Source organism: Chrysemys picta, chromosome 4 (assembly GCF_011386835.1).
Source record: "Chrysemys picta bellii isolate R12L10 chromosome 4, ASM1138683v2, whole genome shotgun sequence".
NCBI lineage: Eukaryota > Metazoa > Chordata > Testudines > Emydidae > Chrysemys > Chrysemys picta.
Window position 1 is genome coordinate 101,966,651 of NC_088794.1, and position 288,358 is coordinate 102,255,008.

At 41.5% G+C, this 288,358-nt stretch overlaps 5 protein-coding genes and 1 long non-coding RNA gene across 16 annotated transcripts; 5 read left to right on the top strand and 1 right to left on the bottom strand.

Annotated features, from left to right (window-relative positions):
- The first annotated feature begins 1,878 nt into the window (after positions 1-1,878).
- ZNF770 (zinc finger protein 770) lies at positions 1,879-10,739 on the top strand. 6 transcript variants are annotated; one of them, XM_065593245.1, is made up of 3 exons: positions 1,879-2,201; positions 2,544-2,684; positions 6,465-10,739. In XM_065593245.1, exon 3 carries the CDS (start codon positions 6,604-6,606, stop codon positions 8,722-8,724), a length of 2,121 nt encoding a protein of 706 aa, XP_065449317.1. In that variant the 5' UTR covers positions 1,879-2,201; positions 2,544-2,684; positions 6,465-6,603; the 3' UTR covers positions 8,725-10,739. The 6 variants fall into 6 exon arrangements, with proteins under 6 accessions (XP_065449317.1, XP_065449316.1, XP_065449318.1 ...); XM_065593247.1 differs by lacking the exons at positions 1,879-2,201; positions 2,544-2,684 and adding an exon at positions 3,201-3,376 and having other exon boundaries at positions 6,465-8,521; positions 9,287-10,739; XM_065593244.1 differs by lacking the exon at positions 2,544-2,684.
- Positions 10,740-26,629: 15,890 nt separating this feature from the next.
- LOC135983152 (myb/SANT-like DNA-binding domain-containing protein 1) lies at positions 26,630-28,862 on the bottom strand. The gene is made up of 2 exons (XM_065593248.1): positions 28,191-28,862; positions 26,630-27,196 (listed from the first exon to the last, which is right to left on the bottom strand). Exons 1-2 carry the CDS (start codon positions 28,741-28,743, stop codon positions 26,724-26,726), a joined length of 1,026 nt encoding a protein of 341 aa, XP_065449320.1. The 5' UTR covers positions 28,744-28,862; the 3' UTR covers positions 26,630-26,723.
- A 982-nt stretch (positions 28,863-29,844) lies between these two features.
- Positions 29,845-138,078, top strand: AQR (aquarius intron-binding spliceosomal factor). Its single transcript, XM_005299972.3, has 35 exons — positions 29,845-30,206; positions 32,435-32,491; positions 35,339-35,379; positions 36,451-36,486; positions 40,486-40,606; positions 42,258-42,398; positions 46,617-46,685; positions 49,097-49,197; positions 50,037-50,113; positions 52,864-52,928; positions 57,547-57,663; positions 61,738-61,851; positions 62,905-63,008; positions 64,494-64,596; positions 66,333-66,453; positions 71,139-71,280; positions 72,743-72,921; positions 76,605-76,772; positions 77,080-77,249; positions 82,528-82,769; positions 91,614-91,760; positions 92,158-92,227; positions 102,949-103,059; positions 104,991-105,100; positions 108,615-108,750; positions 109,434-109,643; positions 110,585-110,722; positions 112,068-112,139; positions 113,756-113,943; positions 122,148-122,319; positions 125,516-125,686; positions 127,422-127,507; positions 128,222-128,396; positions 129,472-129,585; positions 137,180-138,078. Exons 1-35 carry the CDS (start codon positions 30,123-30,125, stop codon positions 137,405-137,407), a joined length of 4,380 nt encoding a protein of 1,459 aa, XP_005300029.1. The 5' UTR covers positions 29,845-30,122; the 3' UTR covers positions 137,408-138,078.
- Positions 138,079-159,471: 21,393 nt separating this feature from the next.
- LOC112058810 (uncharacterized) lies at positions 159,472-186,140 on the top strand. 5 transcript variants are annotated; one of them, XR_010600670.1, is made up of 7 exons: positions 159,472-163,085; positions 166,190-166,223; positions 166,504-166,538; positions 167,819-167,878; positions 169,103-169,173; positions 171,485-178,192; positions 183,057-186,140. It is a non-coding gene; the product is annotated as an uncharacterized LOC112058810 (long non-coding RNA). The 5 variants fall into 5 exon arrangements; XR_010600671.1 differs by having other exon boundaries at positions 159,472-162,965; XR_010600669.1 differs by lacking the exon at positions 166,504-166,538 and having other exon boundaries at positions 159,474-163,085; positions 171,485-176,890; positions 178,122-178,192.
- A 14,767-nt stretch (positions 186,141-200,907) lies between these two features.
- Positions 200,908-208,042, top strand: ACTC1 (actin alpha cardiac muscle 1). Of its 2 annotated transcripts, none has more exons than XM_005299974.4 (7): positions 200,908-201,046; positions 201,940-202,088; positions 203,431-203,755; positions 204,878-205,039; positions 205,162-205,353; positions 207,134-207,315; positions 207,710-208,042. In XM_005299974.4, exons 2-7 carry the CDS (start codon positions 201,960-201,962, stop codon positions 207,851-207,853), a joined length of 1,134 nt encoding a protein of 377 aa, XP_005300031.1. In that variant the 5' UTR covers positions 200,908-201,046; positions 201,940-201,959; the 3' UTR covers positions 207,854-208,042. The 2 variants fall into 2 exon arrangements, with proteins under 2 accessions (XP_005300031.1, XP_005300032.1); XM_005299975.5 differs by having other exon boundaries at positions 201,003-201,201.
- A 34,344-nt stretch (positions 208,043-242,386) lies between these two features.
- On the top strand, positions 242,387-245,661 carry GJD2 (gap junction protein delta 2). Its single transcript, XM_005299976.4, has 2 exons — positions 242,387-243,044; positions 243,753-245,661. The coding sequence occupies exons 1-2, from the start codon at positions 242,974-242,976 to the stop codon at positions 244,594-244,596; spliced, it is 915 nt and encodes a 304-aa protein (XP_005300033.1). The 5' UTR covers positions 242,387-242,973; the 3' UTR covers positions 244,597-245,661.
- Positions 245,662-288,358: the final 42,697 nt, after the last annotated feature.

Below are 288,358 nucleotides of genomic sequence, written 5' to 3' on the forward strand. Positions count from 1 at the left end.
GCATGCGGCCAAGAGCGCTTCATACCACCATTGCTCCTAGAATTCCCTGTAAAGTTGGGGGTAAGAGTGCAGACAACATGGAGGAGAAAGGCAATACAAGCTACTACAGCTGACTTCTCTCTTAGATGTTGGGGGAACCCAGTGGAGACCTGTTAGCTGCTGTCTGCCAATGCAGTTGCTCTTAGGAATAGCCTCTTGTGCATTTCCACTCAGCTCACTGAAGGCCACAGCCCTCCTGCTGGATTAAGGCTTTGATTTGCTACTTATTCCTCTCTGGCTTCTTCCTTTCTACTCATCAGGGGTCAGATCCTAGCCCTACTCTGTACATGGAGCTGGAATCTGCAAGATCCCCCATAAAGGACTTCTTCTGCATTAAAGGAAAGGGTGTCAGTGAGGTCACCTTGTGGCAAGTAAATGCAAGCCTATTCAAATAAACAGGTCTGTTTTCCCCTGTTCAGAGTCTATGTGAATAAATGAAATAGAGCACATTTACACAAAGCAGTTCAGGAAAATTTATCTATATTAAGAAAACAACACACAAGGCAGCCATTTTATTGAGTGATTTAAATAATCTCTCTCTTCCAGTTGCAAACTCATTCAGAGATTATGGGCCAGATCCACAAAGGTCTTAGGCACCTAAAACCCAGTTTTAGGCACCACTGCGATACACAAAACCCCTGTTCAGCTGCCACCTAACCCTGTAGACACTTAAACTCACTCAGTGATTAAATTTTGTCCCCAACTTTAAATTCACTTAGTGGCTAAATTTTTGCCCCAAAAGTTCCTAGGCACCTACCTTTCTACCTCTAAGCATGCACTCTGTTGTCTCAGGCAAGTTTCTGGATGTCTGTCTCACCTAAGCCTTAGTAAATCTTCAAACCAGAGGAAGAATTGGGCCACCAACTGCATGAGAATCACTGTATAGTCCAGTGGTTCAAGCACACACCTGAGATGTGGCATATCCCTGTTCAAATCTCTTTTCCTTATCAGGCAGAGGTGGGAATTGAATCTGGGTTTCCTACATCCCAGGTGACTACTCTAACCACTGGGCTAAAGATTATAAATAAAAGAGTCATCTTCCTCCTTTCCCCAGCCATTTTGTGTGGAGCTCCAAGTGCCCGAGCCACCTGACTCCAGGAAAGGCATTTCTGACTGTGTAATGCAAGCAGTGATAGATGCTTAACTCAGTGATGGCTCTGATTGCCATCTCCCAATGATGTGACCTCATCCAAGGCCATCAGTAGACCATCAATATGTATTTGTAGGACAGTCTCTGTGTCATGAGCTTGTTTGAAGCCTAACTGTGAGGGTCTAGGACATTATAGGAAGATAAATGTTGTTGGAGCTTAATTACAGGAACTGCCATGCTGGATCAAATCAGTGGTTTATATAGACAAGTATCCAGCACTGACTAGTACCAGCTGCTTCAGAGGAAGTTGCAAGATTATAGTCAAGGAATAATCTGCCTACTGAGAAAATTTCTTCCTAGTCCCATTAGTTATAGGTAGGTTTATGCCCTGAAATATGAAGGTTTCTAGTCCTTCCAAAACTCTTTATTTTTAATCCTTTCTGTTGTAACTTTGGATATTCTTATTATCCATATAAACATGCAGTTCTTTTTTTAATCCTGATCAGTGATATATTATGGCAATGAGTCTCACAGGCCAAGTGTGCATTATGTGAAAAAGTATTTCCTTTGATCAGTTTTAATTTGTCACATTTCACATGTCACAGAGTGGCTGCCCCCTTTAAGGAGAGAAGGTCGAGCTACACTTGTGACATACTTAACTCACTTTCCCAGGTGAAGAGAATGAGTAATAATGTCATGTGACAGGTGGATCATATGGCTAAATCAGGTTTTTGGGCATAGGTAAGAGAGGTCTGTAGAGAACCAGAAGGGAGACTTTAGGAGCCTATCCCTTAATAGGGAGCAGAAGGGGGGTGTGAGCAACCCTACACAAAGAATCTTCTTAGCTCCCAGGGACAGGGCCTGGGGAATGAAGAGAGCTAGTACCAAGCAGAGAGTCTAGAGAACAAGTTGACTGAAGAAGCCTCAACAGGAAGTTGTTCCTTCTGAGCTTCATGTTAATAAACCAGACCCCAAAAAGGCCTGGTGTTATTGGACATATGAAAGCTTTTGTGAGTCATCGAGGAGTCCAAGAGAAGAAACTGAGGCAGTGATGAGCATGATCCCAGACTGGGTTAGTGATGTGGTGACAGCTTCCATATTCCTGTATTGTGAAGGTCAATAGAATTTCCTGATCCACCTTCTCTATATCATTCATTATTTTGTACAGTATCATGTTCCCTATTTTTCATTTCCTTTCTAAGTGAAAAGTCCCAGTTTTTTCAATTTATCTTCCTATGGACATTTTTCAGCACTTCATTCTTGTCACCTGTCTCTGAACTCCTCTTTATTTCTACCATAGTCTTTTTGAGATGAGGTGACCAGAACTAAATGCAGTATTCCAGGTGATGATATTACCACTGACCTATACCAGCATTGGAATATTTCCAATATTATTCTCCATCTCATTCCTTAGGTGCCCAAAGACTTTATTTGTTTGATTGCACTTGAGCAGAGATCTTCAGTGAGCTGTCTACAATCTTGCCCAGATCCTTTTTGTGCATTGAGTGATCTGCCTGCAAAACATCCCTATAGAACGATCAGACTTTTTGAAAAGGTATCAGTCCCCCAAGCAGCTTCTCCACCTGGACTGCTTGATGATGAGTGTGATATTAAAATGTTTCACTGGGAGACGCACCTGCACAACCCTGGATCAGCAGAGGGCCAGGAAACCATCTTTAAAACATAACCCTTTGGGGCAAAATCTGAACTCCCTCTGGGTCAAAACTTCCACTGCCCGGCTAGGACAAGACTACACACCCACCACAGCTTTGCCTAAGGACTCACTTTGGCGCAAGATGAAAGAATCGGCTTCCAAAAGGACGGGGCTGGGGGGGGGGGGGGGGGAGAGAGAGAGATTTGGCAGATATCTGTGGATGACACCACCAAGCGGTCCCTATCCAGGGATTTTTCACTGGGCGGGGGGGTTGCTTCTCTCAGTTTTTTATATAGTGCTTTGCTGGTGAGAGACAGACACCCCCGGCCCCTCTCCTCTCCCGAGTCTCCCCGTCAGCATGCAGCAGCAAGCGGCGCGCTAGCCAGAGCCCTCCCGCGCTAGCCACTGGTGCCGCCCCGCCCAGCGCTGCGGCCCGGGGAAGGAGGCGGGGTGGGATTGAACGGTGGGAACTGAAAGCTCGGCGCTGGGTTTCCCTGAGTCCCGGAGACTCGGTACCATCCGGGGGGAAGAGTTTGCACGGCAGAAACCGTGCGAGGGATGAGGAAGTCGAGGGCGCAGCGGCCGCTTCTCAGGTTGCTTCCCCCAGCCCCTTGCCTAGCCGGGGCGTCGCTGGGTCCCGGGAGCGCTGCGCTCCACCTCCCGAGGCGGCCTGGGAAGCCCCCGCGCTGCCGGCTGCCAGCGCAGCTGCTCTCGGGAGTAGCCTCTCGGGCATTTCCCCTCAGCGCACTGTAGGCTGCAGCCCCCAGCTGGGGTGAGGCATCAATTTGCTGCTGATTCCTCTCTGCCCTTCCGCTCAGGTCCTGGCCCCAGTGAAGTTTCCCGGGATTTTTGCAGTGGACTTAAGTGGAAGCAGGATTTGGCCTTGACTATAACTGGGACTGTCCCCCACCCCTTTGTAGGAAGTCTCACCGCAGTAGCCTTCCCTTTCCCCTGTACTATGGAGAGTTTCTAAACCCTCTCTGCTTTGGGGGGTGCCGGTGTGTTAGGGCTAGTGGAAGTCACTTTTTTTCCACAGTGAAAAAGCTGGTCTTTTATGTAGTCTGTTCACTCTTTTGATATATCTGAGACATTTTTTTTAATCCTTGGTTTACCTCTCTCCAAAACTAGCACCCCAGATTGTGATCCTCTAAATTGGGGTGGGGGGGAATAATTCACTTGTAAGATCTGATCCCAAAGGTTTAAAAATGTGTTTAAATTGAGATGGTCAAGGACGTATCTGTAAAAGGTTGACCTGGGGTGTTAGTTTAAGTTTCCTTCAAACATGGTACCATTCTCATGCTCATTGTTTCACTTTTGTTTTGCTTCATAAAATATTTCAAAATGTTTATGGGAAAATCCGGAGAGAGAGAGTGCTATCGTAGTCGTGTTTTGTTTTTGGCCCATTTGCAAAAATACTGTATTTTTATTAATGAGATCTATATTTTTTTCCTTAAGGGAAAGTTAGTGAAGAAAGCCAGGTTATGATATGTCTGACATTGTATTCAGATTCTTATCTCTCTATCTTGTAATATGTATCTTGTAAAATAAGCAACTAGGCTTGTGCTGGCATGCATCTCAGAACATGTAGAGTGCACCGCAAAACTCAATCATGGGATCAGGATAATTCTTTTTATTTTAGGGTAGAGCATTAAGTATGTCTGAATATAGATTAGTGACAACAGGGCAGAACTCTTGGGCAAAGTGAAGGCCTTCTTTGAATTATATTTTTGGCCTCAAAATTAGTGAATATAATATTACTTGATTCCATGCCCTTATGTCTAAGATGAAATGTAGTATTGGCTTTATATCTATTAAGACTGCAATCCAAAGACCATATCCTGGTCATGTGGAGAAATAGATCTGATGACATTAATTAATATGTCTATTTGTCAAGGCTTGACAAGGCAGCGTAAATGACGATTCCAGGCTTGGCTTCTGCTCCTTGTTTTGCAGAAGCAGCCCATTCATTCCCTAGATGTGAAAGGAGTATGTTACTTTCAAACAATTGGCTTTGGTCACTGCATGAACTTGCTTTGTCAGGCTGTGCTGGGAGGCCCATCCAGTTCTTTTTGTCTGGATGTGGACCTATGAGAGAGATGAGGGACATAAGTTTTCTGTCTTTCAGAATTTCTCAGTCTTTCTGAATGTTGTAGCTACCACTTCAAAGGAGCATTGCTGTTTACCTCCATGAATTCTGCTGCACCTTTGCAAGACAAGGATTGTTACTGACAATATAGTAAGGGGGGGGAGGGACATCCAGAGTGAGAATTGCAAGCTGTTCAGAAGAGAATTTCAGAAATACTATAAACTAGAGTAGACGGAAGCAGAGCTGTGATAGTTGGCTTTCCAGTTCTCAAAAACTGGTAGCTAATAAATCCACTTGACCTTCCTTTATGTAAACCCCAGAATAGGTATGAAGGAGAAAAACTGGAAACCTGGGTACTGCTCCTCTCCGTATAACTCAGACTTCCCCCAGTTTATTATTCTCCACTTAACTTTGGGGAGGGTGTTGTGGTGTGTTTAATTTCTTTCTAAATGTTTAATATTAAAGGCATTAATTTTAGGCATCACTTCTAATTTTTTGAAAATTTGGATTCCTGTAGTTTTTGTGGTGTACCTGCATCTGTGTGTGTGTTCTAAAACAAGTCAGACATCTAGTATTTTGTGTTCACTGGTGTACTCATTTCAACACACAACTTGTGGTGAATAATATCCAAATGCGTGCACAATGAAGTGACTTTATAGATAATCATTATTATTTAAGAAGGGAAATTGTATTGCTCAGAGAATTGCTTATGTGTTACAGAGTCTATCGCCCCTTAGGCACTGGTTCAAACATAGGTCAATTTCAGAGTGAACAAAAGTCTTTATACCATTAGATGGTTATTGGGTGGTCCATGAAATAAATTGGTAATATGAGTCCAGTTTCAAAGGGACAGCCGGCCACATCCCACAAATGACTAACAGTTAGTGCTAGTTGCCACTCTTTTTGCAGTTTCAGCAGAGAGGTCACCAACTTGAATGGGCTAGGAGTTTGTTATGCTTTCCTCCCTAGAAGTGAGGGAACATTGGTGAGGTGCAGAAACTTGTATGGTACTTGTTCTCTGGACTTCAGTTGAAAGGACTGTTAATTTGGCACTTTTTACAATTAAACTATTATTCTGGGATCCAAGAATCTCCTAGTTTTTATTTATTTATTTATTTATTTATTTATTTTATTTGCTTCCTTCATCCTCCCAGGTGTTACATCGAGTATATAACCAAAGTTGCTAATAACTAGTATTTATTTACAGTGATAATAGTGATGGAAAATGTATTATACCCTCCCCCCTCCCCCCCAAAAAACCCCCACAAACAACTTTTTTTAATGAGAGCATTGTTTTTATATTTTTTAGTTTTTACCATAGCTGAAATTGATATGATTTTGGAGCAACATTCAGTGGTAACAGGCTAGATTAAAATGAACCTTTGTTACAGCTGACTTTTAACTGACTCTCCTCTTCTGTAGAATATCCAGTTTTTTCTTAATACATAATATAATTTGTGGCTAGTCTGTTAGGAAGCATTTTAAACCAAGTTAAATTTTGCTTACGCTAGTTAAAATAACTGCAGTTTGTTGTCTAAAAGGCAAGAGAAAATGAGTCCCTAAAATACCTGTTTTTCTCATTCTTACTATTTTAGAGATCTGTGGAATTTAAGGAAACCTTCTCTAAGATAACTTTGCTGCAGTTCTGGCCTTCCTTCTCAGTGTTGTGATGGTTTCAATTGAAGAACATTTCTGAAGAAACTGACCGGAATAGGAGTCGTCTTATCTTTTAAAATGTTCAAAATTCAGCAACGCATAACATCTAACAGGACACCCAGGAAAAGGCCATATAGATGTGACATCTGCTATAAACAATTTGAAACGCCATCAAAATTAGCTAGGCATTATCTTATACACACTGGTCAAAAGCCATTTGAATGTCATGTATGTCATAAAACTTTTAGACAGCTAGTCCATTTGGAGAGACATCAGCTAACCCATAAACTTCCTTTTAAATGTAACATTTGCCATAGGAACTTCAAAAATTTAATTACTTTCTTAAAGCATCAACAGCTTCATAATGAAAACTACCAGAATGATATTAAGCAAGCTAAAAAATCAGTGGATGCCAAGCAAGATAGGCTGTTGTATGGAATATTTCATTGTTCTGTTTGCCAGAAATCTTTTACAACAGAAGAGCGGTGGATGCTGCATCAGTGCACAAAGTCAGATCATCTGCACAGTGCCAGGAGGAGAAAGAAAACTCATGTGTGTGAAACATGTAACAAGATGTTTCCATCACGATCTAAGCTGGAAAGACACTTGCTGATTCACACTGGCCAGAAACCTTTTAAATGTTCCTTGTGTGGTAAATCTTTCAGGCAGTCAACACATTTGAAAATCCATCAGCTCACACATACAGAAGAGAGGCCTTTCCAGTGTTGTTTTTGTCAGAAGGGATTTAAGATGCAGAGCAAACTCCTGAAGCACAAGCAACTCCATGTCAGGAATAAGTCTCTTCCCAAAGTCCTTTACAGAGCAAAGACTTCTAAATACCCTAGACCTCAGAACTCGCTGGAAGGAAAAAGGGATAATTTTGAGAATGTTGATACTTATGAGTCCCTGGAAAATGATCCACTTGATGTTCACTCTGTTTATATTGTACCTTTTCAGTGCCCAGTGTGCGAGCAGTGTTTTGAAACAGAGCGGGTTCTAAATTTGCACAAATGTTTTTACCTGAGAGATGGCAAAAATTCAAACAGTGGCAAATCAGTCTACAACCACAAAGCCAACATTAAAAGTAAAGTCCTGATGAAACTCAAACATGCTGGAGAAAAGGCATCAGATTCGTCTCTGTCTGACAGAAAAAAAAATAAAACAAGTCACTTTAAAAGTTATGACCTGTTTGCATCTAATGAGCAGCATTCTGATCGGAATGCTTCCCCTAAAACTTTTAAGAATTATCATAGCAAGCTTGTCAGGCACAAGATAATTAGCAATAAAAAGAAAAGGACATTTGTCATGCCATTTTCCTGGCAAGAGCACCTACCAAAGCACAAATTAGAAATTAATTTAAATGGTATAATTACTGGTGAAAGCATGTTAAACATGGATGATTCAGTACATAATAAAGATGACTCTCTTTATGGTTCATTGGATGCTGATTTCTTTGATAATCCAGAAGCAGCACTTCACTGTGCTTTTTCAGCTCCTACTAAAAATATACATAATAGACACACAGTGTGTAAATGTGACAGATGTGAAAAAATCTTCCCTTCTTCATCCAAACTTCAAAGACATTATCTTATTCACACGGGACAGAAGCCCTTTGGCTGTAATGTTTGTGGGAAGACATTTAGACAGTCAGCTCACTTAAAAAGACATCAGCTCACCCACACTGAAAAGAGACCATATAAAAGCCCTGTTTGCCAGGTGGAATTTGAAAATCTGAACAAACTTTTTAGTCATCAGGGAGATCACATTGAATTTAAGTCTTCTCAGCCTGTGGGTTATTCCAAAAGGCCTTCACAGGCATCTGGCTTTCCAGAATTTGAGCTGATCCAGTCAAACCAAGCAGCTGAAATCAAAGTTGAGGTAGAGTCTGGGGACTTTGTTCTTGGCACCAGCAGTAGAAACACACTGCCGTATTTGTGTAGTAAGTCGTTGGAAACGGAGCAAAGCCATTACAGTCACTGGTATGATTTTTCTGGAGGTATGGAAAAAAGTGAAGCTATTAAAAAGTTTTATCAGTGCAGTGTCTGCTTTAAAACTTTCAAATCGCCTTCCAAACTTGAAAGGCACTATTTAATGCATGCTGGACAGAAGCCATTTGAATGTTCAGTTTGTGGTAAAACTTTCAGACAGGCCCCACATTTGAAAAGGCATCACCTTACTCACTTTAAAAAGAAATCCTAAAGATAAAATGGCTGCCAGAGTTCCACTGAGTGGGATAACAAACACTAGAAGGTATTTTGTGTTCAACAAAAGTGGATGGTGTCCAATGAGATTGTTTGTTTGTTTTTTAAAGTCTAAAACTTCTGGATTACATAATTATGAACAGGCTTACATTAGTTTGACTGGTTTATGGAAAGTGATTACTTATGTTAAAGAGATGACCTGAAGAAAGGTTAATGTACTATTTTCAGACTGTCTACTTATATATTTTGTGATGAATAAGGGTTGATGTTTGAAAACTTCCAGCAATGTTTTTTTTTTAAATTGTGAATACATGTAGTTATTGCATAAGTGTTTCAGCAATCTGTAGTGCAATATAAATCACATGTTTAAAAGTTGTGCCTCTTCCCCATCCAGAGGAGTTAATTCATGACAATATGCTTTCTGACTGCACCTGCCAAAAAGCAAATGTAAAAAGACCGACCTTGACCCACTTCACTTTGTCTCCATGTATGTTGAAAGCATAAGATACATGCTGCGCCTGGTCGATATTATTTTTCTTATGCTCCTGTTTGTTCTGCAGATCAGGTAATAGAAGAGGAAAAGGAAGAAGTGGAGGAGAAAGCCCAGAGGGAAAAATAACTTCCACAACAGTAACACGAGATTAATAGAGATAATACTTACCTGCTTTAAGATCTATGGATGAAGAGTGCTATGTAAGAGCTAGGTATTGATCATATGCACATTAAAATAACAGTGTTCCTGAGTCAGTACAGTCCTCTTAACCTCATTTGACTCTTCCAGTCTTGTTCCCTGCCTCTTCTAGCTTTTTGGGTCAGTCCACACAATATTCAAGTGGTGTTCTGCAAGAGAAGTGGATAAGACTCTTAATTAAGCCCCGGGTGGTGGTGGTGGTGGTTGTTGGTTTTTCTCTTCTCATATAATGATGTCATTAATGCACCCCCTTTCCACTCAGCCACCTTGTATCCTTAGTTCTTCTGCAAGGCCAAAATTTTGAGTAACAGCCTCCTTGTTTCCTGGTAGTGCACACTGCACAAGTTAAGGAAATATTCCTTAGGATGGGATAAGATGATAACTGACAAACAATGTTATCAGGAAGTCATATATTCCTTTATAACATGAAATAATGGGACTGTAAATGACAACTAGCTGCTATTAAGTAAATCCATTTTTATATTATTAAAAACTGTAGTTACAGTATGAATTTTCTGGTAAGTATTGGTATATGCCCACTTTTCCCCTTACACTGAAAGAATGCGTAAGCAAAAATAATTATGGACATGCTGGGGAAAGAGACTCTGAGAACTTGTAGATAAGAATGAAGTTAGTTTCCCCTCCCCCCCCCCCGAAAGAAAAGCTGCCTGCTAAAGTGTGTCTTTGTTGTGTAACTTCTCAATGCTTGAACCCTAAAGTTTCCAACTAACAGAAAATTGGTGAGATTCTTTTCATTGTTTAAGTAGGTCCAGATTTATTTAAATGAACTCTTTTTGACTTATATTTGCAGTTTTTCAAGTGATTAACCTAAGTCTGACAATGGCATAAGTTATATATTTGGTATGAATGAAGTGAGGATTTTCTCCTATCTGGAGATTGTCTCCCCCTATATGAGAGAGTAAAAAGTAGAAAAATGGTCTTGCTGGTATGATCTCATACTTGGCTATTGGTTATACTTTGACTTTTTTTTCTCCTCTCCTGTCCTTCCCGCCCACATTCTTTCAGGTTGTTTCGTATTGAAAGACAGAGTACCATAAAAAGTGTTTTGGAGGTGTGCTGTAGAGCTCTTTTGAAATACCTGTAACAAATCTTTTTATTTATGTAGTACTTTTATTGTGCACTTCATTTGAAGACTCTAGAGGTGTGAAGACCAACTATGTGAAATTTGATATGCAGAAGGTAAAAGATTAGATGTCACAGTAACTAACCATTGCTGCATGTTAGAACAAATAGGATTGTTTCTGAAACCATTTTTCCTGCTTTACAAAACAATAAACTTTTCAATACATGTTTATAAAGAACCCGACTTTTCATGTTTTAAAAAGTTTTGAGAGTCAGATTAATGACCTGAAACAAGGTTAAATTAAAGAGCACTGCTATTAATTGTATCAAACTTGATGGGGAGTCTGGGGAATACAACCATGGTAACTTCTTAATCTCTTTGTATAGACTTAATCACTCTAATGGAATATACAAAAGAGCATTTTAATAACTACTATAGAGATACTGGTATACCAGTACTTTATTATCTACCAGATACTTTATTTTCCCTATACATCTGCATGTATAAATATTATGGAGAGACAGTCTCCTCCCCCAAAGAAGGTAACATACACTTAAAATAAGTGTATTTTATCATTGATTTTTGCCCAGACACAGTTAAATTTTTCAAGAGTCCTTTCCTTTTCAAATTCTGCATACGTGATCTGTAGTCACTGGACAATTCTTTGCCCAAATTTGAGGTGATCCGAATGAGCTGGTTTTGATAGATGGGAGTGGGGTTCAGAAAAATGGGTGTCTACTCATGTTTTAAAATGAATGCTTTTTTTGTCATGCCTTATCTCAAAAATATTGAAATTTCTAGGAAAAGCTAGAGATTTGAAAGATCTTGGGAGGACTTAATACACAAGCCCAATTTTGAGATCAGGAAAGGCACATTGGGAAGTGTTATTTACTGGTTATTTTTGGAATCATGGAATAATTGTTAGGGCTCTAGTGAATGTTTTAAAAGGCACCAAGGGTCTTTCCCCTTGATTTAGTGGGAATTTTATTCGGCCCCAAGTTAGTGGTGAAGACTGAGGGACTGATTTTCCTCTCCTTTCTATACCAGTGTAATTCCATTAACTTTCAGAGGAATTGTGCAGTGGAGTGAAGTGGAGGATCAGGCTCCTAAAACTGAACTGGAAAAATGTAGGAGGGTGAAAAACTGGCTGTTTTGAAGTCAATGGCAACATTCAGATAGGGCCAGGACTTTTCCCCTGTGTCTGTAGGTCTTTTCCTTGCAAAGATAGCCTTCGGAGTGCAGACTTATGTCCAGGCATGTTAACTCTGCATTTCCATTAATTCTGGTGTCCTGGAAGTTTTTAAATGTAACCTTCATTATGAATTCCAGGCTTTCTAATGGTGGTTTAGTTTACCTTTTGTTTCTACTGGTGATGTTATCCTACCACAAACCTGTGGCAAGTGCACAACTGATATGAATTAGTGGCTGTCCCAAGGAGCAACATGGAAACCCATCTAAAGGAGTGTTCTGGAGTAGCGGCCAGCAGGCAAACCTGCAGGATGATAGATTCTGCAGGCTTCATACATGGAAACCAGGGGGAGGAGTGAGGTTGTCCTGGGGAAGCACAGATCCATTTTTGCTATTTTAAACATGCTTAAATCACACTTCATATTATTCATCAGTATGCCATGGTCACTTTGCATAATGCTTCACGGCAAATTCAAGTCACCAGTCTTTGAAGTATCTTTAGGAGCATAACAATTGTCCTTCTATTTCATGAAAGGGAACTCATGTCTAATAGTAATAAGCTGCTAGCTATTTAAAAAATAATTGCTTTATGCTAAATCAAGGGAAATTGTAAACAGGAAAACAAACAAACAATGGGTCTCTAATGTTAAAGTTGAGGTTTCCCCAGGGAACCTAGCAAACTACATGTTTGGCTTTGAGACAAACACACTTCATATAAGGAAAAGGACCTAATCTAGCACAAGTAGAAAGAGGGAAGAAGGAAAACTATTTTGAAAATACAGGTAAGTGTGTAATTTCAATTAAATGGATCTTGGCTTGTCTGTGGAATAGCACCAAAAGATAATACCAGACCAAAGAGACAGAATGATGCTGTAGCCTGGTGGTTAGGGCACCCAGTGGGGAGTTTGGAGACCCACAGTCCTGTCTCCTTGCTTCAATGACTGTTTATCCTTGATGGAAACAGCTTCAATGGGAGAGATTGAGGGAGCCCTGCATCAGGATATCCCATAGCTCAATGGTTAGATCATGCTCCTAAAGGGTAAGAAACCCTTGTTCAAATCCTTTCTCTCCCTCAGACAGAGGGGGGGATTTGAACCCAAGTCTCCCACATCCCAAGTGAGTGCTCTAATCACTGCACTAAAAATTATAAAATGGGCACCACTAGCAACAACTCCTCCTCCAGCTAGAGCTTGAATGGGACTAGATCTGGTAGGTGGTCTCTGGGCATGCCTACCAGATCGGGCCCTGCACAGTGGAGATCTAGGTATTGACTGAGTTTAGGCACCTAAAGGGTTAGGCGGCAGCAGCTGAGTGGGAGTTTTGTGGATCACAGTGGAGCCTGAAACTGGGACTTATGCATCTACATCTGGAGTCTAGGCAATTAAGTACTTTTGTGGATCTGGGCTTAATCCAAAACCCACAGAAGTTAATGAGACTTCAAATCTCAAACTGGGACTTCTGTTCTAATGCTCAATTACCTTGGTTTCCTTCTACAGTACATGTAAACCTCTGTAAATCTTAATCCTGCCCTTTTTACACACTTCAGTAATCCTTAGTGAGTACAGTGGGACTGGTCTCATCAGGAAGGACTGCAGGATAGCTCCCTATAATAGTTCCTTGTAGTAATGTGTCTTTAATGTTCAAACTGCCTGGGTCTCCTAAACTATAAAGAGGCTTGTGTTCATATTAGTAGTTGCACGGGATTTTTAAATGGTGAGTTATAACTTAATAAACTGGGTTTATGCTTTGATGGCTCTGGGTAATGTATGTCTGAGAGGCAGTCGTCATAAGGAAAATTGAATTACAGAGTGACTTTTTTTTTTTATTACCAGCTACATTATTTTCTCCAGTCTGAGTGGATAAATTGTACTACCTTATGTGATGACTATGTAATGTTTCTCTAGTAGCTTTGAATAGCACATTTTTGTTTTTTTCTAATAAAATTGTAAACTTTTAGTGCTCACAATGAAGAATTAATAATGTTACAGTACCTTGAGCCAAGAAGCCTGTGTGCAGGCACAGTGAATGCTTCCTTATTTAAAAACCTGAGTCTTGACCTGAGACCTTGTCACTATGCCAGCCCTGAGTCCCTACATCTCTGCTAACCCTGCCCTCTATCTCCCACCATTCCAGTTCTGTTCCTTTCAAAGATCTGTGAATGTACAGTAATCCTGAGCTACATACCTGCAAGATTGCAATATATCCTCCCATCCTGCAAACTTGATTCTGCTTGTGTATCTGACTCCTGATCTACATACCCCTATCTTTCCAGTTCTTTCCTGCCTACCATGATTCTGCTAATACACCTAATCTGGATCTGCAGAGACCTACCATTCCAGTTCTCCCCACACCTGGCTTCCCATTAGCTTCCAACACACCTATAGCTTGATCCAAATTGCACTGAAGTCAATGAAAAGATCACCACTAACTTTAATGGATTTGGATTCACCTACAGTCCTGATTTGCAGGCCCTCATCATTCCAGTCTTGGACCTTTTGAGCAGAGACTAAAATTTTGTGCTGAACAGTTGTTCACAATTGTAGTTTTGTGATGTGCAGAAAGTAGGATGAGGTCCTCAAATTCCATTTTACTTCGAACATATGGGCATGCTCCTACAAACCCAATTGAGTATAATGTTGTTATGAATAGTCCCAGTATTGTCCTATTCAGTAGTATGTGCACAATTGGGTCAAATTATGATAGAAATCCATTGTGCCACTGTGACCGGAGTCCCAGGGGAACCACATTGAGGTTAATTAGGGCAAACTGCAAAGAATGGGGCAGGTAATCCCCAAAGATGGTGGTAATTTCAGAATTTAGATCCATCAAGCTAGCCTCAAAACAGCTTCTACAATACCTGACTGGTTACCCAGAAGCCAAAACACAATTCTCTTAAAGCAACCCAGGCTTAGGCCTTCACCCAGACACCCAAGTCAAATATGATGAGGATTACTGAAAATCTTATTCATCATATAAGTAAATTCTACCAATCCAAAAGACTCATTACCTCCCAGGTTAATGAATATTCTGTATCTTCCCCAAATACACACTCACGGACAATTCTTATTAACAAAACTAAAATTTATTAAAAAATAAAAAAGAGTGAGTATTGGTTAAAAGATCAGTATACACACAGACAGGAGTACAGTTCTGAGATCAGATTCATAGTGGAGATGGTGAGCTTTGTAGTTGCAAAGAATTCTTTCAGAATTAGTCCATAGGTTATAGTCCAATGTTCATATTCAGGGTGATCCAGATGGGACTGGAGATCTCATTCTTATGACTCAAGCTTCCCCTGCATGAAGTATCAAGCAGATCTGAGATGAAAGGATCAAGTTCCAAGAGTCTTATACAGTTTTCTAGTAGTCTCTTGACCATTCAGTCCTGGGTGAACAAAAGACTTTTGATGTAACCTTCTGTTTCCCAAACATCACCGGTAATCAACTACATGGATTAACATAAGGTAATTTATCCATTAAGCAGTTCATATACAGTTTACCACAAACTTTAAAGAGACATATAGATAATGACATTATTTCACCCAAGATTCATCTAAATGTTAATATTCCCTTTTGATCTCTGAATCAATAGCTATAGTAATAGACAGGAACTGTGTTTACATGGCTAACATCTAACAAGATATAAGTAAACACATGCAATTATGATCACCTCTAATTTTCTAACAATACAGGTTTACATTTCAAAGTTCTAGCCTATCTAAGATGGAAGGGCCCTAGTTACAATTTACATACTTTTCTAACATGTCCTTTAGCCTATGAGCTGCTTAACCTTTTCTGGCCATGTGTCACAGCCACCTAGCCCCCAAAAGTGTTAGTTAATTTTTGAGTTAGTTTTTTAGCATGAAGCAAGTCAATATGACAATTTTTTGTAGGTACATTATCTTTATATATCCTGGGTCTTAATTATGACATCTGTGAAGGTGGAGAAAAAAAATCTTAAAAATTAGTGCAGTGGTTCTCAACCTGTGATCTGCAGATTATGTTTAAGGGGTCTGTGAAAGACTTAGACTGAAAACTGACTGAATGGAATTTAACTATATATACAGAAAATAGCTTTCCAAAGGGGTCCACACCTCCATTTGAAATTTGTTAGGGGTCCACAAATGAAAAAAGGTTGAGAACCACTGCATTAGTGCATCTGATACTAGTGCAATTAGCAGAAGGAAAATGAGTTAGTTAGTAATTATCTGTAATTGGTTGTTTGCACTATTTTAGTTTATAACCTAGTGGAAGACATTTTTCAGTAAGGGGAAATTAAGTATTAAGACACCAACTCAAAATACTTCATGCAGATGTCGCTATTTCAAGTAAAATTCCTTTTATTTTGCATTTATAATTCTTCTATAAAAATTTACTGCACCACATCTAAAGTCTGAAGAATATGGACAGTGTCCAGTGACCTCATTTTGACCAGAGTTGTAGGTAACCATTTGCCTGAATTGAAAGAGCCTGGCACGTACGTGTGTGTTTCTGTTGATCTATCTAACTCCAGATGGGGCTGTCTGGAAGTCCTGCAGATAGCTCTGAAGCAACTGAGGGCAGCTACAGACCTCGCCTCAGCACTCTGAATTTGTTCCAGCTACCATGTGCAAAGTGGCATTCTTTTTTTTTGTACTTCAGTCACTGCTTCAATTTGCTATATGACCTGTATTCCTTTCTGTAGTAGCTGGCAGGAGCCAAGATTGTAAATCTGCTTTTTGGATGACTTTGTGAATAGCCTCAGCTTTCCATACAGTTTTCCACTGTAGCACTGACAGCAGGGAGGTGATTTGCCTGAGTATGTGTTCTCAGTGATGAAGGCCCCATATATCTGCATGAAACAAATGTGTCCCAGTATCTTTTTCAGAGAGATGCGTTTAAGCTATGGGAATTTTAGTTGAAGAAGGACCAGTCTGATAATACTGTAGTGTTAGCGTAGTTTCAGAAAGCAAGTGGAGGATATTAAATGACACTTCATGATTTTATTTGTTAATCTGATGCTGAAAGGAGTGGTAGTGGTCTGAGGGGATGCCTGCTAGGACTTGTTTGCCTGTCAAGGGCCTGTATAGTAAGGGGTGCTCGCTCAGGTAAACCTCAGAACTGCTGAGTCCCTGACCATCAGGGAAGACAGCCATGGTTACCTTTGGTAGTGACACCAGGTTAAATTGGATTGGTGCACAATGAGAAACCTTATGGCCTTATAAAATGGGAGGTTGGGAGTGGACTTGAAAGCTCCTTCACAACTGACTTACTGCCAGCTTTTTCTTCTACATCAGGGTTACTCTCCCTTTTGTCACTCCATGGCTAGCTTCTGGGGTAGGAGGAGGTAAGACTGGCTTCACAAGGAGACTGGGCCTGTGAGTCAGTGGGAAACTGGGACTCGAATGGGGAGCTGAAAGGGGAGACTGGGACTGACTGTGCACGATGAGACGCCTGAGAAGTGGAGATTGTGACTGAGTAGGCAAGGAAAATGGATCTGGGGAGAGGAGGCAGGGGTGGGGAACAGAAACTACTGGGTAAAGGACAGGTTGTAGGGGACAGGGCAGAAGGGATCAAGCTTGTGGGGAACAGGCAGAAGTCTGTAACTAATAGAGCGCGTTTTCTTCTAGAGCCAGGAATGGAACACAAGATTCCTGAGTCTCAATATTCCTGTGCTGTGAGCAAGTATCTGTGAAACTCAGTGGCAAAGTATGTGTCTCATCTCCCTCTAGTGTTGGTCCCCATAGAGGATGACAATCTACTCCATTAGCTCAAGTGGCAGAGGTCTGTGCTGTGAATCTACAGGTTCCAACCCTGCTGATGAACCATGTGGGTGTCTATGATGCCAGATGATGGAATTTCTGTTGTTTTCAGTTTGCTTTTTAAAAAATATAAAAAAGTACACACACATATTTATGTTAAATGAACATTCAGTTTGCAAAATCAAACACTCAGAAGTTAGAAAATGCCTGAATTAAGGTTGCCTGTGCAACTTTAATTCAGCCCTCTGGTGTGTATGCATTGTGATATAGTCTTTAATTATATGATCACATATTATTTTTTCCACAGGATCCGAGTCTCATTCAGTGCATGGTACACAAAGTGCTAATTTGATGAGCAGCTATTCCATATTTTGTTTTCTCATTGTTCAGTGCATGGACCTATACCTGATTTACTATACACCACTCAAACCCTGCTCTTAATACAGAATTAATTTCCTCATGGGCATTTCTATGTCACTAAGGGCTATTGTATTTGAGTGATTCACAAGTATTAATGAATTTATTTTCACACACCCCTAAGAGATGAGGGGGTAGTATTATCCCCATTTTACAGATGGGAGAATGAGTCTGTGACAGAGTGAACTGAGTCTGTGACAGAGGGGTCGGATTGGGGGGGTCAAGCATATCAAAATCCAGGCAGTTGTAAGTGGTCCAGTTGGCTCCAATCAACCATAATCTCCTTAGAGGCTGCTGGGACTAGCAGAGGTCTGGGACCTATATAAGGCAGACCCAGTTTATTCCAGAGGGGGCAGGAAAAGAGAAATTTTAAGGGGTGTACTTCCTAACAGATGATGTAGTGGAAGCTGGGAGTGTGGAGATTGACAAGTAACCCAGGAAAGCTAAAGTGGATCCTAGGAGCAGGGTGGAGACCCTTGCCAGATCCTTGAAAAAGAAGGTACTGAACCAGCGAGTGTTTAGGCATGAATTGGGCTGGGTCTTGCCTCTTTTTAAAGGTAACTTTAACTTTGGTTTCCTGAAAAGAAAAAAGGTTTTATTTATACTTGAGAAACATGGAACATACAGAACTTATAGAACCTAGGACTAAAAGTAAAAGGGGTGTTAAGGGTATCTGTACTGCTACTCTTTTGTTGTGTGTGTTCTCTCTCCATTTTTCAGGTCATCCTGGCCAATCAGGCAATAATCTGGTGGTAGAGGAATTGTTTATACACGCAGTTAGTGCACAGCCAGCTGTGGTGTAAATCTTCCTTCCACTAGTCCCTGCTGTGCAGTAACTGTCTATGTGTACTCTGCCACTGTGCACTAAAAGTTCCTTAATGTGCTTTGATCTACCTCTGTGAAAAGTTTGGTTTAAGTGACAAGACTAGCATCATATAGGAATTCTATGGTAGAGGCAAGGGTAGGATCCAGTCTTCAATGACCATAAAGATGAAAATGTCCTTTCTCTGTCTGTAATAATCCCCTGCCTCATTCACTGTACACCTTCCAACTTCTGTAACAAGTGAGTTGGGGTCCTATAGATAGCTTCCTTCACACACAACCCTGAGTCATCTCAAGAACTGGTCTGAATGGGGCAGCCGTCTTGTATAAAATATAGTATGTGAACATGCAACTAAAAATGTACTATAATGAATTTGCACGGGGGTGGGGAGAGGTGAACTAAGATTTCACAGGCAGTCTTGATTCTGCAGTGTTGTTGTAGCCATTTTGTAACCCAGGATCCAAGAGACAAGGTAGGTGAGGTAATATCTTTTATTGGACCAATTTCTGTTGTTGGAAGAGACAAGCTTTGGGGCTGCACAGAGCTCTTCTTCAGGTCTGGGGAAGGAAATCAGAGTGTCTAAGCTAAATATAAATTGTGACAGATTGTTAAGCATAAATCACTTAAGCTAAGGAGGGTTAGATTGTTATGCATAAGGTGTTTACACGTGCTGTAGGACACCATTTAAAATGAAGTAGGCAATGAAAAGTTAGCAGGCAGTGCGTTGAGTTACAAATTGTAATGAGCCATAAAACTAGTGTCCCTGTTAAGTCCATGGGGGTTTTTTTGTGTTTAGCAGAGTTCTGAATTTAAGTTCTCAGGCTTGCCTTTTGAAATTGTTGTGCAGGTTTCCTTTAAGGATGAGGACTCAATGTTGGTTATCGAGTGATCACTTTGTGAAAAGTGTTCATCCTTGGGTGATACTGTGTTTTTATCTTTTATCATTTTTCTGTGTGAGTTCATTTGAGAGGATAGTGATTGTCTAGTTTCACCCACCTAGTAGTTGTTGGGGCATTTAATGCACGGATGAGGTACACCACACCTTGTAATAGGCATGTGTGGGACCTATGATTCTTGAAAAGTGTGTTGTGGGGGGTATTGATCATCATAGTAGCGGAGTTGAGTTGGTGTGTCCTCGTCTGTGGTGACCTTGTTTCTGACAATGAACTTGGTGAGGTTAGGAAGCTGGTCCAATAAAAGATATTATCTCATCTACTTTCTCTGTTTCAATCTAAATTCTGGCATTTTCTAACTCTTTAGTGTTTGACTTTGGAACACTAGTGTTCCCTTAATATAATTTGTGTACAACATGTCTATGAGATAATTAAAATGACAGTGTGCCATTTTCATGCTCTTTTGAGGACTTGGTCTAAAATATACTCTGGATTTTGCTATTACACAGTAACTAAGAAGTATTTTCCACATGTGTACTGAGACAGATCATAAGATCCAACAAGGCTGCCCTATTATGGATGAATTCTCCTAGCACAGAGGAATCCCTGATAGGCATAAAGCCACCATTGATGCCACCACCTCACAGACTCTAAGGGGCAAGAATAGCCAGAATTATACTAGTGAGCACTTACAGTAAAGTTTTTGGCTTAAACTATCCTTTCAATCTCAAATTATTGTTTTTGGAGGAAGTGTACCTCGCCCCCATCCCTCCTGGGAAGTTACCATATAACTGCATGCTTTCTTGCACCTTCCTTTGGAGTATCTGGTATTGACCACTGTCCGACACAGGATTCTGAATGAGATTGACTAGTGGTCTGATCCAGTCTGACATATCCTATGTAATGCCCGCTGAGGAGATATCACAAGCTAAGAAAACTAAAACAGTTCTGAGGCTGTTCTAACTTGAGCTGGAAGCCAAATCAATTCATAGCGTTGGGGAAGCTAAAAGTGGCATGCAGTAACGTATGTTCCCTCCCTCTCATTGGGTGTACCCCTCACTCCTATGGCCAGGGGCGGCTCTATGTTTTTTGCCACTCAAAGCACGGCAGTCATGTGGATTCGGCGGCGTTTCTGCGGGTGAACTGCCAGTCCCGCGCCTTTGAGGCTGGTGCCTGGAGCCGCCCAAAAGTTTTGCACAAAAGAATCAAGGGCAGAACACTGCCCAGAATGTGTCCTACGTTTTTATACAACAAACCAGAACATCGCTGTAGGCTTCTTTACACTTGAAAGTTCTAAATATTTTAAGACGCATCTGTTACTAAACTGAGGCATCATGTTTGAAAGTACCCACATTCACTATTTAATGAGATATACCCAGAATGAAACTACTGGAATTAGACAAATACTGTACACACATCAGTGAAAACAATGTGACACGCGACTGAATTGGAATAAACTCAGTAGTGGCTGTTTTTCTGTGGGTACTGAGTCCCACAAAAATAAAGTAAAACCAAAGCTTACGAGATGGGGAGCTGGTAGCACCCCCTATTATTAGGCTGCCTAACACTTTCCAATATAAAAGATTCTTGTGACTTTTTTCAAGAAGTTCTAATGCCTGCCACATATGATCTCAGATTACCTGGAGCTGGTTGAGCACATTTATCCATCAAGTTCCACAGACAGGATTCCCCTGTGGAGTCCCTGCCCCTCCTAAAAGAGAATGTCCCTCTCCTTTGCATATTATTTAAATAACATTCTCTTTCTCCAACCCTTTCCCCCATCCCCTCAGTACCTGTTTCAAAAGCTCTTTGATGTTATTGGGCTTTCTTGATTAAAAACTGCTGCATATTGGTAAGCATTTTCCTTCCAAGATTAAAAAAAAAGTGTGTGTGCATGTGTGATGGGCTTGTCCTCTTGAATATTATCACATGTGGAGTTCCCTTATACTGAAGAGCTTCTCAGAGGGATGCCCCTCAAAGAACTTGTGCTCACGTATAATTGTGAACAAGATAGAGCTAGAAGCCTACTTTAAAGAGCACAAGTCTTCTGGACCCTTCAGGTAAAGGATACTAAACAGATGGCTTAAGTTGAAACTCAGTGAAAATCAGTTTGAAAGACACTTGTTGTCCATTTCTTTCTGAAGGAGAAGATTGAGAATTGTGGTGAAATTAAAAATGGGATCCAGATGAATTACCATATAAAGACATCAGCATAGTGGTTAGTTGGTTTTTGACTAAGCTTAACATTTCTTTAGTCTCCTGTGCACCATGGAAACATGCCTATTACAAGAAAGCATCCTGTATTATTGTAAGTAATATACCATGGAGGACAACACGTACTGACAGTTGATATTTCTGGCACCACTAAGGATTTCTGTTGCTGCCACTGAAGGATTATGGTATTTTAAAAACTGAAACAAAAATTACCAATGTTTAGACAACTCATAAAGCAGTTTACTTGGCTGGGATTAGTGTTTGCAGGTTCCACATCCCCACATCTTCCTTTAGTTGTTGTTGCTGTGGAAAAATACTGATCCCAGAAGTCTCCTGCTTGCTGTGTAGAAAATATTTTGTCTGCTTCTGTTTCTTTACGGCAAACATAATACACATTTTGAATTACTCTCCCCACCTCCCATACTTTATTTTAAAGGAACTGAAATCAGATGAATCTTAAGTGGTTTTTGAAATATAAATTGTTTACATTAGAATGTCTTGATGTCACAGTATTATCTGTTTACTGAGAAGGGAAATATATGCCCCCCCCCCCTCAAGTTAGTCTTATAAAACTCTGTTCCATAGATCTGCAGTGAGTTGCTAAAAACTATTTTCAGGACTCTGTGAATGCAGGATTCCCAGGTTCATATAATTATTTCACTACTATTGATCCTTTTTACCCAACAGGAAGATTCCCAGTTTCTTTACATCTTTGGTACAATTTTGTCATGTTACATTAAGTAATGGTGAATCGTGTGGGATAATATGGAACACAGTGTGATGGGTAAAGTGGGCATTTCCTTTTATCTTATCTTACTCAATAGCCTTCCATTTAATGAGGTTTAGGCACTTGCAAGGGATACATATTCTGCACGTATTTGTGGTAACTGAAAATGACAGACATGCCAATTCCCACCCATACATCTACTATTGCACTATATTCATCTATATCTGTATCCATAATTAATTGTATCTCTCCAAGTTCTTTAAGTCTGACACCCAAGGACTGCATATTGGACTTGAAAAAGTTTTATATTGTGGTGATTGTCAGCTAGACATCACTCTTGATAGTAGTATTTTACTTTGATGTGCATTAAAAACCTCATATTATCTAACAATTATTGGTTCCACTATATATACGTCATTAAGGACTTCCTTGTGCAGGCTTCCCTATCGCTGGCAGCAGTGTGGGGGAGAGCTACCACTGGGCTGATAATCCTAAGGGGCAGAGAAGGGAATAGATGGAGCCTGGGCTGTGCAGCCCACCCCAATAAGCTGCTCCCCAGAAAGGGAAGCAAGCTGTGTCAGAAAAAGGCCTCCAAGGAGCCGGGGGTAGGAAGGGGATCATTTTATGACCCTCAGAATTGCAGTTCAGTCCCTAATTTGCTCCTGGAATAGCACAGCTTTGCTCTGTCCTTTACTTGGGGTAGATTACAATGTACTAGTGCAGAACATCGTAACATACTCAATGTGAATCAGGCTCAATATTTGTCTATATATACCAGACACAAAATTTTACAGAACATCTGAAGTCAAATTAGGGATCTTACATGATTATTGTGTATTAACATAACATCTAGGAGTCCTGCTATGTTTCCAGATCTCTTAGTGATAGGAGATGAGGCTTATTAAATGAATGATGGAACAGGAGCAACTTGCACTGAGATGACAATGAAATAATTCATTTCTAAAGGATAATTCTGGCTCTGGGGTACAGTAGTACATGGTAAAATCTAAAATGAATAGGTAGGACTGAAATTTAAATAAATGTAGTGATATGAGGTTTTTAAAAATAACCTGAAGTTTAATTTAAGACCATCAGGGAATTCAAAGTTTTAGCTCCACCATGAGTTTAAGTTGCTCAGATCACACACAATTTCTGTGTCATCAGTAGAAGTGTTTTTCCCCCCCACTTATTTTAGAGGTGAATTTACCACTGTTCTACATCAAGCTACTATCTATTTCTTATTATTCTATATTCTTCATATTACAAATGCAAAATCAGGAAACAGGCTTAAAATCTTATACAATTTAATGTCACAACCTTTTAAGATGCCAGCACAGTTGGTTTTATCCTGCATTTAGTATTGGCACATTGAAATATGTATTTTAAAATGTAAAATTTAACACCACAGCCATTAACAGAAAATAGTGTACAGCATATATTAAAAAGGTGACAAGATACATTTACTTTGACCACAAAGAGTTGGAAGTTCCTGGGCCAGATTCTGTGCCGTGAATTCCCAATCTGCTGGAGACTTTGTTCTGTCCAACCCAATTCCAAAACCTGACAGGAATAGCACTTCCTTTGCACTGCTTCACAGCTGTACATGCATAAATGAGATGAGAATTTGTCCCCTTGACATTAGAGCTTGTAAAATCTCCTCCATATTGTAGTATTACTGTGTCTTTTCTCTGACAGAGATCTGCTGGTATAACTGACACTGTTTGGCCTGACATGAATTTGAACTGGAGACCTATAGTGCAATAACTATGAGCCTCTAAAGTGTGAATTGAAGCATTGGGTCTGAGGGTATGTCTACACTACGAGAGTAGTTCGATTTTACTTAAATCGAATTTTTGGAATCGATATTGCAAATTCGAACGTGTGTGTCCACACTAAGGACAGTAATTCGACTTTGTGAGTCCACACTAACGGGGAAAGCGTCGACATTGGAAGCGGTGCACTGTGGGCAGCTATCCCACAGTTCCCGCACTCCCTGCTGCCCATTGGAATTCTGGGTGGAGCCGCCAATGCCTTCTGGGTAAAAAAATGTGTCGAGGGTGCTTTTGGGTAACTGTTGTCATCCGTCCATCACTCCCGCCCTCCCTCCCTGAAAGCGCCGGCGGGAAATCAGTTCGCGCACTTTTCTAGTCAGTGACAGCGCGGACGCCACAGCACTGCGAGCATGGAGCCCGCTGCGACCATCGCTGCAGTTGTGGCCGTTCTCAACGCCTCGCAGCTTATCATCCACCTTTCCCAGAGGCAGATGCAGATAACTCAGGCGAGGAGGCTACGGCACCGCGGTGAGGGACTGAAGTCTGAGAGTAGCACAGACCTGTCAGAAAGCACGGGACCCAGCGCCGAGGACATCACAGTGGCAATGGGTCATGTGGATGTTGTGGAACGGCGATTGTGGGCCCGGGAAACAAGCACGGACTGGTGGGACCGCATAGTGCTGCAGGTCTGGGATGAATCCCAGTGGCTGCGAAACTTTCGCATGCGTAAGGGAACTTTCCTTGAACTTTGTGAATTGCTGTCCCCTGCCCTGAAGCGCAATGACACCCGGATGCGAGCAGCCCTGACTGTCCAGAAGCGAGTGGCCATAGCCCTCTGGAAGCTTGCAACGCCAGACAGCTACCGGTCAGTCGCGAACCACTTTGGCGTGGGCAAATCTACCGTGGGGGTTGTTGTGATGCAAGTAGCCAAGGCAATCGTTGATGTACTGCTGTCAAAGGTAGTGACCCTGGGAAACGTGGAGGTGATCATAGATGGCTTCGCAGTGATGGGATTCCCAAACTGCGGTGGGGCCATAGATGGAACTCACATCCCTATCCTGGCACCGGACCACCAGGCCAGCCAGTACATTAACAGAAAGGGCTACTTTTCCATGGTGCTGCAAGCACTGGTGGACCACAGGGGATGTTTTACGAACATCTACGTGGGATGGCCGGGCAAGGTTCATGACGCTCGTGTTTTCAGGAACTCTGGTCTGTTTAGACGGCTGCAGGAAGGTACTTACTTCCCGGACCACAAAATAACTCTTGGGGATGTGGAGATGCCTATAGTCATCCTCGGGGACCCAGCCTACCCGCTAATGCCCTGGCTCATGAAGCCCTATACTGGCGCCCTGGACAGTGAAAAAGAACTCTTCAACTACCGGCTGAGCAAGTGCAGAATGGTGGTGGAGTGTGCTTTTGGCCGTCTCAAGGGGAGATGTAGAAGCTTACTGACTTGCTGTGATCTCAGCGAAACCAATATCCCCATTGTTATAGCAGCTTGCTGTGTGCTCCACAATCTCTGTGAGAGCAAGGGGGAGACCTTTATGGCGGGGTGGGAGGTTGAGGCAAATAGCCTGGCTTCCGATTATGCCCAGCTAGACAGCCGGGTGATTAGAAGAGCCCAGCGGGACGCACTGTGCATCCGGGAGGCTTTGAAAGCTAGGTTCCTGAGTGAGCAGGGTAACCTGTGACTTTTAAGTTTGTGTACAGAGAAGCTGAACCTGCCCCCGTTTCTTTACCCAGTTAATGTTGACTATCCTCTCCAGTTACATACCCCCTTCACCCCCTTCCAACACACGTTTAGAAATAAAATCACTTCTACTTTGTTAATGAACACCGTTTTCTTTATTACTGTTTTCGCGGGAATGTTTTAAACCAGGGACGCAGACTGTGGTGGGGAGCGGGTGTAGTGTAGTGTAGTGACGCAAATGACGCTTCTAAACTCCAGGATTGACAGGCTCCGCAGTGGTGGACTAGTTGTTTCAATGGAGCCTGTCACCCCTCCTGATCGGGACTGTGTGTATGGGGGGGCTATGTGACTTTGTGGCAGGGGGAGGACGGTTACAGATCCCCTGCTGCGTGGCTCTGTGATACAGGATAAGGACCGCCGCATAAGATCTGTAACTGCCCTCCCCCGCCACAAAGTCACAGAGCAACCCACCCCCCACCACAGAACATGAAAACCACCTCCCAGACTGACCAGGGTAACTAGTGACTGCACTGTGTATGTGCCCTGCTGCTGGACCTGCCCCCGCTTATGTACCCTGCTAAAGGTGACTGTCCTGTCCAATTACCAACCTCCTTCCCCCCCCTTCCCCCCCTCCTCCAAAAGAACATGATGGAAACAGTAATTAACAGAAACGTATTTTTTATTAGCAACTACACATGAAACTGGGAGGTGAAACTTGGACGGGGGCTTGTGTGAGGCGGGAAGGAAAGAACTTGTCAAATTTTGGGGAATGAGAGCCTTCTACTAGAGCTGTCTGCAGGGGTGGAGTGAGAGTTTGCATGGACTCTGCCGCCCCTCCTTCTTTGCACTTTGGGTGAGGGGGGTATGGGACTTGGTGGCGGGGGAGGGCGGTTAGAGAGAGACTGCAGCGGGGCTCTGTCCTCCTGCCTCCGTTCCTGCAGAACATCCACAAGGCGCCGGAGCGTGTCCGTTTGCTCCCTCAGTAGTCCAAGCAGCGTTTGAGTCGCCTGCTGGTCTTCCTGCCGCCACCTCTCCTCCCGTTCCATGTGTGCTTGGTGCATTTGGGACAAGTTCTCCCGCCACTGGGTCTGCTGTGCTGCCTGGGCTCGGGAGCAGCCCATAAGTTCCGAGAACATGTCCTCCCGTGTCCTCTTCTTCCTACGCCTAATCTGCGCTAGCCTCTGGGAGTGTGATGCCAGGCTAGGTTGTGAGACAGTCGCAGATGTGGCTGTGGGAATGGGAAAAAGGGAGTGAATTCCTCAGAAAGATAAATGTAGTTGTGAACAAAGAACATAGTCTTTCTCTGTGAACAAGACCATGCACAGCACCTCTCACATGCGCACTCAGGACAAGGTCGAATTCTTGGCCTTCGCATTCAGTGCCTGGGGTCTTGCACTGCAGATCTGAGAAGCGGGGCAGGACACCGGAATTTGTGTAGCAGGCAGACATGGTAAGCCGTAGACTTGTGGCAGCTTAAAACTTTAATAGTAGCACTGGCCTCCTTTCACATTGAAAGCAATGCCAGTCCCTGCTGCCAGCAATCCAGCAAGCAGGAACTCTGCCCCTGTCCCACCCTCTCGCGGCTGTCCCCGGGAAAGATCCCTGTATGCTGCCCCTCTCCCGCCTCCACCGCGTGGCTGCAAACCAGCGGTTACAGTTCAGTAAAGGAACGGGCAAGCAGTCCCAACACTAACATTCCCCTACCTAATTCAAAGCAGGTCACCATGAGCGACATCACCCTGATGAGGATCTCAGACAGTGAGAAAGAAAGAATGCTTCGGGAAAGCCTCCAAAGACCAGGGCCATATGCCGCCCTGCTCTGCAGGGCAATGATCCATGAGTACTTGATTGTCTCATGGCGCGGAAACGTTTCATACTACGGAGGACCCAATAAGGCCACTCTCCCCAGGAACCTGATGCAAAGGCTTTCCAATTACCTCCAGGAGAGCTTCCTCGAGATGTCCCAGGAGGATTTCTGCTCTATCCCCGGACATATAGACCGCATTTTACTGTAGCTGCACTGGCAGGGACTAAACAGTAGAGTGGCTTGGGCAGAACAATCATGCTAAACCGGACATCGTTAGATTTTTTTTCAATAGTTGCACTGCCCATGACTGAACCGTTAAGCGCCTAGGGCAAACTAATCATGAGAAACCCATTTCTGTTATTCTTAATATTCCTGTTTTGTTAAAAATAAATGTTTAGATGTTTAAAACACTTACTGGCTGATCCTTCCCCAGATTCTGTGTCCGGGTTAACGGCTGGGGACGGTTGGTAGGGGATCTCTGTAAGGGTGATGAAGAGATCCTGGCTGTCGTTGTAAGCGCTGTCGACTGCCTCGTCCTCCTCATCTTCCCCGTCCGCTAACATGTCCGAGGAACCGGCTGTGGACAATATCCCATCCTCAGAGTCCACGGTCAGTGGTGGGGTAGTGGTGGCGGCCGCACCTAGGATGGAATGCAGTGCCTCGTAGAAACGGGATGTCTGGGGATGGGATCCGGAGCATCCGTTTGCCTCTTTGGTCTTCTGGTAGCCTTGTCTCAGCTCCTTGATTTTCACGCGGCACTGCGTTGCATCCCGGCTGTATCCTCTCTCTGACATGTCTTTAGAGATCTTCTCGTAGATCTTTGCATTCCGTCTTTTGGATCGCAGCTCGGAAAGCACGGACTCATCGCCCCACACAGCGATCAGATCCAAGACTTCCCGATCAGTCCATGCTGGGGCCCTCTTTCTATTCTGAGATTGCATGGCCATCACTGCTGGAGAGCTCTGCATCGTTGCCAGTGCTGCTGAGCTCGCCACGATGTCCAAACAGGAAATGAGATTCAAACTGGCTAGACAGGAAAAGGAATTCAAATTTTCCCGGGGCTTTTCCTGTGTGGCTGGTTAGAGCATCCGAGCTCGGACTGCTGTCCAGAGCGTCAACAGAGTGGTGCACTGTGGGATAGCTCCCGGAGCTATTAGCGTCGATTTCCATCCACACCTAGCCTAATTCGACATGGCCATGTCGAATTTAGCGGTACTCCCCTCGTCGGGGAGGAGTACAGAAGTCGAATTTAAGAGACCTCTATGTCGAACTAAATAGTTTCGCGGTGTGGACGGGTGCAGGGTTAATTCGATGTAACGGCGCTAACTTCGACATAAACGCCTAGTGTAGACCAGGCCTTAGTTGGCTGCCGTTGCTGATTCATTAAACTCTTACATTATCCAGCCACTCAGTGGGGTGGTGCTGCAGGCAAAGGCAAGTGCGAGTTACATTGGCAGGTGTGGAAGAAAAACGAATCACTAATAATACATGAAAATTGCTCTGTTTGGAAATAGGCTTGGGGAAGCTGAGCTCTCTCACTCCTGCTGCTCTGCTCCCTCTTTACAACTGGTAGCACGAGCCTCTTGGTCCCTAGGCATTGCCTTCTCACTGTAGGGGAGAGAGCCGTCTCCCTTGCAGCACCGGGATCAGGAGCTGCCATTGGCTCTCTTACTGCTATTCTTCCCTGGGCACCGCTTGCTTACCCCTCATACTTTTCGTCCCTGGAATAGTGTGATGGGGTTAAAGGGCAACCCCAGCACCTGCCCCCAATCTCTGGGTTAGGGGCACAGGGCAGGATTTGTGAGCAAGGAGGAGACTGAGCTGTGCTGTATAATGGGACGGTACCCTGTCACAGCCACACTCCCTCCTGGCTCCCACAGCAGCACAGGCTCCCAGCCGACTCACCTGGCCAAAAAAAACTAGAGGGTATGGGAGGAGGGCGCGGATTACCATCTTGCTGCAGTTACACTGAGTGCCCACCAGGTGGCGCAGCCAACGAATTGTCGCCCACTAACTGCCGCTCTAGCAACGAGCGCTCGAGCTCTATGGCCTCGCCGGACTGCCTCTCTAGCCCAGGAGATTCTATGATGACGCCAATTCTGCTTCCGTTTTCTCTCTAAACTTCCGCTATCCTGACCCAAGCGGCAAGCGCCAGGTGTAAATCGAGTAATTCAGCGGGGAGAGCTGAGGCTCTGGGCCGGAGAGTCCATTCGGGGTCGGACCGGGGGCGAGACCAGCGGCCGAGGCGAGCGGGGGGGCGGAACAGAACAGAACAATCGTGCCTCGAGACCGGTTACCGGGAGGAGACGGGGTGACCGAGGCGCCGGGACCCCCTACGCGCTTCGGCATGGCGGCGGCGGCGGCTTCGCTTCAGCCCAAGAAGATCGTGGCGCCCACCGTGGCGCAGATCAACGCGGAGTTCGTGACCCAGGTGAGGACGGGGAGGGGCCGGAGTGGGGAATATCTGCCCCGTGCTGCGGCCGAGCGCCGTGGCGAGGAGGACCGGCCGCGGGGTGGGAGCCCGCCCTGCGCTGTCAGTCCCGTTAGCTGCCCTGGGCTCTCCCGGGCCAGTTTGTTCAGGAGCTAGTGATTAACGACACCCGCCTAGCGACCCCCCGGGCGGGTGGGGTTTTGGCCTTGGAGACGTTCGTGCCGGTGTAGCGAGATTTTAGCCCTTGTGGGTGTAACAATAACCTTCCAAACGTGACCCAAGCGTGAGACAAAGCTGCCGTGTTGAGTCTGCTGACACACAACTCCGTGCTCATAGCATCGCCACATATCACGTAATTAAAGAAACCCAGGCCAGCCCTCCATGAAATCACTGAACGGCGTGCACTTAAGACGAGGTCAGTCAAGCGTGCCGGTTGGCGGCTGGGACTGCAGGTGAGCGGAGGGTGTGCGCGAAGGGAGAGAGGCCACACAAGCGTACGAGGGAAGCACTGACGGACGGGATGTCGAACTGCTCAGGCGCTGTACGCACCGTGCTCCATGAACCAGAGCAACGCGCTGCCTAGGGATGCCCCCAAAGCCAGGAGCTCAGCGGGATCAGACTCTGGTCCCTTTCCCAGCCTTAATCCCACAGAGCCCCTACCCACCAAGGGAGCACATGGCCTGCGAAGAGAACTACAGGGAGTACAGATGAGGAATTCAAAGCACTGACTGCTTACAGCCAGTTATGCGGAAGGCAGAAAGCTGAGGACTGTTCATGTCTCCTAAGAAGGATGTCTAGGCTGCTCAGGTCCACCTCTGCCAATTGCTTCTCTGGCTAGGGCTCCTGAACAATTTCTCTGCAAGAGAAGCTGCAAAAGCCAAGCATGAGTCATCACTATACAAAGCTCCATTGATGTGTGAAATCTTGCCCTCATCCCCATATCCCATCCCATCTACATCAACCCCAGTCGATGAACAGAGACTGAGTGAACACTGACAGTCACCGCTCCGCTATCATGCTCACTGCCCCACATGATTTTTGTCCCCTGCTGCTACTTTGTGGCTCCCGAGACCTAGCCTGTGGGGATGCACACTTAGCACGCCTGCACATGCCCTATTAAGGGAGATGGCACAAGGAGAGGCAACGACAGAAGCTATGTCTATGTTACAAGCCCTTACAACGGCAGCACTGTAGCTGTGGTGTAGATGCTTACTACAGCAACGGAAGGGGTTTTTCTATCTCTGTTGTAAATCCACTCCCTAGAAAGGCAGAATTCTTCCATTGACCCAGTGGCATCTACACCGGGATGTAGGTCAGCTTAACTATATGTCTTTCAGGGGTGTGAATGATTTCATGGCCCTGAACGACATAGCTAGGTCAATGTAAGTTTTAGTTGCAGTTTTTGACTCAACATATGTTCATGAAACTTGTAGAGCAAGCTGTCTATTTATTGTAGGGGAATGGATTTTTCAAGTTCTCATTGTATGGTAGTGTTGAAATATACTGCTGCACAACAGGAAGGTCTCTGCCAAGAAAGTAATAGGTCCTCTGACCGGACGGACTTATAAGAAAAAAATTTGTAATGGTACAAAGTAAGCAGAACATCGTAACTGTGGCCGAAGGTTCAGCGTAATTGGAATGTATCATGAAACAGGTGTGTTTTAAGCAGTTTTATGTGAATTCCTGCTCTACTCTGTCCAGTGGATCCTCCCCTCCTTCATTCAGAATGAAGCTTGCTCAGAGATGACCATGGAGCCTATGGCAGCATATCTCATTAACCTTGCTGAATCAGGAGATTGGGAGTAGTGAGGAGGTGCTAGGCCTTCAACAGAAATTCCTTGGCCCTTTCTGAATATCCTGAAATCTCTGACATTTCTCAGGAGGTCTTAGAATATCTGCTTGGGTGGAGGCCCATGACCAATGCATACTGTGTGGGGAGCCCACCTGCCCTTCCTGTCCCACCATCAAGATGATTTAGGAGAAACATGCAGTCCTCACGCTCCGGAGTTTTTCATCCAACTTGAGCCTTCCCACATCATCTATGGAGCAGTGCATGACTTAAATAGCACCTTTTTATTAGGTATATCTGTTAGGAGATTAAATTTAGCTAGCATGTGTAATAAAAACTTTGTGGTTTTGAGTCACTATAAAATAGATACAAAATCATCTGTAACTACATTGTATTTTTTCCAAATGTTTAATGAAAATACTTTTTTTTCCCCTTACAGTTGGCAAATAAGTACTGGGCTCCACATGTGAAGAAAAAATTACCTTTTGATTCAAAGGTAAAAACTTAGGTTATTACTTGCATTGGTATTAACAGGATGTAATAGAGTGATGGATGTTTAAAAAATTCTTGGCTAGTAGTATTTAAGAATGTTGTTGTGTTCCGTCCCGTCCCTCCCCTGCCCCCCCCCATGGAGCTCATCACTGTAGTAGGGTTTCTCTATACAACAAAACAGAAAATCCAGTAGTAAGGTATTAGGCAACCAATGTTGATATTCTAAATTTTGTTGGTATTGTCTTGAAAATGTCCCAAAACAACCTAGTTAACTTTTTATCGTGCTAATCTTTCTGATTTTTATTGATAAATACACTTGCATGTTAATAAGGCCCCAATCTTGCAAATGCTTAACTTTATGTAGGACTAGGAAGTAGTAGTAAATCCATTTATTCATATCTGAATGCTGGTGGCATAATAGTAGAATTTTCTGAAGACTTCTCGATCCATTGCTAACTTCACATGCTCAGCAACTGACCACCCTGTCACACATCAGCTAATTCTCTCCTCACTGGTCATCCCCTACTATGATGACTTGCTGCCATTTCTTCCATGATAATTTTCTCAAGATTACTTCCAGCTCTTCACCTGATGTGATCAAAGTACATAAGTCAGCTTCTGTCCAATAATATTTCTAACATAAGAATCCTTCATCTTTTCCATCCAGGTGATAGACAAGAGACTTTGCCTTCACCATGTTGAAGGGCTGCAGTTTTCTTCTTATCAGCAACGTTAGTTTCTTATGTAGGACTACTTGTGTGTAAAGTTAAGTACACGTTTGCAGGATCAGGCATAACAGAGCATCCAAAACTACTCCTGGGGGAATTATATGCCAAAAAAATAAAAATTCTGTACACGATATTTTAAAGGTCTGCAAAATTCTGCATATTTTATTTGTCAGGTTAACACAATTTAATCATGCTCCTTCTATCAGCCCCAGGTGGCTGGGGCTGTCAGTGGGTGGTAGAAATCACAAATTCTGCAGGGGAAAAATAAAATCAGTGGGGACATCAATTCTGTGCAAATTTTGCGTTACACAGTGGCGCAGAATTCTGGCAGGAGTAATCCAAACCCAGCTTTGGTTTTGTGTACCCAACAACTACAGGTGAGTCAGTGGATCTAATTACAATAGATTCCACAATAACGTGTCTAGGGCTTTAGTTAAGATCTTGTCTGCACTATAAATAAATTGAAACTGAGCTGTAATTAGCTCATGTGCCTGTTATAATTGTATAGTAGATGACTCCTTAATGTTCTGGGACTTCTGATGCATCAGATCATCTTTGTGGTGATAACATAGACCAGGGATTGGCAACCTTTGGCACGCGGCTCGCCAGGGTAAGCACCCTGATGGGGCGGGCCGGGCCGGTTTATTTACCTGCCGCCTCTGCAGGTTCGGCCGATCACGGATCCCACTGGCCGCGATTCGCCGCTCCAGGCCAATGGGAGCCACGATCGGCCAAACCTGTCAAAGGTTGCTGATCCCTGGCATAGACTAGGAAGGATCGTCCAGTGCTTAGGGCATTGGCCTAGGACATGGGAGACATGGGTTCAATTTCCTGCTGTGCTGTAGACTTCCAAGTTACTTAGTCTCTCTGCTTCAATTCCCCATCCATAAAATGCCTTCCTACTTCCCAACGATGTTGAGGGGATAAATGCATTAAAAGATTGTGAAACTTTGAGATCCACCAATGAAAAGCATTATATAAGAAATAGGCATTATCAATATTTTTATTATTAGCGTTATACAAGTAAATTTAGGAGTACGTGCTCAGGAGACCTAATATTTTAGATTCTCTTTGTAAACTTGACTAGCATTTTCTGACATTTACGGAAGCACCAGGTCTATGAAACTGATTGCTTGACACTGGCAGTATGTCTACACTGCGACTTATCCCAGACTCCCTTTGCCTTTGGGCACTGGGGTTCAGTCTCCTCCCCAGCAGGCTGCCTCACTCTCCCCCTTACCATCTTTCCTCTTCCTGTCTGTCTTTAAAACTTTGAGGCTTTTGAACTCCCCACAACCTTTACAGGGCTGTGATGTTCCTGAAGAAATGTGTTTCACAAGCCCAGGTGTGGGATCTGGCCATCACATTACAGCAGATCGCTCTAGCACTGTCAATCACAAAGTGTTTATGGAGATGGACATATGAAGTTGTCTCTCTTTCTGCCTACATGCAACTATCCCCTTTTTGAATTAACTCCTTATAAACAGCACAATAACAAAGGCAAACAGATGGAATATATATTTATGAAATATTACAGGCAGCTCCCATGTGCTTTGCAGGGACAGCCCTACCACTCAATTCTTGGTTTAAAGGAAGCAAAAATAATGAAAAATATAGTGTGTGGTTGCTGGATGAAGTTCTGTGGTGACAGTATCGTCTAGCATACAAGTCATGGGCCCAGATTTTCAAAAGTTTCTAGTGGTTTTGGATACCTCTTTTTGTGTGTGTGTTTGCCCAACTTGAAAGATCTTAAAGGGGTCTGAATTTCTGAGGGCAGTTTCACAATACTTTCTGAACATCAGGCCTCTTTAATATGTCTCAAATTGGCTACCCAGAATTATTAGTTAGTTTCAAAACTGGTTGTAGTCTGAGCACTGCCAAAGACTTCCTGTGAGACCTTACCCACTTTTGTAAAGCACTTTAAGATCCGTGGAGGAAAAGTGCAATAAGGATGCAAGGTAGTATTGATATAATTAAGGACTCACCAAATGTCATTAAATGTAGAGCATCTACTTAATGGCAGTTCTGATTTCAGAAACCTTAATGTCTAGAATATAAAAATGAATCCATCCAAAGTATGAGTTCTTAATTAATATAATTTTTTAATATATCATTTGCAATAGGTTATTGAAGATGTGTATACAAAAGAAATTGTCAAATCAAGGTCAGTACAATGTTGCTCCTTTATTATTTAGAATATGTTGGAGACATGTATCCATGCTAATTTAAAGTACTTTAATAATATGAAAGTTAGAAAATGAATGAAAAGTGTAGTAATGGCCATTGGCTGACTTATGTGATTTCAGAGATTAAATGTAAGCTTTCTTTATGGCTACATTTCTAGAATTATGATCTAACTAAGGTCTGATCTAGTAAATAAATCATTCTCTGTGTTCCATTCTCTATTCCCTTTAGGAGATTTGTTGTAGCCTAAGGTGGTCTTTGTAGTGATGGTTAATTTTAGAGTCGTTCCCCTCACCCCCAGTTCCCAGTCAATGTGGAGATGAATCTCTCCTTCCTACCCTCTGTGATCTCCCTGCAATGTATTCCTGTTTGAGATATGTAAAGAAGCTGACAGCTAGGGAGACCTTCTCTTCTGGTTGTTGTCTTATTCCTAGTTTACTAATAACAGTTTGCTAAAGAAAATGTTTCATGTGCACAAACAATTGAACATATTCTAATGAACCTTAATGTTAAATAGAGAAGAAGCTGAGGCAAAGCATTGTGTAAGGTTAAAAACAACATTCCGTGACTGTATCCAGAGAAAAGGGGGCAGCAACTGATATCCTTGAAGGCTCATGGAATCCGTATAAGTTAACATCCCTGGAAGCAAATTTGGGATCTGGAGATCTCTGGTTTTAAAATCTGGGACACCAGAGTTTGATTTACAGTTGCTTTATTTTTAATCCTCTTTACCTATAAAATAACCAAAATCATTTGGATTAAAAATTATCATTTGTAGATTTTTATTACAGTGAATTCATGTGGGATTCCTTGAAAATTTAATCCATTGCCTTTGAAGAATAGGTGCTGAAGCTAATTTGGGATCCATTTAGCTGTCATTGCAAGGCAATATTTGAAAAGTTGCACAGAAGTTTTAGAAGAAAAGTACAACTTTTTATTAAAAAATCATGAAGTAAAGGGAAAGTTTTACACTTTTTCTGAGTCATCTAGACTAAAGATAAGCATGAGAGTTTTTCTTTTGTTTCACTTCTTGTCCTTTTTTCCTTTTTAGGTTTGCCATTAGAAAGATAATGCTTCTTGAATTTAGGTAAGTTTTGGAGTGAAATAAAAATTAACTCTCTATAATAACCAGTGAAAGTAAAAGTCAGACACAGGAGCTTGCAAGATAGTATACTTCGTCCATCCACACTTGCTAAAGCTCAGAATGAGACAAATAGGAAAATTTAGTGCAGAAAACTTGATATGATGTGGGATAACACTTTTTAGAAGGTCTTGTTTCATGATCCTGAATTTGTAATGTAAATAAATATAGAGCATTGAAAAGGAGTACCAAGTATGCAGCGAATAGTGATAAATTGTGGATACCTCTTACGGGCTCTGATTCAAAGCCCATGGAAGTAAGTGGGAGTCTTTGGATCAGACACATAATTAATGTACAACATTTGTAAGGTATGGTACATTTTAAGGACAGTAGCATGACTTTGTTCACCTGACAGGAGATGGAAATCTGATATTTAGAAATGAGTAAGAAAGTCTGCTTTATTGTTTTCAAGTTTCACTGTAATGGATTAAATATAAACCACAAAAAAAAGAAAATGTATGAAATGCCAATATTAATTGTAAATCAATCTTTTATTTTGCTTTGATTTCTCTAGCTCACCTACTGGGGAGGTAGCATGAGCTGGCACTTGGCCAGGACTAAATTGTCCCTTCACCTCTGTCAAACACAAGCTTTTTATCCCTTTTTCTGCTGGTAAGAGATGAAGGGAAGGAGTGTGATATACAAATGGGACCATTTATTGGAAAAGTAGGATAAGCTTAAAAACAAAATGTTCATTTTTTTTAAATGTTGGCATTTTCTCCTCTTTCCTCCCTTTTGTATTTGAAAAGATCTGAGGACAACATCAAATACAATTCTGGTTTTGACCAGGACGATTAAGTAGCTTCTTACTTCATTTCCAGTTGGCATGGATACATTTGTAAAGAAATACAGTAAAAGCTGTCTTATCCAGCATGTTGGGGTAACTGGGGGTGCCAGTAAGTGAAAAATGCTGGATAACTAAGAGGAAGTGAGTTTGGGTGCAGGAGGAGGTGTGGGGCTGGGGTTGGGGCGCGGGAGGGAGTGTGGGGCGCGGGCTCTGGGAGGGAGTTTGGGTGTGAGAGGAGGTTTGGGGTGCTGGATCTGGGGGCACTCACCTCGGGCGGCTCCCCGCAAGCGGCGACCTGTCCTGGCTGCTCCTAGGCGGAGGCGCGGCAGGCAGCTCTGCATGCTGCCCCCGCCCTGAGTGCTGGCTCCGCAGCTCTCATTGGCCAGGAACCATGGCCAATGGGAGCTGCGGAGGTGGCGCCTGGAGGCAGAGGCAGCATGCAGAACCCTCTGCTGCACCTCTGCCTAGGAGCAGCCGGGACGGGCTGCTGCTTGTGGGGAGCCGCCCATGAGGAGATTCGGCCCCACAGTGCGTGCTCCCTGGATCTGGCACTCCGAGCCCCCTCTTGCGTCCCTGCCCCAAACCCCCTCCCGCACTCTAAACCCTGCATGGCCATTCCTCCACCGAGGAGCAGCAGGGACATGTCACCGCTTCCAGGGAGCCACGCACAGCCAGGTAGGGAGCCTGTCAGCCTCGCGCCAACCGGACTGTAAACCAGACTTTCAATGAAGATTATAAATGCTGGTTTATAGAGCTTTCTGGTTGGTACAGGACTGGATAACACAGCTTTTCCTGTATTCTGTAGTATGCACTGTTTTAATCTTTCCAATAATCCCCCATTCTTTAAGTTGTGTTAGAGGTTCTCCGTGCTGATACTGCTTGTCAGTATATACTCCCCACCATTTCCCTAAACCCCGTGTCTTTTCTGTCTCTCTCTCCCCATCTCCATGTCCTATCAAAGCCTCAATCTTTTCCATCTTCATATGCACATTTCATATTTCCCTATCCTTGAACCCCATCAGCTACCATTCTACCAGTTGAGGATGACTGGTCAAGCACCTTTGCAAGAACCAGAGAATCTTTATAGTGCACAGGAGAATCTGAGTGATGTGAGGCTTTTTCTCCACCTATTGGGGCTGACCACTCTCCATACCCTGGGCCCAATTGTGCAAACTATCCATATGTGCAACTCCCAATGAACTCCCATGGAGGGTTTGCAGGATTAGTCCTCTATCTTTAGAATGGCCATGTGCCACTCCATTTCTGCACTGTATTGTGGTGCACCAACCTTGTCCTTAGAATGCAAGTCCCTTTGGGCAGAGAAGTTACTGCTAAGGCATTGCTCTCCTCTTGTGCAGCACTATATACCCTTATGATATAAAAAAAATCTAATATCCGTGGGTAACCTGAAGTTTGTTGTCAGATGGATAAGTGTGTATGAAATATTTATAATGTTTGGGAAGCAAAGTTATGCATATACTGATAGCACTTACTTACCTGTTAAGTTACCCAAAATATTAAAAATATAGGAATGAAAAAGTGGTTAATAACAATAGCAAATTAAATAGGCAGCATTCCTTTATTCAATACTTTATTCAATGTAATACTTCAAAACTTATTTATTTTTGATAAAGGGCTTTAGTTTACCTCTCAGTTATAAGCAAGGTATGGATTTGTGAAGCTGCAGACCACGCTCTAACATATTAGTTGGAGTCTTTTTAATTGTAAAGAAATTACTTAATTTGATGTCATAGACTGTAAAAAGCGAGAATTATTGAGAGCACTAGTTCTTGTTTAATTTATAGTGGTTTATTTTATTTGAGTAATTTTTGTAACTATTAGTGACTTTGTTTATTTAAGTACTTACTCTGGGCTCATATCATACCCTCTCAAAGAAAAGCCTGTGGAAACTTTCCAAATTATTCTGTCTTCCTCCATGCGGTTCATCATGCAGAATTTCCTTGTATGCTCCCCTGAGGAGTGAAGGATTTAGGGGAAATGGAGGTTGCCTGTTTTGTAGCATCCAGTTATGGCTCCCATCAAGAGTGGAGGCCTATTTTTGTCAGAAGTGACCCTAATTCATCTCTTTTGAGTGACCTCTATTTTTAGAGTTATTTCCCATGTAGAGGGCTTTAGCTTATCAGTCAAAGAAGAAAAAAAAACAGCCTCCTAGCTAAGACATTACAGGAAAACTGAGTATGCCCTTTCTTCCCCAATATAGTTCCTCTGAGTCCAGTTGTCACACAAACCAAGGATGAGTTGCAATCTTTGAAAGGGGGTGGGGGCAAGTAAGGCCAAATCTTGGGACTAAAGAGACTTGATTACTATTCCTGACTCAGCCATTGATATTCTGTGTGACCTTGAGAAAATTACTTAACTGTTCTGTGACTGTTTCCCCATCTGTAAAACTAGTATAATTATACTTACCTGCTTCACAGGGGGGTGTTGAGGTTAAATCCATTAATGTTTGTGTGTGGTGCTCAGGTATTATGGTTTTGGAGTAGAACTGCTGTAAATAAATAAAAATAAGCTCATGGAGCTTTTGTGGGCTCTGCAGTTGCGAAAGCAAATTAGAATTTGGGGTCTCATTCAGTCTAATGTGTTAATTACTTTAGATTGCTTGCCCTGTGGAACTACAACATTTTGTTGCCTTTGTATACAACTTATATGTATAATCTTTGCTGATGCTTAGTCATTTTCTATTATCAAGTAAAATATGTATATTAATAATCATTTTATAAAATGTGGTGTTATGCCATAGTGCTTTCTCTCATGAGGGAAAGCTGGCATTTGTATCTGAGTACTAGAGGAAGTGTCTGAAGTGCTTATCATGTGCGGTAGATTGTTATTCTCTTCTACTGGAAAATCAACCTGAAATAGTGTCCAGGCTTATGATATTATGACCGCCTAGTACATGTAAAAACTCTTTAATCAACAGTCTTCCAAGTGAGTAATTCATCTCTCTTCATATACTGTGCCTATCCAGTAAGTTTTGCTGCAATGACCTAGATTAGATTTAACTTCAGGAACTACTCACAAGTTGTAAAGATGGATTTAAAAAAAAAAAATCTGTAGATAATTATGCTTTTTTCAGATAAGTGACAGATTAGTTGGGTGATGGGAACTAATGAGAAATTCTCTCTCTTCACTCTTCACAGCCAGTACCTCGAAAATTACCTGTGGATGAATTATTCTCCAGAGGTGTCCAGTAAGGCCTATTTAATGTCAATCTGCTGTATGGTGAATGAGAAGTTCAGAGAAAATGTACCTGCATGGGAGGTAACCAATTTCAGTTACAGCTTGCATTGACTTTGATCCACAAGTTGCAGCTTTCACACTGTGCCCACTTAAAGTGATGGAAGGTTGCAGAGCTTACAATGTTAAAAGTAAATGGTGCGTTTTCTGAGGTTGTCTGCCAGAGTACTTTAAGCAGTTGTATGTTCTTTTTTTTTTTTTTTTTTTTTTTTTTTTTTGAGAAAAGCAGTGGACAGATGAAAGGTTTCTTTTCATAGGGATTTCTCCTTTGATATGAAATCATTTGTTCTATTGTGTAATGCCTTTGCATTTCAGATGTTTCCTTTTTTTGGCACTTGACAGAAAGTCTGGCATTTGGTGAAGGATTTCTTCTGGTAGTAGGAAAAAAAATGCTGAGAGGAAATTACGTTTGTGTATGTGGAAATGTATCACTGGAAGTAGGACAACTATTTTATCTCTGTCAGTTTCTTGTTTGAAACCTTTGAGTAGATTTTTGTAGCTTATATAAACTCAAAATGTTTTATGTATAATATACTTATTAGTAACTCCTTCAGAATACCATTTCTTAAGTAAGCCTCTAATTTTTAAATATATATAAGCAGGTATCAGCAATATAATCTAGGCAGAAATATAATATGCAAACCTTAGAACAGAGGCACATTTTCCTCCTAATATGATTTACTGATTTAAAAAATATATATATCAATATATAGACCTTTTAAGCACTGCTGAAATAGTGATCACCATTAGATATAAAAATATACCATGTGCAATGGACTACAAATCTCATTGTACCTCAATACATTCCAAGTATAGGCAGGTGATAGTATGGTAAAGTCAGTAGTGTGTTAGTTTACTTTTTAATAGTGCCCATTATATTGATCTCACAAGAGAAAAGGAAGGGAATTACTTTAGTGTTAGTGAAACAGGCCAGATGAATAGCCTAGATGAGTGACTCCGTTTGCCCAGGTGTCTGCAGCTTCTGTATCAGCACAGGTACTGCATGGGAAGTGACAGGTGCAAGCCTCCTCATACCTTCCTATCCGTGTACTTGAGTCTTGTTCTGGAGGGGCAACCGGTCCCCATGATTATCCAATCATTGTTTTCTCTGCTGAGATGATTGAGTGCCCCTGTTATGGTGGCTTTGTGGGGTAGGAGCTAGAGCAAGACTCATTGCTCTGACCACCAAACAACTGTGACTTTTTTTTTTAGTCAGAATCCACCTGATTCCCTGATACTCTGACTGGGCCTGAACACAGGTTAGAGTGGTATGGGGGCTGATCTAATTGGTACCAGCTGGTAATAGTCCCACAGGATCCTCTGCTAGCTGAGCCTAACCAGAACATGGAGTATTCCTGCCAGGATTCTGACGTACCTCCTCCCCAACACACCACCTGTGCCACAAACTGGGTAGAGTGTGTGTCAAAGCCAGCCAGTGCTCTGCCCCTGGGGACTCCCGCACATCATGGGAATTCTGGAACAGGAAGATATGGCCAATCTCTGCTCTATTTGTACTGTGTAAGAAGCATAAAGGGACCAAAGTAGGGCAGAGAATCAGCCATAATGTTTTTCATGTGTGGATTTTGTTAAGAACTTACTTAATTTTTTTTGTGTTAGACAGTAAATAGTTTTGACTGGAGCTAATTGAAAATACAACTTTCCCTTCTATTCCTAGACATTCAAAAAGAAGCCAGAGCACTTTCCTTTCTTTTTCAAATGTATATTGGAAGCATCATTAGATGAGAGTGACAGTGAACTGTCTCTGCATGAACAGACAGTCCTTCTGCTCTTCCTTGATCACTGCTTCAACAGTTTAGTAAGTTATGCTGAACATGTTTGAATATTTTCCATATGGCTGTACTGTTTCAGGTGAGAACTAGATTGATTTAACTGGTGAGTCTGCTAAATAGGACATACATTGAAATTCCTATCCTCGGGAGTTGGGTGCAGCATGCCTCCTTCCAACTACTGACTGTCCTGCTATGGGGAAGGGCATGCAGTGTCTTATCTCAAAGTTGAGAGAGGGACACTTGTTGAGAGAGGGAGTGTGTACTATAGAAGGCTTAAGAGGGCATAAGACTATTAGTTATTGGAGTCCTAAGCTCAGTTAAATTTATAACTGTATATTATACTGGGAAATGTGCTTTTATTTTATAATTGTGTCTTTTTTAAGAACTGGTTGGAAAACTTCCATGTAAATGAAATTTTGATGAAACACCGAAAAAAGACTTGGCAATTTTTTTTACTTTTCTAACCAGTTCTAGTTATTAATGTATTGCTGCACTAATAGTTGTTTTAAAGAGCAACCACAAAAGTATGTGTTTAGTTTCTAGTGGAAGTGGTATAAAACTATAGCTCATAACTTGGTGCAATTGGCATTATACATACAATGGATATTTGAAGCTGAACTAGCTTTTGTCCAAAGGGTGGCTCCTCTGGAGCATAAGTTTTCTACACACACACATTATTTGAAATATTGCTCCCCCGTCATTCATGGTGGTGATGGTCTTTCATTATTTGTATTTTACTTTCACCTACAAATCCCCAGTTAAATTCAGTGTTGTAGTTAAGATTGATAGAATTCTTTTTTTTTTTTTTTAATGTTGATGGATAATATCAATGTTGATTTTTAAGGATTTTTTTGATAGTTTTTTAATCAATTTAAATCTTCACAGTTGCAGGATATTATGGGGAGGGTCAGACAATAATTATTTAATGACAATAGTCCACTGAGATTCAAGAAGTTAAAGCTTTATAATAGTTAAAATGCAAATTGTCCACAGGTCAAAATATAAAGTAAATATCCTTAGAGTTTAATTTAAATTATTCTCAAGCATCACTTTTCTTACTTTGCCTATATGTACATTTCAATTATTGATACAAATTATTTTTGATCGGGTTATGTGTGTACAGCGAAATCAACTTTTACTGATGTTTACAGATAAAATATTTAGTGATTCCAAGCCTACACGTATTGCACTAGGTGCTGTAGGAATGGAGTAAAATATAGTTTGTCCCCCAAAGAACTTATGATAAAGTTAAGACAGGATCTAAGAAGTAATGACCAGAAGGTATGGGAGGGAGTGGTTAAGAGAAACAGTAATAAAAGTGTGTTTACATTGACCAGATATGTGCATAATTAGGTGGTTTTAATTTTTTTGTAAAAATATATTGTAAGAAAACAAATAAGATAAATATTAGGTGTCTCTGTTGTTCTTCTATGTAGCTATTATGAGTTAATATTTTTCTCAGCGGCATTATGGTAAAAGTAGATCTTCAGGGCTGTGAAAGATAACATGATGGGAATTTGTGGACTAATATGAGGAGGATGTTCCATATACATAGCACAGTATGGAAGGAATTATGAAGGTGCTTGTGGTAGGAGACTGGAACTGGGAGCAAACTGGTGATGTAGGCTGGAATCTTACATGGAATAGGGAACAAGATAAGTTAGAATAGTGGTTAACAAGGCATACACTAAATTGGGGAGGTCTGAAAGGTCGAGGATAGAGTAGAGCCTCTCATGCTTGGCTAGAAAGAGGTCATTGGAGACCTTGGTGAAGCAGTTGCCGTGGAGTGGAAAGGACAAAAACTAAATGGATGGAGAGCAAGGGCAGAGTTGTAGATGGAGCATTCAATAATTCTAGATAGTGCATTAGGAGGAAGTTGGGTCAAGGGTGGATTTCTTTCAGATTTTGGGGAGACTATCAGAAGCTTCTATTATGAGTGGAGAAAAAACACTCTCAGATTGAGGAAAAGTCTGAAGGAGTGAGTGGAGCAATGGGAATCATAAGACAAAAGAGGCTTGTGCTACTAGGATATGTGGATGGGATAGTGGAAGGTAGGAAATGAGAGAATTCACTGTCATTGAGCAGAGGGAGTGATTGGGGTGGTCATGTCAGACCTTGCCTATCTTCACTTTGAATTGCCAACTCCATAGAGCAGGAAGTCACCAGACAAACCCTGAAAAGTCGCTAGATGTAGCTGTTGAAGCACTCAAAAGGAGTCAAAAATGTCACTGAACAACATTTCCAGAGAATTCAACAGAGAATTACGCACGCACACAAGTATAGTCACAAAATAATTCACATGCAGCTCAATAGTGCTGTTAAAATCCGTTCCATGCTCCTCTAACTACATTCTGCTGCACACCAGAAGCAACTACAATAGTACACTGTCATCATCACAAGGGTGCACTCTGCTCATTGGGAAGGGTGCTCTGTATACTCCAGCCCAGGTTGACTGGGGTTGGTTAATTTCAGCCGAGCCTCCCTTTCTTGCCAACCTGGATTTGAGCTGACAGGTTAGTGAAAGGGGGGAGAGCCCAGAACCAGGGGGAAGAGGGCATTCACCTGACCTGAGCTCAGTGCTGCAGGGAGCCAAGAAAGTAGATTTAAAAACAAAAATCTGCTAGCTGGACCTCTTCCCCCTGTTTCCAGGGTTTCATTTCTGAAAACAGCTGGGCAGCTAACCCTAGGCCAACCCAGGGAAAAGAGTAAATGGGAACTGAAATCAAGCTATCTCCATCTTCGATCCTGTAGTAATGGCTTCAATCCTGGAGGCACAGTGGTCGTGTGTCCCGTCCTCCCTCGCCCGCCCCATTGGGGCACGTGGCCCTGTCTCATCCCACCTGTGTCTCATTCCATCCGTGTGGCTCTCCCTGCTGGCTAACCTGCCTCCCCTTCCCTGCCCACTTCATTAGCCTTCTTTCACTGCATCACTGGGTGCGCTATCTACTATGGAGCAGCAAGCAAGAACACGTTTGGGTAAAAACAAGCCCTGGCTAATGTGCTGCTTTCTCCAAAGTGCGCCTGGCTTTAGCATTGTATTCAATTAGCCTCCACAAACTGATTTTCCTTGCCTGTAGATTATAGTGTTCTTGGAGCAAGAAGCCTTGGAATGCGATTCTTTCTGAGGACATGCTCAATTGAGTTGTAATGACATTGACTTGGTGTGCAACAGAATGTAGACATGGAATGGATTTTATTAACACTATTGAGCTGCTTGTGAATGATTTTGTGACTATACATATTGGTCACATCTTTCTCTGAATGTTACTGTAATTGGCAGTCGCTAGATTTGTCACTGGTCACTTTGACACTTATTTTTTTGCTAGGGAAACCAGAAAGTCACTAAATCTAGTGACAAAGTCACTAAGTTGGCAACACTGCTTTGAAATAGTTAAATAAGAGGGTTTCATGGATTAAATAGAAAACTTAAGTGTCTTGTACTGACAGATGATTTGTGAAAGCAAACCAAAAACAGAAAATTCCTAAAAGAATAAAGTTAGTGTTAGATAGCATGGCATTGTCTAGAGGTCAACTCTTTCTTATCTGCTTGAAATCTTCTAAATCTAGAATAGTATGTGTATTTTTTTATGTGAAGGGGGGGTAGAGCCCATAATATTTATGGATATAAAGGTATTAGGAATATGCTTGCAAGATAATTCTTTGCTTTAGTCTTGAATTCTTTGCTTCGGTCTTCACGGCTAAGGATGTTAGGGAGTTTCCCAAACCTGAGCCAGCTTTTGTAGGTGACAAATCTGAGGAATTGTCACCAGATTGAGGTATCACTAGAGGAGGTTTTGGAATTAATTGATAAACTTAACATTAACAAGTCACGGGGACCAGATGGCATTCACCCAAGAGTTCTGAAAGAACTCAAATGTGAAGTTGTGGAACTATTAACTGTGGTTTGTAACCTGTCCTTTTAAATTGGCTTCTGTACCCAATGACTTGAAGATAGCTAATGTAACGCCAATTAATGGCTCTTAGCCAGGATGGGTAAGGAATGGTGTCCCTAGCCTCTGTTTGTCAGAGGGTGGTGATGGACGTCAGGAGAGAGATCACTTGATCATTACCTGTTAGGTTCACTCCCTCTGGGGCACCTGGCATTGGCCCCTGTCGTTAGACAGGATACTGGGCTGGATGGACCTTTGGTCCGACCCAGTATGGCCATTCTTATGTTCTTAATATTTCTGTAAAGAGATCTTAAATGCTCTAAGTTGACTTCTCTATTTAATACTTTGTAACAGGAAGTGGATTTGATCAGGGGTCAGGTGCAGCAGCTCATCTCCCTGCCAATGTGGATGGGCCTACAACCTGTAAGTATTTTATCACAAAAAATGGCAAAACAACCTTCCAAAGAGTGCACAAGGCTTTAAGTATGAAATGTCCATTAACTTTAATGGAAGACTCGTACTTTTAACATCCTATGCATTTCTTTAAAAAGTGAACTCCTTCATGTTTGCCAAAACTTTCTCTTTACTTGACCTACCGCATCCTCTTGCAAAAATCAGTTTAATTGTATTATAGGTGGCAGGGGTAGCATTTATTGCAGTTAAGGTTTCCTAATACTTTCCATTATGAGACCTGTTTTCGGTTGTTTGTAACTTTGTCAAACTTTAACGAGTGGGGTTGAGAGATCTTCCATGCCAGGTGTCTGATTTATTATCATTAATTTTTAAATTCAGCAAAAACAAATCAACTGTTTCTCAGAACAAGCTCAGGGGAAAATTCATTGTTTTGACAATGTAAAAAAATTCTTATAATCATTTGAGAAATTCTAGCACCTCCATGCTTTGGAACAAGGACTTGAAATTTGTCAGGGGAGATCACCCTGGTGTCAGGGATGTGCTTTCTGCTGTCCCTGTGAAAAGGGCTCAAATCTGACCAAGTTATGAACCTCTAAAAAAAATCTCAGTTTACATATACTCAGTAGGTACCTGTTACTGTGACTGCTAAATTCTCTTAGACTCCATCTGTATGGAGCATTCTCCAGCTCTAGGCTGCACCAGTAGGGGCTAAGGACCTTCCTTGCAGTTGCTTTGTCTGGCGGCCCAGGGGCCACTGTGGCAACATGAACTGTAAGCAGAGAGAATGTCTCCTGTATTAATACTTCCCTCTTGGCACGACTGGAATGCAGCCTTACTAGAATGCAGAGGAATGTGGGGTGGTGGTGGTGGGAGGTGATCGAGACTAGTGGATAGAGCTGATGAAGAGAGCAAGAATTGAGTTAGGGATTGGGACATGGAGCTGAGTTGGAGGAGCTAGGGCTGGGATCAGGAACCAAGACATGTATGTTTGTGGCAGGGACTGGGACTGGTATGAGGAGCTGTGAGGTGACAGGGAGACGGGGATAAGGACACAGTGGAGGGGCTAAGGATAGAAAGGTCTAAGCATTAGATACACTATCCTCAGAACCTGGAATAGAACCCTGAAACACACTGGCAATGTGTATACCTAATCTCCCTATAGTGGCTGTTTCACACAGAGGATGATAACCTATATACTATCTGTTAACTTAAATGGCACAGTTCTGTGCTGTGGGTCCAAAGATTCTAACCATACTGATGAACCATGTTGGAGTCAATGAGCATCCACATGATGAAATTTCTCTTTTCAGTTTGCATTTTTTAAAAACCTAGGAAATTGCGTGCAAAAACACCCTCTATATTGTTGCAAAGTGAGGAATTTAGAAGTTAGGAAATGTCTGAATTAAGGTGGTCCATAAAATCTTAAATTGGCCCCCTTGTGTGTATGAATTATGGTAGTCCATGATCACATACTATTTTTCCACAGGGGAAACTTTACTTCTGGGATTTTTTAACTTTTGAGTGCTTGACTTTGCAACCGTCATGATTTTTTAATTGAATAAATATACGGAGCTAATGTTTATTATTACATACCTATGTCATCTTGTGAGATAAATGCAATATTAACTAAAATCTTTTTGGGGTGTCCAAATGAATTATTTCTAATTATTATCACTAAGGATAGCATGATCATTCACTTTTATGTTCCTGTATGCTTCTCTTCCCGGAATTGATCCTTGCACAGCTTAACTTTCTTTAACGAGCTTCTAGTATATTATGTCTCTTGTTGTAATGAATGGTCTGTGATGGCTTATACTTGATCTATTTTTTATCTTTCCCAGGAAAAAAGTATTTTGTGTATTTTGAAAAATTGTTTGCTTTTAGAGACAAGGAAAGTCAATATACAATAGAGTATGGTGTTTTATTTATTCTTAATGCAAACAATTGAAAGTAACCACACAAAAAGAAGGAAATTCACTAAACAAGACATTACTATCTGGTTATTAATTCATAAACCAAAAATACTCTGTGGGCTTCACTGCTGCAGATCTTTTGATGAAGTCAATGAAAAGTAACCAGATTTTCAGGGTTTTTTTGATGGTGAGGTTTTCTGTTCGTTTCTAAAAGTGTTTTATACTGGGATGTGAATATTGGAAGATGATTCTCAGCAGACCATCTAGGTGTGACTAATCAGTAGATTATTAATTCGTGCAATGTTGTAACCTTGGTTGTAATAGGTACTTGTTGAGAATAGATTTGGGGAAACCTGATCATGTTGTTGGATGTCTGGTTTTAGATTTTTATTTGTGCATGGTGCTACATTTTTTCCCCCCGTTTCCTGCTAACTAGATTTTTATCCTGTATAATAGAGGGGAGCTCATAATTGTTTTTGGTGGCTGAATACCATTTCACCTTTTCAGGCACGTCTGGAACAAGAACTGAAAAAGACACCAAAGCTTAGAAAATTTTGGAATCTGATCAAGAAGAATGATGAGAAAATGGATGAAAAGACACGAATGCAGTATGTTGTAGAAACATTTTTTCATATTGAACTCAAAGCATGTAATGCATTGCTAGTGGTTCAGTTTAGTATTCCTGAGATAAATCTGTTTGAATTAAATCGATCTGAGAGTGACTGAAATCAGCAGTTGATAGTGTGCTGCTTCTGGACACGGTGTTATAGAACAGCATTCCAGCGAATTATCCTATGTGAAATGCTTATAGGGGTTATTTATTGAATCATCGCCAATTAACAGATTAACCAGGTCTTAAAAAAACCTATATGATGAAAGCCGAAAAAGAACATTTAACATTCCATATTATTCCATGAATAAATGTTTCCCTTTCTCCCAGATTTTAGAGGTTATTTAAGTCTTATTGCTTACACTTAATGGTTTATTTTAAAGAAGTTTATGCATCTCTTACCCAGCAATATTAACTCTTCCAAACACTTACATTCTGCTGTGCGTAAGATGCAGCATACATCTGTGATGCATCAATAATTACCTGCACTGCGATCACTTACTTTCTTTGATTCAATGGTAAAGTGGTAATCGATGAGCCAGTTCTTTGTAGTAAAGTTACAAATGTTGGCTATGCTAACTGGTAAGTCACTTTGATTGGTGATAAGAGAAAATGATTGCTGACAAAAAATATCTTGGTTTTGCTGCTGCTGTTTAAAAAAGATGCGGAAGAGTTAAGGTACAATTTCAAAGTTCCCGGAAACAGTTCTAGTAAAATAAACTTACCTTGGATATAAATTGCATTCAGTTTAGACCCTCTTGTGCTAATAAGAGATGTAATATACTTCTAGCCTGCATTTATGAAATATTAATGCTTTGATCCTATGTCTGATTTTAGGGCACATCGAGAGAGAAGATTTCTTTCACAGCTCATCCAGAAGTTTATCTGTGTGCTAAAATCAATACCCCACTCAGGTAACTTTGTGTGCATGTGTATAATACATATGTATTTTTTTCAGGTATCATTTAGAAGCTCCTATGGTGCTGAACCAACTGTTCTTAAGGCCACAATCCTTCAGTCAGATCCAATAGGTTTGGATATTTACTTCAATGAGATATTGTGTTAATGTAGGGATCTGCTTGCGTGGCTCTGTCTTCAGGGGGTTTAAATCTCTATATTTTTGTAAAATAAAATAAATTGGAATATTACTTTACAGAGTTTCTTCTCTGTTGTAATAATATAAGAATGGCCGTACATGGTCAGACCAATGGTCCATCTAGCCTCGTATCCTGTCTTCTGACATTGGCAGTGCCAGATGCTTCAGAATGAACAAAGTCCCCAGTTCAGCAAAGCACTTAAACATGTGCTGAAATCCATCACTGTTCAACAAAGGATTTATGTCCCCTTGACAATAGAATTTAAGCACATACTTAAGTCCCACATTCAGCAAAGCACTTAAGTCTCAGTACTGTGGGGTTAGAGTAAGGAGAATAAAAACGTACATGAAAAGTGGGGTCTTATGTGTCTTCACCAGAAAATTGGTCTGACAAGAAAATATGCATGCCTGATTTTGAAGGAAAATGTATTAGTACAAGAAGCAATGTTAAACCTTCAATAAAGGCTATTACTATAATGCTGCCAATTTCAGCATCAGCTTAGGCTATAGCTCCTGCAGGACCCCTGTTCTTAGTTTTGGAAAATGTTAGCTTGTAGTAGTGCATTAGGTTGCTATAAAACCAAAATTCTGTGCATCTGGAAGATACTAGAAAACTGAATATTCATTAATGCAGACCCAGTACTCTCCTCACTGGTGTGATCCTAAGAGTCTCTCCCACAGGCCTATTTAAGGCTCCTGTATGACTGCTCTGCTCATGCCTCCTCCTTCTGGGTCAGTGTAACCCTTACTGATTCATCTTGTAAAGCAGCAGGGAAAGTGGAAAAGATACTTCCTAAATCAATAACAGCAACATCTGTCAGGGCTCATCTCTCTTCCCTTTAATAAAAAAAAAAAAAAAAAGCCTCAAGGCTATTTCATTTGAGAGTTTATTTTTAGGAAGATTAGTCTTGGTCCCCTGTTTGGCCCCCTTCTCCATGCCCTTATTCCCTTTTTATGTTGGAACCTTGTGATTGGTTTTGTTCGAATTTTGAGTTATAGTGGTTTATTATATTCTTAATTGTATTTTAATTATATTTTTATCTTGTGCTTGTCTTGTATATTTTTATCTTAATACCTTAGCAGGAGAAGCTTTATTTAAATAAAACCTTATGATTCACAGCTGTGCTGTAGACTTGCTGTGTGACCTTGTGCATGTCGCTTAAGGCTGTGTTCTGCACCAATCTAGAGTAATCAAGCTTGATGCAGGGGGATTCCATGAGGGCTAGGGGAAAGAATCTTCCACTGTACAATCCAAGCTGTGGCTGCTGCTGCAGCCATTTCCATTCCAATGTCCTTGGTTTGTCAAGGGGCAAAATCTACTCGATTTGTATAGTAGTGGATCCATTGACTTTGCTTCTCCCTGGCAACTGCTGTCAACCTCCAAACCTAGCTGCTATGCAGAGCCATTCAGGCAATCTTCTTGAAGCTGGGTTCCATAGTGTCCCCAAGCCTGTGCATGCTTCTGTACCCTCCGTGCACTGGATTCACACCGCTTTTCTTAACTACAATATGCTGGCTTATGGAAATGCGGTTGTATTGTCTGATGAGAGTGCATCGCCACAGTATGCATATGTTTATTATACAGTTAGGCTAGGGGAAAGGACTTAAAGGTGACTGGTCCAAGGATAACTTTCATCTCAAATTTAATTATCAAACACAATGTTTTCTCCAGTGAAATTTAGTTTCTTGTTTCACTGTCCTTTATTACTTCTGAATGTCAATTGTGCCCTATATTGGATAGCCATAGTTTGCTTGCAGGCACTGGGAAGCCCAATGGGTGCTCTGTGTTAAAGTTGAGTACACTTGCTAGATCTGAACAGGAGTCTTAAGAGGGTATCTGTTTTGCTGCTTATTGTTTGTTTGTTCCCCTACTTTCTAGTGCAACTCAGAGTCTTAGGATCTATAATTGAGCTCTAATAGGCAATTCCAAAAATCAGAACTGAGTGCTTTGAAATTGTAAAGACCTTTTATTAAAAAAAGTCATGGCCAAGAATTTTTAAAGTGACTAGTGACTTTAGGAGCCTCAATTTTGCATGCTCGGCTTTTGACATACTGTAGAGGCCTGATTTTTGGAGGGTGGGTGCTCAACATTTTGGGAAAATCTGGTCCCATCATGGTGTGTTAGATTGAGTGCCTCAATTTAAGATTGGCCAAACTCACTAGTTATTTCTGAAAATCTTGGCCTGTGACTTCATTACATCTGAAAATCTGTTTTGGTTTTGGGGGAGCATTTCAGAATACTGGAAGAATGAGCCAGTAAATGTGTAAACCTAATACAGATTAAATGCTAAGAAATATTAATGTTTGCAGTGTTGTTGTAGCCACGTTGCTCCCCAGATATTACAGAGAAGAGGTGGGCGAGGTAATAAAGATGTTATCTCACCCACCATGTCTCTTTAAGAAGCATTAATGTTAATTATTGGCTAACAATCAAGTTGCTGTGGGAGCTTCAGCTTTTTAGTTCTCGTTTAAATGTGGTATATTTTTAATTTTTGAAGTGTGGTGGAACAACGATGTGAGGAATAAATGATGAGTTGCAGGGATTTTTTTTTCTTTTTTTGTGCTTAGGTCCTCTTTCCATGGACAAAGTTCATTACTGTGAAAGATTCATCGAACTCATGATAGATCTAGAGGTAAGATAACTATAAGACAGTGTCTCTCCAAAGCATTTGCTTTTGGAGAGAACATACTGAATATTTTCTGAACATATACTGCTCATTTACCTCTAACTGTACACAGACTACTCCAGATGGAAATGGGTTCAATCTCCATATCTGGAGGGAACAAAATTTTCTAATGTTGTATTACTAAATCTGGCTGTGAAAAGCCCAGCAACTGGCATCCTGTGCACTGACACAGACCTGCCAAACCAGACCTCTTTACACAATAATCCACGATTTGCACTAATGAAGCACGTCCCCAGTTTAAAATTAGTGCAACCATGCAAACAGTGGCTTTGCCTGCCTATAGTTAGGGGTTTGCCCCATGGCAGCTGCACAGGTGACTGATCTTTGATGACTATAAGCAGGGCAGATTGCCAATGTGTGCAAGTGTAGAATTTAAATTGCCCAAAACAAGTAGATATTGATTGAAGCAGAGGCAATAATTTTGGAAAACAATGAGAATGTTTAAAGGTTTGGATCCATTTTTGGATCCATTACAAGAGCTGTGCTCTCAGTGTACATTGGGCCATCTTAAAACATTTTGGATTGCCAGTTGCAGCCTCAGAAAGCACAGGTAAAAAGCTGCCTGAAAGGCTGTCCAACAAGACTTCAAAATCAGTGAGAAGTTTGCAGGCATTGATTTAGAAACTTCAGTCTGCGACAGATATGTGAGTCTTTGGAAGAGGTAATGACTGCATCTGTTAACGCCATGATTAAATGATGATCATTAAACTGCAGTGGTCATGGCAGTAGAGCAGTAGTCTCCAACCTTTTAATGCCCAAAATCACTTTTTGAATTTAAAGGTAATCCAGGATCTGCCCCGCCCCTTCCCCCGAGGCCCACTCACTCCATTTCTCTCTCTCACACACACTGGGGTTGCGGTTCGGGAGGGGGTGCGGGCTCAGGGCTGGGGCCGAGGGGTTTGCAGTGTGGGTGCGGGCTCTGGGCTGGGGCTTGGGGTACAGGAGGGGGTTTGGGGTGCTGGCTCTGGGAGCAGGCTTAGGGCTGGGGTTTGGGGTGCTGGCTCTGGGAGAGGGGTCAGTGCTGGGGCTTGGGGTGCAGGAGGGGGTCTGGGGTGCTGACTCCAGGATGGGGCTCAGGGCTGCGGGTTGGGGCGCGGCCTCCCGCCGGGTATCGCTTATCTCCGGTGACTCCCGGTTAGTGGCGCAGCGTGACTGCTGCTAAGGCAGGCTCCCTACCTACCCTGGCCCCACGCCACTCCCTGCAGCCCCTGGGAGGGGGCAGGGATGTGTGGCTCTGCATGCTTCCCCTCTCTGCAAGCACTGCCCTCGCAACTTCCATTGGCCACAGCTCCCTGTTCCTGGTCAATGGGAGCTGCGGAGGCAGTGCTTCCAGGCAGGAGCAGCGTATGGAGGGAGACCCCTACCCCTCTGCCCCTGGGTCTGCGCTGGCCGCTTCCGGGAGCAGCGTGGGGCAGGCAGCGAGCCTGCCATACCAGCAGCCCCGCTGCACTACCGGAGATCGCGATAGACCAGTTGGTGACCACTGCACTAGAGGGAGCTGATTTGCTTGCCCTCCCAGGTATGAGCAAAGATGAACAGATATCTGCGGTGAAATTCTAGTGCTACTGAAGTCAATGGAAATTTTGTAATTGACTGACTTGAATGGAGTTAGGATTTTCACTTGAATATCTGCTATGTCCATGACAAGCTTGATAGGCAGAGAAAAATACTGCTTTATTGTCAAAGAACCTTTCCTTGGCATGGGATTACAGCTGGCTTGGTTTCCCTCACTCGTTGTAATAGGAAAATATGTTATATTGATCTTTCTGTGGATACAGTGGATGCTGCTTAATAGCAACCCCGATATTAACAACTTCTGGTTAATAGCAACATTTTGTTGGGAACCAGTCCATCACTGACTTTAATGGGATTTGGATGTTGGCAATAGCATGCCGCTTATTGAGAACTCTTTTTTGGAAGATAGGCCCCTACTGCAGGCAGGTTTATAGGGCTGCAGCCAGGGAAGGAAGTCCTGGGATGTGCCTTCACTGGCTGCAGCCCCTCAAACCTGCCTGCACTTGGGGACTACACAGGAGGTAAGTGGCTGGGATGCCTGAATCCCTGCCCAAAGGGGGACCCCCTGCTGGAGTCCAAGCACTGTAGGCTGGGAGGGAAGGCTATGGGCAGGGAAGCAGCAGGAAGAGGGTCAGCAACTGAGATGCCTGGGCTTTCCATGGGAAGTGGTGGTCCAGGGGGGCCCACAGAGCTGTATGGCGCACATCTCTGTTCTCGTTCTGTCCATGTCCCAGTGCTTCTTTCCCTGGCTGTAGCCCCACAAACCGGCCTTCTGCTTATTGGCAACTGCTGGATAATGGCAACTTTTTGCTGTCAACTGAGGGGTTTGCTAATAAGCAGAATTTACTGTACAGATACCTGACAATTACGCCAAAAAAACCCCCAAACAAAAAACCACCTATTTCTAGCTTACAGAACCTTTTCCGTAAGTGCGGATTTGCGTACCCGGGGTGTGTGTGGGTGTGTGTGTGTGTGTGTCTGTAGTATACAGTCCACATCCACTTGTCTTTTTTTTTTAACCATCTGTATGCTGTTTCAGAATGTAGCTAGCAAAGTGATACCTTGGTTAACTGTAGGAGGAAAATTCAGAGGGAAATTCTAATTGTAAATTCGTTTAATTTTTAGTTTTACTTATAATTTTTATGCCTGTGTTAGTTCATTTGCTAAGACTATAAATACATTAATTATCATTTGAGCTATCAAAAAAGCCATGATTTACTCTATTACTACAGCCAAATTACTTCAAAAATTAAGACATTTTTTGTTTCCCTGCCACAAAAGTAGTACATTGTATTGTAAAACAATCCAGGGGGGCAATAAGGTTCTATAACATATGATCTGTGCAAGTACTGGAAATGTGACATTCTTCTGGGTTTCTCTAGTGCAACTACTTAGAAGATTAAAAGGCAGTAGTTCACACATCAGTGATGTTGATATAGTTTCACATATGAATAGCAGGTTTATTTTAAATTATTTCAACTTCATTAAACTCTGTAAAGATCATGATGGTGGCACTTACAGAAACCGTAAGTACATGTGATTTAGTGTTTGATACAGGAATATAAGTGTTAACTGGCCCGTTGCTAAAAACCCTAAGTTTCCTAGGATCATAGTAGTTAATAACAAAAGACTAATTAGATCATCCAGACCATCCCCTTGAAAGTACAGGGCACTGTCCCCGGAGAGAGGACATTTTTATTAAAGCTAATGTTTAAAATCAAGTTTACACAAGTTAAGAAGGAAGGTACTGTACATCTGGGGTAAGGCTTGAGTTATGAGAGATTACAATTATCGGTTACAAGGTTCACAAGATACATACATAGTACATAACCAGCATAGACCCAGATTGGGATACAATGCTGGATCTTAGCCAAAAGGCCAAGAAGCAGTAAATTTAGGTCTGCTGTCTGTCCTATGTGTATTACAGGAGAGTTAGAGTTCATATAGTTTGTGAAGCTTGCTGTACTGCTTGGAACTGGCAAACTAGAAACTAGTTATAAAAAGCCATCGTGTTCTTTCTTCTCTGTAGCATGTCCCATGTGAGTGGAGTATTTTTACATACATTTTAGGTCTCTTCCCCCAACCCCTGCAGGGCATTTCAGATTAAATTACATTCATTACAGTTGAATCTAAGTTACTTGACCATTCTGCCCCTTGCAAATTATATGTTTTTGAAGGAAACTGTTTCCTCCATCCCCATTCCCCCACCCCCTTATTCTGATTACTTAGTGGTGGTAACTACATACTGGCTGCTTAAATTCTATCTGTATTTTGAATTGAGTATGGTATTCTTTATATCTTGTCCTAAACTGTTACCTAATATGTGCTGTTAAACAGCTGCAATAATACACAAAAGTAATATCTGTATTTCAGTGGTAGGAGTGAAGTCATTTCTCTCTTTCCCTTACATCAGGAAAGATTTTAATAAGGCTTAAATAGTTTAATGTGTGAAAAATTCTGAGATCCATTGTTTTCAGTAAACTTTGAAGGAATGATTATTATTTTATTATGGTCCGTAAAGTACATTTACTGATATAGGTGTCATGAGAAATACAAGTCTTGAATAGTATTTGAATTTAGAAATAAAATATGCACACAAAATATAAGGGAACGAGTCAGCTTTTACATTTTAAAAAATGCTCTCAAAAAAGCCTCTTTGTACTGTACAACAGATATGAAGGTCAAAGATATCATTAATAAAAGAATTGCTTCTATGTCCTGCTAATAATGAAATCAAACAAATCAAATACACCTCAATAGTGAGGTGTGCATTCTGAGGCCCTGACTCTGCAAAAGGCTCCACACTCAGGGATTCATATACCCGCACAAAATCCACTCACTTAAATAGGAGTCAGCACAGGTGAATTGCATTCTAGGATAGATGTCTCTGGGCGGATTCTCTTTTATGTAAATAACCATCACCATCTGTTGATGCAGGACTCAGTCCTGACTCGCCATCTTGAAATGCAGAGAAGATATATATGGAAAGCCAAGGGTTTCAAAATCATGTATGTTAAAACTACTACTAATGCCAAGTTATTTATTTTAGGCCTTGCTTCCCACACGGCGCTGGTTTAATACAGTATTAGATGACTCCCACCTTGTTGTTCATTGTTACCTGTCTAGCCTTGCTAAAAGGGAAAGGGAGGGCCATCTCTTCTGCCAGGTGAGTTTTGATCTTACTGAAGAGAGCTCTTCAATTCTGAAGCAGCTCAAAATATTTGCTGCCTCTTCTCATGTTATCTGTCTTTGTCTGCTGAAAATGATTACTTTGTGTCACATTTTGTTGGAAATAAACTAAAATTTGGATTATTATTGAGTAGACTTTGTGCCCAGATTTATTTTAAATCCTCAAAACATTATTTTTGCATTACCTATGTATGTGTGTGTTTATATCCTTGTCTCTGTGCTTTGAGCAGTTTTTAAAATAGTCTACACAGCATTCACCCAATGTGTCCTAACACAGATAAAACAAAAATCAGTTTAAATCTTCTGCTGTATTTGTGACCTCAAATTTTCTTCTGCACAACTCAGTCCTCCCAGAAGCCATAGGAAGTGAATGGTTTATGCAGCATGCCCTGAAGTTCAACAGTTTAGGCTACTTTAGACCAAGGGTTGGTGTCAGCTGAATGGGATGAGGGCAGTCTGGCCTAGTGGCTGGAGTGGGCAGCAGGCCTAGCAGCCAGAGGCAAAGCCAAGGGTAAAACCGGAAGGCAGAAACTGGGTACCAGACCCAAGAGTTGAACTGGAGTCCATAATCAGGAACTGGAGCTGAGGGTCAAACTGAAGGTCAGGAATTGGAGTGAGCAGGGTATCAGGCAGGGAGGGTTTCAAGGCAGGGACAGGACAGAGATAAGGCTGAGTGCAAGGCAGGAGCAGGCACAGTGGTGGGTATGAGTACTGAGAAGCTAGTGAGCTGCTGCTGCTGGCTTAAGAGTTGGCCTGCTGGCCTCTGCAACCAATCAGGTTGTGTGACTAGTCAGGCTGCCAGCTGCAGGCTGGCTGTACTGATGAGGCTGGGTGAAGACTAGGTCTGCTGCAGGCCCTGATTCGTGACAGCTGGGGAGCGAATTCCAAAACTGACAAGGCTTCATGAACATCCTACTGAATTTGACATTAGAATCACATTATTCCAACTGCCATCCTTCTTTTCTTTTAATGTGCTGACAAGGTCTTAGCAGATAATATTTTGCAAACTGGTAGTTGTCAATATTTTACACCATCAGAAGGCTGTTTAAAAAAAAAAAAATTCTAAATTTCAGAGTGGTAGCCGTGTTAGTCTGTATCAGCAGAAACAACGGGGAGTCCTTGTGGCATGTTAGAGACTAACAAATTTATTTGGCCATAAACTTTCGTGGGCTAGAACCCACTTCACCAGATGCATGGAGTGGAAAATACAGGAGCAGGTATAAATAGCACCCTCCTATACATGCCGCTATATTTACCTACGTGCCTCCAGCTTTGATCCAGATCACATCACATAATCCATTGTCTACAGCCAAGCTCTAAGATACAACCGCATTTGCTCTGATCCCTCAGACAGAGACAAACACCTACAGGATCTCTATTAAGCGTTCTCACAGTAACCACCTGGTGAAGTGAAGAAACAGATTGACAGAGCCAGAAGGGTACCCAGAAGTCACTTTCTTTGTTGGGCCTGTCTTGTAGTAGGTAACAGAACGCCACTAGCCATCACCTACAGCCCCCAACTAAAACCTCTCCAGCGCATCATCAAGGATCTACAACCTATCCTGAAAGATGATCCCTCACTCTCGCAGACCTTGGGAGACAGGCCAGTCCTCGCTTACAGACAGCCCCCCAACCTGAAGCAAATACTCACCAGCAACTACAAATACACACCACACAACAAAAACACCAACCCAGGAACCAAAGCCTGCAACAAACCCCATGCCAACTCTGTCCACATATCTATTCAAGGGACACCATCATAGGACTTAACCACATCAGCCACACCATCAGGGGCTCGTTCACCTGCACATCTACCAATGTGATATATGCCATATGCCAGTAATGCCTCTCTGCCATGTACATTGGCCAAATTGGACAGTCTCTACGCAAAGTAATAAATATACACAAATCTGACATCAGGAATCATAACATTCAAAAACTAGTTGGAGAACACTTCAGTCTCTCTGGTCACTTAATAACAGACCTAAAAGTGGCAATTCTTAAACAAAAAAACTTGAAAAACAGACACCAACGTGAAGCTGCAGAACTGGAATTAATTTGCAAACTGGATACCATCATATTAGGCCTGAATAAAGACTGGGAGTGGTTGGGTCATTACAAAACCTAAACCTAATTTCCCCAATACTAATTTCTCCCTACTGTTACTCACACCTTTTTGTCAACTGTCTGTAATGGGCCACTCTCTTACCACTTCAAAAGTTATTTTTCCTCCCTTGGTATCCTACTGTTAATTGATTTATCTCATTAGATTGACCTCACACTTGGTAAAGCAACCCCCGTCCTTTCATATATTTATACCTGCTCCTGTATTTTCCACTCTGTGCATCTGATGAAGTGGGTTTTAGCTCACGAAAGCTTATGCCCAAATAAATTTGTTAGTCTCTAAGGTGCCACAAGGACTCCTTGTTTCTATTTCTAAATTTAATACTCTAGCAGCTGTTAATCAAGTCCAGCTTGAAATGAAAAAGAAACTTGGTAACCAGAATGATGTGAATTCTTTTTCTGCTCAGGTCCTTTATCATGAGGTTTGTCAAAGCTAGAAAGGCGTGAGTCCTCTTGATCTATTTTCAGGACCAGTATTTGTAGCAATTGTCCTGGACCACTCAGAAGAGAGTGAACTTTGATCCTCTCGTTTTCAGCTGGATTTCATTGCCTTCATAGCAAATTCCATTTGTTACCTGGATCTATCCAGATATAGTCTCTCCCTGTTGATAGGAGGAGATTTGCCCTCCAGAGGTGCTGTATGGGGTTAGCGTTCTTTTTAAAGAAAGGTGCCTTCTGTGGCCAAAGCAGGCTAGCCAGTAACCCCTTAGCATATAGCAGTACAGTCAGTGTACCAGGCCTCTGCATCTATGCAAACAGTGTGCCAGCGGTTTCAAGAAGTTCTTGCTTATTTTAATCTCATTTAATTTTCTTTAGTAAAGGGGTAGTTATGATCCTAGTGCAGCATTCAAAAATTAATTCTACTTTTTCATTGTGATACTATTGAAGCAAACCCTACCAGATTATGATACCTTGTCAGTTCATGGCAGATGACTAGGGTTTTATCTTTTTCACTTGTTATGCATTTAAAAAAAAAAAAAAGGTATATCTCCATATATCATAGAACTGGAAGGGACCCTGAAGGGTCATTGAGTCCAGCCCCCTGCCTTCACTAGCAGGACCAAGTACTGATTTTTGCCCCAGATCCCTAAGTGGGCCCCCTCAAGGATTGAACTCACAACCCTGGGTTTAGCAGGCCAATGCTCAAACCACTGTGCTATCCCTCTCCCCAAAAAACATCTCCCTGCATTTATTGCAGGCACTAGAAGTTCACTTTATGTATTTGAAGTTATTTGTTAAGATGTTCTCTGCAGCTTTATCCCATGACAGTTAGGCTAAATTCCCTATGTAACTAGTCTCAACTTTAACTCTTGGCAGCTCCTAGGAGAATTGCCTTGATAACAAGTTAATCAACAATTATTTTAGTCTCTTAAGAGAGCACTTCCATAGTAGACCTTTATTTTTTGGTTGGAACTGTAGCCTTTGCATTCCTATGAGAGAGACTGTCACTTTTGAAGTTCATTGTGCACACATGTTGAACATTGTATTGTGCATGTATCAGGTGGTATTTGAACAGTTCATTTTATTTGCATGTATAGCCTTTTTACAAGAATTAGTATGAATGGCATTCAGGGTAATGTGATTGGCCATGTGGATATAAATTCAATATAGGGGTTCTTATATGAAATATATTACAACTCTCTGCATACAGAGATATGTATTATGGACATTGCTGGGACTTCCTTAAACTTTAGCTAGAATCTCAAATACAATTGGTTTCAAGTTATTTTTGGCTAATGCACAAAACATATAACTAGTCAGTCCATGCATATTTCTCTGTCTAGATTATTGGTACCTTGGTAAGATATATATTGTACAGGGGTGCCTGAAGTTGAGATGTTAGGTTCCATCTCTTTTTGTTCAAGGCTTTATATGGTAGTTGCTGATCCCATTCTCATGTCACTAATTTACATGTATCATGTTTCAGCTTTTAGACATGCTTAAATTCTACACTGGCTTTGAAATTAATGACCAGACTGGGAATGCTTTGACAGAAAATGAGATGACTACAATTCACTATGATAGAATTACTTCCTTACAGGTAGGCAAACACTGTGTTTCATTTTTAATGTATTTGTTTAAATATAATTTGCAAGTAAGGTGGTGATTCTGGTCTTTCCAAAAGGAAACGTCTTGCTTTTTCTGCTGTATTAAGGAATGGTGCTAGTCTTTCAGTCCCTATCTTTGCATCCTAGCTTTGTTCAAAAATATCCTGAAGAACTTCATATAACATACGCTTTGAATTGCATGAGCAGATAAAAGAACCTAACTAAAGTGACAGTCAATATTAGTAAGCCTATTATGCGATTCAGCAAAACAATACCACCTCCAGTTTTGATCTTGTCAACTCATTAACTAAAAAGGGTCAATCTCCATAAGACTTATTTGTGTGGGAAACCTAGGTGCAGAAGGAAGTGGTATTCATTATGCAATAGATGTCACTTTCCCCAGAATGAGTACTGAGCATTGGACAGCACCTGCTGCTAATAGTGCTGTCTTTCAGGTGAGAGATAAATCAAATCCTGACTACCTGTGGTCAATATGAGACTTTTCACAAGAGCATTATGCATGTTTCACATGGTGCTAATTAGGACTGTGAAGAAATTTCTTTTTGGGTTTTCACTGCAGTTTTGAATTGCACCTCTGGAGGTTCACTGAAATTTTTTTCATGGCCTTTAAAGTTCAGAACTAGATGAACTTTAGTGAGTGAAATCCCTGAGTTTCATAACCTTGTCAGTCTCTACCAAAATTTCATTACTGCCAATTAGGAGGCTATTGTAATGCCAAAACATCTAGTGTTTATTAGATGTGTTAGAAAAATAAATACATCTCAGAAGCCCAAGAATAGTAAATCACATATACTAAGCAGAAAAATAGTTGCTTTTTCATTATTTTTACTCCAATAGTGCGCACTCTGTGCTAGGTGCTGCCACATGCAGAGGAAGATAGAGTTCTTACATGTTCATGATCAGGGTCTTTTATTAATAAACTCTTGTGCAATTCTCCTCCCCCCCCCCCCCCCCCGGTAATAAACTTGAAGTTACTGTGAAAAGGTCAATTTAACCTCTCATTAAATTTTGGGGGGCTTTTCTAGAGAGCAGCTTTTGCACATTTCCCAGAACTATACGATTTTGCACTTTCAAATGTGGCAGCAGTGGACACTCGTGGTTCGTTGGAAAAGCTGTGTGGACCCCTGAGGTAAGCCATAAAGATGGAAATTCAGTTCTTCTGTTTCAAGGTTATTTCTCTCCATTGCTTGTTATTAGTCTTCCAGCCTTTTCATGTATATTGTATTATACATGTGTAATGCTGAAATTAAATGTGTCACATTGCAAATTATGACTCCTGGTTAGAAGAAGGCATTTGGAGTTGGGACTCTTGGATTTTGCTTCTGACTTGCTGGTTAACCTTGGGCAAATCATTTGTGCTTCAGTTTATTCATTTGTGGAACCTAGTACATAGACTACTTGCCACATCTGGGTGTGCAGAAGTTTAATTTATTATCGCTGGGTTGCTACTTTTTGCTTGTAAAATGCATCTTTCCCTTAATTCTGATCTCTGGAGTGAAAGAAACACTATCAATTTGAAATCTAGTCATTTTAAAAGTAGGAGAGTTATTAGTTTTTGGAACTATACATGCCCCTGAGTCGTCCTTCCATTTTTTGTGGCTATACAATAATTCAGGTTTTCCTGATATTTTCAAAATGTTTTTCTTTCCTTATTGCTGTATCAAAGACCCACAGAAATCACTGGGGGAATTTAAGTTGGAGCCACTCTTTCTCCCTAAGTTCTGCCAAGTGCATAAAATAACGAAACAGGAAAAAACATAAATGCTTTTCACTAATCTTAGTTACAGTTTAAACATTTTCATATAAGTAACACTGTATATATTTGCTGTATTTACAATAGTCATTTTGTAAGTTGACTGGGTGTCCCTTTACGTCTGCTATTATAATAATTCTTAATGCAGTTCTGGGATCTCTGATACTGTAGGATAGATTAAACTCTTTCTGCCTGACTTGTCATTCTGTTAATTTTCCCATTATTTAGTCTTAATAAAACTACAGCAGTAGCAGTAAACAAAAAAGCCATCTTCTCTTGAATTACTTGTTAGAGTTGGATTTCTCCTGTTCAAACATAATAGCTCATCCTGAAAAATGTAGACCTTTCTAGACTAACGTTTAAAAGTCTAATAGCACGTATTAGCTAATGTGCTAACACATTTTAAAAGTCTAATGTGGACAGGTATTCTGCCTTTAACACACAGGCTCTACCCTGGGCATTAGCTTGACCACTTGAGCAAATATTAAAGGCAGTGTGTCTTGTCTGTTCAAATATATCTGAATATGTATGGAAATGAAAATCTTAGCTGGAAGGTCTGATTATGTTCCCTATTTTTGTATCTGAATTTTTTATGAATGGTGTGCTGTATCTGTCGTTATTAATCACTTTCTGTAATGCAGATACTGTGCTCGTTACCTCTAGGCAATTACCAGGTAAAGCAACTAAATGCAAACTTTGCTTAACTTTTAAGACTCTAAGGTTTTTTCTTGATAGTTTTACAGTTCAGGTAACACAATCGAGTCTTCATTTTTTTTTTTTTTTTTTTAACAGCAGCTTTTATAAAATGTAAAAAATCACTGAGTGACTTTTGTATTTCCCCCCTCTCCCCATATTATGCAGCCCAAACACACTCCACCAGGTGGCATCATACCTCTGCTTGTTACCGGCTCTACCTGAAGGGGAAGATACAAGCTATGACAAAGAATTTCTGCTAGAATTACTGGTAAACCACACACATGCAAATTAAATTTATCGCCTGTGTTTTTTCTTGCAAGAAGGCTTGCGTTCACTTCCTCAAACTGAATAAAATCACAGCAATTGCAGCGCTAATGCTGCCAACCACATGATGGCTTTCACAGTTAGGAATGCTTTATGAACTACAGCAGTATGATGACTGAGTGAGTTGGAAACAGATATGATTCAAATCTAGTAAATTAATGACTAATCTTCAAACAGGGAAAAGGATGACTTAGGAAATATGGCTCCTCTGGGAAAGTGCTGGTGTGTCTGAACAATGGCAGCTTTAGAGGACTGTTACCAGTGTTTCATCAGCAGTTGCTTAAGCTCCACATATCATGAAAGTTGTTACAGCATGTGTAGATGCTTGCATGATACCTGCGTCCTTAGTTGTTTAGACCTGTTTAAAATATATTTAGGCTGCGATTTTTTTGTTTGTTTTTGTTTCAGTGCTGTCTAAAGGGATTTAGACATTCAGTTCCCATAAATTAAAGTGAGAATTGAGCATTCAGATCCCATAGGCAGGTTTGAAAATCTCCACAAGTATAGAAATGGGGTGGGGGTGGGGGGAGGAATTCACTTAAGTAGATACTGATCTGAGCAAGGAACTCTAACCTGTGTTGTAATGATGGGACACTTCTCAACATATCCATTGTTCCATTTCCTCTTCGAAGGCTGACATTGCTGTAGCTGATCATATTTTAAAATTATTTGGAATATTTTCTTGATGTTGTATGAGCAGTTTTCAGTCAGATTGTGAACAGATCCTCCTGCTAATACAAGGCCTATTCAAACAGGATGCAGTGGTATCAGACACATTTTTCTGTATAGGCACTTGATATAAATATTTATTGCTGGGTATAAAGTATCAGACCTAACTACTATAGGCAAACATTGGTGTTCAGAAAAAATATAGTGAAAATTTGTTCAATCTTCAGTTTAAATTCTAACCTTGTGAGGGAAACATTTAGACTAGATATTTTCAGCCATTTCATACCTTTTTTTGTGCTGTTTAAAATTCATAAAAAAATATGCCATTTTTTAATAGGGAAAGAGAATCTTTCTTCTCCTGTCTTGTCAAAGAGTAATGTTAAAACTAGGACATTCAAATTATAGTGGGACACTGCAGTATTAAGATCCATGCTTGAACTATTTATTATCTGATACCATTGAGCTACATGCTAACTATTCTGTGATAATCGTATGACTTCATTTGTGTTTGATAATGCATCATTGGATACTACCTGTGCTCTCAAAGAGCCTGATCCTAAAGTCCTTTGAAGTTAATGGGACTCTTTATTACAGGTGACTTTGGATGAGACCATTAATTAATGAATTATTAAACAGGCCTGGTTTTCAAAGAGGCATAAACCTGGCTTCTAAAATTACACCTCAACTTGTTTGTCATCTTAGTAAAATGGGACCTCTTTCATTGTTTTTTAAAGAAATAGCCCACATCAGGTTGTTAGCAATACTTCTTATGATTTCCTTCAATATACAAACAAGATTGATTAACTGAAGAAAAACAAAACATAGACACTTTGGCAGTAACTTTTTAATTTCTGAAGTCTTAAGGTACTTTTATCACTTCAGCTTGTTGTGTGTTGAAGACATGATCTTTTTAGTGTTCACTTCCTGGATGACCATCCATTATTTGTCACTTGCATAGCAAAATGTTACTTGGTTAGGCTTTGGTTTAAATGTTCACTTTTGCTTTCCTAGGTGTCCCGTCATGCACGTCGAATATCTCAGATTCAGCAGCTTAACCAGATGCCTCTGTATCCCACCGAGAAGATTATTTGGGATGAAAATATTGTCCCAACTGAGTACTATTCTGGAGAAGGTATATTTGTTCAGATATATTTGGATTGCTCTTAAAACTTCATAGTTCAAAGGACTTGTAGTTAATTCTAGTTCATTAAGAAGTATTCCATAGCTTCTAAATCTGGACAATATTTACTTTTGGCTACTTTAGTGCCTTTTAGCTTCCAAGGGGGAAAAAAAAATCAGTTTTTATACACTTATTTGAATTGGATTGCATAAATTTGATCTGAAATGAATGTCTTCATTACCAATTAGATAAACATAGATTAAAAAAGAATAATAAAAGCTTGGAGTAAATCATAAAACAATCTCATTTACTCCATCTATATATAAGCACAGGAAAAAGCTGGTTTCCACGTTGCTACTACCTGCTCCCAAGAAGTGAACTGTACAGAGTTTGAGAGAGAAGTGACTCATGCCATAGTTGTACAGTGAGCAGCAAGTGAATTCTGTTGAATTCCTTTAAAATAACTTTGCTCTTTTTCAATATTGATTCTTGAAAAGTCAGTTTAGTGTGGTGAGGTTTTGTCACTTTCAGTTTAAACGGAAATCCCAAACTTTAATACATATCCTGTAAACTAACATCTGTACTATAAAACTACTTATGCTCAATATTGGCTATTAATTTTTTTAATATTTTAAATACGTTTGCCAGTAATGGCTTGTCAGTGAACCAATTTATATAGTTTTAAGGATAAAAGTGCCTATCTACATTTGTCACAGATGGGTGGAGGAGCAGTGTGCACATGAGTTGTTGCACACAGAAATGGAGAATGCTTTCTGAAAATTAAGCCTGAAAAAATTTGTATTCTTGAAGCCAACGGGTGACATGGAATAGAATAGCTACCTCAGTTTTCATTGCCAGCGAATGTAGATTAGGTAAGGCCACCAGTGCTGCTGCTCATAGTGGAGAGTCTGTAGAAATCCTTATTTCAATGGTGCCCTTTTTAGTGAAACTTCCATTTCAAATGCTCTTATACCTATTAGTATATGGCATTCTTAACCATATATGCAACAAAAATGGGCAGACTTATTTTTCACTTTGGTAAACTGAAACACTAATTTTAACCGATGTCTGGAAAAACTTCCTGTCGTCCTGTGTGATTACTCATTTCTGTGTTGCTTGTTTCATACTTTCACATTGCAAAATATTAATATTGTATTCTGTTACAAAGATATTATGCTGAATATATGTCAGCCCTTTATATAATTTGTGTATAATTGTGCACACACAAAACTTTGTTAAAAGAACATTAAACTTGCAAAGGCAAGCACTCAAAAGTAGGAAATGCCAGAAGTAGGGTTGCCTATTCACTCGTAATTCTGGCATTTCCTAACTTCTGAGTGCTTGAGTGGGTCCACAGACCAGGGTTCCTGTCTATTTGCTGGATCAGGAAGAAGGCCACGAGCCAGTTTTAAACCAGAATGTTTATCCCAAAACTCTTTTTCTTGGTTGGTCCCTGGAGAATCCAGTCTGAACTAGTATATGCATATCTCTCTGGGGGTGCTCCAAAGGGTTGATAACAGAGGAAGTACATTAGCATTCTCCCCCCCCCCCTTTCTACTAGAGAAGGTACATGCAATGCCATAATAGGTATTAACCCTAATTCAGTAAGATTTAACTTAATTAAATGAAGCTAATTTTAATTCCATAGGGTGTTTCAGGGTATTACAGGATACTGTATGCCAATCACCCCATTGTGTGCTGCTGTATTGACACCCACATGGGCCATCAGCAGGGCTGGAACCTTCAGATCCACTGCACAGACCTCTGCCACTTCAGTTAAGGGAGTAACTGTTAGCAGTAGAAGACTGTCATTCTCTATGTGGACTGATACTAGAGGGTGTTTGGATACTTTTATCAGTGGGTTTCACAGATGTTTGCAAACAGCGGAGGACTGGTGAGACTCAGAAGTCTTGGGTTCATTCCAGGCTCTGGAGAGGGGTATGCTGTACTGGGCACAGATTCTTTGGCCCATTCCTCCAGACATTTTATCTACATATAGCTTCGCGGAATAGAAATAATTGTGTTCTATCACCTTTCTTTATTGGCAGTGTGTCTCTGTGCTTGTGGAAGCCAACATGTACTGTGCCAGAAAGATTTCAAGGATAATATTGCACGTTGCAAGAGTTTTCACGCTTTCACAGTTCATAAACAAAGGTGTAAAACTGGGACAGTAGTCAAGTGAAAGTATTAAATGTGTAAAGCCCTTTGTTATCAATATTTACCGATTTCCCTCCCTCCTCCCCCCTCCAGAAAATGTCTGGGTTTTAAAAAAGACAGTAAGAGGGTTTTACCAGTTTAATTTTTTTTTTCCCACCGGAAGTTTGGCTTTTGGGGACTTGGGAATTTTTCGTGGGGGAAGCAGATGGGGCTCTGTCAGGGGGCGATGGTAGAGGTGGTGGTACTCCTGGGCTGCAGCCTTCCTCTCCTCTCCTCTCCTCTCCTCATCCTGGCCCTTTGGCATGACTCTGTTTGCTTCCTGTGCACAGGAGGGGAGCAGGGAACTGGGTCGTGGCAGCTGAGACCACCTGGCCATTACATGGAGGGGAAGGCTTCCTCACCGGCCTTTTGGTGCATACCCACCCTCTTCCCCAGTACCCCTCTTTCTCCCCCCCGGGGGAAGGTTTGTTTTGTTTACCAATTTTCTCCCATTTTTAAATAAAACCTGGGAAATTCCTGGGAAGCTAAAATTAAAAACCAAAACCAAAAGGCCTTCTAAATGAGCCATGTGTAAGAACTTGAGTTGTGGAGCAACACTAGTATTTCCATAGTGTAGGCTAAAAATACAGCTATTTATTTTGGAGAGACAAGGTGAGTGAGGTAGTAACTTTTATTGGACCAAACTTTTTCGTTGGTGAGAGAGAGAAGCTTTCAAACTACGCAGAGCTCTTCGTGAGTTCTGAGAGAGGTACTCAGAGTGTCACAGCTAAATACAAGCTCAAACAGATAGATTAGCATAAGTAGTAAGCACATATTCTGAGGGACCATTTATGGTTAAGTAGCCTATTATCCTGGGACTGACATGGCTACAACAAAATTGCTATTTATTTTGGGCATTCTGTGCCCAATTTTTAACACACTTAGGTCTCCCTCCATTAGCTTGACTTAATTAAAACTAATCCATCCACTTGAAATTTCATAGGAATGATTTTATGCCAATGTGAAAATGATTTGGGGCTAATTGGGCAGGGTATTTGAGGGACAAGATGGCTTGAAGTATGCAGTGATCTTCTAGAACATTTTCCTATCGTGGTGTGTTTTTTTTTTTTGTTTTTTTTGTTTTTTTTGTCCCATGGTAATTCCACAAGGTTGGCTCAGATAAAAATTCCAAAATTTATTTAATCTCCAAACCTGGTGCCAATGATAGTTGGGGAGGTTGTTGCTGTCATTATTTAGCTGTTTTAAAGCATTTTCTGCATAAAATACAATCTCTGGAGCCACATGGAGCTAAGTATGGGTGGCTACAATGCTGGGAAGATAAGGTAGGGAACTATGTGGGCTGGGTGGGAGGTGTGTGGTTTTTTTAGTTGACAAGTGAGAGGGATAGTACTGAATGGGTGAGATATGGGGCCAGTATGGACAGTGAAGGGGCCCATTAAGTAGAATAGATACTGCTCTCATAGATAAATTCTTTCCTCCTGCTCCTTCTATTCCCTCTCTGTAGCTCTATCAACAAAAAATGTATCAGTTACTTAATGAGGGTGGAAAACATTGAACACTAGCAAAAATGTTAGTCACTAAAGCACCTTTACTCTGCCCCTATATCACTATTACCATGATGTATTAAAAGTAGAGAGAACCCTATTTTCAAATGTTTTACTATATTACTGATAGGAAAAATAAAGGTGACCTTCAGATAACTTTTTTCTGCTGCTTCATAGTGTCTATAGAAGGACAGAAAGCATGGGGATTTTTTCCTTTTTTTTTTCCTTCTGGTGTATTGTTAACGTCAAGTTTGGTCCTCTCTTGTTTTATGAGGGGGTTTCTGATAGATGTTGATGACGATAGGTTATTGTGAGCCCTAATACAGTGAAGGAATGATGGTGAAGAATCTTTGGACAAAGCAGCTTTTTGTTAAATGTTATTTTTCATCGAAAATAAAGAGATCAGTTTAATAGTAATAAAAAAACTTACTTCCTCTTTTCAGTTGCTCAGACCTCTCTTGGCTCTATTCTCTAGTCATCAGTCTTCCAGCCTCACTTCTTTTTTTGGTTTCTAGCGAAGAAACCACCTGACTTATCCACAGCATGTGTCACAGGGCCAGTTCTTTTACATCAGAAACTTTTTGGGAGAATTGTCCAATATGGTTGTCCTAAATGTGGTCACTTCTGGTGAAGTGAGTTTTTTTTTTTTTTTTTTACAGTGACTGCAAATAATTTGCTGTGGCAATGCAAAGACAGGTGCCTTTTAAGTACAACAGTTGCATACAGAGAGATGGTCAACAAGAATAAAATAATACAGTTACATCGCTTGAAGGTGATTTACAAAGGGGGGGGAGAGGGATGGCCTTTGTGCTGTCCCCCCCTCCCCCCCTTTTTTTTGGTAGTATGTGGCTTTAGAAGAAAGGACTCTTTAAATCTTCTCGTATCACGACTAAAGCATGATGATGGAATTCTATATAGTGTTTATGAATATGTAAAACCAATGAATTTGTCCCATTTATAGACAGAAGATGGGCTTAATGTTTTTTTTTTCCTTAGGCTGCCTCGCTCTTCCTAAACTGAATTTGCAGTTTCTGACTCTTCATGACTACCTTCTACGGAACTTCAATCTCTTCCGCTTAGAGTCTACATATGAGATCAGACAGGACATTGAGGATAGTGTCAGTAGGATGAAACCTTGGTAATATTTCTGTATTAACTAAAACAAACCAAACACCACAATGTAGGAAGTAGCTAAAGCTTTTGGGGGAATAAATAATTAGTGACATCTATAATATAAAGTGGATACATTCATCTAAGGGCTGGTCCACACTAACCCCCCACTTCGAACTAAGATACACAACTTCAGCTACGTGAATAACGTAGCTGAAGTTGAAGTATCTTAGGGTACGTCTTCACTTACCGGAGGGTCCGGCGGCAGGCAATCGATGTTCTGGGATCGATTTATCGCGTCTGGTTAAGACGCGATAAATCGATCCTGGAAGTGCTCGCTGTCGACGCCGGTACTCCAGCTCGGCGAGAGGAGTACGCGGCATCGACGGGGGAGCCTCCCTGCCGTGTCTGGACCCGCGGTAAGTTCGGACTAAGGTACTTCGAATTCAGCTATGTTATTAACGTAGCTGAATTTGCGTACCTTAGTCCGAAGTGGGGGCTTAGTGGGGACCAGGCCCTAGTTCGAACTTACCGCGGGTCCACACGTGGCAGGCAGGCTCCCCCGTTGACTCCGCGTACTCCTCTCACGGAGCAGGAGTACCGGCGTCGACGGCAAGCAGTTCCGGGATCGATCCAAGAAGATCAATTGCTTACTGCCGGACCCGGAGGTAAGTATAGACGTACCCTTTGTAGTAACCAACTGTTTCCAGTTGTTACAAAGGTATAAATGTGGTGTTCCATAATCTCTTCTAAAATACTGTTTCACGCAAGATTAATCTTCTAATAATATGAAAATATATTTTGGGTATGGTTGCCCATGAAGAACACTTGTGACCACTATGTGCTGACTAGTATTCCTTTAGTAACATTAAGACCTTATTTGTGTTAAATGTTAACCACAAATTTCACTGTATTAACAATTGTTCTTAATTGTTGATCATTTGTATCAGTGTTATGGATGGGGAGTACTGGTGGGATTTTCACAGGTACTCAGTATTGGCCTAACTATGTTCCCACTGAAGTCAAAATGTTATCACTCACTTCACTAGGAGCAGAGTTACACCGGTGCTGAGTGCTTTTGAAAATCCCACCTGTATATGTCACCCGTACTCTTTTTCCTCTCTACGTTTTCTGTAGTGCATAGGGTGTAGTCTCCCTTTCATATCCATTAAATCTTTCTGTGGTGTTCTCATCTTCTCGCTTTCCTTGGATGACTTCATTTTTGAAATGTCATCACAAATTTTACCTTCACACAGGAGGTGAGAGTATGAAATTAAAATGTGTTAGTTTACATTATATGTTGATTATTTGATACAAGATTTGCTAAAATTTCGTGCTTTTAAATTCTGGAATTCTCCTTCCTCATATTTCTCAAAAATTGGAGCTGATTATGTGATTTTTAAATTATTCAGCAGTTTAAAGAAAATCTGAATGCAGCAATGGTTAATGGCTCTAACACAACACTGATTTTTTTTTTTTAATTGTTTTAGGAAATCAGAATATGGAGGCATTGTGTTTGGTGGATGGGCTCGAATGGCACAACCCATTGTGTCTTTCACTGTAGTAGAGGTGGCAAAGCCCAACATTGGTGAAAACTGGCCAATGCGAGTACGAGCAGATGTTACAATTCATTTGAACGTCAGAGATCACATCAAAAATGAATGGCAAGGTGCTCATTTTTATGTCAGTAATGAACATTCCATGCCCATCATAAATACATACTATCAGAATTTGGGATAAGTGTAGAGCTCTCATAATATTAGTGTTAAAGTACCCTGATCCTGCTCAATATTATGGCGCAGAAGTAGCTACACTATTAATGTTGGTATGCAGAGTTCAGTTTTAACAGGAGATTTAAACCTTTATTTTGTAAAAATCTAATTAAAATATTTAAAAAACCCAAATATAAACTTTATATAGTCAATATTTTTATGGTGCTTTGAAAAATAAATTGATATAGAAAAAATAAGAGTTCAAAAATCACCCTAGTGGTTTGAACTTTCCACAGCCCTAAGAGTTTTTACGAAGTATTTGGCAATAGGCTTTGTGATTGTTCCATAGTAGTCCTTAAAATAAAGCAGGAAAACTTCTGTAAAGTGAAACCCTAGGATGCGTTGTCAGCAGTTTTTCATTGAACATGGGACCTCTGGACCTAAAAACCTGATCCTCTGTTGCCTGAGCTAAAAGAACTAGGTCTGTTAGTTCCATCAGTAGCAGACTCAAACTGTTTTATGTGAAATGACAGCCATTCTCCATCTGGGCAAGGCAGAAAGGACCTGTTCCTAACCAGTCTTCCATTCTCTTTATTCTGGCTCATGTACTTATAGTCAGGTCTCTCCCTCAGCTCTGCAAGGTAAAGCCCCACTACATTTTCAGCTTTTCACCTACCACTACAGGATTCTACAGTAATCTTTCACTCTAAAGCGTTCTTTTTTAAAGAACCCACTTAATTGTTTTTCGTCCTGTTCAGAAGCTGTCCCCTTTCTGATGTGTACATGTGGTGCTCGCCAAATTAACAACCACAATTTAAGCCATTGTCAGAACATATTTTCTACCTTTTTGTAGCTGAGTGGTAGTTGCATAAACCTCTGAAAATAAAGTTTGTCGTGATGGCAACAGTGCCCTGATCTGTCGTCTGTTCGTTAGACAGCTTAGAGCTACACAAACCAAGGAAACTTGGCGCAGGCCTATACTACTACGTTTTGTTGGCATAACTATGTTGGTTAGGGGTGTGAAAAAGCTACACCATCTAGCCAACATAGCTATGGCGGCAAAATCCCCTCTGTAGACACTCTAGAAGCTGATAGACAAATGCTTCTGTCATTTAGCTAATGTCATTTGGGGAGGTGGAGTTACTATGCTGGCAGAAGCACTCCTCCTTTTGACATATGCTATATCTAGACAAGGCCTGGCGGTCACTTTTGCAGAAGTAGTAGTTGAAAATCTTATTTATGTTTGCATCTTTGTACGTACTGATTTAGAGATGCTTATTGGCATTGACTTTGAAAAGAGAATATGTCTCCAAAATAAAAATTGTCTATATCTATACTGTTGTTGGAATAATTAACATGAAAAGGGAAAGTGTCTGCAATGTACGGGGTAATGATTTTACATAAGATCTGCCTTCAATATTTATTTTTTTTAAAAAGCTTGCCATAATATTCTTTTATATTGTATGATTTACTTTAATGGGATATCAAGATGGAAACCTCCATAGGTCACTTTAAAATCCTCCAAAACTCTTGAGAAATCAAGAGCCCTCCAAAATTAAAATTGCAGGATTATTCAAGTGAAAACTACTCAACTGGATAAGCACGCTGACAGCAAGCCCAACATGTACCTTCTATGTTACACCATGGCACCATTCCTCTTGTAAAAGTAATACCCTGCTTGCTAACAAGAACAGAGTAGACAAATAGTGTGGAGAGATGGTGTAGCCTGCATGCTGGTAGTCTCCTTTTGTTAAAATTGTGGAGCAAATCTGATCCCTTTTATATTACAATGGAAAGGTGATGGGCTTTGACTTGATTAAAGCCAGTGTTTTTCTGGTTGTGCTTTTTAATATTGTCAGGAATTGCCAGCTGGCACTGTATATCCTATGTTTCCTAGTGTAGTATCAGTAGGCAACACTACGTGCTTAGGGAATTACACTTGCGTTGACCTTGTTGGCAAGCTGCATAGAAGCAATTATTCATATTCTGCAGTGACATTGACTGATAGTCCTTAAATTCAGTTAGAGCAAGATCTGTTAAATATGCTAGAGTTGGATAGTGTGTTGGCTATGTAGGCTGTCACATAGCACAAATGCTAAATGCAGAACATGCAGTAAAATGGATTGAGTTTATGGCAAAAGATATAACTTTTGGATTGTGATATGAGTTTAAGTCCCAGCTCAGATGCGGCTTTGTAACATAGTAGCTTCTCGGTAGTATTAATAGATACACCTCTACCCCGATATAACGCGACCCGATATAACACAAATTCGAATATAACACGGTAAAGCAGTGCTCCTGGGGGGCAGGGCTGCGCACTTCTGCGGATCAAAGCAAGTTCGATATAATGCGGTTTCACCTATAACGCGGTAAGATTGTTTTGGCTCCCGAGGACAGCGTTATATCGGGGTAGAGGTGTATTTCCATATTAGGTTTATTGTTGTCACATGGAAAGGATAGATACCTTCTGTACAGTTCAGTAAGCCAACAACAATGGTTATGCAGTTTCAGATATTTCTGATCAATGACCTATTATTGACTATCAATGGCAGCATGGTAAAAGATGGACTAGAGTATTGTCTGAAAAGCAGGATATCTGATGTATGCTGGACGTCTGAGAGGTTTGTGCTAGGAACTCAGACAAGTCCCTGAATCCACACTATCTATTTTAAAAAACATTCTGCAGTCCTGGTCTCTCTCTTCCCTGATGTCTCCATAGATGGATCTTTCTTTTACATTTTCTTTGCAAAATAATTCATTCTAACTATATTGTCTAAAGCTCCCCTGTTCTGTCTTTGCTTCTTGTTTTTTTCCATTTCCATCTTGTTTGTTAAGCAGACTCTTTCCAGAAGTCATTACTTGTATTTTTTAATTAGATTTTTTTTTTTAAATTGTTCTCTGATTACCTAACCATTTGGTCCAGTCTGCATTGGTTTTAGAGTATTTATTATTTGCATTACTGTAGCACTGAGGAACCTTAGTCATGGACCAAGACCCCACTATGCCAGGTGTTGAACAAACACAGAATAAAGACCGCCTCTGCCCCAAAGAGCTTACAATCAGAGTATAAGACAAGAGACACCAAATGGATATAGAGAGGTGAGGGAGTACAAAGAAACAATGAGACAATACTAGTCAGCATTATAGGCAGTGGCCTTTAACAAGTGGCCTTGTTGACAAGTTTTGTTTTTTGTTTTGTTTTGTTTTAATGGGCATCATGACAAAGGAGAGATTTTTGAAGGAGGAAAATTATAGACTCATAGAAATATAGAGTTGGAAGAGACCTAGGTAGGGAACTTACTGAAACCCCTCTGTAGAGCACCAAATTTTCCTTAACTTTCTATAGAATTTTATTTAAAATGTCTTATATAATTATCCCTAAACTTGGAAGTATTCTAGCCTAATTGTAGTATCAAAGATAGATTAAAAAAGACTGTTGATTCTGTATCCTCTAAAAGCAGGAAATAATCCCCCAGTACAAATTATATTGACCACTAAAAGGATATGACCCTTCATTTTAGCCAAAAGGTTAAAAAGAAGCTTGCCTGTTGTACACCTTTCCAATTGCTTGTTAAGGAACAAACACGGCAGTTGTTGGTGAATAAACCAAATAACTCAACTTTTTCCTGTTTTCAATCAGGTCTGCGCAAGCACGATGTTTGTTTTTTAGTTACGGTGCGTCCAACACAACCTTATGGCACAAAGTTTGATCGAAGGAGACTTTTTGTTGAGCAAACTGGCCTGGTGTACGTCAGGGGATGTGAAATCCAGGGCATGTTGGATGATAAAGGACGTGTCATTGAAGAAGGTATGATGATGATTTTTAAACTATATATATCTATATAATCCTTTGGAACAAATAATGAACCAGTCTATTAGCTGGTACGAATTGGTCTTTGTTTTTTTAGAACAAAATAGACCTATTTCTGAAAACATTAGAAATGGTATGGAAGCATGCCAATAAATCATACTTGTAAATATGAGTTTCAAAGTGAATTTGTCTTAATTCTGTTTCAAAAATGATTATTTTTCTCCTAAAAAGTGGTTCTTAATCTGCTTTCAACACTGTTTTCTTGTTTTAATCTACTTTTGATTTGTGTTTCAAATATAAACAGGACCTGAACCCAAACCAAGACTTAAAGGAGACTCAAGAACATTTAGAGTATTTCTGGATCCTAACCAGTATCAACAGGACATGACAAACACAATCCAAAATGGAGCAGAAGATGTCTATGAGACATTCAATATAATTATGAGGAGAAAGCCAAAAGAAAACAACTTTAAGGTAAGCTACATTATAGCTGTTCTTAGGATAATAGTTACTGAATGTGTTGAGTTGGAAGAGTTGTTGAAATATATGTACTATATGTCATTGACTAAGATTGGTGGAAAAAAGCTGGCTAGAATTTATTTCCCTCAACTGTTTAACAACAGTGTTGGTGCTGGATTAAAGAGTTTTGGGTCCTGGTACACAATGGCAATTGGGACTGCCCCCTGAGGTTGGGGAGGGGAAATAAGGTCCAGTCCCCCAGAGTGGGAGGCTTCCAAGTGGGGTTGGATCCTGCCTCAGGGTCTGGGTGTCCTGAGGGTGGGGTGGTTGGAGTACAGACCCACCCAACACTCACCCCAGAGCAGCTTCTGTCCTGCAGGGCTGGGCTGGCTCACCTCTCTGGCCTGTTGGCTCTTGCCAAAGTGTGCAGGTGGGGTCCTGCCTCCTTCCTGTCCCTGGGTTTTTGTGTGTGCAGGTGTTTTTGTTGCTCCCCCCGCCCCCTGGTGGTCGGGCTCCCTCTGAGATGGGGGGGTCTCTGCAGGTGCATTGAGTGCATGTTAATTTGGGTGTGGACAGTATGTTAAATACAAAGAAAATTTTTAAAGATGCATCTTAAAAATAATAAATGCTAGGAAACTTCAGCCAACCTCTGAAATGAACCTATACACAATTGAGAGGGTAATATTTACTGAAAGTCTGTTTATAAGTTTGACTACAAATATAAAGGTCACAAAAAATGGTGCAACTAGAAAACAGTACTGAGAAATAGAGCCCTGCGTGGATACACCATTTATATTTGGGATATAAAGCAGATATCCACAGAGCTGCAGGGCTCTAGTGACAACGAATGAGACCAGCTGTGCCACCCCCTGCCCTGCCCACTGAGGTGGGCATCAGGCTCACCAGCAGGTGTCCCTGGTCATGCTAGCGTGTGCAAGCGTCTCGCACGCTCCCAGACAGGAGATGCACACGACTGTGTGGAAAGGAGGAGTGGGCTGGGCGCTGGCTTCTGCAAGCAGCGGCCCAACATGCTGCTGCTTTCACCGCATTATATCCACGGATATAAATTGTGTATCTGCACAGGGCTCTAATGAGAAACCACTACACATCTTGTGAGATCATTCCCTTCTGCTTTGTATGCACTCTGTATTCTAATTTCCATTGCCTGTCACTCTTTCAGAGTCTCATAAAGGTCTGTATTTTGCTTTGTATTCCATCCACAACTTGACTGAGTATAGCGATAATAAATAAATAATTAAAAAAAGTCAGCTCATTTAGTGGGATAAGCATGCAACTTTTCGCCTGAATGATGGGACCCACATAGGGAAATAAAATGACTGAAACCAAGTCACTGTGCTGTGGTGGGGATCAGGAGGGGCCACTACTCTCACATCAGCACAGGAATAGTCACAGTCACTCAAATAATTTCACTTGATTCACCATCGTCATGTTCTTTGTAGAATTATGAAGGGGCACTCCATATACTTTATAACACTCTGATATAATCATCTTCAACGCACAGTCAACCTGTGGAACTCCTTTCACACAAGGCAGTCAACCTGTGGAATTCCTTGCCCCAGAGGATGTTGTGAAGGCTAAGGCTATAACAGGGTTCAAAAAAGAACTAGATAAGTTCATAGAGAATAGGTCCACCAATGGCTATTAGTGAGAATGGACAGGGATGGTGTCCTTAGCCTCTTTGCCAGAAGCTGGGAGGACAGGGGTGGATCACTTGATGATTACCTGTTGTGTTCATTCCTTCTGGGGCATCTGGCATTGGCCATTGTTGGAAGACAGGATACTGGGCTATATGGAACTTTGGTCTGACTCAGTATGGCTGTTCTTATGTGAGAATCCATGTGTCAAGAAAAGCTCAGGGCCTGCTTAGTTTTGGACAATCCGAGTATTTTTATGTTTGAAGCACAGTATTGATTTTTCCAGCTTGTTATACTGTAAGAGCTTCTTTGTCCTTCATTATGTCTCCAGTGCACATGTGCAGTGTTTCCTTTTGCTCTTTGCAGTCTTATCTATGTCATCTGTTGTTTTGCTTTGGACTTGAGGTAATGTTACATCACTTATCTGTTCAGATTTCTTATTATGTATCACTGCTTATTATCTCCACTTGTTATTTCTTCCACTTTATCCATGTTTTATTCAAGTTCTGAGATTTAGTATTGACTTCTTCCAAAAGCTTGAGGACCTTTTCCGGCCATTCTGTTGCCAAATAAGGATGTGTGTCTTAGGCTACTGTTGGGAAGAGGTCTTGTGGCTAAAAATGTGCAGGTTAGCCATCTTTGGCTAATCTACTCTCCGAAGTAGGGAGGTGATTCCCCTGCTTGTGTACAGATACTCCTGCTAGCACAAGTATAAATAGCAGTGTAGCTGTGCTACCATAGATAGCGGCAGCAGAGGCATAGCTGAGCCGTGCCCAGCACAAACCTATGATACAGCCCTTGATTTATCTCTTGTACAGATTCTCATTGTTCAGAGAATGTTAGGATAATACAAGAGAAAGGAAACTATTTTAAATCTTAATTTCTAGCCATTGTGCCATGAGCACAAAGTGCTGAAGGGAAACACATCTTAGTTCAGCTCTTTTCTACTTAACATAGTTTTTGTCGTTTTAAATAAAAGACCAAATTGAGGAAAGAATTCTCATGAGAGTGCATTTTGTAGGAGTTGACCTATTGCTCAACATCTCAGCTGCTGCTGCTCCAGTTAAGAGTGAAGGTAGCTTCCTGTTATCAGTTGGATATTCAAACACCTTCAGATTTGAAAACAAACAAAAAAACCAAAACAGAACACTAAGTTATGGTTTTTATGTACATTCCATGGCCAAAGCGCATGGTGCAAATATAAACCGAAGGGAAATTGCCATTGAATAGATATGGTAGGATTCTATTGGAAATATTTATGTCCATGCATTACAAAGTTGAATGAAATTCTAGTTTTCATAGGGGATTGTGGAATATGATCTGTGAAGCTGCTTAAGAAGGGAGGCAAAAAGATCCCGCTCTTTTTAATATGATATGGAAGAGTGTATCTGAAATGAAACAATGGCTCGTGACTCTTTTTTTTTTTTAAACTATGCTTACAATTGCAAAGCAAAGCACTGAAAAGTCAGAACATTATTAAATTAATGTTTGCAGATGAATTTTTGGCATAATAGCAGCAGTTAATTCCCCCGTCTCTGTTGTGATGCAAAAAAAAAATAATAAAACAAAGTTAATTCTGAACTGTAATGGATACTTTGGTTTGTGTTTGGCAAAGGATGGAAGTGTAGTTTTTCGTTTTGTACAGGGTATTTACAACCAATGGACAGAACAAAAAAAAATCAACTGCACAAAGCCTTACTTGTTAGTTTTCCTTAATTTCACATTTATTCAATTAAGCCAAAACAAATAGTTAGCTGTTAGCTTTTCATAAATTGGAGTACAGATTATCCATATCTATTGTATATCTTCTCACCAACTTCAGCCAGTTAACAGAAAGCAAGGTATTACTCTAGAATGATTAATGTTAATAATGTGTCAAGCAGATGGAAGACAGCCTGATTTTTATGCTGAGCCTGCCGGGGGGAGAGCAGCCAAAAAAACCTGTTCAGTGTAGTAAATTAAGCAAATATGACAGCAGCAGAAGTGCGAACATAATCGGATTGCTAGATATGATAGTCAGCACTTCTCTGTGATAGGTCAGCAGTGTTATCTTATATGGGTTATCTTACCAAGTTTACATGTCTGTGCATTCATCAAAGTAATATTTAACGTTAGGGACATATTTCTACACTTTCCACCCAAAGACTGAATATAACCATTTAGAAGGATAATCTAGGATATCCCTGTGTAGTAATTAGTTGTACTGCTTCTGAGAAATAAGATCTCACTAAGTTCAAAATTATGCAAAACCACACAATCTATTCCCTTCTTTCCCCCATCACTAAGTATCATCATCCTGTAGATTTGACATTTGTTATCTGTTTTTGACTTGTGTCAAAAGAAGTTTGAGGAAGCATCGAGGGCATCATGTACTGGCATCTCTGTGAAGTCATGAATATAAACTAGTCCTTAACTTTACAAGCTCTTTCGATTTGCCTTTTGAGTTGCTTGTTCTCCTGATATCGTGGGCTATTTAAAGTTGAGGGAATTGAAATAAGTATTATAAATTGACCTACTCCTAATATGTATTTAAATTGCTTTATCAGCCAGGAAACCTGTCATTTATACCCAGAATGAAATTCCAGATTTTTCCTGCTGATTTGTGCTTTTCAGTTGGCTTAAACCTGTGAGTGCTTGTACTGTGTGTATTGTATGCACTCAGATGATGCTTAGGAGGGCAGACAGCTTTACACAGCTCATCTGATTTTGCTTTTTGAGCAAAGGACTGGTTTTAGATTAATAACTCTTCAGGGACACTGGTACTAGACTAAGTGAGTTCTGAAAAACGAATCATCCTGAGGGATCTACAGCTCCAAAACGTACAGTACCTGAACAGTGCTCAAGCACAAAATTACGTAGTACCTCAGGTTAATGAAACGTTGAATAGGAAGATCAGTAGTTTCTAAATGGAACAGTTGTTATAAAAATAACGGTATCACATCCTTGTGTTCCCAATTTATTCCTGGTCTGTAACTTGTATCTCAAAATAATTTCGTGTGGTTTTTGTTTGTTTGTTTGTTTCCATGTTTTTCTGCTTCTGACACCTTCCACATCCATAAGGATTCTGGAATAAGAACTTCCTGGAAATTTCGATGATGATGTTTGAGGCAGAATAAAATACAGCATGCCCATCTGTAGATACAGTATATTTGCTTTGCAGCATTGAGAAAAGAAAAGTGCCATTATTAGTAAATTCAGCATATAATGGTCAAACACACAGGATACAGAGTTATAGCATCAAAGTGCCACTTTTAAAGAATCACACTTCTGACAGCTCTGGCACTTCAGTGATGATGATGATGATGATTGGTGGCACTGTACAGACACCATTGTGAATCAAATAATCCATAGTTTCATTTGGGTTAAATTAGTGCTCACTAATGGGATAGTTCAGTATTTAGACTGTTCTGCTTGAATACTGACATTTTATTGAACAGGCTATGTAATGACATCAGCAGAAAATATAGCAACTGATTCAATCTAACCAAACACCTGTCCGTGGAAAATAACTTTTTTTTTTTTTCTCGGAAACACATTGGGATGCTGGGGTACTTCAGAGAGTTAATCTTCAGTTTGTTACATTGTGATGATAAAAGATGTCACCTTTACTGATTCATCTTCTGTTTTGTCACTCACAGGCTGTTCTGGAGACTATTAGGAATCTGATGAACACAGACTGTGTGGTTCCTGATTGGTTGCATGACATCATCCTTGGATATGGAGACCCAAGCAGCGCTCATTATTCAAAAATGCCAAATCAGATTGCTTCTCTGGATTTTAATGACACCTTCCTCTCCATTGATCATTTAAAAGCCAGTTTTCCTGGATATAACATAAAAGTAACTGTTGACAATCCAGCTCTACAGAAACCCCCTTTCAGGTGATCTAAGAATGTCAGATGTACTTGGTCTCAGACAGTCTGAACAGATAATTCTCCAATTAAACCATGGTATAAATCTAAGTCATTTCAGTTTTATTCCTAAAAAGTACCATAGTGAAGCTGGTACCGGAAAAGTAAGTCAGTTTAGTTCAATGGCTCAAGTATGTTCTTTTGCCTGAGAAAATAGCTCATAAGAGCTGCTATTGAAATTTATTATTAATATGTAATATTGCAGTGGCATCCAAAGGTCAAAATTAGGATCAGGATGTCATTGTGCCACACCCTATACAAATGCGTATGAAAACATTGTCCCTGACCCAAACAATTGACAGTCTATAGGGGAAAGTGATATATGAAGGGTGGGGTTACAATCTGTGTGTGTGTGTGTGTGTGTCGCACACACACACATACATACACACACACTGATTGTATATTGTGTGTGTATGTGTATGTATATGTGTATGTATATATATATATATATATAATATAGCTTTTACATTTGACATCTTTTCTATCATAAATATAAAAAGTGTCAACTCCTTCCCATCTGTCAGTCTAGCTATCATTTAATTAGATATGTGTTTTGGCATACATGAGTCTTGAAGGATGTGAAGTGGGGGGAGAAAGACAGTACCTTATGGATCTGTAGTGGGCAATGTAGAATAAGGCACTCAGACTACTTATTATTTATTTGTATTGTGGTTGTGGCTGGGAGCCTCAGTCAAGGATCCAGGGCCCCATTGTGCTAGGCACTGTACACACACAAAATGATAATTCCTGGCTCGAAAACCTTACAATCTAAGTATAAGGTGATGGAATAAGTTGGGGAGAAAGGGAGGTGCAATATAATAATGGGACAATATATGTGTGAGAAACTATATACAACCAGTGGGTGAGGTGCAAGATGATATGTTCTAACACAGTGATTCTCAAAACTTTTGTACTGGTGACCCCTTTCACATAGCTCGCCTCTGAGTGCGACTCCCCCCCCATACATTAAAAACACTTTTTTATATATTTAACACCATTATAAATGTTGGAGGCAAAGCGGGGTTTTGGGTGGAGGCTGACAGTTCACGACCCACCCACATAATAACCTCACAATCCCCTGAGGGCCCGACCCCTAGTTTGAGAACCTCTGTTCTAACATCTAGAAATTGCATTCTGTAGTTTCATTCCAATAAATCTCAAAATGCCATGTAACCTTTATTTTTAATTTCTCCTGGGAAATGAATTGTAAGGATTTCCTGTCTTTTTAGCAGAATATAAGTCATTAAAGTCTTTCAAAATGCTGCTTCATCTGTAACATCTGATGATAGATGTGTAGTCCCTACACAAAGAGAAGATGTGAGCACTTATTGCCTATCACAGATTTTTCCTTTGATTTACACAGCACTTGCCACAAAAAGAAGCCCTCTATCTTAATTTATTGCCCCATTACATTGTAAAGATATTTCTTACTAATATGCTGTACCATGAAGAGGTGTCTGTCACAATACAATATTAAATGGAATTGGAGGATGCAGGAGCTCTTTGTGCTAGTGTCATAAAAATAATGTAGGCAATCTGCAAAGGAAACACTACTACAAGGAGTGAGGTATCACCAATGTTTACAGAAGAGTCCATTGCTTCTGTTTGTAGAGTGTCTATTATTTTCTATCATAAATTTGTATTTATGTTGACCCCCACCTACATCTCTGCTCCCCCACTCCCTCTGTGCTATTCCATACTATCTCACCTTACTGTTTGTTCATATTATCTCTTTTTCCAATTCTCTATCTTCTACCCCATGTCTTATGACTAGAACACTTTCCCTGTCCTCATTTGCCAAGTACACGTTCTCTCCACCTCTATATTACTCCTTAAAACTAACCTCTTCAACCAAATCCTTTTGTGCCTCATCAATAATCCCACATTTTCTCTCTCCTGGATTGTTGTCCTATTGTCTTGTCTTGAGTAGAGCTGGCCGAAACTCTGGTTCTTCTTCGAGTGCTTGCTCATATCCATTCCATTAGGTGTGTGCGCGCCGCGTGCACGATCGTCGGAAGATTTTTACCCTAGCAACACCGGCGGGTCGGCTGTGGAGCCCCCTAGAGTGGCGCCTTCATGGCGCTGAATATATACCCCAGCCGACCCGGCGCCCCCTCAGTTCCTTCTTACCGCCCCTGACGGTCGTTGGAACTGTGGAGCGCTGCTTAGCTGTTCTCCACTCTCCCTAGCTTAGTTAATCATTCGCAGTTATAGTTATAGTTGTAGTTCTAGTTAAATAGTTAAATAGTTTTTAAAGTTGTTCTAGTTGTTATTGTAGTTCAGGGGATTAAGGGGGTCGTCTCCCCCTTTCTCCCCCGGCCGCGGGGCCGGGCTCATGCCCAACGCTCCCGGCTTCAAGCAGTGCGCCTCCTGCGCTAAGCCTATGCCCACGAGCGACCCGCACGACTCCTGTTTGAAGTGCCTGGGAGAGTCCCACCAAACAGATAAATGCAAGATCTGTAAGGCCTTCAAACCAAGGACCAAGAAGGAGCGGGACTTTCGGCTCAGGCAACTCCTGATGGAGGCGGCACTTAGCCCGGACACTCCTTCTACGGGCCAGGCTCCGACGCCTAGCACCTCGGTGCGCAGTGCCCCGGCGGCACCGGCTATGACGACCACGCGAGTGGTCCCCCGGCACCGGACCTCGTCGGCACCGCAAGCACAGCAAGTGCCTCGGCGCCGGTCATTATCCCCAGGGCATAAAAAAGCCCATAAGACGGGGACGTCCATGCCGAAGACGCCGGCTCCCCCAGTGCCGGGGGTAGAGCCGCGTCCGCCGGTGGAGCAACGAAAACAGGTGCCTCCAGCACCGTCGACTCCGGCGCCGAGGCCGTTGAGTCCGGTGCAAATAGCGTCTCCACCGAGGCCGGCGGTAATACAGTGTCTCCCGTCGACTCCAGAGACCTTCGCGGCGGCGAGAGACTTAATAGCTCTCACGGAGCCGGCACCGCCTCAACAACCGGCACCGACTGCACCGTTGACTCGCCCGGTCCAGTCGAGAGGGAAACCTGCCTTGATGCGCCCTCCATCACAAGGGCTAGAACCTCGGCACCGATCCAGGTCCCGAAGCAGGTCCCCACGCCGCTCGCAGTCCCGGCACCGAATATCGTCTCGGCACCGGTCGTACTCGCGGCCAAGATCTTCTTCGCGGCGCCGCTCTACGTCTCGGCACCGATATGATCGTCGGCACCGTTCGACATCCAGACGTAGTTCTCGGCACTGCTACGGCCGCTCCCGGCACCGGGCATACTCCAGGTCCTCGTCGAGGTCCAGATCCGACTCCCGGCACCGACGAGGTCATCGGCACCGGTCGCGGTCCCGGCACCGATCGCCGGCACCGCACAGAGATAGATCATCTCCGGACCGGCACCGTGCGGCACCGCAGCCCACGGGGATTGTCTCGACGCTCTCGGCACCGCCATGGCCGTCAAGATCGGTGTCTCGCTCCTCGGAGGACCTGTCGAGATCGGCATACCCCCCTCAAGGGCAAGCCGAGGAACGAAACTTGGGCCATTGGCAGGAGATGGCAGAGGACCACTCTCATGGACCATCTCACTGGTCGTTTTGGACCCCGTGGGCGTACCACCAGGAGCAAGGGGCTCCAATACCATCGACCTCTCGCTCGGGTCACTCGGTCAGAAGGGCCCCAGAATCCACCATCTCTCGGCCTCCGCCAGGAGGCATGGAGGCTTCGGTGTCCACGCCACCCGACACCATGGACCCAAGTGCAGGTGATGCCCCGGCTCAAGAGCAGGGGGATCAGGACCCCCCCTTGGATCCAGTGCCACCGGAGGCATCCTCTTCCTCCTCTCCGGACGAGGCAGTGGCGGGCACTTCATGTACGGGTCCCCCTCCGATAGATCTTCGGGCTCACCAGGATCTCCTGCGTAGGATGGCCCGTAATATGGACCTGCAGGCGGAGGAGATAGTGGAGGTGCACGACCCGATCGTGAATATCCTTGGAGCAGATGCCCCATCGAGGGTGGCGTTACCTCTGATCCGCACGATCCAAACGAATGCGGATACGATATGGCAAACTCCTGCCTCCATTCCACCCACAGCGAGAGGGGTGGAAAGAAAATACTTTGTCCCGTCTAAGGACTATGGGTACTTGTATACCCACCCCCAACCGTGTTCACTGGTGGTGGAATCAGTGAATGCACGAGAGCGCCACGGCCAGCAGGCTGCAGCGCCTAAATCAAAAGAGGCTAAGCGGCTCGATCTGTTTGGCCGTAAGGTTTACTCAGCCGGAGGGCTACAACTTAGAGCGGCGAACCAACAGGCGCTACTGAGCCGCTACAATTTCAACTCCTGGAACTCTATGGGGAAGTTTAAGGAGTTGATTCCCCAAGAGTCCAGGGAAGAGTTTGGAGCCATGGTAGAGGAGGGCAAGAAGGTGGCTCGGACCTCCTTGCAGGCCTCCTTGGACATTGCAGACTCAGCGGCGAGGACCCTGGCTTCGGGTATCGCTATGCGCAGGATCTCCTGGCTTCAGGTTTCGGGTTTGCCTCCGGAGCTGCAGCAAACCCTACAAGATCTGCCTTTTGAGGGTCATGGATTGTTCTCAGATAAGACGGACTCTCGCCTGTAGAGCCTCAAGGACTCGAGAACAATCATGCGCTCCCTGGGGATGCATGTTGTGGGCCCCCAGCGCAGGCCATTTAGGCCGCAGCCCCAGCGCTTCTACCCCCCCCCCCCCGCCTCGTCAGAGACAGGACTCGGCCCGGAGGCGAGGGCGAGGTGGTAGAAGAAGGTGGACCGGCCCTCAACCCGGCCAGAACCAGGGGCCACCTAGACCACCTTCAGGCCCCAGGCAGAACTTTTGAAGGTGCGGTCGAGGACGGCGCCCCAGTCATCCCCCAGGATCCAGCCCCCTCCTTTCGGGATCGCCTCTCCCACTTCCACCGTGCTTGGTCCCTTATAACTTCGGACCGTTGGGTCCTTCGCACGGTGGAGAGGGGATACGCTATCCAGTTTTCTTCAATCCCCCCCTCCTCCCCCCCTTCCCCGTCCCTCTTCAGGGACCCTTCTCACGAGCAACTTCTTATACAGGAAGTTTCTACGCTCCTCGCTATGGGGTCCATAGAGGAGGTTCCAGTGGAGTTAAGGGGCAGGGGATTTTATTCCCGTTACTTCCTTATTCCCAAGTCCAAAGGAGGTCTGCGACCCATCTTGGACTTGCGCGGACTCAACAAATTCGTAGTAAAGTTGAAGTTCCGCATGGTCTCTCTGGGGGCCATTATCCCTTCCCTCGATCCTGGAGACTGGTTCGCCGCCCTCGACATGAAAGACGCATACTTTCACATTGCTATTTACCCGCCTCACAGACGCTTCCTGCGATTCGTGGTAAACAGGGTGCACTACCAATTTGCAGTCCTTCCCTTCGGCCTATCCTCGGCCCCACGGGTGTTCACGAAATGTATGGCTGTCGTGGCAGCGTACCTTCGTCGGCAAGGGATACAGGTGTTCCCGTACCTAGACGACTGGCTGGTACGCGGTCGCACCAAAGAACAAGTTCGCGATCACGTCCACACAATAGTGCACACATTCAACAGGTTGGGTATCCTACTCAACAAGGACAAATCCACTCTAGAACCTACCCAGAGAATAGAATTCATCGGTGCGGTTCTAGACTCCAGACGTGCACAAGCCATTCTGCCAGACAACCGCTTTGGCACCATCACGAGCCTCATTCAAGGACTCAAGGCCTTCCCAACTACCACGGTGAGGTCGTGCCTTACCCTGCTGGGTCACATGGCTTCTTGCACGTACGTAACCAGGCATGCCAGACTTCGGCTTCGCCCACTACAGACCTGGGTGTCATCAATATACCGCCCACATCGGGACAGCCTGAATATGGTGGTCACAATCCCGAATTCGGTCCTGACCTCCCTCACATGGTGGCTAGATCACAATGTGGTTTGCGAAGGGATGCCGTTTCACGCCCCACAACCCTCTCTGCACCTGGTCACAGACGCTTCATCCCTGGGTTGGGGCGCCCATCTCAACGAACACCATACCCAGGGCCTGTGGACTGCACCCCAGCTAGCCCTGCACATCAATGTTCGGGAACTGATGGCGGTGCGCCTGGCGTGCCAGGCATTTCTCAACCTCCTACGTGGTCGCTGTGTGTTAGTTCTCATCGACAACACCACGGCCATGTTCTACATCAACAAGCAAGGAGGGGCACGTTCGTCAATTCTATGCCAAGAGGCCATTCGCCTGTGGGACTTCTGCATCGCCCACTCAATCCATCTCACGGCATCGTTCCTCCCTGGAGTCCAGAACACTCTAGCGGATCGACTCAGCAGGTCCTTCCAGACGCACGAGTGGTCTATCCGTCCGGACATCATACATTCCATCTTCCAGAGGTGGGGGTTTCCCCAGATAGACCTGTTTGCATCCCGAGACAACAGGAAGTGCCACCTGTTCTGCTCCCTGCAAGGTCGAGCTCCGGGCTCCCTCTCGGATGCGTTTCTCCTTCCCTGGAAAGACCACCTGTTTTACGCCTTCCCTCCGTTTCCTCTGGTCCACAAGGTACTGCTCAAATTGCGCAGAGACCAGGCACAGGTAATTCTGGTCGCTCCAGCGTGGCCGAGACAACATTGGTACACCACGCTGTTGGAACTCTCGGTTCAGACACCGATCCCGCTTCCGTTGTATCCGGATCTCATCACGCAGAACCACGGCCGGCTGCGTCACCCCGACCTGCAATCACTCCACCTCACGGCGTGGCTGCTCCATGGTTCACCCAGGCAGAGCAACAGTGTTCACACTCTGTCCAACAGATTCTGCTGAGCAGTAGGAAGCCCTCAACACGGACCACGTACCTGGCCAAGTGGAAGCGGTTCTCCTGTTGGTGCGAACAACGAGCCACGTCCCCGTTGCAGGCACCTATTCCTCTCATTTTGGAATATCTCCTCTCCCTAAAACAGCAGGGGTTGGCGATATCTTCAATTAGAGTTCACCTGGCTGCTATATCGGCCTTTCACCCAGGGGAACTCGCGTCTTCGGTATTCTCTAACCCGATGGTCATTAGATTCCTCAAGGGCTTGGACCGGATGTACCCACAGCAACGTCAGCCCGTTCCGACGTGGGACCTCAACCTGGTTCTCTCCAAGCTCACAGGTCCTCCATTCGAGCCACTGGCCACCTGTTCACTTTTGTACCTATCCTGGAAGACAGCCTTCCTCGTAGCCATCACCTCAGCAAGGCGCGTTTCTGAACTCAGGGCGCTTACATCTGAGCCCCCTTACACAGTTTTTCATAAGGATAAAGTGCAGCTTCGTCCACATCCTGCCTTTCTCCCTAAGGTGGTTTCTCCTTTTCATATCAACCAGGATATATTTCTCCCGGTCTTTCATCCTAAACCACATGCTACTCGCCAGGATCAACGTTTGCATTCCCTGGACGTACGCAGGGCCCTGGCCTTCTATATTGACCGCACAAGGCACTTTAGAAAGACGACGCAACTCTTCGTTGCAGTGGCCGACCGAATGAAAGGCTCACCGGTCTCCTCACAACGCCTATCCTCCTGGATTACGTCTTGCATCCGGACTTGCTATGACCTGGCAGGTGTCTCAGCACCGCACCTCACCGCTCACTCCACGAGGGCCCAAGCTTCCTCGACTGCTTTCCTGGCGCAAGTTCCGATCCAGGACATTTGTAGAGCGGCGGTTTGGTCATCAGTCCACACGTTTACAGCTCACTATGCACTAGTGCAGCAGTCCAGGGACGATGCTGCTTTCGGATCAGCGGTTTTGCACACAGCAATGTCTCACTCCGACCCCACCACCTAAGTTGGGCTTGGGAGTCACCTAATGGAATGGATATGAGCAAGCACTCGAAGAAGAAAAGACGGTTACTCACCGTTGTAACTGTTGTTCTTCGAGATGTGTTGCTCATATCCATTCCAAACCCGCCCTCCGTCCCCACTGTCGGAGTAGCCGGCAAGAAGGAACTGAGGGGGCGCCGGGTCGGCTGGGGTATATATTCAGCGCCATGAAGGCGCCACTCTAGGGGGCTCCACAGCCGACCCGCCGGTGTTGCTAGGGTAAAAATCTTCCGACGATCGTGCACGCGGCGCGCACACACCTAATGGAATGGATATGAGCAACACATCTCGAAGAACAACAGTTACAACGGTGAGTAACCGTCTTTTTTGGTTTAGGAGAAGTTTTGGTATTTCCAGATTTGTTTTTGGTTCAAATTTGGAACCAAAGCAAAATTACCAAAAATTCTTGGCAAACCAGAGATCCCTGAAAAATTGGTTTTGGAAACACCAAAATACTGTGTTCCTGAGACCAAGTGTATGAAATTGACATTCATGTCAATTTCCTGATTGCTACTTCCTGAATAGTAGCCATGAAATTGAAAAGAATGTCATTTTCGTTCTGCTGGCACTTTCAGGGCTGCTAGGCTCCCTGCTTGAACCAGAGATTGCAGAGTCCCTCCTGTGGAGCTAGGAGTGTAGTAGTTTTAGGACTGGCTCCCAGGGTCTGGGGCCATGTGGACTGCCCTGTGTTGAGTATCCCAGGGCTTTTGGACTTCTGGGCCAGCTGGCTGCACAGGTTGTCCTACTCCCAAGTGGGAAATAGACTTGGTGAAACATTTTACTCCAATGAATCAGCATTTTCCAGCCCGTTCTAGTCTTGAGTTTTGTCTTACGATTGTAAGATCTTTGGGAAATGGAATAGCTTATATATGTATATAGAGTGCCATGTCATTTGATGGTGCTCTAAAAATGTATATTAAAGAGTATCTGACCTACTTGTGAAGGAAATGAAGTTGAAACTTTACAAATATGTTTTACAGGATAACTTTCCCACTAAGGGGAGGAAAAGGGAAGAAACGGAAAGAAGAGGATGAGAATGAAGAAAAGACTGAAGAAGCTAAAACATTAATTGTGGAACCTCATGTTATTCCCAACAGGGGACCATATCCATACAATCAACCCAAACGGTAATATTGTTATAACTTTGTGCCTGTGCAAATACATAAGTAACAATCCAGTGTCTGGGAGACCAAAATTTTATTGTAGGTTGCAAATGAATTTCCACATTGGTTTGGTTACACAATCCGGAATAATTTCTACTTATAAAACAATCAGAGGATATTTATTCTATATTTATTTATTTATTTATTTCAGTGGGTAGTAGAAGTGAGCTAGACTGAATTAAGGCCGCTTTAATTGTGAATGAATGTCCAAAGGAGTTTAATGCATTTTAGCTAATCCACTTTAAATTCAGACCTTTAGTTAATTTGGATTATTTTTTTTGAGTGTCCCACGTAGACAGTCCCTTAAAAACACCTTTTTTATATTTTCTGCATTTACTGAACCTATTTTTGTTCGTTACAGCAATACTATTCAATTTACTCATACTCAGATTGAGGCTATACGTGCAGGAATGCAACCTGGGCTGACTATGGTAAGGACAATAATAATAATGAGTTATTACTGTATTTCTTGTTGAAAATTATGCTGTTTAAGTTTAGGAGAGGTTCTCTGAAGTGCGGGTAACTTGCATTTTCTATGTCTACTATGATTGTGTTTTCTTCCTACCAGCAGAAAAAGAAAAGGAAACACCCAATAACATCCTCTCCCTTAAACAAAAAGCAAACAAACAAAAAAAACCTCTGAATAGAATTCTGTCCTGTGTTCCAGTGGTTGGGGATTCTTTCTGGATTACTGAATTGACATGCATGTGTGTGTTTGCTGGGGGAGGGAGATTACTAATTTTAGAGTACAGTGATTCTGAGCTAAATTTGTGACTGTTTTGGTTGTATTTACAGTAATTGCAATATCTTGGGCCTGATGCAGTACCCACTGCATGCAGTGAAAGCCTTTCTGTTGACTTCAGTGAGCTTCAGTCTGGCCCCTCAGGAGAATTTCAGTTCCTCACTTCCAAAACTGAGGACATAATCTATAGTATTGAACTTGATTTTGCTTGAATGTAGTCATGACCAGTGCAGGGTTCACAGGGGTCACAGTTCTTAAGTAAATTTTCTGCTCATAAGTGTCTTTTTCGCCAGCCAGCTGTTGTCTTTCCTTAAATTAACTACTCCGAATACCTCACTGACTCTTCTTTCTCCACACCACTGTTCAACAAGGAGATTGAGTGTCTAGGCACTCAATGCTGCTTTTTGAAATTAGGCCTCATGCTATCTTTGCTTTCCTCTCCATCTCTTCTTATGTAGCACACAAATACAGAGGAAGGAAAGAAAATGAAACTTTACTTATTAGTTACTGTTCTTCGAGTGCTTGCTCTTGTCGATTCCATTCTAGGTGTGTGCACGGTCGTCAGAGTTTTTTGTCTTAGCGGTATCCGTAGGGTCGGCAGTGACGCCCCCTTGAGAGCCACATTCAAATGTCAGTATATCAGGCGCCGTCATCCATATGCCCTTTCAGTCCCTTCTTATCACCTGTGGTGGTTAGTCGGAGCGCTTTTCCTTGCATAGCCACGGGCTAGCGGTTTTTCGTCTTTACTGACTTCGAGCCTTAAGGCCTTGTAAATAGTTTGTTTATAGTAGTTAGTTTTAAGTACTTGTTAAGTGTAGTTAGAAGTTAGAGTCCCAGGTGAGGCATGCCCCAGTTTCCCGGGTTTAAGCCCTACATGGACTGTAACAGGCCTATGCCTATAAGTGTCCCCCATAGCAGCTGCCTCAAGTGCTTGTGGGAAATCGCACATGAGAAATAAGTGCTGTATTTGTAAAAACTTTCGGCCCCGCACGCAGAAAGAGTGGGCTATTCGTTTACAGGCTCTCCTCATGGAGTCTGCCCTTCGTCCGGCTTCCGTGCTGTCCCACCAGGACTTGCCAAGTACCGTTCCACGTCGCCAGTGCCCAAAAAGAAGGCGAGAAAGCATGGCTCCCCGGCACCAAGCAAGAAGGGCCATGGGTCATCAGGCAAGGAACACACTTCGGGCCACTCAGGAGCCACTCGTTCGTGCTTCCCCAGTCGGGGCCCTTAGCCCCCTTAAAAGATCCACCACCGACTCCCGGGAGTGGCATGGGACCTAAACCCCTGACGTCACCAACACCTTCACAAGTTGCCCTGGTGCCAAGAGAGCAGAGGCCTCCGCCTGCGCTGCTAACGCAGCAGGTGCCGCAGGTATCCGCAAAGGCTCACCACAAGGGCAAGCCAGCCACTAAGACACCTCAAGGCAATGGAGCACCACCGATCCCCTGAGACAAAGCAGCGCTCCACCTCCGCGCCGCAGATCACCGGAGTCACAGCCCAAATCCTCTGGGGCTTGTCCTGGGTCACTGCGATCGCGGTTCCCGCCGTATCAACATGCATCGCCTAGAGGGGAACACTGTTCTCCGTACTACTGGCACCGTTTGCCCTCCCACTGGTCATCCTCTCGGCACAGGTCCTGGTCGCTTACCCCGTGGGTGTGCTCTCCATCATGTCTCCGGTCCCCTTGATACCGGCACTGATCCCCTTGTTACCTGGGGTTGTCAGAATCCCCAACAGGGGCAACTTAACTATTTCACTCCTGGCTGTGTAAGGAATAAATCAACAGGAACTCAGCAATTCTGTCTGATGAAGGAGTACTGCAAGTAAGCATGCTCTTGTCTGACACTGCAGTTTATTAGATTTAAGCACACGCAGACATAAGCAATAGGTTTAAAATATCCCAGATATTTGCCTATATTCTGAGATGGTATTGAGTAATCAATGACAGGTCAGCGCTGGCCAAACACCTCCCTGTTGGGGAGTGAAGATGTCAGGAAAAGGTCTCTCCCAGGATGAGTCCCAAGGACTGCTCCCAAACACGCTTTATTATCTAAACTTTTTATAACTAACTTCTACAAAACACATAGGTCATAATGACCCCTACTAAATCATCACTTGTCTTAACTTTCAATAAACTTTTACTATCAGAGGCATCTAGACTCAAGGCTGTCCAGCCACACATTTTCTTTCACTCTATTTACCTTTTCTTCCCCTACTGCCATACTGATTAGCAAAACTGCCAGTAGTTATGACCTTGTTTCTGAAATCCTGTCTCCAAATTAACCTTTAACTATGTGGTGGTCTATTTCATTAATTCATAGTGGCTGAGTGCACATAATATGGTTGCAATTAGCTTGATCATATTTTGGGGTATATATACCCCTCAAATCCAGGGCAACAGCCTCTCTCTGGGCACTGGTCTCCAACAGCGACGGTCAGCAGGCAGACTCAGGCATCGACTGCGCCGCTGTGATCACTGGAAGGGGATTCCTCCAGCACAGAAGGGCAGTTCAGACCCTCGCCGAGACTCTACCGGCGCGAATGGGCACCTGAGGCCGCATCAACATCAACGGCACCGCCTTGGCAGCATGGCCAGTGGCCAGCACAATGGCCTTATTGGAGTGCGTGGGGAGTGCCAGTTATGGCAATGCCCCCTTCGCATCGTTCATCGGTGCCACCTCGGTGCAACAGCTGGTGGCACCAATGGCACCAGGCTTGGTTCATGAGGCGTGCTCATAGGTCAAGGTAGAGGAGACTACATCCATCTTTAAGCCTCCCTCCCCATGGGGGAAGATGCCCCAGGGCCTCTCCCGGTAGTACAGTCATCATCTTTGTCCCCAGACAAGGCGGTTGTGGGGCACTTGAGAGGCTAGCCTGCCGGACGATTTTAAAGAACGTCAGGCCCTACTTTGACAGGTGGCCAAGAACTTGGGCCTGGAGGTGGAGGAAATGGCCGAGCAGGCAAACACCTTGTTTAATGTCCTGTCAGCTTACCCTAGTCTGTGTTGCACTACCACACGGTGTCCTCAAAATTGCCAAGGCCCTCTGGCAAACTCCTTCATCCATCCCTCCCACCTCTAAAAGGGCCGAAAAGAAATACTTTGTCACGACCAAAGGGTTTGAGTACTTTTACACCCACCCTCCCCCAGGCTCGCTGGTGGTCTCTGCAGCCAATGAAAAAGATAAACAAGGGCATACCAGCTCGACTTCCAAAAATAAAGTGGCCAAATGATTGGACCTGTTCGGGAGGAAAATGTATTCAACTGCCAGCATACAATCCCAGGTGGCGATCCATGAGGCACTCCTAGGGAGATACAATTTCAGTTTATGGGACTCCCTCCGTAAGTTCAAGGAGTCCCTCCCGCATGGTTTGGCCCAGTATGCGAGGTTGCATGGGTTAAAAGACACTGATGCCACCTTTCACTCACTGGGCATGTGTACGCTGCAGTCTGCAAGAAAGCAGTTTGGCCGCCAAGACCTTGGCAGCCTCGTCCAGGGTCTGCAAGGAGAAGGGACAGGGATGTTTCAACCACCGCTGCTCTTCCTCCTACCGCTCACTTGCGCAGCCTGGCCTGGCAAAGCAGCTGGGGGCCAGAAGCACTTGTTTTGAAGGTGTGGTTAAGAGCGATGCCCCAGTCACCTCCCAGGATCCAGCCCATTCTTTCCTCAACCCGTCTTCATTCCTTTCCATTTGGCTTGCTCGCTGGTCACTGCTGGGTGCTGGAGATAGTGTCTCAAGGCTACGCCCTACAGTTTTTGGCCGCCCTCCCTCCCTCACCCCACCCTCTTTCCTGTCCCTCTTCAGGGACCTTTCTCACAAGCAAGTCCTCATTCAAGAGGTTGAGAACCTCCTGCACATGGTGGCAGTGGAGGAGGTCCCTTGGGACATGACAGGAAAGGGATTCTACTCCTGTTATTTCCTAATCCCAAAAGCAAAAGAGGGCCTAAGACCCATTCTGGACCTGCAATGCCTCAACAAGTCTCTCAGGAAGTTGAATTTTCACATGGTCTCCCTGGCCTCCATCATCCACTCCTTGGATCTGGGAGACTGGTACACCGCTCTCGACTTGAAGGACGCTTATTTCCATATTTCCATGTTCCAAGGTCACAGACGTTTCCTCCATTTCATAGTGGGCCTGCCAGGCTTTCTTGCCTCACCTGAAAGACAAGGTGGTGCAGGTCCTCATGGACAAAACTGCTACAATGTATTACATCAACAGGCAGGGTGGAGCGACATCGTCGGCCCTTTGCCAAGAAGCTCTCCGCCTTTTGGATTTCTGTGTGTGGCATGCCATTCATCTGGTAGCCGTGCACCTACCCGGGGCCAGGAATGTGTTAGTAGATCACCTCAGCAGGACCTTCTTGTCTTGCCACAAATGGTCGCTTCATCTGGAGGCGGTCAGTATGATCTTCCAAAAGCGGGGAACTCCCCAGGTGGACTTGTTCACGTCCCGTCAGAACAAGAAATGCCAAGTGTTCTGTTCACTCTGGGGGATGGACAGGGGATCCTTATCAGATGCTTTCTTGCTCCCATGGTTGGGGCCCCGATGTACGCCTTCCTGCTAGTGCTGTTTTTCCACAGAGTCCTCATGAAAATCAAACAGGACAGGGCGAAGATTTTCATGATAGCTCCCGAGTGGCCTTGCCAACACTGGTTTGGCACGCTCCTGGACCTTTTGGTAGCTGCCCCCCTTCGGCTACCTCTCTGGCTGGACCTGCTGTCCCAAGACCATGTCAGTCTCCTGCATCTGAACTTCCACCAGAGCAACTTACCTGGCCAAGTGGAAAAGGTTCACGTGCTGGGCTTCAGAACGACATATCTGGGCTGAGCAGTCCTCGCTGCAGGTGATCCTGGATTATGTTCTTCACCTCAAACTTCAGGGCTTGTCCCTGTCATCGATCAGGGTTCACCTGGCTGTTATTTCGACTTTCCACCCTCCATTCCAAGGCAGGTCGGTCTTTGCTCACATCATGACAGCCCGGTTCTTGAAAGATCTGAAGCGTCTCTATCCTCGCGTCCGGGACCATGTCCCTCCCTTGGATTTGAATCTCGTACTGTCGAGGCTCATGGGGCCTCCCTTCGAACCTCTGGCTTCCTGCTCTCCTCGCCTTCTCTCCTGGAAGTTTTCATTCCTGGTTGTGGTTACGTCTGCCCGCAGTGTGTCTGAGATCAGGGCACCTACTTCAGAACTGCCCTATACAGTATTCTACAAAGATAAGGTCCAGCTGTGGCCACACCTGGCGTTCCTGTCTAATGTAGTTTCTCAGTTTCATACTGACCAGGACATATACTTACTGGCGGTCTTCCCAAAGCTCCATAAATCCGAAGTGGAACGCAACTTGCATTCCCTGGACGTCAGGAGGACACTGGCCTTCTATATATAACAGGACAAAGCCGTTTTGCAAGTCAATGCAGCTATTGTTGCGGTGGCAGATAGGATGAAAGGTCGCTCGGTGTCTGCTCAAAGGATTTCATGCTGGATCGCAGCCTGCATCCAGTACTTCTATGAACAGGCGAAAGTGCCTCCACCGGCGATAGTCAAGATGCACTCAACTAGAGCGCGAGCCTCATCAGCGGTCTTCTTGGCTCAGGTGCCGATCCAAGAGATCTGGAGAGTTGCTAGCTGGTCGTCTGTCTAAACGTTTACATTCCATTATGCACTTACCCAGCAGGCCCAGGACGATGCTGGCTTTGGCAGAGCAGAGCTGCAAGACTGTGAACTCCAAGCCTATCTCCATTGACACTGCTTGTGAGTCACCTAGAATGGAATTGACATGAGGAAGTACTCGAAGAAGAAATACTGGTTACCTATCTTTTCGTAACTGTTGTTCTTTGAGATGTGTTGCTCATATCCATTCCATTCTAGGTGTGTGAACGTACGTGGTCGTCTGAGATTTTTGCATTAGCAGTATTCGTAGGGTCAGCAGTGGTGCCCCCTCGAGTGCCGCACTCATGCATCAGTATATCCGGTGCCGCCGGCCCTACTGATGGATGAGCGCAGCACTCAAGGGGGCGCCACTGCTGACTCTATGGATACCTCTAAGGCAAAAATCTCCGACAAACTGCATATGTGGGCGCACACACACCTAGAATGGAATGGACAGGAGCAACACATCTCAAAGAACAACTGTTATGAAAAGGTAGGTAACCGTTTTTTCTTTGAGTGATGGTCCCTATGTGTATTCCACACATGAGTACACATGCCCACCATGTGCCTTCCTCTGTGTATAGAGTGAGTCAGCCACTGGAACTGGTATATCATAAAACCTATAACCCTCTTGGCAGCATACCTAACAGGTGCAGAACTCCCTAGCAAGACAAGCTCAACAGACATTTTTCCACACACCATGAATGGGAGATACATGGTTCTGTTCTGAATGACATCTTCACTCAGTGGGGAACACCATCTTGGGATCTCTTTGCATCCCCGGAGAACAAGAAACTACCTCTGTACTTCTCCAGAGTAACTCTGGGCCACAGCTTGAAGGGTGATTGATGCCCTGCTACTATCCTGGATGGACTATCTCAGATATGCCTTCCCTCCCATTCCACTAATACCACAAGTCCTGCAAAAGATCCATCATGACATGGCTTGGGTCATCTTCATCGCACTCAACTGGCTGAAACAGTTCTGTTCTTTGGCCGCCAGAGAAATTTCAACCAATTCACATCTGATCATTTTCAGACCTGCTGACCCAATACAATGATACAATCCAGCATACCAACCCAGGACCTTTTCAGCTTAAGATCTGGTATTTGGATGGGCATCTGACATAGAGTGCTCATGTTCAGTGCTGGTTCAATCCAGTCTCAACCAAAGCAGGCAAGAGTCTACTGGGAAATGTTGTCTGGCCAAATGGAAATGTTTCTCCTTTTGGTCAAGTCAATGCCGGTTAGTTCCATAGTCTAGAATACAAGGAATCCCAGTAGACTATCTACCTACCTATAAGACATTGGGCCTTTGTCAGTTCCTGGTGTGTCCATCTTTCATCCTCTAATCGAGGCCCATACTGTCTTTACCCATCCTACGATGACTTGATTCCCGAAGGCACTTGTTAGAACTTCCCCACTAGAGGTGAAACCAACACCACAGTGGGATCTGTCTTGTCCTTTCAGTTCTCACCAAAGCTCCCTTCGAACCATTAGTCACATGTTCTATGTCCTATCTCTCAGTGAAAGTGGCCTTCACCATCACATCAGCCAAGATGGTAAGTGAGCTGGGAGCACTCATGACAGATCTGCCGTGAATCATCATTCATAAAGAACAGGTCTCTCTTTTCCTCCACCCAAAATTCATCCCTAAAGTAATTTCAGAGTTTCACATGACTCAAACCATCTACTTATTGCTATTTTTTCCAAAACCTATAATTGGAAGTTCTTCGATGTATGTGTGGTCCCTGTCTGTAGTCCATTACCTGAGGATCATAATCAGATTCATTGTAAGAAAAGGAACTGGAGATGCACCAGTCACACTGCCCTTTATACTCTTGGTTTGGAGCATGAGGAGAACAACTGTGCACATGCAGACCAGTGGATACTACTAAAAATCTCTGGACTCGGGTGCATGGTGCCCTTGTGTGGCATACAGATAGGGACCATACATCTTGAAGAATCTCCAGATACAGTTAAGTTCATTTTCATGGACTGATTTTGCAGTCTTTACTCACATAAGTAGGCCCACTGAAATCAGTGGAGCTACTCACCCAAGTAAAGGCTGTAGGATTGGTTAACAACTTAGTTTGCAGTAAGGCGAATGACGACTCTGTGAATGATGATGATGATAAATAAATGGCTTATAGTTAGACTATATCTGCAGTTCCTGAGGGATTCTTTTAAAATGACATTTTCCATGTCAGATAGTTTTTGGGCAACAGTAAAATTCACTAGTGATAAGTGATTAAAAATAGCTTAGTTAATAATGACTTTTTCTGGAACAAGCCCATTGATTTGAACTGCTGGCTTTTTAATAATTATAGCGTTTGGCTAAGAATACACACATTTGTGTATGGGAGTCTCCTTTCATACCAGTATTCCCTACTTGTCAGCTGGAAGGATGACTAGTAAATTAAAATCTTTATTGCCATTTTGTAATATATAATCAACACATAAAATACATGGGGGGGGAAAACTCTAGGTGATGTAGCTCTTTGTTTCAATCTTGTTTTTTTAAATCTAGTATTATGCGCTGTTAATTAATATAATTTAATCTTTGATGAATCAGTAAGAATAACTTTTCCAATATAAGCACAATGTATTATGAAGTACCATCTGCATATTTTTATTTGAAGGCTTTTAGGGATATATTGTAGTACCTGATAGTGTTTAGTTCCAGCAGTCCATAAGGAAAAAAATAACTACTGAGAGAAATCGTGTGAAGTTTTGGCTATATTTTGCTAATCACTTATTTTCAGTTTAAAAATATCTTCTCTGATTTCAGAGAGCATTCTCTTAGACATAATGGGAAAAATGACACTTAAAATGAGCATTTCTTAAATAACAAGCCTCTTGCAATTTTTACTTGCTTGAGCCCACAAGATCTTCTTTTCTTTTCTTTTTTTTTTTTTGGCAGCTGTTTGAGCCTGTCTCTTTCCAATTCATTTTACAGTGTGAACCCATATTTTCATTCCAGTTATGATAAATAAGATGAACCGCTGTTGAGTATATTGTGCTTATTTATGGTAATGAGGTGTGATCCTGCTGTCCTTATATGAGGAGTCCAAATTACATGTCCATAGGACTGCTTATCTGAAGGAGGCAAGCAGGACTTGGCCTGTATTGGTTGAAATGTCATATGTAGGTTCTTGTGACATTGTAATCTGATGTGTGCTGTATTTCTTAACTCTCTTCAAAATACTACAATTTGAGATTGTCCATAATATTTAGAAACCTTACTCAAGTTGGATTTTTGCTTATATTTAAGATGTTAGGTGTAGAGAAAGTTAATTTGCTTCAGTATTTAGGGGTGAATCTGATGGCTCCAGGATGCAAATGTGAGGTGCTCAGTCTCCACAGAACTCTTCCAGAGTATTCCTCACATTAGCTCCCTCAGGTTCAAGGATAGCATTTGGCAGCTCTACTGAGTTTGGGTATGTAAAGCAAATTAAAATATATTTGTGACAGATGTGAATATAAGAACCTAGATAGACAGAGACAGATGGTTTAACTGCTTTTAAATACATATGTTTCAAAAAGAAATGGTATTAAGGATAATGCAGCTACATCAGTGGTAACTAAATCACGTGAATAAAAATGAAAATACTGTATTTATAATCATAAGTAGGCAGCATGGAGTGAAATATAATGTCTGAATTTCAAAACCAAACTTTTAATATGAAGAATTGTAACTGAGATGCGGAGTTATAATGTATTTATTAATGTTAAATTCTGTGCAGTTTCTTATAAATGTATTAATCTCAGATATATTGATAATGTCACCAGGGACAGTCTTAGATTTTGCAGGGACCTACAGATCTGTCGCATCTTTCGCGCATTTAACATGCATGATTTCAGCTTTACGTGGTCGCCAAAAACAAAAACAAAAAAAAGAGAAAAATAACAATTTTAATTCTGTACCTGTAGTGCGGCGATTCCGCCCGCCATTACACTCAATGTAATTTTGACTATACGCGATTTTCACTTTACACGCTGACTGTGGAACGTAACCCCAGAGTAAAATGCAACAGACCTATATTGTAAATTAAAAGGGCAGGGCCTCATCAAACTAGCACCCAACCTATGAATCTGTCCCACTCCTCCTTTCTGATCTATGATATTTAAGTCTCTGCTCTTTCTTGCCTTTCTGTGTTGCCCCATGTCTCACTAGTGTTTGAGGTTCCCCAGCCTCTTGCTACATGTATGAGGAAGTTTGAGTGACAGCCAGTGCTTAATTTGTAATGAAAGAGGTGCCGGGGTGCAAGCAATTTTTTTACATTTATAACTGATGCAGCAAGCACAGTGGTGCTGGAGCAATGAACTGCCAACCCTAGAGATGCCAGGGCTCAGCCCTGGCAAGCCCAAGTACAAATTAAGCAGTGGTCACAGCCTACTGGTTTCAGATTGTGCACCACGGAATCAGAGTCAGCAGTTTGTCTATACGGTCAGGTATATTCCCATTGCACAGGATTCTGCATTAGCACAGGGCTAAATTTTCCACTGTATCTTGTTGTATTTATGTCTGGAGTCCACAGAAAGAAGTAACAAATTACACACAATTGACAATGAATGGAGCAATTTAGAGTAGATTTTTGTCATCAGCTTCCTAAGTCAATGCTTTGTCAAAATAAAGATACTTCCTGGCAAACCATCTTGTTCTACCCAACTCATAATAACTTCTTATTCTTCTAACTGTGTAGTTGTCATATGTTACAAATTACTTCACATCTATACTTGTTCTTTTTTCCATTTTGTAGGTAGTGGGCCCACCTGGTACAGGTAAAACTGATGTGGCTGTGCAGATAATATCCAATCTCTATCATAATTTCCCAGAACAGAGAACCTTGATAGTTACACATTCCAACCAGGTAAAAGAACAACTTCTGTATGACACTTTCTTGTACTGCTCTATTTTATGTGGCTTGAATAGTAGTTATTTCCATTGATGTGGACTTGAACAGGTTTGTGTGGAGTCTTAAACAGATTTGGAAGTTACGGTGAAATCAAAATTTAAAACGTTCTGATGTATTTTCTGTTTAGGACATTTAAGTGATTAGGGTGGAAATCCAAAAAGTTACATATTGTTCTCCTATTAAATGTATGGGACTTTTCTGCTTCTGCTATATCTGAAATACCTATTATAGCCCCAGTCGCCCTATCGGGACTACAGAATAACATCTCAATTTTGCATTTACCACTGAACCACCATCCCAGTCCAACTTCCTTTGACAAGCCAGATACTATGGGCTTTCAGATATCAGGCAAAATGCACTAGTGTTACTAAATTAATATAAAATTCATCCAGCTATACCAGTGCAAACCCAAACATAGACACACTTAAATCGGTTTAATCCTTATTTAAGTCAGTTTAGGTTAATTTGGGCAAAGCTAAACTCATTTAAGTGTATCTATATTAAGGTTTGCACTGTGTGACTGGATCAATTTAGTTACACATGTGCAACTTTTTTGATAGAATCCAGGCCTATAACACTTGTCTTGTCTTTCACATACAGACCAGACACAACATCTCTCTACATCCACCATCTCATCACAGGCCATAGAGACCTAATTACCTTTCCTATTATTATGTAGTCAAGAAATCTAATTGTCTCCCTCATCTGCTCGTCTTCAAAATGTGATCAGGAAAACCTACCGCTATAGCAGTCCAGAGATGCACCTTTAACCCATCCTGTGTGTGTGTGTGTGTGTGTGTGTGTAGTTAGTTATTCATCACTGGCCATAGATTACACCTTGCATTTCTTATCATTTTCTTAAAGTCAGAAAGTGTCCTTAGGCCCTACTTAGCACCCTCCTCTCACTTCAGGCATTATAAAACCACTAATTCTGCTTGCCCCTTTGCTCAGATCAGTCATTAGACCGTGTAACATTATCATCATCTGGGGGAGTTCAGCCATTCTTAGTACATACCTCCCAGTCTCTCTAAGTAACTTTCTCCACATCCCACTTCACTCCTCTACTGGCATTCTAATTGGCACAACAAGAGAGCAACTACTTCTGCATCTTCCATTAAAACAAATATAAGCAGCCATGCAGTTGACCTATAGCTCTTCCCACCCTTCTGTTGATTGGCTATAATCTGGGATAGTGGTATCCAAGTTGTGTTGCTACAGTGGCTTCTGTCTGAAGCAGTCCTGCTTTTGATGAAGCAAAGGGTGATGAGAGAGCTAAGCCTTCGGGAGTTCATTACCTGCACTACCGAGACTAGTGTTTGCAAACTTCTGTATACAGGGATTCCTTTTAGTCATCAGTGAAATGAAGCCATACCTGAGGTGAAAGCCTATGAACAGCACTACTCTATAACTGTTTAAGACAGAAAGTGAAGTATATTCTATCCAGTTGAAACTACAGGGGAATTTTAGGAAGGCATGGACAATAAATGGTAAATGGATAAAATTTGGTTTGGGTGTCATTTCTTCATGACTTGTTGCTTTCATAGCAAATAATAATTGGATACTAAGAAGTCTAGTACTTGAAACAGTTTTGTAAACCGATAGCCAATTTTTTAAAGCAGAGGCTTGAAGTAGAGGTGAATGTTTTTTTTTTTTTTTAACTGTGTTTCTATAACATGTAAAGGCAGCAGTATCAGTAGACTGACTTCTTTTCTCCCCCCAGATTAAGAGCTCTAATTTAAGTGTTACCTTCATGTTTGCTTTGATTCCAGTTCTTACCAAACTAGGCATCCTTTTCTAGCATGCTCAATAGTAAATCTTCAGTTTTCCCTGCAAGAGCCTCTGAACTTCTAAAAACTACCTTCTCTCCTGTTCTTGTCAATCTCTAGGCCTTGAACCAGCTGTTTGAGAAAATCATGGCATTAGACATTGATGAGCGCCACCTCCTGCGTCTCGGTCATGGAGAGGAGGAATTGGAGACAGAGAAAGATTTCAGCAGGTGAGCCGATGGGCAAGAGGAAGGTGCTAATGATAAACTAATTTGTGTAAACATGGCAAGTGTATGTTTAAACTCCTACTTTCATTGGTAATAAACAAGGGGCAGTTTGCTTAGACTCATGTTTCCTTTCCCATAAATTTATGTCCTAACATAGTGTCACTGCAACTGTAACTTAGGGTATGTCTTCACTGCAGTTAAACATCTTTGACCGGTCCATGTCCGATAACTGGGGCTTGCAGGGCTCAGGCTATGGAGCTGCTTAATTGCCGTACGCTCAGGCTGGAGCCTGAGGTCTAGGATCTGTGAGGTGGGATGGTCCCAGAGCTCAGGCTGTGAGGTGGGATGATCCCAGAGCTCAGGCTGTGAGGTGGGATGATCCCAGAGCTCAGGCTGCAGTCAGAGCCCAAACATCTACATTGCAGCTAAACAGCCCCTTAGGCCAAGCCCAGGCCAGTTGTGGGTTTTTAATTGCAGTGTAGACATACCCTTAAAGCCCTGAGTGTGGCTTTTATTTTCAGTATAGTTTGTTAGCTAATTCTTCTTTTTTCAGTTTTGTAGCCAATTAGGTTAAAAAACCTGCACTTTTTTTCTATTTTTATACACACCAAGGCAGTTGTGTATTCCCCTGTCTTCATCCAGATGTTTGAACTTGTAAATATATTTTAAGCATGTAAACATTTTATGGAGTTTTTATTTAATGAAATGCAAATTGAAGGCTAAAATAATGCACCCTTTGCAATTTCAAATCTCTCTGCAGCTATTCATGTTATTTTAACTTGCAGTATGCTGAATATTGCATATTCAGAATGGCTGAAATTTCAAACTCAGATGCCTTCTGCTTGTAATTATTTTACAGAATTGCTTACAATAGTTCATTTTAAAGCATTTTTTTAACACCCATTTAAACTAAAGAGCTTGTACTCTAATGGTAAATAATAAATTTTGAAGAATGTGTCCATGATTAACAATTATACATATTTCATAAAGATTTCAGTTCTTCAGTTTAACTTTTGTACAGATGGTAAGCCCTGTTCTTGTAAATACTCTCATGCTTAATTTTAGGTCTGAGTAGTCCCACTGACTTCATTGGAGCTACACATGTTAGTAAATGTTTGTAGGATCAGAGGCTTGCATTGGAAAATAATTGAAGTGAACAAGTACTGGATTATTTTGACAGTATCTTGACTTACCTCACCCACCTTGTGTTTCTGATATCCTGAGACCAACTTGGCTACAGTAACACTTCAGACAAATATTAACACCCAGTAATTTACATAATACATTAACATTTCCCTCTACAAAATAATCCAAGACTGTTGACCTTCAGGTCTTGCTGCAAAGCTACTGCTCTATGCCTAGGTTTTTGGGGGAGAAAACAATATGCTGAGTAATGCTGTTTGGGGCAGGAGAGAAGGATTTGGGGTGGTTGGTAAAAAGGGGATAGAGAATAAGACTGAGAATATATTATTGCCCTTATATAAATCAGTGGGATGCCCACATCTCGAATACTGCGTACAGATGTGGTCTCCTCATCTCAAAAAAGATATACTGGCACTAGAAAAGGTTCAGAAAAGGGCAACTAAAATGATTCGGGGTTTGGAACAGGTCCCATATGAGGAGAGGTTAAAGAGGCTAGTACTCTTCAGCTTGGAAAAGAGGAGACTAAGGGGGAATATGATAGAGGTATATAAAATCATGAGTGATGTGGAGAAAGTGGATAAGGAAAAGTTATTTACTTATTCCTATAATACAAGAACTAGGGGTCACCAAATGAAATTAATAGGCAGCAGGTTTAAAACAAATACAAGGAAGTTCTTCTCGCAGCGCAGAGTCAACTTGTGGAACTCCTTACCTGAGGAGGTTGTGAAGGCTAGGACTATAACAGTGTTTAAAAGAGAACTGGATAAATTAATGGTGGTTAAGTCCATTAATTGCTAAAGCCAGGATAGGTAAGGAATGGTGTCCCTAGCCTCTGTTTGTCAGAGGATGGAGATGGATGGCAGGAGAGAGATCACTTGATCCTTGCCTGTTGGTCCACTCCCTCTGGGGCACCTGGCATTGGCCACTGTCGGTAGACAGGATACTGGGCTAAATGGACCTTTGGTCTGACCCGGTACGGCCGTTCTTATGTTTGTTTTTTTCTGACTGATTACTTTCTGGTGTTTGGGTCGTTCCTGGGTTCATTCTTCATACCAGTACAATTGTCTTTTTAACATATGAAAGGTGGTTATAGCCCTGTGTGAATGCTATTTTACATATTAATTAAACAAAACTAGGCACATGACATGAATTGTGATGAATCAGAACATTTTTTTTTCTTTTTACTGAAAAATCTGGTTGTGGCCACTTGTAACTCTGGAGGCTGGATTTTGTTTTTAACACTCCAGAAAGCATATTTGATTATGGCTACTGGAAAAGTAATTTCGTTGCTTCAGTTGTAAAATAATGCTCTTTTCAGTTCTGTAACTTCTAGTATTCAAATTTCCAGCTTCAGCTACTCTGTTTTTTGATAAATAAGAAAATAGAAATAATCATGAGTTCTAGGAGGTTCCATTTTTAGTCATTATAAGAAAAAACTTGCATTTATAAATATTTTGTTAGGAGCTTTTACTGTCTTTCAAAATTATCCTTTTCTCACATTCAGAAATAATATGTTAAAAGCACACGTATGGAAAACTCATTAAGCTCAGTAACACATTTTTGTTTTGACTTTTAGAGGGTGGTGTCAATATAATTGCGTGGGAGGGGAAAAACTTAAAATAGTATCACATACTATTGCCACCCCTGATTTCCTATGCCATTTGTTATGGTTTTAGTCACATTTTCTTATTTTGTTTAATTTTTTTCTCTCCCATGGTTGTGTGAAAGACTTAAACTAACTGGGAAAACTGACTGTGCAAAGGAAACAATTCTGGGTTTGAATTGGGTAAAATGAACACTCTGAGCACAGACAGAAGGTATCCCTCTTACGCCCGCAAGTGGGTCCAATCACCTGTCTAGAGTGTGGCCATTAGAGGATGGACACAGAAGTACTTCTAAGAATGCTGGGGCTGCATTATGAAAGGTTAACCACAGAGAGCTTTGGTGTTCACATAAGGAAGCATGGTTTGTGTGAGTGAGACTCGGGAATTACGGGTGAAATTTCTAGTTCTGCCACAGACTTCCTGTATGACTCGGGGCAGGTTGCTGAATCTCTCTGCCTCAGTTCCCCACATGTAAAATTTGGATAATTCTTTCCTTCCTCACAGGGATATGTTTGAGGCACTTCATTAATGTTTGAGACACTTTGATTCTGTGGTGAGAGGGGGCATAGAAGTACTATCTAGATATATAGTAACAGTTGGCAGGTAGCAGTTTTTTGTTCTGTTTTTATTGGTAACTAGAAAAGGCCAGTGCTTGTTCTGTGTAGTTATTTTTGTGACATCCAAGTGTTGGCATTCAGCAAAATTCATTTCAGCTGAGAAAGAAACTCAGAATACATAATTCTTTGCATCACATTGCATCCATTCTGTAGGTATGGAAGAGTTAATTATGTCCTGGGTCGAAGACTAGAGCTTCTACGGGAGGTTGGACGATTACAAGAGAGCCTGGGAGTCCCAGGAGATGTTTCTTATACTTGTGAAACAGCTGGCCACTTCTTCTTATACCAAGTAAGAGATTAAATATTTTTCCAAAGAGCAGATTTGGACCTCCCTATGTTATAAAGCACAATGTGGATATTGGAGTGAATTTCTCAGAATTGAGTCTAAAGAAATGGTTTTGTTTGGTGGCTCAAAATGTAGACAGCAACTGAAGCTATAATTATGATGTTACTTGTTTTTGTGTTGCTATTGTTTTTAACTCTATGCCTAATGACTCAAATTGAAAGGCCAGCATTCTTGCTTTTTTGTACAACTCTTGGCAACGTTTCTGATCTGGATTTTCCTCTTCAGATGTGACAATCTCAGCAAATTTCTTCATGCTCTTGATGATAGATCTCAAGGCAGTAACTCGCTTTTGCTTTTGTTAGATAACTAAATGAAGGAAAACAAAGGGTACACACAAATGGAAATTCACTTTACATTTGATTTTTATGCTAGAGTACAACATCAAAATAGTAATTTATCTGTTTCAGAGATAGTTTAGTCTTACGAAAGAAATGCAATTTCTCTCCTTTGAATATATTTGTAAATTATTTTTATGAAATTATGTTGAAAACCAAATATAAACCTGTGATTTTTATGCAAATATGTACTAAATAAAAATAGGTAGCCTAAGGTTTAAAAAAAGCCTGTTGAATAGAAAAATATATACACCATCATGACACCTTTTTTTTTTTTTTTTTTTTTTGCAGGTAATGTCTCGTTGGGAGGAGTATATTAGCAAAGTGAAAGTTAAAGGTGGCAAGCTTCCTGATGTTGCAGATGTCTCTAGTTTCTTCCCTTTTCACCAGTATTTTGCAAATGCCCCTCAACCAATTTTTAAAGGTAAATCTTATGAAGAGGACATGGAAATTGCTGAAGGGTGTTTCAGACATATTAAGAAAATATTCACTCAACTTGAGGTAAGATTTGTAAAATTTCAGTTTACTGGAATTTTTGGAATTATTTATTTGAGGGGACATTTTTTAAACCAGATCGTATAAAAGGAAATCTAGGCCAGTGGTTCTCAACCAGGGGTATGCGTACATCTGGGGGTACGCAGAGGTCTTCCAGGGAGTACATCAACTCCTCTAAATATTTGTCTAGTTTTACAACAGGCTTCATAAAAGGCACTAGCAAAGTCAGTACAAACTAAAATTTCATACAATGACTTTTTTATACTGTATATACTATACATTGAAATGTAAGTACAATATTTATATTCAAATTGATTTATTTTATAATTGTATGGTAAAAATGAGAAAGTAAGCAATTTTTTAATAGCATGCTGTGACACTTGTATATTTATGTCTGATTTTGTAAGCAAGTAGTTTTTAAATCAGGTGAAACTTGGGGATACGCAAGCCAAATCGGACTTCTGAAAGGGGTACAGTAGTCTAAGAATGTTTGAGAGTCACTGATCTAGTCAGTGTATTTGGTGACTTTAGAAAATTAGGCTCAGATAGTTTTAATCTCTAAATTTGATCCCGTGAAGCAATAAAAAACAATGATAAAAAAAAGAGCGAACAGATGAAAGCAAGTTTTCTAAAAATGAATGCGTCCTCAGACTATCATGCAATTTTGTATGTGTGTAAGTTTCAATTTGCAGACACAAATAGGTGTTCCATTTTTTTGTGGGTATATTTTTACAGGTCCTTTTGAAATTTTGTTTATATTTCACAGCTATGTTTTGTTAGAGCTAAGAAATTAAGACATGAAATTGTTGTAGACTAGTACTTTTCCCTATATCTTTTTTGGTTAAGAATGGAAGGAGTAAAGTCAGATAGCTTTTGAGTGCATAGTTCTGTTGTAAGCAATATCATTTTGTATTCTCATTCTTGAGTGCTTTTTTCTCTTCCTGTAGGAATTCAGGGCATTTGAACTCCTCCGCAGTGGCCTGGATAGATCCAAATACCTCTTGGTGAAAGAAGCAAAGATCATTGCAATGACTTGTACTCATGCGGCCTTAAAACGACATGACCTGGTTGAATTAGGCTTCAAGGTAATGATTCCAATAATGGCAATATGCTAATCTAAAATATTTTCCTGCATTAAAATCCTATATTGTAAACATAGACCATTATGTTGACTCACTGCAATTTTTAATCTGTTAAATTACCTAGTTTTCCTTTTAATGAAAAATAATCAATATAAGTACAAGTTGAGATCCTTTAAGGTATTTTGAGTATTGAAAGGCATAAAGATGTTAATTTGAATATTGCTTGCATGTATGAAACTGTGTGCTTGTTTGTATGTGGTCATGACTTGTTTTCTTACTATTTATGCATTCCATAAATGTATATCATTCTGTTTGAAGAGATTGTAAATTTCTGCAGTAGTAGACTATTGTGATAAATTAGGACGTGATTGCATGCCAAAATAAAAGCAGGTGAAGAGCTGAAATAAATAGGACCCTATTAACACGTTGCTTAGCTAAATAATGAACAATTTGAAGAAGAAGCTCATGTAGCAGCACTTGCTTATTCCATTGAAGAGTGTAAATATCAGTGCTGCATTTTCACTTAGGTTTGGTCAGCACACAGTTTTTATACTGGTATAGCTATTTCAGTTAGAGAGAGAATAAATTATAGACCAAAATTGGTTTACTTAAAAAAATGTTAGCTTGATTTTGGAGTTTGGTCCTTCTTCCAAGGCAGGCAAATCTGTTTGGAGGTGGGACTGGGCAGGACTGTCCTCCCCACCTCCAAACTAGATATGGCTATTATGTGGGTAATGGAATGGAGCAGGATAAACAGAAGAAATGGAGTTGTTTGTCTCCCTGGTGAATCTGTCTTCATCGGCAAGTCTTCCCCCCCTTTCCAGCCAGTGGATCTTCAGAATTATGAATGGAAGAAGGAGCTTAGGGCTTATTCCTCGAACAAGAAAGAAAAAGAGAAAATAAGATAGGGACCCAATGGAAAGTAAATCAAAAACTTAATATAACAAGATTGGTATTCAACTTATTCTGTCATTGATACAAGCCATACTTTCCTCTGAAAAGGAAGAAAAGGTAGGCATAGCATTCATTTTATGCTAGAGCCTTGTTGATTGAGTACTGAGTAGCATTATAGGCTTATGCTGATAATGAGATTTTAGTCACAGAAGAATACATGTGGACTTATTTATTTAGGTTTTAATGGAGATGTGCCTTCATGCTCATGGATGCTTCTCAGACAGAAATGTTGCTGCTCCTTTGGAACAAGTCTATGAAAAGTTAATTTCAACTGTCTGTATATGTGGTTTTGAAATAACTTCTCCCATCAAAAATGTACTCCAGTTTCTGTTCTTGTTTTATGTTTTTATTGACCAGAATCTTTAATCCCCCCCTTCTCTCACCTCTCTTTCAGTATGATAACATCTTAATGGAAGAGTCTGCTCAGATTCTGGAGATAGAAACCTTTATACCTCTCCTCTTGCAGGTAAGAATTTCATTGTAAAATAAATTACTCCTCTCTCAAATCTTGAACAGTATGTTTTTGCTAATGACTGAAAGTGTGATATGCATTCTTGAGAACAGTATTTGCTTGTTACACCCATGATACCAAAATCATTTTAAGTGTATCTGTTTCATCCTCAAAACAGGGCCCAGTACTGAAAGTTCCAGAGTATCTGCAGTTTCCATTGAAGTAGTAGGAGTTTGGAAGAGTTGGCACTTTCAGGATCAGGCCATCAGTTCATAAATTCTCTTCATTATGAGTAGGGCTCCGTGTCTGTCATGGAGGTTGTGGAAGTCACGGATTCCGTGACTTTCCGCAACCTCTGTGACTTCTACAGAGGCCGGTGTGGCTCACCCCAGGGCTGCCCAAGCAGCTGGCTCAAGGGCCAGTTGCTCAGGTGGCTGTGGGGACAGCCATATCGGCCACTGCTGGAGCGGCTCTGCAGCCAGCTGCTCGGGCAGCCCCACATCAGCCACACTGGCTGCTGCTCAAGTGGCCCTGGACAGCTGGCTCCGGGGACTGCCCAAGCAGTAGCTGGTGCAGCTAGCCCTGTGAACTACCCAAGCAGCAGTCCCAGGGATGGCTGAAGCAGCCACTGTCAGCGGCCCCCGGCAGTGGCCCTCAGGGCAGCTGGAGCAGCGGCCCCCAGCAGCTGGTGTTGCTGGCCCTGACTGCCCCTTACAGCAGTGCCCCTTCCTGTCCAAGGTGCAGGTGTCTCAGCCTTCTAGAGAGACAGTGCTCAGTCCATGAGCTCCCAGCACCAACTTACCCTGCTCTGCCCTGCAGCTCTCATTGGGCCCTGATTGGCTGCCCAGTGCAGCCTCCCTTTAAGTGGAGGTATTGTCAAAGGTAAAAACTAGGAGCACAATAAGGCTTGCAGAAACCACAGTTGTATTGCTTCTGCAGTTTCCTTTAACTCATATCCATAATTTCTGAAGGTACATATGATTCTTTCTTTTGCCCTCTGTAATAGAGCATTACTACTTCTGTTGTATCATCATTGCAGTGGGTCAGATTCATTCTTGCTATAACTCTTATTGTGTTAATGGATAAATTAATCTGGTTATGTTCATTAAACATGAGCAATTTAGCATAAAATATTAAACTCTCCTTTTTTCAGGACATGGGAGACATTGGAAGGGCAGTAATAGATGCCTTTAGATCTGTGGGCCGCACGCTGCCCGTCAGAGTAATCTGCTGGTGGGCCGCGAGACAGTTTGTTTACATTGACTGTCCGCAGGTACAGCTGCCCGCAGCTCCCAGCTCCCGTTGGCCGGGAATGGTGAACCGTGGCCACTGGGAGTTGCAGGCGGCTGTTTCTATGGACGGTCAATGTAAACAAACTGTCTTGCGGCCTGCAAGTGGATTACCCTGCGGGCCAAATGCGGCCCGTGAGCCTCAAGTTGCCCACCGTTGCTTTAGACTAACATTTCATTTGCAGTTCAGTGCAGTTTAAAAACAAATGATATTAAATATTGAAAATTAGTGCTTATAACAAAGCCAATTTGACCCTTACTTTACTAGAATTATTTTAATAAGGTAATGCCTGAGCATATGATAACCCAGGTTAATTCTGCAATTTTTTAATTGTTTAATAGAATCCCCAAGATGGATTCAGCCGACTAAAACGATGGATTATGATTGGTGACCATCATCAGTTGCCACCTGTCATTAAGAACATGGCTTTTCAAAAATACTCCAACATGGAACAGTCTCTCTTTACACGCTTTGTTCGTGTGGGGGTGCCAACTGTTGACTTGGATGCTCAAGGAAGAGCAAGAGCAAGGTAAGATAAAGGAAAAAAGTCAGGAGGTCTTATTCCCGGGTACCAGGTTAAAAACATATGGTTTTGAATAACTTACTTTCTTAAGTATTCAGGCCAAATGGATCTGACATTATCCCTTTAACAGCTAGTGGAGGTGGAAGTATCCTTCCAAGGAACTGGTACATTGCCCAGACTTTAAGAACATTGAAATCAAATTCTAGATCATGTTATAAATAAGGGAAAATGCACCTTTCATGTAACATTCTGATGACATGGCCTTCAGCTCTTAAATATAGGAGGCATTCATGATTATTCATATTTTCATAATACTGCTATCATAGAATACATTCCATTTCTCCCTTGCATCCATGATTCACACATTTGTCATTTCAGGGCTGGAGTGCAGTAACTCTCAAGCTTATTCTATCAATAAGGTCAACCTTAAACTCAACCCTCAGGAGCCTGAGAATGACTAGCCCTAGAGAGGACATCACAGCAGTATTCCATACCCTCCAGTGGGTCCTGTTGTATTCATTTATATGGAATGAAGGGCCCAAAGAGTCAAAGGTGTTAACATGACCTTGGAACTGTCCAACATAAAACCGTTTTAAACAAGGCTCAGGATTTAGTATACAGAGACCTCAGCCTGCTTAGTACCATGGCAAACACACTATTTAAAATCCTTTTAACTGTTTATTTAAAAATACGTAAAAGAAGGAAAAACAGTTAAAGCATTTGAAATGTATTAAATAATGCTTTCATTTTAACAACTTTTGTTCCCTTTAGCTGTAGAGAGTTTTTTTAAAGGGAAAAAACCCTTTTTTTACAGCCTCTTATATGGAGATAACTGTCCTTTTTGGGGAAAATTGAGAAAAGTAGTTGAGATGAGATGAGCTGTTTTTGTTGCTGCTGTTAAAGTTCAATCCTGATTCCTAGAAGACAAACACAAGAAGGGAGAGAAAAGAACAGCAAAGATAGAAAAATGCAGCTTCTGTTTCTGGTGTTGACTCTCACTGGCAACCTCACTGCTGTACCAACACTGGCACCGCACATGGTCTTATCATTCACTCCAAGACTTGGCAAACTCGTACCAGCATAGGGCTGTTTAGGGCATTGTTTTTAGCTGCCTCTCTCTGGTCACAGACTTACAGGAGTGATGCAAAATATGTAGTTCTGCTTAACTAAGCCGGACCCTTATTAGACAGAAGGCAAAAGGTGATGGATAGGAAAGCGAAGAAATAAGATTAGGAAAGAAAAGAACACACAAACGGGAGGGTATGTGTGTGACAAAGTCTCCTGTCCAGGTGATGGTTAGGATTTAGCCAAAGCCAAGGGAAGTGGTGGTGTCATTTGGCTCCCTCCCTGTGGCTCAGTCTGCTTAGAGGTCCCAGGATTAGGATGAAGAAGGTCTGGGGTCCTAGGAGATGATGGGTGTGGCAGCTCACTGCTGCAGTTGTTGGCAGTCAGCTGTTTCTTCTGCTAACTTTTTCCAAAAGTCGTCGTCTTTTGGGTTTATTAAAGGGAGTGTTGGGAATAGTCCATCCTCTCATTAAATAGTCTATCAATAAACCTAATTTCTGACACACTAATTTTCTGTCATTGATTTCAAGTTGTCTAATCCTCTTCTTTACCAGTCATAATCTTAATACTGTCCTTGAGTGGTGTCAGTAAAACCCTTTCTGTTTAAGTTAATTCATTCTTTCTCTCTCCTTCTTATAAATTTTATGTAACAGGACATTGTGACAGTTTATGAACTTTCACTTACTTTTTACAGTTAAACTTACAATTAGGGTAAATTTGTAGGCCCAATTATCACAATAGTACCCATTTGTTTCTAGCTCCAGTTCAGAGTACTGGTAATTGCTAAAGCCTTTAACAGGATGCGACTTAGCTACCTTTGGATCTTCTCCAGCCACAGCTGTCCCAAGTTCACTGTGCTCATTAGGGAACTGAGTTAGGTGGTAGTCAGTTCTGGATCTCTGTCTGTGGAACATATTGCCAGAAGAGATCAAACAGTGATCTGGAGTACCAACCTTAAAATCTGCAACTCTCACTTTTCACAATTGTCTGTCCACAATAACAGAAGCTAAATTAATAGAATAAAATTCAAGAACAAACCACCAAACTCTAGTTAGGTAGGAGTAGCATCTACTTTGATTTTGAGCATCTCTTGCTTTACTCTGTTTCAGCACCTGGACATTATGATTTCTGCTCAATATATAACTAAAATAGATATAGTGCAACTTCACTGAAGTCATTTGAGTTTCACTGGGAATATATCTTGCCCTTTATCCATTAATTGGATTGTAAACACCTACTCCATTGACTTCTTTATTTTCCAAATTCTTCTTGTTGTTGGATATCAGTACATTTTATTGTAGGGCTATCCCTGAGGGCAGACATTTTGGGCCAGATCTTAAGCTAGTGTAAATTAGCTCCATTGGAGTTGTGCCATTTTGTACCAGCTGAAGCTCTGGCCCGGTGTCTTTCTCCAAAGTTAGCACCAGTTCTGATAGCAGGTTGGCTAAAAGGAGCACTTCCACAGTGATTCTGGAGCTTGAGTGCTTGCAGTTTTAAGTTTGCTCCCTAATTCAGGTCTTCCACATTGCACAGTGGCAAAGAACTATATGCAAAGGGTCTACGTTTTGTTGAAATTTTTGTAAGAAAAAGACCACCAGTAAATGCACTTTTAATTTCTGCCATGTGAGACTTTAATTCTAATGTTGCACTATAAAATTCTGCTATTTTAAAATAGTAAATACACCTCTACCCTGATATAATGCTGTCCAATATAACGCGAATTTGGATATAACGTGGTAAAGCAGCGCTCCAGGGGATGGGGCTGCTTTACCGCATTATATCCAAATTCGTGTTACCGCAAGCGGTTCCTCTGCGCCCACCTGTTACTTGCTGCGGCCCTCCCCGGGACCCCCCCGCCTCAGCTCACCTCTGTTCTGCCTCCTCCCACGAGCGCACCGCAGCTCCGCTTCTCCTCCCCCCCTCGCCTCCCCCCTTCTAGGCTTGCCGGGCCAAACAGCTGATTGGCGTGGCAAGCCTGGGAGGGAGGGAGAAGTTGAGCGGTTGCGGAGGCAGAGCGGAGGTGAGCTGGGGCGGGGAGCGGTTCCTCTCCCTACTCCGATATAACGCGGTCTCACCTATAACACGGTGCGATTTTTTGGCTCCTGAGGGCCATGTTATATCGGGGTGGAGGTGTAAGTTAGTCTTTTTTTAAAAACGTAAAGTAAAATGAACATAATAAATGAGAACTTTTGAAATTAATTTTTCCATTATACAAATTTATTGAAAAATTAAAAGCTTTGCAGAATATTTGTTTTCTGAGCATATTCACTAGAAATATTTTTCAGGAAGATTTGCATTTTTAAATTATAATGTTTGAGTATCTAATGCAACTAAACGATAAATAGTTAAATTTTGCCATCTGTTGCTCTGCATCTTCCCAGAAAATTTGCATCAAAGGATTGAAGAATTCCTACATTTTGATGCAAACAACTCCTGATCAAGGCTCTCACTTATCCTACCCCATTTCCCTTCACCTCCCCGATTTTAATTGTAATGGACACTTTATGGGAAGCTACTTATTCTAAATATTCTGTCTCTCTGGATATTGACCATTTCCCCTCTGTCGGAGATGTTTGGGATAGGCTTCCCTTTCTGAAAATGCGAGAAACAATTCAGACTTCTCTGTGATGCTCCAGGGTTGAGTGTTCCCCTTCTGCCAGATTCTTTGCATATGGTGGACAAATAGCAGCACTTGAATCTTATAGATTGCTAACCTTTAAAATGATTTGTTGGCAACAGTTGGCAAAATCCCTTCCCCCATCTCTTTTTTTCCCTTGGGGGTGGGGGTTGGAAACTAATATTTCCCTAACATTTTGTTCCCCAAATAGTACCACCCACCAAACTCCTTCAAACCCTTTGTTCCATCTTTCCTTTCCCATCACGATATAGCCTACCAAAGGGTGCAAGCCCATAGTTAGGAGGTGCTCAATCTGTGAAGTGACAGCCTTGGGAGTCATGGATGTGGAACTTATTTGAAAAGCCTCATTGTGCAAAGGGAAAGAGCTCAAAGTTAGGGCAATTTGTTGGGATCGCTGCATCCCCCTGCCCAAACCAGTCAGGATTCTTCTGGAGATACCTCTGCAAAAATGATTCCATCGTCTCCGTCTTTTGGGACTCAACCAAAAAAAGACCATTCACAATGATCAAGGATTATATTGGGCCCTTGAATCCAAATTCACACTCTTTTCACCCTACCAAGAGTTGATGTAACACTGGCATCCGTAGCAAAAGGCAGTAATTTTTGCTGAGGGGGATTTCATCACAAAAGATCTTGCAGACAGTAACATAGAAGCCATCCATAAAAGGGACTTTGAAGCATTAGCAGCCCTTAGAGCCACACTGGCAATCTCTAGCACGACAGTGTGCTGGTGTAATAAGCTAAAAAGCCTTGATCCCTTGATGAATTCAAGTTAATAATAAAGAGATACCTATTGTGTTAGTGAAGGACTGATCCATGAGCCTAAATGAAAGCCAACTCTGGCTTTTCCTTTGAACAGTACATAACTATTGAAAGTAAATCCCCTCTGTGCCTCCAAGTTCTTGGGTGGAATCCTGGCTGGGGAGAAGTTGGTAGGATGGGATTGAGGACACAAACAGACCAGTGTTTGCCCTTCTCAGACGTTGATGGTGTGGAAAGCAATGAGTCCTGATACAAGGACAGAAGTTATTTTTGTTCTTAACTGCAACAAAGGTACCAGAGAAGGGACTCTACTTATTCCATAGCTTAAGACTTTGCCCAAGACCACCAGAGGGAACTTGGGATCAGGGAACTCTAGTCTGCTTTTATCAGCAACAGACCTGTAATAGCAAGATATCCTACTTCTCAAACACCTGGTTTTATGTGACTATACGATCCCCCTAAGAGTTGAGATAGACAAAATGAAGACCAGTCGTCTTGAACTAGAAAAGGTTTGTCAGGATCAAGGCATTGATGTCTTGCATGGGGAGGTGTGACGCTGTATGGAATATGAGTCACCATTTATATTATTATTGGTACCAATATTACAAAATTGCAATGAATCTTACAACATATGCCATGTGGAAATGTTATGATTTGCTAAGTATGATAATCTGGTTTATATGTATTATCATCTTTATATTGTGAATTACAAATATGTGTGGTATATTTGCATCTCAAACCCATGCTGTGTTTCTGGGTGACACTCCCGGACAGATTGGCATCAATGCTATCTATCCTGTTTGATGGCCCATCAAGGGCAATCAGCTGTACAATGAACCCATTGAGAGAAGCCCGGGGCTCCACCTATGAGACAGCAGGACATGTAGGGACATGCTTGTGGACAGGGGACTCCAAGAGCTTTTCCATGCCCATGTGCTGTGAACTTGTGTTTTGGGACAGAAGATGTACAAGCCACATGACAAAGGATATAAAAAAGCAGCTGCATCTTTTCCATTTTGCCTTCAATCCTGCTTCTCACCCTGGAGTATCTTCTCTACAAACTGAAGTTTTGAACAAGGGCTGATAGACCCATCCAAGCTTTGGATGTGTTCCTCAGGGACTTCACAAGCCAGCAAACTCACCAATGCTTCTAAGACTCACAAGTACAATTTGCTCTCCTTTTTGCGGCCTGCCCTGACCTTGGCATTTTCAGTGTGGGCTACCCTAGGCGTCTCGGGTCACAGTCTCATCCATCTTTATCTGCTGCTCCTAGGTCTTCTGGTCTTATGCATAGTTATTACTCTGCTCAGTCTTCCTTACAGGCAGCATCTTCTTTTCTGTCTGCCACATCTCAATCTAGATTAACTAAACCTGATAGCTTGGTTAGTTGACCAGCAAGTCCAAAACAAGATACTTCTCCAAATAATAGATTCTGCTAGCTTTGTGCAGGTTTTTCACCCGTTTGTCCTACAAGAGTCTAGACAAAAAACCTTTTACTGGTATCAAAACAGAAATATATCAACTCTCTGAAGCCTGGATTTTCTTACAGCAGTGATTTTCAACATGTGGGGATCTAAGATTTCCAAAGGGGTCTTCACTTTCTTTCAAAAATTTTTAGAGGCCCACAAATGAAAAATGGTTGAAAACCACTGTCTTACAGCATGACCTAGACCTATCCCAACACATTCCATCATTGCATTACATGTTTCAACATTAAACAGCAGCATGAATGCAAGCCCATCCAAGTCTCCTATACCTGATGGTAACAGTTTTCTTGTGCAGCATGACTACCCAAGCCAACAATTAGGGAAATTTTTTCCTACCTGGAATCTGTACACAATACTGTGTTTTCATGATCCAGGCATTCAAACCTCTATGGCATCTAACTCTTTGTGTTTCCATTTTATAAATAATAATAACTAGAGGAGTTTCTGAAATCTCTGCTCTCAGAAGACACTAGCCTTACTGCATCTTCCACAGGACCAACACTGTTGTTCATTCTCCAGAGTAATTTGTATCAAGATTACTTCTTCCTTCGGTACCTGACAGGAAATAATTCTGCCTTATTAATAAAAATAATACCTAGCTCTTATGTAGTGCTTTCCATCATTGGCTCTCTAAAGCGCTTTACACAGGAGGTCAGTGTTATCCACATTTTATGGATGGAGAAACTGATCGAGGTGAAGTCATTTGTCCAAGATCACCCAGCGGGCCCTTGACAAAGCCAGAAATAGATTCTAGTCTCAGGATAGATAGATCCACTAGGCATTCATTTTACTCAAAGCCTCAATATCCAAAAGAAAAAGCATTTAAAATGCTAAAATGTATGTTAGTGGAGCCTATCCATATAGGAAAAATTCTTTGTTTTCTTTTATTTTCATCCCTGGGTCTGAAGCATGTAAAGCAATCTTGGCTAGGTGGATCAAGTTCTGTATCAGCAGTGTATTCAGCTACAGATAAACTGATCTCAGAGGGGATAAGAGCCCACTCAGCACATTCATGGTAACATCCTGTCCAGAAAGGGGATCAGCCACCACAAAGGAAATCTGTAAAGCTGCCACCTGGTCATCTATCAACACGCTTATAAAAGCCCCACAGGCTTGACCTGCATTCCTTTGCAGAAACATCCTTTGGCAGGAAGGTGCTCTAAGCAGTGTACCGAAAATAGACTAATTTTAGAGGAGGAGGTGGAAGAACATTCTTCTTCTGTCCCACTTCTTCTTTCTTTCCTACCAATTTTTCTTATTGCAGTTTCATCCCAAATGTCTCAGACTGGGAGAGCAGTCGAATCCAAAATGTAACATATGTTACCTTATTTCTGAGACTGGCTTCTCCTCCTCAGTCTGCCCCTTCTGAGATACAGTTTCCAATTCCCTATACCATGGTCTTTTCAAGGACCCCAAGTGTCATCATTAAATTAGATTTAATCTACTAATAATTTAGTGTTTTCATGTGGCTCTGTATAAAGGTAGATAGGTTCATCCATGGGGATTGAACATGCCCAAACTGCCTCTAGTATTTGCAGTAAGAGAGATACAGTCTTTTGCACTTGGAAGAGGTTGGTTCAGAAGGACGGATGATCCAAAGGTTAGGGCATTAGCCTGGCATTCAAGAGACCAGAGTTTAATTTCCTGCTCCCCCACAGTCTTCCTGTGCGACCTTTGGGAGGTTACTTACAGCAAAATTTTCAAAAGTGTTTTTTAAGTCCTATTTTCAGAAGTAACTTGCACTTAGCAGCATAAGACTCATTGACTTTAATTGGGACTTAGGCTCCTAAATGTCTGTCACTTCTGAAAATGGGACTTAAAAATACTTTCGAATATTAGCGTGTCTCTGCCTCCATTCTCCATTTGTAAAATGGGAATGTCGGGTCCTCAAGTCACTCTTTACCAGAGGACCGTGGCAAGATATGTCCATGATCTCCTACCCCTCAGTTGAGGGAAGGGAGAATTGTAGCTCAGACTACAGCCATGTGCGATATCACCATTCACATCCTCCAAATACCTTGCCAGATTCCTCCCATTAAACAGAAGTGAGACCCCAAGTTTCCTCCTGTGGAAAAAGAAGCAAAAAAACTTTAAATTAAAAATACCAGGCAACCTTTGAATAGCAAGGCATAGTAATGAGAAAAACAGAAACACGATTGTATCTATCTGGTTTGCATGTCACTTAAGAAATATTTTTAATCTGAGCCAGGAAGGAGTTCAAGCTCCTCTTACTGTTTTTGTTTTTGTTTTTCTGAAAGCTTGTGTAATCTCTACAACTGGCGTTATAAGAATCTGGGTAATCTGCCTCACGTGCAACTTCTGCCAGAGTTCAGAACTGCAAACGCTGGATTTCTCTATGATTTCCAGCTTATAAACGTAGAAGATTTCCATGGTGTGGGAGAGTCTGAACCCAATCCTTATTTCTACCAGGTAAGAAAAGAGATTCAGTGCCCTATTAGAAATGCAGCATTCTGCCTCATTAAATCCGAAAAGAAATGAAGATAGAATATTGATTTCTTTAACTGAAGTTAAGTAAGCTTTCAGAGCATTAAAATGTTTTTTATATTTTTGCATACACAATGGAATGCAGTTTTTAATGATCAGTCCTTATGATTATTTAGTTATGGAGGACATAAAATTATAATAATTATTCTGTGGTGTTTGGCTCTCACACTGAACTGTGATTTTCCTTGACTCTCCCTTCCCACCCCCCAAAAGTAGAAGTGAATTCTCCTCCCCCCCCCTTTTTTTTTGACTGCATATTTTGTTGCAGATAAATAGTTTTTTGGACCAATGCCAATTACAACCAGTTATAATCTTGTTTATCTGCTTCAGCATTAAAATACATGGCAGAATTTCTCTGTCCTTGGAAGAGGGAGGATTTGCTTTGAGACACATGTCCAGACTGGGAGAGTCACTGTTTTTATTGATCTGTATATAGTGTTCCAAAAATGGTTTCCCAAACCAGCCTTCACAAAAGGATCAAACTGTACTATATTGTGTGCATGGATGTGTATATTTCAACACAATGTTGTGTAACACTACATTGTGTAACAGTTCAAGCTGCTCAAGTATAACCACCATCAAAGCAAACACTAGGAAATTCACAATTCAGTTATGTCAAATGCTATACCGCAGCCAACAACCAGCTAAGATTAAGCGCAATCTTCATCTGGCCCCATTAATCACATGTGCATCCTCTATCACAATGAAAATCAAATGCCCCACACCTTCAATTCTTTGTTCCTTTCTTACCTAAAGCTTTGTATTAAAAACTGTGGTACAGATGTACAAAAATAGGATCCTACGTTATGGTTCCTATTGTGAAAGTCTTCGATATAATTTGCACAGTTAAGGATTTTCATATGTATGTGTCTGTGAAGATTTTATTTTTGAATCTTGTAATTTTTCTAAGGTGTATAAAGATGTTTGTAATTATGGATGAGGTCTTCTTTTACTTTTTTTAAAAATTAAACCATTATTCAGGTATAGTGAATATATCACTGCTATAACACCATGTTCCCTTGATTAACTTTATTCATAAGAACTTAATTGTTCTGTAGTTTGTGGAAGCTGTAATACTAAAAAATGTACACACTTTCTCATCATAGTAGCTTTTATCCTTTCCATGTAATTTCTGATATTTTTTTTAATGTGAGGTTTGTGTACACACTCTGTGTGTATTTATAGCACATGGAATGTGTAATTGGTGATTCAGGGTTTTTTAATGGGCAGTGATTAATATGGCTTTCAGAATGCTATTTGTGTTCATGAATGTATGAGTATGTCTTTTTGTATAGACTTAAAGGTGACCAGAATTTGTAGAACATGAGTAAAGTTCCAGTATTTGTAGCAATAAATTCAACCAAGTAAATCAGAAATGAAACAGGGAAAAGAGGGATGAGTTGCAGGCTGTATTTATATAAATATAACAATTTGAAGAACTTCATATTCCAATTTCAAATTGTTATACTTATATAAATACAGGCTGCAACTCATCCCTCTTTTCCCTGTTTCATTTTTGACAGTGGGATTTTCAAACATCCTCAGCATTAGATTAGTTTTGTTGCCAATGAAGTCAGTGGGAGTTTTACCAATGGCTTCAGTAGGAGTTAAATCAGAGTTAAATCACTGCTAAGCACTTTTGAAAAATCTCAGCCTTAAAATTTATTCAAAACTATGATACTTATTTAGAGGTATCTGTATACTATGATTCCAAGGTTTTGAGGCAGTATAAATAAGAGTTGTAACTTCACTTTGTCTCCCTTGAGGAGGAAATGAAAAATTACAGTTTGTATATTGTAGTACTCAAAGGTCTCGATCAGGACCCCACTGTACAAAGCAAGATACAGTCCCTGATTCAAGGACTTCTGATAACTTCAGTTTTAATCCTATATTGAAATGAACTAAGAGTATTTGAGCATTTCCCAAGAAGTTATTGGTAGGTGGGACTGATTAAGCATACAGTAACTCCTCACTTAAGGTTGTAGTTATGTTCCTGAAAAATGCGACCTTAAGCAAAATGGTGTTAAGCGAATCCAATTTTCCCATAAGAATTAATGTAAATGGGGGGGGTTACATTCCAGGGGGGGTGGAAAATTGCCATACAAAGGCATTGTATACATTTTAAACAATTTTAAACAAGCAATTTAATTCAGGTATAAGTTTTAAACAATTTTAAAGAAACAATTTAATACTACAATCATCATTGCTGAGTACGAAGCAAAGGAAGGTGCCCTCGCCTTACCCCACACAGGTACAGCCCACTGGCACTGCAGACAATGAGGCAAGCAAAGAGTCTGAAGGTGCCGTAGGCTAGGAGAAGCACGTTGCACAGCAGCAGTTGCAGCTTCCCCTACTGTGCAAGCACCAGGGGCGGGGGGCTCAACCCTCGGCCCGCCCAATCCACCCCTTCCCCCAAGCCCCAACCCTTAACCCACCTCTTCTCCCCCCCTGCTCCACCTCCTCCCCCTTTACTCCGCATGCTGCATCCTCGCTCCTGCCTCCTGAACGCCACAAACCAGCTGATTGCCACGGGCAGGAGGCGAGGGGAGCAGGGGGAAGGGCTGACCAGGGGGGTCGTAGGGGAGCTGATGAGGGGGCTGCCAGCTGTGGACAAAGCAGGCAGCCAAACGACGTTATAGCGGAGCATTGCAGAACTTTAAACGAGCTGGTTCTGTAATGAAGCAGGGACGTAAGATCGAAACAGCATTAAGCAAGAGGACTTTAAGTGGGGAGTTACTGTATTTACACATAGCTTATTAGCATTAAGCTTTTCATGTAAATATTTTCTTGATTGATCTGTTCATATCACACCCATAGTCATAAAATTGCTCAGCGCATCAACAGTTGTAACCACAGAAACAACAGTTAACAATAATATGGTAACTGGGATTTTCAGCAGTCCCTTTATTCATGAGGAACCTAAATTAGATGGACGAAACCTAAGTCTATCTGTTGTCCGTTCCTCTCATTTTTCTACAATGAGCTTGTTTTTCAGTGCTTTGATTTATTTTAAACATGGGTCTTCTAAATGCACCAGGATGCCTCAGTAGGGTCAACTCACTCCCAAAGTCAAGAGGCACAAATGAGCCAACTAACATTTTATTTTCCTTTTAAAATGCAGAATCTTGGTGAAGCAGAGTATGTTGTAGCACTCTTCATGTACATGTGCCTGCTTGGTTACCCTGCAGACAAGATAAGTATTCTGACAACCTATAATGGACAAAAGCACCTGATCCGGGATATCATTAATCAGCGTTGTGGGAATAACCCAATTATAGGCCGACCAAACAAGGTAATTCTCAAAATAACCAAATACTTATCATTCTCTGACCTTTTAGAATTATAAATTACAAAACAATATACTGTAATTATATAGTTTCACCAATATCTACGTGATGAGTTCTTTCTTTGATGACTACAAATGTTATATTCACTGGGATACTGTGGATAGACCACTGTTCCCAAGATGTTACTCAACTGTACATTAATCTTTTCACTTTCTTTTGTTTATTTGGACTCTTGCGTAGGCTGTATAACTAGATGAAATATGGTGCTCCCAGGTTGCAAGCTATACAGGAAGGATAAATTAGATGGCTAGCAGTGTTACACAGCAGAAGAACCATAATTACTAACAAAAGATCTTTCCAGAGTGTAGATGCCCACTTGGTGAAATATCTGGTTAAAATTCCTAATTAACAGAAATACTAACATAACTGTAGGAGTCTGTTTATTCCTGGGGGCATTCTGCGCCAAAAATTTTAAAATTCTGTGCCAAAAAAATAAAAATTCTGCGCACAGTATTTTAAAATCCTGCAAAATTCTGAAAATTTTATTTGTCAAAATAACACTACATAATCACACCGAACTTCCATTATTTAGGTAATTTATCTCAAAATACCTGTCAGCAAGTATGTCTATAACAATACAGACACGCACAAAAATTCCCCCAGGAGTAGAAAATTAAAGAAACCCCTATGACAACCCAGTCCCTGTCTCTGCCCCCTTCACCACCCTTCCAGAGCCCAGCTGGGGGGCCAGACACCCACAACCCCTCCTTCCTCCCGCCCCCCCTCCAGAGCCCAGCCACAGTGCTCCCCCAACCAATACACCCAAACCCCCTTCCTCCCAGAGCACAGCCAGAGGGCCCCCTCTTGCCCAGATACCCACACCCTCTGCCCCCCCTCCACCCGAGCCCAGCTGTTGCCACCCAAGCCCAGACACCCATCCCTTTCCTTCTCTCTTCCTCCTCTTCCTTCCCCCTGCCCCTAGTGGCAGCCATCAGATAGAAGTGTGAGTGTCAGATCCATTGTTTAACAGTTGTTGCTGCTCAATTAGAATTGATATGTTAAGTTGGTCACTTATTAAGTGGGAGCCAACTGAGTGACAGTGAACTTTAAATGGCAGATGTCAAAACTATATGAGGAAAACAGTTAACAGCAGGCTAAATGTAAAAGAACATAGATTCAGCCTTGAATACATAGGTTTGTTTTCGCTCACACAGTAATCACCAAGGATAGCTGGAAGATTATAAGCCTGATTTTATGGGTCTCCCCTTAGAAGTAGTATTCCAACGTTTAAGAAGACATCAATGAATGTTAAAGGTGTTCAACTCCTCTTAATTTCTTTGGAAATTACAGATACTCACCTTGTCTCTCTGAATCAGAGCTAAATACAAATATTATTGATACTTTCCTGTGATTTTTGTTTTGAATACTTTCATAGTCTTCAAGCCACTACAATCTCTCTAGTAAAAAAGGGTTTGTGTTTGCCATAGTTCCAGGCCCTCAAGGTTGATGTTTTTCTGGTAGTGGCTAGAAATGAACTCTCACATAACAGAGTGGTAAGGCATGCTCTTCCCCTCTCTCCAAGTCATGTCAACCTTCAGCATCAATTTAGCATGATACTTTTTGCTGCAGGAGGCCAGTTTGCTTCTACTAAATTCCAAATTGTTCTTAATACCTTTGGAAATGCAAATATTTTTTGGAAGATACAGTAGATGAGTTAATCTTAATTTATCTTTCTTTTAGGTGACAACTGTAGACAGATTTCAAGGTCAACAAAATGATTATATTATCCTTTCATTAGTGCGAACCAAAGCTGTTGGTCATCTTAGGTATGTAAGAAAATATCTTCACAAATGCCTTAAAATGTGTAATTCACTTCACCTAATTTTACCAGAGCAGAATTTCTGGTAATGAGTGTCCGTATTACATGTACTAAATTGTAGTAACAAAATTAGTGTGACATTGAAAGAAGCTCAAAACCAATTCCATATATAGCTGTCTGGTACCACTTCACAGCCACTTTGCCCTTCACTATTGGGTCTTATCTAACTACTGTAATTTGTGCATATTATTGCAGGTACAGTGAATTTAATATTACCTTATTAAAATAGTAGAGAATGCAATGCTAGTTCAAGTAAAGGCTTGAAATAATCTTGAGAAAATAGTCTGTCTGAGCTTGATTTGTGTATCTGAGGTGTTTGGCTTTTGTGTAGTTCCCTTTTGATGTGCACATTTTAGAATGTCTGCACTTCAGCTGTGGAGGAAAAAAGAGCCTTTGGAGGAAAAAGATGGACACAATTTTGTAGAAACATCTTGTTGCTGTACATGAGCTTGAATGTAAATCTTTACTATAAATACTAGAATAAAATATTGAAAAAACTGAGAAAGATATTCCCTTATATCTACAGATTTCCTAATGTTGTATATGCCCTTTAATTATACGTGTCTGTAAGATTAATGTTCTATGAAGACGTTTCAGTGGCAATCAAAGCACTAGAGGTAGTAAAAAGACTATGATCTATTTGATGTTTTGTTTCCTGAAGGGATGTCAGACGTCTAGTGGTTGCTATGTCAAGAGCCCGGCTTGGACTTTATATTTTTGCAAGAGTATCCCTGTTCCAGAATTGCTTTGAGCTAACTCCAGCTTTCAGCCAACTTACAGCTCGACCCCTTCAACTGCATATAATTCCCTCAGAGTATTTTCCAACAATCAGACAGGTAAGCACATCTGTTCTAAATTGTACTACATAGAATAGTGTGGTAGCAGTCCACTTTCTTCACTGGGTGCATAGTAAAAGAGACAGGATTGCAAAGCTTCCTCATTACAGACAAATGTTATTTGGAAACTTATGGCCCAGGAATTTGCCATGTTGCACCAGCTGTCATTAGTTGAATTGTTTGTATTTTAGTTATACATATATACATATATAATTTAGTTCAGTTATGTGTGTTTTCTTATTAAGCTTTGCTTGTGCAACACTGAATCAACAGTATATGTTATTTTACATTAAACACTTAAGTACAATGAGTACAGTATGTTGGATATTTTGTTCCTTCTAAAACCACTACTTGGAGTCATGTAAATTATCTGAAATAAAACACATGGCTTCTTAATAAGAGAAATATAAATTAATATTTGACACAACATATTGAGAAGTATTGTTTAATCTATTAATCATCACTGTCTTTTTTACCTTGAATTCTTTGTGTGATTGTGTCACATATATTGAATTGAGATATCTAGAATCTAATAGATGTGTTTTCCTGGAATGATAGGATAGAAGTTACAAATATAACAGTGGAATTTTAGTCTGTGCTTCTAGATTATAATGGTATTTGTTCCTCCTTTTGCAAGGGGCCACTTTGGTATCTTGGAATCAAGAGGTTAATATTCCAAACCCTTAGGTTAATGTTGCTACCGTAAATTAAATGAAACAGTTGATGCTGCATAGCGATGGGACTTTCAGCCCCCACAGCAATATGCACATGTAAAAAAAAGAGAGGTGTTTCTAAGGAGACTATTAGTAATTTTTTTCCTATGCCTTTGCAAATTTTCCAAATGATGTCTCTTTCTCTCCATGTATAGACAGATAACCCTCCATTACATTTATAGGAGCTGCATATCTAGACAAGAACCTAGTCCCCTTCCCGCCACACAGTCTTGTTTAAAATACATTTAATTTCACTTTTGTGCTTTTGCGTTTATTCCCTAACATGGGAAAAGCACCTTTCTGAAGATCCATTGTGGTGTTTCTGTATTACTGAATATTAACTGTTCTTATTTTTCCCCTAGAATGGAGAAAGATCTTCTCACCAAGTACATGTTATAAAGAACATGCCTCAGATGGCTAACTTCGTGTACAACATGTATATGCACGTGATACAGAGTACACGCCACTACAGACAGGTAAGCAGGCTTATACATTTTGGAAAGCATGCATCTAAAATGTAATTCACTGCAGAAAATAACTTACTCAGGGGATGCTTTTGAGATGGGTAGGCTAAAATTTGATGTACCAACTCTTACCTTACATTGGTTTCCATAGTCCCTGTAGCTTTTTAGATCAGTGAGGCAGGGAGAAAGGGATTCTTTTTTTTTTTTTTTTTAATTTAAAAATACTTCCTACTACACAAGCACTCAAAACTCCCTTTGTATTAACAAATATATGAATGCGATGGATAGAAACAAAATGGTGGTAAGGAATCAAATTTTGTTGCTGGCAAGAGTTATTTGGAGGAAGGAACAAGAACTGTTTTTTTTAAACACACACACACACACACACACACACACACACACACACACACACACACACACACACACACACACACACACACACACACACACACACACACACACACCCCAACCAACAAGAGTAGGGTGTCTTCAAGTACAAGAGTGTCAATGCAGCGGTCACTGGGGTGTAACAGCTGGAAGTTAGTTACCATCGGTGGACTAAAGAAGTTTAACATTTCTGAGCAGTGGCCTCTCTTCATACAAATGTTATTATTTAAAAACAAATTTTGCGCTAGGTATGTGGGAGAAAGTGTACGACAATGTATTGTATAGTTAATGAGCTACTTGAAGTATAACATGCAAGCTAAGCTTCCCCATATGAAGAACAGCTGGTGGAAAATGAAAGCCGAACCGCTTCAATCAGCAGCAGACTAAAAAGACTCCAAATGTTGTTGGTTTTTTATGAGCTGAAGATTGCGTATGGCCTGCAGTGTAATGGGATCGTCCCTGTATGAAATGCAGATGAGTCTCTGCTGCAAAAGGACTGTGGTCAAATTCTGAAAAGATGGCTGAACACTTCAATAAGGTTCTGAACTGCCCATACATAACAATCAGCATCAGCACTTGATGATCTTGAAGAACTTTCAGTTCAAGACCAACTCTCAGTTTCACTGAGCATATGTGAAATATGGAAAGTTGTCAAGCAAGTGGTAAATGGTGAAGCAGTGAATCCAGCTGGTATTCCTGTGGAGATCTTCAAATATGGAGACCATGAGCTGATCAGGAACATCACTGGCCTCTATTTAAGGTTTTAGGAATAGGAGACTGTGCCACAGAAACTTACAGATTCCAACATTATTCACCTTTACAAAAGGAAAGACAGATGTGTCTATCGATGATGTATCATTCAAGGTCATTGACAAATTTTGCTACCTAGGCAGTGTAGCTTCACCAAATAGAATGATTTGACAACAACATTAGGAAGTACATTGGGGCAGCCAGCAATGCCTTTGGAAAACTTTAGTGTCATCTTTGGAATGAACACGGTGCCAGACTGCAAACAAAAATTGATGTTTGCTGTGCCATCATCATCACCAGATTCCTCTATGGCTGTGATATGCGGACTATCAAGACCACATAAAACACTTGGATCAATCCCACCTGTGAAGTCTACAGTGGATATTGGGAATTAAATGGCAAGATTTGGTTCAAAACACCAAAGTCCTTCAGTGCCGCAACATCACAGGCATTGAAGCTTTTATAATGAGAGCGCAGCTAAGGTGGTGCAGTCACGTGGTCCATATATCTGAAAGTAGAATACTGAAGATGATCTTTTACAAAGAATGGCAGACTGGAACTCATTTTAGGGGCAGACCAAGAAAACGTTACAAAGACTTTCTCAAGGCCTGTCTATCAATGTTGACCGGGGAACCCTTAGGTCATGACAAGGTCCAATAGCGTTCGCTCCGCCACCTCAGACTGAAAAATGTTAAGAGCTTGCTGATTGCTGCAATCAAGGAGAGAAATGAAATCTGTAAAGTTAAAAGCAGCACACATTCATCTACAATTGTCTTCACCTGTGGCACTTGCAGATGGGGCTGCAAGTCTGAAATTGGATCTTGGTCTCATCCCAGGATCCACAATAAGTGACTAGCTCATCCATCGAACTCAGTCGAAGACTCACTCGTATGTGACCACTATTTTTAAAAAGAAATAGTTGAAATAATAATAATCTTCATTTTTAAAGGAAAATAGAATATACACATCATGTGGTATGGCGTTTGTCCCCTAGTTATTTCTTCTCTTCCAATACCACCACTCTCACCTGAGGCAGACCAGCCCACTCCTCTCCTTCCCTCCACAGCCAGTTGTCTGGCTATCTCCACAACTACCCAAAACCTATGTAAGTGTGTCTTTCTTTCTCTTGCTATGTGATGATGATGTGGTTCTTGAGTTCCATATGGTGGATAGAGAGATGGTTCAGCATTTATGCAAAGATTCAGGGATACGGTTTGCAGTTATTTAGGCAGAAGGGTCCAAGTATTGATTAGCAGCCAACAAGCAATCATCAGTGGGCACTAATTTATGCAAACACATGTCTCTGCCTCGTTCCCCCTTTTTATCCCTTCCCTCCTCATTTGTCAGTTTATTCACCTGCTTCTTATTGTCTAAATTGTAGTCTGTGAGCTCTCTGGGGTGGGAACTGTCTTTGTGGTGATTTGTATAGTGGGGCCTTGATCGTTGATTAGGGTCCTTAGCTGCTACAGCAGTTGAAATAATAAAAATAATCATTAAGTAGTGCTACATGCTAGAAACAGTTGTGTGTGGCATCAGGCACTAATGATGATATTTTGCATTTGCATAGCTCTTTGCACCTAAGAATGTAAAAACGTACAGATACATTCATAATTTTGCTAGCATCTAACTACAGTAACTCCTCACTTAACGTCCTCCCAGTTAACGTTTTTTCACTATTAGGTTGCTGATCTATTAGAGAACATACTCCTTTAAAGTCCTGCAATGTTCCCTTATAATATTGTTTGGCTGCCACTGCTCTGCCCGCCCAGCGCTCCTGCTGGGGAGCAGAGTCGGGGTGCGGGGACTTGCCTCGCTCCACCCGCCCGGTGCTCCTGCCAGGGAGTGAGCCAACCCCCGACCTTGTTGGAATACTACTTCTACTGTACTGGTGAGTACAGTATTAAATTGTTTAAAATTATTTAAAACTTACACTATATATGTATATAATGCCTTTTGTCTGGTGGAATTTTTTTTTCCTGGAACCTAATCCCCCCGTTTACATTAATTCTTATGGGGAAATTGGATTCGCTTAACATCATTTCGCTTAAAGTTGCATTTTTCAAGAACATAACTAGGACATTAAGTGAGGAGTTACTGTACCATTGCTAGCATCTAAAACTAATGCTTTAATAGCTAACACTAGCAGTGCAGCTACTTGTTCCCTACTGTGACAGTGAGTCATGCTCTCCCTGCAGGAAAAAATGGAGCCAAAAATTGAAAAAAAACAAATATGCAGATATTAGCATTGTAATGTGTGTTCCATAATCCATTTTAGTACAAGAAGTTATTTTTGATTTATATTAATCCATTCTTACAAAAAAGAAATGAGAGGCAGTAATCACACGGGAGGCAAAATGAAACCAGCTGCATCATAGAAGTCCCAGTTTACATCTGCCATCAGGAAGCATATCTTTAGTAAGGATAAAAGAATCTCAGTTTGAGAAATTCATCTTTTTCACATGTCCTTAATTGGTATTCACCATACATTATAAAGACCCATATGGTAACTTCAAAGTTCATAAGATTATTTCTCGACCTCCATAATTAGCCATAATAACAGCTATATAGATCTCTCCAGAGTTGTCATAAACACGTAATAACAATGTCAGCTAATTGTAGATAAGATTTCACTGTAATTAAATACATAATTTATAGTGTGAAGGAAAACTCCCTTTGTCTGAACTTTGGGTTCATTAAAACCATTCTCAGTATTACCAAAAAGTATCCATCATGTAGCTGAATCATACATTCACATCTCTCCTCAACTGGGAGTTGTGCCCAGCACTAGCAATCTTTTTCAGCTGATTGTATCTTCAGTCTTCTCTGCCAGGTATCCATAATGCTGTTAATACTACTGCTCTTAATGCTTTATACTTACATAGTGCCTTCCCACCGGAGGACAAAAACACTTTGCATATATTAAATAATTAATCTTCACAATATTGCTGTGATGCACTATGGGCTATCTAAGGATTGCTTTATCAACTACTCAGACTTACTGTTCTAAGTTCTTTGCTTTGGATAAAATTCACACAAGTGTAGAGAGCCTGTACAACACGTTCCACACCTTTTAATCTATGTGATAGTGTTTCCCTGGCAGAGGCATCGTGCTAGCTACAAATAGGCTAGTACAGAGAGTTGTTGAAGACAGACCTGGAAAAGGACTGCTGGATCAGATCTCAAGAATACCTAGTGGTTGTAAATGTCTGCACCAAGGTTTGTGAAGGGGCTGTGCTTCCTGTTTCAAGCCATAGATGGAGTAGGAAGAAGGCATAGTGCAGCCCAGTGATCTTCCATAGAATCCTAGAAATGTAGGACTGAAAGGGACCTCAATATGTCATCTAGTCCAGTGCACTACACTGAGGCGGGACTAAGTATTATCTAGACCATCTCTGACAGGTGTTTGTCTGACTTGCTCTTAAAAACCTCCGATGATGGAGATTCCACAGGTAATTTGGATAAAATTCCCTGGGTAATTTGTTCCAATGCTTAACTACCCTGACAGTTAACAAGTTTTTTCCTAATGTCTAACCTAAATCTAACTTCTTGTCCTGTCCTCAGTGTTTATGAGGAACAATTTATCACCCTCCCCTTTTTAACAAACTTTTACGTATTTGAAGACTTATTATGTCTTCCCCCCTCAGCTTTCTCTTCTGTAGACTAAACAAACCCATTTTTTTCAATCTTTCCTCATAGGTCAAGTTTTCTAGGCCTTGAATCATTTTTGTTGCTCTTCTCTAGACTTTCTCCAGTTTTTTTAGGAATGGAGATATCCCATCTCCTAGAACTGGAAGGGACCTTGAAAGGTCATCGAGTCCAGCCCCCTGCCTTCACTAGCAGGACCAAGTACTGATTTTTGCCCCAGATCCCCAAGTGGCCCCCTCAAGGATTGAACTCACAACCTTGGGTTTAGCAGGCCAATGCTCAAACCACTGAGCGATCCCTCCCCCCAGTTTGTCCACATCTTTCCTGAAGTGTGGTGCCCAGAACTGGATGCAGTAATCCAGTTGAGGCCTTCTCAGTGCTGAGTAAAGTGGAAGTGTTTCTTGCTTAAACACTCCTGCTAATACATCACAGAATGGTGTTTTCTTTTTTTGTGACAATATTACATTGTTGGCTCATATTTAGGTTATGATCCACTATAACGCTCAGATCCTTTTCTGCAGTATTCCTTCTTAGGCAGTCATTTCCCATTTTGTGTTTGTGTAGTTCTTTATTCCTTAAGTGGGGTACTTTGCATTTGTCATTGTTGAATTTCATTCATTTATTTCAGACCATATCTCCAGTTTGTCAAGATCATTTTGAATTTTAATCTTGTCCTCCAGAGTGCTTGCAACCCCTCCTACCTTGGTATCATCAGCAAACTTTATAAGTGTACTATATCCAAGTCATTTATGAAGATACTGAATAGAACTGGACCCAGGGCAGGTCTCTGTGGGAGCCACCTGATATGCCCTTGCAACTCATTTATGAACCATTGATAACTACTCTCTGAGTACAGTTTTTCAACCCGTAGTGCACCCATCTTATAGGTTCTTCTAGGCTATATTTCTCTAGTTTGTTTGTGAGAAAGTCATGTGAGACATTATCAAAAGCCTTACTAAAGTAGAGAAATATGACATCTACTGATTTCCCTCTATACACTAGGCATGTTGCCCTGTAAAACAAAGAGATTAGGTTGGCTCGATATGATTTGTTCTTGACAAATCCATGTTGACTGTTACCGATCACCTTATTTTCTTCTAGGTGCTTACAAATTGATAGTTTGATTGTTTGTTGCATTATCTTTCTGGGTGCCAAAGTTAAGATGACTGGTCTATAATTCCCTGGGTTTCCCAGCTAGTTTCACAGCTAGTGCTGGATATGCTGGGGGGGTGGGGTGGGGGAATGGGATTTCTTCTTCCCCTGTAAGGAGTGGCCAGGACCAAGGCAGACCCACTCCCAGAAACCTCCTCCAGCTGCAAGAAGCTCCGCACACCTCTCCTCCCCCTATTTTCTGTTTCCTGTGGCTGAGGAGCAATGGGGAAGGTGAAGCTGCTCCCCTGTCCACCCAACCTCCCTGCATTCAGACTTCCCCATACCCAGACCCCCCCGATGAGCCTCACTGCCCCACACCCAGAACCCCCGCACCCAAACCCCACCCTGCCAAGCCTCATCCTCCCCTGCACCCAGGCCCCCTGCCAAGCTCCACCCCACCCCCCGCATCGAGACTCGCACTGAGCCCCTTTCCCCTGCATCCAGACCACCCCCTGCTGAGCCGCCCCACTCAAACCCCCATCCCAAGGAGCCCAACCCCCCTGCACCCAGACCCTCCTGCCGAGCCCCATCCCCCCCACATCCACATGCCCCCGCTGAGTCCCAACTACTTCACTTGGACCCCCCCTGCAGAGTCCCACCAATCATCCTGGTCCCAGAAACCCCCAGTGAGCCCCTGTGCATCCAGATTCCCCCACTCCACCAAGCCGCCCACACCCAAATTGCCCCACACAGAACCCTCTAACCCCAAACCTGGATCCCCACTTAGCCACTCCACACCTGGATTGGGGGCTAGGGCTGGGCATGCATGCAGGACTCTGTCCCTCTCACTTGCTATCTTGGCGCTTCTGGCACAGAAGCGCAGGGCCCTGGGGTATTTCTGGGGCAGGCTGGGCCCTTGCGCTGTGTCAGGGGTCGGGTGCAGTCTCACCGCCTAGTCCGTGTCCTGAGGGTAGGGGAGGAGTTGGGGGAGGCTGCAGGGTGATCTTCCACCTCCGTGCGCCAGTGGCCTCTCTTCCCCACTGCCATGCTGGAGCCTCCACGTTTATTTATTGATAAATAAAATATGCAGAATTTTAAAATATTGTGCACAGAATGTTTGTTTTTGGTGCACAATTCCTTCAGGAGTACCTAGTCTCCTGTTTATAGATAGGTACTATATTGGCCCTTTTCCAGTCCCCCCCCCCATCACCCACCACCAAGTCCTGTGTTTTGGATGATTTTGTTGTTTAAAAAATGTGTAATCCACCTCTTCTTCCTACTTAGGTGGTCTAAGTAGACCCCTCCATGACATCATCCTTGTTGGGGTTTTTTTACTTCTTTTATCCTTACCTGGGTGTTTGAGTGAATTCCACTACTCCCAATTTACTAGGGGTGAATTTCCCCCCTTCTTTTATAGGATTTAGTTAATCTGGAAAGCATGAACTGGTAAGACATGAGTATATTCTAAATTAATTTTCATTCATACCTCTATTGAAGTTGCATTAATTGTTTCCTAACATTCAGAAACAGTAAATACTTATGAATGTAAGGGAGAAAGACATTTATGACTTTGGTGGTTAGTGTTTCTGGTCTTATGTACAAATAATTAAAGATATTTAGGTCTTAGATCTAAGGTGAGCAATTAAAGCTAAAATGGAAATTGGTATACAAGTCTTATCATAAAACCTGAAGTTATGTTTGTGTATTGAATAATCTTCCCTTATATTATCAGGATTTATTGCCCCCACCAGCCCTGGTTGAAGAAGGTGAAACAGTTCAAACTCAGGAAGCAGAAGCAGAAGTTGAAACCAACAGCACACCAGTGGAGAGTGAAGAGACGACGGTGAAGGAAGAGGGAGAGACGGTGAAGGAAGAGGGAGAGCATCGGAAAATGCCAGAGCATCCAGGAAGAGATAGTGATAGTGAAGACAGTGAAGTTGAGACTGAGACTGAAAAGTGATCTTTACCCTCAATATGTTTTGGGCACAGACTGGAGATGGTGACAGAGCCAAAATAAGTTGGACCTTATTAATAGCTGGCTGTGTAATGTGACCTGTTCTGCATATTTTTCACTGAATATTTCAGTGGACAAATTTAATGATTGGTATATAGTGGTAAATATTAATGGGTACTGAATTCTTATCAGTATCAATACTTTGTAGTTATTCATGTCAAGTGACTAGTGCTTTTCTTTCATTTAGTAAAAATGTTTTTATACTTGTTAATGTTTTGGATAGAAAAAATAGACATTTTTAATGTGTTTATTGATTCAACCATCAAACTTCTAATGATTTTAAGTATTTATCTTCAGGCCCACTTCACATTCACTTTCCCTAACGCTTATATATAAAGTGGACAGTGGAGAGGTTCAGAAACAAACTGCCTATGCTTCTATGCAGAGATGTTGGTATGGGCCCTAATTCAGCAGGATACTTAAGCATGTGCCTAACGTTAGACACGTGAGTAGTCCCATTGACTTCAGTGGGAGTTAAATACATGCTTAAGTGCTTTGCTGAACAGGGACCTCTGAGAGCAGCATAAGACCATGTGCTAGCTGTGTGCTTTTCATTGCTGCCTTCTGCTGCTGTTCTTAGTTTGTCAGCACAGACAATAAAAAAATTTTCATTTTTATTTTGAGAGACAGTAATTGCCCATGATAAAGTAACATCAAATAAAGGTGAAGGTCGTTTTCCACATACACAGGAACTGGGTCTGCAAAACATCAAACACGTAGTGAGACAGTGCTTGAGTGGATTTTCTGGGGTAACTTCCAAACATCCTTCATAAGCTCCTAGGGAGTAAAAGGTTTTCCACTGATTCAGCATCTGCCAACTTGGCAATTGATTCAATTAAGCACACAGTTCTTTCTCAGTAGATTTGCAAACAAAGCAGTAGCCATTGGACCATCCTTCATATTCTTTGCTGGCAAATGAAAGATAATTCGGTTGTGAAATTGCCAGCAGGATTTTCTCAACAAAATATAGACAAGAAAATCGTTCATACTAATGAATTAAAACATTCAAGTTTTCTAAATATCTTTATAGTAAAATAAGACTCAAATGTAAAGAAAAACAATTAGAAGCAAAACTTGCCTCCTCTCCCTCCCCACCCACACACACACCGCCAACATGATGTATGATGACCCCTACCCCCATCATCTTCATTAAAATCAATCTCCCTTCCCATGTCTCCACTATTACACATCACAATATCTAGTTTTGGTACTCCAGCCTTTTTGTGAGGTGCTACATTTGTTTTCTGAACTCAGCCACACCAGCAAATGAATCACTTGAGAAGCGTGTGCGTCTGTCTCCATCCATCACTTTTAACAGAGAGGGAAAAAAATGCACAGGTTCTTTTTTAAATTATCTGCTAGTGGAGGGTGAATGGTGCAGAGTTAAATATGTGGGTGATACAGTTTCATAAACTAACGTGCATATGTTTAATCAGGGATGAATAGTACAACGCCTTCGGGCAACATGTGACCAGCTCAGCTGAGGGTCGTCTTTGCTTTCCAACCTATTTTCTATAAATATTTGAGTGTTTGACAATCATCTATCTTTTTGTTTTTTTTAAATGGAACAGGAGCATGTGGTATTTGTACGTAATTAATGAAGCAACTGAAAGGAGGAAAATTGATTTTTTTTTTCTAAAATAGGTAGTTGAATATTGTAGCCTGATCTATAGATTATGAATAAGAATTTGCAGCTATCACTTTGAGGGTTGACAGGTCCCAAGATCAGGCCTAGTATTATTAAAATTATGATATAGTTGGGAACCCTGATGTGCACAGGTGCAACATTCACACTATAGGAACGCTTTTATTTACAAATAATTAATACATTTAGCAAAGTCACAAACACACTAACTCAATAAGGTAGATAGAGATAATACAGAAAGTGCATCTGAACATCCATACTCTCACCATCCCTTGCAGAACAACCTGAAATGTTAGCCATCATCTTTATCATCACCTTCCTCATCTTCACCAGTGCTCATCATTCTGGCCCCTCCCAAGGCCTACATTTCCCTCTACTACTGCCCTGGGATGCTGCTTTTATAATATGTTTAATGCATGTTCAGTAGGAGTTTTCCCCCTCTTATTTATATTTCCTCCCCTTACCAATGTTAAGGTGTCCTTAACTATCTCAGTAGCAATAAGAGTACAGAGCCTGACTGAATGCCTACAGCAACCGGAGAAGATTAGAAAGAATAAAAGAATGAGAAGATACTTTGGAATGTATTTGCAGACTCACTGGCGACTTCCCCAATGCCTACCCCACACACTGATGCATACAGAGTCTGTGTTGAACTGTGCTATATATGCAGACCCTTCTACATGGTCTCCAGGAGTCTTGGCTCCCCAGTGCAATTTGTACTTTTTCTGCTGTGTCCAGAGTAGGAGTGTAGATTTGCTCCTAAAATGGTGAGGAGAGTTGTGAAGGGGATTGGAAGGGAACCGAGATTGTACTAAACTAATAGCAAAAGCTTGAATTACTGTTTTACTGCATCCTCATTTGGGGCATGCCTCCCTGGGGGATTGAGGGACAACAAGGTAAGGAGTGGGAGGGGAGAAGAATTAAAGGTCTATTAACTTAGAGAATGTCTGCACTTAAAATGCTGAAGCAGTGCTGCTGTAGTGCTTCAGTATAGATGCTATCTACACCAACAGAAGAGGTTCTCCCATTTACATAGGTAAGCCACTTCCCTGAGATGGTGGTAGCTAGGTCAACAGTTAGGTGGGTTTACTGATGTAAATTTTCTAATGTAGGGGGAGTGTGATAGGCTTCATTTCCTTGAAAGGGGAAGGGATCAAATTTCAGAAGTTTGGGAGAATGGATGGCTTACTGAATGGTTGTAAAGCTTTGGCTTTTTGAATCCTTCCATTCAAAGCCGACAGCCGTCATGATTTAAATATATTGAAATCTTTCCTCCAAAAAATGCATATAGTTACTTGTTGACCTTTTTCTCATACGAAAATATCACACACACACGCACACACACACGTCTAAATCCATAATTTAGGTCTTGGTGGCTTGTTTTTGAAAGACAATATTTTCTTGGGATTTAACATCTCCTTTTAGTGTTTGCAGCTTTGTGCTAATGAATGAGAGACAGATAGTGAAATTGAATAGTATATTTTCATTATTTCAAGTTGACTGAAATGCAAACTGTAAATAAGCAGTTTTTACAAAACCCTAAGAGTTATAGATGTTTCTATTTTTTAATGCCTTCCTTGCAGATGCATCATGGCAGGACATTTGTAAGGCGGCCACGTGGTCTATAGATTGGCAGAGGCCCTTGGGTTTTTTCGCCTTCCTCTGCAGTGTGAGGCATGGATCACTTGCCGAAGGATTCTCTGCACCTTGAAGTCTTTAAACCACAAGTTGAGGACTTCAGTAGCTCAGACATAGGTCAGGGGTTTGTTACAGGAGTGGGTGGGTGAGATTTTGTGGCCTGCATTGTGCATTAGGTCAGACTAGAAGATCATAATGGTCCCTTCTGACCCTAAAGTCTGAGTCCTCTAGCCACATCTTTTCCGCTCACGATTCCGTCACCCCAGCAACGGTGGCAGTGGATGCGGCAGTTGGCCATGCCATCCTACAGACTGACTTCTTGTGAGTCCTTGCACCCACTTCCATGCCGAGCACTGCTCTCTACTCTCTGCAATCCATATAGGGACCATCACTTGAAGGAGAAGGGGAGGCTGCTTACTGTAACTGGAGGTTCTTTGAGATGTGTGGTTCCTATTTGGATTCCAATACCTTCCCTCCATACCCTCTTAAAGCCTTAAACTCACCACGCGGCCGACACACATATAGACATTGCTACAAACAGTTCCAGTGCATGGCATGCATGCAGACCGCCTTTGGAATCCAAATAGGAACGATACATCTTGAAGAACCTCCAGTTACAGTATGCAGCCTCCCCCATCCTATTGAACAGTGTTATACTGTAAAAAGCGACAGAGTCCTGTGGCACCTTATAGACTAACAAAAGTATTGGAGCATAAGCTTAATGTTATACTGTGTTTTCTAAAGTGAGACATACCACATACATTTGTAAAAAGCAGATGCATCTGAAGAAGTGAGGTTCTTACCCATGAAAGCTTATGCTCCCAATACTTCTGTTAGTCTTAAAGATGCCACAGGACCCTCTGTTGCTTTTTACAGATTCAGACTAACATGACTACCCCTCTGATACTTGACACATACATTTGGGATGCTGAGTTGGATAGGGAGAGAGAGGTCCTTAAAAATCATCCCCTTTAGCTGAGGACACATACAGGAATACTGAAACAAGAGTTTTGGGAGAATGCTTAGTTGCCAAGGAGTCTTCCTTTTGGACATGTATTGGCTACTGTCTTGAAATATAAATGGACATGGTCCGGTCAGTGTTTTTATTCACCATATTTAAGCATGTGTGAGCTTGAAAAAAATAAGTTTACGTAAAATGACCTTAAACCCTGATATTGGCTGAAGTATCCATACCCTTTAGTGAGTGGGCCAGAAGAACCATCCTGAGAAAGGGAAGGACCTAGATGAGACAGACCCCACTGAATAGTAAAAGTTTTTGTGTTCATTTTCCATGTTGGAAACTTTTTTTCCAATAAGCTCTTTCAAGTGTCTATGGCCCAGGTTCTCAGTGGTATTTAGGCACCTGATTCCTGTTGAAATCAATACAAGCTAAATATCTTTTGAGGATCTGGGCCACAGTCTCATTTGTAAGTTACTTTTAAAATGAAATTTTTGTAACAAGTATTTTTGAAAAAGAATGGCTTAGGCTAGCAAGGATGTATGTTGGAAATTATTACTATATTTTGTGACTCTGGAATTGTTTATAAATGAAGTGAATGTGCCTATGCCCAGTGCCCCACCTGTAGAGAAAATCTTTACTGCAAAAAAGATTGACTTCCAGTTTTATTAGCTCAGTTGTCCTGGTGTGTACCCTAAAGTAGAACATTACATACATGCCTTGTGGGGACTGTTAAAGTCATTCCTTAGCATGAGAATCCTACTGACAAGAGTGAGTATGATGTGCATCTATCTAGATTTGTATATTGCTCTCATCACTATGTTATTTGAGCATGTAACAAGGAAAATTTAGGACTGGGTGTGGGTGGGGCACGTGGTGCTCCGCCTGATCTTTGGCTAAACCAGGAATCTCTGTGGGATTGCTCCAGCCAATGTAATTTAGTAGATTGAGGTGGTCAGCTCAGGATCAGAGGAAAGAAAGGTGTCTTAGAGACAACTTTTTCCCAGCTGCATTCTATATAAGCTTGGCTCAGTTGAGGACTAAGCCCTTAGTATCTGCCATGCTGCTTCAGTTCGCATTTTGAAAACTGCCACATCCTGTCATAGAAATCAATGAGCCAGTATAACCTGAAGGAAATACAAGGCTAAGATTAAAGTAACCTGTGCCCTGCCTTCTCCCCTCCAGTTTAGAAGTGAAACTGGGCTGACTTGGTGCCCTTAGCCTGACTATCCATTGCCATCATTCCTGGACTCCTTAGGCTCCCTCATAGGTACCAAATGATCCAAACATAATTCAGATTCTGTTAGTGTGTGTTCCCATTTGCAAACTGATTCAATCCCCACTGAGCAGGGAGGCTTGTAATGCACTAGGTCCTAATCTCTCTCATGCACACAGCTCAGACTTCAGTGGTGGGCCAACTGTCCTAAATTGCTCCCTACTCCCACAACATTCACCCACTGGCATTCTGTCAGCCTGAACTATGTAATGAGAGGAGGCATCGAGGACAGCTGCTGCTGCTGACTTATCGCTCAGTCCTGTACACAGTACCCTGCTATAAAATTCTGAGCTGAATCAAGTAAGATTTACTGATGCAAAATCAGGATGAGGACTTTAGGAAATGTGTGGCTCCTTATAGTATGAAATAAATTATATATTCTATTTGTCTACATATATACAGGTATATTTATTGGAAGACAGGTTGTAACTGCGAGTTACAACCTTGAAGCAAGCTTCTCTTATAAACCCAAACGTAATGCACCCATCTAATTTCATCAAAATGAAATAAATCCGTCTGACATAGTACATTACACATCTTACCTAAATTCTGTCCTTATTTTGGACAGTTTGGTTCAAATTGGGCAAAAGTTGTTGTAGAGGCATTCTGGAAATCTGAGGGTTCAGTATATGAGGAGCCTTTCAATTATGATAATATTTTTCTAATGCTTTTTTTTCTCTGTCCCTCCTCCCCCCATCTCTGAAACAGGTTTGCCTTGCAAATTACAATTTATTTATTTATTTTTGGTAGCCTTGTTCCAAATTGGTGCCTTTTAATGTTTTAGGAAAGTTGTGAGAGGGAATTATAAAGATATAGAGTAACAGAGAGTCCTGTGGCACCTTATAGACTAACAGACGTATTGGAGCATAAGCTTTCGTGGGCATGCGTCTGACGAAGTGGGTATTCACCCACGAAAGCTTATGCTCCAATACGTCTGTTAGTCTATAAGGTGCCACAGGACTCTTTGTTGCTTTTTACAGATCCAGACTAACACGGCTACCCCTCTGATACAAAGATATAGAGCTGATACAAATAACTATTGTTGTGGTGCAATTATACCTGTTAATATATGTTTGCAGTAAAAATGTATACATTATAAATACGCTATACGTGGTCTGGGTGACATGAGCAGAGGCATGGAGGAGAGAGCCAGAGCTCAGGGACTCCACTGGGGAAGAAGAAGAGAATATGGGAGGAGAGAGCATCTCTGATCTGAACTCAAGTGCACCACATGGGGAGAGGAGACTATTCTAAATCCAATCCCCTTAGCCTCTGGCTCTCCCCATTAGTGCAAAATTCACAGGCAAATTTAAGTGTTTAAAGTAGGACTGTCAATTATTTGCAGTTAACTCAAACGATTAACACAAAACAAGTTAACTAGATTTTTTAAAAATTGCTATTAATTGCAGTTTTAATAATACTGTTACATTTAAATTGGTATTTTATTATTATAAATATGTTTGGATGTTTTTGGATGTTTTTCTAAATTTTCAAATGTAGTGATTTCAATTACAATACAGAATACAACGTATTTTTATTATTATTTTGATTACAAATATTTGCCCTGTTTAAAAAAAAAAAAAAAAAAAAAAAAAGGAAATAGTATTTTTTCAACTCACCTCATACAAGTACTGAAGTGCAATCTCTTTCTTGTAAAAGTGCAACTTACAAATGTAGAATTATTATATTTTTTTACATAACTACACTCAAAACCAAAACAATGTAAAACTTTAGAGCCTACAAGTCCATTCAGTCCTACTTCTCGTTCAGCCAATCGCTAAGACAAACAAGTCTGTTTACATTTACAGGAGATAATGCTGTCCGCCCCTTAATTACAATGTCACCAGAAAGTGAGAAGAGGCGTTTGCATGGCACTGTTTTAGCTGGCATTGCAAGGTATTTATATGCCAAATATGCTAAACATTCATATGTCCCTTCATCCTTTGACCACCATTCCAGAGGACATGCTTCCATGCTGAATTTAAATTGGTATTATATTATTGTTTAACAGTGCAATTAAAACTGTGATTAATCGCAACTATTTATTTTTAATCTCACGATTAATTGTGATTATTTTTTTAATCATTTGGCAGCCCTAGTTTAAAGTTTAATCTCCCAGGATGCACCATCTGAGCTTCTGTTTTGCATGAGGGACTGTGCTGTTGTGGGCAACTGGAGCTGGAAGGCAGTGTTCACAGAGCAGTGGTTGAAGGCATTAGACCTGATGGGGGGGAGGAATTATATGAGGAGTTGCCTTCCAAGCAGAGTGTGTGACAGAGATGTAAGTATATGTGGTTGGGTGTTGGTTGTAGTCTGGATTAACACCCTTTTGCACCCTTTCCACCTTAAAAAAACTGTGTTTTGTTTTGTTTTGTTTTAAGGGAACCGTGCAAACACACAAAATAAATTCTGGGGGGAAGACCAGGTTGAGTCATTTTTTCCACCCCAAAGCTGGGCGGGACGAGGATCTGACTCCACAGATGAGCTCAGTTCCCATCCTCCCAAAAGTCCCCCAGCAGCACCATGTCCCATGTATATCTGAAAGTCTGTGTGTGCAATTTTGTGTGTATGGTTGTCTGTCCATGTGTGTGTCTGTGTAAAGCATGTCCCCGCAGTGTCCTCCGTACAAGGTTGTGTCCTGTGTCACATCACCCCCAGCACTCTGTATTCACCTTTGGTCTCTGTTCAATCTCCCCAGCAGGCCATATCTGTCTCCCTCCCAGCCATACCTTTCTTCCTTAACAGGGAAGGGGCTGCTTGTCCCTGTCCCATGCTATGTGCTGCAGTCCTCTGGGGAGAGGGTTGGAGGAGAAAAGCAGGTCTCTTCTCTCTGGCTCTTCCTGCAGTCTGAAGTGATATTGTCTATATGCTAGGGAACTGAGCTTTTCATTTCTACTCCTCAGCTGTCAGGTAGTGCTGAGATAGCTGCTGCTGCACACAGCGGCATTTGGGAAATTAGAAATGGTCTCCCTTTCCCTTTCTTGCATCCCTGCTATCACCGATACAAATTTACAGGGGGAGAAAGACATTGCAGCTCCCCCACCTGTACCTGAAACTTCTAGGGGAAATGTCCACCTTAACCTCTCCTAGCGGTTGTGCCTGTGGGACAAATATACGTGTAACATATACTGGTCACTTCAAATTGATAGTGTCTTTAAAAAGACTCTTCTCCAGTTTTTGCTGAAGAGGGGCTTTCTGTAGTTTGATTAGTCTCCACCTAAAACTAGAAACCCTAAGAATAATCTGCAAAATAATCAATGATGTTACAATAAAATGAGACACGGTTCACTAATCAAATCTGTAAAAGTTGACAGCCTCTTTTGTAATGTATGCCTCTCTTGTGCTTGATTCTCCCTGTCTGCTGACTTCTCTCCTGCCAGTCTTCCTGAGTCTTTGGAGTTTTCCATCCTCTTCTCTTTGGCAGCTTTGTGTTTGGCACAAAATGCCCTTTTAGCTCTTGCACCCTTGCCCATCTCCTCCTTTTCTTTAGATCACGTTAATTAAATGCCATAACAACTAACCTTCACCTTGAAAACCCAATTTAAATCTGTGTCTTCAGCTTCTCATGATAGGATATAGTTCATTAGACTAAGTCTAAGAACTATGATGAATAGGAGAGGGATTACTTTACATGGACAATATAAATGTATCACCTACAATGCTTGGCCAACTCAAACTTTCAAAGGCAATCTCTAAATTAGTGACAGAGTGTGTACGTCCATGTCTGTCCGTGTGTAAAGCATGTCCCCTCAGTGTCCTCCCTAAAAGACCATGAGACTACAGGGCAGGAGTTCAAAGGTCGGTTCCTAGTTATGCCACTGACTTGCTTTTAGCCTTTGGCCTCACATCAATTTCTGTCTGTTAAAATGGAGATAAAGGGAAGCTTAATTTACTAGGTTCTTTAAAGCACATTGAGATTTGTGGGTGAAATATGCTATCGAAATGCAAAGTGTTATTAATATTACAGAATTTAAACATGCGACTGGGATTTGTATGTGCATTAAGGCCCAACCCAACAAAAGATGTAATCACAGGCTTAATATTAAGATCCCAAGTAATTGCATTCAAGTCAATGAGACCACTCCAGTTCTTAAAGTTAAGAACATGCTAAAGTGCTTTGCTGGCTCAGGACCTAATTCGTACATAGGCATATTCTGTGTTTTTATGTGTAAGAATAAAGAACTATGGGGTTAGGAACAAAATCCAGTGATAGTGAATGGATGCCCCTCAGGTTGCAGAGCAATGAATAGTAGAACACTTCACGGGGTCAGTACTGATATCCGTATTGTTTAATGTACTAATAATTTGAAGGAAGATATGGACAGTGAGTTGATGAGGTTAGCTGGAGACTCTAGGTTATTTAATTTAGTAAAAGCTATGGAGAATTATGAGGAGCTCCAGATGGATTTAAACACATTGGGGGACTGGTTAAGTGTATGGCAGATTATCTTTAACTTGGAAAAATGTAAAGTAACACAAATTGCCAAAGATGGGCTCTGATTTTATAGGATCCTCTCAGGAAAAAAGCTTACGAGTCATTGGACTAAGGCCTTGGCTACACTTACCCGCTAGTTTGACGGCTGGAAATCGAACTTCTGGGTTCGACTTATCGCGTCTAGTCTGGACGCGATAAGTCGAACCCGGAAGTGCTCGCCGTCGACTGCGGTACTCCAGCTCGGCGAGAGGAGTACCGCGGAGTCGACGGGGGAGCCTGCCTGCCGAGTGTGGACCAAGGTAAGTTCGAACTAAGGTACTTCGACTTCAGCTACGTTATTCACATAGCTGAAGTTGCGTACCTTAGTTCGAATTAGGGGGGTAGTGTAGACCAAGCCTAAGTGGACAGCTCAGTGAATATATTTGTATAGATACTGAATAGGATGAGGGAAAGCATGGAGCCTTGAAGGGTCCTGCATATGAGAGTCATGGAGAATGAGGAACAGTTGTCCTCAGTTAGGCTGAGAGGAAAGACCTGAGCAATTTCAGCCTTGCAGATAGAATGGCAGAATTAGGTTGTCAACCATTTCACGTGCCATGGTGAGTCCGAAACATTGAGTAGTGATCTGCTTTCTCCCCCCCACCTCCAAACTGTGGGCATGAGGAAGTCATTCACCAGAGCGACAAGGGCTGTGTCTCCACCATGTCCTGGCCTGAAGCCTTATTGGGATGGATGTTGGCAACAGAAAGGTGTAGTTGCAGCCTATTTTTAGTTAACTTCTCAATTAACTTGCTTAAAAAAGAGAGATTGGAAACTGAGCAGTAATTTGTGAGATTGCTGGCACTGAGTGCTTATCTATTCAGAGTAAAGGTTAGATTCATGAAGCTCTAAAAGACAAAAATGTGTGCTATAATTGGAAGTTATGGAGCTGCTCAGGGAAGATGGGGTTGGAGGAGAGCTAATGGAAAAGGACTCTCTGCCTCCTACGCAGATTAACTCCAAAATTAGAAATATGTCTGTGATATGTCCAAGTCAAGGTTGCTGTGAAAGCCGTAACTATGAATTTTGTGACCTCTACACATTTAATCATAATGCAATCATAATATTGCATTAATATAGTTTGCACTGAAAATTTTATTAATGAAAATAAAAATTCAGTGGCGATTGATGATAAACTGTGATTGCATGAGAGATGGCAATATAAGATTCAGATTACCATGTATATATCTTGAATGTAGGATGTAAAATTTAAATAACTGTGATCAGGGCCAAAGCCTGTAACTGGCATGCAGCTGGGCTACCTGCTGGAATCCTTTTGGGTGGTGGAAGGAAGAAATATTCTTTCTCTGAGCTATTCACAAACAAGAAAAGTCACCTGCAAAATTTCTTATGGCATGACAAATACCTTTTATTTACTTACGGTAATCCAGAGTAGCAAACCGAATTTAATTGAACTTTATTTGGTTAAGGAATAAACACCAAAAGCAGAGGTGTAAAATGAAAGTACCTCGCCAACTACAGAAATGCTATCATATTTGTCTTCTCCCAACAAAAGAAACCATTACAAAAAATCTGAACTGTATCAGAGGAATTTGGAAATATTTAAAGTGAATGTGTGATTGATACAAATACAGCAACGTTCCATTGGGGATTTTGGAGCACTGATTTTTTTTCCCCTCTCCCGTTTTACACTACTTCCATCACATGCCTTCTCCATTGGGCACTATTAATGTCAGGACTGTCTATCACACTGCAGCAAAACCTTTCTAGATCTCAGCCCTGCTAAGAAATACTTGGGACTGAAGGACCCAGACAAAGGACTCAGACTATCATTTAGGATATGTAAGCCAACAGGTCCCTTCCAGTCCATGACCAAGTTCCCTGTTGTCACATAGAATTCCATCCATATATTTATTAAACTTGATCTTAAGCTCCCTATGGATCTTTCCCTCTTCTCCTCTCCCTGAGGTAGAAAAGAGAGGATGTTTACTGAACTGAAATGCTGCTGCCAGAGCCATCACTGAAGACTGTAGGCCAGATCCTCAGTTCTGAACAATCCCCCTTACGCTGCTCTGCAGCATGAGAGACCTAACACTACCATAACAAGGCAGCTGGAATTTCCCCTTTTTTTAGGGGAATCTCTGGCTGGCATGGCAAGCTTTACACAACTCTGTCACAACCCTTTGGACACAAGGGAGCTCTCGCTGCATAATGGCGTTTCTGGATGGCCAGCATAGAGTTCTAGATTCCGAGGCCAGATGGGACCATTGTGATCATCTAGTCTGATCTCCTGTATTACACAGGCCAGAGAGCTTCCCTGAAATAATTCCATTTCGATTAGAGCAGATCCTAAACCAAGCTTGATTTAAAAATTGCCGGTGATGGCAAACCCATCACAGCTGTTGGTAAATTATTCTAATAGTTAATTATCCTCACTGTTAAAATGTTATGACTGTAGCCTTTTACTTTATTTAAGGTTAATTATACTTTAGTAGGTTTGGCTCTAGCGGCTATAGTTTAAAGTTCAACAGAGTTACCTCTGTTTGTTTTATATTTAGAGTTCATGGGAACACATGAAACCATAGGCAAATAACACATACAACTACAAGAGCATTTATTTGTTAGTAATTTTATTAAAATTACTGACAAAGCTATAAATGTTACAGCATATACAATTTCTAGAGATAAGTATAATGAACCAGTTATACCTACAGACATATTTACATTTTTCTAGATGGCCCTTTTTTGGATTGACCCTTAATACGGGAGTGGTTCCTGCTGGAGTTTTACCTAGGAAGCTAAATTTTTCTGTTCTGGGCAACCTTTTTTATACTGCGAATTTGTCTATACCTACATTCTGTGCATGTACATGAAAGTGTCAACCTTCTTTTTCTTATTGGTTTGTGTCCCCTGGAAACACAAGGGACCCTGAATTCTATAGGCTGGGTAGGTTTTTGTTAACATTGATGTACCACCTTTACTCTGTGGTTAGGGCATGTGTTAGAGACAATATTTGTTGTCACAGCATTTTAAAATTTAATTTAATCTTTCCAGCTATACTTTTGCAATATTACCAGTTGGTACCTCTTTTCCATTATCTTTTGGGTTATTTCTTGGCCATTATTTTTGTCTCCAAGGCCCAAAATAGCTAAGGCCTTGCAGGCTTTGGCCTATGGGTTTTTGCATTTCAGCTTCTCTTACTAATGTCTACCACATAGTTCCTTTAAATACTGATCAATCTTATACTTTTATAGTCCTACAAATTAACTCTAATTAACATACAGCGAATATATGTAATATAACATATTGATTAATCAGAACAGAACACGATAAATGGATACTAAACTAAAATCATCAGCCACTTCCCCCCCTTGACAGGGTGTGTGCTATCTTGTTATTAAGAAATGATTAGATAATAAGAACCCTGTTACATGCATATGACAGTAATGATTAATACCTAAACACATCAATTACATTTGTTATGTGCTAAAGTATTATATGTAATTTAAATTTATGCCTAAATATTATATGTAACAACTTTATTTGCACGCCATTCTTTTATATTATTAGGGATTGGGGTTGGGTTTTTTTAGGGACTTTTGCAATTGGGGGAGCAATTGCTCCTCTGCATTGTGGTACATAGTTACAATTATATGGAGCTTTTTGGGACTTGATGTTCACTTATACTTTGCATTTTTTATAAGTTTTAACTTCCTTATGTACTTTTTTATATTCGCTTTGGCTGCTGCTGGGGCTGTGACAGTTGACAACAAGGGAAAGGAAACAGGCTAAGTTATACGCGGCAGGGGGTTAACCCTTCTTGTGCGTAGTGATTTAAGTTTTCCTTTCATGTGACATAGGGCAAGGATGGTGCACATAGTAAGGATACTGTGACCAGCAATTCATCCTTTTCATTCAATTTTCATTTCTTTAGGTGTAGTATCTTTTGAACTGCCACTATTTAAAGCTTTTTGCGTTATTTATGTTACTAATTTTAATTGTGAATTTTTTTTTAACAATTGTTTTAGCTGTAAGGTTAGTGGTGGTATATATGCACGAAAAACTGGAGTACTTTGTTTAGTTAAATCCTGATAATTAGGGTTACTTAGAATAACAGTTATTTTTAAAAGTGGGCATTGGAGATATTGTTGTATGACCAATTGTTGTAGGCACTTGTGGTTTAAAACAAAAATTTGGATTTGTGACCATACATTTACGTTGACCATGCTAGAATTTTTTTTATGATTAGTTACTATGCAATACTGCCCTTCTTTTGCATACGCTATTTGTTCGATAGGATATTTCGATTTAGTTAGTTGTACTGGACATGGTATTTGTGTTGCATTCATGCCCGTAAATCTTGTTGATACCTTTCCAGCTGACTACATAGTGGAGTTATTACCTTAAACACATTACGCTTACAGATTCATTGATGCCCCTTTTGAGAGTAACAAGCCATCTGCAGGACTTCTCGTGTTTGGGTATTGTGATGATACACTATCAGCTTGTTACATGATACACTTGCATTTATTTTTTATAAATATTGTTTTTTAGGTGACCTATGGACTGGACGGTAGCTGATTGGTCAAACACATTTTTATCTGGATTGAACACTTTATCTGGGTAGCTATAAAGTGAATGAAACACATAAGAATTGTGACATGTCATAAAGTTTCCTTAAATAACATGTATTATGATTTGGATGTGGTGTCACAGATCCCAAGTTTTTTATTGCCCCGAATGATTGTGGGTTTTTTTTCCTTTTTTTTTTTTTTTTTTACAGTTCATTTGGCATTTTTTTTCTCACTTTTGAATACATTATGGGCAATACCAATTTAAAATGCGCTGGTTTTTAATTTTGGTACCTTTTTAGTTTTAAGAACAGTAAGGTATTCTTAATAGTATTGATTACTTATTTTTTATATGCTGAACAAATAATTTTTTCCCAAGATAATGATTTTTGTTCTGATCATTATTAAAGTTTACCAATTGATTGATTTTTTTTTGTTTGTTTTATTAAACAATTTAGTGATTTCATGCACATTATATACTGTAAATAGTTCCTTGGTTGATAAGCCATAAATTCCTTTTAACATTGAATTAATTACTTGATTAGCTTCTTCCTGAATTACGTAATTGATATGCTTTTTTATTTTTTTAACATTCACTTTATTCCAAATTGACATGTCGGTATGAAACAATCCTGTTATACTATTTAGAATTTCCAAAGTATTTGTTTTTTGTTTTCTTTTAGGAGCATACAGATTACTGTGTATCTCCAAACCCAAATTATCAATGTCCTGTACCAGTTGTTGATAAGCAGTAATCTTATCCACAAGGAGTACTGGAAAAAAAGATGCCACTTGGGTGTCTTTACAATAACAAAATTAGCTCATTTGCCAACGAGATAAATTTAACACAACAGGGATATACATGAATTGTATTTGATTGGTTAATACCCCTGACATAGGTGTGGCAGTGAGACCACTAACAGGGCTTTTCTGCAATTCTGGACATTCCACTGAATTCTGTGAATTATGCGTTTGGTTTTTTTTTCACTATTATTGCCTGTACCTCCACTTTGAATTATAATAACTTTGACTTTATCCAAAACCTTAATTTTGATACAGGCTTCTTTCTTATTTTTATGATTGATTATTGCTTCACATTTTACCGAGCTTTGACATTTGATTTTTTTTCCCCATGGTTCATACTGAATTCCATTACTGATTGACAAAAAGTGATTTTTCCCTGGAATATATGTTTTACATTCTTCCCTCCTAGATTCCTCCAGGAAGGGGGAGATTTGTTGACAATTTACATAAGGCATGTATTCATTTTCTTTTATATTATATGCAAGAATAATATGTTTCCCTATTATTTCTTTAACATGTTGTTAAAATTTGTTATGAGTGGTTTGATGAAGTGTTTGGCTGCCTAATTTTTTTTGGGGGGGGGGGGGGGCAAATAGTGTACATACCATTCTCCACGTATTTGAACCTTCAGTGGGAAATGTTTCCATAATACCAATTTTTGCCCTTCTTTTAATACCATATGTAATTCCAATTTTTACAAACCTGACATATGATTTGGTACCTTATGCATTGTTACAGTTGTACTATTAGTCCATCCAGTAAACAAAGTTTTATTTCGAGTTTTAGATATAAACTGTTCTTGGTTTGGTTGATAATTCTATTTAAAGAAAATTTTAGTTGCCAGACATGGTATTTCAAATTGATCTTGGCCTGGTTTCGTTCTTTTTCATACCCAAATTACTGTTATTTGCAAATCTTTAGCTTCAATAGGCAAATTTGAGTTCTGTCCCAACGCAACATTTTGATTTACACTAACGGTTTGTGTTTTTTGTGGTGAAAGTTGTGATTCAGTTTGGATGGCAGCATTCAAGCAGAAGTATAGGATTAGTGTCGTTGAGCTTTGATTTTTTCTAGTTTCTGTTGCTGGGATGATTGTACTGGCTTTCTTGCGCAATTATTGTTTCTGGTTGCTGCGCCTGTGGAGAAATATTTTTTTCCAGCACAGTTTCAACAGATTTGCATAGTAGAATTTATTAACTTTTTTGTTTCCCTGTAAGATTCTAATTTTATACACAGAGGTAAATGCCTGTAACAGGAGGGTGCAGCAGTGAGCCCGGAAAGGCACTAAGGAACCCCACAGGGGGCTGCTGTAACGGGAGGGCGCAGCAGTGAGCTTGGAGAGGTGCTAAGGGACCCAACGGAGGCTGCTGTAATGGAAGGGTGCTAAGGGACCCTGGCAAGGTGCTAGGGGACCCTAGCGGGGGCCGATGAAAATCCTGAGTCACTAGTTTTGGTTCACTCCCCTAGGATCTCAACAACTTCATGGAGAAGCTGATGATGGTGAACCTGTATGCCCCCTCCCCCAACAGTGCCATGAAGTGTAAAGCCGGGGAGATAGCAGATGCGAGGCGGTGGGGAAGGGGAGTGTCAGGGGCTTTCCTGGGTGGACCTTGTGGAATCAGAAGCTCTTGGAAGCAGTGTGTCTCCTCTTCCTGTGGAATCAGCCTATCTCCTCAGGCAGAGCAATTCCCAGACTCTCCTGGCTCCACCCCTGTGGTACTAACAGTTCAACTGCTTCTGGTGCTTGTATAAGGCACTGCCGTGCCCAGGGCTGGGGGCCCTGGAGTATACCTGCTGCGGGCAGGCTACACCCTCCTTGCTCATTCTCACCCCTGCTTCCACGCACCCTGTTTGATTGCTTCACACAATGCACAGTCAACCTGTGGAACTCTTTGCCAGAGGATGTTGTGAAGGCCAAAACTATAACGGTTCAAAAAAAACCCTAGATAAATTCATGGAGGATAGGTCCATCAGTAGCTATTAGCTAGGATGGGCAGGGATGGTGTCCCTAGCCTCTGTTTGCCAGAAGCTGGGAATGCATGACAGAGGATGAATCTCTTGATGATTACCTGTTCTGTTCACTCTCTCTGGGGCACCTGGCATTGGCCACTGTCAGAAGACAGAATACTGGGCTAGATGGACCTTTGGTCTCACCCAGTATGGCCGCTCTCATCTTCTTATGTTCTTCTGAGGTACTGAGTCTATTCACGATAACATGTGGCCCAGTCCATTGATGGAAAATTGTGTTCAGGTACAGCATAAGATAACTTGGTCTCCAATTTCCCAAGCATTTTTTCTTTGATTCTTATTAAAATAGGTTTTGCCTTTTGTTTGAATTTTTCCAATTTGACAGCTACCTGCAAGTGGATCTGATATGAATGTTTTTGTAATGCTTGCAGATAGGTTTTTAGTTTGATTTTCTTTAGCTGTGTGCCACTGGTATGCCACAAAAGATGTTTAGGCATTGGCATAGTTTGTCCAGTTATTACATCAAATAGTGTATGAGCTGTGGAGGCAGCTGGAGTCTCCCTGAGTGCCATTAAAATGAGCGGAATTAGGGTGTTCCTATTGTGTCATCTACCTGTGTTCGCAGCATGAGTTTGATGGTGTGATTTGTTTACTCTACCATCCCTGATGATTGAGATCTGTACAAAATATGCAATTTTTGTTGCACTTCCAACAATTGTAGGCATTTTTGGAACACTTGTCCAGTAAAATGTGTTTCTCTGTCTGACACTACCCTAGCAGGGAGTTCCCAGCGAGAAAAGACTTGTTTCATTAAAAAGCAACAGAGGGTCCTGTGGCACCTTTGAGACTAACAGAAGTACTGGGAGCATAAGCTTTCGTGGGTAAGAACCTCACTTCTTCAGATGCAAGAAGTGAGGTTCTTACCCACGAAAGCTTATGCTCCCAGTACTTCTGTTAGTCTCAAAGGTGCCACAGGACCCTCTGTTGCTTTTTACAGATTCAGACTAACACGGCTACCCCTCTGATACTTGTTTCATTAAGATTTTTGCTGTAGCCAAAGCAGTGTTTGCTTTTAAAGGAAATGCTTCTCCCGATTTAGAGAATGGACCAATGATGACCAAAAGGTATGGGTTTCCTCTTTGAGTTTTTGATAAAGGTCTCACAAAATTAATTTGCAAAGCTTGCCATGGACCTTTATACATTTGAGATATTAAGGAAGCATTCTTTTTTGTGGGGATAGGATTGTTTTGTTCACAGACCAAACAATTTTCACAATATTATTGCACATCTATTTTCATGCATGGCCACCAACCCACGGAGGTGAGGCGCTGCATGGTTTTATTTACCCCTTGATGTTGTCCCGAAGGTGTGTCATGGACCAAGTAGATCGGTCATTTTCCTGCACAACTGGGATGGGACTACCCACACCGGAAAATGCTCTTCGAGATACATCAATATACCCTTATTTATATATAACTCTGATTTGTACTTTTGACATAGGGAATCTTGTGATAGGGAACTTCAAGCTGTTTGTTCTCTGCTTTTGACAATTGTCTGATTCTTTGCCTGCAAAGTTTTTAGATCTGGTACCCCTGTGTTGAATTGGTCTTTTGCTGCTCCGACTGGGGTCAAATTTGAATTTGCCATGGGATCTATTTGCCTGGGTTTCTCCCATAAAATTCCACTACAGGCTTATTTTTTGGCTAACAAATCAGCATGATGATTTTCCTGAGCATATGGCCCTATTTTACTATGAGCTTGCATCTTTTGAATTATGCGTTGCTGTTCTGGAGTGGATACTTGTACAGCCAGTTTGACAATATATTGTAAAAATGATGCATATTTAAGTTGAGCTCCATCTGAGGATGTAAATTCATAAGCATTGCATACTGGTAAAAAAAATCTAAGTGAATTACATGCTCAAGCTGAATCTGAAAAAATAATTAAGGGGTGGTTCTCTTTAGTGATAGTTTTTGGCACTGTTACAATACACATGCTACTGCTGCAAGTTTCACATATTGAGCAGGATGTGGAGCACATGAGTGTGATACTTTCCAAACCATATCAGTTTCCCTCGGATTTACTTACCCACTCTACCAATGTCCAGATAATTTGATTTTGGAGGGATACCATAATTTCCTTTGATTATGATAGCTGGATTCGTCAATGAAAAAGCAATAAGATTCTGTGATTGTTATATGGGATGGCATTAATGTGAAGAATTGATTTAAGAGTTTCTTTTGATCTATATTTGGACACACATGATGGTTTTCAGAATATAACAGCGCGTCTGGCAATGGAGATTGAATCTGTACTGGGGTCACTGTTGTATCTTTGCCCTGCAATAACAAGGTACAGTGTGCCAGTTGAGCATTAGACACTTGTTCATCTTTGACTTGATTAGAAAGCAAGAACATAGAATGCAAGACTATTGGATTTAAGCCAATCAAAAATGAAAAAAGTTGGATTGCCCAGTTGGTGGCTAACAAGTACTTCTTGCAAGTGGAATATTTAAGTTTCACTGGACTCATTTTTCTGGAAGCATATGCCACTGGTTTGATTGTTCCATGTTTCTCTTGAGAAGCTGTTGCTGCAAGTGCAGTTGTGCTCACAGATACATCTAGATGCTATGGTTTGCTGGGATCTGGGGTCATCAGCACAGGTGCCTGCATTATTGGTTGCTTTAACTTGATGAATGCATTTACATGCTGTTCAGACCCAAGCAACTCCCTTTTTCAAGAGATTATAGAGTGGACCTGCAATGTGAGCAAAGTTAGCGATGATGTCCTGATAGTATTCTGCTAAGCCTGAAAAAGAGCGTAAAGAAGTTATGTCAGTGGGCACAGGCAATTCCCGAATCACATTCACCTTCTGTTGGGCAGGTGTTCGACCTTCTTGAGACCACGTGATGCCTAAAAAAGAAACTTCTGAGACCATTAGTTGTACTTTTGTTGTGTTACACTTCGTCCGGCTTCCTTAGCACTGTGTCAAGGCTGAATCCCCACTCTGTCACTCTGAGAGCAGAAGTGGGGGCCTGCAAGGATTTTAAAAATTAATACTTGCCACTCCAGGCTTGTATTACACTCCCAAGGTTACAGCTTTTCTCTGACTTTGGCTTGGTAAACGCTACCACCACTCAAATGCAAAAAAACCTCCTTTGAACTCAGGAAGGAGCACTGGGGAATTCCTCCCTGTGGGGTACCCTCAAGCCCTTTCACTCCTCCTCCAGGGAAGAGCTGAGAAAGAAAACAAAGGAAATTAGCTGTGGCTACCAGCTAATCAAACAACATGCACAAACCTCTTAGGACACCAAAAATCCAATTCTGTTCTTTAAAAAGCTAAATGTTATTAAAAACAAAAAGAAAGAAAATATATCTGGAACTTAGACTTTTGCTAGATTTTAAAAGAGCAATTCCAAAAATCAAGCACTCAAAATAGCTTTCTTGGGGTTTCAACTTAAAGGTTTCAAGCAAACAAAAGCATCTGGAGTTAGCACAGTGGAGATCCACAAGCCTTAAAAAATAAACAGAAAGAAACCTGATCGCTTAAGAATCATAGAATATCAGGGTTGGAAGGGACCTCAAGAGGTCATCTAGTCCAACCCCCTGCTCAAAGCAGGACCAATTCCCAACTAAATCATCCCAGCCAGGGCTTTGTCAAGCCGGGCCTTAAAAACCTCCAAGGAAGGAGACTCCACCACCTCCCTAGGTAACGCATTCCAGTGCTTCACCACCCTCCTAGTGAAATAGTGTTTCCTAATATCCAACCTGGACCTCCCCCAGTGCAACTTGAGACCATTGCTCCTTGTTCTGTCATCTGCCACCACTGAGAACAGCCGAGCTCCATCCTCTTTGGAACCTCCCTTCAGGTAGTTGAAGACTGCTATCAAATCCCCCCTCATTCTTCTCTTCTGGAGACTAAACAATCCCAGTTCCCTCAGCCTCTCCTCATAAGTCATGTGCTCCAGACCCCTAATCATTTTTGTTGCCCTCCGTTGGACTCTTTCCAATTTTTCCACATCCTTTTTGTAGTGTGGGGCCCAAAACTGGACACAGTATTCTAGATGAGGCCTCACCAATGTCGAATAAAGGGGAACGATCACGTTCCTCGATCTGCTGGCAATACCCCTACTTATACAGCCCAAAATGCCGTTAGCCTTCTTGGCAACAAGAGCACACTGTTGACTCATATCCAGCTTCTCGTCCACTGTGACCCCTAGGTCCTTTTCTGCAGAACTGCTACCTAGCCATTCGGTCCCTAGTCTATAGCAGTGCATGGGATTCTTCCGTCCTAAGTGCAGGACTCTGCACTTGTCCTTCTTGAACCTCATCAGGTTTTTTTGGCCCAATCCTCTAATTTGTCTAGGTCCCTCTGTATCCAATCCCTACCCTCTAGTGTATCTACCACACCCCCTAGTTTAGTGTCATCTGCAAACTTGCTGAGAGTGCAGTCCACACCATCCTCCAGATCATTAATAAAGATATTAAACAAAACCGGCCCCAGGACCGACCCTTGGGGCACTCCGCTTGAAACCGGCTGCCAACTAGACATGCAGCCATTGATCACTACCTGTTGAGCCCGACGATCTAGCCAGCTTTCTATCCACCTTACAGTTCATTCATCCAGCCCATACTTCTTTAACTTGGTGGCAAGAATACTGTGGGAGACTGTATCAAAAGCTTTGCTAAAGTCAAGGAATAACACATCCACTGCTTTTCCCTCATCCACAGAGCCAGTTATCTCATCATAGAAGGCAATTAGGTTAGTCAGGCACGACTTCCCCTTCGTGAATCCATGCTGACTGTTCCTGATCACTTTCCTCTCCTCTAAATGTTTCATAATTGATTCCTTGAGGACCTGCTCCATGATTTTTCCAGGGACTGAGGTGAGGCTGACTGGCCTGTAATTCCCGGGATCCTCCTTCTTCCCTTTTTTAAAGATGGGCACTACATTAGCCTTTTTCCAGTCATCTGGGACCTCCCCCGATCACCATGAGTTTTGAAAAATAATGGCTAATGGCTCTGCAATCTCACCCGCCAACTCCTTTAGCACCCTCGGATGCAGCGCATCCAGCCCCATGGACTTGTGCATGTCCAGTTTTTCTAAATAGTCCCGAAACACTTCTTTCTCCACAGAGGGCTGGTCACCTTCTCCCCATATTGTGCTGCCCAGTGCAGCAGTCTGGGAGCTGACCTTGTTCGTGAAGACAGAGGCAAAAAAATCATTGAGTACATTAGCTTTTTCCACATCCTTGGTCACTAGGTTGCCTCCCTCATTCAGTAAGGGGCCCACACTTTCCTTGATTTTCTTCTTGTTGCTAACATACCTGAAGAAACCCTTCTTGTTACTCTTAACATCTCTTGCTAACTGCTTCTAGCTAAACATTCTGATTTACTTACACCTTTGGGTTGTTAAAAGTAGTTTTAGATATGATCTGGTTCAAACTTTACACAGCATTCCTGCAGCCCCATCTCTTCAGCACAGAGAACAACAGACAAAGGGAAAGTTTCTTTCCCAATTTTAAAAGTTCTGCCCAATCCTTTTCTTTTACCTGTGGGCTTGTTAACCCTTTACAGGTAAAGCAAGAAGAGAACAGACACCAAGAGGGATTTTATACCTAACTGGCTCACTGGGTGTCCATCAAAGGAAGCTACTCTCCCCCCACCATCCCCTTCATGTATCACACACTGTAAGGTCTGGCCTGATCCAGAAAAGGATATTGCTTCTGTGGGGGAAAATTTCCTCCTGAAATTTTAACAGTTACATCCATCATTTCACATTCCCGCTTGTATTTAGCAAAAGCAACAACATGCTTAGTTACTAATGCATGCACATTAGTTCTCCCTTTTGCAATGTTTTCTATGATATACATTCCTGGTTTAGTTACAGTTGAAACAATGTCACAAATGCAAATGACAACAGGTTGATTGTCTAATGCCTGTACTGTTAAGCATAGCAAGCGATTGGTCAAATCTATAAGGCATCCATGTTTCCTCAGAAAATATACTTACAGTAAATTGTAGGGTTCTTTCAAATTTGCTAGTGCAAATACATGTTTTATGTCCCCCTTTTTTATGTCCCCTATTTCTGTCACTACTGATTTTGATAACTCAGCTGTGATCTGGTTACTTGCAAATGTTGCTAACACTCTGGGTTGTCCTGATGATAAAGGGGATGATTTTGGATTTTTATCATTGATTATGCTGATTGAGGCTTCAATGTCAATAATAAAAAATGGCAGCCCCTCACCATTGTTGATACTGTGGGTTTCCCATTTACATCTTTTTCTAAAGAAGCTACAAATTTGCATGGGGACTTTTGGCGTCACCCATTCTGTTTTCTTGGATTTACATTTTTTTCCGCTTGGTCGTTCTCATACTCCATGCATGGAGTTGAAATCCAGAATGCCAGTTCAGTTGTTACGGCAATGGGTTGAGGTGGGGTGTGTTGGTTGTTCAATATCCTGGAATTTTTTGCATTTCACACTTGTGAGAATCTAGTGTTTTCCCTATTTGACGGAGTTCTTTAATAATTATGTCCATTATAGGACTAGGGGGTCGACGAGTCAGGATTCTCAGGTGAGAGTGGTAACGATTCATGTCAGACATGAATTGTTTCCTGCTTGTGGTTGGTGAAGATGGTAAGGAGCATGTCCCTATTCCTTTATTCATGTTTCTAGGGTCATAGTATCTGGGATTTTGAATTTGAGGACATCGTGGTATGCCCCCCCCCTTGGGTATGATCTGATTTTAATATTATTATCCAACCCTGTTGGACCAGGTGATTGTCCTTATGTCATAGTTTGTAGGCCTTCTACTTTAATTACTGGTTTACCTGAGGCTTCTTGAGCAACTGCTATAGGAGGGTGAGTTCTTTTGGAACCCTTCTGTTGGGTTTGAATATAGGCTTTAGACAACAAATCCAGCACTTCTGGAAGAGTGCTCCCGGGGTTGACATGCATTATTACTTTACCCCGAACTGCTTCTAAAGAATTGTTAACAAGCAAATTAATATACTGTGGTTCTGTTTCCTTTCCAGGCATTTCATTAGATATCCAAGCTGAAGAAAATTTATTATGAAATTCATGCAGTGACTCACCATCACGTTGCTTCATGTTAGCTACCAAAGTAACTCCTGGTCTGGATGCATATTTCTTTCTAACAGTCGCACAGTGTTTTTGAATGACTTTTTTTCCCCTTCTTGAAATTTTGGTGGCAATGTATTCCATAAGGCTCTGTCTACAGTTAACTGTAGAATCTTATCCAAATTCTCTTAATCTAACAGCAACAGTTTCACTACTGTTTCTAAATGTGCTGTGGGGGCAGCCACTGGATCTCCTTTTTTCATCAGCGCTACCATTTTTGCAATGGCTTCTAAGGTTTTTACATGTGTTACCATGGCTGTTGGAGAGACATGTTTACTGGATTCTACTGGTTCCACATTAGGAATTGATTGATTCTTCTCCTTCATGGTTATATTGGGGAGTCTAGGTTTCTTTTTCTCTAGAGGAATTGGTATCTCCCAACTTTGGGCAACTTTAACAGTAGATAATTTAGATGTAGGGTTTTGCTGTAACCCTTTACATTTTCTTTTGCCTTGGGTAGGTGCCTGTATCTTAGGAAGGTTTGGCACTGGCATAGGTTTCTGTGGAGATTCTGATTTTGGCTCTAAAGTGGCATGGGGTACAGTGGGCACATCAGATTCAAAATGAAATATGCCACTTGTTCTTTTCATTATTCCTTCTGATTCAGTTGACTTCAAGATATCAAAAATACTTGCTGGAATTTCAGGTTGCACAGACTTTTGACTTTCCTGAGAGGTACTGATATCTAAGATTGCCTTCTTACAGGCCTTCACAGCAACTTTTATAGTTCCCTGAGTTTCTTGTAACAAACAGCACAATTGCAGATGGGTTTGTTACAGGTCTGGCTTACTCATTCTTTGTCCCTCTTTCTTCTCACTCTCACAACGACTACTAATTGCTCTTCGTTTCATTTCTTGTCTTAAACCTGCAATATTTAATTTCTTATCAAAACTTCCATCAAAACGTTTTACAACTTATCTTTTCCTTGCTTCACTACTGACAGTTTCTTCAAATCCCCCATTCTCTCCCTCCGAATCTTCTGTGTCTGATACTTCCTCTATTCTTAGCTCTCCACATTGTTCAGTTTCCTGTTGTTCTTCCTGTCTGAGTTTAGCTCTCAATCTGGTAAGTAGGGGTAAAATTCTACCTCCACGTTGTTGTTCTTCCCCAGGTTCCACCACAGCTACTGGAATATCTGGAATTATATTTACAACATATAGAGGTGGCAACTCCCAGGGGCAGCAGGTTTGTAGAAATTTTGGTGGTGCCTAGAGCCCACTCCCCCCAACTCCATCCCCCACCTGCCTAAGGCTCTGGGAGGGAGCATGGGGGCCGGAGGGGGGAATGTAGGAAGGGGGTGGGGGTGCAGGCTCTGGGAGGGTGTGGGGAGGGTGCGGCGCTTACCTAGGGCTCCTAGGCAGGGTGGGCCGGGGGGCCTCCGTGTGCTGCTACCCCCAGGCACTACCTCCACAGCTTCCTATTGGCCGCAGGGGCGCTTGGGGCGGGACACAAACCCACCCTGCCCAGGTGCCACAGGGAGAGGCCGGCAGCCACGGGGAGCGAGCAGGCAGGAAGCTGCTCAGCTCCGCTGAGCTGCCGGTGGTGAGTGGGGGCCCCAGGCTGTTTTAAATGGTCTGGGGGACACGGGGGAGGGGGCACCCAGGGGCAGAAGGCGGGAGCCGGGCCCGTGGTGCTTGGGCACCGGAATATTCCTGGTGCGCAGGCACCACGGGCCCATAGAACTCGCCGCCCATGGTAACTCTATCTCCATACAGTTATCCTCCTCATCTACTCACATCTCCTCATTTTCACCTTCAATATTGATTACCTGACAATACATATCCTCCAGAATGTCACAAGTTTGTTCTAATGCCTGTGTTCTGTGAGCCAGCTCTGCTATTCTCACTTCTTGCCCAAATGAACGTCCCTGACCCATTGCTCTGTCTCTCCACATCAGAATTTCATAACCAGCTTTTTGTAACTGTTGCTTGCTGTAGCTTAGGTGTCTTGCCAAACTGTCCCTTTGATCCAGGAGTATGGAATTTACTTCTCTTGTCCTACTAAGTTGTTCTCTCAATGTGTCACTAGTCTCCTGCTCTCTGGACAAGGCTTGTCTTGTCTCTTACAGTTGCTTTCTTTTAAATCTTCTCCCCAGGATGTTACATGCCAGATATACAGAATCCACGGCTATTCCTTTCACCTCTTGAACTCTTTTCTTTTCTTTTTCCTTCTCAAAGAGGGAACACATTAAATTCCAAGGATATCTATGGGCCCAGAGGATGCCATTGCTTGGTTTTCTAACTAATCCTCCCCCATGGGTTTTAATGTAGTTTCGCACAAAGGCCTCCAAGGACGTTTGTGGGTCTATTAAAACACATGCCTGAACAGATAATTTATTCTGTTCCATACTTTCCTTAGAAAAATTATAGAAGGCATCTCTTCCTTGCTCCTGATAAATATCTTATAGGGATTTCTCTATTTGAGAAGGGCTTGTGGTGCTTGCTTCTCCTGTAGCTGTTTTACAGCTGGAGTACACCGAGAGGCGGGGCGGTGACCAAGGTAACCCCACAAAGTTTTACTTGATCCTCCATCGGCGATGCAGTCCAGAGGAGTGTAAAATTCATGGAGCTTATTAACAGATTTGGGGAGTTTATGACTTGCAGTTGAGGGTGGAATATCTGACTCACTCTGATAGGGTTTCTACCCATAAGAGAGTGGTAGAATCCTTTTACACAACTGCGGTCTCACTATTTCTTTTCCCTGAGCTCAATTCTTACAACATCAGACAGGTAGACAAACAAAACAACATAAAATGCAAACAAGCATAAGTGAAAGCAGGAAGTCTCCATTTTAGTTCATTATGACTTTTGATCTATATATATTTTTTTCTCAAACTTTTGTTTCTTATTGGTTTTGTGTGTTTTCTATGGGCCTGCTATTGGACACCAAATCTGTAGCCTTTTATTTTATTTAAGATTAATCATACTTCAGTGGGTTTGGTTCTGGCAACTAGAGTCTTAAGTTCAACAGAGTTACCTCTGTTTGTTTTATATTTCAAGTTCATAGGAACACATGAAACCATAGGCAAATAACACATACAATTACAAGAGCATTTACCTTTTAGTAATTTTATTAAAGTTACCGACAAAGCTATACATGTTACAGCATATACAGTTCCTAAAGATAAGTATAATGGACCAGTTATACCTACAGACATACTCACATTCTCCTAGATGGTGTTAGTCTGTTGGCCCTCTCATGGATTGACCATCAATACGTGAGTGGTTCCTGCTGGAGTTCCCCTAGAAAGCTCAATTTTCCTGTTCTGGGCAACCTTTTTTATACTGTGATTTTTTTCTATACCTACATTCTGTGCATGTACATGAAAGTGTCAACCCTCTTTTTCTTATTGGTTTATGTCCCCTGGAAACACAAGGGATGCCGAATTCTATAGGCTGGGTAAGTTTTTATTAACATTGATGTACCACCTTTATTCTGAGGTTAGGGCCTATGTTAGAGACAATATTTGTTGTCACAGCATTTTATAATTTAATTTAATCTTTCCAGCTATACTTTTGCAGTATTACCAGTTGGTACCTCTTTTCCATTATCTTTTGGGTTATTTCTTGGTCATTGACTTGCGCCATTATTTTTTGTCTTCAAGACCCAAAATAGCTAAGCTAAGGTCTTGAGGCTTCGGCCTATGGGTTTTTGCGTTTCAGCTTCTCTTATTAATGTCTACCACATAGTTCCTTTAAATACTGATCAATCTTATACTTTCATAATCCTACAAATTAACTCTAATTAACATACAGTGAATATATGTAGTATAACCTATCATCACATGATAAATAAATAAATGGATACTAAACTAAAATCATTGGCTGCATGACTTATTTCCAGTCTGAATTTGTGTAGTTTCAACTTCCAGCCACTGGAACATGTTATACCTGAAGAGTCCATTAGCAGATATTTGTTCCCCTCGCAGGTACTTATAGACTGATCAAGTAATCCTTTATCCTTCTGTTTGTTAAGCTAAATAAATGAAGATCCCTGAGTTTATCACTAGAAGACATGTTTTCTAATCCTATGATAATTCTTGTGGCTCTTCTCTGAATCCTCTTCAATTTATCAACATCCTTATTGAACTGTGGGCACCAGAACTGGACACTGTATTCTAGCAGCGGTCACACCAGTGCCAAATACAGAGGTTAAAATAACCTCTCAATTCTTATTTGAGATCTCCCTATTTATGCATCCCAAGATTCCATTAGCTCTTTTGGCTACAGCTTTGCACTGAGAAATCATATTCAGCTGATTATCCACCCATATCCCTAAATCTTTTTCAGAGTCGCTGCTTCCCAGGATAGAGTCCTCCATCTTGTAAGTATGGCCTGTATTCTTTGTTCCTAGATGTATACATTTATATTTAGCTGTATTAAAATGCATACTATTTGCTTGTGCCCAGCTTACCAAATGATCCAGATCACTCTATATCAGTGATCTGTCCTCTTCATGATTTACTACTCCCCCAGTGTTTGTGTCATCTATAAACTTTATCAGTGATAAGTTAGAAGCCAGTTCAGCGCCAGCTGCCCTATCTGCCTTAAGACTGGGGTGTGCAAAAATGGTTTAAAACCACATTTTCCCTCGTCCTTTCCAGTTCTGTGCTAAGTCTGGGACAAAGGGACTACTAGTGTAAGTAAGAATGTGTGTGTGTGTGTGTGTTTGCAGGTTTGGGCTCTTACATGTGTCTCATTTGTTCATTGTTTTTCTCTTTCATTTTCCTGCTCTATTTCTTTCTAATCTTTTTCAGAATTTGCAATTGTTTATTTATATCCTTCCATTACCAGCTCTTCTCTGTGATCTATTTAACCTCAGGTTTACTTTTATTTTTCACTTCCCTTTCAGGGTTTTAATGTATTTATTTCATTTCAGTTTATTTCCCTCTTTCCGCCTCTCTTCCATTATAATAATTTATTAGGAATATTTTATTTTAATTATTCTTTTATTACTGTTGCCTCCTTTAGTTATGGTGCCTTTATGTTTTTTTATAGAACTGTTTACGGATTTCTTTTTCCCCTGTTAAAATATACCCTAGAAAGCTGGGCACATTTGAAGAATAACTGCCATAGGGTGGCAGTTGGAAGGGTCTGAACACGCTGCAGGCTGAACTAAAGCCCACCAGGGTGGGTGTGGAAGAAGACAGGAAAGATTAAGGGCTGAGGGTGTTTCTGTTTATGCTCCCACCCCAGCTCTAGACACCTAGTAATTCACTGGGGCCAATTCAGAGTCAGCTGGGAGGGGAAGAGCCTGGTTGGTTTGGGGGGGGGCTGCCCCTCTTGCCCGCTCCCTGCGGGCAGTGGGGCAGTCTGCCTCCTCTCTCCTTTGGGTGAGGCAGGCTCCTTGCTCCTGCTGAGACAGGTCCCTCATCCACATGAAGCCATGGGCCCCTGCCCCATGGTAACTATGTTCATCTGATTGGAGCCCCCATGGCCCAGCCATTCCCCCTCTGCCCCTCAAGGGGTGCCAGGCCAGAGGTCGCTTCACTTGGTGCTTGCGCAAGACTGGGTGTGGAGTGGGTACATGTCTCTGACGTCCCCAAAGTAGGGCATAATGTGTGACAGGGACCCAAAGTGAGGGGCAAGGGCAGGAGAGACAGGGCAACTAATTGTATAGGATGTGTGAGCGTAGACTGCATGTGTTCAGTTCTTAGGTGATCAATGGCAAATCTTTTCCCCCAAGTTTATACTGTCAAAGATATTTGTATGACAACAAGACATTTGTTTCAACTCATCTGCTCCCTGTTGCCCACATGAAACAGTGGCCTGTTTGTGATGTCACATTGGTTACTGTGGGCGTATTAATGTTTTGATACACTTCTGTTAGATGATGTCAGCAAGTTGCATAAGGGGGAACAAAGACTTTTCTGTTAAGTTCCTGGTGTTATTCAGCTTGCTTGTTTTCTTGTGCTTCAGTGAATGCCTAGAAGAGTACATCTGGTCATTTAAAAGGCCACAGAAACATTTGCTTTAAAGGTAAGCCTTATATTGCTGTGTTACTCACAATCAAACAAAATATTTACCTTCTGTGTCAAAGGGCAGTTTAAATTAAGTTAGTAAAGCAGTGTCCTTTCATGGACCCCAGCTACTTGATGCTAATATGTTGCTGTATTCGTCTGTTACTAATTTAACCACAGAAACCTGGAAATCAGCAGTGAAAAGGGCCTATTGTGGAATCTTGTCCATTAGCCACTGCCACGGCAAGATTATACCCTGTGGTGCATAACATTTTCTAGTTGTGCTTTAAATGTCTCAAGCAACAGAACGTCTCTTGGGACATTGTTGCCCAGCCTGAGTAATCTCACTGTCAAGAAGGTTTTCCCGGGAGCCTCCCTAAATTTTCTTTATTCATCCCATCATTTATTTACCTACAGTAGAACCTCAGATTTATGAACACCTCGGGAATGGAGGTTGTTCGTAACTCTGAAATGTTTGTAACTCTGAACAAAACATTATGGTTGTTTTTTCAAAAGTTTACAACTGAATATTGTCTTAATACAGCTTTGAAACTTGACTATGCAGAAGAAAAATGCTGCTTTCCCTTTATTTTTTTTAGTAGTTGACGTTTAACATAGTAATGTACTGTATTTGCTTTTTTTGTTTGTTTGTTTGTTTCGTTCGTGTCTCTTCTGCTGCCTGATTGTGTATTTCCGGTTCCAAATGAGGTGTGTGGCTGACTGGTCACTAGTAACTCTGGTGTTCATATCTCTGAGGTTCCTACTGTATTTTATTATTTATGATTTTTTTGCACAGTGCCTATTGCCATGGCATCCTTTGCATCTTAATAGCATCTCAATTAGAAGCAACCAATTTAAATCAGTAATATTGTAGTATCTACACTGATACTTCATTAAAGATCAGTGTAAATTCATGATGGCTAATTAGACTACCATTTTGACACCCTAAGTCATTTCTCACTATCCTTGATGCTTAACCACTTCATCTTCATATATTTATAGATGGGTATCACAGTTTCTTTAATCTTTTGATAAACAAGCAGTTCTTTTAACTTTTCCTCAATAAACCCCAGCACCATAGCCATTTTTGTATTATTTGAACTGCTTCCAATCAACCTACATTTTTCTGGTGCTGAGGTGCCCGGAATTGAATGCAATGCAGATCAGAATGCAGTATTCCAGACATAGTCAATTTATTTTGTTCATTAACTGTTTTGACAGTATCCTGATCCTGTTGTTCTAGTTTCCTTAGGTGGAGCTTGGTCCAATCATCGATTTTTTGAGTAAGGTGACAATTGGGAATTCTGGTTAAAGGTACCCATTTTTTAAAAATATATTTTGTGTTATAATTCATATATGACAAGTGATATTACTTTAAAATGATTATTCATATAGTGCCAGAGGTGTGTGCAATTACTATTTAGAGACAGTTACAAAATAGTACATCTCTGCCCCAAGGAACTTACTACCTGAAGGCCCAAGCCTTCATGTGTGTAGTTTCAACCCAATGGGACTATGTACATGAATAAGGATTACTCATGAAATTGGGACTACTTGTGTAATTAAGGATAGGAAGGGCCGTCTTCTGGTTAGTGCACTGGACTGGGAAACAGGAGATTTGGGTTTATCTCCTGGCTCCACCCTTATTGATAAGAGCTTGGTCAAGACACTTAATTGCTCCATGCCTCAGTTTCCCCATCCGTCAAACTCAGATATGCCCTTTCTATCACCTTTTATCTGTCCCCAGGACAGAGACTCTCTCTTACTCATTGTTTTTATAGTTCCTACACAATGTGACTGTCATCTCATGGTAACCCGGTAGCTACTATATTACAAATAATAAATAGAGCTAGATGGAAAACCACATTTCCATTTCATAGGAAATATTCACTTTTTGACATTTGTTTTGTTCTGAATTGGAAAAAATATTGAAATTTCAAAATTTCTCTCAGAGTATTTCCAAAATTTTTTAGTTTGGAACATTTCATTTAGATGAAGTTGAAACTTAATATAAAATATTAAATTCATATATATATAAATGTTATAACATCAAGATGAAATGGAACAAAAAGTGTAAAATACCAAACATTTTTACATTATCAAAACCAAAAATTTCAACCACATTGAAATGAAACAAGAAAGTCAAAATAATTCATTTTAACATTTTCCTTTTGAAAATTCTGTCTGTCGACACATTCCAGTGAAACATTTTGATTTTGGCAAAACTCCATTTTCTGATGAAAAATTATTCTGTTGAAAATTTTGACCAGTTTTAATGAATAACAATATTAAGTTCCTGATAAAGACTACAAGAAAATGGAATTAAGGTTGAAAATACATAGCAGTAATTTAGGGTAAAATAAATTACATTGTAATTGTCCCAAAAGCTGGCTTTTTAAACTCAGGAAATTAAGAATTATTATTAAACTTCAATCCAAACGTTTTAAGGTACAGCCATTAACAGTTAGGGAACACCGAAACACCTTAACTCTATCCTGTAGTGACACCATCCAAAAAGCATATGATTTGATTAAGGCATTTTAGTGCTTGTGGTCCCAAATTAGATTACGGTACATTGATTTTGAAAGATGCATTCAGATTTTTTCTTTTCTCCTCACAGTGCCACTACAGAACAGAGTTAAGATTGTCTGGATGCCTAAACTGTGCATTTCCACATTTTAACATATTTGAATTAACATATAACATTAAAAGTAGTCCGAAGAAAACTTTCTGGGGGAGAAAAAACTTTTATGAGGAATCCTTTATGTAACCTACAGGAACATAAAGGTGACAATCACCACCAAATAGCAACTGGAGTCCTCACAAGTGTAGCAGGATGCACCAAGATGCATTTAGGGTTGTGTAATATTTTAGGATGTATAGTCTTAATGTTTTCCCAGGCTACTGGAAGAAAGAGCAAGACAAAAATAAAGGACCCTGACAGCTCACAACATATGTCTCAGTTGAGGGAGGGGGGGGAAACAACTATTATGGTGGTTCTGGCCCCGACTTTATTGGGCTGTCAAAGAAATCACATACTCCCAGTGTTGGGCTCCCAGAGGAAGTGGCAGTGAAAGGGGCCAGCAGGTACTGAGATTGAGCAGATTTGGTTCTAGTTGTGTACACACTGTATCTCCCAAGTCAGTCAACAAGCAGCAGGAGTTGACCTCATTCAGCATTGCCTGTTGGCGTCCTGAAAGGCTATGTGCACCCTCAGAGTGCCTGTGAATAAGACCTGGATTTCTTTATGCTGTTAACATCATATGATCTTCCTGCCTTACTAATCTTCATTATGTTCTTTATCTGGAGTCATATTTTCTTGTAGTTTAAAAGCCACACTTGCTACTTAGCATAGCTCTATATAGATAAGTATCTGAATTCAAAACATTCTGGGCTGGGAGAGAGTGATTCTAATATAACTTTTGTTTCACCCAAGGCTGCACGTGTGACTTGAGAACTGTATTGCATTAGATTGTTTTGTAAAATATAGGAGTTAGATTTGCTTTGCTGAAACAACTTTTTTTTCCCCCTGAATAGGAATTTTTCTTAGGAAGTAAAATATATATAAAATATCTTTTAACAGAACCTGCCCAAATTAACCCCTATTTTCTAACTGTCTCACTAGGTTCAAGATGGCAGATTGCAGCTGTATTATGTGGGGAATATTTTGGCTCATCGTCCTGGTGTTTTTTGGCTGGCCCTTAAGCATTGCCTTGGGTGGCCTCTATGGATTCCTCTCCCCTCTCACTACCTTAATAGGACTGGATGACTTCAGTGAAGCACTGCTGAGGGGAGTAAATTTGGGGAGACAGTGTGCTAAGAATGTACAAAATGGCAAGCCCCTTTGCTGAGCAATAAAGACAGAATTGCAACTGACAAGCATTTTATTGTGTCCTGCACTGGATTTCAGAGTTATTTCTGTACAAAAGTTGTTTGGTTCTTGGATAATGTATAAATGGCACTTGATAATCTCTGAAGGAAACTATAGCAACGCTGTTTTGTCTTTTAAAACCATTCTTCCTGTTTCCGCAATGAGTAATGATGCCGTTTTTACTTATTTGTGCACATGAATTGAAATGAGAGAGAAGCCAGAACTGAAACGCCAGACCTAAACCTCAAATTAATGTTAGGATTAACAGCCACAGTTCTCAAAGCTTGGGTTCCAAACTGTGGGCACCCACCTTTGAAAACATTGTCCCAGAGCTCAAATCAGTCCAATGGCCCTAATCAAGAGACGCCCACATTTGGAAAGATGGGAATCTGCGTTTGAACCCTGTTTGGGGTAATGTTTGGCTCCTGAATTTTATTTGGCCTCATTATAAAATATGTGAAAATTAGATTGGGCGTTCCTGTCAGATCACTGTTTCATTTTAGTATTTATTCATCCATGTATATATTTAAATTGATGCATAGCTTAATTGTTTATAGTATCCATTAGCTTTCTTTCCACTTTACCATAATGCTAATTTACTAGGCATATCTATGATGGCAACTTTGTTTGAGAGTTTGCTACACTGAAATATTAATTTCAAGTATATTCAAAATCAGTTGTCATAAATACAGACATTAAAGTTTCTTTTGCTTTGCCATTTTCTTATTTTATGATACACTACACTGTAAACTTGAAACATTATCTAACCAGTTGTCAAGAATCTTTAAAGACATGCTAAAATTTATGTTCTCAAAGTTTTCATTCTATCTTTATATGGCCTATCTTTGCTGCATATCTCCTCTCATATTTTTGTTACAGTGAACATTTGTATGGAACATTATCTTTGAGTTTATAAGAGCTTATCTGTTTCTGCTGCAGCAGACATTAGTTGGATGTTACTGAATGGGTATTCATTATATGGCAGGGTGAAATTGGCTATATGCTTACCTGTGCATTTCCAGTAATCTCTTAGAGACATGGACCCGCCCCGCCCCCCACCTCTGAAAGCCAATTGCCCAGTGGTTAAGGATATGGGAGACCCATGTTCTAGCGCCTTGTAGTGACTTGGACCTGGTTTTCCTACAGCCCTAACCTCTGGCCTAGTGCTGTTCTGGGGTCTCTCTTTGGTTTTGACCAGAAGTTCCAACCTGGACTTGAGAAACCTTCTCAATGAAATTTTAATTGAAACCGGTATGTTTCTGCAAAATTGCTGATTCAATGAATTAACATTTTCTGATGGCAAATTGTTTTGTCAAAAAATTCCTGGCCAGTTCTGCTTTGGACCATTACTCTGTTCTACAGTTTCTCCATCTATAAAACAGGTGTCAACAATATTTTTTCCTCTCACTGGTGTGTTCTGAAAAGCAATCTATTAATGTTTAGTATCAGAGGGGTAGCCGTGTTAGTCTGAATCTGTAAAAAGCAACAGAGGGTCTGGAGATTTCCATTACTTGCATCTGAAGAAGTGAGGTTCTTACCCACGAAAGCTTATGCTCCCAGTACTTCTGTTAGTCTCAAAGGTGCCACAGGACCCTCTGTTGCCTATTAATGTTTAGCACTCTCACTATACTGATGAGTAGATCTGGGCAAAAATTTTTCAGACGAATAGTTTATTTGCTGAAAGATGCAGTTTTGGGTTGACTGAAATTATTTGTGAATTAGGGTTAAATTTGTAAAATAGTTTCAAAAATACTTTCTCGCCTCCAAAAATAAAATAAAATATATGCAAACACCCCCCACAAAAAATTAAATAAAAATTTTGTTTTGCATCAAACAAAATGTTTAATTTGACCTGAAAAGATTTTTTTAAATTTTTCCATTCAGCCACCATGTAATTATAGACTGTATCATAATTAGAGCTGGGCCATTTTTTTCTGACGAATAGTAAATGATTTGGCTAATTTGTGGCCAATTTATGGAATAGTTTCATCCAATTTTTTTGTGTGGGGGACTGAGGACCCCTTTACAAAATGGGGCTGCTGGCGATGCCCCTATGTAACTTACAGCTGGGATAGGGGAGATCAGGGATTCAATGCCCCCCTCTGCTTGACACAGAGAAGGGATTATGAACTTGCATCTCCTTTACTGCAGGTGAGCTAACCCCTGGCCTATGGGATATTCTGGGGGCAAGTCTCAGTATTTCCTGTTAAAGCTGTATAAAAATTGGTCCTTTGAGCAGGGATCTCCCACATTTCAGGACAATGCCCAGGAGAACATCTATCACCAGCACCACCACCCTTCTCCTCCTGGTGTTTTGTGAATCTAGCTCTTTAAAAATACCTGCAAACAAAAGGTCTGGGTGCACTGAAATGTTTTGTTTGACCTCAAATGAACTCATTCCATTTGCCAAAATGTTTTGGAATTTTCAAATTTTGTTTTTAATTTTAATTTTTTGAAACTGCCAGTGAATCAAAAATTTGCCCAGCTCTAATCCTAATGTACACATACAAGGGGGGTCTATCTAAGTTTACTAATTAGAGCTGGTCAGGAAGTTTTTTGTCCGAATTATTTTCCTACCCAACCTCCCCGCTCCCCTTTTCGCAAAATCTAATTTTTCGATGGGAAAGTCAAAATGACGTCTCCTTGGCTGTGTCCTCCTGGAAGGCGCTTGTCCGTTGCACTTTCTGTTTACAGGCAGAAAGTGCAATGGACAAGTCCCTTCCAGGGAGGCAGTAGAGGCTGAGTGCCCCTAACTACCTTTTGAAATATCAGTTCCAGGGTCATTTTTTTTTTGGAAAGAAATAAGCAACTGAACACATGAGTGTAATGAAATTTGCCTCCCAATCATAACTGTCTGTTTCTAATCTAGGTACAGCAATAGCAGTAACTAGTAAAATGGACTCTGAAGTGTATCAGAGAGATTTGTACATTGCAAAGTGAATATATGATTGATACAATCAAAGCTGTTTTGTCCTGGGGATTTTGAAGCACTGATTATTTCCCTCTTCACTCTACTTCCATTACATGCGTTCTCTGTATTATTCTCTCTACCATTGGGCACTACTAATGTCAAGGCTATGTCTGTGACATTGCCACAAACCTTCCTGGAACTCAGCCAGGCTCAGAGTTAAAGTGCTGAAGGAGCGTTGCAAAGGATCTAGAATGGTTCCCTGTGGTTCTTTTCCTCTCTATCAGCCTCAGGTACAAATTAGAGGATGTTTTCAACTCTAAACTGAAATGAAGCTGCCAAAATCATCATAAAATTCAGTGGGACTGCTCCTGTGAGTAAAGATACATCATGCATGTTTGCCAGATTGACTTCTAGTTATTCTTCCCTTTCTTTTCCTTTACTTTCTTCTTTCCTATTCTACTTTTTCTTTCTCAATTTATTTTCCTTGTCTTTTTGCTTTTACATTTCTGGATGTTTTTTATTTTTGTTTTTTGTTATTTAACACTCACCTTTCCTTATTGTTATTTATATCCTCCTATTACTTTTTCCTGTAAGATTTGGTTGTCCTTTGGCTGGCTTCTTTCCTTTGGCGTTTCACTTATTTATTTGATTTTTTTCCTCTATTCTCTTCCATCATCTCCCCTCCCCCCATTATCATCACCACCTCTTTTAGTTTACTGAAATTCCCTTTGTAGTTATAAAACTGTATGTATGACTTCACACCAGCATAAGTGTTCAGGGTCTATGGGGGTCAGTGCAACTCCTCCATGCAAGCTAGGGCAGTCCTAACTACTGTATCAATTGCAATAGTCCCTATGTGTTATTGTAGGGATGCAGAATTGCCACAGTGCAGGTCTGCCTCACTACACCCCAATCCACCTCCTCCTTCCTCTGGCTCACATCTGCTCTTCCACTACAACTCCTCCATGCAAGCTAGGGCAGTCCTAACTACTGTACCAGTTGCAATAGTCCCTATGTGTTATTGTAGGGGTGCCGAATTACCACAGTGCAGGTCTGCCTCACTACACCCCAATCCACCTCCTCCTTTCTCTGGCTCACATTTCCTGCACTTCCACTCCCAGATCATTCCTGTGAGGCTGTGGTGGATGTGGCATAGAGCCAGCTCTGTGCCAAGGGCAGGGGTGTTCTGCACTGGGGGGTATTGCTCAGGGAGTCTTATATCTTCCCTAAGCAGTGCAAAGGGGCCTTAGTGCAAGATAGAGTCTGGCCCAGAGAGTCTAAGTGGCTTCCCCAAGGGCACATAGGATATCTGTTTCTGAGCTAGGTATAGCACCCAGGACTCCTGACTCCCAATTCCATATCTTAACCAGAGGGCCATTCTTCTTTTGGTAGCATCAGCTATCCATTAGAATTCCCTCTTACAAGAAGCATGCCATGTTGTGTTAGTGGCAGAGGTTATGCATTAGCTTGTTGGGTCTGTATGCCCACGATATAATCCTGCAGCCTGAACTGATCCCAATTTGGCTGAATGAGGGGTTGATGCTGAGTGATGTGGAGCACTTCTGGATGATGAACCAGTCTGTCTCTGCTGCATAACACAACTTGGTGATGTTCTTGAATGACAGTGTGTCAGAATAGGAATAACACTGGAATCTCCCACCACGCATGCAAAATTCTGCCACTAGACCACTTGTGTTTTTGTAATAACCCTAATTTTTTCCCCATATATTGGCTTTGGGAGTAAGATATACATTGGTATGGCTGGATCCTGAATTTATTAATATTATATATGTTTATTTAAATAAATGTACTGTGCAAGGCAAAGGCAATATATAAAAATGAATATTAAAAAACCAATAACCACACAGAGAGCTTTATTAAAGATTCTATTCCAAGACAAGTCCACATATATAGCATTTAACTTTTCTTTCTTCACCTCTCCTGCTTTAAACAACTAGGGATATTATCATGAAAACAAGAGCTTTTTTCCTTGAGAGTTCATCTGCTCCGGCTGCCTATTTCCCTCATTAAGTCATAAGCCTGTTTGTGACATCACGTTAGTTGCTTTGGAAGTAGTGATGTTTTTACATCCCTTTGTAGGATCATGCTCAGTCAAGTTGCATAAGGGAAAACAAGGGATTTTGCAAGGTCCTTGTGATATTCGACTTGCTTGTGTGTTTATGCGTCAGTGAATTCCTGGATCAGAGTGACTTTTCATTAAGAGGCTGCAGAAATCTCTCTGTCTTAAGGTAAGCCTTTTACTGATCTATTTTCCAGCTGTTACAGTATATAGTCAAACAAAGTATTTAACTTTTAAAGTAGAGCCCTACTCCTGCAAGCTGATCCCCGTGGGCAAACATACCTATGCAGAGACCCCCTGAAACCAGCAAGACCCTACAGATACCAAAGCCTACTCACGCAGATCATTTTGGAGAATCTGGCCCACCCTTTCTCACCACAGCTATTTGATATCCCATTCTCATATTCTTTGGGGAGGAAGGATGGTCTAGTGGGAAGGGTATTGGACTTGGCCTCAGATTCGGGAGATCGGCTAGGTTTCTATTCCTAGCTTAGACAACATCTTCCTGTGCAACCTCACATAAATCAACTTAATCTGTCCTATTCTTCAGTGCCTCATCTGTAAAATGGGGCTAGAACTTCCCTAACTCACAGGGACTTGGGGAGGATAAAATCCATTGAATAATTGGGAGATGCTTGCATGTGTTCTAGCCTTGCTTTAAAGGTCTCGAGTGGTAGAGACTTCTTCCATTTCCTTTGGGAGACATTTTCCCAGTCTGATTGATTTTTTTGTAGACATCCTTAACATTCACCCTGTTGTTTATTTGATCTATTTATTGAATTTTACCCCGTGCTTGTTGTTATGGTATTACTGCACCTGATCAACAAAACAGTCTCTCAGTCAGAGACAACCAAGTAACCCAAAGGAGTTAAATGCCCATTGCCTATTGAATTTCAGTGGTTATAGATGCCTAAATCCCTTAGCATCCTTTGAAAATGCCAACCTAAAGTAATACACTTATAAGATCTACAATGATACATAATGATATATAATTAAAGGCCAGAGTAAATTCATTTGTTAATTACAGTAAATAACTACATAGTGTATATCACTCTAAATAAATGTTTCTCAGTTGTTAATGTTTAACCCTTTTAGTTACTTATAGTTAGTTATCTCTCCCCCCCTTTCTTAATCTTCTGATAGCAAAGCGCTTTTAGGGCCTGATCCAAATCTCATTGAAGCTAATGAGAGTGTTTTCACTGATTTCAATGGGATTTGGATCAATCCCTTATTTTTTCTTACAAGCACACTAATAATTTTTGTTGCTGTTATTTGAACTCCCTCCAACTGACCTACATCTTTCTGGTATTTGGGTGCCCAGAACTGAATGCAATATTCCAGGTATAGTCAATTCACTTTTTGCTGAAGGCATTTACACTATTCTGACTGTCTTGTCATAGTGTCTTCAGGTGGCGCTTGTCTGATCATCAATGCTTGAAAAGGGTGAGAAATCTCAGAAGTCTGATGGAAGGTAAGGACTTCTTGTTTTGATTCTAAGGCCCAGATCCACAAAGGAACTTTAGGCTTTGTGATGTTGACCACCACAATGCCTAACTTTTCAGTGCCTGAAAAGTCACTGGTACAACAATGCGACCTGTTAGGCTTATAGGCTCCCTCTACAATGCCTGGGGAGAGATAGGTGCCTTAGAATGCAATCCACAAAACCCAGCACTCTAGGTGAGTTTCTCCCTGAGGTAGCTAATGGGAGCTGCAGTGGCAGCTCCAGGCACCACCGCTCCTGCGAGCGCGGCAGTCAGGCAGCCTTCGGCGGCATGCCTGCGGGAGGTCCGCCGGTCCCGTGGCTTTGGTGGCAATTCGGTGGCGGGTACGCCGAAGCCGCGGGACCTCCCGCAGTCATGCTGCCGAAGGCTGCCTGCCTGCGGTGCTTGGGGTGGCAAAAAAGCTAGAGCCGCCCCTGGGGAGCTGCCAATGAGAGGGGGGTACTCCAAGCTGTGCCTCCTCATGGAGATGAGATGCGCCTAAGTCCAGGCTGCAAGGAAGTGTCTATCTGTGCCTGTGATCCAAAAACCAGGGAAAATAGGCATTTGGCCACCTACTTTTCCTCTAGGACCTGCATGCTCAGATGCTGCCTAACTCCATACAAAATTGCTGGAGGGAGTGGGCAGGGAGGAAAGAGGAGGAACTCCCTTATAATCCTTAGCCCAGTGGTTAGGGTACTCACCTGGCTGTGGGAGACCCTGATTTCAGTTCTCCCCTCTGCCTGATGAGGAAAAGGGATTTGAACAGTGATCTGCTATTTAGGTGAGTAAAGTAGAACAACTTCAATAGGAGAGACTAAAGGAGACCCATGCTGGACCATCCCATAGTCCATGACATTCACAGGGTGGCAGATCCCTGTTCAAAACCCTTCTCAGCAGGCAGAGTGGGGACCTGAACCACTGGTCTCCTATATCCTAGGTGAGTACCTTGAACACTGGGCTAAAGGAGCAGTTACTGCTGCTTCTCCTCCTGTGACACCTTGTGTGGCCACTGAGCACACCTACTGGATCAGGCCCTACAGGCAAGATAGATGGTTGAACACTTATCTTCTCCCAGTTGGTGGCCAGCTCTGGAGCTCAGGTGGGAGATAAGCACCTGGGCACCTAGACTGGGAGGCAGCAGCGCATTTGTTCAGAGACATAAACATAGGCACATAGGGAACTCTTACTGCAAAAATGTAGGTGCCTATAGGGTTAGGTGGCAGCTGAGCAGGGGTTTTTGTGGATTCCAGCAGTGCCTAAAAGTGGGACTTGGTGGCTAAGTCTGAGAGTTAGATGCCTAAGTACCTTTTGTGGCATTAGAGCTTAAATGCTTTGTCATAAATTATATGTTATGGGTGAGACTATATTACATAAGGATCTCTGATTTCAAAATAATCTCTCTTTTAGACAGCATCATAAGTGTTCACTGCTACTTGTACAAAATGGTACATCCCTGTCTTGAAGAGCTTAGAACCTGAAAATCTTTCCTTATGCAAGTAGTCTCGCTGAAAAAAACAGTGGGACTTTTTGTATAAGGAAGGGTTTGCAGATTCAGCCCTAAACACCTGATCTTGAGACACTGTTTGTTCCCATTGACTCTAATGGGAGCTTTGAGGGGCTCATTCCCTTCTCTGGAATCTGGGATTCCTGTTCAGTGAAATTTCAAATATAATTTAATTCCAGATGGGAATGAATAATTGAAAAACTGAAACCATATCTTGTTTCAAACTTTCTGAAACTTTCTCAGGATGTGTGGCCCTCTGGCTGGAAGTCAGGCTGCCGGGTTCCCAGACCTTTAGAGCTGGCCAGCTTCTCCCCTAGTGGTTTACCCAGCTCCCTAGCAGGCTGCCTGGCTCCCAAACTACCAAGCTCCCTGGGCACACGGGCCCAAATTAAGGTTGCACAGGCATCCTTATATGTGGCTTTTCCCACTTCTGAGTTCTCAACTTGGCAACCTTAATGTTCTTTTAATGTAGTTATTTGTGTGTTATTTTATCTCATGTATGTCACGACCCCATTGTGCTCAGTAATGTTCAGACACCTAGAAAATGACAATCTCTGACCCAAACCACTCTCAATCTACAATAAAAGACCTAACATGGGTGAGACATGCAAGTAGGCAGGGAGGTTGAAGTAACAATGATAACAGGATGCATCAGGATAGACTAGCCATGTGTCCAATTTGTAGCTGTTTAAGCAGATCAGTAGTAGCATAGCACTATTTTTCTACAGTGTTCACATTAAGCGTACAAGGGAGGCTGCCGTTTGTAAATGTAGCCAGAATGGAGCAATATGCTTTATATGTTTGTAAACAGAAACTATTTATAATCGGAGATATCATCAATAATGATAAATTTAAAAAAATCTTGTTCAGATAAATCTGTCCTGCTTGAAGCTATTGCACTGTGTATAAATAATTAAATAGTTAATTAAGTTAGGGCCCTGCACTTGGGTTCTCCCCTCCCCCTCAGTGTGTCCCCTACCCACCAAGACCTAGACTCATTCTCATTCTTTCTTTGGCATTGTGATTATTCAGGTATTTATACAAAGTGGAACAGCTTCAGGAGGAAAGATTGAGACCTGCTGACCCCATGTTACCCTACAGCACAATGGTTAGGGTACTCACCTGGGAGTGGGGAGAGCCAAATCCAAGTCTTTGCACTAATGATTCTTTATTCAAAGTGGTACGACTTTAATGGGAGAAATTGAGCGTGACGTGTCCCCAGAATATCCCACTGCTTAGGCCACTCTCCTACAATGTGGGATGTTATGTTCATGGTATACACAGAGAAATTAGATAAAAACATAAATTCTCTTGTTGGAAGGTTGCAACATAACACTACTTTATTTCTTAGAATTCAGAACCTTAATATACACCAGAATCCCAAAACAGAGAGAGAGGTAAAACAGGCTGATCCCTAAAGCAGAAGCACAACTCACCCCACCTTACTCTAGGTTGGCTGTCTACAGACTGACTGAGGCTAGACCCAAATTGCATGCTTCCAAGGAATACTCCCTAGTCTGCAAGCAGGACAGGAAAAAGTCCTGAGAATTATAGCTTGTACTTTTAATACAGTTTTCAGTACACCATCTGGAAGACCAAAATTTCAAATCCCTGCTCCACATTAGGCAGAGGGGGGAACTGAACTCTGGTCTCATTCCAGGTGAGTACCCTAATCACTGAGCAAAAGGGAGGCAGTTATGCATTCCTTCTCTTCTGGCTGTTTTGTGAATCTAGCTCTTCATGCCCTTTGCTTTTTATTTAAAAACTGCCTGAAAACAAAATGAAATGTTTTGTTTTGGATCAAGCTAAATATTTAGTTTGTATCAAAACAATTTTTGTTGATGTTTTTGATTCGTCAAGATTTTCAGAAGTTTCAGTTTGATCCAAATCAATTTTTTTTTTTTTTGGATGTCTGGGAACTACCGGCAAACCAAAAATCAGTTCTACATTGAGCGCTGAATGCAAGGGTTTAGTGGAGCCAAGAGAGTCACTGAAACCAGAAAAGACCATGGGTGTATGGAGGACCAAATGCAATATAAGCATCTTCCCCAAGAATTTGTGTTATTTTGAAACTGTATCCCCATTCAGCTGTGCAGCAGAGAGGTGGGAAGAAAGAACAAAGCTGAGCTGAGCTAGCCCACCCAGCAAGTGCCTCTGAGCACCTCAGAAACTTTCCCAAAAATTCAATCTAGTTTTAAAATTGGTTGGATTGCTAGTGTGGACAAAGTCCTGGCCACCAATTTTTTTTTTAATAGCAACTTTAAAGTAGATTTATCTACACTGGTTATAAACATAGCTCCAGCAGTTGGAGCTGTGTACATGCAATGGCTCCACTGGTTTGAATTTTGGGAAAGGTTTTCCCTTCAAAAACAAAACTGCTGAGAGATGCGGCCCAGATGCGGTTTTAAAACTGTTTTTTCTTGACAGCTGGAAAGGATGAAAGGAATAACTTTGAGCGAGGGTGGGAGAGAGGAGATGTATGTGGGGTTGGTGATGGAAGAAGGAAGAGCTTGACAGATTTTAAAATAAAAGGAAATATACCAAATAAAAATGGCTCATTGTGAGAGCAGAGGGCTAAGCCTTTCGGAAGAGCAGAAACGACGAGCAGGGGTGAAAAGACAGTAAAAGGAGAGAGAGAGAGACCCCCATTTCTGCATAATCATAATTATTTCTGGAAACTCAGTAATATCTGCAGAGAGTCCTGTGGCACCTTACAGACTAACAGACGTATTGGAGCATGAGCTTTCGTGGGTGAATACCCGCTTCTTCGGATGCATCCGAAGAAGCGGGTATTCACCCACGAAAGCTCATGCTCCAATACGTCTGTTAGTCTGTAAGGTGCCACAGGACTCTTAGTCTGAATCTGTAAAAGCAGCAAACATGGCTATCCCTTTGATACTTCAGTAATATCTGAATCTGATTACTTAGGCCGGGATTTTCAGAGCTGGGTCCCTAAAGTTGAGCTCTAAATCTAATGTTAAGTGTGTAAATATGGATTTACAAGCCCAGTTTTGAAATTTTGCCCTTAGCATTTACATAAGCACCTCTTCATCCAAGGATGGAGTGTGAATGAATACATTTCAGAACTGAGGCCCAAATGGCACATACAGAAATGTGCACACAAATAACTGCTCTGTAAATCAGGTCACTGTGCTTACAGAGAGGGGTGTTGTCCATTATTTTGTATCATTTAGATACCAAGTGAGGATTGTAATATTGCATTTGGATCACCTTTACTGACTCAATCTTATTTTTTGCTATATATGATTAGCATAGAGGGGGAAAAAAGAACAGAAAGAAAAATGTCAGATGTATTTGGCACTAATTCAGATTATTTTGTAATGTTTCAGTGAGCACTTTAAGACAAGCTGCTTCTATCTGATGTGGAGTTTGCTCTGGCTGTTCATACTGGTCCTTTTTGCCTGGCCTTTCAGCATGGCCTTGGCAGGCCTTTATGGATTTGTCTCCCCTTTCATCACGTTGGTGGGACTCGAAGACGTTAGCGACGCCCTGCTGCAAGGAGTAAATGTGGGGAGAGAGTGTGCTCAGAACGTCCGAAACGGCAAGCCCATGTGTTGAAGATGGCGCTATGTCTGGCAAGGATTCTGCTGCTCACTCCATCAAATGTCACACCATCGTGTTCATCAAATGTCACACCATTGTGAATTTCTCATTTTTACACGGTGAATTAAAGAGCTTTTATTTCAATGTAAAAGGTTTTTGGCAATTCCCCCCGCCCCACACACACTTAATAATCTATGAAGGACACTGATTTAATACGACTGTTTTATAAGCTTACAGTGGAGGTTGTGATCTTTCATATCTACACAATGAGTTATGATGACAACCTTATCTCTGGAAATACAACATTCTGAAATATTGCCTGGGAGAGAGGACAGGGCCAGGACACTGTGGCCAGTCTGTGCTTTGATTGTGTCCCTATGGACTGGGGAATGGATTGTTCTCACCAGAAACTAAGCAGCCGCCATCCAACTGAAACCGCTTGTGCTCATTAGCTGGTGAGAAGGTGTGATCAGATATTTCTCCCTGGGGAACTGATTAGAGTCACCACTGGTGGCCAGGGGGAGAGGACAGACTGCATAGGCAAGCAAGCAGCCAGTGACAACACATAATCCAGGAGGCAATCTCTGCAGCACAGACAGGGTTCAAGTTTTGCAAGTTCAATTTCACCAGTTTTGAGAGAGATCAGTGTAGGTTCCTCCACACAGAATATTATGTTCCACTGTCAATTGGATCTGGCTGTACTTCATGTGCATGCCTCCTTCCAATCATCCACAGCCTCCTTCATGTCAACAGCAGAACCCCCAGAACAACAAGAACATATCCAGATTTGCTGCCCAACAGCACAATATTCAGAACTTCCCTATGTTTTTTCCTCCCTGTGAATAAATGACTTAGAGAGAGAGGGTTTTTGTTAGATCAAAATTCTTTCTGTTTTCCCCACAACGAATTTATATCACCATTGCTATTTGTTAAGACAATTTGTTATATACAGGAATATAGAATTATGAAGACCAAGTGTGTCCTGTGGCTTCTGATGCACAGCCTGGTTCTGAAAGACCATAGAGGGGCCACCCATGCTGCAGCTGGAGCCCCCTGAGGAATTCCTGCTGACTCACCCAGAATTCCTCGCTGCCCCCATTGGGGAAGACAGCATTGCTGGGGACCCAGCTCAGTGCCTGCACTCTCTGTGACTATATTGTGGCTGATTATATTGCAAACATAATTTGGGCTTCCTGATTTACTAACTTTCCTTGTGCTCCTAGGACCATATTTCCTCACATTTTAAAGGGCAGTATGTTACATTTGTTGTTTCTGTATGTGGTGCTATGCTAAGTATCTGAATCCAAGACATTCTTGGCTGGGTGATAACGGGCTATGGGGGGACTCTGAAGAGGGCAAACGTAACTGGGTAGCTTTATTGTCAAGTACGGATTTGTAAAATACAGGAGTTAGATTTTCTTTGTTGAAACAACATTTTAGTTTTTTCTCAATTTTTCTTAGAAATGTTGTTATAAGCTCTCAGAATTAACTCATTTTTCTAATTGCAACTGATGGCAGAGCACAACTGTTTTATCAATGAAAATATTCCCTCATTGGAAGAATAGTGAACCTATTTCACTATTTCAAATTTTTTCACTAACATAACCTCATATTTACCCTGAACTGACATCTTTGCCATTTTAGGTAGGCATGTCTGACCTTTGAATAGATACATATGTTTTCATTTCTAACTCTCTTTTTCAGAAGCCCTCTGGGTTTTTTGCATGTCTTGAATCCTTGCCTATGTTTGATCTGTGTTGCCAAGTTTGGGGCTGCTTCAGTCTGGGGCTGGGCCATCCACAGAAAGCATTTTAGTGCATACAAAACCTCCTAACTATGCCTAAAGGCTTTTCTGAATGGAAAAGCATATTGCCAGCATCCACCATTCTCGCTTCATCCGCAGTCACATTTAACAGCTTTAATCCAAACACTAACTTAAAGTTTGACCCTTGCACAATTAAGAAGTACTTAACTGTCCTTGAGATATATTTATTTTTAGATGTGGATGAATTTTAACACCGAGCTAGCCCAGTTATAGTACAAAAGCAATTCGCTTACTGAAAATGTGTGTTTTATGGGAAGCATATTTTTATGCCGACAAAATCTGCTTTATTCACACAGGAATAAATCTGGAATAATTTCATTGTCTTTAGTGGCATTATCCCAGTGTAAAACAGATTCAGTACTGTGATTAGTAAATGTTAGTCAAAAATAAACTAAAATATGCAGGTATTTTCACATAGATCCATACATGAATAGAAATGCTACATTTGCTGATAGATTATGATGATATTAAATCTACCCAATTATGTTCATTCATGCTGTTCAAAGAAATGCCAGTGATCTTTCAGTAGCTGAGATTATGGTGTGATAGTACATTGCCATTTTATTTTATACAATGCCTTTCTTATGTGATCCTAAAAAGGTTCATACAGTTCAATGAAGTAACACTTGGCATAAATCTTTTAGGCCTTGTCTACTCTTGCAGTGGTGTGTAAGATACCTGTAGCTACATGTGGCAGTGAAAGGCTCTGGCAGTGGGAAGCAGTGCAGAAGGGGTCTGGCAGCTCCCCTCTGCTGGAGGCTTTCCTGGCTGCCTCTCCTGTGCCAGATCCTTTTTCCACTGCTGGAGTCTTTCACTGCAGTGAGCAAAGGCTCTCACAGTGGGGATGCAGCAGGACACTATACTGCTAAAAATAGCAGTGTATATGCGGGAGGCACTGCTTGGGTATGTAGACAGCCATGGATGCTATAAGCTTTTGGCATGTCTCTACTCTACTTGCCTGTCTACACTGCTTTTATACCTGTACTAGCTGGGTGTTCAGTGTCTGTTAAGGTGACCAGATGACAAAACTGAAATATCGGGACACTGGGGGGGTGGAGGGGAAAAAAAAAAAGCCGCTGGAGCACCCCCCCCACCCTGCACCAGCTTGCCTCGTCTTCACCTCCCCCTGTAGGGGAAGGTGTCCAGCTGGTGCAATCCCGCGGGTGGCCCCGGAGTGGGGGCAGCAGGCCCCAGCCCCCTGTCCCACTTGGGTCCCTCAGGGGAACAAACGGGGCTGCCAAGGCCTCCGCCCTGGGGCGGGGTTTCCCTTCAGCCTGCCCTGTGGGGTGGCACAATCCCATCACCCCGAGTGTGCCCGGGCCTGGCCTGTGCCCAGCTGCCCCCGCAGAGCACCTTGGGTGGCCCCGGAGTGGGGGCAGCAGGCCCCAGCCCTCCCGTCATGCTCGGGTCCCATAGGGGAACGAACGGGGCTGCCGCTGCCTCTGTCCTGGGGTGGGGTTTCCCTACAGCCCGCCCTGTGGGGTGGCGCGCATGTGGTGGGAGGTGAAGCCCCATCAGAGTCCCCGTGTGGGCAGCTGCTGCCACCCCCCACCCACCCATGGGCGCGTACAGGGAGCCGGTTCCCCAGGACGGACCCGGGGCTGCCTCTGCAGGCACCGCCCCGCCCTCCTGCTTGTGCTCGGGGCCAGGCCAGACTCACTCACCCCACCCTCCCCTGCGTCCCCTGGGCCTCCCTCCAGCGTTTGCGCAGCCATACAGCTGATCGGCGCAAGCCTGGGAGGGAGGAGGAATGCAGCGTGCTTGGGGAAGAGGCAGGGATTTGGGGAGGGATCCAATGGGGGAAGGAAGGGGTGGAGTCGGGGCTGGGGGGGCACGAGCCCCTCCGGGCTCCACCTGTGCGCGGGAGCGGAGGGCAAAATTGCTTGTTTGTCCAGCGTCCTGACCGAACATTTTTAAAATCGGGACGTCTGGTCACCCTAGTGTCTGTACTATAAACCTTGCTGCAACTGTAGATCTACCCTTATAAAGTGAGGCAAAGACAGTGGGCCAAATTCTTTCATTGACACCAGTGTATGTCTGTTGAACAGTGTAACTGAGAAGAAAATTTGGCCCATTAGATTGTAAATAAGACTATCAAACCGAAGAGCAGAAGAAGAGAGAATTTAAATGGTCACCACAAAGGCAAAAAGCAGGCCAGACCACATTCTTTGCAGCTACAATTAGCATACATGATTGCTAAACTTATTAGACGATAATTGGGATGAATGATAGTAGATAGCACAAAACAGAAATTGCTACATTCAATAATGGTTTCGCAGGTACAGGAAAGATGAGAAGATGGAACATTTAACACCGTGATGGAAAAGAAGTTCCTAAAACCCCATGCCAGAGGCTTAGAACTAATAGTTTATTGAATGAGATGGACAAGAGTATGTGACTATTCCCTTCACATCTAGGACTGAGCCACCCCCATACTGGAATTGCTAAACTGCTTGTGTAACTGAGAGTGTAGTAAAGGTGGTACAGAATGGAGACAAGTGAAGTCAATCCATATGCTTGTCATAAATAAGAAATAGCGTTTCTACAGTTTGGGATGGACAAGAACACTTAACAATAAGAGAAATTCCTCCAACTCCGCTGGTCACAGGCCTGGCAATCAGTCACTCAAGACAAAGGATAACTAGCTATGTGATCCATGTTAGCAAATATTTGAGCCACCTGTAGAACTTCACTGATTGAGGATCCATGTCCTTCTAATGTCAGACTGCTGCATCAGATAGTGACTGAGGCATGGAGTGCTGCCAAATGTTGTGTCCAAGCAGCCTGTGTATACCATAGAGCATATCCAGGTCAACAGCCTGTTTTGTCCTGGCAAGAAAACCTCTTAATTCAAGCATTCGTTTGGACCCATGAGACACCAATAAAACTGACTGAGGCTGTTTTTCACTTTAATTTTTCATTTATGTTTAGGATTCAGTATATTCTGCACAGACGGATTGAAAAACTGAATGATTCCCTGAGATTCTGTTCACTAAGAAGATTTTAGGTGATGTAGGAAGGAACTATATTTGTCAGGGCTGAGTAAAGCAGGGCCTTCTGCAACTTCTTTAAACCCTTGTTTCCTCAGTGGTAGTATGTGTGAAATATTTCCAAGCTTACTGAAACAGAGCATTCTACTTATAGCTAACCCTATATCTGCCCCAACTGTGTGGTCTTCTATAGGAAATAGTTTTTCTTGTAAGATTTTTACTGAAAGGTGTCTGAGTGAAGGCTGAAGTGCTCCAGTTATCCACAGACCAGGTATAGCAGAAGCAGTACAAGCTTCTCCATAGTGCCCTGATAATATGACAACCCCTTACCTGGATGGGGACCCTCTCGTGGAAAGTAGGTTTTGATATATTATTTATCATCAGTACTAGTGAAGTAAAACTCCAGATAAATAAGTGATAAAATTAGTATTGATGGAACACATTCCCCTTCCCTTCAAAAACATTACTTAGAGAAACAAAGCAATTAATTCCTCATCTCTCACCAACTAGTCATTCAGAGATGGACCAAGTGTGGCTGGACCAAAGTGTTCTATTGAACCGAGATGGGATAGGAAGATGGGTTGCCCTTTTTTACCCTGCACCTATGCACTTTGTTTTTCTTGATCAGTGCTCTCTGAGGTCTTGTGACAGAGTGCTGGGCAAAAGCAACTGAGTCAGCCCTCTGGTCACTGCAACTCTGATTAATTACTCCAGAGTAGACATCATTAAGAAAAGCTGTGCCTAACTGATGAGCTGAGGAGAACTAAGAGGTTAATCAGGCTGTGATGGGTTCGATCACAGAGACCCCCTTGGGACTGTCACCTGACGTGCTGGAATTATCTCTGAGCCTGTTTTCCCTGCCAGCTTGGGACTCCAGAACCTTGCCTTGTTGAGCCAGACACACTAGCCTGCTGCAACATAGACCCAGGTGTGGTCCACGCCCCCAAAGCTGCAGACTTTAACCAAAAACTGCTCAGCAGGTCACCTATCTCCAGCACCCAGCTCTCAATGGGATCCAAACCCCAAATAAATCTGTTTTAGTCTGTATAAAGCTTATACAGGGTAAACCCATAAATTGTCCTCCCTCTATAACACTGATAGAGAGCTGTTTGCTCCCCCAGGTATTAGTCACTTACTCTGGGTCAATTAATAAACAAAGGTGATTTTATTAAATATAAAAAGTAGGATTTAAGTGGTTTCAAGTAATAACAGACAGAATAAAGTAGGTTACCAAGCAAAATAAAGCAAAAACATGCAAGTCTAAGCCTAATACATTAAGAAACTGAATATAGGTAAATCTCACCCTCAGAGATGTTCCAATAAGCTTCTTTCACAGACTAGACTCCTTCCTAGTCTGGGCCCAATCCTTTCCCCTGGTACATTCCTTGTTACTTCCAGCAGGCATCTTAGGTGAAAAGCAGGGGCTTTCTCATGACTGGGACCCCCTTTGTCTCTTCCACCCCCTTTTATAGCTTTGGCACAAGGCAGGAATCTTTTGTCTCTCTGGATCCCCACATCTCCTTCTAAATGGAAAAGCACCAGGTTTAAGATGAATTCCAACATTCTTCCTGGGCTGGCTTACATGAACACAGGAAGGTTTGCAAGTAAACAGAGCCATTTACAGTTCATTGATTCTGAATCACCCTTAATGGCTTCCACTTAATATGTTTACCTCAGTAATACCTCAGGGGAGGCTTGAGAATAATATACCAACCAATTGCCTTTAATAAAAGTACAGACCAGACCCTTTATCTTTAGGACACTAAAATCAATCAGGTTCTTAAAAGAAGAACTTTATTATAAAGAAAAAAGTAAAAGAAGCACCTCTGTAAAATCAGGATGAAAGGTAATTTTACAGCGTGATAAAAAGATTTAAAACACAGAGGATTCCCCTCTAGGCTCAACTTCAAAGTTACAAAAACAGGAATAAACCTCTCTCTTAGTATAGGGAAAATTCACAAGCTAAACAAAAGATAATCTAATGCATTTTCTTGCCTTACTTACAATTTCTGTAATTTTAGATGCTCATTTCAAGTATGTTTTTAGGAGATTTTTTTTCCTGCCTCGTCCCTCTCTCCGTCCAGTGAAGGAACAAAGAGAGCACAAACAAACCTGCCCCCTCACCCCCGCCAGATTGAAAGTATCTTCTTTCCTTATTGGTCCTTTTGGTCAGGCACCAACCAGGGTATTTGAGCTTCTTAACCCCTTATAGGTAAAATGATTCTGTACCTGTGGCCAGGAGGGTTTTTATATTACTGCATACATAAAGGTTGTTACCCTTCCTTTATATTTATGACAAAACCATATTCCAGTTACCTTATATTTACACTCATAAGCCTATTTCCATAAAACATTATGGAGTGCAATGTCACACAGGCCATTAGGCTGATGATACAAAAGGCATAGTAAGGAAGTGGGAAAGAAGGAAGCAGAAAGAGGAAGGGAGAAAGCGATATTGCCAATCCCTGCTTGTCTCAGGATCTGAGGGCTCCCTAGGAATGTAGGGATCAGGTTATATAGTGTAGAAGGCTATGTCTACACTACATCATTTACAGCTGTAGCGTGTCTGGTGAAGACGTTCTAAGCTAACGGGAGAGAGCTCTCCTGTTGGCATAATAACTCCTGCCAACATAGAGCTATCTACACCAGTGCTTAGGTCAGTATAAATTACGTTGCTCAGGGCTGTGGATTATTCACACCCCTGAGTGACATAAGTTATACTGAGATAATTTGTAGTATAGAGATAGTATAAGGGTGGTGGAAACTAATATTGTAAATAAACTGCACCAAGATGTTTTACCAACAAAAAAGGTCTCTGAGCTGTTTGTGGACTTGAGCAGAGGTAGGAGCAAGTGGACTCTGCCACAGGTCTCCATAGTCTTTTGTGTACATGTCACTATATCCATGTTACACATAATAAAAATGTAAATGATAAAACAAGTTTTAGTCTAGTATTGACACTTCTGTATCCTGGAGAACATTTCATGGGGAAAATTTGGTTGAAATAAAGATTAATACAGGATCTTCAGGTCAACTTTGAGGAAGTGATGTTGGAAATCTCTGGATTGCTATTATAAAAACATTATATTTATTAATGTTTTCAGTATTGTTGTAGTCATGTTGGTCCCAGGGTATTAAAGAGACAAGGTAGGTGAGGTAATATATTTTATTGGAACAACTTCTATTGTTGAAAGAGACAAGTTTTGAGCTTTCACAGAGCTCTTCTTCAGGTCTGGGAAAGGTCAGAGCATCACAACTAAATACAGGGTGGATCAGATTGTTTAGCAGAAGGAGTTAACACACATTGCAAGAGACCATTCAAAGGGAAGTGGGCAGTTAACACCTGCAGTTATAAGACAAAGAAGAGTTCATGGGTTACTGATTGTTATAATAAACCATAAATCCAGTGTTTCTATTCAGTCCAAAATTTTTGTGTCTAACCAAGTTATGAATTTAAGCTCCCAGGCTTGTCTTTTGAAGGTGTTATGAAGGTTACCTTTGAGGGTGAGGACTGAGAAGTGAGTGAGTTTTGTGAAGTGTTCACCCACAGGTGATATGGTATTGTATGAGGTATATCATGTGCTATGATAAGGATGTATAAGACCTATGGATAGTGAAAGGAGTATTGTGGAGGGGTATTGATCATCACCGCAGGTTTTGCATCTGTTGTTATGGCAGGATCTGGTGCCACTTTGAGTTGGTGTGTCCTGGTCTGTGGGGAGCTTGTTTCTGATGATCAGATTGGAGAGATGGGGGGTTGTTTAAAGGCTAGAAGTGAAGGTTTGGGAAATATTTATTTCAAGATGTTGTTCCCATTGAGTATGGGTTGTAATTTTTAATGATACCCTGTATGGGGTTCCAGTGTGGGGAGGCAGGTGACAACTAGCGGTGTGCAGTTGTAGGATTTTTTTTCTGTATTGAAGCAGGTTCTCTCAAGGTATTTGGGTGGCCTGTTCCATGATGTAGTCTACTTCTCTGGTGGAGTGTCTTTATCTGAGGAAGGTGGTTTTAAATGTGTTAAGATGTGTATCCCAGACTTTCTCCTTGGAGCATATTCTGTGGTCTCTGAGTGTCTGGCTGTAGATAACAGATTTCTTGGTGTATTTGGGGTGGTTACTAACTCTGTGAAGGTAGGTGGGTTTCTTGTATATAGTTGTTTGTAGGGTTCCATTGCTGAAGTTGATCATGGTGTCTAGGAAGTTGATGTTGGTGTGAGAGTGTTCTAGAGAGAGTTTGATGGATGGACGGTGGTTGCTGAAGTTGTGGTGGAAATCTATGAGGGAGTTTAGTGTTGGATTGAGATTCACTTACTCAGCAGATGGGTCTAACAGATCTTAATTAAGGCAAAACAATCAGAAAGTAGTGATCAGTTGCTTATAGTGGGAAGCTCATCAGGATGATCTCATCAGAGTTGCCTCCGCAGCTTCAACCTCCCTTTGTTACACAAACTTATTTATAACTTTTTGCTATCTTTCCTTATACATATGTATTAGTCTGTCACTTCCATGTTAGTTCAAACCGGTCTTTTCTAGCTCTTTAGTTACTTTATTTTTATTTTTTCTCACAAACATGATTACTCTGCAATTTCTTACATGTATGCAGTTCTACTTATGCTTATGCTATTAAATGTTAACAGAACAGACCCTTAAAATTCACAGACATTTTCTACCAGAACTAAATATGCCTTTGCTTCAAACATTTAGGTTGTCTGTCCAGATGATGAAAATATTATCGATTTATCTCAGGTATATTATTGGTTTTGTGGTACATTTGTCCAGAAAGCCTTCCTCAAGGTGACTCATGAAGAGGTTGGCATATTGGGGAGCAGGGCCGACTCCAGGCACCAGCTTGGCAAGCAGGTGCTTGGGGCGGCTGCTCGGGAGAGGGGCAGCACATCCAGCTATTCGGCGGCAATTTGGCAGACAGTCCCTCACTCCCACTGGGAGCGAAGGACCTTCCGCCGAATTGTCGCCGCAGATCGCGATCGCGGCTTTTTTTTTTTTTGGCTGCTTGGGGCGGCCAAAACCCTGGAGCCAGCCCTGTTGGGGAGCCATCCTAGTGCCCGTGGGTGTTCCCAGGGTTTGGACAAAGTGTTTGTTGTTGCGTGTAAAATTGTTATGGGTGAGGATGAAATGGGAGTTTAGCAATGTGTTTGGGGGTGGATATCTAAGTGTTGTCCATTGTCTTGTAGATATTTGAGGCAGGCAGTGATGCCGTCATTGTGAGGGACATTGGTTTAGAGGAAGGTGACCTCCAGGGTGACAATGATGGTGTTCTGAAGAAGGGTGTTAATGTTGCAGAGCTTCTGGAGGAAGTTGGTTGTGTCTCAGAAGGAACTGGCCCTTTGTGTGATGAGTGGTTTAAGGATGGCTTCTATGAGTGATGATATTCCTTCAGAAAGAGATCCATAACCAGATATGATGGGTCTGTCTGGGTTTCTTTGTTTGCGTATCTTGGGAAGCGTGTAGAAGGTCCCTGATGTGGGTTCATGGGGGATGAATTTGTAGAGTTTCTCTTGGAGTGGTTTGGGAAGGGATTTGAGGATATCCCTAGATTCCTGTGAACTGTGGTGTGGGAAGGACTTCTTTGAGTTCTTCATAGTAGGTGGTGTCAGAGAGTTGTCAGTTGGCCTGTAACACAAGAACCCTCCCTTGTCCTATGACTGCAAAGTTGTTAACTGCCCACTTCACTTTGAATGGTGTCTTGCAAGATGTTTTAATTCCTTATGCTAAACAAGCTGTTCTACCTTGTATTTAGCTGTAACATACTGAGTACATTTCCCAGACCTGAAGAAGAGCTCTTTCACCAACAGAAGTTGGTCCAATAAAATATATTACCTCACCCACCTTGTCTCTCTTATATTTATTGAGTTCATATTTTTATATAAAACTCTATGGAAAAATAATTGCACATCCATCATCATCTTCATAGAAAATCCAGAGATCTTCTGAAAAAGCTTGTTTATTTTGACTGTATTCTCAGAGTAAAATCTGTGGTCTTTATGGCCTACAAAAATTGCAAAACTGTGTTCATGATTTTCATGACCCAATTGTCTTTTCTGGGAAGTGCAGATCTTTTCATAAAATCAGAGACAAGGAGTGAGAAAATGCAGAATAAGGTTACAAGCTTGAGAAATTCTCTCTGTAGCAATTTGAATTATGGTCTCCATACACTGCAGAGTCCTTTCCAAATCTACTTGTGCCAGGAATTAGTCCTTTGACTAATTAGCTATTTTTCAAATGAAGCATTTGCTAGCAAAATTCCAGAGAACCTTTATTGGAATGGTGCATGATCTGAAGCTTTAGATTTTATTAATGAACTGCTTTGCTGCTGAACCTTCACTGCAGTGTTACTGCATTCCTTTGGGACAACATTTCAATCAATAGGATGTTAGAATTTAGGTCATACCTGGGATGCTCAGCAGCAAGCAGTAATTTCAGGGCTCAAAACCTGGACCAGATGCCTATAAACCAGAGAATGGTAGAAAAAAAGTGGAGCTGCTGTAAAGTCTCAACACGACTGGCCCTGAATTTATGGCAAATATGTCTACCCTTAAATGGCTACAGTGGCAGTTCTGTAGCTATGCTGCTTTATTACTTTAGGGGAGACACTTACTGCAGTGATGGAAGGTGATTCTCCCATTGGTATGGGTAATCAACCTCCCCAAGAGGCAGTAGCTAGGTTGATGGAAAAATTCTTCAATTGATCTAACGCTGCCTACACTGGGTTTTAGGTGAGCATAGATACGTCTCTCCGGGGTGTGGATTTTTCATGCCCAGGAGTGATGTAGCTATGCCAATTTAAGTTCTCACTATAGGCCATCCTGGAGAGTAGGACAGAGGATACTCTAAGAGGGAAATTGAAAGTAAAGTGGATATAAACGTGGAATAGGAAGTCAATTGCTTTTTGTATTTGGATCCACTCCTATCATCTCTCTCTTGCTCTAATCTTTATTTATTTATAAATCTACATAACCTATGTTCTTACAAGATACCCATCTCTATGATATCATTATTTCATTGAACATGTTGGGTGATTGTTCTGCAAGATTCACCTTTCTGGGGTAATGTACACTAAGGAAGTATTGCCTGAGTGTATTTTAAAATAACATAATCACTAAATCTAATTGTCTGTCTGGAATTTCACATTAAGCACTGGTGGTTTTGCAGAAATATTCCTAATATTAAAGACCTTACTGTTTACATGATTTCAGAAGTGGATATTTTAAAATCAGATTGCTTTATGTTGCCTTTGCAGTTGTCAGGGCTGGCTCCAGGCATCAGCCAAGCAAGCAGGTGCTTGGGGCGGCCAAGGGGAAGGGGCGGCACGTCGGGCTCTTTGGCGGCAATTCAGCCATGGGTCCCTCTCCGAGGGAAGGACCTGCCGCCGAATTGCTGCCGAAGAAGAAAGCAGCGCGGTGGAGCTTTTTTTTCCCCCGCCGCTTGAGGCAGCAAAAATCCTGGAGCCGGCCCTGGCAGTCGTTGTTATTTATTTGTATTATAGTAGCACATGGAGGCTGCCATCAAATCAGAGTCCCACTGTACTCTTTCCTCAAACAGCCTACAGTCTAAATACAAGATTAAGACTAACGGGGGGGAGGAACAGAAGGTAAAAGTGAGACAGTTGTGTGTAGGGAAATAAGCAGCAGTCCTTTGTCTGGCTAACCATTATACCAGAGGTTTGCAAGGCTGTTCTTTTCTGCTCTTTTTGGGTCGGATGTTTTAGAGCCTTGGAGGAGCACGAGACAAAGCGGTTTTAAGCAACATTTGCACCTGTCCCTCTATCCCGGACTGCTCTATGACCCCAATGTAATTTAGATAGCCCTGGGGCCTGTCTAAGTTATGACAGCCTTCCTAGGATGCCTTTCAGGCCAGAGCTGCCTGAAGTCTTCACAGTGCTACGTGCTGGGCCCTACCCCTGGCAGAACCGCTGTATTGTGAGGGAGTCCTTGGAAGGCAACCTTACAACTGCCTTTTGCTGTTCGGGAATGGGTGGAAACCTCCCCTGTCTGGACCCTGTGCTTTTAGAGCCTGTTTAAGCCCTGTAAAGCAATGTAGCAGGGATTGGGCTCTCACCCTTTATTTGTGAATGGCATGTTGCAAATAATTCTTAAGCGCCGGAGATTCAGTACTTCCTTACACTATTGCTCACACCCATCTATATTTTCTGCCCCTGCTGCTATCAGCTTCATAACAAAAGTGTTTTGGATGCATCTCTTGTCTCCTATTGCCCATCTCATTATTCCATCATTTCAGTGCACGCTTAAGACACTTAAGGTTAATTATAGACACACAGCACTATATGAGTGTGAGAGAGAGACATGATAACAGCCTGCAACTATGTGAAGCATATAAACATGAAGGAGACAGAATTTATTTAGTATGATACATGGGGCTATAACTAGGACAAATGGGATAAAACTAAGAAAGGGGAAAGTTAGAATGAATATCAGGTGAAACTGCTTGACAGTGTAGTTATTAAGCTGTGGGATAATGTTCCAGAGGAAAGGAAGGAAGCTCTGTCACTAGATACTTCCAAAATTAGATTGGACAAAACATGATAAAATGTATCATAGGGAACAATTCTGCATTGGCAGGAATGATCTAATTCTCTTTTTCAGTTCTAGCTTCTATGACTAGAGTGTGTCTGCATATATCCCACATATGTGATGATGATAGTCATATGATAAATTTGTCATGTATCTTTAATATTTTGCCTGCACTCTGCCCACAATTCAACCTCTACAGGGATGACTTCTTCCAAAACCATACATAGCTTCAAACAGCTGCTATGGAACAAAATAAAATCTCTCAGAGATTTTTCTTTGAAAATGTACAATTTCTCATAAAAATTACATTGGCCTGAGGCTCCAGAAAGGCAATATTTAGCTCTGATCCAGTGACATGTTTGATATCCCATGTTCCCTTGGGGTTAGATGTAGGTGCTTTATAGCACTGAAGTGGGATGAAGCTTTTGTTCCAAATCCTAGTAGAGTATGAGATATTGGACTTTAAAATCATGACACTATTACATATCTCACACGTATTAAATATATTTTTAGGTTTCTATAATATATTAGTTATAATTTTTCTCCCACACAGAAGTCTGCACAGTGGATTTCATTGTAACTAAGACAACTGATTTTACAGGGGGAAGGATGCAACAATTGTACTAACAACATTTTAAAAACTTCCAAAAACACTTCTATAACAGATCTTCTGTGAAATATGTGGTATATATATAGGACACATGATGGTTTAATGTGATGAAAAGGATTCATTCGCATGTATGTAGATATATCTATAACATCTGTAGATAATCTAAAGAATAAATGGATAGTATATAAATATACTTAGAAAGGGAGGCCTGAGCCAGCAAACTCTTTTATTGGATGTAGTGTTTACAACTGTAAATAGTTCAACTGAAATCTTTAGGGCAATAAAGACTATACCTGGTAGAAAGTGCTTCCAGTATCAAGGCCTTATTTTCCTACTGATCTCCTTCCTTCACCTAAAATACTAAAGTGAATAGGAGATGCTAGGTATCTGGGCTATCACAAGATCATAATATTGTTTTTTAGAATGCAAGAGCGAATAGTCCATTCTGATGCAATTCTAAGTCAAAGCAGTTTCCTGTTAGTTTGAATATCACATCAAATTTTGCTTGCAAAGGAAAAGCAGACTTGCTCCAAGTAGCACCTGAGGTGCTGTGAGTCTAGAAATGAAGTGGTTGCCTTAGCACACATATGGCACAGCTATGCTAATGAAAAGATGTGTGCTTCTCCATTAACATTTGTTAAACACTTCAATCTTAATATTCCTGGAGGACAAACTCTTTTTAGATATGTGAAAATCATCGCTATTGCAGCTCCCTGTACTATCTAATAATCCCTTCTTCTTGCTTTTCCTTTGCCGCTAATGTACTGCTTGGGCTGTGGCTGATTCTTAAGAAATGCATCCTGCAGGTAAAGAGACTAGTCATTTCAATTTCTGGAATTCCCTCCCGCCCCTTCCCTCTCCACCCCACCCCCCCCATGATGATGGGTTTTGTTGTTGTTTGTTGGTTTATTTGTTTGCTGCTGTAACATCACTTTTTGGCAGATGACAGGATGATTTTGACCAAATAAATGAGTTTATCTGGGTATTTTTGAAATGGCTATGAGGAAACAGGTGCCATGTGCCCTGTTCCTTTGACCTTGTCATGTACAGTAAGGAGAAAAAGACATTATTTAGCTTCCAAGGGCATCTAGGTTCTAGTTTCAAGCCTTATTGTGTTTTAATTAGAAAATTACAACTTGAGCAAGTAGGAGTGAAAGAAGATATACGTTTATAAAGGACATACAAAGGAAAGGTCAGGTATAGGACCAACTGTCCCTGGTAAGTCTTGCACACAAGTGCTGGCTTTATTTGTCTCAGTTTTGAGACACACTCTTTCTTTCTCCAGCCAAATGAACAGAGTATGTGACAGGGAAGGTCTGAGATTGGAGGAATTCAAAGTGGCTATCAGTGACTGGCTTCTATGTAAATACTGTAACACCTCTGAATGGAGGGACAGCTGAGATAACACTATAGGCTAATCTTTACTGCTGGTGAAAAAGGCCAATCTCCCCGTTATTCGGTTTCTGCAGAAAAGATGGACTTTAGGAAGAAGGAAAAAGAGGGCAAGAACAACTTGACAATACATGTAGGAACCTGCCACTGAATCAGAAATATAAAAAAAATGGAAAATGAAGTATTAAAAACCATTACTAATTTGAAACCATACCCTCCCACACACACTCTATATCCCGTGTATACACACATATATATGGATACATATATAAAAAGATATATAGAAATCTCTCTAAATATCTATAATTATGTAAATATTTCTATAAATCTGTCTCTACTCTGTCTAATCTGTTTATAAGTATATACTTGATTTATGTACCTTGCCATACCAATATTTGATTTGATTTATTTTTTACACCAAATACCAATAAACTTAATGAATGTGAAGTTTGTCTGTCTCTGATTCCCAAGGCAGAAGTATGTGAAGCACAGCCCTCCACTGCAATGACCTCTTTCTGTCATTGTAATTTACAGCCTTGAACCATCCTTTCATATATATCTAGGTGAGTTTTTATATATTTTTTTTAAAATTGTAACCGTGTCTCACCAGAAACAGCGTGGGTCTTCTCAAGGAAGTTAAAGTAGAGCAGCAGCCAACTGTGGCTAAAATGCTTGTTGCAATATCTGTGAAGTTGTGTTCATAAATGGGCACAATCCCAAAATGAGCTGGGGAGCGGGCTGGGACAGGTAGGTCACCCAGAGCTAAACTTCTGATTAACTATTTATGCTATTACACAATACTTGTTGAATTTATCCTCTCTGTAGAAGAAATGTAAGGTGCAAGAGCTTCTGCCACCTCCTTTGAATGCAATATAGAAATGAATAGTATGTCTCCTCAGTGATTTCCACTCATCACACCCATTTCTCAGTGCAACGAGAGCACAGAAAAACTGTAGCTTTGTTTACACTCAAAGACCTTTCCTCTCACATCTTTTAAGATGTATGTGAGTGTTTGACAGAAGTCTTTTGCAGCATCTAATATGTTTCATGCCCAAGATTTGTAGCTGAGTGACTGATCTGGCTAACTGAGCTGCTGCTGCTGCTTCTTCCTTCCCCCACCTCTCTCCATTCCCTTGGGCTCAATTTTTCCTTCCCCAGAGTGTATAGCATAGACAGACATTAACATGTCTGGGTAGTTTACGAGCTGAGCTCCCGAAGGACACTGTACTCTGAAGTATAATAAAGATCCTTTAGGAAACACGTTGACAATCTGTGCCTTCACATACCAGGCCAAACCCACTCAAGGGATGCCTCTCCAGTCTTTCTATTTTTAACTGAAAAAAAAATAATCCTTTAAGATATATGGATCTTCTAGGTTCCACTGCTGGAACAAATTATCAATGTGGATGTTTCAACAGAGCAGGAAAACAACTGCCACATTACATTAATACCATGGCTGTTTTTGTTCAAGCTGTTCCCATCTCTCCCCCGCCCCCCTCCCATACATATCACTATGCATTACTGATTCAGTGTGCACTAAAAGTACAAAAATGGGGAGTTTATATATGTTATTGTAAGCCAACAGAGCCTGCTTTGCACTGCCTGTTGCCTGCCAAAAGCAAAGGAAGGCACAATTTTTTCTGCGTGTATTCATCAAAGTTTAGAGAATTCAAGTGTGCATTGCTTCTTGCTGAAGCAATACAGGAAGCATATGCTGCCTTCTGTCTTACTACAGGAGCAAAATCTGAGATTGTAACTACCAATGACAGCTTCACTCATCAGCCTGCTCACCTGCTGTCATTAAATATGGGCTTCTTGATTATCCTTCTCAATTAAAAAAAAAAAAAAGCAAAGAAGCCACCACCACCACCAAACAAATGTATTTTGAGATTAATGATCCAACTATTATCCTCTTGAAATCTCACTCCTGGTTTGTCCCAGTTGCTTACTTCCCACACTGCAGTGACACATGCCAGACACTATGGCAGCTGGAGCTTAATTCATTGATCTTTTTACAGCTTCCAGATTATTTAAAACAGCAAGATGGGCACCCTCCTTTCATTCATCTTTTTAAAAATATTGGCCTCCAGAACAAGTATGCATGATTTTTCACATGGGTTCCCTATTTGGCCATCCCATTTGCTGTTAGAATGCTACCCCCTTGCTTGCCTTACATGGCCTGTGGGGCCCTGACTGCTCTAGCCTGCTCTGACTTTTGCCTTCCCTTACTCCATTAATGGCTTCATTGCTACTCAATGGCGTGAAGCCGACCAAATAAGGAAAAGGTGGCTGGCTTGTCCCTCAGGAGCGTCTGACTGCCACTGCCCCGCAGGAAGTATAAATTGGTGTATCTCCCTCTGAGTCAGTACCCAGCTTTTTCTCAGGAACCCCACGCAGTAGGTGCTGATCTGGTGAGTAGTCCAGCTGACCAGCCTATCAGTCAAGTTCCCAGCACAGCAGCTGCTCTGCTGAAGGCATCGTTGGGGAAATTAGAAGATCAGACTGACAAAGAGGAGACAATTTCTGGATGTCTAGATACAACTGTTGAGGAGGCTGCTTTGCATCTGTAACACAAGGGCTAATTTTATTTCTTTTTTGGGTGAGGGCTGGGAGGGGGGACTGAAGCCTCTAAACTTTTCATTCATTCATCGTTTCATTCATTGCTTTTAAAATAATATTGATTGCCACAGGTTGGCTGTCTGGGGAATTATAGACACTACAAACAAGCTGTGTCTGAAATTCCCCCACTCCCCGACCCCAGGAGAGCTCTCAAAAGTTTGCTAGTCCTTCAAAGAAAGATCTTGGAAGACATTTCTTTAAAATAATTCTAATAATGCTCTGCTAGAAGTTAACGTGCATTTGAAGAGCCGAGGAAAAATATTAACTGATTATATGTATATAAAATCTCCGGAGGGGTGGAGAAGTGTGTTTGCACTATGTGGCAACGTCCCGTGTTAGTGCAGGCAATCGCTATGCTGCATCAGTAACAATAAGGAACAGGCAACAGCTGGACGCCAGGGTCTGCCACGAGTTTATCCCGTGTGTGTGTGTGTGAGAGAGAGAGATCTAGAGGGTGATTGATTGTCTAATATCTATCACTGCGCAGTTGGGAGGAAGCAGGTCCCTTGTTGTTCAGGCAGGACCTGGGCGGGCAGAGAAAGCTGCCCCCGCCGGGCTGAGCCCGGAGTGAGCCGGCTGTGTGCTGGGGGGAAGCTCTGGGCTGGGCAGGATGGAGGGCTCTGCAGGCTGCTGCCTCCCCCGGCGGCTGCACGGGCTCTGGACACGCGGCTGGGCTGTCTTGCAGATCCCTGCCTCCCGCCCAAGATGTGTGACGACGAGGAGACCACCGCGCTCGTGTGCGACAACGGCTCCGGGCTGGTGAAGGCCGGCTTCGCCGGAGACGATGCCCCCAGAGCCGTCTTCCCTTCCATCGTCGGCCGCCCCAGGCACCAGGTAACGAGCCCCGCCGTCTCCTCCTTCAGCGCCCCTGGCCTCCGACTCGCCCCCCGCCGCTGAGCCCCAGCTCTAGCCCCCACCTGCCTTTTATCCCCGCCGCTCTCTGCCGACCCCCAGCTCCCTTCCCTCCCATGTTCTTCATCCCAGTGGGATTCCCCCTCTGATCCTCCCCACTTACCTCACTGGACTCCTTTCCCACACTCCACTCATGTCTCTACAATCCTCCCTCATTAACTTTCTCCTCTCCCCACATTCTTCACTTCCCCCACTATCTCCCTCTCATATCCTTTTCTCTTTCATCTCCCTCCTCTCCCCTGTGGTCCTTCACTTCATTCTTCACCCCACTTAACTGCTCTTTCTCTCATCTTTCCTAGTTCCTCCCTCCTCCCATGGAACAGATCTCCTCCAGCTGGTGTAAATCCATAGCTCCATTAATTGAATTTACATCACCCCCAGACCTTTTCATAGACCTTTGCCTCCCCACCTAGCTCATCTAACCCTTCACACCACTGCCACTCCCTTTCAATTCTTCACTTTTCTTTTTCTTTGATCCATTTCCTCTGTTACTCTGGAACGCTCTACTGTTTGCCCCAGACCCTTTCCCCTTCCTCTTATCTCCCCATAATGCTTCTTTCTGTCTCCCATTCTCTTACCTCTCCATATTGTGAGCATTAAACCAGCATATAGAAAACTTTTAGTAAACTGTTACCCCTGCCCCCACCCAAGAGCTACACTTTCCATGCCAAAAAATATGTAAAAGCTCAACAGTGATATTTGATATTATGGACTCAATGATGAAAAGATTAATACAATTTATCTTTTTGTTTACTACATGAGATAAGCCCCTCCTTCTCTCTTTTATTTATAATATACTATTTGGCATGATTTCCAGAATGCAACAGTTGTAACTGCTTACTAGTTTGTGAATGATTATGGCTATTGTAATGGATGCATTTCACTGTCATGGAGATAGCTATAAAAACTTTCTCTCATCCATCTATCCATAGCTTCATTTTTCATGATATTGTATGGTTTGCTTTCCACCATAGCCTTGGGTATGTGGGAATGAGCTAGTTGAGTTTTCCTGTTTTGTGTTTGTCACTTTAATTGATTAAATGAAGTAGGATTTTTTAAAAAAGAGTCAGCTATGTGTTGACTTAATTAATATTCAAAGTAAATTAATGTTGCTTTCCATATTTAACCACATTTTGGCATAGTTCATGTATTTCTCCCTGCTTTATCCTAAATAATATACTTAGCTCTTTGGCATGATTAAATCTGTGCTTAATAATGGTGTTTTCCCCCCTAGAAAATATTTCTTTATACTTTCCTCCATTAGGGTGTTATGGTTGGCATGGGTCAGAAAGATTCCTATGTAGGTGATGAGGCTCAGAGCAAGAGAGGTATCCTGACGCTGAAATATCCTATTGAACATGGCATCATCACCAACTGGGATGATATGGAAAAGATCTGGCACCACACTTTCTACAATGAACTGCGTGTGGCCCCTGAGGAACACCCTACCTTGCTCACGGAGGCCCCCCTGAACCCTAAAGCTAACCGTGAAAAGATGACCCAGATAATGTTTGAGACTTTCAATGTGCCAGCCATGTATGTGGCAATCCAGGCTGTCTTGTCCCTATATGCCTCTGGTCGTACCACAGGTAAAAAGATAAGTGATTGCTATAGAAATTTTTCCTTTCAGCACCTCAACTCCAAAGGAAAACAGACTGTGAACAATCTCTAAGGCATTCAGATTCACAGAAAAATAGATGTATTTCAAATATGGCACTGATAAAAAATTAAAACAGTCTACTGAATGTGCAGAAGGATTTTCCAGTGGTTAGGGTACTAGCCTAGGACTTGGAAATCTTGGTTCAATACCTTGTTCTGCCACAGACATCTTATGTGACCTTGGGCAAGTCACTTAGCTTCTCTCTGCCTTATTTGAGCCTCTACCTCACAGGGGTGTTCTGAGGCTGAATATATTAAAGATTGTGAAGTGATTTGAGATCTTCTGATGAAAAATGCCATAAGAAATTGGTATTATTAATTTATCCATATTGCTTTAAAATGAGCCTCAGTTGCCTAATGTCTATGTATACACTAGAGACCTTACAGTGGCACAGATGTACCAATGCAGCTATACTGCTGTAAGATCTCTCAGGTAGCTGCTCTATGCCGATGGGAGAGAGCTCTCCTGTTGACATAATTAAACCACTCCCAATGAATGGCGGTAGTTCTCCTGCTGACATAGTACTGTGCACGCTATCACTTATGCTGGCGAAACTTATGTTGCTCGGGATATGTTTTTTCACACCGCTGAGCGACATAAATTTTTCTGACATAAGTGGTAGTGAAGACATGTCCTGCTTCTCCTCTCACTTACAGTGATGTAAACCAGAAGTGACTACTATGAACTCACTGAAGTTACACTGGTATAACTGGTTTGAGTGGAGACTCAGGCCAAATGCTTGGACTTCAGTTGAAAACAATGATCACTGAGATAGTGCTAGTAAAGGTACTGAAAGGATCTTACTCGGAGTAAATGGAGAGTGACTGTTTCAAGTGAATGATCACTCTGAATCGTCAGTTATAGCCATGCTAGCAAAGGCAGAATGAGCCAGATCCATTGTAACTGTTGAATACAATATAGAGCTATGCTGATTTACATTACATTATATATACCTTCTTTTCTTACTGACTTGTGTATTGAAAGGTCATGTGATTTCTGAAAAGTTAGATGCTTCCAAGTGTATCTGATCTCAGTCATTTCTCTCTTCCAGGCATTGTTCTTGACTCTGGCGATGGTGTCACCCACAACGTACCTATCTATGAAGGTTATGCTCTGCCTCATGCCATCATGCGTCTGGATCTGGCAGGCAGGGATCTGACTGACTACCTCATGAAGATCCTCACTGAGCGTGGCTACTCCTTTGTGACAACAGGTAAGTACAACTCATCCTCATCTTCTTGCTAACATCTTCTCATCTCTCTCAAGCCACTGGGGAACTTCTGCCTCTGGCAATCCCCCTCTTCAGACCTTGACTTGCTTTCTGTGTTTCTGTAGCTGAACGTGAGATTGTCCGTGACATTAAGGAGAAGTTGTGCTATGTTGCTCTGGACTTTGAGAATGAAATGGCCACTGCTGCCTCCTCTTCTTCTCTGGAGAAGAGCTATGAATTGCCTGATGGTCAGGTGATCACAATTGGTAACGAACGTTTCCGCTGCCCAGAGACTCTCTTCCAGCCATCCTTCATTGGTAAGTGCCTCCAAGGACTCCTTTGGCGTGAGACCAAGTGAACTGTAAGGCTTGGAGAGTCCCCATTCCCTATCTACCTATTCAGCTAAACTTGGCATAAAAACAAGCAAAAAAAAATGGATTAGATTCTCCAGTACTGCTAAGCTATGCTTGGCACAAGACTATTGAGAAGGTGGCTTGCTGGCTGAGCACTTGGTTAGTTTCTTGGTGCAGATTAGAATAGCCTTCAAATTGCAACTGCACTAGCTGTGCCTGTCAGTGCCTCCCTGTGGCCATTCCAGCAACTGTGACAAACCAGGACATCGGGACACTTCAGTCACACTTCTTCTTTCCCATATAAGTGCCTGCACTGGGATGTATGAGAGGGATGGTGTAGGAGCCTCTATTGTGGCTCTGTGCTACCAGAAGATCCTATTACAAAGTGGGATGCTACCACTGACTCAATCTGCCTTGTTTAGGCTACTTTTATGCTGGAAGAGTGACAGCCAAGCCTTTGCCAAACTGATTTTTACCAAACCTCCTCCCCTCCCCCCAAAATTCCATTATTGTAATTACATTAGGGGAGATTCTTAGCTATTGTAAATCAGGATAGCTCAATTGAAGTCAATGGAGTTCTGCTGATTTGCACTAGTTGAGGATCTGGCCCGCAAGTAAATTGTTCCTATTGTGCTGATGTGGCATAATTATAGGACTCTGTCCTTGCAGAAATGTTATTGCTCACATATAAATGTCTTAGAATTAGTAGAATGTCACTGTGTCATTGGAGATTTTCCATCAGGGTGAATTTTTCAGAGACAGTATTTGAAAGGTTTATGTCTTATACTTACTCAAAGACAACAGCTGCTTCCACTGAGAAGTGAAGTTTCAAAAAGAGAGGTTTGCGTCTATGTATATGCCTTATAATTAAATACTGTCATGGCTTAGATTGTAAATTCTGCTATAGAGCCAAACAAATTTGATGGCTACAACAAGTGTTTATAGCATAAACCCTGTGTGTTATATGCAGTTGTTCATCAGCTGGCATCTCGTTGCAGATCTAGTTTCATTGCTTTCAGGAAGCACCTGTTAAATTAATACATCGGAATGTAACCTATGAACATTTGCTTCTGATGTCTTTACATGCATTGCTATACCCCTTGTCCGTTCCTGGATCATCTCTAGTCTTGATAACTGAACCTTTCTGGCCTGGCCTCTCCATTTTCTCTCTTCTCCAGTCTATCCAAAATACTACTGCTAATCTCTTCTTCTTCTGCTCTGCTCCTGTCTTTTACCAGATGAAATTAAAGCTCTTTGTCTCACTTTCAAGGCCCTACATAATCTCCATCTCTTCTGTCATTTCCTCCTATCCCTCCTCTCTACATATATTTCTATTGATCCTCTATTACTGCTCTTTGCTGTGCACTTCTTTTATTCTGCTCCACACACACTGAGAAGCTTCCGCCCACTGTCTCCAGCAAGTGACCTCTCCTTTCTAAAACGTACTTGTTTTAGGATTCTCCTTTGTGTTAGTCTCCTATAGTAATTATTATTAACCAGTACTTTTATAATTAATCTCTCCACACCCTCCCTTTATCAAAATCATTGTCACGTGTTTTGTCTTGTCTCTATTATATTGTAACACCATCCCTGTCCTGAATGAATCTTTTGCTATGTTTTATGACACGTACTTCTATGGCACTATAATAATGCTTATTAGTAATAGCTATAAATGCTCACAGATCTTTTACACAAACATTGTCCCTCCTGTATAATTTGCTGATCTATCATCTTGCCTTTCAAGGTATGGAATCTGCTGGTATTCATGAAACTACCTACAATAGCATCATGAAGTGTGATATTGACATCCGTAAGGATCTGTATGCCAACAATGTCCTTTCAGGTGGTACAACCATGTACCCTGGTATCGCTGACCGCATGCAGAAAGAAATCACTGCATTGGCGCCTAGCACTATGAAGATCAAGGTGAGGGGTTTGGTGTCATAAGAAACAGAAATTGGGGTAAAGAATGATCGCATTGGACTAAATAATTAGTTTTGGTGGTGGGAACAATTCAATAGTGAGACCAAGAGCTGCAGGATTAATTGGGAATAACTTGACTGAAGTCAGTGGAATTATACTGATAAGAAGCAAGTGTTAGGAGAGGAGAATCAGGCTGTAAATTGCTATTGAGAATATTGCATGTATTGTAAACTGGCTGCTGGAGATATTACCAGTGATAAGATAGGAAAGTTCTTTCATAATTTTATGTCGTCTGTAGCAATTTGGTATATCAAATCACTACAAAGCCCATGTAAAGTAGCTGTTGGAAACTCAAACTGTTGAACTGATGAGGATTTTGTTGCTTATCCTTCCCTAGATCATTGCCCCACCAGAGCGCAAGTACTCTGTCTGGATTGGTGGCTCCATCCTGGCATCCCTGTCCACCTTCCAGCAGATGTGGATCAGCAAACAGGAGTACGATGAGGCTGGTCCATCCATTGTCCATCGCAAGTGCTTCTAAGTGCCTTTTCCTCAATTTACCTCCCACTCAGGATGATGACATTATGCTTCTTGGAGTCTTCCAGCAATCCTTCCTGAACTCTCTTCAGTCATTGTACAGTTTGTTTACACACCCGTGCAATTTATTTGTGCTTCTTCTAATATTTATTGCTTTATAAATAAACAAGATCTGGGACTTGCAACCTACAAATGATTTTGTCTTTTTTTCCCCCTTTTTGCTCTAAAAATTAAGCTGTATACAAACTGGGGTTTGGAAACTAACACAACACATCAATGTCGTGGGTGGGTGGGTGTCCTTTTTAAATAATGTGATTATGGGCACTCTATCAGCCATGATCTATTATTAATTCAGACTTTTTTCTTTTGGAATCTGAAACAAAAGAAGCATCTTATAACACAGCTTATAAAGAAGTAGTTTGGGGGTAAAACCAGTAAGTGGGACAAGTGGAAGCAAATCACTCACATTCATTCTTTGGGTTTAAATGTTAATTTTTCAATTGCTAATTGGATTAGTTATAATCCAAGTATTTTAATACCAAAGTCCTGCATACCAAACACAGTTGGAAAAGGATAATTATGTTCATATGATCAGTGTTATTTAAAAGTAATTAACCTAAATCCTTAATGCCGAAAGCCCCTCCCCCACCCACCAGAAGCGTCTTCTGAAGGTTATACATGTTTGTGATTAAACATTAATCCAAACTGGCAATTTGACCCCTCCCCCATCTTGTCAAACCCATCAAAAATTCTGAAACAAGGACATGAAAGCTTTAATGTGCAAGAGCCAAACACAAATTTGAAGTCAAAAGTAGTATAACATACAACTATTATACAGTGCTTAATTTGTAAAGAAAGAGGTGCCAGAGCGCAAGCAACTAGGTGCCCGGACTCAAGCAATTTTTTTACTTTCATAACTGACGTGGCAAGCTCAGAGGTGCTGGGGCTATGAACTTCCAAGCCTAGAGGTGCCAGGGCTCAACCCTGGCCAGCCTGGCACAAATGAAGCACTGCTGTTATACTAATGACTATTTTTACATCAGCCAGAGTGCCCTAGACACTTTTTTAATATTCTTATTTTCCATCTGACCCAGATACTGAGACGAGACACGGCCTGGCGTTTGTAGGCTTTTTTCTGTTCCTCACACTTTCTTTTCATAACTATGCTGCTGGTTGGTTATCTTTTAAAAATTAATAAATGAAATGTGTAGTACAAAATGATTTGGGAAACTTTGGCTTCAATATTATCATTAATCAATAGCCTGTTATAGAATACATACAGGATGGGACTCACCTAGGCTTGATTTAAGCAAGCACTTAAGCACATGCCTAACTTTAGGCGAGTGCTTAAAGTTAGGCATGTGCTTAAGCGCTGTCCTGTATCAGGTCCCTGTAGAATGATTGGGCTTTAAAGGTGTTAAAGATCATGTTTAAAATAGGTTTCATACTAACTTTATATTCTTCAACTGCTATACGATATAAGAATGCTGAATAATTAAAAATAGTTGACATGCACATAGCAAGAGAGGCTTTTCCCCTGTTTCTCCCACTTACTATTCTGAAGTTTAACTAAAACTTTGGATACTTGGATGTAATCTGTGGATAAGCAGAAAAAAAGCACTTTCTGTTATACAGAGATGTATTTGCCCCTGTGAATATATGAAGATGTTTTTAGTGAACTTTATTTGTACTGTTTATAATTTATTGTACCTTGGAACAGGGTGTAAAAAGGTGGTGTTGTAATTGTCTGTCATTGTTGTAGACGTAGAATGTTTTGTTAAGAACGAAGTATGACAAGGACTTTCTCAGCTCTGATCATGAGAGTTTTTGGGGAGAAGGTTAATACTGGTTCCTAGACATACCAGAGCATGACACTGTGCATAGCATTATCAATCCTTTTTTTTTTTTTTTTTTTTTATAAATAAGCCTTTACAGTACAGTAGAGATTTATTAATCAGCACATCCCATAATTTACACCCAAAACCAACAGACACCCTCCTCCTCCTCAACCAGAGTTTAAAAGCATTGCACCATTCTGAGGCTCACATGTTGAAGAGTTTGGTATGCAGGTATAGTTTGGTAGCTTATAAAATACAGTACATAATATTTACAAGTGTACTATGAAGTATCAATATGAATAATTGAAACCAAATGACAATGACACTTGCCAATTAAATTACAGATTGTAATGCAGAATCCTTGCATTTTGATTGTTTGCTCTCTTACTTGCTAATTTGCAAAATTCAGTCAGCCACACATTGCTTCAAACTAAGGCCTGGTCCACACTAACCCCTCACTTCGGACTAAGATACGGAAATTCAGCTACGTTATTAACGTAGCTGAATTCGAAGTACCTTAGGCCGAACTTACCGCGGGTCCAGACGCGGCAGGCAGGCTCCACCATCGATGCCGCGTACTCCTCTCGCTGAGCTGGAGTACCGGCATCGACGGCGAGCACTTCCGGGATCGATCGCTTACATCCGGACCAGGAAGTAAGTTTAGACGTACCCTAAGGGAAGCTCAAAATGTTAGACAAATATGCAGAGAGAATTAAAGTTAAGAGACGATAGAGCTGTGACTGGCACTGACATTTGGGTCAGGTGTGGCAGGCATAAAGCTGACAGCATGTTCAAGAGTGTGAATAGCAGTTCATAACAATGGGCCTTTTAGCATGCGAGAGACTGAAGCATGTCACTAGTTGCTTGATGGCATTAACAGGATTCTTCTCTAGAGACATTATTGGATTAATCATTTATGGTTAATGGTACATTGTTATGGGCAGCAAAAAACATGCAAAAATATGGTGAATGGAAAACATATAGGCAACAAGGGAAGGAGATTGTGCTCTTGTCTCCTCTTTCTGCCACTAGAGCAAGTGTTTCCAAATTAGAGTGACCAGACATCCCGTTTTTAACGGGACAGTCCCCTATTTAAGCCCTCCTGCAGGTGTCCCAACTTTTTTTTAAAAACGGGCAAATTGTCCTGTATTTTCTGCCTGCTCCCCATCGGTATTGGCAGGTTCTGCTGCTGGCTGGATCCCTGCTCTCCAGCCGCCCGCACACCAGTGGTGAATGGGGATGAGAGTTCAGTGGCCAATGATGGTGTGCAAGGCTCATGGTGAGGAGAAGCTGCAGGGCCAGTCTGCTCCCCCTGCCGGTCTATCAGTGCAGCTCCCACTGCATGCTGGTTCTCGGCAAATAGGGCCCTGCCTCCTACCCCATTTCCAGTTGGTGCTGGCTGCACGCTGTGAGCTGTGGCGGCCAGTGAGTACGGGCAGGCATCAAGCGGTGACCAGTTATGTGTTGACTCTGCTGTCCGCCCATCAGCCCTTTATGTACTCCCCCTGTAGCTGTCTTCTCCCTGCTTTGCCCCTTTGCCCTCCCCAGCCCCACTGCTCCTCCATATCCCCCCTCCCCCCCCAGTGGGCCACCTCCCTCTCCCAGCACTGTGCAAAGAACCAGCCCCTGGTTGGAACGCTCAGCTCACCAGCAGCCTGGCCGGAAGGCTCCTTCTTTCCCCCACTGCCTCTGGCTGGGCTAGTGCCCCAGGAAAGCCCAAGACCCTCTGGCCCGGGGCGCTGGCCAGGAGGATCCAAGCCCTGCATGTGCCAAAGCCCCACGCAGCACTACAAGGAAGCCTCTCCACCCCTCAACTAAGCTCTGGAGTGGGAGGTGGAGGTGATTTCCAGCCTGTTCCTGCCCCAAACCTGCAGGCTCCACAGCAGCACCTGGGGCAGGAACTTAGCAGCGTCTTCGACTGCCTCCCCCCACACCGCTCTGGGTCCTGCCCCCAGGGAGCATGTGGCTGCTCCATCTCTTAGGCACCTTCCCCTGCTAAGCCACCTCTCTGGCTGGGCTCCACAGGTGCTGAAGCCCCTGCAGTCAGGTTCCCTGGGCCCTGGTGCACAATGCATCCTTAGGGCTTAACCCCTTCCTCCTAGCACTGTAGCCAGGGGACAGGAGGCGGCTGGGTTACATTGGTGGCCAGCACCGGCCTGGAGGTGTTAGCTGCCTTTTGACACTGTGTGGGCAGGAAGAGACAAGCTGCTTCCAGACATGGAGGGGAGGAAGAGCATATGACCCCACATGCCACCCCCCATGCATTGCCTCGGGACGACGTGGCGCCAGGTACTGGGATAAGCTAGTCCATCCTAGGGGCCCTGTCAGGCATGGAGGGCAGAGAGCGCTGGATGGAGGGAGTCTGTCAGTCACGCCCCTTGTGTGAGAGTGGGTGTCACCTCTCCCCATGTATGTGGGAGGGGGAGGGGTGTGTGTGTCACCTCTTCCCATGTGAAGCATAAAGCCTTAAAGATAAGAAGGTAAATAAAAAGAGTCCAACTACTCAGTATTTCTTTTTAATGGGACTCAGCCAACTTGATGTTAATTTGAACATTTGTACTGTATAGTTCTGATCAATTGCCATTGAACTTGCTTGAATACAAGTAATTTTACCTGGTGTCCAGTATTCAGCATAGGGAAATATGGTCACTCTACTCCAAATATAATATATATATTTTAAAATGTAATTATTTGGATTTAGCCTTGATTAATATAAATGCTTCACATAGGTTATCAGCAGGGTTTGAACCCAGGATCTTTACAACTGCAGCACAGCTTTCTGATATTTGAGCTAAAGAAATAGCTGGTTATAATAATAGGCTATTATTTTCTATGTTGGCTAACCACTAGGGGGTGCTATGACATCCACTTTTCTAATGGCTTACACACCTATTATTTGTTGCACTGCAGGAGAATGTTGGGATTCAGGATTCCTGGTTTTGGATGGGAGAGGCAGGCTATAGTGATTCCAAACAGCTCAGCTGAACACATAGATTTGGTATGTCATTTCCAAAAGGCGGAGTCTGCCATATTGGAAATCTCATTTCTATTATTTGATCTTGTTCAGCCTCTTTGTTATCCCATGTGTAAGATAGGGGGACTTACACTCTCCTTCCTCTTAAATAAGGTGTATGATGCTTTGATCAGTTAAAAAGGACTGCAAAGTGTACAGAATTATTAACACACATCAGTAAGAGCTATGATTAGAACTCATGACTGCTTTCTTGCTCTTAGCCCAGCATATTTTCCCCTGGGCTAAAGAGTACTTTGCTATAGTGGCTGTTTTAGTTATCCCATTAGCAGCTCTAGCATGCTGCACTCTCCATGTAGGGAGCTCTACTGGGCCTGAGAGCATGCTCAGTGCAGTTGACACCCAGGGAGCTCTGTAGAGTTGGAGCATGCTCAGATGGAATATTCAGAGATTTTCACAGCCAGCCTCTAACAAGCTTTACTGAGCATGTACAAATGGTGATTTTCAAAAGCTTACAATTCAGTTAAAAAAGGATGGAATTTCGCAGGGATGGAAAAAAGGCAGCTCTGTGGCAGGACCATTTTAAGTTTGTGCTCCAAAACCTGGAGGTGCCAGGAGCTCTTCAAAGAAATGGTAGGACAAGTTTTTTAACTAACCCTATTCTTGAAAATGGCAGAACTATTTTTGCTGAAGCTTAAAACAAAACAAAATGAAAAACAAACAAACTACAAAAAAAAAAAAAAAAACCCACTAACAACCAAATTCAGCCTGAGGCAGATAGCAAGCATGGAAAAAGTGAGCTTGAGTGGTTAAAGTTTGGCAAAATTATAAGCAACTGAAAACAGGGGCTTATAATGGCTAGTATTAGGGGATCTTAAGTGATTCACTATCAGATATGCCTTTAATAATATATCAATACATAAAATAGGGAATGTGGTGCTGACAGACTGGGTACTAGTTCATGCCTAGGCCTCACGGAACATTGACAAATGTATAGCTGGAAACCAGTCTGGCCCACCTGTGTGTTAGCACTGTTGAAATAGATGTTAAGTTTACAAGAATGAGTTTAGATTTGAAGAAATGGTTGTAGGCTTGCTATTAATCTTACTTATACTATCTGTAGCCCATGATATAAAGTTATATTGAGTATTTGCGTTGTAAACTTCTGTAATTGTGTAACTCATGAAACAGGAAAGAATTAATTAATGTAATGTGTTGGTCCTGCACACAAGAAGTCCCACTGAAACCAAATGAGCCACTATGAAACATCAAAGGACAAATACTTGTTAATTGCCCTCTTCCTCTCCCAACCCCACAACCAGGAAGCAGGGACCTGCATGTGAATTCATCCCATCAGCTTGAATTTTGGGGGGAAGGGAATAAAAATGCCTAACAAGAAGGAATGGGGTCTCACTATCCTGAATTTGGAGAAGGTAATATTTCTAAGCGTAAGCAAGGGATTCCCAAGTTGTTTAGGTTGGGTTAGCCCTAAAGGACATATAGAACTTGCATAGATAGCAGCTCCTATTACCTTTTGGAACCTAAGACTGTCACTCATTTGTGTGTGCATAGTTACCCGCTTTAACCTTGTAAATAACTCATCTTTTTTGCCTAGTTAATAAACCTTTAGTTAGTTTATTACAGAATTGGCTACAAGCGCTGTATTTGGTTTGAGGTGAAATTGACCTGGGGTAAGTGACTGGTTCTTTGGGACTGGGAGTAACCTGAATATTATTGTGATTTTTGGTGTAAAGGACCATCCGTCACAAAGGCAAGCTTGCCTAGCTGGCAAGATAGACTGGCATACCCAAGGGGACTGTCTGTGGCTACATGTTAAGGCTGTTGTAGTGCTTGAGGAGTTCACACTTGATATTTGGCTGGCAAAATCTAAGTACAGAACACACAACCAATTTGGGGTTTGTGTCCTGCTTCTCCACAGTCTGGCCTGAGGTTGGCACTCCTGGTGGTGAGCTGCTGTAGTCAGCTTGATACGGAACATATTCTGTGATGGGCTGGACAAACTGGACCAGGGCTGGGCTGGGGTTAACAGTGACAGGGTGAAACTGGCCCTGCCCTGCAATACCTGCCAGCAGTACAAAGCTTAAGGCGAGGAGGAAATTAAAGGGAAGGATGCAGGCTTTAAAATGGTCAGAGCTGTAACGCCCATTAATTGCAACAGGAATTTTGCCTTAGTAAGGCCGTTAGTGTATCACCAATTATTTTTGGTGTTCTCCTATAAAGGGAAATGTTAAAATAAATGTTATTCTCAGCAATACAGAATTGTTATTATTGGACATATCTGAACAAAGAGATTATGCTAACAGATAATTAACGGATGGCTTAATTGTGTGATTAAACTATATATGATGCTCTGTTATAGCAACATTGCATGAAATGTATTTAGCAGACATCACAGCAAATTGATGTAATTATTTGTAATCTTATTTTTCTTCACAAAGAAACCATTGGAAAAATCCATCATTGGGCTGAAATACACCAAACACAATGTGAGGAATGGCTCAGGGGAGGGCAATTATACTTTAAACACACTTTTCTTTGATTATTTTCTGACAAGTAACATTAATATAGAGGAAAAACGAAGACAGGAAGAATATGTAATGGCATGGCATAAAGGTTTCATTAGCATGATGCTGGGAGGAATGCATTTGAGATGTAAATAATATATTACGGTTGTGAAGCTAACCAATACCATCTAGGTAATAAAACAATAAAGAAGGAATGTGGAACTTTGTTCTGAATTTCCAAGCTTTTTGTCAGTTTGCATCACAAAAAATATAATGTTGTCAATGTTAATTAGTAGTACATAATTTATTATGAATATAATGGCTTTACAATCTACAGTCTCCCTTGTGATTTAAAGGCACGTCTAGCATAGTGGAATTGGGAAAGCATGTCAAGGACCTATTTAATCTAATACTGAGGAGGAGGGGTAGAATTGAAGATGGGATCCCAGGTCATATAACCCTGTGGTAGCCATTGTGGTAGAGACTCTCTTTATTTGCACTTTGTGGCTGTGGAATCTGTCTGGGCTGTGAAGTTCCAGAGGAACATACAGTAGCGGACTCAGGATATGGCCCTATATTATTTACTAGATGGACTCAAAGGTAGGGCTGGTCAAAAAACTTCAATCAAAATACATTATTTAAAAATTGGGTTTCTGTCTAAATAACAATTTTCATGGTAAGTGTCTGCTTTCCTTGAAAAATTTTGATTTTTTTTCTTCTGTCACAAAACGGAAAGCCAAAACTTTTAGGCTGAAGCCAGACAATTTTTCAATTTTTTGGCAGTTTTTAGGTAGTAGTTTTTCACTTGCCAAAACCTGAAAAAAATTGTTTTTGGTTTTTCCATGAAAAGTCCACATTCCACAGAGGGAGAACAATTCTCATTTTCTCACCAGCTCTATTCAAAAGCCTCTAGTTCTGAATAGAGGGTTATAAATGCCTATGATTGTGTTTACCCAGTGAAAAGTAGCTACTATGTTTTGTAAATGTGTATTTGGAAAATATCATAATTCCTTCTTCTCTGTAGCCATGATTGTGGATGCACAGCCATAGCCAGAAGATTTAAACTAAGCCCCTACCCACCCCAAAAAATGCTGCTTCTGAACAGGCAAAGAGCTGCTGAATGACACAAAGTGAACCCTTCCTTTAAGAACAGAGCATGATGCTTTGCAGTTCTCTGAACCCCTGGTGGGCTAGAGGAGTGAGAAACTCACTCTGGGATTTGAAACTGGGTTTCCTGCACTGATATGTAGGACAGCAAGTTGATGCCTGAGTAGATTTTTCCAGTGTTTCACAGAGTAGCTTTCTACTTTTTTAAAAATAAAAAAAGATAGGGAATGCAACTGTGACCTCACTCTATGCCATGTTCAGTTTAGTTCAATCAAAGATATTTTTTCAGTTAAGCACATGCTTGTTTCAGGGCTCATCAAATGTAAAAATAGCCTAATCCTATTTTTAATTAATAAATCTCTTGAAATCAGTGAGTTGCTGAATAACAAGCAGAACCAGATGGTAAATCAAATACAATAACACACTCCTACTACCTTAAGGGTTACAATTAATGTCACTAATTTTTAATGTACAATCCATTTGTAGGGGGAAGAAGGGCATTAGCTAACTCCTGTGGGGCTGCTCTGCCACTTGGGGTCCTTACAGTGGGAGAGGCCGGGTGGAGATTGCAAACTGGGGGAATGTGCCTTTGTCTCCACAGAGATGTTCTGATAGTATTGATAATCTTTTCCACTGACCCTCCTCTCAGGAGCAGCCACAGCTGTGGGGAGTTACTGGTGGTGTGTCTCCATTAAAGCTGTTTTCTAGAGAGTGGCATGGGGCACCAGGGCACAGAGCCAATGTGAACATTGCCCCCCCCCCCCGATATATCTCTAGCCTCCCATGGATCCCCCAGCTTCCAGAGAGATCCCTGAGAAGCCATAAGGTCTAGTCCACAAAAGGGGAAAGTCTGTTGAATGGTGGAGGAGCTCTGTGAGGAATTTTCTTTTTGTGGTGGTATTTTCCCCAACAACCTCTCTGTGGGTTTTAGTTTAGCCTCACAACATGCCTGTGAGGTAAGTAAATATTCCCATTTTACAAATGGGGAAACACAGAGGCCACTTTTTGGGGGAAAAAATGTTAACCTCTCATTTTGTGTGCTGAACTTGAGACACTTAACAGCTGATTTTCAAAGTGTTTAGTGCCCACAACTCCCATTGCCTTATTTGGAGTTGTGGACACAGAACCTTTGAAAGCTAGGTCCTCCATGCCTCTATAGGCACCCAAAATCAGAGGCCGCTTTTCAAAGCTATCATTAGTGACTTGCTCAAGGTCACCAGGGAAGCCTGCATCGGAGCCCAGAACAGAATTCCGGCCTTCCAATTTCCTTTCTTGTGCCTTAACCAAAAGATGGTCCTTACTCCAGTGGGCACAGCAGTTTGGTGATCTAAGTGCTATATTTCAAAAAAGAAGATAAAGGAAAAAAAATAAAGCAAGCAAGGGAGATCAGGAAGAAATAGAATATAATGGATGGATGGGCCTTTCTAACTGGAACATTGATGGATGGTTTTAATATAGAGATTTCTAAAATAAGTGGTGACACTGTGTGTGCTGGTATGCCTAAAATTAGACTGCCCAGCTTTGTTTGGATTAAAGCATACATGTGTTGCACCCCTATCCACCTGCCTGCTTACTTCATGCATGTGAGCTGGGAGGATATTGAGATGCTAAAGAAATTTTCTCTCTCAGATGTTGCTTGTGTCTCCTGTATGGATATATCTGCAACCATGAATGTAAAGCCTTCAGTTTGCTGTTGGTGAGTTAGCCAGCTGAGAATTGAGATTTAAGCAATATTATCTTTCTTCTCGATCTGGAGGAAGTTACAAACCAGAATTTTAGATATACAGTACCTGCAAAACTTGCATGTATACATGTTGCTTCCTCATAAACTGTATTTGCACATGCAAACTGGATAATTGTACAGACCAGCAAGTCTATAGGAGCAAAGTGAGCTTTCAGGAGCCAGGGGGTGTAAAAGCAGAGTGTGAGGGTATGTCTACACTGCAAAAAAAGATTTGCATCAGAGAATCTCAGAGCCTGGATCAACTTGGGCTTGCAGGACTCATGCTAGGGTGCTAAAAATAGCAGTGTAGACATTCTGGCTTGGGCTGGAGCCTGGGCTCTGAAACCTGGGGAGGGGGTGGGTCTCAGAGCCCTCTACTTCTATTTTTAGCCCCATAGTGTGAGTCTTGTGAGCCTGAGTCAACTGACCCAGGCTCTGAGACTCAATGCCATGGCTTTTTTTTTTTTTTTTGGCGCAGTGTAGACATATCCTGAATTTTGAAAACTCAACCCAGGGTAGAAATTTCACAAATTCCTAATTCCCATTTTCAAAAATGACATTGCTATATGGGAGTATGCAACCATGTATACATATTTGAACATTCAAGGCTTACCAAACATCACTGTCCATTTTAAAGGTTGTGATGCACTGGATTTACTTTTAAATTCAAAATTTCTTGTGTAGTTTAAAAAAATACAGATGTCATATGTAGTGAATTAGTTCATGAAAATGTCCTAAAAGGCTGGTTGTTTGGTAGTTGTGGGAATGCTTAGAAATCATTTTCAGCAGGCTCTTTCTCCATTGGTTCAGTGGAGAAGGAAAAGAAACTGACACAAATTACACAGCTTGACTGATGCAGAATACATTTTCATCAGTACTTGATGAGTGACATTGGAGGTCCTCTAACCAGAGATCAGAAGAAAACTAAGGGCTAAATTCCTGCAATCCTTATTTATGGAGGCAGCATAGGTCAATGTAGATAGTGAGCTGCAGTGGAAACCTGGTGTGATGGGTTCCCCCTGGGTAGGGTGACCAGATGTCCCGATTTTATAGGGACAGTCCTGATATTTGGGGCTTTGTCCTATATAGGCGCCTATTACCCCCCATCCCTGTCCCGATTTTTCACACTTGCTGTCTGGTCACCTTACCCCCAGGGTGCCGTTTGGAACTGAGGTACCACTGAGCCCGCCTGTTCCACCAGCCTGGGCTCCCTTACACTGTCCTGCTGAGCCAGGCCCTCAAGCCTCCTCCAGCACACACTCAGGTAGGGACAGAAAGACACAGACATTGAAATCAGCACTGCATGGATAGGCTTCAGCTAGGGAAATACCCAATGCTCAAGTACACACCCCCTCTGGAGTGTAAACCGAAAATTTTATCATCTTGCGCTGCACAGAGAACTGTACAGCATAAACTCATGAAATTCACTCCCTCCCTCCAGGTGGAGGAAGATCTGCACAGCTTTTTGCTCCCCAGTTATGAATTCCACAAACGGTTTTAGAGTAACCAAAAACAAGTTTATTAACTACACAAGATCGATTATAAGGGATAGCAAACAGATCAAAGTTGATTACTGAGCAAATAAAACAAACACATACTAAGCTTAAAGTACTAAAGAAACTGATACAAGTAGCAAATTCTCATCCTAAATGTTGTTTTAGGCAGATTGCAGAGATTCTGCTCTTGCTTGCAGCTTAAAGCTCCAGGTATTTCTTTCACACGCCAGATACCTTTCTAGCCTGGGCTCAGTCCTTCTCCCCCCCTTTGTCTTTGTTTCTTAGATGTTCACAGCAGTCAGCCTGGGCAGGGATTCAGTGAAGAACAACCCTGATTAGTCTCTAAGGTGCCACAAGTCCTCCTGTTCTTCTTTTTGCGGATACAGACTAACACGGCTGCTACTCTGAAACCCTGATTATGTCACTCCCCTACCTTAAATAGGTTTTGCATATGGCAGGAACCTTTTGTTTCCAAACTTAGTTCCCACACCAGTCAGTAGAATAACACTGGTATTCCAAGATTGATTCCCGAACTAGGTGACTTGATCACATGACTCTGCAGCCATAACTCAAAGTTTATTTGCAGTGTTCACAGGAAGGCTTTCCAGGAAAGTGGGAGATTAGCATCTTCAAAGACCTATTGTCCTCACTAATGGTCCATTAAGTTGTTCACAGCTAGCCAGCCAGACTGATTGCATTCAGTCTGGTGGGCGTTCCCCAGGTGCAAACACTTTTTTGTAGTACAGACGTATAGTCAATATTCCTAACTTTAGATACAAAAATGATACATGCATACAAATAGGATAATCATGTTCAGCAAATCATAACCTTTCCAATGATACCTCACATGACCTATCTTGCATAAAATACATTGATTGACACAATCATATTTTAATATTTCTATGAACAATATGGGAAGCAGTGTCCTACCTGGATTTTCTTCATAGGAGTGCCATTACCTCCCTATGTGACCTTGAGCAAGTTACTCTGGCCAAAATTTTCCAGCACATCCTCTAATTTTGGGTATCTCCGGTGTTGGATGGTTAACTTCAGACACTCTTGAAATAGGGCTTTTATGGAACTTAAATGGTGTAAATGACTTGTTCTGGCTCCCTGCATATGGGAGAATTTCTCCCGGCATGAGGCAGACTCTTGCATCAACATTTATATACAGTAATGTAACTGAAGACTCTAACAATGCTATATGGGATCATGTTCTTGCTTTGCAGTGGGGAATGATTTCATTCAGTATGCTTCTTGCCTGTTTCAAGAACGTATGTAGGTCTTTTTTCTGTGGATTGTATACTACCGTATAAGATGGCCAGAGTTGGCACAAACACTGGGCAAAATTTGCTAAAGTGACTAAGTGACTTAGGAACTTATTAGTGAAGTTCTAGCCTTACTGAAATTAATAGCAGTGTTCCCATTGACTTCAACTGGGACATGATCTCATCCTAACTTCCATTTTCAACAGTGATGTAGCACTTAAAAGCCTAAGTGACCTATTGACTTTAAATGGACTTAGGCTCCTAAGTCCATCTGGGTGCTCTTGAAAATTTATCCCTGCATGGTTAAGAGGAAAGAATTGTAGCTTTTGGATTCACTGATCAGATGAATAGGTCGAGACAGAGTTTCTCTTCGGGACATCACAATAGGGGCAGAGTTAAGGTGTTTGGGTGACTTAACTGTGCATAATCATACTGTCAAGTGTTGGATTTCTTTAAGTTTAACCTTTAACTCTGATTTTCCCGGATTCCTAATGCTTGGTGGTGTTTGCTTTTTAGTTATTCTTAGATTATTGATATGTAATCTTAGCTCCCTCTTAACACAGATCTTTGGGAGTATATTTTACTAGTATTGCTGGTATCTATGGATAACAGCAGTAGTGCAGTGAAAAAAAGTAAATTTGGGTGAAAATAGTTCCTGAAATTGTGATATATGGTCGGATTCCTTTGACAGTCAGTAAATTGGTGGGAAATATCCCAAAATATATTAAATGATTTCTTCAAAAACTGACTAACAAGAAAGGTAAAGTCACAAGGAGCATCATCTAGCACACACTACATTTACTAAATCATACACTCCTTATAGGACATGCTCTTCCTGATGTGTTTCTTGTAGCAGACCTGATACACCACTGGGTTATTACCAATTTACACTAGCTTAACCCCACTGATTTCAGTGAAGTTAAAATGGAGTAATGCAGTGGTGGTTCAGACCTTGTATGTTTAGGCATAAACAATTTGTGCAAGATGAAAAAGCTGAGGAAATCTGCTATTACTTCACTAGCCCAGAGGCTCCTAACTGTAGGGTCTGGCTTCGCTGCGGAGTTAGTCAGGGCTAGGGCTAACTGAAGTGTTGCCTTTCACCGGCCTCTCTCCACACAGATAAATCTCTAACCCAGGCTTGAGGGTGCTTTAAGCCTGAGTTAGCAGGCTTGGCTGTGGGCACAGGCTTGATCTTAGATTTCACTTCAGCCTGGGCTGGCAACCTGCCTACTTTGCAGTGAGAACACAGGCTAATCAAGCCTGGGTACTGTTAGTCCTCTGTAGTATCCCACAATTTCACCTGGGATGTACTTTCTTCCACACTGCATTTTAACACTGCATGCTCCATTTCTGCTGAACTTCCATAGCATTTGAACAGAGGTGCTATGCAAGAAATCCTCTTCCTGTGCTCCCATTTGGCCAGGAGCTGTGGAATTATGTCAGGAAGATCCATAATTTGGGGAAATATACCCAGAATGACATTTGTATGGTTAGTGGACAGGAAAGAAGCGGAGAGGCGGAGCAGTCAGACAGATGTGCTACGAATCACTCTGTGGTTTGCAGACTGAATTCCTTAATCACATTCTCATTAAAAGTTCTTGCTGCCAATTGCTGTTTCCTTTTACCTTCAGAGCTGATGTGTTAATCACAAATAACTTCCCTTGGAAGCTATTTACATAAAGTATTGTTCTTGTGGCCTTGCCACAGACAGAAGTTACACGCTAGGCAAAAGAGCAAGAAAGCGCACCCTGCAAATGAATTCATAGAGAAGTCCAGTTTAATGCACCACTAAGAACTATGGGATGTCCAACTATAAGTCCATCCAGCACATGGCCTTGTACAGCACCAGTGTGGGTGCAGTTATACAGATCTGGCATGGGTAGAGCTTTGCATGGGGAGGGTCCATCTGTACTAGTCAAGCCATGGTGAACTCTGCACTGAAGACATAGAAGTGTGAAACACTTGATGGAGGTCTGCAGAGAGCTGGCTGGTCATATGATGTTGGTTCTCTTCCTTGTTTTCAGCTACCAAACTGTAGTAAAAAAAGAGCTAAAATATAATGAGTATTTTACTAATATTACTTTTTCATATACATGATTTCTGTGATTATCACGTGGCGGTATTTTGATTGCAAATGGATGTCCTACAAGGCAATGTTTCTATTCAGATGTGATCCATACTATGACAAAATTCAAGAGTCCCTGCACTTGGATATTTACAAAATCTGTTATTCCTCTTTTCATACATAGTCTACTAGATACTTGACTGCCATCTGGCTGGAATTAGTACATTTTAAAATTTTTTTCAGTATACTGCAGTTAATGTTTAGGATATAGCTTCTCAATTACCAATTTTCCCAGGGTATTTAGGTGTCCTGCTATAAAATCTACATTTTACAACATTTTTTTCCTATATAGCACCCAGGGCACAACTGTGGCAATAAAAGGATTTTTTCCTACTTGGATGGTAATAAGGTTATTTTAAGTCTTTGTGACTTGCTTGATTGAATGTTATTTCTCTCTGACAACCATGTGTTTTATTGGCCATTAGTGCACACATGATTCAGAATCAATTTGGTTTGGTGTCCAGCCTTTTGCAGCCCTGTCTACGTATAATACATGGGTAAATTTTTCAGTTTGACTTGCAAAGTGACTTATGTGCTGTTGAAAATATTACCCTGTGATCATGTGGGGCAACAAGGCCTAGAGCTTAAAAGTTGTCTAAGAGTGGCAGCTTTGTTCCTGGCCATAGTATCTGTAGCACTGGGTTTTCCATGCTATCTGCAGTGCTAAAGAAATTCAATCACATTTCCAAATATTTGCCCCAAAAGTACTCTTACCTTTGTCCCAGCAATGGGTCTCTGACATGCTAAAGAATTTTAGAGGCCATAATTATACAGATGTGATTTGCTGTAAATAACAAATCTGGAGAGAGATTGTAGCTGAAATGAGAAGAATAAATAGTTCATGCCAGATACATCACAGAGATGTCCAATCTTATTCAAAATCTATCAAGATTCAGTAGCCTACTTCGGAGGACGGCACATGTCTACTTTTTATGTATTTTGCTTAAGGGCTTGAATTCTGCTCTGCAGTTTGGGATTATGAGGAAAGAAAAGAAGAACTGAAATATTGTAGGTGATAGTGTGAAATGCAATCCTTTTATTGTAACGCGTTGTCTAAGTGCCACAGAATCATGCTCAGATGATGCAGCCTGATTTAATAATTTATTTCTATATGTGTAAAAAGTGCCCAAAGTAATGTACAAAGCAACTTCTTAATATATTGTGTCACACTCATTATTTTAAAAGAATGCAGAGATAGGTTTACATTCTTTTCTCTTCTGATCTAACATAACCTCACCCATTGACAATAATTGTGTGGACAAATTTGTCCCTTTCTTTTCCATGGAACGGAGTCCATACATTCTGCTCATTGTACCAATACCTTAGAGAAATAAGTCCCTATTTTCAAAGTTTATTTTTGTATAGAGACAAGATGTAAAATGATCAGGAAAAGTACCCTGGAGGTTCTTCACTTTGTCAAAAGATATACTAAAGGTTTCTCCACTGGCCCTGTCCACCTATACTAATGTAAAACAATGAAACAAAAATAATGTAACTTTGAGTGCCAAATAAGACTATTTCTTGTAAATTTCCTATACAAATAGCTACACACAGAGGGTCAATGTACAAACTCCAAATAGGGCTGTGTGGCTACAGAGAGACAGTAGGTGCTATTAAAAGCTTGACATTTATCTCTCACAGTAGTTAAATTTACCATGGTATTTGCGGTATTCCCCAGCCTAAGTATAGGGAATGCCACAAATTCCGTGGAATAGATAATTACTGCAGTGCAAAAAATGTTAGGGTGCTAATGGTGCTCACTGTACCTATGGTTGCACTGGGATTTAGAAATAGATTGTTTGTTAACAAACTTGCAGTTATAAAGCACCTTTTCTCTAAATGGATCAGAAAGAGAATTACAAAGTTGACAGGCTGATTGTACAAACTACCTCCAAAGGAATCACTTTGGCCACCCTCAGCAAGTGTTTGTTGGTGCAGAGAAAGGCTACACAGATACTTGGGACAAAAGTGCGGATTACCGTGTGCAAATGAAACTGCAACAGGAATTAGAAAGGAAGGTCAGGTTTTGTGGTTAAGGCACTTGAATGGGACTCAGGAAGTTGGGGTTCTGCTCCCAGCTTGACCATAGACTGTCTGTATGATCTGGCACCTCAGATTGCCATCTGTAAAATGGGGTACTAATGCTTCCTTCCGCCAACTCTGTCTTGCCTATTTAGGATCTAAACTCTTCTGCACAGTGACTGTGTCTTTCTACTTGTCTGTAGAGCGCCTAGCACAACAGAGGCCCCAGCTGAGATCAGGGCCCCACGTGTAGTTGAAATAATATGGAATTCAGATAGGCAAAATGGAATTTAGCCAGGAAACCAGGATTAGCAACCCTGCTCTTGCAAAATATGCCATATGATTTGCCATGAGCACAGACAGTTGGAACCTTACATTTATTTCTTATCAGAAAGATGGAACCTCCAGCAATGCACTCTCTCCTAGCGCTATGTTGGATACTTGTTCAGTACTGACTCAGCGGGTATAATACCACTTTCTGAATTAAACCACCTCTTCTTGCAGAACCTGAGTTTTCCCTAGATGCCTCCCATTCGAGTACTGAGTCTGAAGCTTCTGAGAACTGATGAGAATTAAGCTTGATTTGGGGTAATGGCAGAAGATATTTTATTTGGATTTGTAGTCATATCAAAACATTACAGACATTCAGATCCAGGCTAGATACATCTTGTGATCTATTAAAAAGGTAATGGACACAAATCATTTCATTTCAAACTTATTAATCCTTGTAACATTTTAATTAGTGGCTTTAAGAACATGTGAATCCTTGAATGCTCAGGCTTTTCTTATCCTCACGGTTTTTAACTGGATTCTCTTCTGTGGGAAGCATAAGGAACTTATTTAAAAGACCTAGAGGTCTGGTAAACATCTTGCAGGCGAGACCTGGCATAATCAATCATATTGTTATTTCTAAGACACAAGAGCCAATCTTCTTGTCCTTGAAATGAATGGTATTCGTCACATACACAAAGGAGAACATTAATAAAAAGTATATATTATAGAATAGTTTTTATTATTCTGATAGTGTTTAGAAGAAAGTAGAATTGTGGACTCTTGAACTTGCCATTTCATTTCTATGTCCTTTATCTAAAATTACCTTTTAAAAATGTGTGTATTATTGATATTAAATGAAAAAACTACATTTATGTTTTAAAAGCCTATTGATGTAATGCTATGGGTGCACAGGAGAGCAGACAGAAGTTAGGAAATGTACCACTTTAACTTTGTCTTTTCTACGTGTGGAATATCTTACAGTTTTTACTTACACCATCACATACGTTTTTGAAATACAACTTTTCACAACCGTTGTACCTGGGCACCTGAATAGGAATCTCTGGAGCCAGTTGCAAAGGCCATCTTTGCAGCATAGTAATCCAGCCCCAGGCAACCAATATCAGGTTGCTCTTCCTTTCCCCAAATCCTGAGAGCTTCAGAGCCCCCAGAATGACTTAGCTTTTCCTGCCTCTCCAGAATAGCGCATCCAAAGTGTCTCTCAACTTGCCACTTTTCCCACAGAGACCAAAAAAATGGGAGCTTCCCACCTACCTCCCACCCCAAAATCTCACGTCTCCCTCCTTAGGGCATGGCCTACTCCACCTCATTTCCCCCCTCCTTCCAAGGTTGCCCCCAATGTAGAAGAAAGCTATTCTCCTATTCATAAATCTTTCCCTCTGTGACACTGACAGACCAGTCAACCTGAGTATGACCCATAAGAAATTAGCAAGAGGCATTGAAATGTAATCAAGGCAAAGAGCTGTACTAGACCAGTAGTTCTCAACCAGGGTTACAGGTATCCCTGGAGGTACTCAACTCAGTGTTTCTCACTCTGGGGGTTGCAGCCCCCCGGGGAAGGGGATGTCTCAGGATGGGTTTAGAGGGGTTGCAAGTGCAGGGCTGGCAGTAGGGGGTGGCAAGTAGGGCAATTGCCCAGGTCCCCACACCACAGGGGGGGTCTTGCAAAGCTAAGTTACATGCTTCAGGCCCGCTGCCTGGGGCTCGGGCTTCAGCCAAGGCTCACAAGCAAAAAACAGGCTCAAGTATCACACTGAAATGTAAGTATAATGTTTATATTCCAATTGATTTATTTTATAATTATATAGTAAAAATAAGTAAGCAACTTTTCAGTAATAACATGCTTTGACACTTCTGTATTTGTATGTTTGATTTTGTAAGCAGGTAATTTAAGTAAGGTGAAACTTGGGGTAGGCAAGACAAATCAGACTCCTGAAAGGGGTAGAGTAGTCTGGAAAGGTTAAGAACCATCGTACTAGGCCAGCAATCATTAACCCATTAATTTGAGGTAATGGAATCAAGAGTAGATGCTAAGTGCCTCTGTCTATGTTTACCTATATCTTGTTAGAAGTTTAACAATGTAACCAGATTAGCTTTTAGATGCTAATTCCCTTTCATGTCTTAATTGCCTTATATTATGCATGTGAATGAAGTTAACCTTACGATCAAAGATATAAGATACTGCAGGATACTAATAATATTATGCAAAAAGAAGAACAGGAGTACTTGTGGCACCTTAGAGACTAACAAATTTATTAGTGCATAAGCTTTCGTGGACTACAGCCCACTTCTTCGAATGCATCCTTCTTTTTGCGGATACAGACTAACACGGCTGCTACTCTGAAACTAATAATATTATCTGCATTGTCTTCAGCTTAACTATCTGTGCTATGATAAAGTACTGGCTAATTGCCTTATGTGAATGAATACAGCTTGTTTACCTGTGTATGCATAGGGAATAGATTAGCTTCAAAGCAATGGTCCACAGACAGTTTGCACAGCCTAGTGTTCCTCAGGGGAAGGTCTTGCTATGACAAGAGGCTTGCTAGAGAGCTATAAAGTAAAGCCCCAGGCCTGATCCTGCCATTTCAGTTCTGTTTTAACTTTAACAGGGAAGGTCTAAGCCAGAAGACGGAGGTCTCCAGATTTACCCTGGATCACCATGAAATTCTCATGGAAGAACTTGAACAGACTCTACACCTGGACTGCCGATTGTACTATGACCTTTTAAATTGATTCCAAATCAGCAGCCTCAACATCTCTGCTATGAAACTGACCAAAGGACTTTACGTATATTTGTATGTATATTGATCTTCTAACCATTTGCAACTCTTTCTTTTTCCTTTTATTGTTAAACCTTTAGTTTTAGTCACTAAAGGATTGGCACTAGCCTGATTATTGGGTAAGATCTGAGACTCTCATTGACCTGGCGATAAGTGTCCAGTCCTTTGGGAATGGTGAACCTCACATATGGTGAATCAGTTTTTCAATAACCCCTCACCATATTAGACATGGCTGTCTAGATGGGAGTCAAGGGCTGGAATACTTAAAGGGGATTGTGTTTGACTTTCTGTTAACCAGTGTGGTGTTACAGAGGCTGTTTTGTTACTCGCTTAGTGAATCCAATTTTAGAATAAACCACCAGTTTGGGGAATTGTCTGCCCTATTTCTTGCAGCCTGCCCTGAGTATGGCATTCTCCATGTGACCCATCCAGGCACCTGGTCATGTCCTCTCATGCAGGAGGGCTGTCTGATATAATTTCTATCTAGTCCCGCACCACAGTGGCTGGGGAAAGGGTAAGCATGACAAGGGGAAGAACCTGTTCACCAGAGAGACAAATCCACCTCCAGCCCCTTTCAAGAGGCTATCTTCATAATTCCAGGAGGGATGGCCTCAAATCTTCTCTAAGCTCACCTGCTGCATTGTCTTGCATAGTGAAACATGCTGTGCTAAATACATTTTCCAGTAAAAGTGAACTCCATCTGCATAGCCTGGATGACTCAGCTACCTGTCTAGTTGGTGTTGTTTGAATTAATTGATCTATCGTAGAACTCCTGTTTTCTCTCATGCCTTGTTTGTCTACATGACAGTCACATTTGATTTCAGACTTTCACTTTGCCATATGTATTGCCTTCATGCCTGTAGGTCATTTTGCACTGACAGTTCAGGTAGCATGGCACTGTACTCTGATAACTGGTTGGTATAATTAAATTAAATATCCTTCACAAATGTTTATTAAAGCTCTGTAGAAACCTACTTCCCAACTTTTCTCTCTCCCTGGATTATTTTCCTGTAATCCTCGACACATCTCTGACAAAAGCACTGGCTCAATATGTTTTACATGATTTAAATGTAATAACAAAACAAGTCTAATGGACTGAATTGTTCATTTTTATCTTATTGGCATACATTTATATGGGGATAGTGTGACGTTGCATCCCATAATGCTTTATAGAAATATGCTTATGAATGTAAATATGACATAACTGGAATATGTTTCATGCTAGATATGCCATGTAACATACCTTTGCAAAGGTTACGTTCTACTGCATGTATTCATCCTATTCGTATGCATGTATCATTTTTATATCTAAAGTTATGAGCATCAGCTCTATGCTTGTATTTAAAGTGTTTGCTGTAGAAAGCATCTAAGGCAGATTTGATCAACATAGTGTGAAGGGGTTATTCAAGTAAATGGAAGTACTTGGCAAGACACCACCAACTTCCTGAGGAAACTATGATGCATTGGTGATCTTCCAGAACCACCATCCTGGCCACTATGGATGCAGAAGCTCTTTACACCAATATTCCACGTAGGATGGACTACAAGCTGTCAGGAACAGTATCCCTGATGAGGCCATGGCACATCTGGTGGCTGAACTTTGTGACTTTGTCCTCACTCACAACCATTTCAGATTTGGGGACAACTTTATACCTTCAAGTCAGTGGCACTGCTGTGGGTACCTGCATGGCCCCACAGTATGCCAACATTTTTATGGCTGATTTAGAACAACACTTCCTCAGCTCTCGTCCCCTAGCAACTCTCCTCTACTTGCGCTACATTGATGACATCTTCATCATATGGACCCACGGGAAGGAGGCCCTTGAAGAATTCCACCTGGATTTCAACAATTTCCACCCCACCATCAACCTCAGCCTTGACCAGTCCACACAAGAGGTCCACTTCCTGGACACTACAGTGCAAATAAGTGATGGTCACATAAACACCACCCTATACCGGAAACCTACTGATCGCTATACTTACCTACATGCCTCCAGCTTCCATCCAGGACACATCACACGATCCATTGTCTAAGATACAACCTCATTTGCTCCAATCCCTCAGACAGAGACAAACACCTACAAGATCTTTATCAAGCATTCTTAAAACTACGATACCTGGGGAAGTGAGGAAATAGATTGACAGAGTGAGACGGGTACCCAGAAGTCACCTACTACAGGACAGGCCCAACAAGGAAAATAACAGAACACCACTGGCCATCACATACAGTCCCCAGCTAAAACCTCTCCAGAGCATCAACGATCTACATCCTATCCTGGAAAACGATCCCTCACTCTGACAGACCTTGGGAGGCAGGCCAATCCTCACTTACAGACAGCCCCTCAAACTGAAGCAAATACTAGCAACTACACATTGACACCACAGAAACACTAACCCAGGAACCAATCCCTGTAACAAACCCCGTTGCCTACTCTGTCCCTATATCTACTCTAGCAACACCATCAGAGGACCCAACCATATCAGCCACACCATCAGGGGCTCAATCACCTGCACATCTGTGATATATGCCATCATGTGCCCCGATGCCCCTCTGCCATGTACATTGGCCAAACAGGACAGTCTCTACGTAAAAGAGTAAATGGACATAAATCAGACATCAGGAATGGTAACATACAAAAGCCAATAGGAGAGCACTTCAATCTCCCTGGACATTCTATAACAGCTTTAAAAGTAGCCATCCTTCAACAAAAAAACTTCAAAAACAGACTTCAAAGAGAAACTGCAGCGCTACAATTCATTTGCAAACTTAACACCATTAATTTGCACTTGAATAGTGACTGCGAGTGGCTGGCTCACCACAAAAGCAATTTTCCCTCTCTTGGTATTGACCCCTCCTCATCAATTATTGGGAATGGACCACATCCACCCTGACTGAATTGGCCTTGTCAACACTGGTTCTCCACTTGTAAGGTAACTCCCTTCTCTTCATATGCCAGTATATTTATGCCTGTATCTGTAATTTTCACTCCATGCATCTGAAGAAGTGGGTTTTTTACTCCTGAAAGCTTATGCCCAAATAAATCTGTTAGTCTTTAAGGTGCCACCGGACTCCTCCTCATTTTTAAGGGAACTGTGTTGTTGGTTTCTGGGTAACCAGTAAGGTATTATAGAAGCTGTTTGGGCTGGCTTGGTAAATCTGAGCATTGGAATTGCCACCAGCTTTGGGGATTGTCTGCCCCATTCTTTGCAGTTTACCCTAATTGAGTAACTCCATTGTAGCTCCCTGTGACCACGGTCACAACTACTAAGACTGCAAGTTTAAGAGCCTTGGTGCCCTGTAGTTAGACAAGTACCATGCCATGAGGGACTTGGGTTTGATTCTCAGGCCTGATCTCCTTGTCTACATTGTTACAGGTGTACTCAATTTCTGTATATATGTAAATAGGTAAGGTGCCAGTAGATGGCACTGAAGAACATGTGACATAGCTCCTGGGTTTTGTAGGACCAATAAAACTTGTTTTTGTGTACTGCAAATGGCTTCCTCAGGCAATTCTTAACATGAGCACTCAACACACACTAGACATTTTCCCCTAAAAATTTCCACTATTATTACCACAATCTTACTCCACCAGTGCTAATAATGGTGGGAAATTTTAAGGAAAAATATCTAATGTAGACACACGCTAAAACTGGCAGGGAATGGAAGAACACAGCGGACACAACATACTTGGTGTCTATCAGGTGGAGAGGGAGTGCAGTGACCCCCTATGGAAGGACAAGTAGTTGCAGTGTTGTGCTGGAAAGGGAATTCCAACATGCTTTCCTTTACTAAATGAGTGAACCCCAATAAAAGGGCTGTGAAGGTAGGAAGTAGGAATGTTCCACTGAAGGAAAAAAATTCTCTGCATGTCTTTTTCTCTTGTTAAAGAGACTCCAAAAACAGAAAATGAATCTATACCTTAAGGTAGCTTCTAGAGCAAAGCATTAGTGAATGGATGAATATGAAATAATAAAGTCTGGTCACAATCTATAAATGACTCTTTCATGCTCATGCTGTCTGTGTACTAAGTACTGTCTTTCTCAGTGTTCCAATAAGAGCAGTGCAATATATTATCTTGGAAACTCACCGACCTCACTGTCCTTCAGCATTTTAAGGGCCAGATCCCTGGAACCAGTTAAACTGCACTATGCATAAGACCTGGAAGCAGGAGGGAGAAGGTGGTTCTAAGCCACATTTCCATGCCTCTGATACTTGGTCTGATAAGAGACTAAGTGGGCATCAACAAAAGTGGTCCACCAGGGACTGTTGCACAACTCTGGAATCCCTGTCACCAGGGCATTCCAGTTCTGCCCTTGACAATGTCCCTGATCTACTCAGAACTACCCTTGAACTGGACAGGGTAGAGCCAGTACTGCCTTCTTCACAGTCTGACTTCCACTGGTTAGATTGGAAGAGAAGCTTTGTGTGAAATTTCCTAGGGTGGACGTGGCTTTAATGTAAGCAAGTTATGGAACAGCTGTTTATCAGGTACAGTGTGTTTTTTCTGTGAATCATCCACAGTTCAGTTACATTCCTCACAGGAAGGTAGTCACCAGTTTGTTACAGAGACGTGCGAAAGGACTCACAACCAGCTACAAAGAGGAGTTTCTAAATCTAAATTTTAAAATAAGCACTCAGCTAAAAAATGAGGACAAATTTGCATAGGACATGTGTAAATCAATGCAGCCCTTGAGCAATTGTGACCTATGCGTGAAATTACGTGGGCTTCTCTGCTATCGAGAAAAATTAAGTGTAACTTCCGATACCATGGCAACATCATGCATAATGCTGCTTTTCTTAAAGAAAAACACTCAGAAATATATCCTGAACATTTCTGTGTGCTTTTCATTAGGAAATAAGTGCTCCAATGAACTGATGTGTAGTACTCTTAAATCTTTCTCTCTTGCCTCTTTCTCTCCATTTCAAATATTCTTTCAAGAAATATCTGTGACTTCTATTAGATTTTGGCGGAAGTGGATTAGCTTCAGGATATTTCATAAAGTAAAGATTATCACAAAATCCAGACATGGACACTTCAGTCCTTGTTGGATAGAGAGAGTGGAGTATCATAACTGATTTCCATTAGTTAATTATTAAGAGTATTTCCTAAGTCTCAACAATACACTCATAAATATCTTAACTTTGCTTTAGGGCCTGTATACATCTGAATAAAATTTACATTTTGGCTTTTAGAACAGTGTAGTTATTAGTGGAATAAAAGTTTGGGGCTCCCCACTGCCATCCTGGGAATTCTCTATTAAAAAATTCTCACTGTTGGTACAACAAGATGATCTAAGGGATGAGCATTGGGATGTGAAAGTTTTCAGCTCTTGGGGCCTGACTCTCAACCCACTGAGTTCAATGGTCTTTAGATCCAGCCCTAGGACACTTGGTTGAATGTGAGAAGTTGATATGGAATGAAAGTAGTTAACATCAGTGGACAGCATGAATTAAATCAGCTGTCTTTGTTCAGTTTCATTCATATCACACAAATAGTGTGTGTCCAACACCACAAAAATCACTCTCAGCACAAACAGCCTGCCTTGTTAATGGTCTGAACAGAAAGGATGAGAAGTAAGCAATGGAACAAGTTAAGCTACCTTCTAAGGCCCTAGCTGTGGTCCCACCAGGGCAGGGATAAGGCATGTGTGTGTAGGATTGTACTGCTTCTACCTATGCTGTACCTTTTCTGTGGATTAAAAGAGACTTCATTCTTCACAGATGTCACTCTGGCATCTTTCATGAACCTTAAATACACTTTAAGAATGAGGGGAAAAATTCCTTAAACTGGGCAGTATATCAAGACAATGGGACAAACTCTTCTTTTATGTAGGTGCCAGATCAATAGTCTACTGAAGTCAATAAAAAGACTCCTATTGATTTCAATGAACTTTGGAATAGGCCCTAAATTTGGAGTAACTTCCTTAATATTTACACCAGTGTAACAGGGTGCAGAATTTATCCCTGTACCTTTAAAATATCTCCATTCCCAATATGAGCCACTGTCTGACCATGGGTACATGTGTAGTTTAAACTGACTGGCTGTTTTTAAACTGAATTGTTTATGAATTTTTTTACCTTTAATGAAGGGTAGGGCCTGATCTCCCCGTGCTGTGGGAAGACCCAAGGGAGGGCTAAAGAGGAAGAAATCTGTGCTGTTCTCTTTGCTAAGTTTCCTCCCAAGTTGTTTCACTGGGAACGCAAGGGAAGGCTTTTCCCCTCCAGCTTCCAGGGGAACAGGCCAGGGCTCTTGCTCCCAGAGAATCCATGGCAGGTTAGGACTATCTTCACTGCTCTATATCTCTGTCACCCTCCCCAGACTTTGGTGGCATGACTCCAATGGTGTCTCCCTATCAGGGATTCTCTAGCCACAGGCTGTGTTCAGAATGCACCTAACAGGCAGTCCTCACTGGACAGGCTGGGGTTCATGCAAAATTCACACACAGCCCTAGGCTAGGGAATGATGCACCTGCACAATACCCCTGCCCTGCCCACATCCCAGCTACTCCTCTCCTGGCTTGCCATCTTCCTGCCTCTTTCCCCCTGCAAGGATCCACAGATCCACTGAAAGCCTTCAGTAGGGCTGATAGAAGGCTGACCCCTTCACCCCCTTGCTCACGTGTGTCTGTGTGTAAGAGTTCTGTATGGAGCGTTCCTGCTGCATGCAGACCTGGGGAGGGATGACTGGGGGCGTGGTAACTAAATGGAGAAAAATAAAAATTATAGCATTTCTTTTGCCCTTCTATCCTAACTAGAGTCCCACCCCATAAATTCCTACAGAATTTAATAGCAGTTAAACCATTAGGGTTCGATATATCCTATAGAATGTAATAATATCCATCCTATATACTTTTTTCCAACCTTCCTGTAGAATTCTATAGTAGGGATGGCATTCTATATTAAATATTAGGGCATGTTTAAAAAAAAACAATAGCTATTACGTTTTGTAGGATGATTCCATAATGTAAACACATGCTCATTAGGATTACATGTATATGAAATAAATTACTTTTCTCCCCTACACTTTCTAGCTGCAGAATTCCTGAACAACAGAAAGATTTAAAAAGTAAAAACAGGATTCCTTACTGAGCTCCTGATTTTCACTCCCATTCACAAAAGTAGTTTACTTTCAAATCAATCACTGCACTACCCTAGTTATTTCAATGGACAGCTTCAATGGACTGCTTTAATGTAATGTGAATTCTCTACTGAGACTGGTGAGATGAGAGGGGAGATAAAAGGGGGGCACCAGGAATACTGAAGACATATGGTGGTGTAACAATCAAAACAAAGGAAATTAATTCTGCCATATATCACGGCGCTGAATCGAAAGCAGCTGGGAGCATATAGGGATTCAGCATTTGAATGGAGACGAAAGAAGACAAGGCAAAGCAAAGCACTAGGTCCAAAAGAAATGTTTCATGTGACTGAATTTATATTGAAATATTGCAGAATGGCTTCTCACAAACAATTGTACTTTTTTCCTACTGGTGCGAGAAGCCCAGGAGGGAAGTCAAAAGCTACACAGAGCTTAAGAACACAGGGCTGAGTGTTCTCATCATTTGGCCTTATCTGCTCCTATCGTGGGTGTTCTGTAGCATTCATTAATTTTATCTGCCTAGTATTTTGCCATTGGAGATTTTAAAAAGCACAGCTGTAGATTAGATTCTCAGAGAGATTTGAAATCCTGGTCTCACTGAAGTCAATGAGAATTATGCCAATGACTTCTCTGGAGCCCGGATTTCACCCCCTGGGTTTTTAAAAAAAAAAAAAAGTCAAGTCCATTTTGATTACTAATCATAACTTCTTTGATTCACAAGAAAAAGGAAAATAGGAATATATGATTTGCCATATTGGGTCAGACCAATGACCCAATCAAGTCTCAAGTCTGGTATCCTGGCTCTGGCCCTGGACAAGCCTTAAGCATCAGAGGAAGGAGACTTCCTCACCCATAATGCATCTAGTCAGTGCTGCATTTGTTTGTGTGTGTTTCTTTAAGACAACAGTCTCTATGGAGTGAGTCAATTTTTCCTCAATGAAAACTTGCTTTCAATTCATGTTGAATTTATCATTACCGTAGTAGGTGCACATTACTTGGCATCTTTAGAACATAAGGTGTAGTTATTATTTAACATATTAATTTGTATATAGTCCTTTATATTATTCCATGTCCAAAACATTTCTGAAAGGTTTTCTTACTTTAATGAATAAGGAATCTTAGTGTGGGCCGTAATTAGAACCCTAGTTAGATTTGCTCATAAGACAAATACAATTTACTCCTGTGGGTCCAGATAATAAAAACAGACACAAATCCATTGCAGTCAATGGCTCTGTGCCAATTTCCTCCATCTGAGGATTTAGCCCATGGACTTCTGACCAATTTCAAAATTTAAGGTGAGAAAGTTTAGCTTGCTTCAAGATTTGGGGAAATGATTCATCACCCTTTTATTTGATGAATTGTGCCTCTTTCTAACTGCAAATTGTCTGCAAACAGATCACAGTTCACTCTCATTAGATGAAGTGCCCAGATATTACAGTAATTGGGCCACATACCATAATGTATCTGTAATTGAAAATTATTTGCCAGATAATTTCTGATAATAATTCCGAATTGTTCATGAGACGTTCATTGTTAGCACTTGCTATTAAGATTTGAGCTATTTTGACTGTGTACACAGGGCACGGAATATTCTTTAACTAAAAGAGTGTAACTCAGATTCAGGGTTCCAGTAAAAACACTCACATTTAGTTATTTGAAATACACTTTCCAGGAATATTCACTTAAAATCCGCACCTTCCATTAAGTATTCCTGCTACTAAACTCATTTTCTGGAATATTTATTTGAGGTGTGAAAACTGGAAAACTAAATTCCTTAAAAATGTAAATGAATATTTATGTAAACTTCTTTGCATTCTTCACCCAGTGCTCTACTTGTTTCTTTCACCAAATTACACTTGATGTCTGGCAATTTCCAGCTCCGGATGCACACCCCTAACTCATGGTGGCACGTTGACATAGCCCAAGGTTTATGGGGTACTGTTGGTGATAGTATCTGTCTGTCTAGGCATGTATACGGCCTTCACCACTGGGGTATGTTAGCACCTTATAGATTTCATGTGATTAACTCTGACGGGTGAAAAAATACCAGGTATATACCATTCACATCTCAAAAACTACCACCACAGTTGGCAGTGCTTGGCACTCTTGAGGCCAGTGACTCACAAGGTATGGAGAAGGAACTGCCTTCTTATTGAGGGCGAAGTGGCAAGGTAATGTAGAAAAGCTTACATTGCCATTGACTATACTTTGCCTGTACTTTGGATAGAGGTCACCATCAGTCCTTGAAGTTCTCCTTTTGGGAAGTCTGTCACTTTAAAAATACAGGGGTGGGAGAAGAGGTGCACCCAGTGTGATTTTGAAGATAAGCCTCTTGGCTTTTAAAGGGACTTAGACTGAATGAAGACACAAAAGAGCTTTTTTCTTAATATTCACATGTAATGCTGATTGCTGTTAGGAATAAGTGCATACGATGAGGGGAGAATCTACACCCAAATGTTCATTTCATGAGAGAAAAAATGTAGATGGAAGCAGCTGACCTAGATGATTTTATGAATAAAAGATATAATCTGATGCAATCATTTCATTAATACACACATGGCACCAAATGAAAAAACAGCAGAGCAGATGGCTAGGAGAGGTCTTAGATGGGCGTTTTCAGTTTAGCAGCTAACTACTTAGCCTTTGTGGATTATACCAAATACTAGCAGAAAAGACATTCTTGTAAAAACAATCTTTCAAAGAAAGTTCTACTGTTTCATAAAAGTAATACCAAAAAAAATCTCATCAGCTAGTCCAGTTATGAAGTCCAATTACAAAGCATAATGAAGGCAACAAACAGGTATGTTTGATAAGGTTTTCTCTTTTCCACACTCTAGTTAAAGGTCTCTCACTGCATATAGTTAAGCTTCAGAGACCCCAGAGATATGCATTAACAGTAGCAATGAAAATCATGGTTTCATGTAAAAGTCACCATGGCTTCTTTGAATCTTAGTGAAGCATTCATTTATTTGCTGTAATATCACATTGCTGCTGCAAATAAATTAAATAAAAATAAAAATAGTCCATGGGACAGTATTTTTTTTTTAAATAAATATTTCAAGATTTATTGGCCTAGGCTCACTGGTGTGTCCAGTTGCCTTTGGACAGAGTAGCGGGGCAGGATGACTTGTACGAGTAGCTGGTTGCAGCACCTGAACTCAGGAGCGCCACCAGCTTTTCCGCCGCCTTGGCGGCAGAAGGTCCCACCCCGAAATGCCGCCCCCCCACAGAGGCAGCGGAAGGTCCTGCCGCCAAAATACCGCTGCGTTTGCCGCCCCCCAAATCGCAGCACCCTAGGCAGGTCACCTAATGGGTTGCGCTGGCCATGCCTGAACTCTGGGGCTTTCCCCAGCATAGATTATAGCAGTTTGGGAGATGCTCTAATGTATGACCCCAAGAAGTCAGCTGTCTGCTGGAAATGCCCAGAAGACACTGCTCTCCATTCATGCCATCTTTCCTAGCCCACCCTGGCATGTCACCTACATTGGGAGCTGCAGGGAGTGTGGTGCAGGGGGTGTGGTGTAGGAGCCACTATCTCCCAATGTGGTCATCCTTTTTCAGGAGGAATCCCGAGCTGGAGAACTCTGGCTGCTTCCTGGACCCTTTGCAGTACCAGTACAGTGCAAAGCGGCTGGATTTCTCTGAGAGGGAATCTGGCCTATAGCTTCTTAGAGACAGATTAACCTCAGTTTGGCATCTAAACTGAGGAAACATACAATCTCGCTCTCCAAACCTAATCCAAAATCCATCCAATCTATATTCTTATTATTTATTTTAACATTCATATTGTAGGAGCATGAGCTCCAAACATATGCAGGCTTTGACTTACTGTTATTTTTGTAGGGGTTGCTTGAGCCACCATCGGAAACAGAGTAGAGTTTGAACTGAATTTTGCTTTCTTCTATAAAAAACATATAACTGTTCCTAAGGAAGTATGTTGCTTTTATACTCTTTGTATACAGTTAACAAAATATTACACAGGGCACATCTGATCCTATTGGAAACCAATATTGTTGCTTCATTAAGAAACTGTTTTTGTAAGCCATGGGATAAAGCTTTGTTAATCCTAGCTGCTTGTGAATGAAATGTAGGATGATTTACTAACAGGAGTGCCACAGCCAGCATAACATATATCCCTAGTATTCTGGGCAGTCTGCGAGGCTGCAGATCCTGGCTCCACAACAGGCTGATGTATTCAGTGGATTGGTATAAAACCTAAGACAAAGACATTAGAAACTGTGGAATTTTCCCCTGCTTGCAACTTTTCTTCCCCAGCATCGGTCTCTAGCTATCATTATTAATGTAACTAATTACTTTGTGAAACAAATGAGTTATCAAATAAGTCTATATTTGGATATTTCTGATATGTATGTGGTCAATTGTGGGAATGTAAAAATTTGCTTTTATCATACACCTTTCACTGTTGCATCTACGCTCTGCTCACTCCACCATTGATTATTTTTATTTGTATTGTGGTAGTGCCTAAAAGCTACAACTGGGGTCCGGGCTTCAGAGCGCTAGGTGGTATATGAATACAAGACACCCTCAGACATACCAAGCTACTTGAACTTCAAACAGCTTACACTTAGGTTTTCATGGCATTATTTAAAAAAAAAAAATCTGTCTTTCCAACAAGTGTGGAATTACTTTTCCTAAATTAGCCTGGTCTAGGGTGCCAGGTGGACAATATTCATTCTCAGGGCTAAGGTCCAATGTCTTGAAAGTGAAAATGGAGTTTGTATAGCATTGGAAAAGGGACATTCCCTGCTTTATAATAGGACACAGCACCTGCCACAGTAGGCCCCAAGTTATTGGACCTTTATCATTATTGATATTAAATGCTATTTCAGATAACTTTTAGAGGTTTATAGCATTTATTAATTAGACATTTTTGTCCTTCCAAGACGCATACAGTTGGACATACTGCATTAAGTAAAGCTAATTAAGACAGCAAGCAATATGTTGACCATTCATTTGAATTCCAAATGGCTGATCAATTTGATCATGTTGTGCTCTCTTTTTATTTACTATTGGTGCCCATTCATGCAAATAGGTTTTTGTCCACATGAAAGTTTGGAGAATAGCTGTTCTTTATATGAATACTCATATTTGCCTTTGCACAAGTATTTCCCTTCTTTCTTTGACAATCTGGACCGTGGACTGACTTTCGCTCTGCTGTTTGGTCTAGCTATACAGGATTACCGATCACTGGCATTCTATATTATTTATTTATTTATGTATTATCTTCACACATTGGAATTTCCTCTGTGGATGTGGACTGGCTTCTCTGCTTTCTTTCATATATCTTCAGTTTCATCTCCAGGCAGACACCATTGGGCCCTTATGAGGCAGTTAGCTGTTTTAAAAGGCAAAGCCAGAGTTGATTTTTCTATAGCTCTGTTGCTGTATCTAATAGCACCTTTTCATAAATATGTTTAGAAGTTACACAGTACTTCATGTACGGCATGCATCCGACGAAGTGGGTATTCACCTACCAAGGCTCATGCTCCAATATGTCTGTTAGTCTATAAGGTGCCACTGGACTCTTTGCTGCTTTTACAGATCCAGACTAACACGGCTACCCCTCTGATACTTGATACTTGACAGTACTTCAAGTGAAGGTAGTGCAAGGTGTGGGCATCAGTCTGTAGAAAACATACAGCTGTAGGGAAGAAAAGCCCATGATTCATCACTATGCCTACCAATTCCAAACAGCAGAGAGAAACCCAGTTGGTCCAGATTATGGAATGCTTCATCACAGAAATCCAATGTTCAGCTAGAGGAAATCTATCTATTTCTGGGCAAACAAGGGTATTCACTATTCCTCATTTTTTATTGTTCTTCTAGTTTTAAAAAAACTTTTGCTTGTCCACTCATGGAACAGAAACAATATCGTGACCTAGGTGATCATTTGCACACCTAAATAACAGACTGTAAATCTTCAGCTATTCATAGTTTGCTAACTACTTTTGGATTTCATCCCAATTAATCATCAAATATTTAAAGTAATTTTTACAGAAATAAGAAATGGTTCCTAAAAACAAAGGACCCAATATTTCCAGTGAATAGTGTGACTTGCTCTATGACTAATGCAGTCTGGTTTTTATTGGTGTAGATATATGATCAATAGTACCATAAAACTGTCTGAAATACTTCTTAACTAGCTTTTCTGTGAAATTTGTGGGTTAAAAATAATTCAAAACAGGGTGGGGTGGTGTCAAGGTTTACTTAGCAGGTAGGGGAAAATAATAAACACTATTGGATTCATCACTTGAGTGTAAGGCAGTCAAAGCAAACTCTTGCTAATGAAATCTTTGTACAATAGCCTCCTGGAGTATCTCTGGTTCTGAGTGCATACACAAAATTTAAAATGTAAATAGTTAACAAGATAAAATATTCTATGGTAATTTATATGGATTAATTCTAGTATAAGCATTTGTCTGGGAAACGATATATAACTTTTACATGATTTGCATATAGTTTGGTGTCACCACTGATAAATATGTATATGCAGACTCACGCACACACAACCTTAATTTTGGAAAATGCTGGATATGTAAATTTCAGTTCTTGCTGTCCATGAATATTTATATAAATGATATAAAACCAGTGAGAACTAAAACCTACATATTAATTCCAGTATCTTCCAAGATTGAGCGATAAGAATATATAAAACTATAGCTATATAACGCTGCCATTGTGTAAGATACAGAAAATATTTCCAAACTTTGAGACAATACCAAATAGTTCCAATTCCTAAAGTACATTTCTACCTGGAAGCCAGAATTACCCCCCCCCCCCATTGAATTGTTTCATAGATCAGAAAACAAAATTTAAAATTAGTACCCAGAATAGCCACTATTTTCTGGTCTAAACTGACTCATGTTGAAAAGTGAATATGCCTTCTTTGGGGATGACCTAACACAATTTCCTTGTGGCTACATCACTCATTAGCTCCGCTGTTAACTCTGACTGGTGGAATGGCAATGAATATTCACTGCCCGTACTTGGGGTATTTCCTCTGCATACAGGCACAGCACATGCAAACACACATCTATTAAATCACTGGCGTGTGAGCGGAGACGGGCACACAGAGGGAAATGGATACAACAAAGCTGCAGGTTACATTTATTAAAATAGGCTCGGCAGACCAGAGAGGAAATGTGCTGGAAATGGGAAGGAGTAAGGGGAAATCACAGGGGAGGGGAGAACTCCCTGCGAGGGAAGCTTTCCACTGGAGGGGGGGGCAAGGGGGAGGGGAGATATCTTGGTGGCATCTAATTGCGTGCTCTGCTTCAAAGGGCGAATTAACTCCAGTCCATTACCTGTGTGCTTAGTGGAGCCGTTTTAATCCCTGTGTGATTGGGTAAGACCCCTGTTCTGCCTGCCCCCGGCATTTCGGGCTGCTTAGGGCTAGCTGCCCGCGGCGGGCTTCCCCCGGGAGCCCAGATCATCAAGAATCCTTGGGTCGCAACATTAATCTCTCGCCAGCGCCATGTAGTTTTTTTTTAGTGCCATTGATTTCTTTCTTTTGCCCACCCGGAGAAAATCCTAGCGCCGCTGCTGGCTGCTCTCCCCCGACCGGGCTGTGACGCAAGCAGAGACTACTTAAAGGCCGATTAGAGGCGGCAAGACATTACAGCCACACTCCCTCCCTGCCCATGCACAGCCCAGGCACCGGGGGTCCAGGCCGAGCCCAGCCGCGGGACGTGCCCGGCGAGGCGGAAGGGCTGCGGGGCTGTGCTCGGGCAGCCCGGGCCATCCAGCCCCCCCGCGGGCCAAGCCGCCTGCCCAGAGGTTGCTTTGCTCCGCTGGGCTGGGCTAAAAGCCGAAAGCGGCAGCGCGGCCAAAGTCTTTGTCTCCGGATGAACAGCGATGGGGGAATGGACCATCCTAGAGAGACTCCTGGAAGCTGCCGTGCAGCAGCACTCGACTATGATAGGGAGGTAAGAACAAAGGGGCTCTGCCTCGGATCCACGGGCAGGCAAGGGGACCTAGCTTAAGCCTCTCCTGGAAGTGCTGGCGGAGAGCAGTTGCCATGTGCCCGTGCCGGTGCAATGTCCTAACCAGGCGTGTGTCATGGGTTAAAAATGCTCCAAACTAGAGCAAACTTCAGCCATCAAGTGTCTCCCGCTCCCCTAGCTCCCTGTGGAGCAAATCAAGAAGTTGTCCCCGCGTAGGACTCTTCTGGGAAATAAAGTGCCGTCGCGAGATCGACCCCCCTCCACACACACATCAATTTCTCTAAAGCCGTTTGAACGCCTCTCCCCTTTGTGTTGGTTTCGGGCGATGTTCACAACATTCTAAATTGTGAGCGTGAAGCTTTTTTAAAAGCCAGGTTAAACTGGGGTCTTGAGGATTACAGTGAGTGTGCGTGCGTGTATGTATTAATTGCTCTTTAATATCATGTAGCCTGACTCACACAGGACAAGATTCGTGCTTGCACTGTCCTTTAGACTAAACAAAATCCAGGGCCAACGTTTCTTTGCCACTTGCATTGTGATCTCTGTTTATGTGCATGATCAGCACCGGACAGCTCCCCGCAGCCCTGGCGGTTAGATCCAGCCATGCTGCTGCCTGCTGTGTTTTCTGGCGTTTCGCTCTCACTTTAGGTGTGCAGGGTCAGCGTGCACTGACGAACTTTTCTGTTGTAGGATCCTGCTGACCGTGGTGGTGATCTTCAGGATACTCATTGTGGCCATTGTAGGAGAAACGGTTTACGATGATGAACAAACTATGTTTGTGTGCAACACGCTGCAGCCAGGCTGCAACCAGGCTTGTTACGACCAGGCATTCCCTATCTCTCATATCAGGTACTGGGTGTTCCAGATCATCATGGTATGCACTCCCAGCCTCTGCTTTATAACGTACTCCGTTCACCAGTCTGCTAAGCAGAGGGAGAGGAGGTACTCCACCGTCTTCCTCGCCTTGGACAGAGATCAGGACTCAATGAAACGTGAGGACAGTAAGAAGATCAAGAATACTATTGTCAATGGAGTGCTGCAGAACACCGAGAACTCCACCAAGGAAGCAGAGCCAGACTGCTTGGAGGTGAAGGAAATCCCCAACCCAGCCATCAGAACTACAAAGTCGAAGATGAGGCGGCAAGAAGGCATCTCCAGATTTTACATCATCCAGGTGGTTTTTCGAAATGCCCTAGAGATTGGGTTCTTAGTGGGACAATATTTCCTGTATGGATTCAATGTCCCTTCCATGTATGAATGTGATAGATACCCCTGCATTAAGGAAGTGGAGTGCTATGTGTCTAGACCCACTGAGAAGACTGTCTTCTTGGTATTCATGTTTGCAGTGAGTGGGATTTGTGTGGTGCTCAATTTGGCAGAACTGAACCACTTGGGCTGGAGAAAGATTAAAATGGCAGTGAGAGGAGTACAAGCAAAAAGGAAATCCATATATGAAATCAGAAACAAGGACCTGCCAAGAATGAGTGTGCCTAACTTTGGCAGGACTCAGTCAAGTGACTCAGCTTATGTGTGAGGCTGTTACAGAACTGAAACACTGTGCCAGGTGGAACTGACCCAGACAACATTAGGGAAAGGTACATTGCTTAGGCAAGCATTTTATCAAACCACCAAGAAAGCCACTAAGGTATTGGAACTGCATTTACTGAACTAGATACAAAATGCAGTGCTAAGTAAAAAACTGAAGGAAAAGCTGTAAAACCATGCTTGATCTGGCCTTTCAGTACAGTTACTGTTTTCTAATTATCCAATATTATCTTCTGACTGGAGCAGCTTTTTGGTCATTATTAGGATGAGATTATAGGCGGGACTGTCTGACTAATTGTTGTAATTGCATGTAGAATGATCATAGCTAAAAAATTGAAAGGATGCTGTGTTCTGGGGTGTGTACAGGGGAATTCTGTAATATACAACTGCAAGCACATTTTAAAAGAAGGTTAATTGCACTGTTAGGCACTTGACCATAAGCTCAACCAGGAGGTCTGTGCACTTTCATCATCAAGGATGTCTGATGTTATTTTGTCTGTTGGAGTCACAGAGCTTATTGCTGGTGTATATTATTAGCTATTTTCTAACATCGTTTTGTACAACAATTACACAAAACAATCATGCTGAATATAATTTTGCCATTTTTGTTTGCCTGTCTGTTCACACCAGAGACCTTAATCATCTTATGCTAGTTGGGATCTACCAAATTTGTCATTATGTTTTAAAAACAAATTACCCTGATGTGCATAAATCAGATAGAACTAATTAATGTTCAGCCAAGTTACCTATGATCATCTGACAAATATACCAAAGGAACAGAGTTTGTTGCTTTTAACTGTGAATATGTCACCTTCTCTCTGCTCTTATTCATATAAGTGCCATACTTGAAACATCTTACTCTGTACTTAGTCAAAGGGTTGTCCAGGGGTACCAACTGGAGTAATGTGGTTTTATACTCTCCTTTATTTATTTTATGCTATTTGTTTAGTCATGGCAATGGTGTAAAAAGCAGCTGGTAATTCTATTGATAAATAAAGTACTTGCCTTTTTTTGTAAACCAGAGAACATTGCTCTTCTTTTTTTATCATATAAATTTCTAGGAACACATGAGGTAAAAAATATAAACTTCACTGGAATTATTTTTCAGGTGCTCAAAGCTTCTCATTCATGGTTTTAACACTAACTGATACAAAGATGGGAAATTGAAGCTGTCAGGTATGGCTGAATTGCTCATTAAGCTAGCTCTCTGTGCTTTTAAAGCCAGGTCCAAAGCCCACTGAAGTCAGTGGGATTCTTTCCATTGACATCAGTGGGCACTGGGTCAGATCCTTAGCCGGTTGCCAAGGCCACTCTGTGAATTGTCCTATTTGGTCTACTGGCCTATGTCTAAAACAATTGCATGTCTTCACCATGGAGTCCAAAGGATAGCCTCAGCAAAATGCCAGAGCTCTGTAGGCCCTCAGTTGGTTCAAGAACTGCACTTGTTCTGTCTCAGCAACTTAATGTCAAGCCATTAGGTTGGTCACAAACAAATATTTGTTAATGGTAGTTTCAATGTAGTATGAAGAGAAACTTGCCTTAACTTATCTGTCAAGGACCTGATCCATCCAGGGTGTGTGAATCAGGGATTGGGTATTGCAAGTGGTCTTTGGAGTAGATTTCACTGTATTTTTGCCATATGTCTGTGCTTGCCTCTTTGCTCACACTAGATACCCTAATCATCTTGCTTGTAGTTGTGATTTATCAGCATTATAAATTTTTAAAATTATATCATGCTTTCTGCATTCTAAATAATACCACCTTCCTCTGTGGAATTTTTACTTCACGCTATGAAACATTACAAGCTTTTTGTCTGATATGCAATTTTGTTTTAAAGATGCCTTTACGATTTTCCTCACCTCAGAAAGACAGCTTTTAAAATTTGATTATGAAAACTCAAAGTTGCATTTCTTGGCTGTTTTGTTGCTATTTGGATGCATACTTATATTATTTCATTGCATATTAACTATAAAAACGTGAAGACTATTTTTAGAAGGACAATTTAACAGCTAAAACTCCATCTGCAATCTAACAAGCTTCTAAAGATTATTGACACATACAAATACACTTTGGGCAAATCTGATTTTCATTTCATAAACTACTGGGTTGTTCTGTGAAGTCTCCTTTGAGTAGATTTTTGAAGGGAAAATGCTGTATGACAATAATGACAAGCATGATTTTAATGTGAAAGAAATGGGAGGTTGTGCACAAAAAGGCTTGATCCAAAGTACATTAAAGTTGACAGAAAGTCTCCTATTGTCTTCAGTGGGCATTGGATCAGATTCAAAATGATTAATGTTGTAAAGAAACATTAGTGTTAGGTATCTGTATAGCTTCCTAGCATCATTTATATCAATACCAGTAAAATTACATGTTTTGAAGACTGTCAGATTATACACCATGATGCCTTAATTCAAGGTGTAGGAAAGGGATATGTTTATAATAAGAGCAATGCAAGTGACTCAATTTACGCCAGTCATTTTATATAGGAACTGCATATTTTGTTAACTAAATCAGATTGATGTATGCCCATGTGTTTAAAGAGGGAAACATGCCAGTAGACTGGAGTAGTATGGAGTGTGAGCATATGCAGCAGTACATGTCTGCATAAACATGAATTAATATTTTTATTCATACAACCCACAGTCTTCATAACTTTTGTAATGGTAAAATTGTAAAAAAGTACTATTTTATTTTAGAAACAAAATGGTGGCAAAGGGCAGCACCTTTAAATCGGCCTTTGCTATCACTTTTCTCTTTTCTTACTTTCCACTCACTTCTACGGTTGGCGAAAAGTAATACAAAATACAAGTGACTACAAAGCAGTTTGAAACATTGCTGTTCAATAAGGGCTTGATCTTGCCACACCGAAATCAGTGGGAGAAGTATCAGATGTTAAGTACAGTATGTGGTATGTACATCAGTAACCTTCCCCCTATGTCATGTTTTGTGCTGATGGCCAATATTATATTTAATCATAAATGTGTATGTGACTAAACACTTAAGGAAAAATCTTGTAGAATTAATAGTGATGTAACAAAGAGATTCTATAGAACCTTAATAGAGCTCTATAGAAATTGATTTTAAAATAATAATTAATAAAACCTAGCTCTGATATAGCACTTTTTCAAACCTCTTAGAATTTAATAAGATAACAACCCCCCACAAAAATCCTATACAAGATGCAAATAATTCTCAATTCAATTCTATAGGGGGGTTCAAAATACCTGTATATAATTTTCTGTTACATTTTACCGGACTTTTTCCATTATGGAATCAAAATTCTTTCACAGGGGAAGTTGAACAGACTGTTCCTGTAATCAGTTCATTCACAAAAGAGAAGGCTTTTAGCCTTCGACCTTGAAGAAATGTATGGCTTTTCACACTACTTGAGAGAAATCTGCAGACTTCACAACTCCAGGGCACAAGCACATCAAGGAAGCAGTGTGATTGATTTTAGTTCATTTTACACTAGAAGAAGCAGAAGTTGGAGACAGACTCTGAAAACTAGAGAGGACAGAGGATTTGCCCCATCTAATAGTTGGCAGGGTGGGACAGTGAAGTTGTGATTTAGAATCATGAGGAAGATGTTAATGATATGCTAATGATAAGTGGAAGGCCTTTATTTAGCATCCTGCTATAGAAATGGATTAGAAGAGATGAATGTGTATGAAACAGAGATAAGGGGCATGCTTTTCCTCTCATTTGCACCAGTTTGACACTACTATATTTCTGTCAACTTCATTGGAGTTATTCCTGATTTAACAGTGCCATAAGAATCCAATCCCGCAATCACTGAAGTCAATAACAAACTTCTTATTGGTTTCAATGGGAGCAAGATCAATCCCTAATTGAGGAGAATTAGACCCATTCTTCAATTATGTTAGTAATGGACATCACATCATCTCTGTACTACCTTTCTATCACCTAGCATTGTCAGTAATGTCTCCTCATGTTATGTTTTGTGATATGATCTTTCAGACATATCTGGCCAGTGTTACCTATGAGCCTGGATTTAGACTAGACTATAAATCCAATCCCTTTAATGACGGAATACTGGGGATGACATATCCATAAGCTAAATATTCAGATATTACTTGTGTTGAAATGTGTCACTGGAATGGGTTATTTGCCCATGAAATGAGTGTGATCAGATGATGAGGACCTCCAGAACTATATGCAATTTTGCAAATGGGAGCAATCCATATATCACCAAACACTTCCACCAGGATGCTCCTTTGTTGCAGGTATTTGTTCTGGTTCTGAATCTCTGTGTTTAATTTTTTATCTGTAAAAATATTTAATGTTTATACAGTGTTAGGTAATATATCAAAAATATGTAAGTGCTAAGTGTTATTATTTACCTGTTTTATCATTCACATTACTTTCTTTCCTAATGAAGATGATGAAGTATTAAATATGTTAAAAGGAATAGGTAACATTCCAGAAAACATTAACTAACATAGCTAAAATCCTTATGTCCTTGTTTTTCAAAACTCTATAGCTAATTTATATGTGCACACAATGAGTGTGAAATCAGGTATTTGCATATTGAATCGGCCAGCTAGCTGCATAACCTGCCACTTTCATGTGCAAAACCCTGATTTACATGCACAATAATAGTTAACTCAAATGTGAACATAAATAAGGCCCATGTGTGCAAACTTTTGCACATACACAAGTGCAATAAAACACCTTTGAACATCAGGTCATTTGACTTGTAACTGGTTAAATATCGTGGTAGGATTGGAAGGGAAGGTCATCTAGCCCATTTCTATAGAGTAGCACAGTCCTTTTATTCTGTTTGTACAGCACCTAGGGTCCTGGTCCACGACTAGGGGTCCTAGGTGCTATAGTAATATAAATAATAATGACAATAATTGATGGATGTAGGAAGGGAGTGTATTATAGCCAAATACATGTAATCAAGGTTGTTAGACCATTATGGAACAAATTTTCAGATGCAGGAGCAAGCTGTGTGACTACAGAAATATTCATACACAGCCAGAGAGGCCACTGAAAACTGCATTTGTGCAAGCAAATTGGGTAAATGTGCACCTTCTCCTATAATAATTTACACAATTGCCTGATTGCACAGTTGGGCATGCAAACATGGGTATCTGGCATGCCCATATTTTTGGAGGTGCTATGTTTGCAACCCTGCCTATCCTCCCTTTGAAATTATGTCCTTATAAGTATAAATGATTCATATGAACTGCTGCAGTAAATTTGTGGATATTGATTATCTTCATATACAAGTTACAGCCAAAGACAGCGCTACAATTGTTCATTACATCAGCCTACATCACCTTTTGGTACTGATGACCAAGGGAAATTATAGATCCAAATCTTCAGCAAGATCAATATGCATAGCTTCAGTGAGTCAATAGATCTCACCTGCTGAGAATCAAGCTCATGTACAATGAATCCTCCCATAGTAAAGCCTATTTTTCATCCCCCTGCTTCCCTGTGGTGGGGATGTGGAGAAGGAGGGAGGGAAGGTTACTATAGCCTGGGTAATAATTTATGCATTCAAAAGCAATTAAACAATTTGGGACTTTCAGTCAATGTCACTAAAAGCAGAATTTTGCTGTATCTGATTTCGCTATAAATAGGTTTCACAGTACATATTAAGCACAGAACTGATATTTAAACCATTTGATGCAGTGTCTGGTGTATTTATGTTGATATATTTTTAAAAATATGCCTTTAAAGAAATATCAGAGGACTGATAGTTGAACTTGAATCAGTACACATTTTGGATAAAAGTGTGATGAATAATCCAAGATTTTAATGTTTTGTTATTTATTAAAAGGCTTCATTTGGGAATACAGAAGAAATACATTCATTGTTGCATAAATTAAAGCACAATCAAGTGATGGTGTTTTTAAAAGAGATGATTTCCCTTTAGATCACATGTTTAATGTGCTATATCTATAAGGGGTTTTTGAGGAATCTGAACATGAGCCAGAGATTTCATAAAAATGTATTATGATGAGAGGTTATAAAGAGAAATAGATTAAGGAAGGTTCCAAAATAGCAAAACAGGGTGGTGTGGGGAGAACCAAAAAGGGATTTATGGGTATTAAGGAAAAAATGAATTACTTTTTTCACAATGTTCCTGACATTGCTTCAGACATCAAATTATCCATTTTAGAAATAAATTCATGTTTTGAAACACATTAATGAAGAACTGAACAAGGATCCACTTATTATCTATTATGTAAGGAAAACAATTTTAGAAACAACTTGGTAAATGCTTTTCATGTTTCTAAATGGTGCATTGCAGTGTCTAAACTCATCACGAATGCTAGCAACCCCATGGTTGTTACTAGATATCAGTGAAATTCATGGTGTCTGAGGTTTTTTGGCCCTCTCAGATTGCATCAAATTCCTCAATATGTCCCTATAATGCAAAACCATACCTCCATCATCCTACTTCTCCACACATCATGCAATACCCATGGGCACAGATATGTTATAGATACGTAAATTGATGCTGCTGAGGTCAGATTTAAGGTTTTGCATTACATGGTGATTGTGAGGAATGTGGTGTGTGTATTGTGTTACTGTACATGTTGCAGGTATACAGGATTGATTTGTAAAGGGGCAGAGCCTGTCAGTGAAAGTGGTGAATGTGATGGGTTGGGGGTTCAGGTATATTAAAGGAATATACCTTACCTGAACATTTTCTTACTTTCCCCTTAAGAAGTAGTAATTGTTTTTAGCAAAGATTTTTCTCTGTGAAAATGTATATATGTTCTCCCCAGAAAGAAGTGATAAAAAACTCCACATCTGACATTACTCCAGGCTCCCAAGAATGTAGAGTTGGGGTGTGTATAGTTCATAATGCTTTTAAATCTCCTTCTGAATTTCTCACTTGGAAGTGGGAATATTTATAAGAAAATCAATTTTATCTCTTTTCTCTTCCATTTCTTCTCTTCGGTTTCCCTAAAGTTGAATACGTCAGATTTCTATCTAAAGGAACTATTGGAATTCTCCTTTTGAGAAGGCAGCAGAAACAAATACTAAGTGAAATCTTCCGGGTAGGATACAAATGGGGTTTCAATTTTTTGACACCAATTTCACAGCATCCTTGGTCTTTTTCTGCTTGGTGCAAATCTTCTTGATGTAACTTTCTATTTAATATTCCAGCTATTATTTGGATTATGTCTCCTACATCCAGGGATGCATCTCATCTCAGTTTTTTCCGATATTAATCAAAATCACCTGAAACTCTGTATATGTTTTAAAGTATTTTACTTCTTATGATTATCAGCAAGTGTCATCAATTTCTTCACCAATTTCTTCACGTTTGGTGTAAAATAGGGGCTAAATGATAAAGTATCTTGTTATCAGGCCCATGTTTAGAATTTTTTAATGTTTAATTTATAACTTCTGTAGTTGGACTTAATTCTCCAACTGTAACTAGCCTTAGAGTTTTGGTCGACAAGAGGATGATTTGAAAAAAGACTTGATAAAAACCCTTCTAAAAACCATGGGAATTTAGCTAGTTATGCTCATACTTCTAAAATCTTCCTACGAAGTCAGCTACATGGTATGTCTCTCAGATCTTTCTTTATTTTAAAAAAGGAAATCCATAGAATGTATGGAATATCAAAGAGATCACAGTGCTTATTGTGACAGATCAAAAGGAAGTGAATTATGGAGTGAAGTGGATTTGTACATAGAGTATTAAGAAATTCATTGAATCCATACAAAATAATTATGCAAGTTCACATGTATAACAATACATCATGTTCATTCTTAGCAGGCAAAAGGGCAATATATGTTACTACTGAGATACTATATCTAATATAAGCAATTTTTAATTATGTATTTTAAAGCCATTTAAAATTAACAGATTTAAAATTTTGAAAGTATTTGTGAAATTTCCCCTATTTTTCCCCTTTAATTTAAGCTACCAAATATTGAGTCTGCTGCACCTCTGAATATAGAAGTTGCTTTGCTCTTAATGCTTTAAACTATTGAACTTTGCCTTACTGGAGACCATGAGAGAATGTGCTTTAATTTCACAATACATTTCAATAAGAACATGGAGAGATAAAACATTATTAGTGGGATTTGTGGATTTGGCAGCAAGACTTCTATTAACATTAATGGGCATCATGCAGCTAAGTCTCAATGTATTGATCTCAATATATTTATTCCTTGATGTTTACCCAGCAACATGACCTTTCTACTGCAAATTAATACAATATTTCAGGATCCCTTTAAACTGACTAAACTTTGAGGCCCTCCTGCTCTCTCTCATGAAAATGCATGTCAGAGACAGGCTAACCAGTCAGCACAAGCATATGATTATCTAAATATAGCCTATTTTATTGAAAACATATCAATTTTGACACAATGAAACTGTCACACTATAGGTGTAGTACTTTACACTGTGCAGTTATTACACATTTTTAGTGAGATTTTGTACCAACCAACCACTAGCTATACAACACTAACTTTTTTCCAGCTTTGAAAATCTTACAAAACTAGAATTTAATCTACATTTTGTACCAATGACCTTCTGGTTTCAATAAGAGAAATACCCACACTGACAACATGTCCAGGAAATCTGGTCATGTTCAGGACCTTTCCCCTGTTATCTCCTCAACAAATATACAGGAGTATCTAAAATTCTGAAAAAGGAAATATGGTTAGGTCATTGAGTTCAGTCAAAACTGACTGACTAACTCTGGTAGCTGGAGGACTTGTTGATCAGATATTTGGTTTGTGCTTACTACATGTGCTGCTGTAATGTTATACTCAGAATTAATCAAAAGCTGAAATGACCAAGCCAGTAGTTATTCCAACCTAAACGAGTTGATTTTCACATGCAGTGCTTCTCATACTGCTCTTTAGAGTATATAAAACTTACACTTTTTAGCAAGGGACATATATTTTTACAGATTGCAATATTCATTTTGTGGGCCTGAGAACTTTGTCCCAGTTTCTCAGCAAGTGTAAATTGAGGTAGCTCACTGATACTGATAAGTCCACCAACTTAAATATGCCAAAGATCAGTCCCATTTGAGAGTAGGACAAACAAGTATTTGAAAGCCAAATCCTTCAGGTCCCGTAAGGGCCTTGGTGCAGTTCTGCTGCATAGGCTAGAGGTGTAGGATTCTAAGAACCTACATAGTGGACCCATTGTGGTCTACATTGTGGACCCATTTATCCTGGCATGAAAAGGGGGTTGGTGGAGGAGTGAGATGAGTACATAGAGCCACTGCTCAAAAACCTCCATATACCATAGGGAGGGGGAAGCTGCCCTTCTGTAGCCTCTGGATGGAAGATTCTCCCATCTACCAACTACTATGGAACCGCTCTGTGGAAAGCCAGTTTATTTGAGCTTTCTGAAGGGAAGGGGATTTGCCTATCTTTGAAGAGGAAATCACAGGATATGTCTTGCAGTTGGTTTGTCGGGAGGTTAGCCTTTTCTGATCTGATGTTAGCTTTCTTCACTGGGAGTAAAGCTCCTATGAAACTCACTTTATTTAACTTCAAGTATTAAATTGCACTAGTATTTTCCCGTGCGCTTTGGAGAAACAATTGAATTCAGTGTGTACTGCTTGCAACTGCACTTGATCTCCAGGGCTTGAAGTCCTGTGATGGGATCATCATTTTTAAGCCAATGTCTTTTTGGGTTAGCGCAGTACAACCTACCAACTGTTGTCTTGATTCATAACTGCATTTTTCCACTTGTACACCAGTGTAACTTCATTGAAAGTAGTGGAGTCACCCTGTTGTAAAAGTGGAGTAATATGGTGGAGGATCAGGCCCCATAATTATGCACTGAACATCTGGTCCAATCAACCTTATTCTACATCACAGATCTTATGAAGCACCAGTGCCTCCTGTCTGGAGAGAACTGTGCATCTCTTCAGAAACTCAGCACATCTGCCAGCACCACAGTATTTTCCTTTGATCACTATGTTAATTTCCAATTGAATAGTGAACTAAATTCAAAGTCTCAGTCCTTATCTTTAAGGCACTGTATGCCCTGGCCAACAATGCCATACTAAATGATCTCCAAACTCTGGAATGAGGACAACTTAATTTCTCAGGCAAATGGAACTACCTACTGGGTAAAGCTTATCTGTGCAGGAGACAGAGCTTTTCTGGGGCCTTGTCCAAGATTGTGGAACAAATTCCTACAGTAATTCACTCAGACACCACGATGATGGGGGCATTATGTGAACCTGACTAGAACAGAATGTAATAGAAATAGTATGGAGCATGCTCAGCAGTTTGTAGAAGACTCCTTCAGTGTCTTTCAATTTCAGGTCCTACATATGTTTGAGGCAGTTAAGTAGTTAAAACCTAGTGATAAAACAAATGAATGATAAAACACCACCTGCCCCAATATCCTGTCACCAGTTTGTTGCAAGTGGGACCAATTGCAGGGTCCCACAAGCTACCAAGCCACTTGGGTCTGGGCAGAGTCTAGTCACTGTTTCTCTCTTTGGCAAGTCCTGCTTACATGTAGTGATGGTCTGTCCTCCTTCCCAGAGAAGCGCTCCCACTTAAATATAGTGCATCTCCTTTTTACCTGCACCCAGGCTGAGAAGATGAAGTTCTACCAGCCATGCTGGTGCTCCTGTGTAGAAAATCTACTGTTCCATGGGATTGGGCTAACAGCTAGGATACAAGCAAAGCTGATGTTCCTAGATTGCTGTATGATGGCTTCTCAGTGAAAGTCCTTCAATGAGGCATCAAACACCTTTTCTGGGCAGGATAGCTATCTGGAATACATCATAATAGTCTTGTTTTGGATTAGCGAACAGGGGACGGCAAATAGAAGAGTTTGGTGGGGGGGGAGAAGGAGATCCCCTGCTGAATGAACAAGGTGCGAGTACTAACCTTGGGGTGAGTGAGTTTGCTTGGCTGTTTGTGTTTTTCTTTCTCTTTCAGGTTATTTCAGTTACTGGGTCAGTTGGGATTGTGTGTATCGGGACTGTTTGAGCCATTGTTCCCTGGATCATTTTTGTTCATCTTTGATCAGTCTCAATCAGCCTTGTGATCACTCTCCCACTCTGTGATTAATGAGGGGGTAGAGCTGACGTAGGATAAAAGGCCAAGGGACCGCAAACAGGGGAGTTTGAGAAAGACATAATATAATTGCTATGGTTAGGAAGGACCACATTATCAGTGCCAACGCTGCTCCTGTCTCCTCCACTTGCGCCTGTATCCAGACAGACAACCTAACATGGATGCCTCTACCCAGATCCTGGTGTGGATTTGCAGAGACTGTGGTCTGCATTTCCCACTCACAGAAAGCCAAGCTGGGGAAGACAATCCAGTGTGAAAGGTGCCTGCTGGTGGAATCTCTCAGGAAGCAGGTGGGAGAGCTACGGGAGGAGGTGACTAGGCTGAGGAGCATCCGTGCCCATGAGGAATTCCTCGAGAGTATTCATATGGAGACATCCAAGGCTGAGATAGCAATCTAACTACAGAGAATTGCTGTCACACCACCAGGGGAGGAGGATATGGCTTTGTCACAGGGAGGACACTGGCTGCTAGTTATCTCTAGCAGCAGGCAGTGCTCCACCCCTATTCCTAACCCACCCACCATGGTGATGGAAAACCGATATGCTGCCCTGGCAATGAGCAATGAGGAATAACCCCCAGAGGTGGAGGAGGAGAACCCATGTATTCCCAAGGCTGGGAGGATCACAACGACCACTCCCAGGAGGAAATGTAGGGTAGTGGTGATTAATGACCCTCTTCTGAGGGGGACAGAGGCACCTATCTTTTGCTCTGACATGGCATCCCTGGAGATATGCTGCCTGCCAGGGGCCCGTATCTGAGATGTTATGGAGGGATTTTCAAGCATCATCTGGCCCTCTGACTACTATCCCATGCTACTCATCCATGTGGGCACTAATGATACTGCAAGGTCTGACCCTCAGCAGATCAGAAGTGACTACAGGGCTCTGGGAGTAAGAGTGAAGAAGTTGGGAGCACAGGTGGTGGTCTCTTTGATCCTTCCGGTCCACAGTAGAGGCCCAGGCAGGGACAGATGCATCCTAGAGGTGAATGCCTGGATGTGAAGATGTTGTCACTAGGAGGGCTTTACCTTCCTTGACCACAGGAAGCTGTTCCAGAAAGAAGGACTGCTAAGCAGAGATGGGGTCCACTTATTGAGGAAGGGGAAGAACATATTTGGATACAGACTAGCTAACCTAGTGAGGAGGGCTTTAAACTAGGTTCAAAGGGGGCAGGTGACCAAAGCCCACAGGTAAGTCAAAAACATAAAGACCTGGGAGAAGGGTCAGAATTTGGGGGGGACCATGGGCTGTTATAGCAGGGATAAAGGAGAGACAAGACAGAACTGAGGGGGGAATCAAAAGAGAAGAGCAACAAAAATGACTAAGTGGTGTCCCAAGTTTAGGAAACACTGATCTAAATAATACTTAATCCTGCCCTTAGTGCTGGGGACTGGACTAGATAACCTCTCAAGGTTCCTTCCAGTCCTATGATTCTATTAAAGTTATACGTGTATTAATCACATAGCACAAAATGGAGGTCCTAATACACAGGGCCAGCTCTAGGTTTTTTGCCATCCCAAGCAAAAAATTTGCTGCCCGAAGCTCGGATGGGGTTGGGGCTCGCAGGCGGCGCTGGAAGTGGAGGGAGTGATGTCACCTTCTACCAGCGCCTGCAGGGGCTTTACAACTTCCCCCACCCAGCTGCGCAGAGAAGCCCCGATGTAAGGGGTGGCACAAGGCAGCGCAGCAGCCAGTGCGCAGATGAGGCGGCACAGCCCCGGCTCCCCGGCAGGACTCGCCCTCCCCTCCCCAGGTAGTGGCTGGGCCCTGACAGCTCAGCATCCCGGGGCTGAGGCTTCCCCTTCCCGCTGTGGCTGTGGGCGTGGCGCCCTCGCAGCGTCGAAGTGGTGCAACTCTGAGAGCGCAACTGCCCCGAAGAAAAAGGATGGCCGAAATGCCGCCCCTGGAAATGTGCCGCCCCAAGCACGTGCTTACTTTGCTGGTGCCTAAAGTCGGTCCTGCTAATACAAAATAGACATTACAATCCAAAACTGAGTTAATAATTTGGTTCAGACGTGACCCACTCTGTCACAGCTGCAAAATCCTTCATCCAAAAATACTTAGTCACTGCAGAACTATAGTCATTAAGGGCTAAATTCAGTCTTAAGAAATCTGAATGCAGCTCCCATTGAAGTCAATGAGAGATGCTTGTACTAAGCAGAAGGCAGAATGTAGTCTTAAGTACAATAGGTAAGTCATAATTAAAGCCTTCTGATAAGAGAGAGAAAATATTAAAAGGAAGCCTTTTCTAGCAAGTTCCTGTTTTTTTATTTTTAAATATAAAGAGGGGAATTATATAAAATAGCAGCTTCCTTGTATGTGTCTTGCTGTTAATGAGCACAGTATTCATTTATCTTTTACTTAATTATATTCATCCTTCTTATAACACCTCCTTCTAACACTCAGAGTGGTGTTATAATGAGGATGAATGTACCAAATTAGATAAATAACCTTAAGTGAGAAGAAGCTAGAGTAAAAGAATAAAACCATCCCTAGTGGGAAAAGAAATGAAAAAATTCTCCACAAATCATTTAAAAAAATTATTAAATTTTCAAGAAAAATACAAAAAAAAAAAAGTCATGAGAATGACATTTAAATCAATAAAAAGAAGAACAGGAGTACATCCGAAGAAGTGGGCTGTAGTCCACGAAAGCTTATGCTCTAATAAATTTGTTAGTCTCTGAGGTGCCACAAGTACTCCTGTTCTTCTTTTTGCGGATACAGACTAACACGGCTGCCACTCTGAAACCTGACATTTAAATCAATGCAACAGATGTGATTTCTGTCAGGACAATGAAAGGCAAACATGCACCTTGGTAGCTCTATTGTTTTAGCTTCTGTCTTCTTTTTGCAAGCTGTGACACAGGAAAGGGCTTGTGCACGACCATAAAATCAGTGCATGCTAGTTACAAATGTAATCCGAAAAGGTTGGGTCAGATTCTCTGCTGGCCTTGACCTTGTCTCAAACACAATGTCTTTCCTAAAAACAATGGGCCAAAATCTCCATTGACATAGCTCCTGTGGAACTTTCTGACTTTTTTTCTCCTGAATTGTTTTATATGATTTTTACTTTTATTTTTGAACAAATAGATGATTATTTATTATATGTATGATTGTAGCACCTAGGAGCCCAAGTCATGGAGCAGCACCCCATTGTGCTAAGCCCTGTACAAACATAGCACCAAAAGATGGTCACTGCTCCAAAGAAAATACAATCTAAGTATAAAACAAGTGACGGTAAATGGATACAGACAGACAGGGGAGAACAAAGAAACAATGAGCCAATATAGTCCAACTACACAAGACAGACATGGGGTCGAGGAAGGGGAGTGTCACCGAGTGACCGGCCCCTTTAAGAGGGAGCAGGGTACTGTGCATCTGTGACTGGTTATCTGAAACCCAATTAGGTTTAAAAGAGGGCACCTGGGCCCTATAGGGGAGGAGACCAGGTGAGCTGGAGACCTAGGGAGCTGTCTGAGAGAGATACAGAGAAGGGCAGAAGAGAGCTGTGTGGCAGAGACAGGGATACTGCTGACAGCAGGAATTTCTACAGGTGGTCTTCCCTGGGAATAGGGAGGAATTGGCTAGGAGACTAGCCAAAGGCCTAGCCTGCTGACTTTCCTGATGAGGAGAGCCAGTGCCGGGAGGCTGCTAAGGGTTAAGAGACCACCCAAGGGGCTAGCCTGCTGACCTTCCTGACATGGAGATCCAGTGCTGGCAGGCTGAAAAGGGATGAGTGATTGGATTGTATTTTGGGTTCAAGAATCATGAGACTGGTCACTCTCAGGTGGATAGCCTGGAAGGTGGGGCATAGGGGGTGGCGGGTGGGGGAGTCCTGGAACAAGGGCAGAAAGGATCTGGGAACCCAGTGTTAGTAGATTTACAGGTGGGTGACCTGGAAGTGATGTCCCTGGAGAGGGGAATGGAAAATTGCTGCATCTTGATACGTGGGAATAGGGAGAACAGTTTTACTTTGAGGATTCTATGGACTAGTGTATGTGTACAGTATGTGAAACAATTATGCCCAGGCTGGACTCTGAGTTGGACAGTCAGGAAGATGGTGCTCTCTTTATGGTTGGACTGAGGGGACACTGATGTAGGGGCATGTGTTGTGTCATAGCCTGCTGCTGGATGGTGTCCCAGGAGGGGCTGCCTTGCAATACACACTGCAAGCAGAGTCATTACACACAAGCAGAGTGAACAATATGATGGCAGCAAATGTCATATGAGTCCCATGATATTTTCCCTTGGGTGTGTTTTTAGTTAGGAGGGGATCAGCTAAATGGAAAGAGAAGGGGAGGAGAGGGTCGGAGAAGCAAGTGTGGAGCCAAGCAGAGGGGAAGAGGGAGGGTTGGAGAAAACAGTCAATCAGCACAGAGCAGAGAAAGTCTGGCCCTTGGTACTTACTGACCGTTATGGCTAATCAAAATCCCACCAAATTTTCACTTCTGTTTTTTCAGGTTTTAATTGAAAATTGAATTTTTGAAAAAAATATAGTTGAAAATTCAAAATTTGGAACATCTTGACCAGCTCTTCTGACTGTCATATCATCTTGTGTATACAAAAAGTATGATGTTTATGCTTTCTAGTTTCATCTTGTTAACAGAATAGCCATTTGTTTGTATATGTCAAAGTGGAATTAATCTGGACTGTTCACTTAACACAGCTTGTCTCAATCCTTATTCATCAATTAGGTGCAGCAGAGCCCAAGATGTCCTACATCATATAAAATATCTTTCGGAAATGTTTTCTTACAGACTCTACAATAGTCTGCTTGAATATTTTTTCACTCTTCTATTGCAGGAGGCAGGTCTGAGGTTCAACACTTGTGTAAAAGACAGCAGCTCACTACCCTCTCTGTTTTCAAAGGCAATCAAACTCTGATCCACAGAATTCCTGATCTTGAGGATACACAATGGGTAATATAATAAGATGAACATTTTTTAATGGCTAAGTTAGTTCAGAAATATTTATAATATACATGATCAGACATGGGGCTAGATTTTGCTCACTTATTCCAATGTAAAACTGGAGTAACTCCATTGAAATACAGAAGACCCTGAGAGTTACAAACTGACCAGTCAACCACACACTTCATTTAGAACCGGAAGTACGCAATCAGGCAGCAGCAAAGACCCCCCCCCCCCCAAAAAAGGGCAAATACTGTGTTAAACGTAATACAGTAATGTGTTAAACGTAAACTACTAAAAAAAGGGGGGGGGGGAAAGCAGCATTTTTCTTCTGCGTAGTAAAGATTCAAAGCTGTATTAAGTCAATATTCAGTTGTAAACTTTTGAAAGAACAACCATGACGTTTTGTTCAAAGTTTCAAACATTTCGGAGTTACGAACAACTTCCATTCCTGAGTTGTTTGTAACTCTGAGGTTCTACTGTAAGTGGAATTGTTCCACATTTACACAAGTGTAAATGAGAGTAAAATCAGGCACTGTGTCTAAAGCCAAACTATACCAAATTATCAGAAAAATACACAGTATGTTAAATACACTCTGCATTCTAATTAATTGAACACCATGAGCAAATGACCACAGGTCAAATTATGCCCTTGGAAATACTCCTACAACCACATGTAAATCAATGGAGTTGCATGGATGTTAGCAAGAGAAGTACTTAGCTCTAAAAGAAAAATTATTATTTTTCTCATTTTTTGTTTTAATCAAATTTTTAGTTACTTCACTAGCTCCGCATTGTGCTCTGCCTCCAGTGCTGTCCATTTGCTGAATCAGAAAGAAGACTGAGTCAGTTTAAACTCAGGCTATTTATTCCAAAAATCTTTCTTTGTCTGTTGGTCTCTGGAGAATCCAGTTTGAACTAGTGTATACCAGCCTATCCAAGTGGTGGTTGCTTCTTGGAGGTGTTACAATCTGAGTGAATTTGCCTAATCAGCCCTCCACTGTTCTTAGTTTCTGGAGGAGCTGCAGTCACCTTCCCTCACAGAGTTATATACAACTCATAGCCCACAATGATGCACAAGTATGATACAGTAAGATCTCCCAAAGGTATTGCAGGAAATTGCCATATCTGTCACAGTATTTTCAAGGAAATGCTTTTCAACCTATACACCAACAGTAACCTTAGGGATTGTCATCAGAGCTCTGTCTTTGGGTGGGAGAGGAAAGTTACTGGCAGTGGTCTTTCTATTTTAAGGTCAACAAAGATTAAAAAATATTCTAAAGCAGAATTACATTTTGTGATTATTCTTAGGCAAGGTGATTGAAAATGTGTTCTACCGCTCATTCAGATATTAACAAATAAGTAAGATAGAGAGAGCTACAAGAAACTAACTTATTTAACTAGTAAACATGAGTTATTAAGTAAAGTTAGTGATTGAAGGACTACTTAAAGTTCTTCTTCGCTCACCACCCAGTCCTTTTACTAAGTTCTATTCTTATTGGAATAGAAATGACTGAGTTATAGATCTGCAGCCCTCTCTGAGCAGATGAAAAATCTTGAAAGGCCACTAAGATGTTTAGGGTAAAGGATCTTAAGCATCCCCTGAAGCAGTTGACTGAGTTATACTATTATATCAGAACTGCTGCACTGAATGGTTTTTGGAAGTTGGAGGCCTCAGTAATTAAATGGATGTGGCAATCACTTTCCCCCTTTCAAGCAGTCATCCAGTGTCACAGTACTGCAGAGAAAGCAGTTCATTTAAAACACACAACCAGCAATTCTTTCACCTTTGTGCTCCATCTTGTATGCGTGGGCTGTGCTTATGGCACTGTAGAATCTCTGCAAAAATAAAATGAGTTCAACTTATTCCGGGCCAGGTTGTGACTGACCCCTGTGGGGTTGAGGGAGGGGCAAGAAGTCCATTACCCATTGCTTCCCTCATGAAGGAGCCAACCATGAAAGCAGTGACTCCTCCCAGCTGGCAGCCCTACGGTGTTAGCCACCTTACTGGTGAAGAGAAGTGTGTGTGTGGGGAGGGGGGACATGCCTCCACCTCCTCTGTACTGGCTATCAGAGCCCTTTGGGCAGGTGAAAGAATCTCTCTGAAGGAGTATAGCACTGTGCACATTCCTCCTGTGTGCTGAGGAACTCCAGAAGGCAGTATGTTGTCTGGAGGCACAAAATTTCTTACTGTTCCCACTGGCATGGTGCTTCTCTACACTGAGCCAACACTTGGCTTTGACTAAAAGCCATGCCAGAGATCTTATATATTTTAAGGCCAGGAACTTGGCTGGAGCTATGCTAATTTACACCAGTTAAGGATCTGGCCAGTGAATCTAAAAATGTCAACAAGGCCAGATCACAATTTCAGTTCATTTTATAAATGAAAAGGCTTTTAAAATCCTTTAAAACCAGCTCCCGAGATGGTCATAAAATACATAACTCATGAACTACCCCAAGTAGGAGAAAAGCTAAATAAATAAAAAAGTAGATCTCGTTTGTTTTCCATAAACACATATAGGCAGAAACTCGAAGGTGAAAGAACTGGGATTTCTAAAAATATGCTCCATATGTAGCACTGTGACACCTGATGAGAGCTTGATAGCAGGGGGGGAAAGTGTGACATCTATTTAATTGCAGTCTTCTAACTTCTAAAAACTGACTCAATTCAGTGGGTTACCATTTACCAACATTTTGCCATTCCAGTTCAACTTTACCATACAAATAGCCACTGTGTCCACTGAGACCTTGTGGAGGAACAGATTGTAATCTCAGGTGGCTGGCATGTATTGTCACATACAGTGAGTATGCTTTTGAACTCCGACTGAATTTCTAGAACTTGGTCAAAAAAATGGATAAAATGTTTTCCCAAAAACGTTGAAGACATTTTCATTCCATGAGTTCCAAAAAGGAATTTTTTTTGGTTCAACTTTTTTGCCTAAACTTTTATAAAAAAATTCCAGTTAAACACATTTTCAGTTTATTTTCATTTTTCTTTCCTATTTTATTTTCTTCCCCCATGCCCTTAACTATTTTTTCTTTTTAAATTTTACCAAGGAAAAAACTGGGGGGAAAAGAAAAGGAATAATGATAAAATAAAATCCGCCTCTCCTTTCAAAATAGCTAAATTTAACATTTTCTAGTGCCATAAAAATCTTTTAGAAGAAACACATATTTATGAATATTTCTTATTTAAAAAATAGGTCTTTTTTAATGCAAAATTTGTCATTTAAAAAATGTAAATCAGCCCAGCTGGTTTCATTTCATTGTGACTTATCTGATGTCAGTTGTGGCTACTTCTGCTTTACCCTGGTGTAGTCGATATCAGAATCAGTGCCCTTTGTCTCAAATAGTCTGCTACTATGCACTTGGGCTCAGTGGCTGTAGTGTGTGTTTTGAAATGGGGGGCAATGAGCTGTGGTATGCAACTGGACCCGTGCTGTAGAAAGCAGTTTATTAAGCCCGAAGGATTATTCTGCCTATTTCCCAGTTACCCAGTGCCTGCATGTGTGTTAGTGTGCTTAGGAGTTACCACAGTGTAAGGTGACTGTATTTTCATAGTCAAAAGCCAGAACACTTTTAGAGCAATATTTTATTATATGAGATAGCTGTAGAAAGCATGCTTTTCTTTCTTAATGCGTCCAGGCTGCTCCTGACAGCTTCTAACTCAACAGCAACACAGACATTGGAATGGAGGATTTTTTTTCTATTAATATAGTGATATGAATGATTTGATCATGAAATACTGAACAAGTAATCATTAACACTCACTTGAGCAAAAGAATAGATTTATTAGTATCAACACTCATGAAGTTCTTGGCACCCTGTAACATCGTATAAAATACTAGGTGTGTCCAGTTAAACTGGGATGTATACTTCCTTTATCCCAGAGGGTCTGAAATGCCAGAAAGGGCTTAGGATCTTGGGAAATACTAAAGGTTTATTGAAAAAGGAGGGTAATGCCAACACTTGCTTCACTTCTGATTTATGTCCCCTACTTTTTTTTTAAATTTCTTCTCAGTTTTCAGTTCTGTTTTCTCTTTTCAAGGATCCCCGCTAGGTCTCTGCACTTATAAGTTTAAACAAAAGAGAGTTTGCCTGTTAAAGACATTTGAATGTCATGTCTGGTTCAGATAATGCAGTCATATCTGCCTGGCTATGGGGACCCACTCCTCACCTGGTCACATTGTAATGTGTATGTGTCATGTGACAGTTGCGTGTGGTGTAGCTGCAAACTGCTTTATGATGAGAGAAAGCTCTGCAGCATTGGAGCCCTGCAGGAGATCAAGAAATATCCCTCTGGAAGTCTTCCTGTCCAGAGCTTGTTGCAAGTTGCTCCCCTTCTGTTTAACAGGAAACATCTATCCTCTATTCCCCTCTTACTACAGACACATACTTCGCTTCCAAATAAAAGACTTAGGGCATGGCTATACTACCGGCCAGATCGACGGGCAGCGATCAATCCAGCGGGGGTCAATTTATTTTGTCTAGCATAAATGCGATACATCAACTGCTGATCGCTCTAGCGTCAACTCTGGTACTCCACCTCAATGAGAAGTGCAAGGGGAATTGATGGGAAAGTGTCTCCCGTCGACACACTGCAGTGAAGACACCATGGTAAGTAGAGCTAAGTATGTCGACTTCAGCTACGTTATTCACGTAGTTGAAGTTGCATACCTTAGATTGATCTCCCCTCTGTAGTGTAGACCAGCCCTTATTTCTCCCCCTAATTATGGTCTTGAACACCCCTTTCCTCTCCAGCTTGAATGGCATAGGAGTTTATAGAAAACACTCTATGTGGAAAAGTGTGGAGAAGTGCTACATCGGCACAGATGCGGCATGTCTGGTGAAGATGCTCTATGCCGATGGGAGAGCACTCTCCCATTGGCATAATTACTCCACCTCTGTGAGAGGCAGAAGCTGTCAGTGGGAGAGCATCTCTAGCCGACGTAGTGCCACTGTAGACTTAGGTTGCTGTAACTTGCGTCACTTGGGGAGGATCTCTTTTTCACACCCCTAAGCAATGTAAGTTAGATCGACTTAAGCGGTAGGGTAGAGCTGCCCTGATTCTCAGGCCTTGCAGCTATGGTCCTTAATGAAACAGTTTTGCCGGAGGCCCCTATGTTTACTGGAATTGGCTGTGGTGCTAGCCAAGGTTGAGTGGTCCATTCATTTGAGCTTTTGCTAATTGTATGATAAGATTTCAACCAGCTATCAATGTACAGCGAATGGATTGCTCAGTGAAAACACTGTTTGAGCACTCTTAACTACATTATTCTATGAATTTTGCTGTTTTTCATCAAATAACTTGACAATTTTTTTCATTATTTGACCTATTGTGTGGTCAGTAGATAACTGTTCATCAAATATATTATTTGCTGAATGACAGCCATCTCTTCTTTTGGGTTTCATGGAAGAAATAACTTTTGAGGATGGGTTTCTGTATTAGGATATAAATGATGAATTTGGATATTTACAATGTAACGCTTTAATTATTTAAATGTATTCTAATTAGCTGTCCAATTCACACACAGGGATAGAAATACAAAAATGGAAAGACATTGTTTTAATATTTATGTGAAACACATTTTACATTAAGAGTAGCAAATATTCATATTTAATAATTCTGCAGACACTTACACCTGGGTGGATATTGGATTGTATGGATGTATCTTATGACAGATTTTGGTCCCATGGCTTTATCTGCTGTTACATAAAATTGCCAGATCGTTCTGATAGTAAAATCCACTAGGGGAATGATGCATACATCTATATGAATGTATATGATTAAAGTACTGCAAGATAGGATGAAATTATTAAATACACACTGTGATCTGGCAAAAACAGGTACCAGATGTTATGCACAGCAAAATATGTTTGCTATATACCTGTGGGTCTTGAAGTAAAGTATTACCTTTCTAACAGCTGGTATATTTCAGAACATCTGAAAGTTGCACACAATGGACAGATACTATCTGATTACTGGATGGTACACTAAGTAAATTTCAGCTGAAATGTTACAGTGGGAATGATAAGTGACATGAAAAAATGAAGAGCATCTATAATGTACAAGAGATACTAATTACATCAAACTATTTTATGACTAATTTGTAGATTGCTAGCCATGCAAAACAAGCTTGCTTAAAATAGTTACAAATGTCATAAATAATTTATTCTCTAGTTTTTGTTGCTAGACAAAAAATACACTGAGCTTCAACTAAAATGTGCTGACATGTTGGCTTGTATAAAATAATAAATACTTCTGTACTGTTTCCTTAGGGAGCTGTCATTAAAAAACCTTTCTCTCTCTCTTTTTAAATAGACTGATAGATAATTTGGTTAAATTGACATGTACAACATTAAGATCCCCAATCCTGCAGAAATATAAAGTTGTGTGTAACTCTATGTACATGAATAGTCCCATTTGTAAATGAGCCTACTTGTGTGCATAAAGATGTGGACTTAGATGTTTAAAGAATCAGGCGTAAGTGGCCATTCTGCAAAATGCTGAGTACCTTGCGCAAGATGTTTAGAACCCCCAAATCCCATTACTGACAGGGATTCTCTTCAGTAGTAATTGGGGAAACTCAGTTTTTTGCTGGTTTGAATCCTTGATAATTTACAAATCTATTCCAATTTTTGTAGATGGTTTAATAGCTGGAAATGCTGTTAGTTAAGATTACCCATGTATTTCCATTATAACTCTTTATTTGCCGTCACACATAATTTACCCAAATTTTTACCTCTTGGGCTGAAGCTTTTCAGATCAAACATCTGCCTGAAGATGATTTTTTTTAATTTGGGGTTTGACAGAGTAGGGTGAGGCAATTTTCAGAATGAGGAGAGTGGTGGAAAAATACACTTTCCCTATTAAATATTTGTATCTATATAGATATAGATAGTGACCTTTGCTTGACCAGCTGTACGGTGGAGACAGCTTAAGGAAATAAAGTATTATTTGGCAGGGAGGGAGGGGCTTTATTGCTGAGAAGTTTCTTTTACTGTTCTGATGAAAATTAGGCTGAGTTATTAGGCTTTGAAAATGACGCTGTGCACATGTGATAAGGACCTGACAGCAAAACACTTGAACATGTGCTCAAAGTTAAGCTAATACGTAAATGTCTTCTGAACAGGAATGATTTTCTGAACTAGGGACATGGCTAAATGCTTTACTGTATCAGCGCCTAAGGACTTAATTTGATCAGGCAGACACTTAAGTACATGCATATCTTTTCTCATGTGAATAGAATAGTTGAGTTCAATTGGAGCAGGGTACTGGAGCTAGTCAACAGTTTTCATTTGAAAATTTTATTTGGAAGAAAATTTTTATGTTGTCCAAATGGACAAAGGAAATGTTAGTTTGCAAAGAAAATAAATAATTCAGTTTTTCTGTCAGAAAATCAAAAACCTGAAAACTTATATTTTTTTTAACTTTCAACAACAGAAAAGAAGAACATTTTGGGGAAAAAATATTTTTCAGCAACCAACACTTTTGCCTGACCAGCCAATTGTATTCAGTTACTGAAACCCATAATAATTAAAAGGTCTTGAGAACATGACCTATGAAGGAAGGCTGAAAAAATTGGGTTTGTTTAGTTTGGAAAAGAGAAGACTGAGAGGGGACATGATAGCAGTTTTCAGGTATCTAAAAGGGTGTCATAAGGAGGAGGGAGAAAACTTGTTCACCTTAGCCTCTAAGGATAGAACAAGAAGCAATGGGCTTAAACTGCAGCAAGGGAGGTCTAGGTTGGACATTAGGAAAACGTTCCTAACTGTCAGGGTGGTTAAACACTGGAATAAATTGCCTAGGGAGGTTGTGGAATCTCTATCTCTGGAGAGATTTAAGAGTAGGTTAGATAAATGTCTATCAGGGATGGTCTAGACAGTATTTGGTCCTGCCATGCGGGCAGGGGACTGGACTCGATGACCTCTCAAGGTCCCTTCCAGTCCTAGAATCTATGAATCTATGAATCTATAATATGACGAACCCTTCCAAATCTCTATAGAAAAATTTCAAAATTAACAATTTTCTTTTTCTTCACAGTTTGCTCCCTTTTCAGCATCAGGCTCTAAATTTTTGACAATAGCAGTATTTTTAAGAACCATCTTCCAGTACTTGTAAGGAAGGTAGAACACCTCTAACTAAACTGCCCCTCTCAATTGCACACTAAAGTATCAATTCATAAAAGCACTTAAGCACATGCTTAAATGCTGTACTGTCTAAAGCTGCTTTTCTGATTTAGACCCAGGAGGCAGTGCTCTGCTCATTCACTGTAATCTTCTATGATGGCCACTGACTGAAGCAAAAACATGAGGCTAATCTGGATGATGGGCTGCCTATGAAAAGCAGTATTTTTTTTAATATCAGGTGAAAGTTGATAGCAGGAATTTATTACCTGTATACCTCTAGTCTTTATATACCCTCTGAAATTCAATCTGTAGAATTCTGTTGCTGCTGCTACATTTTTGTAGTTGAAATCTAGACAGTTTACTTTGGAGTACTGTACTGCTGAACTCAGCTATTGAAATTCTAGTCTTGTTTCATTTTAATGTAAAACCAGCGGGACTGACATGAACATTTTCTGTCCTTCATCGCAGCCAGGGAGAATAGCCATTGTCGGGTGCAGTACACTGTCAGCCTGGAAAGCTGTTGTTCTGCTGAAAAAAGTTGGTGATGCAACCCCGTGATGCCTTGGAGGCACGTGGGCTAACAGGCAAAAATGCTGGCTAGTTGAATCAGTGTGTGCTAGCTCCTTTCTGAGGCTTTTAAAGAAGTCCAAATTTAAAGCATCACTTAGTTGTTATCAAGCAAGTCTACATAAGTAATTAATAAAAAATGAGGAGTCAGGAACAGGGCAGAGCTAGATCACTAGAATGAAATTCGTATTCTTTCTGACTATGAAGCAGACGTATGCCAATATATACACGCTATTGCTTATTGTTGTCGGACTTACATCACATGCACTTGTATAAAAAAATGAAAATAACCCAACTTCATTTCCCCATGCTAAAGTAAATAAAGATTGTTCTCTGCCATGCACACATATCTATTATATAGGTATACACCTGTGTGCATATGTATATATGTGCCATTCATAGAATAATACCACAAAAATAGTAGGAGGGTATGATTAACCCCATATTAGATTGTGATAGCACGTTTAATAAAGTAGGGTTCATAAAGATAACAAACTAATAATACTAAAAGCACTTTGCAGTTCTATAGAACCATCTTTGAGCAGGGGATTGGACTAGATGACCTCCTGAGGTCTCTTCCAACCCTAATATTCTACGATTCTATGATCGGTGAGAGAATCTTGAAGTGCTTTACAAGTAATAAAATTTAAGGCCAGAAGGGACCACCAGATCATATAGTCTTCCCTCCTGTATATCACAAGCTATTAAATACCACCCAGCCTCCCCCACACCAACTGAATTAGGCTAAAGTATTGCAGCCCTGAGAAGATTAAATTGTTGTGTCACAGGCAGGGAAGAGAAGGGACTGAGGTGCTCCCAGGCCCCTGCAATGACAGGGAATTGCTTTGCTAAGATATACCAGATGATCCTAGCAAGTGACCAGTGCCCCATGCCGTAGAGAAAAGCAAAATCCCCTCAAGGTCCCTTAACATTAGTGAACAAAGTGTCCTGCCACCCCATAGTGTGGTTACATTACTAGTGTCATTTAGAAACATTTCAAAGGTTCCAAGAACCAAAACAGTGCCCTGCTTACTTATTCTGGGGAAGCAATGTGGTCTAGTGGATAGAGCACTAGAGTGGAACACAGGAGATCTGGGTTCTAGTTTGAGCTCTGCTGCTATCCTGCTGGGTGACCTGGGGCAAGTCAGTGCCCTTCTCTGTGCCTCAGTTTCCACAGCTGTAAAATAGGGATAATGATATTGCCTGCCAGTGTTGGCTTATAATCATGAGGGGATATGAAATCTCTACCTCTGCACTTGGGCTGACCTCACTGGTCAAAGGGATATGGCTACACTGAAGCTGGGCGCATGACTCCCAGGATACATGTACACATGAAGCTGGGGGTGTGATTCCCAGCAGGAGGCGATATGCTTGCACTAGTTCTCATTGAGCTAGCACTCTAAAAATACAATGTACCCATTGCAGTGCAAGTTGTGAGATGGACTAACTGCCCCCATAATATGCCCATCCAAGCCCTTAGGCACATAGCTAGCCCATCCTGCCGCTCACACTGCTGTGGCTACACTCTGGTGGTAGCATGCTAGCTCAATCAGCACTAGTCAGGGCCAGCTCCAGGGTTTTTGCCACCCCAAGCGGCGCAAAAAAAAAAAAAAAAAAAGCCGCCATCGCGATCTGTTGGGGCAATTCGGCAGGAGGTCCTTCACTCTGAGCGGGAGTGAGGGACCGTCTGCCGAATTGCTGCCGAATAGCTGGACGTGCTGCCCCTCTCCGGAGTGGCCGCCCCCAAGCACCTGCTTGGCAAGCTGGTGCCTGGAGCCGGCCCTGGCACTAGTGCAAGTATATCTCCTTGTGCTGGGAATCACACCCCAAGCTCCAAGTTAGAAATACCTCCAGCCTCGGTAGACAGACACATGCTAGCTAACTTGCTAAAAATAGTAGTGTGGACATTGCGGCATGGACTGGCTGCCAAGTAAAAGACCACCTGACCCCATAGATCTGAGCTTGGATGAGTAATCCATGTGACTGCCTATGCCACAATGCCCACAATGCTATTTTTAGTGTGTTAACGGAAGCAGCGCTAGCATGTGTCTGATTACCTGGGCTGGGAGGCAAGTGCAGACATATCCTAGGATGTAGAACTTCACTGCTTAGCAAACACACTTAAGGAGGAAAGGGTATGGCAGGCCCAAATTGGAATGTTCGAGCCTCCCACATCTTCCGTGGCTGGAAAAAGAAACCCTATATTGCGATTTCAGACTTTTCTACTGAAAATAAATAATCCAGTGGTTCTGTGGATTGCTAATATTTTCTGACACAAGAGCACATTTACTGGGAAACAAGGTCCTATCTCATCCATTATATAAAGCACGTAAAAAATATTCTGAAATATGAGTGCATTAGTGTAGGTCATAGAAATGCTGGTTCTTTGTAATTAATATAGCAAGAATAATTGCAGAATTAGGGTTTCAGTGGTTTTAGTAGTAAATAACATAATTTCAGCATGTTCTAAGCTTCTCTAACATGTTGGTCATCTTTTTAATTAGTGAATAGTTGTGTTAGATTTTCAGAGAATGCAGGGGTCATTTGCAAGTGGTACCACTGTGTTTATGGCCAAAACCAAATAACAACACTGATAATAAGTAATAAAAAAGCATAAGGTAGAAGTAAAACAACTCCACACAAGATTCTTCAAAAGGCTGTTATTTAACAGAAAACGCGCTAAACTATAAAGAAAGATTAAGATAAATTTAGCATGCACATGTCATTTAATAATGTCATTTGAACTTAATATAAGACAAGAACAGATTTTTCTTGATTTACCATCTTTCCTTGTATGATAGTGAAATCTTATGTTAAAAAAAGACCCCCATCCCCCCTATTTGGGGCATTTTCTGAAAATGGGAGAGGAAACTCCATGAGCTAAAACTTGTAGAGTTTCCTTTGAATTCTTTGGGTAGGGGAGAACAGGTTCAGTGTCTTCCCCCCCACTCTCTTGCAGAAAAAGCCACTGATCCTCCCAGATCTGTGTAGATTTGTGGGGAATCTGTTCTGCTGCCCAACTCCCCTCATCATAGAGAGCACAGCTCCTGCAGGAGATATACTTGCAGGGATTCTGCTATCTGTGGTTGCCTCTGGAACCACACTCAGGCCATGTCTACACTACAAAGCCTATATTGGAATAGCCCCCAGTACAAAAGGGGTTCTGCCGTCATAGCTGCATCGCCTCCCTGAATGAGGTTAACAAAGCTGAGAGAAGCAAGTTTCTAATGGCATAGTTGTGTCTACACTGAGGGTTTTGTTGGTATAGCTGTCAGCTAGCGGATGTGATTTGCCGTCATAATTTTATAGTGTAAACTAAGTCTCAGAGGGTATGTCTACCCAGCAACTAGACACCTGTGGCTAGCCCATGCCAGCTGACTTGGGCTTGTGGGACTCAGGCTGCAGGGCTGTTTCACTGCTGGGCACTTGTGGACCCTGCGATATGGAAGCCTGGAAGTCTACAAAGCAATGAAAGAGCCCCGCAAGCCTGAGCCCCGCAAGCCTGAGTCAGCTGGCACAGGCCAGCTGTGGGTTTTTCTTTGCCGTGTAGAAATACCCAGAGAAGGTGCCACAGCACAGAGTTAATTCTGCTTCAAGCTGTAATATTTTTGCTACTTCCCCCACGCAGGAGTGAAGGTGGGGAAGAAGAATCTGGAGGAACTCAAGTGGCTTCTCTGCACCATCTCCTTGCATCCCATCCCTGTCCCCGTCAAACTTTCCAATGTCAAATCATAAAAACAGGAGCAGTTTATAAGCATATGAAACTAGTTGAAATCAATGGGAGTTTTTCCATTGGCTGCAATGGCTTTGGAACAAAGAATACAGTGACAAAGAATACACTGTTAAGGAAAGTGCACTATCTAATCACTAGTGCTACTTAGTGGGATGGTAAGAAATTAGAAAAAGTCCGAAGCCATGAAGTTCAGATTCAGACTGAAACATCACCAAGGTCAGAGGTTATGTGTTCTGGATCCAGGATTTCATCTTTAGTGGCAAGTAGGCTGGACCACTGGCTTGGAGCCATAGCTAAAAAGAACAAAAGAAAGAAAATGGAAACTCCTGAACATGAACATTTCCAGATCATCTTAAAAGTCAAAACAGGTCTTACACCTGAGGGGCCAAAAATTTACTTTAAAATAAAATGTTTATGAATTGCAACAAGCATCTGACTGTAGATAGCGCAAATTCCCCAACCACCCCTTTTTATAATTTAAGAAAAAGGAGGAAGTGTGTAAAAATACACTGTGCTTTAATGTAAACAAATAAAGAAAACCTATCAAGATGAGAAACTAGATGGAATACAGTGGAATTTAATCAGAAAGCAAAGGGACAAGAAATATATAAAATCCAACCTCAGCATAGCAGGTGGTCCAGGGAAACAAGAGGGCGGCATAAGCTTCTTAACATCCCCAGATTATACAATAACACAATTTTTTTTTTAAATCGCTGATTCAGAAAATCAAGGGTATGTTGTCTCTTTCTATTTAAAATCATCATATGCTATAGTCAACAATTTAAACAATTTTTTTTAAATCTGTTTTCAAGCCACAATGACTGAAGCAACTGTGTATAATTCAAATAATGAGCCAGATCTTGTTCCTGTTGCAGTCAATGGTATTTTTGTTTGTATTATTGTCTTCAAAAGAGTAAGATCTCTCACGCGCTCTCTCTTTCTCTCTCGGTAGCTATATATACGTCACCTGAGATGACATGATTTAAGCAGTGTCTGAGCCAAAATGAAATAATGGAATGTGCATTTAGATTGCAATTTTAGAGAAAAAAACAAAAATTGATAATTACAACGCTACTAAATCTAACAATATTTGTACTTACATTGTTCCAGTTTCTGATTGTTCTGAAGTATGGAATGTAAACATAAATGCATCTAAAGAATTATTTAGGCATTTTCTTTTGCCAAGACATTGCTTTGAATGACAGACTGTATGTGAAGCCCATTAATTACATGACAAATTTTAAACAGTAAAACTCATACAGAAGAGTTAATTTGCAGCTAGCAGTGAATGAGCTCCTTTCCTATGGGAGTGGTGACACCTGTGCTGTGTTCAGTCCAAAGAGAATATAGGAGTACTTCTAATGAGAACCAGTCTACAGAAATTGAGTAATGTATCTGAGAATGCGAGTCAAGTATTGGCATGAAGAGTGTTTATTTCTGCAAGAATTTGATCTGTACAACAGAAATATCCATAGATCTATATTCAGATATCTGTTATATAAAAATATAGTGAACTATTAATCAGATATTCAAGTCCTGGTTAGCAAATTCAACAAACTTGCTGACACTAACTTGGAATCTCATTGCTGTTTATACACATTAGGCTCTTGAGGATGAGTTAGTATAAAACAAAAAGGTGCAGTATGCTTTTGGCTTGCCGGACCATTTCCAGTGCACACTACACAATTTATACAGGCTTCCTGGGTCCCCAAACAAGCCTGAGAAGGCCATGTAAGGCTAGTCAGAAAACAGGTCATCCCACTGCTCAAGGGCAAACCTCCTACACATCTGTCCACTCTCAGAAGTCGCAGAACAGCTCAGGAGGTGAACACGCACAAATGATCTCTCTTAAAACCTGAACTCTGTTCCAAGACCTGCTGCTATGTGAATACAGATATTATTATGATAACTGTTGTGTGTAGCTCCAACCATAATGGGCCTCTGGTGGGTAATAAAGGTGAAAGAAAGAGAGCTGGGACCTAGACCTGGTTAAAAAAAAAACCCTCTCAAAGCTTTATTTGTGGAGAGAGATGGGATAATACTTTACAATTACTAATTTATTTGATTAATTTTGCTTCTTTTTTCTCTTCATGAGCAGAACATGAATTTCTTGGATTTATTTGTGTTTCAGAATATTCACCAAATAATTTGTCTGGATAACTTTTTGGTCTTTAGATTCTTCATGCACAGTTCTATTCCCTGATAAGATGAGTGAAATTATGATTATATTGGTACAAACAATTTTGGTTAAAATTTTAAATGTGCATTGCACAGATATCTTCCAATACTCACGGCATACATTCCTGAGAATAAATGCGCTTACTAAGTTATTTGTAGAAAGTGAAAACAAAAGGGGTGTAAATACAATCAAAGAAAAAAATGTATAAAAATTCAAAACAATATTCATGGACATATTTCTGCAGTTTTGCCCATTCTAGTGGTCATAGGGGTATCTCCCATTTTGGAATACTACGTGAGAATTATTGTCATTAGTGCCCAGTTTGCCATGGTTTTGGATCACAGATATCTTGTGCTATTATGATCAGTGCATTTCACTTCATTGCTGCAGCAAACATCAATAAAATGGGATATTGTGGTTGTTCCTGTACCACAGAGCTCTGTATTATTCAGACCTTTTTTATACAAGGTAAATTAATGAGCAGGTGGTTGAGAGGTTAGGCTTGTAAAGACTTGCTACATCTGTTGCTTTTGGACTGAAAGATGTAGAGGCACAATTTTGAAGCTAATGGAGTTGACATATTTAAGCCAGAGCTGAATTTAGTACTTGGTCCAGATCCTTAGCTGGTGCAAATCCACAGAGCTCCATTGACTTGACTATTTGATTTTAAATTAAGTACAACAAAACGATGTTAAAAGAACATTAATGTTGCAATGTCAAGCACTTAAAATGCTAGAATTAAGGTTGCCCATGCAGCCTTAATTTGACCAGGCATGTATGCATTATGATACAGTCTTTAATTCCATGATCACATACTATTTTTTTCCACAAAGCCCGTCCCTCATTCAGTGCATAAGATGGATGATGCTCAGTGAAGAGGGAGCTATTCAATATTTATTTTTGTTCTCATAATTCAGTGTGTGATCCCAGGCCTTATTTAACTCACACCATCCAAACCATGCAACAAACACAAAATTATGAATTACTCATGGACTCTTCCCGTAGAATCTAAATGCCTCACAAACATCAGTGAATTTATCTTCACAACAGACTCTGAGGTGAGATGGTATTATTAGTCCTGGTTTACAGATGGGGAACTGAGGTAGAGAGAGATTAAAGTAAACATTGTCAAGTGTCCACTAATTTTGGGTGCCTATCTTGAGATGCATTAAAGCCTTATTTTTCAGAGTAGTTAGTGCTTTATATGTTAAAAGCACAGCTCCAACCAATTTCAATTGCAGTTGTGAATGCTCAGCACTTCTGCCAATAAGGCCGCAGTTGTCTCAAGTTGGGCACACAGAAAATGAGGGACATGCAGTGGCTACTTTTGGTAAAATTGGCTTAAGCTTAACCAGCTTAAGCAGTAATTCCATCATGTGGAAGTGAACCCCACATAGGTCATCTACAGGTTTGGAATTATTGAAACCATAGCATAGTCCACTTGAGCTAATAGAATAACTGGTTACTGGTAGTAGGCTATTATCCTCTGGATGGGTTAGCCACTAGAGGGAGTTGAAACAAACACAATTTGCTGGAGGGGTTCACAGATATTTGCTAGACAGCAGAGGAATGTTGGAACTCAGGAATCCTAGGTTTTGCTCCAGGTTCTGGTGAGGAATATTATCTAATAGGTAAAGACCCTTCTGCCATGATCCAGGCTAGCCCACCCCTTTCTGCTCTGTCCTCTAGCATGTCTTTCTGTCTTTCTTGCCCATACGTCTATACTCTTCTTCCCTGAAGGAGAAGGTAAGTGGCCTTATTGATTAATTAGGAAACAATGCACCATGCATCAAGGATAGGATGGAAGAAATTATGAAGGTGTTCTAAGATAAACAAATAATAGATGTCTGAGCCGGCACCATTGGCAGAAGGATGGAATAAGAGACGAAAGTATAAAAAAGAGTTGTGAAAGGCCTTGAAGGTGAGGAGAAGAATTTGATACAGTAGAAATTGGGGAATCACTGGAGAATTCATAAAGGATGTGATGTTGCCAGAGCAACATTTGGAAAATTATCTTAGCAGCTGGGTATTGGGTGCTGCCACTGATATGATTTTGCCTGTTTTGAAGTAGCCAGTTTTTAATGTTCCATTGAGTTTATAGGAAGCCACATGGACTGAAATAATTTCTTGCTGTTCTGGTTCTAACAATCCCTTTGCTTCTCCTAGAGATGAAAATGATCTATCTACTAACAAGACCCAAAGCTGTCATAACCTTCATCAGCTGAAAGAAGTAGGTAGCAGGTACTTTAGAATACTTTCATCTCTCTGTGTATTATATACAAACATATACATTGGTATAGAGAGTATGTATCTAGAACTACTTTTTGCTAAAACCAGAATTAGAGACCATGATACCAAAGGTGATTTGATGAGAAGTGACAAAATTCCAAACTTTTTTTTTATTATCAGCTATCTTGAGAAGAATGTATTATGGCAGGAGAGCTGAAATAAGACATTTTCCTCATTATTTCATCATCCTGTGAACCCCCTTTTCAATCACATGCAGCAACAGTGCTAAGGGGAGGGATCCTTTGCATGCTGATAGTGACACTTACAAATTTTATTTGTTAGTATGAGGTGCAGCTGTTCCCAAAGTCAATCAGATTAGCTCATTTATGTGCCATCTTCCCTTGTGCTGTTGCACCAGCTAGTACAACACATGGCTAGGACAACATGGAGAAATCCATGTCTTGCTGTAATACAGTAAATACATTTTTTCTTAGCAGTGGATAAAGGGAAAGTCTCTACTGTCACATCTGCTCAAGCTTATTTATAAAAAGTGATGTAACTGAGGTCTGCTGCGGTCTGAACTATTTAATACTGCTCATCAAGATTCTTGTATTCTCTCCAAAGTACCTAACTTGAGATCTGGATGTCTATTTTAGTGTTAGATGATGGATCTCCAAAAGACATGGTTTTAGCCAGTCTTAGCAGGAATGGGTGTGTGAGTGTTGAGGAAATAGGAATCAATCTGAACTTTTGTTCCAAAGGCTAATCAAACTTTTTTTGAGATTCTAAAGAGTTTAAATACATTTTCTCCTCAATTATTTTGTGCACATATGTACTTCCATGTCTGTCAGAAGCGGAAAAGCTGAAATACTTTAAGTAAAGGAGATCTGCATTTAATTCCTGGCTCTGCCACAGGACTTCCTATGTGAACCTGAGCATGTCAACTAAGGCCAGGTCTACACTACCCCCCTAATTCGAACTAAGGTACGCAACTTCAGCTACGTGAATAACGTAGCTGAAGTTCGAAGTACCTTAGTTCGAACTTACCTTGGTCCACACTCGGCAGGCAGGCTCCCCCGTCGACTCCGCGGTACTCCTCTCGCCGAGCTGGAGTACTGCAGTCGACGGCGAGCACTTCCGGGTTCGACTTATCGCGTCCAGACTAGACGCGATAAGTCGAACCCAGAAGTTCGATCGCTCGCCGCCGAACTACCGGGTAAGTGTAGCCAAGGCCTAATGCAATTCAGTAGAACTTTATTGTCATGACAATGTAGTCAAAGTGCTGCCAAAGAGTAACAGTGACACTCATTGGCTACCTGTCAGATATTCACCTAGGATAAGACTATATACTACATCTGAGGTTTTAGCCGCTGTGTACATTTGTCATTACTGTCCACCCAGTCCAGTGGAACACCGCTACATAATCTCTGTGCCTCATTTCCACATCTATTTACTTATTGTCTCCCACATTTTGTTTGTCTTATATATCTAGATCATAAGTTTGCTGAAAGCATATTTGATAATGGAACACTCTCAATGCAAATGCTGTATCTGAGAGCCTTATGTGGATTATGGCTGATATCTGCAGGATTGTATAGCCTCTCGCACCCTCCGCCTCCCAGTGTTTTGTGTTACTAAAAAGAAACTACAAGGTTTGCTATCCCTTATAATCACTTAAAATTCACCTTTTGTAGTTAATAAACTTATTTCTTGTTTATAACATAACCCAGTTTGTGCAATTCAAATTTGGTGGGGGCAAGAAGCTGTGCATCTCTCTTTCCACATTGAGGGAGAAGTCAATTTTTATGAGCTTGTGCTGTGCAGATTTTTCTATACAGTGCAAGACAATATTATTTTGGGTTTACTCCCCAAAGAGAGTGTGCACGTGAGTGCTGGGTGAATCCCCGAGCTGATTCTTCACACACAGGGCTGAACTCAGTGTCTCTGTGTCCATTTGCAGCTGGGTGCATCCCTACCTGTGTGTGTGTGCTGGAGAAGGCTTGAGGGCCTGGCACAGCTAGGATATGGTGAGGAAACCCAGGCTGGTGGAACGGGCAGAACCAGTGGGACCCCAGTACATCAGGTGGTATCCAGGATGGGGGCGGGGTTCAACCCGTCACATTATCCTGCTAGGACAACACAATCAAAGTATTCTGAAGATCACTGACTTGGGAAGCAACTAGAATCCATGTAGTGCAGGCAAGAAATTCCAATCTAATATTTACTTATAAATACTACAAATGAAAAGGCTTCAGTATCAATGTTTCAACAAGTGTAAGCCAGATAGAATGTTCCCTCACTCTGCATTTTCTTCTGGAATAACTTGCTACACGTAAAGGTGAATCCCAGACTGGAGACTTTTTCTTAGTCTGAATGGATTCTGGTTGTTTCCTTGACACATCCTCCTGGGCAGTTGGGCTTTTACAGAGCCCTGTCCATAAAATAAAATTGTCCTCTCTTATCTTAAGAGGATAGTGCAATTCCATTACTATGGGTATAAAAGAGTGTTAAATTGCAACCCCTGTGCTCATAGGGGTGGTGAAAAAAACCACCTCTATTAATAAAATCTTTTTCTCCTTGCACATATCTCATAGATGTGAGTGAGTGTGTCCCTTGGTTAAGGACTGTGTGATTTAGTCTTGTACCTACAATATATAGGCATGACCAATCTCTTGACACTTAGCTTCATTTGTGAGGAAGGTGATATATTGTACTTGAGGCTGAATCACTATTAAATTATCCCTCTTCTGCCCATCAGTGGGTAGGAATGTCAAAACAGACATCAGCCATTATATATTATAGATCCAGGGGGAGATTTTCAAAGACATAAATAGCAGTAGATGTCTAACTCCCATTGACTTGAAAGGCAATGGAAGTAACTGCCTTGTATGCCTTTAAAAATCTCCCCCATTGTGTATAAATTCTTTCTCTCACTGTTCTCAGGGTTGAAAGTGTTTTAGATGACAGCTGTGGAACATTAAAAGCATCTGGAATGAGAATAAATATGAGGTTCTGAAGACTATTGTTACATCACCAACTACCTTGTAGAAGTACAGTGATTGAATCACAACAGTTGCTGTGACAGAGAGGGCAGTGTCCTGCAATGTCCCGGATAAACCTTATTGAATTAAGTTGAAGTATTTTAGGCATTCCTATTCAAAATGCAAATGCTTAAGGGCTTGGCTTCACTTATGAGTTAGAGCGCATTAAAGCAGCCCCGGGCGCCCTAGCTCACTACCCATCCACACTGGCAAGGCACGTATAGCGCTCTGATTCCCGGGCTAGAGCGCTCCTGGTACTCCACCTCAGCGAGAAGATTAACACTTGGTGCGCATTGGCTAAATTGCCTGGGCGTCTGCGCTCTGATCAGCCTCCGGAAATTCCCATAATCCCCTTAAGTCAAGTGGCCACTCTTGTCATTGTTTTGGAATCACTGCAGGCCATATCCCCCCCTCATCTTTTGGAGAGTTTTAACCACACAAAAGGAAAACAAAGAGTGTTTTAAGTGTCTTAACAATTTATTTGGTTCTCAATGTAGTTATAAACTGCTACTAAGGGGCTAAAGGCATTATGATATCAGAAGGAAATCAACCATATATCAGACACTTGAGTTTAGTTTGGTTATAGTCTAAAATCCTATAGATTAAAATACTGTTTTCTTGGGTTTCTCACACCTAAGAAAAGTCACATATCATGAAGATGCAGATAGGCACCTAGTGGGATTTTCAAAATGGCCATCTGCATGTGTAGGTGCCTAAATACCTTTAAAAAATTCCTGACCCTAAGTGCCTAAGTTATGTTAAAAATGAGACTTAGTCCTCTAAATCACATAGCTGCTTTTGAACATTTTATCCATAGTCCTTGCATTTCTACTGAGCAAAGCATGGTGTCAGGATTTCTGGGCAGACTACCCCTTCTGAGACCAATACTGCATCCCTTTCAAGTGGCAGGTCTGTGCCTCCACTTCCCTTTAGGGTGGGATTCCATAATCCATCCCTTTCTCCAACTGGGTCACCAGGTTACACCTCCCTGGGTACCAGCTGTGCTACCTAGCAGGTCCAACTGCAGTTGGCCCCTGCTGGAGTACTCCTTCAGGTCAGTAGCAGTATGTAGTGTCACAGATACAGGTCTCCAAAACAAAGTACGATTTATTTTTTCCAGATGATAGACAGAGCTTAGAGAAATAGTTTTAAAAACAATGGAGACCTACACACATACTGTCTTACCTATGCTTGTCATTCTCCTTAAGTCCTGAGGTGGACACGATTTAGCCTTGATGTCCCCTGTTCTTTCTTGGCACCAAGTTACAGCTTTCTATTTGCAGGCCCTGACTCTGTCAGTCAACGTGCCTGCTGACATTTTCTCCCCTCTCTTTCTGCCAGGGGCACCCATAAGTGGCTTTTGATCTTTTAGGGTCTCAGGTTCCACAAAGCAAATCTGTTAGCTTGCTGGTGCTTGGAAGTGCCATCTCCCGGTAATGGCCCCATTGTTCTTTTAGCTGCCTTGAATTTGGGTACCTGAGAACCTGTCTTATCTGTTTCAGAGTAGCAGCTGTGTTAGTCTGTATCCGCAAAAAGAAGAACAGAAGTACTTGTGGCACCTTAGAGACTAACAAATTTATTAGAGCATAAGCTTTCGTGAACTACAGCCCACTTTGCGTTACCATTCCTGGATTTTTTAACAACTTCCCCTTTACAGCCTCCTTTGATTTAACTATTGGCATTCAGGCAGGGTAATACCATGCAGATACACTGAAGGACATGTTATTTATTAAAACAACTACAAATATTTCCAAGGTCTCCACATATTGTACAGAGTATAATTATTTACAGTGCTACACGATATAAACTATACTAAACCCACATGTTATTAAGATGAATCTTTTCATGGATGTCTCTGTATCCTGTTGTGTCATTTATTGGAAATGTTTTGGTGCAATCATCTCTATTTCCTTCTTGTTTAATTCCATGTCAGCCAATGTCAGGGGCAAAGAATTGCATTTTGCCAGGCTTTCTTCTTGATTAGGCTTTGGCATAGAACTCATCCTTTTCTGGCAATTGGTCTGTCACTTTGTAAGGCTTTCTTGTTATGGCTGAAGAGCCTATGTTATTTTTTCTCTCAGCCTACGAGAGCTTGGCTGTTGACACCTCACCTACTAAATGTTTCATTGGCCCTAATGATTATTTACTTGTTTTTCATAATGTACCAAAACTTAGCTTCCACATGAACAGCTGTTAGAATTGCATAGACAACAATTATTTGTAGTCGAAGGAGATGCTGGTATAATACAAAATACTAGCAAATTGGCAGTTCCTTGAAGTACATATTAATTTCACCATTTATGCTGTGGCAAAAAACTAAAAATAAAAAAAAAAATCACTCCAGGCATACAAGATTCATAGATTCCATTGTGCTCAGAAGTGCAATATATTAATGATGGACAGCTTGCCCAGAGTTACAATTTAGAGGAAAACTGATTTTGAATGGTTCTAGTCCTAATTTGCTGAAGATCAGATTATCATATCTCCTGCACTGTTGCTTGTGGAAGAATGGAGAGCAAGCAAGGAGCCTTATGGGATAGTTGCAAGGGTCTGGAATAGTTGCAGTCCCTCTTCTTGGGTGAGCCACATAGACGGCTCCTGTGGTGCACTTCCAGGGATGCACAGTGGCCTAAAGTGAGCAGGGTTGTCCCCCATCAACCTGAGGAGCAGATTAGTCAGACTTCAGCTAGCAAGTTGTGTTGCCTGCCAGTCTCCATGTGCACCAGGCTGCTCAGGGAGGAATTGTGCCCCACTGAGTTGCTTATACCTTTGCCAAACTTTAACCATTCAGCCTGGGTGTTTGCCCGAGGCTGATTGTATTTGGAAAGTTTCAGCAAAAATTGTTCAGCTGTTTTCAAGAACAAGATTAAAGAATAGTAGGTTGTGTTGTGCATGTAAAAAGAATCTTACAACCATTTTGCTGAGAAGCACTTGCACCCCCCATGCTATGGAGCAGGGTCTTGAAATTTAGCTTGTGGTTTGCCATGGAGTCAGGGATTAATCTTTTACAGTGCCTGTGAAAAACACCAACGTTTGGCCAGTGTATAAGATTTTGAAAAATCTCGTGTTACACATGGTAAGTAGAGACTTTTTAAAGTTTGGGTGGGACAGAAAGCAGGGCTGAGGAACTGGGGTGGGATGGGGAAAGAGACGGGATTATGACATACACTGGCTAGAAGGGACGGGGCAGAAGGCATTAGGACTGGGATGAATGGGCAGAAAGGACTGTGATCACTCAAGCAGACTGTACTCTAGAACCTGGAATGGAACCCAAGATTTCTGAGTCTCAGCATTCTGTCAGCAAATAGCTGTGATGCTTACTGACAAAGAATAGTTCATCTCACTCTAGTGGCTGGTTCACATAAAGGATGACAATCTACTATTGTCTAGCCACTATCTCCAGTGGCAGTGTTTTGCTGATCGAAAGGTTCTAGCCCTGCTGATGACCCATGTGGTTGTCACTATGATGCTGCATGATGGAATTTGTTTTTTCAGTTTGATTCTTTTTTAAATGTAGGAAATTCCAAACACACACACAGAAAGCAAATTAAAAATCATTAAGGTTGCAAAGTCAAACATGCAAAAGTTAGGAAATGTCAGAATTAAACTTGCCTGTGAAACCTTAATTCAGCCCCCTTGTGCCTACACATTATGATACAAGCTTTAATTACAAGATCATGTACTGTTTTTTTCCCATGGGACCCCTGCCTCAATTAGTGCACAGTGTGGACTGCACTCTAGGGATGAATCAGGAGTGTGCAGTAGAGGAACTGTTGTCTGTAAGATCCCTGCATCATTTGCTGGAGAAGTTAGAACATGTGCAACAAATGGGGCAGGTAGGGTTGCCAACTTTCTACTCGCACATAACCGAACACCCTTGACCTGCCCACTGCCCCGCTCTTCCTCTGAGGCCCCATCCCCACTCACTCCATTCCCCCCTCCCTCCGGCGCTCACTCTCCCTACCCTCACTCATTTTCACCCGGCTGACTCAGGAGGTTGGGGTGCGGCGGGGGATGAGGGCTCCAGGGTGGAGCCAGAAATGAGAAGGTCAGAGTGTAGGAGGGGGCTCTTGGCTGAAGCGGGGGTTTAGGATGCAAGAGAGGGTGAGGGCTCTGGCTGGGGGTGCAGGCTCTGATGTGGGGCCAGGGATGAGGGATTTGGGGTACAGGAGGGGGCTCTGGGCTGGGGCTGAGGGGTTCAGAGTGTGGGAGGGGGATCAGGGCTGGGGCAGGGTGTTGGGGCACGGGGGTGGGCTCAGGGGTGCAGGCTCCAGGTGGCGCTTACCTCAAGCAGCTCCTGGAAGCAGTGGCATGTCCCCTCTCTGGCTCCTACACAGAGGTGTGGCCAGGCAGTTCTGTGGGCTGCCCCGTCCACAGGCGCTGCCCCTGGAGCGCCCATTGGCCGTGGTTTCCAGCCAATGGGAGTGGTGGGAGTGCTTGGGGTGGGGGCAGCGTGTGGAGCCCCCCTGCTGCCCCTACATGTAGGAGCTGGAGGGGGAACATGCCGGCTGCTTCCCGGGAGCCACGCGGAGGCTAGCAGGGCACCTGCCAGGCCCACTGTGCGGCGCCGCGAATTGAGCAGTCAACACCCGAGGGGCAGGTGATTACAGGAAGAGAATGGTTATGTCTTTATGCTTAAGACAGTTGAATGCTGCCGTGGCAAACTGGATGCTATCTCTACTTCTGCCACAAATTTCTTATGTGATGCTGGACAAGTCACTTAAACAAGATTTTTCACAGCTGGTCACTAATTGTGTGTTCCTCATTTTCTGGATGGCCAACTTGAGAGCCTGGGGCCTGATTTTCAGAAATGGTGAGCACTCACAGCTGCAAAATGAAGTCAATGGGACCTGTACTGTGACCAACTTAAGTGCTATAAAATGCTAAGTTCTCGTAAAGTCTGAAACTGGGCGCCCAAAATTAATGGACACTCCTGATCTCAATTTCTCTGACCCAGACCTGCAAACATATTTAGATGCCTATCTGCCTCTTTAAATGCTACATAGCAATTAGACACCCACGGCTGGTCCAAGCCAACTGGCTTGCAGGGCTTGGGCTGAGGGGCTGTTTAATTGCAGTTTGGGCTTGCACTGCAGCCTGAGCTCTGGGACCCTTCCATCTTGCATTGCAGCCGGGGCTCGAATGGCTACACTGCAATTAAACAACCCCGTAGCCTGAGCCCTGCCAGCCCAAGTCAGTTCGCATGGACCAGCCGTGGGTTTCAACTGCAATGTAGACATATCTTTAGTCCACTACTGAGGCACCACTGACATTTTCAAAACTGCTGCTCAGCTGCTGCTTGGCCATGTAGGCCCATAAGTTCCTGCACAGCACCAGCTGCACATTTGCATAAGTCTCAACACTACCTGACAGCTAACAAGCTGCTCAGAGACCTAGCTCAAGCCAAAGCCCCAGAGACCCGAAAGTGGGATTCTTAAACTAGGCAGGGAATACCTGTCTTTCCAGGAGAGCCCAATCCTGTGGGAACACTCTGAGACCTGTCAGACCCAGCAGCAGGTTGGCCAGATGCAGGCCACTGATAGGTGGTGGATGCAGCGCAGCTCCCACATAAAAGACTACTGGAGACACAGAGAAACATACAGTGGGCATGAGAGAGAACTATTGATTGGGAGCATGAGACAGAGAGTGAGTGGAGCGGGGGCAGTTTTGGCAGCTAGGGCATGGACTAACTAAGCCGCTGACCTGTCTTAGGTGCCTAATCCCAGGAGAGGGCTCGCCGCTGAGGATTTCGAGTAGAGCCAGGCTACTATCTCTTGCCTGTCAGCCTGGTGCATAGGTCAGCTGATTAGGGGCCTAAGCATCTCTCCTCCGCATTTCACTACTGACTAACTTAGCTAGCTGGCTTCCACGAATCCCTTTCTTAGCCACCTAACTCTCCTCATGCATTATATGGGGCCCTCTCGGTGCATAGCTAAGTGCTAGGAATGTCACTAGATGGCAGGCCACCAAGGGATTGGGTGTCGCGGTGCTGAGCCGAGCAACACCTAAGTACATTTAAGGATCTGTGCCTCAATTCCCCATCTGTAAAATGGGGATAATAATAGCTCCTCACCTCACAGGGGTAGTATAAAGAAAAGTTTGTTAATGTTTGTGAGATACAATAGACCAGAGACAAACCCATGAGGAAATTAATAATACTGTCTTCAGAACAGGATTTGAATAGTGTGTAGTAAATAAGGCCTAGAGCCATACATTGAACATTAAGGCTAAAACAAAATTTTGACTAGCTGGTCATTAAGTTAGCATCATTTACCTTGTGCACTGAATGAGGCAGGGTGCTGTGGCAAAAATAGTATGTATGTGCAGTATGCATGTCTCTCTCCCTCTCTCACATACATACACACTTTATGCTGTTGATTCCTACTATCAGGACGACAGCTTTATATACTGTGAGGAATTTAGAAAGCATGTATAAGCCAGAAAGAGAGGCAGTCAGTCAAAGTGATAGATAGGAACTCCTGTGTGCCCCTCTGTATGAGATACATTATACCTTTGAAACTACAGTATTATCAGGTCAAAATGAAGTAGCGAGAGAAAAGGGTCAGTATATTTGAACCTTGATCAAACCTCTTTGGTCCAAGAAGCAGGCAGACAGAAGGTTTTATAATCTATCATTCAAATGCTAAAAAAAATAGCACCAGACAAACAAGCCCAGAGGAATTGCTGTATTTTTTCCTGCTTTTTAGGCAATGTGTTCTTTTAGAAAAGTAACTTCTGATGTGACTTGCTTTGCTCTGACAGCCATTTCTCACACAATTTCTAGGTGCCAAAAAGCAGCATATCAGTATCTGTCTCCATCATCGCAAAGAGATGGCAGAGGTTTTTAACCCCCTGATGGATTGCTCTAATGTGCATGAAGCTATCGATTGCATCAAACCTTACTGTAACATGTATCAGAATACCACAATGTAATAATCAGTGTGGTCACAGAATATATACAGTTGCTGTCATGATACATGTACCCTAGATGGAAACGAATGATTCTGTAAATTCACTGGGGGCATAAGATGGTTTCTCAAACTGTTTTTATTTATAATTTTATGAGGAATCTTTTACACGCATCAAGGGGCTTTGCAACGTAAAAATGAACAAGTGCCTATATGATGCAATCAATGTATGGAAATCATATTTGGAATAAAGACTCATTTAGCTCCACTTTGGTGGCCTTCTCTACTCTGTGTTTAGTATTGCTCATGCATCTTGGTCTTTCATGGTTTGGCTCAAAACATACAAAAGATTAGTGATGTGAACGCTACAGAAGATGCAGCATTAGGGTTCGTTCCTGCAATGCTTGTGCACAGGCCAAGGGGGCTTGTGGCCTGGGGTCCTGGCCAATTTGGGGGCCCCCAGTGCTGGCACTCTGGCCTTGCCCCCAGCTCCTCCTCTCCCCAGCCCCCGGGACTCTGCTCGTCTGCCCTGCTCCACCTCTTCTCCCTGAGGCCCTGGCCAGGCTGGAAGATGGAGACTGTGGTTGGGAGAGTGTATTGCCCCCGCCATCCCCTGTGCAGAGGTATATGAGTGGCTCGCCTGAGCCCCACGCGGAGCTGGCCCGAGCCCCCCCCTCCCTTCCCTTCCACCCCCACCATGCAGAGCTGGCCCAATCCGTTCTCCCCTCTCGTTGCGCTGCATTGGCCCAAGCTTCTTCCTTGTCCCACGGAGCTGGCCTAAGCCACTTACCCAAGCCGTCCTCCTCCCCCATGCAGGGCTAGCCCAGCCGGAGCCCCACACACACCTCCTCAGACCCTATTTTGGTACAATTTGGCATGTGTCCCATTTGCTCCTCCCAATTGGTGATCAGTTGGCAAGATCAAACAGGACAAATGCCTAGTTGTGCCAAAAAGTCGGGTGTCCAGGGCCAAAACAGGATGTATGGTCACCCTA

Bases quoted from the DNA above. Each gene is read 5' to 3' on its own strand.
- ZNF770 (XM_065593245.1), top strand. From the start codon at position 6,604: ATGTTCAAAATTCAGCAACGCATAACATCTAACAGGACACCCAGGAAA.
- LOC135983152 (XM_065593248.1), bottom strand. From the start codon at position 28,743: ATGCAGAGCTCTCCAGCAGTGATGGCCATGCAATCTCAGAATAGAAAG. The intron at 27,197-28,190 runs GTAAGTGTTTTA...CCATTCCCACAG, and splicing joins ATCTGGGGAAGGATCAGCCA to CCACATCTGCGACTGTCTCA.
- AQR (XM_005299972.3), top strand. From the start codon at position 30,123: ATGGCGGCGGCGGCGGCTTCGCTTCAGCCCAAGAAGATCGTGGCGCCC. The intron at 50,114-52,863 runs GTAACTTTGTGT...TTTTGTGCTTAG, and splicing joins AAAATCAATACCCCACTCAG to GTCCTCTTTCCATGGACAAA. The intron at 52,929-57,546 runs GTAAGATAACTA...TATTTATTTTAG, and splicing joins AACTCATGATAGATCTAGAG to GCCTTGCTTCCCACACGGCG.
- ACTC1 (XM_005299974.4), top strand. From the start codon at position 201,960: ATGTGTGACGACGAGGAGACCACCGCGCTCGTGTGCGACAACGGCTCC. The intron at 205,354-207,133 runs GTAAGTGCCTCC...TTGCCTTTCAAG, and splicing joins CTTCCAGCCATCCTTCATTG to GTATGGAATCTGCTGGTATT. The intron at 207,316-207,709 runs GTGAGGGGTTTG...ATCCTTCCCTAG, and splicing joins CTAGCACTATGAAGATCAAG to ATCATTGCCCCACCAGAGCG.
- GJD2 (XM_005299976.4), top strand. From the start codon at position 242,974: ATGGGGGAATGGACCATCCTAGAGAGACTCCTGGAAGCTGCCGTGCAG. The intron at 243,045-243,752 runs GTAAGAACAAAG...TTTCTGTTGTAG, and splicing joins CACTCGACTATGATAGGGAG to GATCCTGCTGACCGTGGTGG.